The sequence below is a fragment of the Dendrobates tinctorius genome, unplaced genomic scaffold (assembly GCF_039654945.1).
Source record: "Dendrobates tinctorius isolate UK_male_01 unplaced genomic scaffold, ASM3965494v1 ptg000001l, whole genome shotgun sequence".
Taxonomy (NCBI): domain Eukaryota; kingdom Metazoa; phylum Chordata; class Amphibia; order Anura; family Dendrobatidae; genus Dendrobates; species Dendrobates tinctorius.
In genome coordinates, this window is record NW_027361669.1 from 17,064,509 (window position 1) to 17,352,866 (window position 288,358).

The window sequence follows — 288,358 nt, forward strand, 5'->3', positions numbered from 1 at the left end:
TGAAAATAAAAAAATCAGATTATTCCCACAATTTTCACAAGGGTAACAGGAGAAAATGGACCATACAATTTGTTGTGCAATTTCTCCTGAGTACACGGATACCCCATATGTGGTGGGAAAATTCAGAAGGGAGGGCGCACCAACTGAATCATGGAATGCAATTTTGGCTGGAATAGACTGCGGCTGCCATGTCATATTTGAAGAGCCCCTGACATGCCAAAACAGCAGAAACACCCAGTACACCCAAGGGTGTACTGAGCATTTATAACCCTCAGGCGATTCACAGAATTGTATAACATTGGGCTGAGTCAATGGAAAATTACCATTTTTTTTACACTAAAATGTTGCTTTGGCCCCAAATTTTTCATTTTCAAAATAAATAAGAGAAAATGAACTGTACAATTTGTTGTGCAATTTCTCCTGAGTGCGTCAATACCCCAAATATGGTCAAAAACTACTTTTGAGGCACAGTGCAAAGCTCAGGAGCGAAGAGGTGCCATATTGGGTTTCAAGCTTACGCTGGAATGATTTGAGGGTGCTATGTCACATTGGCAGAGCCCCTGAGGTACTAGAACATCAGAAACCCCTATAAATGGCCCTCTTTTACAAATTACTCCCTTAATGAAGTCATCTAGGGTGCTATGAGGTATATTGACACCACATGTTTCTCACAAAATTTTATACTATTGAGCAGTGAAGAAAGAATAAATTACATTTTTACCACTAAAATGTTGTTTTAGCCCCAAATTTTAAATTTTGATAAGGGCTAATAGGAAAAGATGGTCCTCACAGTTTGTTGTGCAATTTCTCCTGAGTGCGCCAGTACCCTACATGTAAAATAAATACTTTTCAGGCACAGTGCAAAGCTAAGAAGAGGAGCGCCATATTGTACTACAGATTTGGCTGTTATGGTTTGCGAACTTTGCGGGTGCAATGATCCACTGGAAGAGCCCCTGTGGTGCCGGAACAGAAGAACTCTCCCCATACATGAGCCCATTTTATAATCTACACCTCTCAATAAATTCCGCTCCTTTGCCCTGCACGATCGTCATGATGTACCCATCCGTCAAAGGTCAGGAACTTCTTCTCAACTATGCTGTATGGGTACGTCAAAGCTATTGAAAGGTTTAAATAAGTTTCCAACTGACTTGACTATCTCCTTTAGTGCGCACACAGTACTGTTTTTTTTTTTTTTTTTTTCCAGTTTATTTTGAACATTTCCCAGTAAAGCTAATAGGAAGCTTATACAAAGAGTATTTGAAGTTTTTTTTATGTGGATTTGCAGTAAAATCATAAAAAATTGGTGTGACTATGTCCTAAAGAAGAAAAGGTTATGCATGCACATGGTGCTCTACAATAGGATCATGGGTTTAGGACCACCTAATGTTTCGGAATTCTCAGACTACACTACAGCGAGCCACAGACATAGAATGTCACCTGTCTAATTCACATACTCCTTTCTGGAGTGCTAAACATGTTAAGTGATCCCATTTTCTCAATGTATCTAGGGATGTCAACATAGTCCTTGCTTGTCCTCAGCTGCTTGTCAATACTCTGTGTGTGTCTGATGACATATACCCCTGACGAAGGCTACATGCTGGAATGCGCGTTGGGACCTGGCGCCATTGCAACAGGAGGAGATGAATGCAGGTAAACTCATAGACATACTTTTTTTTAAACTTGTTTACCATTGAAATCACTGTAAAGTTTTTTTGCAGCCTCAATAGTTTACAGAATTTTTATCATACTTTATTCATCATGTGTGCTGCTTAATATACAGTGTACAATTGTCTACCTCATCCCCTCCTGTTTTGTGTTGCCCCTAGTTTTGTCCACTGTGCCTTTACTTTTATAATTATGAATATCCTTATATGTTTAACAATATAATTTTGTTATTTTCTCGTTTGGCGATATATTTCTTGTGAATAGGTCTATATAACAAACGGAACTTATCAGTAAAGATGTTTTCTGTCCATATGGTTGGGGGTGGCACAGAATGGCATTGCAGGCCGTAACCTATCTATCCATAGGTCTCACTGACTGGTAGATGGGGAGGGGTCTAATCACCAATACCACCTCTAATCACAAAAAAGAATTCCAAATCTTTCAACAAATCAGCAAAGCATCCAAGTGTCCAGATCCCTACCGATTAGACATTTAGTGATAACCTATAATCTTGTGACAATGTATAAGGTGGGAAATTCCTCCACATGTATACATACAGTTATGTGCAAAATAATAGCAGTCTAAGATTACTAATGTTTACTTACTGTTTTTTGGCATCAAAGGTCATACAACATGGTAAAAAATTAAAGACTAGGTGTAGGTGAGAAATGGGCCACCAACAGAATCAACAGTCATGATGTTCACACTACTAATTGGGTAACTGACTCTTAATGCAAGGCGGATATTCTAGTTAATAGCAGTGCGGAATTCAATTAGTGAAGTAATTCATTCTATGAAGAAACGGGTCAATTATGGCCTTTATTTAAAGATGGAGGGTAACAAATGTTGTACCTACTGATTTTAATCTTGCTCAGTGAGTAAAATAGTTTGCTCCAGACAATGTACCAAAGGAGAAAGAACTTTGATCAAAAAATTGGCTGAAGACATGAAAACATATACAGAAGTGCAGAAAATAATTGGCTGCTCGGCTAAAAAGATTTTGAATGCTTTAAAATAGCAAACAAAACCACAAACATGTGGTAGGAAAAAAAACATTACCATCTGCACAAATCACGGAATCAAAAGATTGGCAAAGAAGTATCCAATGATCAACTTCAGGGAGATAAATGATCTTCAGTTACCTGTGAGCCCTGCAAACATCAGAAGACACCTACAAGAAGCCAAAGCATCTGCAAGAAACCCTTGTTTTATACCATTGTTGAAAAAAAGATGTGTTGAAAAAGTGAGTTTGCCAAAGAACACATTGACTGGCCTAACAGAGAAGTGGCACAACATTCTATGGACGGATGAAAACAAGATTGTTCTTTTTGGGTCTAAAGGCTGCAGTTTGTGAGACGACCCATAAAGACTGGATTCATGCCACAGTACACTATGAAGACTGTGAAACATAAGGTACAAACATAATGGTTTGGGGATGTTTTGTAAACTATGACGTTGGACCCATGTATTGCACACCAGGCACCATGGACCAATTTGAATATATCAAAATACTGGAGGAGATCATTTTGCCATTTGCCCTTGAAATGAGTGTTTCAGCAGGACAACAACCACAAACACACCAGAAAGCGGGTAACATCCTGGTTTAAGACCAACAAGATGGATGTTAGAAAGTGGCCAGCACAATTCCTATACCTCAATCTGATTGAGAATTTGTGAAGTAACATAAAAAATGTTTTTTTTGATACAAAACTTAAAGGTACAAAAGAACTGTGGAATATAGTCCAGTCAGCTTGGGCTGGAATATCTGTTCGCAGGTATCAGTTGACTCCATGCCACAAGGATGTAAAGCAGTCATCAGAAATAAAGGTTATAAAACTATTAGTTTAATGACTAACAGAAAAGTGAAATCTGTAAAAAAACACGTCATTTTACTCTGTAAATATTTGAGTTTGAGATCTAATCAGCTGTCCTGTGCCTCTAACAGAAATGGGTGGATCTGCGATTCACCCACGAATGGTAACATGATAAATGCTGCTGTCAATCTCTGACAGCGGCATTTAACTTGCAGGAACCGGAAGCGCGTCAAAGACACGTCCATCGGTGCCCCTGTCATGTAATCACGGGGTGCTGATGGGTTATCATGACAGTTGGGGTTCTGAAAAAGACCCCCGTACCAGTCATTATAAATTTCATATGATCTCCAGCCTGAAGCGCAGCACAGGCGATCAATTACATATTCAAGTCTCCTAAGTGGACTATTGAAACTAGTAAAAATAAAAAAAAAGTTTGGAAAAAATATTTAAAAAATGTAAAACCATAAATGTTTAAATCACTCCCCTTCAAGATATCAAAATATAAAGTAAATTAATATGATCGGTAAACGGTGTAACGAGAAAAATAATAAAAACGCCTGATTTATGGTATTTTGGTTGCCGCAATATTGCAATAAAAGGCAATCAAAACATATCTATCTCAAAATGCTATCAATAAAAACTTCAGCTCGGCATTCAAAAAAACCCAACAAGCCCTCATCCAGCTCCCGAAAAACGGAGACACTACGGGTCTTGGAAAATAGCGACATTTTTTTTTCCTTAAAATGTGAACTTTGGATTTTTTTTTCACCACTTAAATAAAAAAAAACAACCCTATACATTTATGACATCTGCGTACTTGTAATGACCTGGAGAATCATAATGGCAGGTCACAGTTAGCATTTAGTGAACATGGTAAATAAAAAAACCCAAATAATTGTGGAATTGCACTTTTTTTTTGCAGTTTTACCACACCTGGATTTTTTTCCCCTTTTACAGTCTATTATATGGTATAATCAATGGTGTCATTCTAAAAGTACAACTTGTCCCGCAGAAATCAAGCCCTCATTCGGCCGTATTGATGGAAAAATAAAAAAAATTATGGCTCTGGGAAGAAGGGGAGCAAAAAAAAAAAACGCAATAAAGGAAAATCACAAGGTGGTTTATAACTTTATATTTTGTTCATGCTTTCATTTGGAATTGAAAGTGCGGTGCTCCCATTGCCTTTGTGCATATAGAAATAAATGTTATTATGAGGATTGCGCTTTTACTCAGTTGTTTTAAACGTACTGCTATTATTTTGCACATAGGGTAACTGTATATCATGACCGTATTGCACAATGAGAATTTGATGGATATGTGGAGAGACAGTTTGGTTAATCATACTGCAGGCTCAGTATGGTAATTTTTTTATTTAATTTTTGAAATACAAGCTCAAATAAATTTCAAAACAAAGTAGAATGTGTTACTAAGTGTGACAAAAAGCAATATTTAGTAAACATAATTTCCCAAGGAGTTGATACTGCATTTCATGATCTCAGAACATTGATCCATATTCTTTTTAATCCTATAGAAATGTTCGACATACTCAGAGCGTCCCAGCAGCTCTACAAAATCTTCGTCATGTGTGATCACAAGAAGCTGGAAATTCCGTTGCCTTGATCGACTTTTAATTATCCTGTAGGTACAAACAAGCTTAAATTCAGCAAATATTGCTCATTTTTACAGTTTAGTACAGTTGAAAAAAGTACCGCATAAATACAGGACTGTTAAAGGGAATCTGTCACCCCTTTTTTGATATATATATAATGATATCATTCAATTGTGTGTCACATAAGGATTCTCTTAGTACTTTTGCTTTCCCCTGACCCCGCACCTTTCATGCATAAATACCTTTTTTATAATATTGGTTCAGATGTATGTAAACTGCTGCTGTCCGGTCCGATGGGCGGGGCTTATTCATCTGCTCCCCCCTCCCTGTCTTGCTCTACGCATTTCTTCTTGTGTAGAGCAAGACAGGGAGGGGGGAGGTGAATAAGCCCCGCCCATCGGACCGGACAGCAGCAGTTTACATACATCTGAACCGATATAAAAAAGGTATTTATGCATGAAAGGTGCGGGGTTAGGGGGAAGCAAAAGTACCAAGAGAATCCTTATGTGACACACAATTGAATGATATCATTATATGGTATCTCAAAAAAGGGGTGACAGATTCCCTTTAAACGCCTTCTTCTCTACAGAATTTGTAGGCTACAAGTGCTTCTCACGAAATTAGAATATCATCAGAAAGTTAATTTATCTCAGTTCTTCAATACAAAAAGTGAAACTCAGATTAGATAGAGTCATTACAGAGTGATCTATTTCATGTGTTTATTTGTGTTAATGTTGATGATTATGGCTTACAGTCAATGAAAACTCAAAAGTCATTATCCCAGTAAATTAGAATAACTGAAATAAATTAACTTTTTGATGATATTCTAATATCCCCCAGACGAGGTGCTAAAACTTGTTGTCCTATTCTGACAACATGTATTAGCATCCCGGGTGCTATGCTTTTTATAAATATAAATTAGCAGGAATACTGGCTAAAATAACTGCAGACTTTTTAGACAGATTAGGGACAAAACGTTTTATACCCTTTGTATATACTTTATTTTAATTAATAGAAATAAAAGTTACATTTTATGGTCTTCTAGTGGGGGCTTACTTAGGGTTCTCCTTAAACTGGAAATTAATTCTATATATTTAGCTCTCCTAACCATTTAGCTTTGACGTAATATTTATAATCTTTATTCTGTGGTTGATATGATTACAACAATACCCAAAATCATACTTTGGGGCGGGGTGGAAATTGCTACTCTTGAACAAGAACCTTTTTTTTAGAAATAATTTTTTTCTTTTGTTATTATATTCTGATACCTAGAAAGCTCTGATCTTTCCATAGATAAAACTGTATGAAGGCTTGTTTTTTTGCCAAAGTATACTACATATGACTTTGTGATCGCTTTTAAATTCATTATTTCTCCTTACAGTGCAATTGAAATGTTAACTTTATGCAGCTGGTAGATACGATTACAATGATACCCAAGTCATACCTCTTTATGTTTTCCTATTTTTACACAAACAAACAAAGAATAAACTTTCTTTGGCTATTGTATTGCAGGAAACCTAACTTTTTTTATTTTTTTTCTGGTTGCAGAATTGTAGGAGGGCTTGAATTTGGCATAATGATTTGACATTTTTATTGGTATCATTTTGGGATACATACAACTTTTTGATCACTTAATTTTTTCAGAATAAATCACCCATTTTTTTAATTTAATTAAAACTATGATCTTGGGTTTTTATTTAAAAACACACAAAAACAAAATTTTGTCTACAAGTCTTACAAAGGGACTTGAACATGCTATTCTTTGATCACACTGATAATACTCAGTACAACTCCTGCAAATGCCGTTGTTACTATTAACCGCAACATGTGAGTAGTTAAATTGCTGGGATCGGAGCAAGCTTCAGTCTCCACAAATGCAGCAATAGCTCAGCTGTGAACTACGGTCGGCTCCTGGTACAGATGGGATGACACAAATCCTGTGCCATCCAAGAATTAAGGGTGAAAAATGCAGAAAAAAACATGAAAGAAGTGTCATGCTGTATTGTGCAAAAAAACTGATGACAAAAACCAAGGTGTGTACATGAGATTTCTGAAAACTCAGACATAAATGGTACCGTAAAACAAAGCTGAAAATTTTCATAAAAAAAGATGAAAACACACCAAATGTGAACCTACCCTTAGTACAGTTATGTCCACTTGTGAAAACAGGTTAAGCTATTTTCAAATGATTAAGCACACTGGATACAGTTTTTAATTAGATAATAATGAGTGTTAGCAAATAATCAACTTACTCAACCAATGCGTGGGCCAGAGACTCTATATTTTCACGATCTAAATTAGTAGTAGGTTCATCTAGAGCAAGTATTCCACAGTTCAGGCAAAATGTCTCTGCCAGTGCCAAACGAATGATGAGAGAGGCCAGAACCTGAATGATAGAATTTGAATGCATTAAAGCTTATTACAGTTATTTTAGTAAATTATATGACAACCACATGCCCAATATTTTACTACTTACTATAATTTTCGTACTATAAAAAGCACCTTACTATAAAAGACACCCAATGCTTAAAGCAGAAAATTGGAAGAACATTCCGTATTTGCAACTAATGAAACCCTTACCGACATATGACGTTCTGCTCCCGATCTTTGATGTGAGCTTTCACACCAAGCCCGCATGTTACCCAGCAGATGATGGCTGATTTAAAAAAAAAACCATCATGTGACTTTAATAGCAGTGGGAAGAGCAGTGCTCCCTCTGCTGCTGTTAACCTGTTAAATGTCGCCGTCAATCTCTGACAGAAATAATTAACACATGGTGGCAGTGGGGTGCGTCATTCCACACGATGATGGGTTGCTATGACAGCCGAGGGTCTACTGCAGACTCACGTGCTTGTAATGACAATTTTTCTGTGAAAGCCAGCTTGCAGATGATGCACTGCTATAAGATAACCATAAACGTAGGTCCCCTAGGGAGACTATTAAATACAGTAAAAAAAAAAAAAAAAAAAAAAAAGGTTTAACCCCTTCGCCCTGAAGCCCATTTTCACCTTCCTGACCAGGCCAATTTTGACAATTCTGTCACTTTGAGGTGATAACTCTGGAACGCTTCAAAGGATCCTGGTGATTCTGAGAAAGTTTTTTCGTGTATAATAGTGGTAAAATGTCTTTGAAATGACTTGTGTTTATTTGTGGAAAAAACGTACATTTGGCAAAAATTTTGAATTTTCAAACTTTTAATTTTTATGCCCTTAAATCAGAGAGTCATATCGCACAAAATAGTAAATAAATAACATTTCCCACATGTTTACTTTACATCAGCACAATTTTGGAAATATAAAAAGTTTTTTTTTGTTAGGAAGTTATAAGGGTTAAAAGTTGACCAGCGATTTCTCATTTTTACAACAAAATTTGCAAAACCATTTTTTAGGGACCACCTCATACTTGAAGTGACTGAGGGGCCTATATGACACAAAATACCATTCTAAAAACTGCACTCCTCAAGGTATTCAAACCACATTCAAGAAGTTCATTAACCATTCAGGTGCTTCACAGGAATTTTTGGAATGTGGAAGGAAAAAATAAACATTTACGTTTCTTTCACAAAAATTTTCCTTTAGGCCAAATGAACCATACATTTTGTTGTGCAATTTCTCCTGAGTATGCCGATACCCCATATGTGGGGAAAATCTACTGTTTGGCAGGGCTTGGAAGGAGCACCATTTCACTTTTTGAATGTAAAATATACTGGAATAATTAGCGGTTGCAATGTCGCGTTTGGAGAGCCCCTGATGTGCCTAAACAGTAGACACAAGTGACACCATTTTGGAAACTAGACCCCTTAGGAAACTTATATAGATGTGTATTGCGCACCTTGAACCCACAGGTGCTTCACAGAAGTTTATAACGTAGAGCTGTGGAAATTAAAAAAAAAAAAAAATCACATTTTTCTCAAATAAATCTATTTAGCTCTATATTTTGTATTTTCACAAAAGCAAAAGGATAAAATGGATCCCAAAGTATGCTGTGCAATTTCTCCTGAGTTCACCGATACCTGATATGTGGTCGAAAACTACTTTTGAAGCACAGTGCAAAGCTCAGAAGGAAAGGACCGCCATACGACAGTGCAGATTTTGTTTGAGGGTGCCATTTTACATTGGCAGAGCCCCTGAGGTGCCAGAACAGCAGAATCCCCCATAATTGACTCCATTTTACCAATTAAACCTCTCAATGAATTCATCTAGGGGTGCAGTGATTATTTTGACACCACAGGTGTGTCACAAACAGTGAAGAAAATTACATTTTAACCAGCAAGATTGTGTGTTAGCCCCAAGTTTTACATTTTCACACTGGAGAATGGATAAAAACGGCACCAGAATTTTTCCCACAATTTCTGCTGAATGTAGAAATACCCCATATGTGGCTGTACAGTACTACCATACAGAGAGACTCGAGAGGGACATAGCGCTATTTGCTTCCTGGAGCACAGATGTTCCTAGACTAGTTTGTGGATTCCATATAAAGATCCCTGAAGTGCTAGAAAAACAGAATCCCCCTCAAGTGACCCCATTTTGGAAATTATACCCCTTTGGGAATTTATCTACAGATGTAGTGACGATTTTGACTCCATGGGTGTTTTCTAGAAACAAACAGTAGTGGATGTTGCTGAGTGAAAATTGCAAACTGCTGTTGTAGTGCCCAGTACATTATGCCCAGCTCAAGCACTTGTAAATTAGGTGGACTCTCATCACTACAGTTATGCCAAACATGTGGGCGCTAAATGTTGTTTAGGCACACTGGGGCTCAGAAGGGAGGGGGCATTTGGATATAGGAATGGATAATTTGCTGAATTTCTTTTGGCGGGTGAGGAGCCATTTTACTTTTCCAGAGCCCTTGTGCTACCAGTAACGTGGAAGCCCAATAACAGATGACAGATCTGAGTGGGGATTGGCTTTTTTTGTGGATTGAGTGGAAGATTTTATTGGGAACATTTTACATAACACTTGGGATCACAGTTATCTGGCGCTCTAAGCTGACCACTTACTTTGGGGTTTTCATCTAAATTTCTGAGTGACGTGATTCAGATGAAACCCCCGAGGGATCCATTCGCTATAATGAGGAAGCAGATTTATTCTGGACTGCATCTGGCCTCTATTCCGCAGTGTCTTCTTTTCAGAAGTGCACAAAACTGTGGTCAACGGCAGTTTTATGCAATCCTAAAAAGACAGACACCGCCGGATCACAGGTCACACAGCGTCCACAGCGGGTTCCATCTGAATCACGTATTTCAGAGATTTACACGGAAACACCGGTGTAAGCGCACAGCGCAGGATAATTGTGCACAGAGCCTTACTGCGATCTTTGGGAGGCAGAATTAAAAAATCAACAGCATGTGAAGAATTTTATTTTTTTATGCCGTTCCTTGTGCGGTGTAAGTGATTATGTGACTTTATTCTTTGGGTCGGTGCCAGATTTATCGAGTTTTTATGTTTGGCTGCTGTCACACTAAAAGACGCTTTTTACTGCAAAAACTAGTTTATGCTTCACCATATTTTGAGAACTATAATGTTTTCATATTTCAGCCGACAGTCATGTGAGGGCTTGTTTTTTTGCGGGACGAGCTGACGTTTTTATTCATACCATTTTCGGACACATGACATTTATATCGCATCGTTCTGAAAGCTATAACTTTTTTATTTTTCTGCTGATGGAGCTGTATGGCGGCTTGTTTTTTTCGGGATAAGATGACGTTTTCACCAGTACTATGGTTATTTACAGCTGTCTTTTTGATCGTGTTTTATTGCACTTTTTGTTCGGCGGTATGATGATAAAGCATTGTTTTTTGCCTCGTTTTTTATTTTTTTTTTTACATTGTTCACCAAAGGGGTTAACTAGTTGGACCGTTTTATAAACCGGGTTGTTATGGATGCAGCGATACCAAATATGTGTACTTTTGCTTTTTTATCTACATTAATAAATGTATTTATTGGAAAAATATTTTTCTCTTTTTATTTTTATTTAGGGATTTTAAAAAAAAAATATTTTTACATTTTGTAATAGCGATCAAACAGGCAGGTAAGGAGGCATGCCAGCGCCTGCTCTCAGCAGGAGCTCACAAGCCTCACCACCTGCAGGACCCCGAATTCCCCCCGCAACCATCTTAGAGCCGAGGGTCTCCATGGAGACCATCAGGACAACGCGATCGCATCACGTTGTCCTGATGGAAGTGCACAGGTTTGCCCTCTCCTTGCTCGATGCTTCTCTATGCTGCTGTCACTACTGACAGCTGCATCAGATGGGTTCAATGCCCACGATCGGTGCTACCACCGATTGTGGCCATTGCTGTGGGGATGTCAGCTGTCACATACACATACAGCTGACACCCACAACCGATCGCTGTGGCGCTCAGCGAGAGGCCGCGCGATCGGTGTGCCGTACTAGTACTGCTCTTTGGGGGAACGCATCTCCTGCAGAGCAGTGCTAGTACGGCGCATGCCGCGAAGGGGTTAAAAAATAAAAACAGAAAAGCTCAAATCATCCCCCATTAAAAAAATACACATACAGAGGGAGAAATAAGTATTAAATACATCAACAATTTTTTAAGTAAATATATTTATAAGTTTGCTATTCATATGAAATGCTCACCACATGTGGGTAACAACCCATCCAATATACAAAGGCAAAGAAATAAAACCATAGATGTCCACAAATTAAGTTAAGGTATGTGTAATAATGGGAAATGACAAAGGGAAAAAGTACTGAGCACATGAAGAAAGAGAGGTGCAATGGAAAGTCATGACTACAGCTGAAATTATCTAGAGAGCAATCCTGCCACTTATTGAAAAATTATATTAGCTGATACAACTGATGGCATATAAAAAATGTTTGAGGTGCCACACAAAAAACATCTTGTGATGAATAAAACCAGTGAGCTGTCTCAAGACCTTTCGCAACCTCACTGTTGCAAAACATACTGATGGCATTGGTAACAGGAGAATTTCTAAACTACTGAAGGTTCCAGTGAGCACTGTTGGGGCCATAATTTGGAAGTGGAAAGAACTTCATTTCACCATAAACTGGCCATGCCCAGGTGCTCTCAGCAAGATTTCAGACAGTACAGGAGTAGTGAAAAGAATAAGATTTGTCCAATGACCCCCTGTGGAGAGCTACAGATAGACCTGGTATCAGCATGCACAATTGTTTCAAAAATAACTATAAGTAAAGATACTGTCACACTTAGTGATGCACCAGCGATCCCGACCAGCGATATGACGCGGTCAGGATCGCTGGTGCATCACTAAGTGGTCGCTAGTGAGCTGCCACACAGGCAGATCTCACCAGCGACATCGCAGGGGTCGGGGGTCGCTACTTACCTGTCACACTAGGCGATCCTGACGTCCTCCCGCCCGGCTCCACGCTCGTCTCTCCACAGGAAGCGCCGCAGGAAGCTGACAACGAGAAACGGTCCAGGACGTTCTTGCGCGATCGGCGATAACCAGTGGGGGAGCGGGTCGTAGGTATCACACACAGCGATATCGCTAGCAATATCGCTATAACGTCACAAGTTATAGCGATATTGCTAGCGATATCGCTTAGTGTGACAGGGCCTTAATGCACTAAACCTTCATGGCCTGTATGCACAATCACCACACAAGAATCCATTTCTGAACAAAAAGCATGTTCAAGCGCGTATAAAGTTTTTTTTCAAATCAATAAAACATTTATTGAACGCCAAATAACATAGGTTACGGCAGAATTATTTTACATGTCATCATACAGTACATATACAGGAATAGTGTCTATAAAGTACAATTATTCATTCAATGACATTCAAATAAATACCATACAATTCTCCCCTTCCCAACCCAGTACTAACATCCACACTCCCCACCCTCTCCCACAGTGTGCATTACAATAAATCCATACCCATACTCGAATAAGTGTTACTTTTAGACAATTAGTTAAATACATATTCCTACTACCCTCCCTCCCTCATCTCCCTTCCCCCGGTAACACAGACCAACCCCTACCAGTAAGGGCTGGGGCATAGGAATACATCAAACCAACCACTCTTTTCCCTTGCAGAGTGCGGCCAGTGAGATAATACACTCAATAAAACTCACATGGCATAAAACGAGGACCACTTTATATAACAATCTCCCCACCCCCTAGAATAATACCTGACAGTGAGCCGGGAGCCCAACCAGGCCAGGCAGCCGGCAACATTAGAAAGCCAGAGGTGTAATACTTCTTAAACACAAATGTAAATGCAAATCAACAACTGACACTTGATAAAACAACCTCAAAGCTACAATCTTCCACGTCCCCTCTCCTGCTGGATCTGATGCTCAAGTGTGTCCACCATCTCAAAGCATCTCTCAGGTTTTCAAAAAAATTAGTGGAACCCAGCACAAGTATCAACTTGTCAGGGTAAATCATAAAGTATTTTATACCCAATACAAGCACTCTTCTTTTAGTGTTAAGGAACATGGACCTGTTTCACTGTACTTCCACTGAAAAATCCGGAAAAAACGAGACCTTTTGGTCTCTGGCAGCTTCCGTGCATTCCTCAGGATTGTCTGCCAATCCTTAAAATGAAGAATTTTGATAAAGATAGGTCTATGAGGCATTCCAACTGAGCCCGGTCACGTAGGGACTCACTGCAAACAACGGTGAGAGAGACTCTTTTCCGAAAATCTACCAAAAGCCACTTTTCAAGAAACCCGTCAGGATCCCTTCCCTTCACTTTCTCTGGGACGCCGACAAGCCGAACATTGTTACGTCTTTGGCGGTTTTCCAGGTCGTCCACATTGGCTAGGAGAGCTGCCACCACGTGGGAATGATTCTGAATTTCGCTGCGGATGGATGGGAGAACATCCTCAAGCAGCATCACACTCCCCATGACTGCCGAAGCACGCTCCGCCAGATTTTGAACCTCATGGCGGATAATGGCAAGCATAAAAAGTTTGCGTAACATTTAGACAAGCATGGAGGTTATTGAAGAAGCATGCCAAAAGTGAAAAAAACAAGTGTTTAAAAAAAAAAAAAAAAATCAAACCTATACATTCGATATCGCCGCGTTCAGAATCGCCCGATCTATCAATAAAAAAAAAGGATTAACCAGATCGCTAAATGGCGTAGCGAGAAAAAAAATCAAAACGCCAGAATTACTTTTTTTGGTCGCTGTGACATTGCATTAAAATGCAATAACGGGTGAACAAAAGAACGTATCTGCACAAAAGTGGCATCATTAAAAACGTCAGCTAAGCACAAAAAATAAGCCCTCGCCCAACCCCAGATCACGAAAAATGGAGACGCTACTGGTCTCGGAAAATGGCGCAATTTTTTTTTAGCCAACTTTGGAATTCTTTTTCACCACTTAGGTAAAAGAGAACCTAGACATGTCTGGTGTCTATGAACTCGTAATGATGTGGAGAATGATAATGGCAGGTCAGTTTTAGCATTTAGAGAACCTAGCAAAAAAGCCAAACAAAAAACAAGTGTGGGATTGCACTTTTTTTGCAATTTCACTGCACTTGGAATTTTTTTCCCGTTTTCGAGTACATGACATGGTAAAAACAATGGTGTCGTTCAAAAGTACAACTCGTCCCACAAAAAATAAGCCCACACATCGCCATATTGACGGAAAAATAAATTTATGGCTCTGGGAAGAAGGGGAGCGAATAACAAAAACGCAAAACCCCCAAAAAAGTTCTGGTCATTAAGGGGTTAAAGGTCGTGATTAGTTGCAGGACCTGTTGGGATACTTGCAGGTCTAGTTCAATTATTATTCCTGCACTGCACTGATCAGCTAGTTTAAAATAGTGCAGGAGAGAGAAGTGCACAACTGCATAGTACTCTATGATCAGGAAGATCACTGGGTCAGTGTTCGCCTCGATCACAGTAAGCTGCTTGCAGACTATAAAACTCACACACTTTTTGAAAGCCTTTTTTTGCTAGACAGTTCATTTTATAGTACAAAAATTCTGTAGTTTAATATATTTTTCATTTACATTTAAGAAGATTTATTAAAAATTCTACTTTCAATTAAGTTTTTAAAATTAAAACGTACCTTTTGGCCTGCACTACAGCGCCCTCTCATGTCCAAAGCAGTATCTCCTTTTATCATTACAACCCTGTAGTTGTAAGTTCTTCTTTTATCTGCAGCAGACACCGTTTCATCGGCATCTGATCTGATCTCAATGTACTCTATGTCTGAACAAATGTTAAGGCAAGAAAAAATATTTCATCAATGGAACACATTTTGTACACCATCTAAAAATAAAATTGAATCCCTTAATGACCATTCAAGTTTGGGTTTAAATAATGCAATACCCTTTTTGTCCTCTCCAAACCTGAGCAGCCATAATGATTTGCTTTGAGTGTGTCTGGGGTTGGAGGCAGGGGTGAGGAGTTGGTAAGCCAAACCTCTGACTCCTGAAGTCCCCTGAATCTGGACTCCACAGCATTACGGAGCATGTACATAAAGTGCAGCATAGATTCATCTCAAATGAAAGTCTATATCCTTAGATCAAGAACAGACATTTATAGGAAATTTTACAGCTTTCCTAAATTCTTACGAAAAAACTTAGAGCACATCCAACACTGAACCCAATTTGTTATATATTTTAAGAGTCGGTCCATTTGATACTGACTTCAACTCCACAGCGCTGGTTGGACAGAGGAATTGTACTTGTGTGCGCCCTTTGAGGTACTTATATACATTATTATGTTATTGCTGTAACTATTGATACCTTTTGGGGAAAAAAGCATAACAAAATTAATTTGTCAGTAGCTATAAGTGTAGACACTTCAGTGCAGACTGTGCAGCACTTATTATATGTAGCTATAAGAAGATGGCACTGTAGAATAAGGCTACTATAAGACGCATCACCCATTTTTAGAGGAAAAAAGTGAGTCTTATCTAGTCCGAAAAATATATTATATAGAGTCATTACAAACAGAGTGATCTATTGCAAGTGTTTATGTCTGTTAATGTTGATGATAATGGCTTACAGCCAATGAAAACCCAAAAGTCATTATCTCAGTAAAAAGTTATTTTAAAATCCAAAATGTTGGCCTACTGAAATGTATGTTCAGTAAATGCACTCAATACTTGGTCGGGGCTCCTTTTGCATCAATTACTGCATCAATGCGGCGTGGCATGGAAGCGATCAGCCTGTGGCACTGCTGAGGTGTTATGGAAGCCCAGGTTGCTTTGATAGCAGCCTTCAGCTCATCTGCATTGTTGGGTCTGGTGTCTCTCATCTTCCTCTTGACAATACCCCATAGATTCTCTATGGGGTTAAGGTCAGGCAAGTTTGCTGGCCAATCAAGCACAGTGATACTGTTGTTGTTGTTTATAAATCAGGTATTAGTACTTTTGGCAGTGTGAACAGGTGCCAAATCCTGCTGGAGAATGAAATTTCCATCTCCAAAAAGCTTGTCGGCAGAGGGAAGCATGAAGTGCTCTAAAATTTCCTGGTAGATGGCTGCGCTGACTTTGGTCTTGATAAAACACAGTGTGCCTACATCAGCAGATGAGATGGCTCCCCAAACCATCACGGATTGTGGAAATGTCTGTGTGTGGAGGTTCTTGAGGCAATGACTCCAGCAGCAGTCCACTCCTTATGAATTTCTCCAAATTTTTGAATGGCCTTTTCTTAAAGGGAACGTGTCACGTCATTTTTAGTATATAAGATATGGCCACTGCCATTAGTGGCTTATCTTCAGCATTCTATCTATGTCTCCTGCGCAGGCATACTTATCTGCTCTGTTGAGGGCAGAGCAAAGTACTGCAGTGCGCAGGTGCCGGGAAAGGTCAGAGAGGCCCAGCACCTGCGCACTGCAGTACTTTACTCTGCCCCAAACAGGGCAAGTTAGTATGCCTGCGCAGGAGCCACGACAGAAGCAAGAAAGATGATGTCATCGCATAAAGATGGGAGGCGCCGGACCAGGACCTGCGACACCCATCGGACCGGACCGCCCCCCGGGTGAGTATAATGTGACTTGTTTTTCAGGTTACATCGGGGGCTTATCTACAGCATTACAGAATGCTGTAGATAAGCCCCTAATGGTGGTAGCCGCACCTTATATATGAAAAATGAGGTGACAGGTTCCCTTTAACAATCCTTGCAAGGCTGCAGTCATTCTGGTTGTTTGTTTCCCAACCATACTTTTTTCTTTCACTCAACTTTCCATTAATAAAACACTTGAAATACAGTAGATCACTCTGTTTGTAATGACTCCATATATATGAGTTTCAATTTTTGTACTGAAGAACTGAAATAAATTAACATTTTGATGATATTCTATTTTTATGAGAAGCACCTGTAACTAGTGAGACTTCTGAATTGTTTAAACAATTCATTATTAAAGATTATTTTTTATATTAGTATTGAATGTGATCTGGACCAGATCTGACCGCTCATCACTTACAAGCCAAATTTCACACACTTCTGCTCCAATGTATAGATTTTTTTTATATAACTAACCAAAATTTAATGACACCAAACAGAATATGCAAAGTAGTACCTTGTCCTCTGTAGGTGCTGCGCCAGAGGTCGCGAATTATTTTATTGATTTCTTCCATTTTCATACTGTGAAACTTCATTATAGCTCTGTAAAAATAATATGTGAATAAGAAAAAAAAGCTTTTTTTAAAAAAATAAAAATAAACCTGTGTGGTAAAATGTACCTACTGTTATAATTTATTTCAAGCATCTGTAAATGATTTTGTTATCCTTATACACATTTTTTTCATAGATTACAAAGGTTGCAGAAGTAGGGCAACTGCAGAGTTAAATCTGTAAAACATTGAAGCTAACAGATTCTGATCAGCAGAAATTACCCCTATCCACCGGATAGGTGATAACTGTTAGGCTATGTGCACACGTATGCAGAAAATTTCTGCATAAAATCCTGAATCCTTCCCAGAAAACGCGCGTTTTTTCCGTGCGTTTTTTGCGCAAAAAAACGCGTTTTTTTGCGGTTTATTTCCGCAAGGTTCCAAACCCATAGAAAATAGCTAAAAATGTGTAATTTTCCGCTAATTAATGAGCATGCTGCGTTTTTTACTGCAAAGCGTTGCGGAATTCATTTAAATGAATGGTAAGCTTCTTTTAAGCGTTTTTGCCGCGGTTTATTTGGTAAAACCGCGAAAAAAACCGCTACGTGTGAACACAACCTTAAATCGACATGGGTCCCAACGGTGGAACGGCCATCAAAACGCCAGAACAAGGGACTTGTAATCCTTGTTCTTACATTGCTGCAAGCCTGCCGCCAAGAAGAGATGAACGGAGCTGGATGACAAAGATAGACGAGTGCTGCATTTCAATGCCAAAGACACAAATTCCTTGCCCTTGGCAGCAGTGGGAGCCAAATCATTCTACCAATCATCATCTATCCAGTGGTTAGGTGATAATTTATTTAGACAAGAATATCCTTTTTACCTAAGGACTCAAACAAATTCAGACATAATGAGTGGAGATAAGCATGTAGCATGCTAGCAGGCAGTTTGTTGGATAACCCCAAATCCACATAGTCTCATGCATGGGTCTTAAGGTACTGTCACACTTAGCGATGCACCAGCGATCCCAACCAGCGATATAACGCGGTCAGGATCGCTGGTGCATCGCTAGTGAGCTGCCACACAGGCAGATCTCACCAGCGACATAGCAGTGGTCGGGGGTCGTTACTTACCTGTCAGACGAGGCGATCCTGACGTCCTCCCGCCCGCGTCCAGCGTCAGCGACACAGGAAGCCCAGCAGGAAGCTGACGACGAGAAACGGTCCAGGACGTTCTCGCACGATCAGCGATAACCAGCGGGGGAGCCGGTTGGAGGTAAGTATCAGACATAGCGATATCGCTAGCAATATCGCTGCTACGTCAGAAAAACCAGTGACATTATAGCGATATTGCTAGCGGTATCGCTTAGTGTGACAGGCCCTTTATTAATTAAAGAGTACCTGACAGCAGGATTGTGCTGAGTAACCTACAGACATTATCAAGGTTGGCGCCGTTATACTGATTACAATGATACCTGGTGATGAAAGCCATCTTGTGATTGCTGTTTAATCCTTATTTTCAGTTATGAGTTAATGATATGCTAACGCTCATTGGCGGCCTGTGGGGGGGTCTTCATGTGGTGCTCTGATTAGGTATTCATCTGAATAGCTTCAGACAGGTCACTGATCAATCACTGATCTGACCCTTATTTTACATAATGAATATCATATATATTAAAATGGCGCTGGCTGCATCTGCACAGTAGCAGCTATCAACGATCCGATAGCTGTTACTGCGCAGGAGCGGCCATCTTGCTAGAGAAAAAAAATTGCCTCCACTAAGCTGGCGACAGTCGCGTCTGCGTGGTAGCATCTATCGACGATCCAATAGATGCTACTACGTGGGCGCCGCCATCTTGGAGGAGGCAATTTTTTCTCTAGCAAGACGGCGCCGTTGGCGCCTTCACAGTAGCAGATATCAGATCACCGATAGCTGACACTTCGAAGGCACGGCCAGCACTATTTTCAAACTGATTTTTTTTTAAATGAATTTATGGATACCAAAGAAAAGAATTAAATGCACATTATAGATGCGATCATGCTGCAGTGCAGGTGCCACCGCCTGCCTGCAGAAGGGGATTTTTTTCAATATATATACACTATATTCATTATGTAAACTAGGGGGCAGGTCAGTGAGGGATCACTGACCTGTGAGAGCTATACTGGTGAACAGCTAATAAGTGCACCACATGCAGGCCCCCTACAGGCCACCCCGAAGCACGAGCATATCATTAGCTCAAAACTAGTGTTGAGCGATACCACCCGATACTGAAAAATATCGGATCGGAATGGATCGGCCGATCTAAAAAAAGTATCGGGTATCGCCGATTCCGATCCCAGAAGTCCGATTCAAGTCAATGGAACAGAAATATCGGAATTAAAAAAAAAACAACCTTTTTTTCCCTGTAGGTTAATTCTACATGAAGAAAAACAACTAATAATAATGTAGAATGTATTGTGGGAGGTGTAGGAGACATTAAAGCCATAGAGGTTTAGCCCAATCAAATGGAATAGCAGGAATTTGGTTTTTTTTTTAAAGACGTTCGTAGTTACAAAGATATTGACTATGTTAAAGTCTTTAATATTTTGTCAGCTATGTATGTTTCACTACTTCCATGCTCTTCACCTTTTTTACTTCTCCCACACTTTCTCCTTCATCATCCTCAGCAGCATCTTTTTCATCAACTTCTTCTTCACCTTATTCATCTTCTGCTTCTTCACTTCTTCCTATTTTTTTTTTACATTCTTCATATTCTTCTTATTCATCTATTCTTCTTCTTCATATTCTACTTCTTCATCTTCTTCCTATTCTTCTTCATCATATTCTTATTTGTGTCAGGCATTCCTGTAGTTGTAATCTGTAAATGTTTGAAATTTACACCTTCCGTTCAGCCTGTCACAAAAGATTTACAACAGGATTTGTCCACGTTCAGTTTGGCCTGCAGCAGCAGGCCTTTTCCAGGGGCACCACGAGGAGGAACGGACTCACCCCCATACACTGCTTAGTCTTCTTCTGCTTATAAATTAGATAATATCATTTGCTCAGATTTTTAGTCTTATGCTTAATGTTCTTCTGCTTTTGGTTTTTATGCTTCTTGTTCTTCTTTCTGTCTCTTGTTGTTCTGCATCTTGGTGGCTGTCTTCATGTTCTTTGTCCTCTTGGTCATCTTTTTCAGGGTCATCTTTTAGGTATTCTTCTGTGTGGTCTTCAGGGTCGTCGTCTTCAGGGTCATTGTCAGGGAGATCCAGAGTGAGAATCAAAAACCATTTCCACAAGCTTGAACTTGGAAAAGTAGCAGAAGGTACAAGAAGGCTGAGAACTGCCGATAACCCGCTGACGGTACTGGAACCCAGATGGGTACCAGAATGAATAATAGCAAATGGAACTAGCGAGGACCAGCTGACTGTGCTGGAACCCGGAGGGGCAGCAGAAGGAACAAGAGCCAATGGCACAACTGTGGACAAGCTGATGGTGCTGGAACACGGTTACTAAGCAGGAGGTACCTGTGCTACAAAGCACTACCAAGGACCAGCAGACGTTGCTGTAACTCGGATACCAAGAAGGAGGCACCTAGGCCAAAGGCTCTGCCGAGAACCAGCTGACGGTGCTGGAAACCGGATGGGTAGCAGAAGGAACAATAGCAAATGGAACTAGCGAGGACCAGCTGACGGTGCTGGAACCCGGAGGGGCAGCAGAAGGAACAAGAGCCAATGGCACAACTGTGGACCAGCTGACGGTGCTGGAACACGGTTACTAAGCAGGAGGTACCTGTGCTACAAAGCACTACCAAGGACCAGCAGACGTTGCTGTAACTCGGATACCAAGAAGGAGGGACCTCGGCCAAAGGCTCTGCCGAGAACCAGCTGACCGTGCTGGAACCCGGATGGGTAGCAGAAGGAACAATAGCAAATGGAACTAGCGAGGACCAGCTGACGGTGCTGGAACCCGGAGGGGCAACAGAAGGAACAAGAGCCAATGGCACAACTGTGAACCAGCTGACGGTGCTCGAACACGGTTACTAAGCAGGAGGTACCTGTGCTACAAAGCACTACCAAGGACCAGCAGACGTTGCTGGAACTCGGATACCAAGAAGGTGGCACCTAGGCCAAAGGCTCTGCCGAGAACCAGCTGACGGTGCTGGAACCCGGATGGGTAGCAGAAGGAACAATAGCAAATGGAACTAGCGAGGTCCAGCTGACGGTGCTGGAACCCGGAGGGGCAGCAGAAGGAACAAGAGCCAATGGCACAACTGTGGACCAGCTGACGGTGCTGGAACACAGTTACTAAGCAGGAGGTACCTGTGCTACAAAGCACTACCAAGGACCAGCAGACGTTGCTGGAACTTGGATACCGAGAAGGAGGCACCTAGGCCCAAGGCTCTGCCGAGAACCAGCCGACGGTGCTGGAACCCGGATGGGTAGCAGAAGGTACCCATAATCAACAAAGTTGCAAGGCTGCAAGCAGGACGCAGTTACCGAGTACCACAGTCCAACAGGGGGTGCTTGTCCTATTGGCACTACGGAAGCAGCCTTTAGAACCAGAACCCGCAGCCCACATAGGAATCACCAAAACTGCAGGCACCATAGACTCGGCTAACCCGACCGCAACACGACAGGACAACGTATTGGTGGTAAAGTGACGTTGACACTACCCAGAAACAGCAGGCGTGCTGGAACCAGGCTGGGCAGGAGGGAGTACCCGTGCCAAAGACACTGCCGAGAACCAGCTGACGGTGCTGGAACCCGGATGGGTAGCAGAAGAAACAAGAGCCAATGGCACAACTGTGGACCAGCTGACGGTGCTGGAACACGGTTTCTAAGCAGGAGGTACCTGTGCTAAAAAGCACTTCCAAGAACCAGCAGACGTTGCTGGAACTCGGACTCCGAGAAGGAGGCACCTCGACCAAAGGCTCTGCCGAGAAACAGCTGACGGTGCTGGAACCCGGCTGGGCAGGAGGGAGTACCCGTGCCAAAGACAATGCCGAGAACCAGCTGACGGTGCTGGAACCCGGATGGGTAGCAGAAAGTAACCATAATCAACAAAGTTGCAAGGCCGCGAGCAGGACGCAGTTACCGAATCCCACAGTCCAACAGGGGGTGCTTGTCCTATTGGCACTACGGAACCAGCCTTTAGTACCAGAACCCGCAGCCCACATAGGAATCACTGAAACTGCAGGCACCATAGACTCGGCTAAGCCGACCGCAACACGACAGGACAAAGTATTGGTGGCAAAGTGACGTTGACACTACCCGTAAACAGCAGGCGTGCTGGAACCAGGCTGGGCAGGAGGGAGTACCCGTGCCAAAGACACTTTTGAGCAGCAACTGGCGATGTTGGAGCCCAGGGGTCAATCATGCAGCAGGATGAGGCCTACTTGGAGCGAGTTTTATATTGGTTGTACACAAGTACTGATTGTAACCGTGCTCCACTTCGGCCTCTGCCTCTACTATTTCCCCTGGCCTCCAACCCCGCCAGTTGCGGCTCTGAAGTGTCGTCTGCACAATCCACACTTGTTCCATGGTACAGGGGTTCTGTCACGTCAGTTGATCCCATGATGTGTGTCCGGCAAGGTCTCCTGCTCTGTCCACATTCCCACTACTAGTAATGGGAATGGGGACAGAGCAGGAGACATTGCCGGACACAAATCAGGGGATCAACTGACGTGACTGAGCCCCAGTAACACAGGAACAAGTGTGGACTGTGCAGACGACACTTCAGAGCAGCGACTGGCGGGGTTGGAGGCCAGGGGAACTACTAGAGACAGTAGAGCCAGAGGCCGAAGTGGACCACGGTTAAAAATCAGTAGTAGTGTGACGGTGTAGGCAGCAGGAGACTTTGCCATCCGCACAGCAGGGGAACAGCTGGCGTTACTGAACCCCACAGACACAGGAGCGAGTGTTTCTATCTGTGCGGACGGCACTTCCAAGCTACAACTGGCTGTGTTGGAGCCCAGGATCAATGCTCCGAGCAGGCTGAGGCCTACTTGGAGCAAGTAGAAAATAAGATGTTGCGTGATTTTAGAGGCAGCAGGAGACTTTGCCATCCGCACAGCAGGGGAACAGCTGGCGTTACTGAACCCCACAGACACAGAAGCGAGTGTTTCTATCTGTGCGGACGGCACTTCCAAGCTACAACTGGCTGTGTTGGAGCCCAGGATGAAGCATGCAGCAGGCGGAGGCCAACTTGCAGCTGGTTTTACAGAGGTTGTAGACTACTACTGATTGTAACTATGGCCTCTGGCTCCACTGTCTTTAGTATTTCCTCTGGCCTCCAACCCCGCCAGTTACAGCTCTGAAGTGGCGTCTGCACAATCCACACTTGTTCCTGTGTTACTGTGGCTCAGTCACGTCAGTTGATCCACTGATGTGTGTCTGGCAAGGTCTCCTGCTCAGTCCTCATTCACACTACTAGTAATGGGAATGTGGACAGAGCAGGAGACATTGCCGGACACACATCAGGGGATCAACTGACGTGACTGAGCCCCAGTAACTCAGGGACAAGTGTGGATTGTGGAGACGCCACTTCTCAGCAGCAACTGGCGGGGTTGGAGGCCAGGGGAAAAACTAGAGACAGTGGAGCCAGAGACCTAAGTGGAGCACGGTTAAAAATCAGTAGTAGTTTGAATGTGAATGGAGCAGGAGACTTTGCCGTCTACACAGCAAGGGAACAGCTGGCGTTTCTGAACCCCACTAACACAGGAGCTAGTGTGTTGTTCTCTGGGAAGACGACACTTCTGAACACCAACTGGCGTTGTTGGAGCCCAGGTTGAGGCATGGAGCAGGCTGAGGCCTGATGTTTTGGGCATGTGGAGTCAGCAGGAGACATTGCCGTCTACACAGCAGGGGAACAGCTGGCGTTTCTGAACCCCTCTAACACAGGAGCTAGTGTGTTGTTCTCTGGGAAGACGACACTTCTGAACACCAACTGGCGTTGTTGGAGCCCAGGTTGAGGCATGAAGCAGGCTGAGGCCTGATGTTTTGGGCATGTGGAGTCAGGAGGAGACATTTCCGTCTACACAGCAGGGGAACAGCTGGCGTTACTGAACCCCACTACCACAGGAGCTAGTGTGTTTTTCTCTGGGAAGACGACACTTCTGAACACCAACTGGCATTGTTGGAGCCCAGGCTGAGGCATGGAGCAGGCTGAGGTCTGATGTTTTGGGCATGTGGAGTCAGCAGGAGACATTGCCGTCTACACAGCAGGGGAACAGCTAGAGTTTCTGAACCCCACTAACACAGGAGCTAGTGTGTTGTTCTCTGTGAAGATGGCACTTCTGAACACGAACTGGCGTTGTTGGAGCCCAGGATGAGGCATGGAGCAGGCTGAGGCCTGATGTTGTTGGCATGTGGAGGCAGCAGGAGACTTTGCCGTCTACACAGCAGGGGAACAGCTGGCATTACTGAACCCCACTAACACAGGAGCTAGTGTGTTTTTCTCTGTGAAGACGGCACTTCTGAACACCAACTGGCGTTGTTGGAGCCCAGGATGAGGCATGCAGCAGGCGGAGGCCAACTTGCAGTTGGTTTTATAGAGGTTGTAGACTACAACTGATTGTAACCGTGCTCCACTTAGGCCTCTGGCTCCACTGTCTCTAGTATTTCCCCTGGCCTCCAACCCCGCCAGTTACAGCTCTGAAGTGGCGTCAGCACAATCCACACTTGTTCCTGTGTTACTGGGGCTCAGTCCCGTCAGTTGATTCCCTGATGTGTGTCCGGCAAGGTCGCCTGCGCTGTCCTCATTTACACTACTAGTAATGGGAATGAGGACAGAGCAGGAGACATTGCCGGACACACATCAGGGACTCAACTGACGTGACTGAGCCCAAGTAACACAGGAACAAGTGTGGATTGTGTAGACGCCACTTCAGACCTGTAACAGGCGTGGTTGGAGGCCAGGGGAAATACTAGAGACAGTGGAGCCAGAGGCCTAAGTGGAGCACGGTTAAAAATCAGTAGGAGTTTGAATGTGGATGGAGCAGGAGACTTTGCCGTCCACACAGCAGGGGAGCAGCTGGCGTTACTGAACCCCACTAACACAGGAGCTAGTGCTTTTCTCTGTGCGGAAGACAAATCTGAGCAACAACTGGCTGTGTTGAAGCCCAGGGATTATAGTTCAGGTGGTAGAAACATGAACACAACAGGAGACCCGGATACAGTTGCCAACCAATTATTTCGTCGGGAAGAGGACTGGCAAATTCTGGAGAGATCCAGGCCTTGTTCATTTTCAGAAAAGTAAGCCGGTCGACGTTATCGGAAGATAGTCGCGTGCGACGGTCTGTTAGTACACCACCTGCGGCACTAAAGATGCGTTCCGATAATACACTGGCAGCAGGGTAAGCCAGCACCTCCAATGCATACTGGCTAAGCTCTGGCCATGTATCCAGCTTAGAGACCCAAAACTTGAAGGGGGAAGAGCCATCTGGGAGTACACTGACAGGGCAAGACATGTAGTCTGTCACCATCTGACGGAAACGTTGCCTCCTGCTGACTGGAGCAGTCTGTGATGGTGTAGACAATTGTGGCGGACACACAAAACTTTGCCACATTTGGGCCATAGTGGTCTTGCCTTGTGCTGAGGCGCTGCTTCTGCTCCCTCTTTGTGCCGAGTTTCCTCCACTGCCTCGATGCACAGAGCTGCTTTGTAAAGCACTAGCACCATTGCTGTCGGGTGGAATGGAAAACATGATGGACTGCACCAGTGTGTCTTGATACTCCCGCAGTTTACGCTCCCGGTTCAACATCGGTATGAGGCTTTGTAAGTTGTCCCGGTAGTGAGGATCAATAATCAGCCATGTAGAGAATGTGGGCGATGCGGCGGTCATTTCTCAGGCACTGCAGCATGAAATCAACCATGTGCTGCAGACTCCCAACTGCCAAAGAACCGCTGTCCCCTGCTTGAGGCATGATCTCTGCCTGCTCTGCATCACCCCACCCTCGCTGTACATACTGACTAGAGCGTTGTGTATCTCCCTCCTCTGGAGAGATGTCTTCCTCCTCCATCGACTCCTCCTCATCCTCCTCACAAAGTGCCTAGGCCTTTGTGAGGAGGATGAGGAGGAGTGAGGACCACGTAGCGCAGACTGTCCAGAAGCAGATGGCATTTGGGACTCCTCATCCTACACCTCTTCCAAAACCTCATCCCTTAGTGCTTGCAGTGTTTTTTGAAGCATGCAGATAAGGGGGACAGTCATGCTGACTAGTGCATCATCTGCACTCGCCATCCGCGTGGAATCATCGAAGGCATGCAAAACGAGGCAGATGTCCTTCATAGAGGCCCACTCTGTGGTGCTGAAGTGTGACCGGCGCACAATTCGACTTGTTTGCGCCTGATGCAGCTGGTACTCCATGACTGCTGCCTGCTGCTCACACAACCGCTCCAACATATGTAACGTTGAATTCCACCTGGTGGGTAGGTCACATATGATGCGATGTTCCGGAAGGCGTAATCGGCGCTGCAGAGCAGCAAGGCGCGATCTTGCCGTGCTGGAACGCAGCAAGTGAGCGCACTCTATGCGGACCGTGTGCAGCAGTGCATCAAGATCCAGATAGTCCCTCAGAAAGCTCTGCACGACCAAGTTCAGCACATGTGCCAGACTTGGGATGTGAGTGAGGTTGCCTAAGCCAAGAGCTGCCACCAGATTTCGGCCATTGTCACACACTACCAAGCCCGGCTGGAGAATCGCTGGCACAAACCACACGTCGCTCTCCTGCTTGATGGCACTCCAGAGCTCCTGCGCTGTGCGGCTTCGATTCCCCAAAGAAATTAATTTGAGTACGGCCTGTTGACGTTTGGCCACGGCTGTGCTCATATCGGTCGTAACAGGCTCCTGCTGCGCTGTTTCTGAAGAACTTGAGTAGGAGGAGGAGTCTGTGTGTACAGACTGGATTCCTGCAATCCGTGGAGTTGGAAGAACACGTACAGCGCCACTCTCCAGATCTGTACCCGGCTCCACAACATTGACCCAATGGGCAGTGAGGGAAAGGTATCGTCCCTGTCCATGGTTACTGGTCCACGCATCGGTGGTCAGGTGGACCTTGCTACTAATGGCGTTTAGTAGCGCATGTTTTATTTTTCCATCCACATGTTTCTGCAGGGCAGGGACGGCTCGCCACGGTGTATTGTGGGACTGCCAATGCCATGAAGTCCCGAAAGGTGTCAGTCTCCACCAGCCTGCATGAGAGCATTTCAAGTGCCAGTAGTTTGGCAACGCCAGCATTCAGAGCCTGTGCTCGGGGATGGTTTGCCGAGTATGGCCGCCTTTTATCCCATGCCTGTGCTACCGATGGCTGTCGAGTGGCCTGGGAGTGTGAGGATGACTGGGAACGTGGTGCTGTGGGTGGAATGTCACAAGGTCTCCGGACAACAGTGCCAGAGGTTCTTCCTTGGCGATCCTGTGAGGATGCCGAACCAGCTGTGTGTGAGCTGGAGGAAGAGGCCCCAACACGAGCTGAAGAGGTGGTAGATGGTGCTGTACGTTGGCCTACGTCTTCAGTGTGTCTGTGTAACTCCACCTCGTGCTTGGTCCACACATGTTTCCACAATTAGTGGTACTGAGGTTGCTGACATTTTTCCCTCTTTTGACTCTCTGATGACACAGCTTGCATTTGACAAAGCAAATGTCAACTGCAACTGTGTCAAAAAAGGACCACGCACTGCAAGTCTTGGGAGCGCCCGTTTTGCTTTTTGAAAGAGGAATGCTCCTAACGGGTGCCGAAGTGGAGGCTACAGGCAAGCAAGTCTGCCCCCTCCCTCTCCCTCCGGTTTTGGCCGTTCGGGGAATCTCTTCCTCAGAGCTGCTCCCACCACCTTCCTGTTCCTCACGCCATGATGGGTCAAGGACCTCATCATCTACACTCCCCTCTTCAAACACCTGCTTCTCCTGGGTTGTCTCGCCAGCACTGTACGCACCAGAAAGTGGCACCTGTGTCTCGTCATCATCTGATGCGTACTAAGGTATGCTAAACCATAGGCACTGGCCCACCTGCCTCTTCAGATTCAGAGGGACAAAGAAGTTGCGCATCACTGCATACTCCCTCTTCTTCACATTCTGGAATGCTGCTTGGCTGGTTTCCTCTTTCCAAGCCAACAGATTCAGAGAACAGAAGTAGAGACTGTGATGGCTCCTGTCCAGGGCTCTCTGACTGCCTGGGCACTTTGGCAGGTGGTGAAGAGACAGATGGTTGCTCTTCGGTGCTCTGGCCCTGAGAGGATGTGGAAGTCATTGAAGTTGATGCGTTAGTTGCCATCCATCCGACAACGGCTTCAATTTGTTCGTCCCGCAGCAGTGGGGTACGGCGAGGTCCTACAAAGCTGCGCATAAAAGGACTGTTGCCTGCTAAAACTGGGGGCTGCTTACTCACTGGTTCCCGCAGCAGGCACAGAATCCCCACGTCCTCTCCCTGCAGAATCCCCACGTCCTCTCCCTGCTGAAACTCCACGCCCACGTGCCTTACTCCCTGCCTTCTTCAGCTTGCTAGACTGAGAAAGATAGGCAGAAAAGTACAAAGGGGGGGCTTAGTGTGCTTATTCCTGAACAGCTGGTTACAGGTAGAAGAAACACTAATTTTATGAAGTGTGTGTGTGGACTACACTTTAATAGGAGCTAATGTGGCCTACACAACTTTCAAATATAGTGTTTGGTGAACTCTATTGTTTTTTTTTGGAGCTATTACAATGCAGGCAGTTAACCTACAATGCAAAAGATGAGGCTCCAAAAAAATTGGGTAATACTAATCTGGCTGCAGATGAAGGGCACAAGCCAGAAAAAAGGCTCCTCTATCTACTCCTATATAGTGTTTGCAACCAACCAACGTAGATGGATACGGATGGATGCACACTAATAGGAGAAGAAAAAATGAGCTGCAATTAAAGAAAAATATGTGTGAGGCAGTGACGCACGCTAAGCGGCCTACAACCAGACGTAGCTGCAGGACACACTACTCAGCGTGAGCTGCACTCACACACAGTCAGAGACCTCTCAAACAGCCGTGAACAGTGCAGCTAAGTGGGCACTAACACTGAAAGGCTGCAGAAAGGCTCCGCAGTCTACTACTAGTGTTTGCAACCAACGTATAGGGATACGGATGGAAGCACACTAGATATAATTTTTGAAAAATAAGCAGCTCAAAAAGAAAAATATGTATGAGGCAGCAGTGAGGCACGCTGGGCGGCCTACAACCAGACGTGGCTGCAGGACCCACTCCACAGCGTGAGCTGCACTCACACAGCCCTTGCAGACAGCTGTGAACACTGCTGCTAGGGAAAAGAAAGCTACAGTGGTGGTTTATGTAGCCTGGTTAAAGCACAATATGTTTTGTAGAATCGCTATTTCTAACTGTCCCTCACAGTATTCAACAGCAGCCTGTCCCTAACTGAATTCATAGCAGAGTGACCAGAAATGGCGGCGGCGGCTTTTATAGTGCATCATGACATCATTTCAGCAGCCAATCACAGCCATGCCAATAGTTAACATGCCTAACAGGATGTGCCCACACTTCTGAGGATTCCCATTGGCTGAATCAAAGCGAGCGGGCTCATAGCATTATGGGAACTTCCGATTCCGGTATCCGATATGAAAAAAGTATCGGAAGTCAGTATCGGAATTCCGATAGAGCTAATATCGGCCGATACCCGATACTTGCGATATCGGAATGCTCAACACTACTCAAAACTGAAAATAAAGATTACACAACAACCACAAGACGGATTTCATCAACCAAGGTATCATTTTAATCAGTATAACGGTGCCGAACTAACACTGTCTGTAGGTTACTGTGCACAATCCTGCTGACAGGTTCCCTTTAAGGTGTATGCATGACATCAGGAAGCTACCTGTGCCTTTCCACACCCAATGTCACATAGAGCAATAAAAGGCAATTCAAGTGAAAGTTTAACTCCTTACAAAGAAAAGAGGAAAGATTTTTATTTTGTTGTTCATTAGAAAGTGCAATTAAACTTTTTTTTTCTCTTTTTGGTGCTTTTTTCCCATTCAATTTTAATATCTAACATATAGCTACGTTAGAAAGCAGAGCTGCTGCTAACATTAATTTGCAAAACATGTAATGTATGTATTGTTTCGTAAAGCCTTTATGGTAGAATCACACAATGAGCCTTGAAGGCTGAAGTTTTTGTGCAGTTTTTGCTGCTGATATTACGCGCCAAATACTCTGCAACATGCAAACTATTTGTAATGAGACTTTCCTAATTTAATTAACATGAGATAATTGAAGACCACAATGGTGCACAGAGATGCAAGGAACTAAAGGGGGTTTTACACTAAGCGATATCGCTAGCAATATCGCTAAAACGTCACTGGTTTTTTGACGTTATAGCGATATTGCTAGAAATATCGCTATGTGTGATACTTACCAGCGACCGGCTCCCCCGCTGCTCATCGCTGATCGCGCGAGAATGTCCGGCTCCATTTCTCGTCGGGCGCTTCCTGCTGAGAGTCCCTGCTGTGACGTCCAGCGACGCGTGGAGGCGGGAGGACGCAGGATCGCTCTGTGTGAAAGGTGAGTATCGTGCGCTACGTCGCTGCTGCATCGCTGTGAGATCTTTCTGTATGAAAGCTCACTAGCGATCATTTAGCGATGCACCAGCGATCCTGATCGGGTCGGATCGCTGGTTGGATCGCTGGTGCATCGCTAAATGTAAAAGGGCCTTAAGGCCTCATTCAGATGTCTGTATATCACAGTTCACGAAGCTATTTACAAATGGAGAGACAGAAAAGATATTTATCATTATACGAAATGCCTCAGTGAGTTTTGCATTCTCATAAAATAAGGTAATTTAAGTCAAATTATAAGATCTCATAATTCAGCATATTCCTTTGACTGAACAATGGAAACATCAGCAGTTTCATTATCAGACTCAAAAAGTCGTCTTTAAATTGCTGTACATTGAAAAAAAAATGGTTATAAATGGAAGAAAAGCCAGAACTTCAAAGAAAAAATAACATTGTTTCTTCCAGACCCATTTGCACCCATCATATCCTAGTCTATTGACTTTTGTCTCACGGCTCCAAATTACCCATTTACAATCTTCTACTGTCCACTTTTCGTACTTTTTTGCAAACTCGAGCTAACGCTTCTTATGATGATATTCCAAACTTGTGCAACATGTATCTCACAGTGCTTGAATGGACATCTGTGATCTCACTATTAAGAAGCATACAGGCCACCTCCATTGTCGTAGTTTGTCACGCCCGAACTGATAGACCTTGGGATTTCGAATGCATGGACAGACTTTATTGCACATTCTTCCAACTGTCATGGCACTCACATGATGCAGTTTGGCAAATTGGATAAGACCCTATTGCGCTTTTTCCCAGAGACTCGACGATTTGAACCAGTGTCCTTTTGCTTGGGAATCTATCTAAGAACATAATTAGCTATTACGAAATGTGAGAACAAGTTGCATTTTGTAGCACACAGGAAATAAAAGATTTTTCCACCACCAGGAGCAAAACAGTATGTCTAAACTCTGTTGTTAGGTGTCCCGGGACCAGGAATTCCTTCCCTATCCCTAACGCTATGGGGCACCCTAGCTCACCCTACTCCCCAAATTACTTCTGATGGTGAAGATGCCAGAGTCACTTACCTTGCCTTAGCTCCTGAATTCGCCCTCAGTCCGTACCCTTCCCCCATCCAGGGAAGAGGGGAGTAGTAGCATACCGCAGTACACCGAACCAGACTAACAAGGTAGTATGAACAGGGGTAATACCAAACATACAAATATATTCACACATTGTAACAGAGAAATGCAGTGGAGGAAGGGGTTAAACCAAATTAGGAGAAAAGGGAATTATCACACACTTAAAACCTAGGAACACTCACAGATAGATCCACCAAACGCCATTCTCCAATAATAACCACCAACAGCCTCCAGCCATGCAGCAAAAGCTACCTCTGACAATGAGTGCTAGCCAGGGCCCAAATTATATAGTGGATGGGAGTGGCTAACTGTGAACAGCTGAGAGCCTAAATGCAGGAAAGCTTACAGGAGCGCTCGACAGAGAAGATTAACCCCTGCACTGCCAAAGGAAATTTACACCGTTTAATAAGAAGGTGAAGTGCTTCTAATCAGTGCAAGAGTAAGAGAAATCAGACGCTGCGGTCATCTGGCTCCTCACTGTCGCGGTAGATCCGTGATACAGTAGCAATGCACTGACATGACAAGAATCTGTATAACTAATCATGTGCTAAATAATTGCAAGTCAAAGTCATGTATAAGATAGCCAAGATGATTGTCTATAAAATGATGCTAGTGTTACACTCATAGCAATAGTAAATGGTGAGCTATGTAACCTGAAAGTAAAAACATTGTTATCCTTTTGCTTGTCAGTGTACATTTTTCACACCTTTCCCACAAATCACAGTCCAATCACGGACTAGTTCTGTGGGTCTCCTGGCCCATTGTGTAAACATTGCAGATTTTTTTACCACTTGTAAATTGACATGTGGTACAGATTTTGAAAAACGCAGCATAGCAGTTGTGTTAGGGAACTCTCTTTATGGATTAAACAATACACTTACACCATGGCACGGGTTTCAGGAGCTTGTGGCATGGCAAGTATTTTGTGTCCCCTAAAATCACATTTAGACAAACTGGAGCAAGCATTCCATTCCAAGGAACTCATTTTACAATCATCAAACTTTGTAAAGAGGCCACCAATTTCTCAATGAAAATTCATAAAAGGCACTTGTGCAGGGGGAGCTTGTGCAGATCTTATCGAAGTGACATATTTTTCAAATTGCCAGGTCAGGAAACCATAGTAGCAGTTGGACAGGGCAGGAGACCGGTAAGCCATGCAAGACATTTCCAAAAAACTTGTGCTCAGTTCATTTGTACTGCAAAATGTATTCATCGTATGTCAGGGATGTCAAACTCAAATCACAGTGGGCCAAAATTAAAAACTTGGACAAAGTCGCGGGCTATCCTTGATATTTATTAAAACAATGTCTACAATTGAGGACATTCTTCCTTATCAACAAATATTAGTACTGTATGTCATATGTTGTTAAGGGGTTAAAGTTGTTGTCTAGTCTAAAAGGATAAATCTGCAGTCATTCTGTGACTGCAGACTTGTAAATCCTCCCAGTGCATACACGTAGTGACATGAGGATTCTCCGGTGTCAACGCTGGGAACAGCGGTCACGTGACTGCAAGTATGCATTATGCAAACTCCGGGCCGGAAACTGACTAGACTGATTTTAGCATGCTTAATGTTAGTATATTGAACGAGGCCGGAAAAAGTCTAGTCAGGTTGTGACCATGAGTTTGCATATCACATTCCTGCGATCACGTGACCGCTGTTCCCGATGCTGACAGCGGAGATTCCTCACAGCAAGCAGTGTGCGCTGGGAGGTTTTACAAATCTGCAGCCACATGGAGTGATGCAAACTTGTCATTTTAAACCAGACAACTCCTTTAATGAATATCAAGATGACTCAAGCACTGCAGTGTAGCTGAAATGGTGCCTCCCAGGTAGGACACCAGGGAAATGCCATTACCCCTTCAAGCCTCTTCTACTTCCATCACATTTATCTTTCAAACTTCTTTAACCCCTTCACCCCCAAGGGTGGTTTGCACGTTCATGACCGGGCCAATTTTTACAATTCTGACCACTGTACCTTTATGAGGTCATAACTCTCGAACGCTTCCATGGATCCCGGTGATTCTGACATTGTTTTCTCGTGACATATTGTACTTCATGTTAGTGGTAAAATTTCATTCAAATAACTTGCGTTTATTTGTGAGAAAAACGGAAATTTGGCGAAAATTTTGAAAATTTCGCAATTTTCCAACTTTGAATTTTTATGCCCTTAAATCACAGAGATACGGCACACAAAAAACTTGATAACTAACATTTCCCACATGTTTACTTTACATCAGCACAATTTTGGAACCAAAATTTTTTTTTGTTAGGAAGTTATAAGGGTTAAAAGTTGACCAGCGATTTCTCATTTTTACAATACCATTTTATTTTTAGGACCACATCACATTTGAAGCCACTTTGAGGGGTCTATATGATAGAAAATACCCAAAAGTGACACCATTCTAAAAACTGCACCCCTTAAGGTGCTCAAAACCACATTCAAGAAGTTTATTAACCCTTTAGGTGCGTCACAGGAATTTTTTTGAATATTTAAAAAAAAATGAACATCTAACTTTTTTTCATAAAAAAAATACTTCAATTTTTTTTATTTTACCAAGGGTAACAGGAGAAATTGAACTGCAAAAGTTATTGTGCAATTTGTCCTGAGTACGCAGATACCTGATATGTGGGGGGGAACGACTGTTTCGGCGCATGGCAGAGCTCAGAATGGAAGGAGCGCCGTTTGACTTTTTCAATGCAAAATTGGCTGGAATTCAGATCGGACGCCATGTCACGTTTGGAGAGTCCCTGATGTACCTAAACAGTGGAAACCCCCTACAAGTGACGCCATTTTGGAAACTAGACCCCCCAAGGAACTTATCTAGATATGTGGTGAGAACTTTGAACCCACAAGGGCTTTACAGAAGTTTATAATGTACAGCGGTACAATTAAAAAATCATATTTTTTCCACAAAAATGATCTTTTCACCCCAATTTTTATTTTCCCAAGGGTAACAGGACCCTAAAAGTTATTGTGCAATTTGTCCTGAGTACGCTGATACCCCACATGTGGGGGTAAACCACTATTTGGGCGCATGGCAGAGCTCGGAAGGGAAGCAGCGCCATTTGACGTTTTTGGCTGGAATTGAGATCGGACACCATGTCGCGTTTGGAAAACCCCTGATGTACCAAAACAGTGGAAACCCCCCACAAATGACACCATTTTGGAAACTAGACCCCCTAAGGAACTTATCTAGATGTGTGGTGAGAACTTTGAACCCCCATGGGCTTCACAGAAGTTTATAACATAAAGCCATACAATTAAAAAATCATATTTTTTCAACAAAAATGATCTTTTCACCCTCAATTCTTATTTTTCCAAGGGTAACAGGACCCTAAAAGTTATTGTGCAATTTGTCCTGAGTACGCTGATACCCCACATGTGGGGGTAAACCACTATTTGGGCGCATGGCAGAGCTCGGAAGGGAAGCAGCGCCATTTGACGTTTTTGGCTGGAATTGAGATCGGACACCATGTCGCGTTTGGAAAACCCCTGATGTACCAAAACAGTGGAAACCCCCCACAAATGACACCATTTTGGAAACTAGACACCCTAAGGAACTTATCTAGATGTGTGGTGAGCACTTTGACCCCCCCAGTGCTTCACAGAAGTTTACAACGCCCGGGCGTGAAAATAAAAAATTCGTATTTTTTCCACAAACATGATCTTTTAGTCACCATTTTTTTATTTTCCCAAGGGTACCAGGAGAAATTGGACCCCAAAAGTTGTTTTCCAATTTGTCCTGAGTACGCTGCTACCCCATATGTGGGAGAAAACTACTGTATGGGCACACGTCAGGGCTCGGAAGGGAAGTAGTGACGTTTTGGAATGCAGACTTTGATGGAATGGTCTGCGGGTGTCATGTTGCCTTTGGAGAGCCCCTAATGTACCTAAACAGTGGAAACCCCCCACAAATGACACCATTTTGTAAACTAGACCCCCCAAGGAACTTATCTAGATGTGTGGTGAGCACTTTGACCCCCCCAGTGCTTCACAGAAGTTTACAACGCCCGGGCGTGAAAATAAAAAATTCGTATTTTTTCCACAAACATGATCTTTTAGTCACCATTTTTTTTATTTTCCCAAGGGTACCAGGAGAAATTGGACCCCAAAAGTTGTTTTCCAATTTGTCCTGAGTACGCTGCTACCCCATATGTGGGAGAAAACTACTGTATGGGCACACGTCAGGGCTCGGAAGGGAAGTAGTGACGTTTTGGAATGCAGACTTTGATGGAATGGTCTGCGGGTGTCATGTTGCCTTTGGAGAGCCCCTAATGTACCTAAACAGTGGAAACCCCCCACAAATGACACCATTTTGTAAACTAGACCCCCCAAGGAACTTATCTAGATGTGTGGTGAGCACTTTGACCCCCCCAGTGCTTCACAGAAGTTTACAACGCCCGGGCGTGAAAATAAAAAATTCGTATTTTTTCCACAAACATGATCTTTTAGTCACCATTTTTTTTATTTTCCCAAGGGTACCAGGAGAAATTGGACCCCAAAAGTTGTTGTCCAATTTGTCCTGAGTACGCTGACACCCCATATGTGGGAGAAAACTACTGTATGGACACACGTCGGGGCTCGGAAGGGAAGCAGTGACGTTTTGGAACGCAGACTTTGATGGAATGGTCTGCGGGTGTCATGTGCGTTTGGAGAGCCCCTGATGTACCTAAACTATTGAAACTCCCCACAAGTGACCCCATTTTGGACACTAGACCCCCCACGGAACTTATCTAGATGTGTGGTGAGCACTTTGAACCCCCAAGTGCTTCACAGAAGTTTATAACACTCGGACGTGAAAATAAAAAAATCATTTTTTTTCCACAAAAATGATATTTTTGCCCCCAATTTTTTATTTTCCTAAGGGTAACAGGAGAAATTGGACCCCAAAAATTGTTTTGCAATTTGTCCTGAGTAGGCTGATACCCTACATGAGGGGGTAAAACACTGTTTGGGCGCATAGCAGAGCTTGGAAGGGAAGGAGCACCATTTGACTTTTTCAACTCAGAATTGGCTGGAATTGAGATCAGACGCCATGTTGCATTTGGAGAGCCCCTGATGTGCCCAAACAGTGGAAACCCCCAATTCTAACTCCAACCCGAACCCCAACACGCCCCTAACCCTAGCCCTAACCCTAGCCCTAACCCTAGCCCTAACCCTAGCCCTAACCCTAGCCCTAACCCTAACCCTACCCCAACACACCCCTAGCCCTAACCCTAGCCCTAACCCTAATGGAAAAATGGAAATAAATACATTTTTTTTATTTTATTATTTTTCCCTAACTAAAGGGGTGATAACGGGGGGTTTGATTTACTATTTATGGCGGTTTTTATGTTTGGCGGCTGTCGCACGCTAAAAGATGCTTTTTATTGTAAAAATAGTTTTTGCATCACCACATATTGAGAGCTATAATTTTTCCGTATTTTGACCCACCGAGTCATGTGAGGTCTTATTTTTTGCGGGACGAGTTGACGTTTTTATTGGTACCATTTTCGGGCACGTGAAATTTTTTGATCGCTTTTTATTCCGATTTTTGGGACGCAGAATGAACAAAAACCAGCGTTTCATGAATTTCTTTTGGGGGGGGTGCGTTTACACCGTTCCGCGTGCGGTAAAATTGATAAAGCGGTTTTATTCTTCGGGTCAGTACGGTTACAGCGATACCTCATTTAGGTCGTTTTTTTATGTTTTTGTCGGTTTTATGTAATGAAAACTATTTTATATAAAAAATAATTATTTTTGCATCGCTTTATTCTGCGAGTTATAACTTTTTTATTTTTTTGCTGATGATGCTGTGTGGCGGCTTGTTTTTTGCGGGACAAGATGACGTTTTCAGCGGTACCATGGATATTTATATGCGTCTTTTTGATCTCGCGTTATTGCACTTTTTGTTTGGCGGTATGATAATAAATCATTATTTTTTGCTTCGTTTTTTATTTTTGTTTTTTAAGGGGTTCGCTAAAGGGGTTAACTAATGGGACAGTTTTATAGGGCAGGTCGTTACGGACGCGGCGATACCTAATATGTGTACTTTTATTGTTTTTTTTTTTTATTATTTTAAAAAAATGAATTTATTGGGGAATATTTTTTTTTTTTTTTACTAATTTATTTGGCGATTTTTTTAAATTTATTTTTACACTTTTTTTTAATTTTTTTTAACTTTATTACATAGTCCCAGGTGGGACATCACTGTCCTGTGACAGATCGCTGATCTGTCACATCACAGATCACTGTGACAGATCAGCAATCTGTCACAGGCAGTGCACAAGGCTTCCTCATGCCTGCGCTTTGCAGGCACTGAGGAAGCCAGCTTCCCCAGGCCCCCGAAGGCCCCCGTCGCCATCTTGGATTCGGGGGCCTGGAGGATAGGAGCCCCCCGCAGCAGCGCTGCACATTGCGCTGCCGTGGGGGGCTCAGGGAAGCACGGAGGGAGCCCCCTCCCTGCCGATGCTTCCCTTTAACTCCCGGTACACCGCGATCGCGTTTGATCGCGGTGTGCAAGGGGTTAATGTGTCGGGGGCGGTCCGTGACCGCCCCTGACACATTGTGCCGGGTGTCAGCTGTGATAATCAGCTGACACCCGGCCGCGATCAGCGGCGCTCACCACGTGGGCGCCGCTGATCGCGGTAGACGTACTATCCCGTCCCCGGTCATACGGGCCCGGGTACCGTGGACGGGATAGTACGTCTCATGTCAGGAAGGGGTTAACATTCTGACTCTTACTGAAATCTGGATCCAGCAGTTGGACACTACCGCAGCTGCTGCTCTCTCATGTGGTGGCCTGCATTTTTCTCATACCCCAGACCAGACAGCAGACAAGGGGGAGGTGTTTCGCTGCTCCTTTCAACAAAATGTACTTTTCAGCTCATACTCCCCAGTACCCTCACTTATCTTCCCTTCATATGAAGTCCACACTGTCAGACTTTTCCGGACCTTCTCCCTGTGAATGGCGGTTCTGTATCACCCTCTGGGCCCCTCCAGACAGTTCGTCGATCACTTTGCCACCTGGCTTCCACACTTTCTATCCTGTGACACTCCCCACTCTCATCAAGAGTGATTTTAACATCCCTATTGATGATCATATCTCCACATCTATCGCTCATCTTTTATCTCTAACCTCTCTTGGCCTTTCAAAGCTTACCAACACTCCCATACATGAAGACAGGAATACTCTGAATCTGATCTTCTCCAGGATCTGCTTAGTATATGACTTTACTAACGCCCCTCTCCCGCTCTCTGACCAGAACCTTCTTTCATTCTCTGTCAAGAACTGTCACCGGCTCATGACACCCCAACTTATAGGAATATACGTCCCATTAATACCCAGAAACTTATGAAGAATCTGCAGTAATCATTAGCCACAATCTCCTCCTTCTCATGTATGGACTCTGCTATAAAACATTACAATGAAACACTGAAAAGTGCCCTGGAAGAAGCTGCACTTCCTACATATAGAACAACTCAACACAGATGGCGGCAACCCTGTCGCATGATGCAAAAACATATTTTCCATCAGTTCTCAGGTGCGCTGAACGTCTGTGGAGAAAATCCAATCTAGCAAAGGATTTCATCCATTATAAGTTTATGCTGAAAACATACAACTCTGCCCTTCACTTCTCCAAACATGCTTACGTCAACATCTCGCCTGGAGTACTGCATTTGTCAACTAATCAGTCTCCCTCTTACTAAACTCTTCTCTCTCCAATCCATCCTGAATGCAGCAGCTGGGATCATAATCCTCTCCAACAATAGATGCCTCAACCCTATGCCAGCCATTGCACTGGTTGCCCAACCGCTATAGAGTCAAATATAAACTTATCACTCTCACCCACAAAGCTACACACAGTTCTGCACCACCCTATATTTCATGAAAAAAATATATAGAGACAGCTCATCTCACCCATGTCAGAGGTCCAACACACAGAAACCGGCAGTGCTGCAGGGAAACATGAGATATGGGAGGAAAAAGGATTGGAATGAGAGATAATATATATATCCTCTCAGTATGAAATGGTGAAAAACCAGCCCCATTGCAGCTCTCCGTTTCTGTAAATAAAAATGTCATGATCCAGGCCAAGATTTGCTTCTGGTTATTCTCTCCCCGGTCTGGTCATGCGAGGGCTAACTGTTTCTGCCTCGTTTTCGGATCTGTGTTGCTATTTCAGTTCGCTGCTGCCGGTACGCAGCGTCAGTTATAGTTCCTGCCCCCAGCTTTGAGCAGCTGACCCCGTTTCACCATGGTTTGTCCTCTGCCCGTTTACTCCTGCTTCCCCGCTTGTCTTAGTGTTTGCTCCCCGTGCTTCGACTTCTTGGTATGTGACCTGGCTTGCCCTCTGACCTGTCTGACTCTCTTACGTCTCTGATATCTTTGCTACCGGCTGGTCCTGACTTCTCTGGCTTGTACTTGACCATGTGTATTGTGTTTCCCTCTGGTACTGCATTTCCTGACTGTTGCTGACCCGGCTCGTCTGACCAGTCTCACCACCTAGTGGCTCCTGTGTTGCCGCACTGTGGTGCTACACTGTGTAGCCTCTCCTCCATCACCAGCTCCCCCTGGTGGAGGTTGTGCTATACTGCACTGCAATATCATTACAAAAAAAAAAAAAAAAGTTAAAAATATTCTTTCTAATCCCATTAGATTTTCAGCAAAAAAGCCACTGCATTGGGAAATTAACTATCTCCTAGCTTCTATGTAAATTAAACCTTTATCCAAAAAATACCTGGCTACACACAAAAGGCTTCTACAGATGTGGACATAATATCTGCACATTTTGCAGACCTACTGAAAATACAACTAAACCTAGTGCATAAAGAATTTCATAAAACTGTTAACTCATCATATATAGGATATCTCATTACATGTAAAATACGTGACATACAGTATGTTGGTTGTACAGATAACTCTTTGAAAACGTGCATCAGAAGGCATTTGTCTAATGGCGCAATAAATTAACTACGAAATGCTCAGCGGCTGCTAAATATTTATCCATAGAGCACAATGGAGACACTTCTTGCATGATTATAGGGATAGAATAGGTTAAAAAACTCTATAGAGGAGGTGATCACCAAAGAAAATTATTAAATCATGAATAAAGGTGCATCTATGAGTTAAATACGAGGTCTCTTTTCGAATGAATATAAAATATGATCTGATTTATCATTACTAATTATTTCTATATGAATTGTTTAATTGTTCTTATAACAATCTGTGTGCATTTTAAAATGATTTGTGTGTGTTCTTAAATCTTTCTGGGATTGGAGATGTTTTTGCTGCGTGCCCACACATGCAAAAACGCATACATTAAGCATCCCATTCTTATAATGCATTCTGCAATTTTTGTGCACATGATGCGTTTTTTTCCTGCACAAAAAACGCAATGTGGAAAAAAACGCAGCATGTTCATTAATTTTGCAGAAAAAAAAAAAAAAAACGGTTTTCCAACTATATTCAATGAGAATGTGGATGCTCTGGAAAAAAACGTGCAAAATACGCGACAAAAACGCGAAAAATAAAAATGCGGAATTCCTGGGATGAAATCAGGTTTTGATCAGGAAATTTCTGCATACGTAGGCACATAGCCTTAACCATGTGTCCTGCCAGGATATGACATAAAAAGCCAAGGAACACGTTTCAGTATGCAATGATTAAGGAATCCTTTCCAAAACGAGCTTGCCTGTAAACGTTTCCTCCTTCTCTAGTGGCATTATTTTTCTCGTCTCTTATGACTTATTTTAATTGTATGCTATTAAACATTAATTTTTAAATAAGTTCTGAATGCTTTAATACCTTTATTTTTTCTCGCCCTACATTTAATCCCTCATCTCTACCACCCTACCTGTGCCCTCAATTCCACTAATGGCCTAAGACTAACATTCAAAGACTTCTCGCGTGCTGCGCCAATTCTCTGGAATGCACTACCTAGGACAATTTGATTAATCTCCAATACCAACAGTTTTAAGCATTCCATAAAACCACACTTCTTTACACTGGCCCATCGCCTCACCTCACTTATTTTCTTCCAAATCTAGTCCCTTTTAGCATCTGTTTACACACCCTCAATGTACTTAACCCCTTTGCGACATGTGCCCTACTAGTACAGCGCATGTCGCTTCTCTCCCTTTCATGTGGGCTGTTTTGAAGAGTTGGTAGGTGTCCGGAACAGCCGCAGGTGGAATCGCGATCCACCCACGGCCATTAACCCGCTAAATACTGCTGTCAAACGCAACAGCGGCATTTAATGTGCGCTTCTGGCCATCGGGCCGGAAATTTGCCCACCAGTGACCCCCGTCACGTGATCGAGGGTCATTGGTGGATTGGCATCATAACTGGAGGTCCCCTGGAGATCTCTATGGTTGTCACTGCCGGCTTGCTGTGAACGCCGCCAGTGGTCGGAGCTCATAGCAAGTGAGTAATTCTGCTACATAGAGGCGATCTGAGCATTACCTATATGTAGCAGAGCCGATTGGGCTATGGAAGCTTCTAGTCTCCCATGGAGACTATTGAAGCATGTCAAAAGTAAAAAAAAAAAAAAAAGTTTTTAAAAATATTAAAAAATATAAAAAGTTCAAATCTCCCCTCTTTTGCCCCATTCAAAAGAAAAACATAAAGCTTTTGTCCAGGACCTTTTTTGTAGTTACTTTGGGACTAACAACTAACAGACAGGTAAATGCTAAGTACGTACCTGTTCGGTCCAGTGCCTATGTACACAGCAGCAACGGTTCAGCTCTGGACTGGCAGCAGCCATCAATAAGTCAAACACTTTCTGACTTTATCCTTATCATTCAGAAGGGGGCAGAAGGCGCAGTGACATCATATGCTCCCCACGCCTAACAGCCTTTCAGTTAGCTGAATGAGAATCAGCTGGCTGATGCATGGACGGATCCTCTGCATGGCTGAGGCGGTCATTTCAAAGGGAGAGGGAAAAGTCCATGCTTGGGGAAGAAGAGGCGTAAAGTGGACAGATATAGATGCCAGTAGTGCTAACACTAGGGGGCACCATACCAACAAAGCTACTGTCACGCTCGCGCCTTGGCTGAATGGCGCGAGCCGGGGGGGTTGTGGCCCCACTGTGCCACAAACCAGACTACCCTGGAAGGGGCGTAACTACGGCAGCTACCTTGGTCTTCACTGGAGCCTCTGATGGTGAGGTCAGGCTTGTGCGGCAGGTAGCTGCCGGGTGCCACTCCAGCGTGGTGTCTGGCTGTGGCTGCTGATCCCACTCGGGAACAGGACACCTGGACAGGTGCGAGTGACAAGCAGGCTAGACAGGCAGGCAGGTAGACACGACAGGCACGGCTGAGACACAGGACAGGCGGGCACGGCTTGGAGACACAGGACAGGCGGGCACGGCTTGGAGACACAGGACAGGCGGGCACGGCCTGGAGACACAGGACAGGCGGGCACGGCCTGGAGACACAGGACAGGCGGGCACGGCCTGGAGACACAGGACAGGCGGGCACGGCTTGGAGACACAGGACAGGCGGGCACAGCTTGGAGACACAGGACAGGCGGACACGTCTTGGAGACACAGGACAGGCGGGCACAGCTTGGAGACACAGGACAGGCGGGCACGGCTTGGAGACACAGGACAGGCGGGCACGGCTTGGAGACACAGAACAGATTGGCGTGGTATGAGAAGGAGCAGGTAGGGACCTGTTCACACAGCAGATGTAGGCAGGAGGGAGTGGTGTAGGCTGGAACAGGATCTGGACCTGTTCACACAGGAGGTGCAGGTATGGATATAGGCAGGAAGGAGTGGAATATGAAGGAACAGGTTTGGACCTGTTCACACAGGAGGTGCAGGTAGGCAGAGCCGCAGGAGTGCGGAGCAGGCAGAGCCGCAGGAGTGCGGAGCAGGCAGAGCCGCAGGAGAGCGGAGCAGGCAGAGCCGCAGGAGAGCGGAGCAGGCAGAGCCGCAGGAGAGCGGAGCAGGCAGAGCCGCAGGAGAGCGGTGCAGACAGAGCGGCTAGAGTGCAGATGCACAGATAAAGCTGCGAGGGTGCAGATGCACAGATAAAGCTGCGAGGACACAAGGAAAGACACGGCAGAGAAGGGACCACAAACAAGGAGACTGACAGACAGACAGAGGTAAGACTGAGTTCAGACAGAGACACAGGGACAAAGACACAAGGACCAGGATATTCTGCCTCCTGGCAGGCGGACAGAGTACAGACAAGGAACTGGGAACAAGACTCAAGGGCCAGGATATTCAGCCTCCTGGCAGGCGGACAAGGTACAAAGCGAGACAGAGTATTCCTACAGAGAAGGAGATACACAGAACAGGGCCTGGCTTTCTCAGCAGCAAGATACTAACTGAGATTAGACATTGCACAGGCAATGTTTCAGTGGGAGTGGCGAAACTAAATAGTCAAGGGCTCCAGGTGATTGGTCAGGGACAGATTACACAGGTGCCCCCTGACTGCATAAGAACCAGAGAGTTCAGGCGCCGCCCCCCTATACACAGTCTGGAAACATGGAGAGCAGAGGCACAGAGCTGGCAACAGACAGAAATCACAGCATGGCTTGAAGCAGAAAGTAAGTTGGTGTGCGGGGGATGGGAGGCCATGCAGTGATGCCAGCAAGGTTGTTACAGCTACATAGCTGAATGGGATATCATTTTAGTAGGTTTAATTTGCAAAAGTATTTATTTACCTGTGTGATGGAAATATATGTATTTCATCTAGATCTCACTTGCATGCTATATAGTCATGTACTCATATATACTCATATGGACACATAGATATACATTCACAGCTTTCTTGTACTTTGTAATCAGTTGCTGAAGATGACCTAACCCCATGAGCCCGTCTGGAGAACCAACATGGTCCCGTGATAACATTGTCTCATTGTCTTGTGATATATCTACCAGACATGGGAAATAAGGAAGTTGGACCAGATGCACCAGCCGATATCGGAGTTTTGCTGACATTGCAGAACAATGGGGCCGTAAATTATATTGCTAGAATCAGCTTTTAGGTAAACTCTTCCATATATGTTCATGCATTCAAACCAACCAATTAGATAAGAAGTTCAGCCTTATGTTAATGGGATAACCACCCTTTTCTACATGCATATATAAATATATATGTACAATAAAGCTTCAGAGCATTGAAAGAATCGACCGCTGTCTCTGTAGTTCTTTTCTTTCTTCCTTGAGCGCTCAAAGACTCTGTCTAATTAGGACAGGCCGCAGCACACACAGGGATATATCTATCCAATCAAATTTCCATATCATCTGGCGTCCAACGTGGGGCAGTGGACGAAACGCACGGGGACCCTGCTGACCGGAGAGGACGGAGGTGCCGACTAAGGCCTTGGCTCATGGGGACGGAGATTTGCGCAACTCCATAAGTAAGAAAATCTGGTTATCTTACCTGAATGTCCCCTGTGCCCAGTCCGGGTCTGTACCTCTAGGCGGTCAGGTGTGGTCACCTATCCCAGGTAGTGTAAAAGTCCATTCCCTTATCCAAACCCTCGGATAAGCCAAGGTGTCTGCTGTGGTCCTGTATGTGTCTAGATCCGGGAGAGAGCTGGTGGAACGGTGATTGGATTGTGCATGTGGTTGCTGGGAAACCGATAGCAGGGGAGTTGAATCTCTCAGATAAGTTCTCACAAATACACCTGTACACAGGTAGGACAGGTGAAGCCTACCCAGGGACAGGTTGTGGGGTCTTAGAGAGTTATCACTAGGCGAGTCTCTTATCAAGCTATCATAAATACACCCGTGCATCGGAAGGGACAGGAGCACCCAGATCGCCCGACACGTGGTGGTGTTTAGCTTGGGGGAGATGTCGCAAGCCAAATTACTTGACAGGTTGCCACCAATACACCTGTACATAGGGAGGACAGGAGAGGCCTACCCAGGTACCAGGTGGTGGCAATTTTGTGGGAGTTATCACTGATTCCTGTTACCGGCGGGCCATGCGGGACGTCCGGTACAGGGTGTTAACATTCCCGGGTGACCGAGCGCAGTACATCCAGTGTCATTGGCAGTTATCAGTTACCAGAGCTGCTTGTGCTACGTGTCACTAAAGAGGGCCTTGATTTCTCCCCGTACATCTATATGTGCATCAACCTGTGAATTCACTGCTGTTTTCCATGAAATTCTGAAGCAGAAAATTTTTTTTTCTTTTCTTTTACACTTCCTCTTTTGCCCATAGGGTGCGTCCCTGATATTTTTCATATTGTCACATTTTTGTTCTGTACTCTGCGTTTCCCCCGTTTTATCTTGCATGTGGTGGAAGTCTTTTACTGTAGTGTGAGAATTTTTGGGAAAGCTGGGTTTTTGAGACATATACCATTATGCCATTGTGGTATTGTATATACCATTGTCTCAGTTTGCTCTTTTGTTTCCATTGTTCTCAGAAGATTTTACTGAGAGACGCAGGCAGAGAAAAGGGGAAGTGTGTGTGTCCTGCATTTGTGCACGGACTTTTTATTGTTGGAAGTTGTACTGAATTTTGGAGTGTTTTTTCCAAGATTTTACCAACTTCTTCATTATTCTTTTTGTTTTCTTTTTTCTCCATTTTCTGAGTTTTTATTAGTTTTTCATTTTCTTTTGAAGTTTTTTAATAAATATTTTGGTTTTGCTTTTTTTCCTTCCTTTTTAAGCAAGTTTAAAAAAGGGTTGTGAAGTTTTTTAATTTTTAATCACTTTTTTTTTTAAGTTTTTGGAATAGACATAGTAAGTGTTAGGGTATGTGCACACGCTGCGGATTGGGGTGCGGATTTGACCGCGCGGATTTTGTAAAATCCGCAGGTAAATCTGCAGGTCAAAAGACCTGCGGTTTTACCCTGCGGTTTTTCATCTCCACAATGGAGGAGATGGCAAACCGCAGCGGAATCCGCAGAAATAATTGACATGTCAATTCTTTCTGCGGTTTCAAAACCGCAGGAAAACCGCGTGGAAATATCAGCACCGTATGCACTGTGTTTTTTTATTCCAATAGGGAATAATGATACTGTACACCGCAACAAAAACTGCTGCGGACACGCAGCGACCAAATCCGCTGTGGAACCGCAGCAGAATCCGCAGCGTGTGCACACACCCTTGTTCAGAAAGTTAAGTATGTGGATTTCCAAGGGCTGCTTCTGAAGCTGCGGCATGGCATAATGTATTGAAAAGAAAAAGGGAAGTTAGTTGAGCTGAATTGCCATCTGCATTTTATAAAGTGACAGCGGATTTTACAGCATAGAAGGTACTGAGAGTTAATATGAACAGGAAAGGATTATTTTTACGTGTACAAGAGAGGAAAAAGTGTTTTCAGAGGAAATTCTAATCTGTGCCATCTGTGAGGCACCCCGCTTTCCCCCACCCCGGGAGAAGGCACCACAAGTCCAAGCATGCTCTCCTTGACTGCAGAAAAGGGGAAGGAGTCCGCTCCCCCTCCTCTCTCCCCACTCTCTCTCTTCCCTACTCCATCCATCTCCACTCCCACCTCCCCTCCCTCTCCACCCCCACCTATCTCTCCCTCCTCCTCTTCTGTCTCCTTCCTCCTCTCCTCCCCCATCTCTCTTTCCTCTTCCTCATCTTTTCAATCTGTCCTCCACCCCTCCCTGCTCCTCACCCCCTCTCTCTCTGTTCATTGTCACCAGCTGGGCCAGTGCCAAATCCAGACAATGAGGTGTCCCTATCTCCACAGGGCACCCTCTCTAAAGAGCCAGCTATGATACCGGGAGAAGAAAGTGAAACACTCCCTACACATAACACCACAGGTGCACCCCCCCGATACAACAGCTAGCAGAAGGGAGGTGTGGGCCACCAGTGTCTGCAGCTGCTAGGTCTGAGAATGAGGAACCTATGTGCCAGACAGAGCTGCAGTCTCGGGGGGGAGTACCCACACACAAAAAGGCAAACACACAATGGCACAGTTCCTCCTCTGATGAATATGAAGAGGGGACATCATACATGCTGCCCAGTACTGGGGGGGGGGGGAACCCACAGACACCAAGTAGGCAGGGGCAGATAGAGCCAGAACTCTTAGGCTGTGTGCACACGCTGCGGAATCCGCTGCGGATTAATCCGCACGGATTTTGCAAAAACCGCAGATAATCCGCAGGTCAAAAGACCTGCGGATTATCTGCGGTTTGGTCCTGCGGATTCACTATCTCCACAATGGTGGAGATAGGAACCCGCAGCGGTTTCCGCAGAAAGAATTGACATGCAATTCTTTCTGCGGATTCAAAACCGCAGCAAATCCACGCGGATTTTTCCGCAGCGTCGGCACAGCGGTTTTTTTTCCCCATTCATTTGAATGGTACTGTACACCGCAGCTAAAGCTGCTGCGGGTCCGCAGCGGCCAAAACCGCTGCGGAAACGCAGCGGAATCCGCAGCGTGTGCACGTACCCTTACACTATGTGCCCTTCACCCCAAGTTAGGTGTTCAGTATTCTGAAAAATCTGCCAGACCCAGATATGGACCCCATGCCATTTTACCGAAGAATGCAGCAGAGCCAGCAAACATATGCTGCAACCTGGATTGATCTCTGGTCCATAATGGAAATAAAAGCAGGTGAAACACTCTGGCCAATCATGAAGGAAAACTTCAAGCTTCCATCAGAATTAGATGTGCACTCCTGGGAGTCAGGATCAAAGCTAATTGAGCATCTCAGAGAGTGGGCCAAAGCCAGACAAGCACTCAACCTACATAACATGAGCCAGGCCGAGACAGAGTCTGTAGACGTGTTTCATGGCAGAGTGATGCAAGTATTCCAAGTTTTAGGCTTCACTATTCATGATCAGATACACAGACAAATGTTGGCACAGGCCTTTGTGCATGGACTAAAGGTACTGTCACACTTAGCGATGTACCAGCGATCCCGACCAGCGATATGACGCGGTCAGGATCGCTGGTACATCGCTAAGTGGTCGCTAGTGAGCTGCCACACAGGCAGATCTCACCAGCGACATCGCTGGGGACGGGGGTCGCTACTTACCTGTCAGACACGGCGATCCTGCGTCCTCCCGCCCGCCTCCACGCGTCGCTCGTCGTCACAGCAGGAAGTGCCGCAGGAAGCTGACGACGAGAAACAGTCCTGAACGTTGTCGCGCGATCAGCGATAACCAGCAGGGGAGCCGGTAGTAGGTAAGTATCAGACACAGAGATATCGCTAGCAATATCGCTATAACGTCACTAGTTATAGCGATATTGCTAGCGATATCTCTTAGTGTGACTGGCCCTTAAGAGAACCAATCAAGAAACTGCTGATAGTGGCCAGGCCTGAGTACAGGTCAATAGCAGTAGCTGCCCTGCTCACAGTAGCCAGAAGAATTGAGTCCCACCCAGGAGTGCGGAGGACAGCCCCTCTTATGGTTGCCACTGATGTGGAAGAGCAACCACCCTGCAGGGACAGGAGACGTGTCAGGTGTTACAACTGTGGCAACCTTGGCCATTTCCGGAACCAGTGCACAGCACCCCGGCAGCCCAGGGCATCACGCAGAGGAATTGGCCAAGAAAGAAACACAGAAAACAGTGAAGGATATAGGACAGAGGCAAGCCAGGTCCGCAAGACGTCACGCCCCTGACATGTGAAACCCCATCAGCGGACCCGATACCTCAAATTACTGGGGGTTGTCATATCTTTCCTTGTGGACACTGGTGCAGTCACAAGTGTGATGAGGCATGTGGAACTCCCCGACCCCACCAGCCTATCAGAGCACTCTGTGTCTTGTGTGGGGATTGAAGGTCAAGACAGACATTCCCAGCTTACAAGCCCCTGAACGTGTGGACACAGCCAGGACACTCCATCCTGTTCCAGTTTATGGTGGAGACCTGCCCACCCAACATAATGAGAACAGATCTACTGCAGGAGCTGAAGGTGGCCAAAGTGTTCCATGAAGATGTGACCATGACATCTTCTCCACTCCAGACCCAAAAAGAATCAATCATGCTGGTGGCCCTACAAGAGCCTCAATCAACCGGTGCAAGCCTACCCAAGGAGGTGCTGGACATTGTACCCGGAAGCCTATGGTCCAAGGGAGACTTCAAGTTGCGCCAGTGCGGGTGTCACTCAAGTTTGGAACGCCGTACCCTCACAAGGCCCAGCATCCCCTGCCCATCACCCAGAGTCAAACTGTCTCTGACCAACTGGAGGTCTGAGTGGAATCGCTGTTCAACAAACCGGCCTAAGAACTTTGGCATGGGCCAGGAAATTCTCAACTCAAAGGGACCATACCCGCTTCGTGAAATGGCTGCACTGCTTCCGGCTCCAGCGTCAGAGGATCATCTTGGACAAGATTTTGAAGGTGCTCCCTGAAGTTTATCCAGGCCCTGGACCAGAAGACAGCCACTCAGCTCCTCAAACTGGTTAACAAATGCTGAACTGAGATCAAATTGGGGGAAAGGAACGGCTGCTGGCTGGTAAAGAAGACGTCCCAGCAAAAAGACCCCCTGTGATCAGAGCAGGGGTTACCACAATGACTGTCTTGGTGGAGAGCAAGAAAGCTCAGCTAGACGCCATCTCTCATGAAGAGGACCCCAGTAAAAGGCTTGTTTTCCTGCCGGCTCTGTGCCAGAAGATGGGAGTCCCTCACGGCATTGTGAAGAGCAAGGCCAGACTGGGCCACCTCATCCATGGGTATCATCATGCAGTCCCAGCTTTTCACCGATCAAGGGGAAAACTGTGAAAGGAGAACCAGCCAGGTTCAGAATGGTGCATGACCTGAGGGCTGTGAACAAAGCAACCTTGTTTGAAACCCCAGTTGTGCCAGATCTGCACACTCTGCTGTCAAACATGCCAGCCACAGCAACAGTGCTGACGGTGATGGATCTGTCCAATGCTTCTTTCAATGTTCCCCCTTCACCTGGACGATCAGCTCCTGAAAATGCACAAGGGGGGTGCAGAACACATGGACAGTGGTGCCCAAGAGGGCTTAGAACAGCATTTCACAGCTCACTGCATTGTCCTCCATCCTCGTCAACTGGATTGCAGAACATGCAGAAGTCATCGACATCGCTACCTGCACAGCCCTTTCCTTGTCTCCTCTACTCTACCTGGCGGAGCAGCAACGTAAGTTCTGGAAAAACAGAGTCCAGTGGCGTCAAAAGCAAGTTACGTTTCTGAAGACACCGTATTGTCCGCCAGGCAAAACGCTTGACAGATGACCGGAAGACCGCTGAGGAGAAGATGGCTCCCTCAACAACTCCGAAGATGCAGGCCTTCCTTGGTCTAGTCTCGTACTGCAGAACTTGGATCCCTGGTGCTCCAGTCTTAATGCAGCCTCTGTACAATTACATCAACGCATTGCAGCCTTCATCTCGTACAGGAAACTGACAGACTCCATAGTCTCGGTGCCAGCTCCAGGCCTCCCTGACTAAGAGAAGCCATTCTGTCTTTACCGAATGGAAAAAAGAAGGTCATGCTACTGGCGTCTTAAAACAGACCCACAGAGGAAAAACAAAGGCCTCTAGACTAACTCTCGGCCGACCTGGACTCAGTCGCAAGGGTGGGAGGCCCTCTTGCATGAAAACAATATTTGCAGCACACGCCCTCCTGACAAGGCTGCTGATGTCATTCTTGGACAACCACTGGAGATCCGCTCTCCACCACTCTTCAGTGCTCTCAGCCATTGCCTGACTCTACTCCCACTCCCAAGGGGGGGATGCGGATACGGACTCGTCAGAGAAAAAAATCTGCAAGATACCGTAGATGGCTCCAGTTTTGCAGATGATGAAGGAAGGCTCCACACGGGATGTGCAGTGCCCAGCAATCAAGACATCCTATGGTCCAGAAGTTTGTCAGCCCAAGAAGTGGAACTGATAGCGCTGATGAAGGCCTGCCAGATTGCGAAGGACAAAACTGCAAACGTCTATACCGATTCCAGGTACTCGCATGGCATAGCACACGACTTCGGACCCATCTGGGCTGCAAGAGACTTCATCACAGCAAGCGGGTCAACCGTGAAGCATCATGGAGCCATCAGGGACCTGCTGAACGCTCTTCAACTACTAAAAGTGGTTGCAGGGTTAAAGGTCAAGGCACACGGAAAACTGAACACAGTAGAGACACGGGGTATCAACATGGCAGACGTGGCAGCCAAAGGAGCAGCCAGAGGAAGACAATATGGAAAAATGGGAGAGGTCCTAGAGCCGGACGGCTACTACATGACGACTGAAGACGAGAAAGCCTGACAAAAAATGACTCCTGGGACCGGTACAAGAAGTAGCAGGACCAGACTCCAAAGGAGGAGAAGGAAAGCTGGATGCTGAAGGGAAAAGCACTGGACTCCAAAACCCTGTCTACCTCAAACGTCTACCTCAAGACAGACCCAGTCTACCTCAAAGTATGTACCCTATGGTGGTTCAATGGGCACATGGCCCCGCACAGAATTGAAGACACAGATGAATGACCTGATTGGACTAGACTCCCACCTTAACAGCCAAATTTCCAGCAGCTGTCTGGCCTCCGACAAATGCAACATCGAACAAGTGGGAAAAGTTCCCCCACATCATCTGGCCTGAAGATTTCCCAGTAAGGAACCAGTAAGACTACTGCAAAGAAGCTACTCTCAAAAATAGTGTGCAGATATGGGGGTTCCAGAATTGATAGCAAGTGATCAGGGACCCACATTCACAGCAAACCTGACACAAAAGATCTGATCAGCAATAGAGTCAGACTTAGGCCTACACACTTCTCACCATCGACTAAGTGGGACACGTAAGAGCAGCATGCTAAAAAATTGCCCAAGAGACAGACAAACCATGGCATTAGACACGCCCATAGGCTCAGAAAGAGTTGTCACCAATATGAAATTTTATTTGGGTCTAAACCCAGGTTAGGGGTATTCTTCCCTCAGCAGTTGACTATGCAATGTGATACTTTGTCTGCTTGTGTAATTGATTTTACCAAGAATTTTGCTAATGTCCATTCTCAAGTTTTTTTCTTCATTGCCAGGTTCAGATTTGGTGCCTGGTATGCACTCCCTGAAGTCAGGAAACTGAGTGTTGGTGGGAAAAGTTCGTAAGGAGAACACTTGATCCCAGATTTGATGGCCCTTCTCCAAGTGCTGACACCACCAACCTGGAGGAAAAACCCCCACCTGGATCCACGCATCGGATTGTAGGAAAGCCCTCATACCAGAAGATAGACCTGAGCTGGAATGATGCTGTGGATGCCCTACCTGACTGAATAAATTACCTACCTGATAGAGAATACACACCACTGACTGCATAGACTGCTAACTAAGAGACTTTGATTATAATATAATAAACCCCTGTTAGGGACAGATCTCCTGACTGCCCGTTTGCGGAAGTCTGTAAGGAGGGGGGCGTATGCGCTAGGCATGCGTCAACCCACTGGCAGCATAAAAGAGTTGCAGCGCTTTGGGACAGGAGCAGGATTTTAGGGCAAGTGATATCTAAGGGGGGATTGTGATGGAAATATATGTATTTCATCTAGATCTCACTTGCATGCTATATAGTCATGTACTCATATGTACTCATATGGACACATAGGTATACATTCACAGCTATCTTGAACTTTGTAATTAGTTGCTGAAGATGACCTAACCCCATGAGCCCGTCTGGAGAACCAACATGGTCCAGTGATAACATTGTATCGTTGTCTTGTGATATATTTACCAGACATGGGAAATGAGGACGTTGGACCAGATGCACCAGCCGATATCGGAGTTTTGCTGACATTGCAGAACAATGGGGCAGTAAATTATATTGCTAGAATCAGCTTTTTGGTAAACTCTTCCATATATGTTCATGCATTCAAACCAACCAATTAGATAAGAAGTTCAGCCTTATGTTAATGGGATAACCACCCTTTTCTACATGCATCTACAAATAAATGTCTGTACAATAAAGCTTCAGAGCATTGAAAGAATCGACCGCTGTCTCTTTGTACAGTTCTTTTCTTTCTTCCTTGAGCGCTCAAAGACTCTGTCTAATTAGGACAGGCCGCAGCACACACAGGGATATATCTATCCAATCAAGTTTCCATATCACCTGATGTTTGCAGCATTACTTATATGTTATATGGTGACACAAGATAACTTAACACTGCTGGAGCCACCGAATGATATCAAATTAGTTGTTGAATTACACTTTTCTGTGACATGATATCTCACTACTGTGTTACTAGGTTAAGGTAACCATTGCAAGATCCATATGTATGTAACTGATATGAACATAGTGCAACATTTACGATGATCTGTAAAATGATGTTTACTGCAGTCACAATAATCTGCTCAAACTGTTTTGGCATAATTACGGCATAACTATTACAAATGGTACAATTACTTACTGGTCCAAAGTCTTGTAATAAATATCTAAGTCCTTATTGGCCAGCTCTGTAGTCCTCATTACAATCATCATCTCTCTATGCTTTTCTTCAGCGTCTTTATACTGAGGTTCACGCAGTTCCTTCTTAAAACGTATTATTTCATCCTCGTATCCCTTCTGCCGACCAAGGGCCAGACTATGACTTGTTTTCAATGTTTCAATTTTTCCTTCCAACGCCTCATGCTCACTAAAACAAAAATTAAAAAGGGTTTTCTACCATTGTTCTATCACCTAGTTTCAAATGGTAAACTTGAAAATAAACTACAAGCTTTCTTCAATAGTTACAACCTTCTTAAAACATATAATGTCTAATATCATTTATGATAGGTATACCACTACTTTTTCCATTTGGTCCCAATTAGTAATTTGGCAACTGCAAACAAATGTAAGGAGATATATTTAATTTCTCAGGGAATAGAGTCACATCTAGACAAAGGAGGGAGACTTGTGGGGACATTCAAATCTCATTATTCCCCAATTCATTTATTAAGTTATAGATTTCTTTCCATAGTGGTATTTTGTATTTGCTTTTTAAGTCTTTATCCTTATGTTAAAATGAGCTTGTTTACATGGTATTTTAGATGTAACAAATTAGCAGAAATAAAATAAATTGGTTGAGAGTTAAATGGCCACACACAGCTATGCTGATGTATTCGACGACTCCTCATCCATCCCTTGTGCTAATTCTATTTACATCAATATTAAAAAATGTTGACTGAACTATTAAATATATAGTTTACTAAAAAGGTCAAGAAACTAAAAATTAACAGTGAAATACTTACCTGTGATCAGTGATGAGCGAGCGTGCTCAGATAAGGTGTTATCCAAGCACGCTCGTGTCTTAACTGAGTATTTTCGGTGTGCTCAAAAAAAACGGTCAAGTTGATGCGGCTGCAAGACAACCACAACACATGCAGGGATTGCCTAACAAACAGGCAATCCCCATATGTGTTGTGGCTGTTGAACAGCCGCGAGACATGCAGTTGTGGCGACTAGAGCATATTTTTTGGCCACGCCAAAATACTAGATTAGGACACGAGTGTGCTCGGATTACACCTTATGCGAACATGCTCGCTCATTACTACCTGTGATACGTCAAACAGTCTTCTACAAAATATAGTTACAATAGTGGTTAAGTAATAAATAAAACACCAAACCATACTTACTTTCTAAGTTGCATAACATTCATCTGTCCCATCTCTCTTAATAGTCTGTTTCTTTCCTCGTCAACCTTCTTAAGCTCTTCTTTTCTTTTTCTAAGAGTTAGGTTGTCTTGGAGACATCTTTCCTGAATCTAAGTACAGGAAAGTAGGCTGAAAGTTAACTTTCATTGTCTCATTGATTACCACTTTTTCTGGAATCATGACTCAATCTAAAAAATTTTAAGCTCAATTCATATAAAAAAAATACTATTTGCTGTTTGCTAGAGATCATGCGTGTAAGTGTAATAGTAGTAATTAGAGTTGAGCGACTTTGGTCGGATCGGGTTTCGTGAAACCCGAATGAAACAAAATAAGTTTCAGATGAAACTTGTCCGACTAGAGCAAAACAAAGTCGGAGTTTCGTCCGACTTTTATTTCCCATTGACTTGCATTGGGGTCGGGTTTCGGACGAAACTCCGACTTTGTTTTGCTCTAGTCGGACGAGTTTCATCTGAAACTTATTTTGTTTCATTCGGGTTTCACGAAACCCGATCCGACCAAAGTCGCTCAACTCTAGTAGTAATACATTCACCAGTTACTATCTTTAGAAGTTTTTCGCAGCACTCCGGTGTCACTTGACAGCAATTGAGACCTGTCAAATCTCATAGTGTCTTCTGAATGGAATGGAGGTCGCTTATTTTAATTTTCTCATTGCACATCTAAGAGACAGGAACAAGCCTAGAGAGCCTCATAGACATACATTGAGCCAGTGACCTCTGCTCCACACAGTGAGTCAGCAGGTTACAAACGCCGAGCGATGCTGAAACCTGGAAAAGACAGAGACCAGTTACTACCATCATTACATTTACATGCCTTACCAAACAAATATTAAAATTCACCAGAGTGAAACTTTAAAGTTAAATAATCCTATGTACTAAAGGGTAATTCTCAGTACAAAGGTGCTAACATTTTTTAATATACAGTACATTGTGCTAAGATGAGGTCTCTGCCAGCAGCAACTGTACAGAATAAAGGGTAGCAGGACACTGTAGGTTTGTCCTTTTGCTTACAAAGGCAGACTTTTAACACAATGTACCGCGGGTGAAATAAGTATTGAAGACACAACTCATTTTATAAGTAAATCTATTTCTAAAGGTGTTACTGGCATGAAACTCTCACCAGATGTTGGTAACAACCCGTCCAATCTACAAGGACAAAGAAATCAAACCATAGATGTCCATACATTAAGTTATGTGTAATAATAATAAATCACACAGGGAAAAATTATTGAACATGCTTACTGACATTTATTTAATACTTTGCCCAAAAGCCTTTGTTTGGTGATGACAGCTTCAAGATGTCTACTTTATGGAGAAACTAGTTACTTGCATCGCTGAGGGTGTGCACACGTGCGGATTCGGTCCTGCGGATCCGCAGCAGTTTCTGCTGCGGTGTACAGTACCATTATAATCAATGGAAAATGAAATTCGCAGTGCACACGGTGCGGAATTTTCCGCGCGGATTTGCTGCGGTTTCAAATCCATAGCATGTCAATTCTTTGTGCGGATTCTGCTGCGGTTTGGCACCTGCTCCATGGCAGGTGTCAAACCGCAGGGGAAACCCGTAGGCTAAACCGCAGAAAATCTGCAGATAAACCGCAGATTTACACATAACGATGTCCCAGCGATCCCACCAACAATCCGACATGGATGGGATTGCTGGGACATTGTTAGGCTGATCGCTGGTGAGCTGTCACAGAGACCGCCCCTCCAGCGATCATGACCAGTGAGCAAGCTGGTTTCCAATGTAAACAGCGGGTATCTAAGAGCCGCGCAGCTCTTGGATACACGCTGTTTACCCTAGATACCACCGTGCACGCTGGTATCCAACGTAAACATCGGGTAACAAAGAGCTGCGTGGCTCTTGGATATCCGCTGTTTACCCTAGATACCAGCGTGCGCTGGTATCTAGGGTAAACAGCGGGTATCCAAGAGCAGCGCGGCTTGGTTACCCGATGTTTACATTGGAAACCAGCGTCGCTGATCTCTCACTGCCACACGCAGCAATGCATGCTGGCCAGCGATCAAAAAATGGCCAGGACGATCGTGCATGATCAGCGATACCAGGCAGGGGGGCCGGTCGCTGATCCCCGTCACACACAGCGATATCGCTGGAGAGATCGCTGATTCGTCACAAAATCAGCAATCTCGCTAGCGATCTCTCTGTGTGTGACGGGGCCTTTACCTGTGGATTTACACAAATCGGCGAGGAAAATTCCGCAGCACAATCCGCAGCGTGTGCACACAACCTAAGGTGGGATTTTGGCCCATTTTTTCACACAAACATTCTACACATCCTGAAGATTCTGTTTGCTCCTTCTATGAACTCTGAGCTTTTGTTCCTTCCATAGATTTTCTGTTGGATTCAGGTCAGGTGATTTAAATATCCTCCCTCCTTTCATCTTTATCATTCTTTTAGATGGCAAATTATTACCAAGAATGTCTCAGTACATTTGTACATCTTTCAATCAATCATATAAAGTTTGCCAGTACAGCATGCTGAAAAACCTGATGTTCCCACGTCCAAACTTCACTTTTGGTATGGTGTTTCTGGGGTGATATGCAGTGCCTTTTGGCTTCCAATCATAGTGTGACATATGGCATCCAAAAAGTTTAATTTTGGTCTCATCTGACCAGACTATATTCTCCCAGTAATTCACAGGCTTGTCTAAATGTGGTTGAGCAAACTTTAAATGCGCTTGAATATGCTTTTTATTTAGTAATGGTGTCTTACGTGGTGAGCGTGCTTACAGGCTATGGAGGTTGAGTGAATTACTTACTTATAGTTTTCTTTGAAACATTTGTACCTGCTGAGTGCAGGTCTTTCTGAAACTCTCGACAGGTGGTCCTTGGCTCTTGGACAACTCTTCTGATATTTCTTTTCCCACCTCTGTCTGAAATCTTTATGGCAAAATGATTATCTTTCCACTTCCGGATTATGGCTCGAACGGTGCTCACTGAATCTTCAGTAGTGCAGAATTTCTTCTGTAACCAATGCCATCAATATGTTTTGCAACAATAAGGTTGTGAAGCTCTGGAGAAAGCTCACTTGTTTTACCCATCATGAGAGGTTTCTTGTGGGGCACCTTGGTAATGGAGACACCGTTTTATAGGCCATCAGTTGAACCGGCTGATATTTTTGAATAAATGGCAGGATTGCTTTCTAATTACTGATAGACTTCAGCTGGTGTCATGACTTTCCATAACTTTTGGCACCTCTGTTTCTTCATGTGTTCAATACTTTTTCCCTGTGTCATTTCTCATTATTACACAGAACTTATTTTATGGCAATCTATGTTTTATTTCTTTAACTGTGTATCAGATGGGTTGTTATCGACATCTGGTGAAAATTTCTTTTCAGTAGCACCTTTACAAATATATTTGCTTAGAAAATTGATGACTTGTTCACTACTTATTTCACCTGCTGTATATTGCAAAGTGTTAACACTTCATGTGCTGGCACTCTAACATATCTGCATTATTGATCTCCTTTAACTGCTTTCACATATGTGAGCATACTCATAGGGGGTGTGATTGCAGTTTTGGTAAACACCTAATCCGGACTAGTCCTGGTTCATGAGCATGTAGTGAGTTGACGTATATCAGTTTATCTTAACTAAATAAAGGCAGTTGTATAAAACAACAAGAATATTACTGGAATATCTGAATAAAGGAGTAAAAGGTCATGGACACAGTTTAAATTTGTTTGGCGACCTGACAGGTTTAATTTAAATAATGGAGAACTGAGTAATTTTAATTTCCCATCTAAACTGTTACCACGCGAGTCCATTAGTCAATCATAGCAGTCTTACTGACTCTGACTGAAAGTACACAGTTTCACTAATTTTTACATTTTTGAGATTCTATACCTTTATAGCAGGAATGCCATACAGAGTCCTAAAAGTCTAAACGTGTGGAAATAATATTTTAAAAGGACTGTCTAGAGCTGGGTTCCCCAACTCCAGTCCTCAAGGCCCACCAACAGATCATGTTTTCAGGATTTCCTTAGTATTGCTCAGGTGATAATTGCTTCACCTGTGCAATACAAAGGAAATCCTAAAAACATGATCTGTTGGTGGGCCTTGAGGACTGGAGTTGGGGAACCCTGGTCTAGAGTAAAAAAAAAACAAAAAAACTAACAGCAAGGAATACTTTAGAATAAAAACATTTGAGGTACTATGGTGGTCTCTACCATTCCCATTGCAGAGTTTTTGCTGTCAGCAATCACATGCTATACATTCACACAACTGCTGTAGCCTGGAATCAGTAATTTTGCCTACAGTTGTGGCCAAAAGTATTGACACCCCTGCAATTCTGTCAGATAAATACTTCGTTTCTTCCTGAAAATGATTGCAAACACAAATTCTTTGGTATTATTATCTTCATTTAATTTGTCTTAAATGAAAAACCACAAAAGAGAATGAAGCAAAAATCAAAACATTGATCATTTCACACAAAACTCCAAAAATGGGCCAGACAAAAGTATAGGCACCCTCAGCCTAATACTTTGTTGCACAACCTTTATCCAAAATAACTGCGACCAACCGCTTCCGGTAACCATCAATGAGTTTCTTACAATGCTCTGCTGGAATTTTAGACCATTCTTCTTTGGCAAACTGCTCCAGGTCCCTGATATTAGAAGGGTGCCTTCTCCAACCTGCCATTTTTAGATCTCTCCACAGGTGTTCTAAGGGATTCAGGTCTGGACTCATTGCTGGCCACCTTAGAAGTCTCCAGTACTTTCTCTCAAACCATTTTCTAGTGCTTTTTGAAGTGTGTTTTGGGTCATTGTCCTGCTGGAAGACCCATGACCTCTGAGGGAGACCCAGCTTTCTCACACTGGGCCCTACATTATGCCGCAAAATTTGTTGGTAGTCTTCAGACTTCATAATGCCATGCACACGGTCAAGCAGTCCAGTGCCAGAGGCAGCAAAGCAACCCCAAAACATCAGGGAACCTCCGCCATGTTTGACTGTAGGGTCCGTGTTCTTTTCTTTGAATGCCTCTTTTTTTCTCCTGTAAACTCTATGTTGATGCCTTTGCCCAAAAAGCTCTACTTTTGTCTCATCTGACCAGAGAACATTCTTCCAAAACATTTTAGGCTTTTTCAGGTAAGTTTTGGCAAACTCCAGCCTGGCTTTTTATGTCTTGGGGTAAGAAGTGGGGTCTTCTACCATACAGTCCGTTTTCATTCAGACGCCGACGGATAGTACGGGTTGACATTGTTGTACTCTCTGACTGCAGGGCAGCTTGAACTTGTTTGGATGTTAGTCGAGGTTCTTTATCCAACATCTGCACAATCTTGCGTTGAAATCTCTTGTCAATTTTTCTTTTCCGTCCACATCTAGGGAGGTTAGCCACAGTGCCATGGGCTTTAAACTTCTTGATGACACTGCTCACGGTAGACACAGGAACATTCAGGTCTTTGGAGATGGACTTGTAGCCTTGAGATTGCTCATGCTTCCTCACAATTTGGTTTCTCAAGTCCTCAGACAGTTCTTTGGTCTTCTTTCTTTTCTCCATGCTCAATGTGGTACACACAAGGACACAGGACAGAGGTTGAGTCAACTTTAATCCATGTCAACTGGCTGCAAGTGTGATTTAGTTATTGTCATCACCTGTTAGGTGCCACAGGTAAGTTACAGGTGCTGTTAATTACACAAATTAGAGAAGCATCACATGATTTTTCGAGCAGTGCCAATACTTTTGTCCACCCTCTTTTTTATGTTTGGTGTGGAATTATATCCAATTTGGCTTTAGGACAATTCTTTTTGTGTTTTTTCATTTAAGACAAATTAACTGAAGATAATACCAAAGAATTTGTGTTTGCAATCATTTTCAGGAAGAAACTGAGTATTATCTGACAGAATTGCAGGGGTGTCAATACTTTTGGCCACAACTGTATATGTTTGGCCTGAGATCACTGATTGGCTGTAGAAGTTACGTGGATATCAACCATGTAAGTTGGTTAAGTGAGTATAGGTTCTTTAGTTGTTTATTCACATTGACACACTAGTAATTTTTTATGACCTTGGAAAACCCCTTTGCATTCTAAGATTTTGTGTGCACACATTGTAACATACCTTGAATTCACAGTAGTATAGAGGACCTTAAGGCTATGTTCACATGTTGCAGGCAATACCTGCGGTCTTGGCAGTAAAGACGCCATTTTAAAAAATAGCAGGTTTTGCTGCATTTTTTGGCTGTGTTTTTCATGCTCATACAGTTTAGTGCCTGTTGTCCTGAGTTTTCTGCACCAAAACGTGATACCTGCGTTTTTGCACTTATTGCTTTGTATGGGTGAAAAAACGCTGCAAGAAGTGACAGTTTTCAAAAACACAGCAGTATTCCAGTTTAGTCAGGAAAAAAACAATGTGTGTGCATGATATTTCTGAAATTTCATAGCTTTTGCCGGTAGTGTAAGACGCAGCTTTTAATTTGCATAAAAATACGCAGCAAAAACACAATGTTTGAACATAGCCTTAGGCTGTGTGCACACGCTGCGGATTCTGCTACGGATTGATCTGCGCGGATTTAGCAAAATTCGCAGGTAAATTTCAGGTCAAAAGACCTGCGGTTTATCTGCGGATTAGCATGCAGTTTTGCCCTGCGGTGTATCACCTCTACAATGGAGGAGATGGTAAACCGCAGCGGAATCCACATGTCAATTCTTTCTGCGGATTAGAAACCGCAGCAAATCCGCGCGGAAAAATCGGCACCGTCTACGCAGCGGTTTCCATTTCTCATAGGATATAATGGTACTGTACACCGCAGCAGAAACTGCTGCGGATCCGCAAGACCAAAACCGCTGCGGATCCGCAGCAGAGTCCGCAGCGTGTGCACACACCCTCACGGTGAATTCCCAAGCTGCAGATTTTGTTGCAGGAATTCCTGAAAATGAAACTCAGTTCCTTTAATTTGAATGGGGTTGTTTCATTTGACTGACAGTGTGGAAGATCTTTTTAACATCAAAACCTTTATGTAGGGGGGCGTGGTCTGCACACTGATGGCGACGGCTGCTTGAAAGGAGAGCTCTGTGCTTCAGCAGGATAAACCAGATCTTATCAGCTCACAGATAACAGGATTACCAGCTAAAGGAGGTGTGAGTAACCCCAGCCCTAGGCGTTGCCTAAGTTGAGACCTAAAAACCTGGCACTCCAGCCAAGCTGACAGACTTTTACCCCCGGGATAGGGAAGTCTCCTCACCAAGCAAGATGGCGCTGGCTTCCCACTCAGCGTCTTCCCACTCCTCACAAGAAGATACAGGCTGCGTGAAAGGCAATAGAGGCATTCCTCTGACAGAGGAAACAATGCAATCTCTGCTGAAAACGCTGAGGGCTTCCCTACAGGGTGATCTCAGAGAAATAGTCAGAGAGCTGAAGGAAGAAATCAGGTCTCTGGGTGATCGCACAGAGCACGTAGAAACTAAAATGGCTGAATTTGCAACATCACATAATCTGATAGACGCTAACACAGCTTTGGAAAAGGAGGTGGAGGCATTAAAACTTAGAATCAGTGATATAGAGGACAGATCCCGAAGAAATAACCTAAAAATCAGAGGGATTCCCTCATCTGTAGCAGATAAAGACCTCCATGAATACTTCCACAAGTTTCTGCAGCTTATACTTCCTGGATGGGACGCCAGAGACCTGATAGTGGACAGAATTCATAGAGTCCCTAAATCCAAAGGCATAGATCCAGCGCTGCCTAAAGATGTCCTGGCTAGACTTCATTTCTATAAAACAAAAGAAGCTGTGCTGTACACACTGAGGGAAAGTCCAGCCCTGCCAGACACTTTCATGGGACTAAAAATCTTCCCAGATCTTTCTGCTACCACTCTTAATAAAAGAAGAGAATTCGCCCACCTTTCTAAACTCCTTAGAGATCAAGACATCAAGTACAAGTGGGATTTTCCAGTGAGGATGATAATTTTCAAGGATGGAGGCACTTACATATGTCATACTCCTTCTCAGGCTGGGCAAATTGCTGGATGACTGGGGAATAGCCCGCCCACCAAACCCTGGCGGGCGGGAGAATCAAAGAGGATCTCCAGACAGGATTAACCCTGAATGGTCAGCAACTTAGCTGGGACTCCTTCCTGCTTATGGCACCTGCTGTCCTTGCTCCTGTGACACGGGATGTCACGTAGCCCCCCTGATGTTCTCGCCTACGGCGAGCGGTTATACTCCGGTCACCCTACTCGGGGCAAACCGGTGTTGATGGAACTTTTTTGTTTTTGTTCTTCTTCTCCTCACAAATGTTCTTTAATTTTTTTCGGAAATTTCTTTCAATTCCTTGTTGGTCTAACCCTTCTCATCCCTGATGGCGTTCCTAGGAATTCAAACCCCCCTGCGGCTCCAATATGAGAATTAAGATATTGTCTATTAATGTGAACGGACTCAACTCCCCAGCAAAATGGTCAATGATGTGGAGAGAGGTGAAGGCATCTAACTGTGATATAGCGTGCATTCAGGAGACCCACCTTCTTTCCACAGATAATAAACGGCTACTTCATCCCAGGTTTCAACACGCCTTTTTTGCTAATGACTTAAAAAAAAGAGGAGGAGTGGCCATTTTAATAAAGAACTCAGTGGCCTTTAAATTGATAAATGTCAGTTATGGAGCGGATGGAAGATATATTATTTTGTCTTGTTATATCAACAGCGTCCCTTATACCGTGGCAACGGTCTACTCCCCAAATTCATCGCAATTGACCTTTGCTAGGAAATTTTTCCAAGCATTCAAAGATACTGCCACAGGGGCGGAAATTATCTGTGGAGATTTTAATATACCTGTTATACGCTCCATGGATTGCTACAACATCAACATCTCACATGCTAAGGAACTTAAGCATCTCATCAATGAATTCCATTTTCATGACATCTGGAGATATTTACACGCATCAGAAAGAGACTATACATTCTTCTCTTCCAGGCATCGCTCATACAGTAGAATTGATTTCTTTTTGGTCGACAGCAAATCTATAAGTAATTGTGTTGCAGCTGATATTGGTTTAATCACTTGGACAGATCATGCGCCGATCTCTTTGTCTGTTCAGGGTGGCTTTAATGTTCACAATTCCCCCAGGTGGAGATTGAATACTAGCTTGCTTGGTAGGCAGAAGGTGCATGATGAAGTAGAGTCAGTGTTAACAGAATATTTCAAACTTAATAATAATGGGGAAATTTCTGACGAGACCCTGTGGGCTGCTCATAAAGCAGTAGTCAGGGGGCACTTCATAAAACTAGCCTCCATCCAAAAACGGCAAAAAGATGCAGATATTAAATATATATTAACCCGTATTCATCACCTTGAATCCCTGAATAAAGCCAAAGCAACCCCTAACTTGACTAAAGAAATTGTAACCCATAGATTCCAACTAAGATCCCTACTCCTGCAAAAATACGAACATAATCTAAAAAAAAAATAGATTGACATTTTATGCTATAGGGGATAGAGCGGGGTCCTTATTGGCAAGAAGGACGAAAAAACGTGAGATTCAATCTAAAATAGAATTCCTGAGGGACCCAAATGGAACAATCACTAGACATCCCATTGAAATAGCAGAAGCATTTGCGAAATATTATGAGGCCCTGTTTAATCTAAAATATGATTCCAACACGTCACAGCCGACTCAAGTGGATATACAGGGCTTTCTAGACACCCTGGATCTTCCCCGGGTCTCAGATGAGCAATTAGAGGAACTTAATCTTCCCTTTACTACACATGAAATCCTAGGTGCCATCAAAATGACTAAGTCTAACTCTGCCCCAGGCCCCGATGGGCTGCCATACGAATATTACAAACAATTTACATCCACTCTGTCCCCCTTTATGTTAAAAACCTTCAATTTTTGGCAAAATAAAGGGTCAATTTCCCCAGACAACTTGGAAGCGATTATTATCACGCTACCCAAGCCAGGGAAACCTGCAGACACCCCGGGTAATTTTAGGCCCATTTCACTCCTAAATTGTGATGTTAAAATTTATGCCAAACTAGTGGCGGATAGACTTCACAAAGTGATCCCGGCCTTAGTGGCTCCAGACCAAGTTGGTTTTGTGACAGGCAGGCAATCTAAGGATGGCACCAGACGGATGCTTGACTTAATTGGACTGGTGGAGATATTGGGTGAACCCAGTGCATTCCTGTCTCTTGATGCTGAAAAAGCCTTTGACAGGGTGCACTGGGGATACCTGGAGAGAGTTCTAACAAAATTCGGGTTCTTGGGGAAAATTAAGTCATCCATTCTAGCTCTCTACTCTTACCCAAATGCGTCAGTGTTGGCATCGGGGTTTCTGTCATCTAAATTTCAAATAAGTAATGGCACTCGCCAGGGGTGTCCATTGTCTCCCGCTATTTTTGCTTTAGTGGTAGAACCTCTGGCGGAAGCTATACGAAAAAACATAGCCATTTCTGGTATAAGAGTTGGGGAATTTGAACATAAACTTGGTTTATACGCAGATGATGTGATAATTTCCTGTTCTAACCCTGTAGTTTCGATTCCAGCAGTGGTGAACACATTATCAAACTTTTCTAAAGTGTCGTTTTATAAGCTTAATGCGGCAAAGTCTTTGATATTGCCGTTTAATGTACCGGTGGAAGCCAGGAGTGTGCTGGAGGGGGCCTTTCAATTCAAATGGTGCGACAGGGGGATACCTTATTTAGGTATTAAGCTGACACCATCGCAGATGTTAATTAAAGAAAATTTGGAACCTCTGATCCAAAATTTAGAAAAGGAATTGGGAAGGTATGAAAAAATATCGTTATCCTGGATGGCCAGGATACAGTACTTTAAAATGGTTTTCTTACCCAAAATATTGTATGTGCTCAGATGCTTACCCATCAAAATTTCTCACAAAACCCTGATGAAACTTCAATCGTTGACTAACAAATTTGTCTGGGGTAATAAAAGGGCCAGGGTCGCAGGTAAAGTGTTATATCCCCCATATGACTCAGGGGGACTGGGCACCCCAAACATAACGGCATATTATAAAGCCTTACTAATTGAATCACTAAAGGAATGGTGGCGTCCAGGCAATTCACATAGATGGGCTCAGATTAAAAATTTCCTGTCCCGCCAGGGCTCGGTCAGAAGAATGATGGAAGCAGAATATTTGAGCCGTTCACGGTTCTCCCCGTGTGTTCCCACCATGTCAGCTTCCCTGGAGGTCTGGCGAAATGACTTGAGTCATAAGATTCAGATTCCTCTTTCAGAGATTTCCCTCAAGTCGTTGGAATCTCAAATCCCCTTTTTGAATCTAGCCAGGTGGGAGGGATCGGGCAATACAGTGCTGGTGGTTCTATTCTCTGATTTGGGTGTTAATCCCTTTAATGAAATAGTATGGAAACACCCCTCTTTAAAGGGTTGTTTCTATCAACACATCCAAATTAGTCATTTTCTGGCCTCTAAATTTCCTCTAAAGTCGAATCCTCTGTTACCTACAACAAAGGCTTTGGTATTTAAAAAGATAATTAAATCCAAAGGTATCTCCTCAACATACAAATGGCTCAATAACCCCCCCGAAGAGCAAAAATCTCCTTATATGAATAAATGGGACGTGGAGTTGAATGTCTCTACCTCTCCTTAAAACTGGCACTCGGCTTCAGCAAATATCCAAAAATATTCCAAGTGCATAAATCATCTGTAGCAACTGAAAAAAGTACACCTGCGATGGTATCGGTCCCCAGCCAACTTAGCACAGTTCCTCCCAAATTATTTGCCACATTGTTGGAAGGGCTGCCTCCAAAGGGGTACTCTTGGTCACTGCTGGTGGGCTTGTCCCAAGGTTTTCTCGTTCTGGCTGGAGGTGTTTGGCCTGATGGGTGAGCTGACAGGCAATCCTATTAATCCGAATCCGGGTCTGGCAGTGCTAAACGTTGGTATAGAGGAGTTCTCTTGGGAATCCAGGGGATTATTGGTTCACATTCTAGTTGCTGCCAGATATTGCATAAGTAGCTATTGGAAATCCCCAAAGACACCTACATTAGTTGAACTATATAACCGAATTAATCTCCAGTGCCAATACGAGTTCTGTCTGGCTCACTCCATCCGCGCCAAAAACAAAATACTTCAGACTTGGGACACGTGGCTAAACTCTGTATATGCATCCCCTGTCAGGCATCTGTTTCCAGGGAAAACTGTCTGAGATTAATAAAATGGGTCAAATAGGGTCAAAGAGAGTGTTACGCAGGGAGTTCATCCGTACCACATGTCAATATTCAAGATGTTTATATCTATGTTGTTGTTACTGCTCGGGCTACCCCGGAACGCCATCTAATTCCCTAGCTTCCCCCTCCCCCTCCCTGGTTGCCTCTTTGCAACCATCCATGGTTCTCCCCCCCCCCCCCCCAACTCTTCCTCCCTTCCCCTTTCTTATCTTCCTTTCTTACTCTCTGGTTCTGGTTGTTTGAAACCCTCGTTTTGAGGATTAAAGAGTAATTGGTAGGTTGACTTTATAGGTATTAGGTGTTGATTAACCAAAAAAAAAAAAAAAAGTTGTAACTTGCATCAGACATGATTGTTGGTGGTGTGATAGGAAATGTGAATCATAATCAAAAGATATACTACCACATGTTACAGCGTTGTTCTCTTTGTGTATTAATGCCATTGATACCTGAATTTTTCCTTTTTTCTAATGTAACTTCCTACAATAAAAATTGATTGGAATGAAAAAAAAAAACCTTTATGTATACAGGTGCCCTCAAGGGGGTGGATCCATTATGAATAAAAAAAAAGTGCCGATGTGGCAGCAGAAATGCTGCAGATTTGTCCCACATAAATTAAAACACTGCAGATCTCAAATCTGCAGCACCAGTCAATTTAAAGTGTAGATTTTCCGCACAATGTGTGGACGAGATTTCATAAAATCTGCAATGCTGCTATTACAATATTCAGGATATTTTTCTGCCACAAATATTTGGAGAAAAGATTTGCTGTATAAATACCCAATGTGTACAGATCCTTAGGCCGGGGTGCACACGGTCAGTAATTGGAAGCGCTTTGGACGCAGCACATGTCCGCTGTATCCAAAGCACTACCGGCTATTGAACGCAGGTGAATCCACATGTGGTCACTGAACCATGCAGAATCACTGCATCCAATACATTGTATGGGTGAGATTTATCTTGCAGAAACTTGCGTCCCAACAAGATAAAGACACGCTGCGGTCTGGAAAGACATGCTGCATGTCCATCTCCACAAGTGAACCGCGGGCGTAGGTGCATGCATAGTGGACATGGTATTTCTTGAAATCCCATCCACTATGCCTTAACATCTGGATGCCGCAGGTTGGACGCCGCGGAAGTATGCAGTTTACTGATCCTACCCTGAACGTTCCCAGTATTTAAAATTTAATACCAAATTAAAAACATGCATGAAAAAACAACACTATTCTGAACATAAGCTGAGTGCTGCATACTATACAGTAATTTAAAGGGAGGTGATATCAAATAGCTTTATACTTACTTTTTGTGTGTCTATATCTTGTCTAACGGTGATCATCTCCTTATTAATATTTTCTTTCTTCTTCTCGCAATCGTTAAGTCGAGAAATTAAGTCTTGTAGTTCAGCATCCTTTTGCTGCAAAATATATGTGTTATTACCTTGCAAAAGATTTATTAAAGCGGCAATTGGTTAATTTCTAATACATGTAAAAAGTACCTCCTTGAATTCTTCTCGACCGTCATGTATGTATTTTTCAATTTCTTTCATTAGCAAGGTGACTTTTTTCACCTTTTCCTTAAGGTCAATGAGCTAAAAGAAAAAAAGGAACAGATTAAAATCTTCCAGAATATATTAACTGAGATTTGAGAAAAAGGGAAACTGTAATTATTGTACAGCTCAAAATACAAGTAATACATCTAATCAGTTTTAAGTTTATGACTGTAGATTAGTACTGCAAAGTAGTCAGTGTACAGCTTGTATAACAGTGGAAATGTGATGTGTCCTCTGACAACAAAAGTGAGTACACTCCAAAGTGAAAATGGCCAAATTGTACCTAAAATGTGAATATTTTGTGTGGCCACCATTATTTCCAAGCACTTCCTAAACTCTCTTGTGCATGGAGTTCATTGGAGCTTCACGGGTTGCCACTAGAATCTTATTCCACTCCTCCATGACGGCAACATGGAGCTGGTGGATGTTAGAGATCTTGCGCTCCTTGACCTTACGTTTGACGATGCCCATAGATGCTCAATAGGATTTAGGTCTGGAGGCATGCTTGGTCAGCACCTTTACTCTCAATTTCTATAGCAAGGTCTTGCATGTGTGTTTACAGTTGTTATGTTGGAATATTGCCATGTGGCACTGTCTCCTAAAGGAGTGGATCGTACTCTGCTTCTGTATGTCACAGTACATGTTGGTATTCATGGTTCCCTCAATGAACTGTAGCTCCCCACAGCTGGCAGCACTCATGCAGTTCTAAACCATGACACACCCATGATGTGGCATGTTGAACTTCCAGTGACCAGTATGAGAGCAATATCACCGATTGTAGCACACCTAGTCCCCATTCACCCCTAAGACCTTGTAACACTAATGAGTCTCATGACACAGGCGAGGGAAACATGGATTTTTGTGAGTACTCACCGTAAAATCCTTTTCTCCGAGACGCTCATTGGGGGACACAGGTACTGTGGGTGTATGCTACTGCCATCTGGAGGCTGACACTAAGTAAACAACACAAGGTTAGCTCCTCCTCCGCCGCATACACCCTCGCCCCGAATACGTGCTGAAACCAGTTTAGTGCAAAAGCAGTCAGAGAATAACGAAAAAACAGCCTTAATGCAGATAACAATATGTCTGGAAAAGATCCACCCGGACATCAACAAAAAAATGCACATTAATTAAATAAACAAGAGCCAATTTGGCTAACAGGGTGGGTGCGGTGTCCCCCAATGAGCGTCTCGGAGAAAAGGATTTTACGGTGAGTACTCACAAAAATCCATGTTTCTCCTTCGTCTCATTGGGGGACACAGGTACTGTGGGACGTCCTAAAGCAGTCCCTGGGTTGGAAGTTGACTCACCAATCCAAGCTACATGCACCTCCTGTCTAAAGGTGCGCCACCGCTGTTTGGAGAATCCTTCTACCTATGCTCGCATCTGCCGAAGCCTGAGTATGGACATTGTAATGTTTAGTAAACGTGTGCAGGCTGGACCAGGTTGCTGCTTTGCACACTTCATCTGTCGAAGCCTGGAGCCGAAGTGCCCAAGAGGCGCCCACTGCCCGAGTAGAGTGTGCTCTGATCCCTGCTGGAACCGGCACACCCCTGATGCGGTAGGCCTCCTGAATAGTCAAACGAATACATCTGGCTATAGTCGATTTTGAGGCTGCGAGTCCCTTCCTGCGCCCTTTGGGGAGCACGAACAGCGTGTCCGTCTGACGAAAGGGTGCCGTCCGCGCCACGTACCTTCTGAGTGCTCTCACCAGATCTAACGTGTGAAGAGCTTTTTCCACGCGATGTACAGGCGCTGGACAAAACGAGGGCAAGACAATATCCTCATTAATGTGGAATGAGGATACGACCTTCGGCAGAAAGGGGGGAGCTGGTCTGAGCACCACCTTATCCTTGTGGAAGGTGAGAAACTGTGCTCGGCAGGACAAGGCCGCCAACTCAGAGACTCGCCTAATGGAAGTTATGGCTACCAAGAATACTACTTTCCGGGAAAGGTACGACAAAGGAACATCTTGAAGCGGTTCGAAAGGAGCTTCCTGCAGAACACTCAGGACCAGATTAAGGTCCCAAGTGTCCAGAGGCACCCTATAGGGCGGTACCAAGTGGGAGACTCCCTGGATGAAAATCCTCACCTGCATATTGGTAGCGATTTTTCGCTGGAACAGGATGGACAATGTCGATATCTGTCTCCTAAGGGAGCTCGGGGCCAAACCTGAGTCTAGGCCTGACTGGAGAAAGGCCAAGATGTTGGGAATCGAAAATGTCAGTGGAGAAAAACCACGGTCTCGACACCAAGCGAAGAAGACCTTCCAGGTATGATGGTAAATTCTCGCCGAGGTAGCCTTCCGGGCACGAATCATTGTAGCGACCACCTCGCGCCCAAACCCCGCCTGGGTCAGAATCCAAGATTCAACGGCCATGCCGTCAAACACAGAGCCCCTGAGTTCGGGTGGAAGATCGGGCCCTGGGACAGTAGATCTGGGCGCTCTGGCAGTCGCCATGGGATGTCGGCGAGTAGCTGCTCTAGATCTGCGTACCACGCCCGACGGGGCCAGTCTGGGGCCAGCAGAATCATTGGAACCCCTTCTGTTTTGATCTTCTTGATGACCCTCGGGAGTAGTGGCAGCGGGGGAAACAAATATGGAAGGGGAAACTGGTTCCATGGCAGAACCAACGCATCCACGGTGATCGCTCGTGGGTCCCGAGATCGGGTGACGAACACGGGCACCTTGGTGTTCACTCTCAAGGCAATCAGATCCACATCCAGTGTTCCCCACCGTTCGCAAATCTGCTGAAAGACCTCGGGGCGCAGAGACCATTCCCCCGAAGTGACACCCTGCCAGCTGAGGAAGTCCGCCGCCCAATTTTCCACGCCCGGGATGTGGACCGCCGAAATTACCGAATGGTTCCTCTCGGCCCAGTGAAGCACATGCCCCACCTCGTGCATGGTTGCTCTGCTGCGCGTGCCTCCTTGATGATTTATGTAAGCCACCGCCATGGCGCTGTCCAATTGAATCCGGACGGGACGTCCTGCTAGAAGGTGCTGAAAATGTTGCAGTGCCAGCCGGACCGCTCATATTTCCAACAAGTTGATCAAGAGGCATGCCTCCTGCGGGGACCATCGTCCCTGGGTGGTGTGGTGACGAAAAACTGCTCCCCAGCCGAGGAGGCTGGCGTCGGTTGTGAGCACTAGCCAGTGATCTGGGGGAAAGGGTTTCCCCTGCAGAAGAGAGGACGTGCTCGTCCACCACTCCAGTGACTGTCTGACCTGCGAGGATAGCTGGCACTGATGATCGAGCGTGAATCGGTTCTTGTCCCAGGCTGACAAGAGGGCGTGCTGTAGGGGGCGAAGATGAAACTGGGCAAACGGAATCGCTTCTATTGCTGCCACCATCTTCCCAAGCACTTTCATCCCAAACCGAATGGTGTGTGGGACTGGCTGTAGAAGCTTCTGGACTCCTTGCCGGAGCGCTAGAGCTTTGTCCTGAGGGAGAATTACCAACCCTCGGGAGGTGTCGAAAATCATCCCTAAAAAAGAAATCCTCTGGGCCGGGACAAGGGATGATTTTTTCCTGTTGACCAACCACCCTAAGCGGGAGAGGGTATCCAGCGTGATGCTGACATTCTCCTCGCACGCCCGAAACGAGGGGCCCTTCACCAAGAGGTTGTCTAAGTATGGTAAGACGACTATGACCCGAGAGTGTAAGACGGCCATCCAAACTGCTATCACCTTTGTGAACACTCTGGGAGCGGTGGCTAGTCCGAAGGGCAGTGCTGCAAACTGGAAATGTCGGCCATTGATGGCGAACCGCAGAAACTTTTGATGCGGAGGAAAAATGGGGATGTGCAGGTAGGCATCCTATATGTCGATCGAGGCCAAGTATTCCCCTTGGCCCATGGCCGATATAACTGAACGGAGAGATTCCATTCGGAAATGTTTGTTCCTGATGAACTTGTTCACGAGCTTCAGGTCCAAAACCGGCCTGACTGTCCCGTCCTTTTTTGGGGACCGCAAACAGATTGGAATAAAAACCCTGCCCCTTCTTGTGCTCTGGTACGGGAACAATGACTCTGTTGCGCTGGAGTGAGTTGATGGCCCCTAGCAACGCCCTTGCCCGGGGCTCCATTTTGGGAAGTCGGGACCGAAAAAATCGTTTTGGGGGAAACTTGAAAAACTCTATCTTGTATCCTGCGGACACCAGTTCCGCCATCCATGAGTCGCGTGCTATCATGACCCAGACCTGGCGAAAGCAGAGCAGGCGGCCGCCTACTCTGCTGATGTCGCCTAAAACGTGCTCCGAGTCATTTGGCTGAGGTTCTCTGGGCCCTGGCTCCCCTTGCCCTGGGCTGGCGAGCACACATTCTCCCCAATGGGTTGGTTCTATATGAGACCTGTCACTCCCTATCCTGGTTGGAGCAACCTGGAGCGGCAGAGCTGGCTGCTGCCGTCCACCCGGGGTTGCGAAAGGCCCGAAACCGTGCCTGAGTTTGGCGAAACGGCTGCTTGGCCCTTTGTTGCGGGAGGAAGCTGCTCTTTCCCCCGTAGCATCGGAGATGAGCTGGTTTAATTTCTCCCCGAACAGGCGGCCACCCTGATAAGGCAGGGAAGTTAACGACTTCTTGCAAATAGAATCGGCCCACCATGTCCTTAACCATAGGGCCCTCCTAATGGCTACCGCATTTGCGGCTGAGAGCGCCGCACAATTGGCTGAATCCAAGGAAACATTGATTAAGTAGTCACCAGCCATAGCGATTTGACTTGCGATCTCTGATATCTCTGTAGGCAGATCTCTATCCTGCAAGACCTTGTTCAATGACTCTGACCATGACTTCATGGCCTTGGCTACCCACGTTGCCGCGAACGAGGGAGAGAGTGCTGATCCTGATGCTTCAAAGACTGAGCGAGCCAAACTTTCTATGAGCCGATCAGTGGGGTCCTTGATAGAAGAACCACTAGGTACAGATAACACGGATTTCGAGGCCAAGCGTGACACTGGCGGATCCACCACTGGGGATTCCGCCCATTTTTTTTTACAGAGCTCCGGGGCAAACGGATATCTCGACTATCGTCTTCTGGCCCGAGAAACGCCTATCCGACCGTTCCCTGTGACGCTGCACTATGTCGGGGTGAGAGCCAAACACTCTATGCGGTCGCTTAGTCCACTTAAAGGATACCTTATGGCCTGACCGCCAAGGTGACGTCATCCTCAACCTCCAGAGTCTGATCAACGACATCGATGAGGCTGTCAATTGTTTCCCGACACCCCGGGGAATCTAGGTCCAGCGGCTCGTCTGAGTCATAATCTGAACTCTGCCCGCTCCCGACAACTGGTGAAGGCGAGCGTGATGCCGAACTCACGGATGCCGAGGCACCGGAAAGGCCGAGAGACGCCCTGTGGGTTTGTTTCCTTTGCGCCTGCCTGGAATGAGAGCGGCCCCTGCAGGCCGGAGGCTCTTGTGAGGTGGAGGACCCCTCCCAAATCAGCGAGGCACTATCCTTGCCCCATCTGGGACGTGAAGAGACTCGATCGCCTTTGTAAGCGATGCCATAGACTGCGATAGCGATAAGGCCCATTCCGGAGGATTTAAATCCCTGGGCTCGGTCGCAGGGGAGGGCTCCTGGGCATGTTCGTAGTCTCAGGCCTCACATAGTTTAATGCTCTGCGCCCGCAGAAATGAGGCCCTACAGGCGATGCATGCAGCGTATAGGAATGTGTGCGTCTTCCCTTTCCCAGCCGTATTGAATCCGCTCGGTCTCAAAGCTGCCCTGCTAGGGGTTGGGGGGAGGAGGGAGCACCTTTGCTGCGTATCCTCACACAGTTGGGACTGCACTTACCTGGTCCTGTGTCCCCCACACGTCCTCTCCTGCTGCACAGTCCTGCTGAGGGCAGGCCGACCGTTATTTCCTGGTCGCGGCCTACCCTGCAGAGAAGCCGGGGCCTCAAATTATCCAGCGTCCGCCCAGGCTCCGGAGGGCGGGCTGCCGGAAGTGACGTCGCAACGGGAGGGCGGGACTTCCGGCCGCGGCCTACCACCAGCCGAAGCAGCGGGCTGGATTTCTGATGTCCGCCCGCGACGGGGGTGGTGGCAGCGGGCGGGCCGGGCGCTGCATAGTAAGGCATCCGCTCCGCCGCCACCGCTGCAGCAACGCTACTGTGAGGACTGCTGTGTGGGGGGGGGGGAATGACCCTCGGGAGGGGGGCCGGGAAAGGGAAGAGGAAGGGGCCTATGCCGGGACATCTGTCAGCCTCTGCTGAACGCCTGAAGATAAGGGCTCCGGCCCTCTGGACGCCGCAGGTCTCTCCCTGGTCATCCCCTCCATACCGTCTGGCCTTCTCCGATCAGGTACAGGGGGGAAAAGGGGGGTGTAAATCCGGGATGGTGCAGGCACCCTAGCTCCGTCCTCCTTCCAGGGCTGAGGAGAGGGACCGTCCGCCGCCTTGCAGCACCGCCGTCTAGCGTTGGTGGAGCAGTGGGGGCCGCACGGACTAGTCTTGTGCCTCTGTACAATCCCATGGTTTCCATACCTAGGGGTGGACAAGGCTAAGTCCGGCATCATGTCCCACGTCGCGGGAGAGGATACGTGGAGGGACACTCGCAGTGTCAGCCTCCAGATGGCAGTAGCATACACCCACAGTACCTGTGTCCCCCAATGAGATGGAGAGATGGCTAATTGGGCATAATTTGGCCATTATCACTTAGGAGTATATACACCAAACAGCACAGTGAGTATCTGTAGCCTCTATACAGGCCACTCACTGATTCCAAGATTGTAGACACCTGTGATGCTAATTAGTGGACACACCTTGATTTATCATGTCCCTTTTGTCACATTATTTTCAGGGGTACCATCATTTCTGACCAGGCCTATTTCATGTGTTTTATTTTTTAAATTCTGTGGAAGCATGGTTAAAAAGCAATGTCTGACTTTCATTTGCTCATTTTCATAGATTTTGATTTATTATTACTTTTGTCAGATTCAAGTTATTTTTGTGAGCAGTGTGGGTTATTTCTGACTGTCAAATTACTAATTAGCGTACCTGAGTGTGTCGGACATTTTTTCTGCAGCTCATTTGTGCAATTGGGTGCTGCACCCCCATTTCATGACTGCGCTATACCTCAGGACATGGTGCCTTTTTTCATGTGTGTGTTAATGTTGGCTGTTTGGATACTCATGTGCTGAAGTTCTGTAGCTGTACCACCTTACCTCCTGTGCCCCCTTACCTCCTGTAACCATTGCCCATGTCCGTCTGCAACTAGTTAATGAACCTTATCTTGTAGCAAGTGTCTGTGGGTAGGGGTTCTGTGCACATCTGTGAAACCATATGTGTCACTGTGTTTGGTAGTGATTATCTCATTTTTCCTGAAGTATCTGCACCCCATGTATTCGATTTTGCTATTACAGCTGCACCCCCTTCTCCCTTCTTTGGCTGTGGCAGCTGCACCCCTTGACCCTTATTTGCACCCCATGTACCCAGAAGGGGAGGAGTGAAGTGACATCACACACGTGAGTAGATTCAGCCCATATTTACTGCAGTGCAGTAATGTGAAATAGTTGTACACTAGATTTATGTGACAAATTTCAGTAGCTACTCCCCCTTGTGTTTAAAAGTGGAAATACGAAAACTTTTAAAATTATTTTTCATATTTTACTAAATTATAAATAAATGATAAAATTTTTAAGAAAATGTAAACAATAAGTCTTTACATTTTTTAAATTGCTGAAAAAAACTTTTTTGATGGCACCTTCCCTTTAATGTTAGTTTGTATTTCTGGTTTCAAAGTAAGCTTACCAGATTACAGACAACATTCAGTAGTATTCACCGTTTTAGGTAAAATCTAATCTCTAAATATTTAGGCAGCAACCTACACCACTCCCATGTGTCTTTTAGTGTCTATTTAAATTTTTGCCTGAAATTCACTTACTTTAACCCCTTTACCCCCAAGGGTGGTGGTTTGCATGTTAATGACCGGGCCAATTTTTACAATTCTGACCACTGTCCCTTTATGGTAATAACTCTGGAACGTTTCCATGGATCCTGGTGATTCTGACAAAGTTTTCTCATGACATATTGTACTGCATGTTAGTGGTAAAAATTCTTTGATATGACTTGCGTTTATTTGTGAAAAAAAACCCACAGAAATTTGGCAAAAATTTTGAAAACTTCGCAATTTTCCAACTTTGAATTTTCATGCCCTTAAATCACAAAAATATGTCACATAAAATACTTAATAAGTAACATTTCCCACATGTTTACTTTACATCAGCACAATTTTGGAATCAAAATTTTTTTTCGTTAGGGTTAAAAGTTGACCAGCGATTTCTCCTCTTTGGAACACCATTTTTTTTTTTTAAGGCCCACATCACATTTGAAGTCACTTTGAGGGGTCTTTAACTAGAGAGTCTGTTCCAAGCCTCCACTGACTATCTCCAAGAAAACAAAACTGCAGTATGTATTGCCATTCTTTCTGTCAAAATGATGGAAACCACAATGTAACTTGATAAACCCCATGATAAATCAAAGAGGTCCATCCGGTGCTAGTAGTATTTGCCATACAAATAATCCAACACTGCATTGTGGCCTCCAATAAAAACAGAAGCTGCAATAGTAGTGTAACAGACTACTTTTCACATTTGAGTATTGTGCTCAGAGGTATTTAACACATTAGTATACTATAGCCCATATGTAACTGTTTACCCTTTCTTGTGCTGCTCTGTGGCTGGATTCTTTTCTTTCCAGAATTTCCTGCTTTTCTTGCTGTAGTTTTTCAAGTGTTGTTTCCAATGGGAAAACTTGTTCTTTGGCTTCCTGGACAAAAATAAATTACTTTTAATGCACTTTAATGCACAATGTATTTCAATAATAGACACAAATACACGTAAACCTACACTAAAGGTTTATTTTTACTTGGGTCAATCTATGAACAAGCATTTATTAGAACTCTCTTCCCCGATTATCGGCCCATCTAAACATGCTGGCAATCAACCAACAAATAAACAAAATGGTTATTTGTCACTGTCTGTAATATTTATGCCATCATAAAAATCATACTTGTTGGCAGCACATCTCCCGGTGTAAACATACATGCTTTATGAGAACAGAACAACTGTATATAAGAGATTAGGTATTTGTACACATTTATTGACACTTTGCTATGCTAAGTAAGTTTGTGAGCAGACATCAGCTGTAATTAATGCTAGACCAACTGTATGACTAACTACATTAAGCGATGAGTAACAGTGCTAGAACAGAAGGATTCAATTAATGGTCACCTTGCACGGCTCACACATTGCCCTGAAGATAAACATACAGGAGTTTTGGCATTTTCTTTATAAATCATTTATCAACCCCAAGCTAGTTTCTAATGAAACAAATAAAGATTTCCTATCTAGCCATAATTCATCTAGTCACTATAGCCTTTAAAGGTAGGGTGCATTCTTAGAAAGCTGCACACTTAACTGATAACTGTATTCGCATGATGTCACAGAAAAAAACAACAGAAAAACCACATCCTCTTCTGGATTTTTTGAAGACATATTTCATACCCTACACTGCACAGAGAAATCCCTATCCTGCCACTAAACTAGGTGGTACAATATGTAAAATAATAAAACTGTAAATGGAATTAAATAGTTTAAATCAGGGGTCCCCAACCACCGGGCCGCTGCAGTGCCCTTGCCAGTCTGCGGACACAAGGGGAGCCAGGGGCGGTCAGTGGAGTAGCGGCGGCCAGGGAGCGATCCAAGCAGCTCCGCTGCCTGCAAGAGGGAATAGCAGGAGCGGAGCTGCAAGGACCCGTCCAGCTTCCTGCCTGCCGCACGCGCTTCCTGTCTCTGACTGACACAGAGAGGAGCGCGGCCGCTGCTGTGTCAGAGCGAGGAAGCGCGGGCGATGCTGCGACAGGTGAGAGGAGAGAGGTGGTGTCTGTGTGTATGTATAATGTGTGTGTGTGTGTGTTTGTGTGTATATAATGTGTGTATGTATGTCTGTCTGTGTGTGTGTATGTATATCTGTCTGTGTGTGTACATGTATGTCTGTGTGTGTTTGTGTCGGTGGAGCCTGGCCCTGGAGGAGATGGGGACATGAGGAGAAGACCGTGATGGGGAGAGAAGGCCATGAGGGGGTAATGGGAGAAGGCCATGATGGGGGTGATGGAGAAGGGAGTGATGGAGAGACGTCAGTGATGGGGTGAAGGCAATGATGGAGAGACAGCAGTGATGGGGCGAAGGCAATGATGGAGAGACAGCAGTGATGGGGTGAAGGCAGTGATGGAGAGACGGCAGTGATGGGGTGAAGGCAATGATGGAGAGACAGCAGTGATGGGGTGAAGGCAATGATGGAGAGAAGGGAGTGATGGGGTGAAGGCAATGATGGAGAGACGTCAGTGATGGGGTGAAGGCAATGATGGAGAGACAGCAGTGATGGGGCGAAGGCAATGATGGAGAGACAGCAGTGATGGGGTGAAGGCAATGATGGAGAGACAGCAGTGATGGGGTGAAGGCAATGATGGAGAGACGGCAGTGATGGGGTGAAGGCAATGATGGAGAGAAGGCAGTGATGGGGTGAAGGCAATGATGGAGAGACGGCAGTGATGGGGCGAAGGCAATGATGGAGAGACGGCAGTGATGGGGTGAAGGCAATGATGGAGAGACGGCAGTGATGGGGTGAAGGCAATGATGGAGAGACGGCAGTGATGGGGTGAAGGCAATGATGGAGAGAAGGGAGTGATGGGGTGAAGGCAATGATGGAGAGACAGCAGTGATGGGGTGAAGGCAATGATGGAGAGACGGCAGTGATGGGGTGAAGGCAATGATGGGGAGAAGGGAGTGATGGGGTGAAGGCAATGATGGAGAGACGGCAGTGATGGGGTGAAGGCAATGATGGGGAGAAGGGAGTGATGGGGAGAAGGGGGTGATGGAGCACTCTTTCAAAACCTATGGTGAGTTGAGTCACATTATAAATGTTATTTAATTATAAGTATGCACTGCTACATTACAACCGCGTCCATAGCCCCACCCCTGCCACACCTCCATCCCCGCCCTGCCGGGCCATGGAAGAATGGTCTTGCTTGAAACCGGTCCCTGGTGCAAAAAAGGTTGGGGACCACTGGTTTAAATCAAACAACCACTTTCCTTAACCCCTTCACCCCAAGCCCGTTTTCACCTTCCTGACCAGCCAATCTTTTACAATTCTGACCAGTTTCATTTTATGTGGTAATAATTCTAGAACGCTTCTTAGTTAGATGGTACCAGTGTCCAACAAAATTGCATGCGGTTTTGCCCTTGGTTTCCGATCAGTGTTGGCATTGTGAAACAGAAAAAAGGAACGATATTACATATTTGGTGGTATTGTGAAAAAATAAGAGATAAAATTCACCCAACCTGTCAGATAGCTCTTTTGTCAATGTTACCAGGTCTAGTTGGAGCTCGAAAGAGAAGTCTCTGGCGATTTCGTCTCTCAGCAGCCCATTCAGTGATCCCCAGACGCCGGGATTCAGCAGAAGTCCCATCAATGTCAGAGAGGCAGAATGAGTTTGCTCATATCCATTATATGGAGGAGTTGACAGCTGAAACAACTGGAGACAACTCAAAATTTGCACGACTCTGGCAGCCCTGGATCCTTTTCAGGAACTCTGCGTTTTTAATCTTAATTTTCTACATGAGGGTGGTGTATTGACAAAAAAGGTAGTATAATGAGACAGTACCTTTTGTACCCTGAAATGCCTACCAATGGGTGACCAGACTGTACCATATCCGACCCTCTCTTTTTTTTCCTTTTCCCATCCTCTTCTCTCTTCTTTCATATCTTCTATCTTTCTGATCTCTCTTCTTTTCCTCTAATATATAAGGCTCAATGTGTGTATGTATGTGTGTATGTCCGGGATTGGCATCCGCACCGTCGCAGCTACAGCCACAAAATTTTGCACAGTCACACGTCTGGACCCCGAAAGCCTCATAGGCTATGTTGTGAGGCGAAATTTTAACCTCGCACGTTCCAATTCACCAAACAATTTTGCCTCTATCTACATAATGGGCAAAAAGTGAAAGGAAATGTGTTGGAGGCAAATTGACAGCTGTCAGATGTGAACAAGGGGGACTTAAAGAATGAGAGCGATGGCGCCAAAGAGTATATACCATACAGTTGCTAAGGTGGGACCCTGACATGGGATACTCACCACACACGGGGATATGAACACACACACAAAATGCGCCACATACTACGACGTGCTTCAACACATATACTGTCATGGTCATGTCTGACTGGACACACCGCCTCGAGCAGGGCGAATTTATATGACACGCGTGACCCTGGATACACCGCCTCCAGCAGGCAAATTTCAGAATAAAGGGGAAAACCAGGAAAACAATTACAATGGTGGCCCTGCGATAGGGAACGGGGACGTGGAGACCTGCTGCACTCCCCCGAGTCAGTGTCTCTACACTCCTAACGATCCCTAGGCCGGTTCCGCACCGGGCGCCGATCAGGATACCTGAAATCCCTAGCTCGCCCTGAACCAATCCCTTACTAGTGAAGTGGACGGTGCAGAAACTAATCCCACCACTGCACTAAAACACACATTGAGGAAAGTGACAAACAGGGAAACACCACTTAGCTTTGCTCTGTTGCTAATGTTCCCAGCAACAGAGTCCGACACCTGAGTGCATCTTTTCCTCCAACCGGATCCAACACCTGAGTGCAGCTTTCCAGCAACAGAGTCTCGCATGTGAGTGCAGCTTTCCAGCAACAGAGTCCAGCATCCGAGTGCAGCTTTCCAGCAAGAGTCCAGCATCTGAGTGCAGCTCTCTTCCAGCAACAGAGTCCAGCATCTGAGTGCAGCTTTCACCATAGCTGCCACTCCACCAAGCTTTGCAAGAACTCCACACTAACACCATAGCTGCCACTCTTCCAAGCTTTGCAAGAACTCCTCGCTGACACCATAGCTGCCACTCCAGGATTCTGACTGAGCTGCCCGGGACTCATCTCAAGTTCCTTCCTTCACCAAGGATGGTTGGAAAAGACCAATATCACCAAAAGTGAGTGAACACACCTGACACTCCTTTATAGGAAAGCCAGAGCAAGAACACCTGCTAGTGATTCCCGTGTAATAACGCTAGCCACCACCGGGGGCAAACTAGAACAAAAGACCACTGTGCAATGACCTTAATGGCCACCGGGGGCAAAACCAACCCCAAGCAAACAGCTCAAAGGAAAAAAAAAGGTTACTTATTCAAAACCTGTCATATCCAACCTGGATCATGACATATACCACCCTCAGCACATATTTCACCACACATACACCAACCTCGCCACATAAAAGTCGAAACACAAAAGTCGCCACTCTGTCCCAGAGCTGTTTAAAAGATGAAAAATGAGCTGTGATTGGTTGCTATCAGCAACATTTTTCTTTGTAGACAGTTGTGGTAACTGAGGCCTATTATTCTTATAATTTCTATGGTGTTATCGTCCTTCTGTAAAGCTGGAAATAACACAATTTATTACACGGCTGAGCAGTCAGTATCACACAGGATAGGATTAGATACACAGCTCAGCAGTCAGTAGCACACAGGATAGGACTAGATACACAGCTCAGCACACAGTATCACACAGAATAGTATTAGATACACGGCTCAGCAGACAGTATCACATAGAATAGGATTAGATACACGGCTCAGCAGTATCACACAGGATAGGATTAGATACACGGCTCAGCAGTCAGTATCACACAGGATAGGGTTAGATACACGGCTCAGCAGACGGTATCACACAGGATAGGATTAGATACACTGCTCAGCAGTCAGTGTCACACAGGATAGGATTAGATACACGGCTGAGCAGTCAGTAACACACGAGAGGATTAGATACACAGCTCAGCAGAAAGTATCACACGGGAGAGGATTAGGTACACAGCTCAGCAGACATTATCACACAGGATAGGGTTAGATACACAGCTCAGATACAGGATGTGCCAAAGGAGAGGATATTTTCATTCCAAGAATTCCACTCATTCCATCTGATTTGTTTTTTGATTTTAAACGCCTCCAGTTTCCAGTTCAACTGCTATTTGCAATGTCCATTAACCATGCTCAGGGACAGTCCTTGACAGTAGTAGGGATCAATTTGCAATCTCCATGCTTTTCTCATGGTCAACTTTACGTGATCTGTTCAAGAGTTGGAACTGCCAAAAATCTTTTCATCTTTGCACCGAAAGGAAAAACCAAAAATGTTGTTTATCAAAAGGCTATTGAATGAGTTGAAAATAAAATACTATCAATACTTGGGTAATCGTTTAGTTAATTTGTGTAGCAAATCTGTAGTGTTGAATATATGATGTGAAATGTTTTTATGTGCAATATAATCATTATAATATGGTATAACTAACCACAGTTGGTTACTATGCCCAGGCAACGCCGGGCTCTTCAGCTAGTAGTATATATTCCCAAACAATCCTTCCTTATTAATAGTAATCGGATTATTTTATTTCTTACTTATACTAATAGGTTTGAAGTCCACAATATTTCCATTGATAGCTTATCCCCTTCAACACCCAAGCCTATTTTCACCTTCATGACCAGGCCAAATTTTACAATTCTGACCAATATCACTTTATGTGGTAATAACTCTGGAATGCTTCAACGAATCCCACTGATTCTAAAATTGTTTTTCCTGACACGTTGTACTTAATGATAGTGGTAAAATTTGTTTGATAGGACTTGCGTTTTTGTGAAAAATCAGAAGATTGACGAAAATGTTGCAATTTTCAAACTCTTAATTTGCATGCCCTTAAACCAGAGTTATGCCAAAAAAAGTAGTTAATAAATAACATTCCCCACATGTCTACTTTACATCAGCACAATTTTTTAAACAAATTTTGGTTACAAAGTTAGAAAGATTAAAAGTTGAACAGAGATTAGTCATTTTTCCATCAAAATTTACAAAACTTTTTTTTAGGGACCACATCACATTTGAAATGACTTTGAGGGGTCTATATGAGAGAAAATACCCAAAAGTGACACCATTCTAAAAACTGCACCCCTCAAGGTGCTCAAAACCACATTCAAGAAGTTTATTAACCCTTCAGGTAATTCACAAGAATTACTGGAATGTACAAGGAAAAAATGAACATGTAACTTTTTTTTTAAAAAAAAAATGTTACTTTAGACCCAATTTTTTTTATTTTCACAAAGCTAACAGGAGAAAATGGACCTCAAAATTTGTTGTGCAATTTCTCTTGAGCATGCCAATACACCATATGTTGGGAAAAAACTACTGTTTGGGTGTACAGCAGGGCTCATAAGTGAAGGAGCGCCGCTCAACTTTTTGAACGCAAAATTGGCTGGAATTGACTAGAGAGCGGATGCCATGTCGCATTTGGAAAGCCCCGATTGTGCCTAAACAGTGAAAATAACCCACAAGTGATCCCATTTTGGAAAGTAGACCCCTCCTCAAGGGATATATCTAGATAAGATGGAGATATATAGTGAGCACCTTGAACCCCCAGGTACTTCACAGAAATTTATAAGTTTGAGCCATGAAAATAAAATAATCTCATTTTCCTACCAAAATGTTCTTTAGCCCCAAATTTCTTATTTTCACAATGATAAGAGCTCAAAATGAATCCCAAATACTGTTGTGCAATTTCTCTGAGCACACAAATACTCCATATGTGAGGGAAAACTACTGTTTGGGGGCACCGCAGGGCTTGGAAGGGAAGGAGAGTCATTTGACTTTTTTGAATGTAAAATTTTCTGGAATAATTAGCAGACGCCATGTCGTGTTTACAGAGCCCTTGATGTGCCTAAACAGTGGATACCTCCCACAAGAGCTACCATTTTAGAAACTATGGATACTAGACCCATTAGTAAACTTATCTAGATGTGTGGTGAGCACCTTGAACCCCAGGTGCTTTACAGAAGTTTATAACATTAAACCGTGAAAATAAAAAAAAATAAAATCTAAATTTTTCGTCAAAAATTTTTGGCCCCAATTTTTTTTTTTAATTTTCACAAGGATAGCAGGAGAAAGTTGACCCAAAATTTGTTGTGCAATTTATCCTGAGTACAGAGATATCCCATATGTGGATGTAAACGACTATTAAAGTTCACGGCAGGGCTCAGAAAAGAAGTGATGTTCTTTGAAGTAATGGTCTGTTGGTGTCATGTCTCGCTTTGAGAGCTCCTGATGTTCCTAAACAGTAGAAAATTCCAAAAACTGACACTATTTTGGAAGCTAGAATTCTCAAGGAATGTATTTAGATGTTTGTTGGGCAACTTGACCCCCCAGCTGCTTCACAGAACTTTATAACGTAAAGCAGTGAAAAAAAAAATATATAAATTTTCCCACAAAAATCTTAATTTAGCCCTATTTTTTTGTATTTTCACAAGGATACCAGGAGAAAATGGACCCCAAAATTTATTTGACAATTTCTCCCGAGTATGCAGATACCGCATATGTGGTTGAAAACTACTCTTGAGGCACAGTGCAAAGCTCAGAAGGAAAGAAGCGCCATATTGGAATTCACATTTTGCTGGACTGGTTTGAGGGTGCCATGTCACATTGCCAGTGCCCCTGAGGTACCTGAAAAGCAGAACCCCTGATATGTGACCATATTTTACAAACTAAAATATCCACTTTTTCTGTGGATTGAGTTGAAGATTTCATAGGAAACTTTTTACATAACATTTTGGATCATATTTTTCCTGTGCTCTATGCTGAGCATTTACATTGGGGTTTTAACCTAAATCTCCGAATGACTTGATTCAGAGGAAACCTCCAAAGGATCCATTCACTATAATGAGGCAGCAGAGTTACTCTGGTATCGTATGACTTCTGTTCAGCGGTGTCCTTTTCAGTGGTGCACAAACCTGTGGTTGACCGCGCTCATGTGCATGCTTATAAGGATGAACACCGCCGGATCATAGGCCTGACAGCGTCCACAGTGTCTCCATCTGCCTCATATTAGGGAATTTTCCCGCTGGAGGTCCCATCTGAATCACGTATTTCAGAGGTTTACATAGAAACCCCGGTGTAAGCGTTGAGTGTACAGTGCAGGATAAATGTGAGCCGAGCCTTATTGCCATCTTTCTGAGACCGAAAAACAAATCAACAGCAGGTGAAGAACTGGTTTCATTTATTACGCTGTTCCTCATGTGGAATAAGTGGTTAGACGACTTTATTCTTTGGGTCAGTGCAATTACAGCTATACCAGATTTATATTTTTTTTATGTTTGGCTGTCTCACACACTTAAAACCGCTTTTTTGCAAAATAAAAGATTTTGTATCGCCATAGTTTGAAAGCTATAACTTTTCTCTCTTTCTGTTGACAGTCATGTGAGGGCTTGGTTATTAATGGACGAGATGACATTTCTATTAGTACCATTATAGAGCACATCACTTTTTTTTCCGCTTTCTATTCTGATTTTTGGGAGGCAAAATGAACAAAAAACAGCATATCAGGAATTGTTTTTTTTATGCTGTTCACCGTATGGTAAACATGATAAGACAGCTTTATTCTTTGGGTCAGTACAATCACAGCAATACCACATGTATATTGTTTTTTATGTTTTGCCGCTTTTACACAACAAAAACTTTTATAGAAAAAAGAATTGTTTTTGGATCACTATATTCTGAGAGCTATAGCCTTTTTATTTCTCTGCTGATGGAGCTGTATGATGGCTTGATTTTGAAGGCTGACATCTTCAGTGATACCATTTTGATTTACATTCAACTTTTTGATTGCGTTTTAGCCTATGCTATTGAGAACTTTGACTAGTCAATGAGGCGTTAGTTCCCATGCTAGTCAGCCCTCTTTCCACGTTATCACGCCTCTGTGGGCGTGACAACATAATTTGCATGAGCAGGCCTCATCACCAGCTTATGCAAATCTGCCCAAGTGTGACACTCATTCCAGTAGCGTAACTGTGTCTCTGAAGCCAGGTGTACGCTTCCTAGCTTCAGAGGCACGGTCCGGAAGTTCAGAAGATGGCTTCAGAGGTGTGCTCTGTGCATGTCCGGAAGTTCAGACAATGGATTCCTGTCAAGCGCAGTGTGCCTCTGACGCCGGGAAGAGACCTGGCTTCAGAGACACAGGGATGCTGTTGGAATGAGTGGTGCACTAGTGCAGATTTGCATAAGCTGGCGATGAGGCCGGCTCGTGCAAATTATGTTATCACGCCCACAGGGCCATGATAACATGGAAAGAGGGCTGACTAGTCTGGGTAACTAATGCCACATCAACTAGTCAAAGGCCCAATTGGTATAAGGAAACAAGAGATTGTGAATTCTTTTTTTTTTTTTTTTTTTTACAGCATTTATCATGTTATACAGGGCTAGTTAGGGAGGTAGTTTAATCACAGATATGTGAATGGTGGTGGATTTAAGGGCATGGGGGACCTGAACAGTTCCCTTTAAGTAGCGATATAGGGGAAGATTCAGTATAAACAGTAATAACATATATATTTCTGCTTTAGTAAATAGCACAGCAGACTCCACGATTCAGCCTCCAAAACAAATTGGTGACCAGAAGTGAACAGGTATTACATGAACACACTTTTCACATATATTTGACTTATTGAAACCTGTAGTAATTTTACAGCAAACCTTTAAAAGGGAATTTCTGAGTAGGATCAACCCTACTAAGCCTTTATATTTGCATGTAGGTCATATATCTCACTGCAGACCTGTGCCTGATTATACCTAACACAGTACAGCAAAACAAAACTTTGTCCTATTGTAAATACATTGCAGTAGCAGTTGACCTCTCATATTGCTGTCAGCTCTGCTGCAGAGCTAAGCCTGATTATAACCATCACAGCACAACAGTGTTGAACTCTCATTAATAACACATTTGCAGCTTCAGTTGTCTTCTTACAATACTGTCAGCTCTGCTGTACTGCTCTTCTTTCCACACAGATGAAAGCTGAAGCACTGTAAAACTCCACCTGCAGTGACAAATGTGTTTATAATGAGATAAAGTTCACTTCTGCTGCACTGTGTTATTTCTGATCTCAATGCAGAGCTGTGTGTAGTTATGAGAGTAAAGTTTCAGTCATTACATGTTTCACACGATCCCTTTCATTTAAAGTAAACTCTGGAGGCAGATTCTTGGGGAGATCTATGTTCGGCCCATAGATCTTATTGGATCCTTTGCATATCAAGAAAAACATTGATTTATCTGGATTTAGACATCAGATTGCAGATTTCCTGGTATCATTATATTCAACTCTCTATGATTTGCATGCCCTTGTAGACAGCTTAGGAGGGATGGTGTTTTTTCGGGATGAGTTGTATTTATCAGTGGAATACATTTGGGGTACATAAAACAGATTAACAAACTTTTCATTGGAAAAAAAACAGAAGTCCTGCCACTTATGTTTTAAATTTCAAGCTGCACGCAGTGTGTAACATTTATATTGTAGGACAGTACAAAAATATGGATACTAAATTTAAATAGTTTTTCTTATTCGGAAAGCAGTTTTAAAATTTTCCATCAGAGCTATATGAGGGGTTTTTTTTTGCATGACAAACTGTAGTTTTCATTAGTGCCATTTTGTGGTGACACTTCTTGATAATTTTTCATTACACTCATAGAAGGCAAAATAAACAAAAAAACCCGCATTTTAAATGAATATAGTTTTTAAAAACACTGTCCACCTCTAGGTACAACGGGCATATTTTCTTTATTCTGCAGTTTGATACAATCAGGAAAATACCAATTTGTACCTTTGTACAAAAAAAAATAATTTTTATTTCAGCAACATGTGATATTTATAGCTTTCTTATTTTTCATAAATTGAGCTGTATGAGGACTTGTATTTTATGGGACATTCTGTCGCATCCACTAGTACCATTTTTTGGGTACAACAGTTTTGATCAAGTTTTAAAAGTTTTTCTTATGGTTTACTATTTTTAAACAAGAAATTTTCTTTTCTTTTCGGTTGTTCCATTGTGTCATAACGTTTCTAGAAAAAGAACCGGGGGTTTGTTTTTTTGCGTAACAAGCTGTAATTTTTATTGGTACCATTGTGGGCGTATATATGGTTTTTTGATATCTTTTTACCTAATTTTTTTGGGCGAGATAAACCAAAAAAAAAATTCTGTAATAATTTTTCATTTTTTTACAACTTTTGCCTTGTGGGTTACATATTTTTGGAGCCATTGAACTGCATGGGTGGTTTTGATCCATGAGTTAGATCAAAGACAGATGGTATTATTACTAGTTGTTATGAGCACAATGTGTTTCTTAGGGTTTTTTTTTTTTCCAAATTGACCAAATTTTTCATCATTATAACTGGGATTCATATGATCGCTAGTGAGCTGCCACACAGGCAGATCTCACAGCGATGCAGCAGCGATACAGCGGACGATACTTACCTTTCAGACGCGGCGATCCTGACGTTCTCCCGTCCGCCTCCACACGTCGTTCGTCGGCGCCACAGGAAGCGCTCGACGAGAAATGGAGCCGGCCGATCTCGCGCGATCAGCGACAGACAGAGGGGGAGCCGGTCGGAGGTAAGTATCACACATAGCGATATCGCTAGCAATATCGCTATAACGTCACAAAATCGTTGACGTTATAGCGATATTGCTAGCGATATCACTATGTGTAAAACCCCCTTTACGTAGTACATTGGTTACCTTGCCAGGCAGCGTATGGTCGACAGATGTAGCCTATTATACCCCACAGGAAGAACTTCATTACTAATTGCAATCAGCACTTGCAGCAGTTGAAAAAACTTGCCTTTATCTCTCTTGACAAACACTGCAGCTCAGTGGTCAGTTCAACATTCTGATCCTCCAGTTGTTGTCGACGTTGAAGCTTACTAGAAATATTAAGTTTTTCTGCCTTTAATTCATTGGCTGAACTCTTCAGCTGCTGGACGTGATCTTGTTGGTCCTGTATTCGCTTACGCAACAGCTCAATTTTACCTGAAACTGGAAGTTAAAAGCAACAATAGTTTCTGCATGAACACATGACTCCCTAAAAAAGTGTACTGTTTTAAAGGGGTTCTTACCTACTTTAAAAGTTAATGCTGTTGGATGTAGGGTAGGATAGCAAATAAAAAAAAAAAAAAAAAAAAAAAATAATATATATATATATATATATATATATATATATATATATATATATATATATATATATATATATATACACACACACACACACTCATCTCTCAGGCTGACACTGCTCCTCCTCACTCTGTACTGCATTCTCAGAGGTCGGCTGACATCAACATCTGGTAGATGGCATCATGCACCACTGTAACAATCAGTGGCTGCTAATCAGCAGCAGCCTTCACATTCCGTTGAGTGGAAGAAGCCAGCTTGGAAGGAATATGAAGCTCTGCTGGATAATGATGATGCCAGGACACAGGCAGGAGATGCAGTTCCAAGTGCAGAGGAATAGTGCCAGCCCGGAAGTTGATTGTAAGATTTTTTATTTAATAGCCAAGTAATTTAACTTTTAAAAGTAATGTAAAATCTCTTTATAGAAGCACTTTTATTTTTCACTGAATCTGCGACACTACAGTACATATACAGCGTGTTAAAATACTCACCATCTCTTCTGGTATCCAGAGCAGATCCATTCCTCTGAGTGATGCCACTGCTCTTCTGTCTCTCATAGGCCACATTCACACGTTCAGCATTTAACATCAGTATTTGTAGGAGGAAAAGTATAACACGGTAGCAACACGTCACCACTAGTGATGAGCGAGTATACTCGAGATTTCCCTAGCATGCTCGGGTGATCTCCGAGTATTTTGGTGTGCTCGGAGATTTAGTTTCTGTCACCGTAGCTGCATGATTTGTGGCTGCTGGACAGCATGAATACATGTGGGGATTTCCTAAAAACAGGCATTCCTCACATGTACTCAGGCTGTCTAGCAGCCACAAATCATGCAGCTACGGCAACAGAAACTAAATCTCCGAGCACTTCCAAATACTCGGAGATCACCCGAGCATGCTCAGGGAAATCTCGAGTAACGAGTATACTCGCTCATCAATAGTAACCACTTCTGTATTTATCACCCACTTCTAGTTTTAGCTTTACTGATGTAAAATACTGAGCAAATACTGAAAGTGTGAACGTGACCATACAATGTAAGTCTGTAGAGCCTCGTTCTGATGCTCCCATAGGTTTACATTGCTAAAGCTACTTGAGGGACACACAGGGCGCAGAGTAATCAGAAGAGACTGACGAACGGTGGAGTCACTCAGAAGAGATGAGCGGTGCTGAATACCGAAGACTCAATAGTATATGAACATGTTGACACTACACTAAATAAACAAAAACACAGATTTAGTACAAAAAAAAAAGGTAATGGGAGGGCTTCTTTAACCCCTTCATGACAAAGCCTATTTTGACCTTAATGACCAGGCCATTTTTTGCAATTCTGACCAGTGTCCCTTTATGAGGTAATAACTTAGGAACGCTTCAACGGATCCTAGCGATTCTGAAATTGTTTTTTCGTGACATATTGGGCTTCATGTTGGTGGTAAATTTAGGTCAATAATTTTTGCGTTTATTTGTGAAAAAATCTGAAATCTGGCGAAAATTTAGAACATTTCGCAATTTTCAAATTTTGAATTTTTATTCTGTTAAACCAGAGAGTTATGGGACACAAAGTAGTTACTAAATAACATTTCCCACATGTTTACTTTACATCAGCACAATTTTGGAAACAAAATATTTTTTTTTAGGAAGTTATAAGAGTTAAAAGTTGACCAGCGATTTCTCATTTTTACAATAAAATTTACAAAACCATTTTTTTTAGGGACTTCCTCACATTTGAAGTCACTTTGAGGGGTCTATATGGCAGAAAATACCCAAAAGTGACACCATTCTAAAAACTGCACCCCTCAAGCTACTCAAAACTACATTCAAGATTATTAACCCTTCAGGTGTTTCACAGGAACTAAAGCAACGTGGACAGAAAAAATGGACATTTTAATTTTTCCAACAAAAATTTTCTTTTAGCATCAATTTTTTCATTTTCACATGGGCAACAGGATAAAATGGATCCTAAAATTTGTTGGGCAATTTCTCCTGAGTACATCGATACCTCATATGTGGTCATAAACCACTGTTTGGGCGCACGGCAGGACTCAGAAGGGAAAGAGCACCATTTGACTTTTTGAATGGAAAATATGCTGGAATATTTAGTGGTTGCCATGTCACGTTTGGAGAGCCCCTGTGTGCATAAACATTGGAGCTCCTCCACAAGTGACCCCATTTTGGAAACTAGACACCCCAAGGAAATTATCTAGATGCATAGTGAGCACTTTTAACCCCCAACTGCTTCACAAAAGTTTAAAACACAGAGCCGTGAAAATAAAAAATATTTTTTTTTCCTCAAAAAATTATTTTTTAGTGCGCAATTTTTTATTTTCTCAAGGGTACCAGGATAAATTAGACCCAAAAGTTGTTGTCCAGTTTGTCCTGAGTATGCTGGTACCCCATATGTGGGGGGGAACCACTGTTTGGGTACACGTCGGGGCTCGGAAGGGAAGTAGTGACATTATGAAATGCTGACTTTGATGGAATGGTCTGCGGGCATCATGTAACATTTGCAGAGCTCCTGATGTACCAAAACTGTGGAATCCCCCCACAAGTGACCTCATTTTGGAAACTAGACCCCCCTAGGAACTTATCTAGATGTGCGGTGAGCACCTTAAACCCCCAAGCGCGTCACAGAAGTTTATAACGCAGAGCCGTGAAAATAAAAAATAATTTTTTTTCCTCAAAAAAATGATTTTTAGCCAGCAATTTTTTTTCACAAGTGTAGCAGGATAAATTGGACCCCAAAAGTAGTTGTCCAGTTTGTCCTGAGTACGCTGGTGCCCCATATATGGGGGGGAACCATTGTTTGGGCACACGTAAGGGCTCGTAATGGAAGTAGTGACGTTTTGAAATGCAGACTTTGATGGAATGGTCTGCGGTCATCGTTACGTTTGCAGAGCCCCTGATGTGCCTAAACAATAGAAACCCCCCCACAAGTGACCCCATTTTGGAAACTAGACCTCCCAAGGAACTTATCTAGATGCCTGGTGAGCACTTTGAACCCCCGAGTGCTTCACAGAAGTTTATAACGCAGAGACGTGAAAATAAAAAAAAAAACATTTTTTCCACAAAAATATTTTTTTAGCCCCAAATTTATTATTTTCCCAAGGGTACCAGGAGAAATTAGACCCCCAAAGTTGTTGTGCAATTTTTCCTGAGTACGCTGATACCCCATATGTTGGGGTAAACCACTGTTTGGGCTCACGTCGGGGCTTGGAAGGGAGGGAGCACCATTTGACTTTTTGAACGCAAAATTGGCTAGAATCAATGGTTGCACCATGTCGCGTTTGGAGACCCCCTGATGTGCCTAAACAGTGGAAACCTCACAATTCTAACTTCAACCCTAACCCCAACACACCCCTAACCACAGCCCTAACCCCAACACATCCCTAACCCTAATCCCAACTCTAACCCCAACACACCCCTAACCACAACCCTAACCCTAATTCCAACCCTAACCCTAATTCCAACCCTAACACTCTTTCCAACCCTAACCCTAATGGAAAAAATGAAAATAATTTCTTTATTTTACTAGTTGTTCCTGCCTATGGGGGTGATAAACGGGGGGTTTATTTACTTTTCATTCTATTTTGATCACTGTGAGAGTTTATCACAGTGATCAAAATGAATGAATGGAAATTGCAGCCGGCGGGCGCACTGCGCATGCGCCCGCCATTTTCCAATATTGCGGCGCCCATGGTCCGGGACCGCGGGACACCGGGAGCCATAACGGCACTCGGTGAGTACCAGGGGGTGGGAGGAGGGGTGATCGGAAGCCGGGGAGGGAGCGGAGGGAAGGCGGGGGAGATGATGACAGCGGCGGCACATCGCTGCTGTCATTCAGTGGCAGGGGGCAGAGCGCCCCCGTAAACGGGTGGGGGGGTCGGATCGCTGTCACCAGCCATGTCCGATGCTACAGCATGGCTGGATTGTAATATTTCATCAATTTTCATTGATGAAATATTACTATCGCTCTGATTGGCTGTTTCACTTTTAACAGCCAATCAGAGCAATTATATTCACGTGGGGGCGAAGCCACGTCACCTATAGTGAAGAACAAAGCCCCCTGTATCTGCGGGTCGGGTGACCTTTCAGTGACCGAGGTCACCCGACCCGCAGGGGGGCTTTAAAGTCATAACGTCACATAGGCGTCACTGGTCAGATTGGCACCAGTTTTCATGACGCCTATGTGGCGTCATTGGTCGTGAAGGGGTTAAGTGCAAGTACTTTAAGAGGTATTGTGTCATTGGATCGGCTGCTGATAAAAGAGGAGCCTCTGCACTACTTGTCTGCGGCCAATTCTTCACAGATTTTCAAGTGAATAAATCGGGGTTGGGGCACCGCTGGGAGTGGCATGTTTCAGGAGCAATACTGAAGGGATTTTAGTGTCAAATTTTTTGTGAATGGCGGAGGCCTCAGAATTTGGGCTCTGATTGGGATGTCATATCTGAGTGAAAGGTGTATGTAATATACAACAATGTACCAACAGGCATCAAATACCACAAAAATGGGATCTCTTCTTCATTGCCACTCTGATACTTTACAAATAAGAAACAATTAAATCAATGCTTCACTGCTTTATATGGATTGTATCCATCTTACCATAAGGTAGAGATGCAGTCCAGAACACTTAATACAATAATCAAAATGGAAAAGTTACTGGTTTTGAGATAGTCATGGTCCGCATGGCAACACTTATGCAGAGATGATGTGGCAGGGAAGCAAGCATGTGCAAATCTGAGTGACATTTTAGGGATGGCCCCTTTTCTAGTTTTCAAAAGGGCCCCATGAAATTCCCACATGTTTACACGCATTTACTCCCCCTCTGGCAATTTCTTCACATAAACTGTCACGCAAACTTTGAATTTTTAAAGACAATCTGTCAGTAATATCAACCCTCCTAAGCAGTCTAAATGGGCATGCAGGTTATAAAAAAATTTAATAAAATGATAGCTTGATATCTGCAATCTGATGTTTATTGCGGAGAAATCCATGCTTTATACTAATATGTAAATGAGCTGTTCAGATCTATGGGCCACAGTGGTTTCACCCCCTTTCACATAAAATAAGCTCAGGAGGCAGATTCTCAAGATCTTAACAGCTCATTTACATAATATGAAAACTATGAATATCTCTAGAATAAAACATCAGATTGCAGATAACAAGGTATCATTTTATTCAGCTTCCTATGACCTACATGCCCATATAGACAGCTTAGGAGAGTTGATCCTACTGACAGATCCCTTTAAGGTTTCTTGTTCACATGGAACAGCATATTTTGCAGAATGAGTTAATGAAGACTTTATAAAAATTTGCTTCATTTTGCATTTAGCAATGAATTGCACAATGATACAAAAGATCAGTCCAAAAATATCCATAGCCTTTAAGAATCAGTTTACATGGACAAATAAGAACTTAAACAGGTGCATGACACCATTTCCTCACCATTGTCCAAGTTGTGCTGTTTTTCTTGTTTTTCCTGGTTCACCTGTTGGACAGTGCGGCTGAGGTCTACTCCATGCAATTTCGTGGCATGCTGTGCTATCTTCCTTTCTACATCTCTTAACTCCATCTATGAAAGATATCAAGTAAAAAATAAAGGGAAACAGTCCTATGCAAGCATTATCCACAAGCCATATGATTGCTTTGTAAATGTTTTAACTCTGTACGCAATGCCTTGACTTATTCTAAATCAAAGTAACTTGAATAACAAATCATTTGACAGATGAACAAATTAAGTATTTTTTTAAATGCATAAAAAGCTCCTAGCTATAGGGTCCCACTCGCCAGACAGATGTCACAAGCATCACTAAGGGCATGTTCACACTGGGTGCTTTTGCTGCGTTTTTAATGCTAATTTTCAGCTGCTTTTTACAGTACCAGCAAAGCCTATGAGAATTCAGAAATCTCCTGCACACACTTTTTTTTTGTGTCATCAGGATTTTGTGCTTTGCTGCTTTTTTTGGACATAGAACATGTGACTTCTTTCAGCGGTTTTCACCCATTGGCTTGAAAAAAATTGTTGAAAAAACTCTGGAAAAACGCAGCAAAAACACAGGTATCATTAAGAAAAGTCATGTGGGCACTCAACTTTTATACCATGCACAAAGAGACACAGGTTATCCCCAAAAACGCACCTAAACCTGCGTTTTTGCCGCAGTTTCTTTCCTGCCAAGAAATCAGGTTATGGTGTCCGATTTTAGAGATTCAAGTTAGGCCGGTTTCACATTTGCACTTTATAGCGCTGCGACGGCCTGCGCACGGCTGCCGCTAAGCCCCGCCCACTGCCGGCTCCCTGCCCGCCCCATCCGGTCATCGCCGCCTACTAGCGCACATGGGCGCTTGCGATCTGCGCACCCTATATTTAGTATAGGGGGCGCAGATCGTGCGCTAGCAGGATTTTGCCGTGCGCTGTGCACTTTTGAAGGTGCTCCGTGCGCGACGAAATGCAACATGCTGCGTTCGGCGCACACGGGCGCACCTTCAAAAGTGCGCAGCGCACGGCAAAATCCTGCTAGTGCACGGCCAGCGCACGATATGCGCACCCTATGCTAAAGATAGGGTGCGCAGATCGCAAGCGCCCATGTGCGCTAGTAGGCGGCGATGACCGGATGGGGCGGGCAGGGAGCCGGCAGGGGGCGGGGCTTAGCGGTGGCCGTGTGCAGGCCGTCGCAGCGCTATAAAGCGCAAATGTGAAACCGGCCTTAGACGTCGATTTCCGCCGCCATCGTCGCTCAAAGAACTAGAGGGTGTTTTAACTGAGGAATGGGCTACAATTCCTTTGTAAACAATTCACACCTTGCATGAATCCATACCTCAGATAATTGAGGCTGTAATAGCCGCAAAAGGGGGACCTACTCCATATTAAACTAACTTTTGTTGATGTTTCCAAGCGTTTCCATTATTTTGTCCAACCCCTGTGAATATAAATATATATATACATATATATATACATACACATACAGGGTTTGCCAAAGAACATGATGAGAAAAGGATTTTTATTAGAGTGAGTAACAAAAATTACATTTTTCTAGTCTAAGTCACTGGAGGACAAAGACTGAATATGATATGATGATACTGAAGGAGTCTCATTTCTTAAGATGTTATCCATGGCTAGAACGTAAGCCAAAGTGATCTTTGATAGTGATTATGCAATAAACAGGTTCCTTAAAGGGACATATGTAGCATGCAACGCACACGCCTCACTTATCTGAAACATGTAGCATGCACACCTCTCGCATACCAGACACAAATGTATCACGCACACTGCTCACTTATCGGGAACATGCTGCACGCTCACATGTCAGGAACACTGCTCACATATCAGAAATATGTAACATGTATATAAATCACTTATGCTCCACTCACATCAACTCACATATCAACCTTATGCAGCTAACTTGCCAGCTAAGCACTGCTGCTTATGGTGACTGAAATACAGTTTGCAATAAATTCTTTAAACCTTGTTCTTCAGAGTAAAAGGGAGCGAGATCAACATACAGAGGCTAGATGGACAACAAACATCTCTCCACAATTTCTGCAGAAGCAGCACCTAAAGCTGGAGTCAACCATAGCGACTCACCAGCGATCCCGACAACGATATCAACGTGTCACGATCGCTGGTGAGTCACTATTTGATTGCTGGTGAGCTGTCACACAGACAGCTTCACCAGCGATCAGCACGTGCGTCCCTTAGATACCCGATGTGTACGTTAGTTACCAGCTCTCTGCATCAGCGCGCTGGTAACTAACGTACACATCGGGTATCTAAGGGACCCACGTCCCTTGGATACCCGATGTGTACGTTAGTCATCAGCTGATCGCTGGTCTCCCGCCTGTCACACGCAGCGATGCGTGCTGGTCACCGGGAGACCAGCAACAAAAGAAATGTCCAGCGGTTTCCTGCAGCGATCAGCGATACCGGCAGGGGGGGGCGGTCGCTGATCGCTGCCACACACAGCGATCTCCCTGGTGAGATCGCTGTTGTGTCACAAAACTTATGACTCAGCAGCGATCTCGCTAGCGAGATCGCTATGTGTGACGGGGCCCTTAGCCGTCCTGCTGTAGAAATCAGGACAAGACTAGTCAGTGAGTTCCTTCACTGCAGAGGTTCCTGTCACACAGTGTAAGGATAATACTGTGTGATAAGAGTCCTTTAGTAACCTATGAGCACTTTCTGTTAGGGCTAGGAACAGCGCTCATTGGTTACTGCAGGCTTCTGTCACGGGTTCTACCCCACTATAACCACCAATTGGCGCTCTTCTCTCCAGTGAAGGAAAGTGCTGACTGGATACGGAGCAACACATTACTCCCCCCCCAAATGAAATGGATAAATACATAACAATAAATACATTTAAAACAAAAACCTAATTTAAGCAATAAGTCATTTTAGAATTATACATTTGCTTTAAACATTTAAAGGGGTTTTCCCAGGAACAAAGTTAATTTCAATCAACATTTTAATATATACATCTTTGAATAATAGCTTCCACAATTGCATGTGATTAAATAAAATGTTCCTGTGCTGAGATAATCTTATAAATGTGCCCCTGCTGTGTACTGTGTAATGGCTGACCATGCAGGAATATGATCTGATCACACCACAGCTCCTGGGCAGGGGGGAACTAAGAGGATACAGACAGGACAGCACGGGATCACAGCTGATTCTTTCTTTCTTTGATATAAAACATTGCATAAAAACAGGCAGTGTAATGTTTTACCACACAAAAAGAGTCAGCTGTAATGTATATATACTATCTCGACCCCCCGCCCAGGAGCTATGGCATTATCTGACGGTGTCCCTCATGAACGGTCACACAGCCATTACACAGTACACAGCAGGGGCACATTTACAAGATTATCTCAGCACAGGAACATTTTTTTTTTTAAACACATCCAATTGTGGAAATTATTATTATTCCAAGATCTATTAATTAAAATGTACTTTTCTTTGTTGGAAAACCCTTTTAACTTTTCTCACCTCATGTCATTTACCTGATATCTTTCCATGAGGGAAATGTCCTGCAAACAGGCCTTGGCACTCTCCTCTTCAGACATAAATGTTGCAATAAGAGTTTCCTGTTCTTCCACATCATTTTTAAGTCGTTGAATTTCCCTATTTATTGACGCCAGCTTGTTTCTTAGTTCTGGAATGTCCTTTTCCTTAAGTTCATTAAGCATTTGTCTAACAAAAGAATACATATTTATAAACAAGTGTTTCAACAATGCTCCACATCATCATATACTTATCTAAACTTTTGGGGTAATATTCTGCAGGTTTTTCAGTAGGATAAGGACTTCATCAGTTTACTTTTAGTCAAGTATTTGTGGAATAGTTTAATTAAAATGTAGAACTATTTAGCTTTGACAGCTTTTATGTATCGCACTATATAGGTGACGGCAAAATTCTCTCTCTTCTTCTAAACTCTAAGTGGATGTCTGACCATATCAAAGTTTAAATTAGGCAGGAAAAATTGAGAAGGCTTATAAACAAGCCTAGACGTTGAGGCTTCGTATAGCAAAATTCCCCTTGACAAAGGATTGTCTGGCTACTGTACATTTTTTAAGAACTAGGGCTGTGCACTTACGATCTCACAACAAATTGATATTTAAACTTCTCAATTTTGTGCCAAGACACAACTTCTTTCTTTTTAATGGGCGCGACTTCCACCGCCTCCGGGGTATCGCAATGGGGAGCCCTTGTTCTCCCACTTATGCAAGTTTATTCCTGGGCTGGTGGAAGGAAAGAATCATCTTCACCTACGGGTTTGGTAGATGGACAAATTTGATTTTGTTTTTGGCTACGTTTCATTGATGATTTTTTTCTATGGATGGGCAGTATGGGAGAGTTTGCAGAGTTTAAATAAGCATTGAATAGTAATATTGGTTTGAGAGTCACCTTGGAAATACAAGAGAGATATCCTTCTTTGATTTGAAAATTACTAAGCAAACAAATGGTATACTGTCAACTAGTATTTATCGGAAGGCAACGGCGACCAACGGTCTTTTAAAATGGGAGAGTCACCCCAAAGGGGCAATTCACTGCATGATTTTAAAAAAAACAAGCTGGTGAACTTATACAAGATTTCACAGGTGTGGCTACCCAGAACAGGTTTTGAGTAATGTCTTTGACATGCATTGGCCACTCCTAATTCCATGTGAGAAGGGGGAGGAAAGGTATAATAGAATGATTGAGACCAATGATGACAAATGAAAGGAAGTTAGAGACGGCTTAGATACTTAAAGGCCCATTCTCAAAATTAAAAGGATATTGGAAAGATTTTCAAGGAACACGAATCTGTTACCTACCGACGAAGCAGGAGTCTCCAGAACCGTTTAATCCACTGTCATCTCACATCTGAGACCCCCAAAACTACCTGGCTGAATCAATGTTCCCTGGAAGGGACTTTCAGATGTGGGACATGTAAGGCCGGAAAATTTATTGGCAGAGGACCAGAATTTGTAAGTGCATCGATGGGCCGGAGATACCAATGCAGAGATTTCATTAACTGCAAATCACAAGGCCTTGTATATTTGATTACCTGCCCTTGTCCTGTCAACTATGTGAGCAAGACGATGGATCAATTTCGTAGACAAATTCTCAAACAATTAGGCGATGTCAATTGTTGCCAAACAAGATTGGTCACAAAATGGAGGAGATGCTGGATGTCTTCGTTTCCAGGAAATTGAGATTGTCAAACCATCCCGTAGAAAAGGAAACGTGGACTAGGGTTTTACGGGAGGCGGCCGAATGGATATTTCAGATAAACAGGATTAATCTGCTTGGCCTCAATGACACTGTATCGTTTAGTACCCTTCAGCTAAGCCCCCTCCATTTCCCTTCCTCCCTTTCTTTGTCATCGTTGGCTCAGAGACAGTGTTGAGGATGAGAAAGAAAGAAGGTAGCTATTATATTGTCCTCTTCCTATGTCCTTTTAATCTCTTCCCCTCTCATTTTTATAGTTTGAGTTTTCCTAAGAGTTTCTTCTAAAATATGTGTTGTGATTACATACTAGGACCAATGTAAAGGGCCCGTTACACATTGCGATATCGCTAGCAATATCGCTGTAACGTCACCGATTTTGTGACGTAGCAGCGATATTGCTAGCGATATCGCTACATGTGATACTTACCTCCGACCGGCTCCCCCGCTGATTATCGCTGGTTGCGTGAGAACGTCCTGGACCATTTCTCGTCGGGCGCTTCCTGCTGGGCTTCCTGTGGTGATGCGTGGACGCGGGCGGGAGGACGTCAGGATCGCCTTGTCTGACAGGTAAGTAGCGACCCCCGACCCCTGCGATGTCGCCGGTGATGTCTGCCTGTGTGGCAGCTCACTAGCGACCACTTAGCGATGCACCAGCGATCCATATCGTTGTCGGGATCGCTGGTGCATCGCTAAGTGTAACGGTACCCTAAGTGGTACGCTATATGGTGTCCTATTGTCGCAATGCTTTTTGACTGCTGGACAATATAATCAGTGTTCTCAATCATGCACGTTCAGACACACATTGATAAATGTTATCAGTGCATGCTTTATTAGGTTCATTCAACTGTGGTGTGGTCAGTGTGTAGATCGGCACCTTCGTTACTGCATTGGATGCTATGTATCTCTGTACTGCACCTATGGGTCTACCATTGGTTGATCAAGCCAAGCCCCTAATGTATGCATCATGGGGGGGATCCCTTCCTCTGAGACCCAATTAGTCACTAGCTGACCAATGAGGATGAGTCTGGAGTTCACGTCACAGCGTGGGAGTGGCCGAGCCGTTAATTAGCCGGCATCCTGACGGCACTATTTGATATAAGTAAATGCAGTAGCAGGAAGCACCGTTAGTGTCTTGCCGACTAATGTATCAGGTGGTGATATCTCGCAAAGGGAAATATAAATGAAGTATGGAGCCCCATGTGAATTTCGCTTTATAAGACGCACCTGATTATAAGACGCACCCCCAAATTTGGTGAAGAAAGAGAGAAATATTTTTTTTTAATGTTAAATGGAGGTGTGTCTTATAATGCCAGTGTCCGTCTTTCAAATGACATATACATGTCCCTCATCCTGGTATCTATATAACCCTCATCCTGGTACATGGCCCCCCCCATCAAATCCTGGATATGTCCCCCCTGGTCACTATATGCCCCTCTGCTGATGCTGACACGCACATGGCCCCCCGTCCCTATATTCCCCCCTGCTGGTATGCACACAGCCCCCCGTCCCTATATTTTCCCCTGCTGGCATGCATACGGCCCCACCGTCCCTATATCCCCCCTGCTGGCATGCATACGGCCCCACCATCCCTATATCCCCCCTGCTGGCATGCACACGGCCCCCCCGTCCCTATATCCCCCCTGCTGGCATGCACACGGCCCCCCGTCCCTATATCCCCCCTGCTGGCATGCACACGGCCCCCCCGTCCCTATATCCCCCCTGCTGGCATGCACACGGCCCCCCGACCCTATATTCCCCCCTGCTGGCATGCACACGGCCCCCCGTCCCTATATTCCCCCCAGCTGGCATGGACACGTCTCCCCCGTCCCTATATTCCCCCCCTGCTGGCATGGACATGACCCCCCCGTCCCTATATTCCCCCCTGCTGGCATGGACATGGCCCCCCCGACACTATATTCCCCCCTGCTGGCACGGACACGGCCCCCACATCCCTATATTCCCCCTGCTGGCAAGCACATGATAAAATAACAAACAGTTAACTCACCTTCCGATGATGGCTCCGTGCTTCCAGCTCCCCCATGGCTCTTCCTCTTTCATTGTAGCTTCAGGACCTTCCATCACATGACCGCAGTGCTGCACACTGGGAGTCACGTGACCGCAGGTCCTATTGGCACAGACACAGGAGGAGCAAGGGGGGAGCTAGGAGCACGAAGCCATCATCAGAAGGTGACTATAGTGACGGGGCAGTGGGGGGAGAGTGCAGGCTCATGCAATATGCGCTGCTCCCCTGTCCACCAACTCGGCGCGGCTTCAGCACCGAGGTGATGGACAGCAGGTGCAGTGAATATTACTTGAGCCTAATGAGCAGGAGCACTGACCACCCGCTGTCTCTGCAGCCCGCAGCCAGCCCACCCCAAATCCGTGACACCATGCCAGAGCCGCCCCCCCTCCTCTACAGCACACATTCGGATTATAAGACGCACACCCCACTTTCCCCCAAAATTTGGGGGAACAAAAGTGCGTCTTATAATCCGAAAAATACGATAATCACTGATGCTTTGATAGCTATAGAAGACAGGTTGACGGGCAATATAGGCTAAGGTACAATATGTACAGTAAAGATTAGTAGTAATATCTCCATACAGGAGACATGAAAGCAAGGATATTTGTATGTCTCAGAGCATGTCGAAATCACCTTAGATTTATATAAATTATATGCTTAGTTTCTGATGGACATGTTGAGAAGTGTACTATAAAATGAATGGTGGAATTCTTCTCTAGGAATATATCCTCTTAACATGTTGCAATATGAACCATAATGGTTCAGTCCTTCCTTCTCATGTGATGGCAACTGACCTGTATATGGGCCAATTGTTTTGTGGGATTAGTTACATAAAACGTTTTATGACTGACTACATATTTTGGTTGACAAAGGTAACTAAAATAGCAGCTCTGTAATGAATAGAGAAGAGCGAATCAGAAGTGTAAAGTTCGGGGCTTATACTGGATACCTAGTGTCTGGTGCTGAACCTTGAACACGGACTACTCTCGGATGTCTGTTGTACTGTTCGAGTTCGAATACCAAATAAAGTTTGTTGCAGGGCAGCCAACCAACAAGCTTTAAGGCTGTGGGCATTTCCAGAGCCATCACAGTCATGCTAAGTATGGGCATGGCTGTGATTGGCCGATGCACCACGTGACTTGGCCTCTTTAAAAGAAGGATCATGGGTTAAGCCACCATTCCAATCTTAACCTAGTGCAGAGTGCCCCGACAGACTGGTACAGAGTGTCCCGACAGCCTAGTGTAGAGTGCCCTAAGAGCCGTTTGCCCATTGCCCTAAAAGCCGGGTGCAGAGTGCCCCGACAGCGTGGTGCAAAGCGCCCAGACAGCCTGGTGCAAAGCACCCTAAAAGTGTGATAATCTGCTGGGCTCTTTCTTCTCCACTGTCCCATTTCTTTGGGTGCAAAAAAATGAGGAAATCATCAAACAGGGGACGTGGTGCTGCTGGTGATAGTACAGTCATGGCCAAAAGTTTTGAGAATGACACAAATATTATATTTTCACATGATCTGCTGCCCTCTGGTTTTTATGTGTGTTTGGCAGATGTTTTTATCACATACAGAAATATAATTGCAACAATATTATGAGTAACAAAAGGTTATATTGACAGTTAAAATGAGTTAATGCAGCAAGTCAATATATGCAGTGTTGACCCTTCTTCTTCAGGACCTCTGCAATTCTCCCTGGCATGCTCTCAATCAACTTCTGGATCAAATCCTGACTGATAGCAGTCCATTCTTGCAAAATCAATGCTTTATTTTGTCTGAATTTGAAGGTTTTTGTTTGTCCACCCGTCTCTTGATGATTGACCACAAGTTCTCAATGGGATTAAGATCTGGGGAGTTTCCAGGCCATGGTCCCAAAATCTCTATGTTTTGTTCCCTGAGCCATTTAGTTATCACCTTTGCTTTATGGCAAGGTGCTCCATCATGTTGAAAAAGGCATTGTTGATCGCCAAACTGCTCTTGGACGGTTGGGAGAAGTTGCTCTCGGAGGACATTCTGGTACCATTCTTTATTCATGGCTGTGTTTTTAGGCAAGACTGAGAGAGAGCCCATTCCCTTGGCTGAGAAGCAACCCCACACATGAATGGTTTCAGGATGCTTGACAGTTTGCATGAGACAAGACTGGTGGTAGCGCTCACCTCGTCTTCTCCGAATAAGCCATTTTCCAGATGTCCCAAACAATCGAAAAGGGGAATCATCAGAGAAAATGACTTTACCCCAGTCCTCAGCAGTCCACTCCCTGTACCTCTTGCAGAATATCAGTCTGTCCATGATGTTTTTTCTGGAGAGAAGTGGCTTCTTTGCTGCCCTCCTTGAGACCAGGCCTTGCCCAAGAGTCTCCGCCTCACAGTGCGTGCAGATGCACTCACACCTGCCTGCTGCCATTCCTGAGCAAGCTCTGCACTGCTGGTAGCCCAATCCCGCAGCTGAAACACTTTTAAGAGACGGTCCTGGCACTTGCTGGTCTTTCTTGGGTGCCCTGGAGCCTTTTTGGCAACAAGGGAACCTCTCTCCTTGAAGTTCTTGATGATGCGATAGATTGTTGACTGAGGTGCAATCTTTCTAGCTGCGATACTCTTCCCTGTTAGGCCATTTTTGTGCAGTGCAATGATGACTGCACGTGTTTCTTTCGAGATAACCATGGTTAACAGAAGAGAAACAATGATGCCAAGCACCAGCCTCCTTTTAAAGTGTCCAGTGGTGTCATTCTTACTTAATCATGACAGATTGATCTCCAGCCCTGTCCTCATCAACACCCACACCTGTGTTAATGGAGCAATCACTGAAACGATGTTAGCTGGTCCTTTTAAGGCAGGGCTGCAATGATGTTGAAATGTGTTTTGGGGGATAAAGTTCATTTTCTGGGCAAATATTGACTTTGCAAGTAATTGCTGTTAAGCTGATCACTCTTTATAACATTCTGGGGTATATGCAAATTGCCATTAGAAAAAATGAAGCAGTAGACTTTGTAAAAATTAATATTTGTGTCATTCTCAAAACTTTTGGCCATGACTGTAGTGTAGCTGCTGCAGGGAGAGGACGGGGTCGGTCTGTGCTTGCTATAAGCCCAAATGAAACATCTTGCTCTGGTGCAAGCAGGCGACAGGACTTTCTGTGTAATTTTGTAAGTCCGAGTACCGCTGGAAGAATGGTTAGGCCAGAACATGTTGGAACTTCCCTCAGGACCTGGTAGATTGGTGAAGATCCAAACAAAGTTGTCTAGCCATCACAAATTTTTTTTTTCTCATTGTCAAGTCATCTAGATCCTGACACTTGCCCATTGTCTTTGAATTGTCAGATCAGATCACTTGTTGCCTACTACATTGCCTTAGCAGTTGTCAATGTTACTCACTTAACTAGTCAGTGTTTCATGTTACGGCAGATCAGTGTTTTTGACATATATCATAATGATGAATATATACCTACAGGCCAAACTCAACTTTATTCCTTTCTGTTTACATTTCTGAAATATTGAATACGTACCTTGGACTAGATAATAAAAACTAAAGTTTGGCAAATGTTGCCATCTTGTGGCTGTTTGTCATCATAATGTGGTGTTTATTCAACAGAACATTGTCCTCCTTTGCAGTGATTAGAAAACTCGCCGAATATACAGTAAAAGTTCTATTCGGGTCCAAACTTAACCTCGAATTTGACCCAAGACCCGAACCCAACAGAAGTAAATGGGGACCCGAACTTCTCTCATGGAACTGACTTAAAAAAAAACCCTAAAATTTACAAAACTAAACTAGCTATCTCGAACCACAAGGCATAGGTCCAAGTGGAGAAAGAGGTGGATGTGTCAGTACAAGTGGAATAATATAGTATGAACCCAAAATAAACTACCAAGCTACAACCAGGGGGCGAAGGTTCAATTGGAGAAGATGGATGTGGTGCTGTAGATGGACGAGGCAGAGAAGGAGATAGCCAACACAGTTTATTGGGTTTTCTATTTGAGGAGAAGGCATCCAAATGAAACGAATGGCAAATAAGAGTTAAAGACTAGCTGATGCGGCTGTTATAGTTGTCTAGTCTTCCAAAGGAATTGCTAAGTCCTGTGGGATCCACGCCTGGATCATTTTAACGACTGTTAGCTTCTCCACGTTGGATGTGGACAGGAGCATAAGCCTGTCTGTGATGAGACCCCCTACCTTGCTAAAAACACGTTCCGACAGTACACTTGCCGCAGGGCAAGCCAGCACTACCAAGGCATAAAGGGAAAGCATGTCCAATTTGGAGACCCAGAAGATAAATGGAGCAAACTCATCTGTTAGTACATGGAGACATGTGGACACATACTTTTCCACCATGTTTTTCTAACCCTACCTCCTGCTAATACAGACCATATCAGATGATATTGCTGGATGCTGTGGTTTGCTCATAAAGTTTTGCCACATTTTGGCCACGTTAATCCTGCCTTCCGAGGTGATAGTGGTGCCTCAGCTGTGTGAGCGACGTCCTCCTCCACTGCCTCTTTGTTCCACTGTGCCCATTGGCAGGTGGAAAAGCCATTAGTAGTTTTCCTACCAGCGTGTGCTTGTATTACCGCATTTTGAAATCCTTCTTCAGTGCCAGAAGTAAAGATGGTATGTTGTCCTTGTACCAGGGATCCAGCAGGGTGGCAACCCAGTAATATGCACTAGTAACAATACCGGCAACTTGGCGGTGATTGCCCAAGCACTGCAGCATATATTGGCTCGTGTGTGCCAGGCTGCCCAGAGACAACGACAAGCTGCCCTCAGTGGGAAGTATGTCGTCTGGGTACTCTGTATCCCCCAAGCCAAGATCCAGTGATGCCCGTAAGCTAATCTGAGAGCCATCATGCTGTGAACACGGATGTTTCTCCTCCACCGCTTCCTCATCATCCTCCCACACTGTCCTCTGGCTGGACCATGGCTCATGGGTGGCTTGGGGGGCATCTCCTCTTTCTCTAGAGAATTTGGGGAATGGAAAGCTAAATACTACTATGGGATGGTGTGGAGCTGATTGGTGACACTGGTGAGGCTGTCACATCCTCTCTTACATCTTTTCAACATCTTGTGTGCTCACCATTTGTGCAGAGATATTCGGGCCTACGAAAGGATGCATAATGTCTTGTCGCCTGCGTGCACTAGAGGAAGGTGTTGTATTACGGCACTTAGCAGGTATAGAACAAAGATGTCCTCTCCCTGCATCAGCCACATCAGCATCACCATGGACGTCCACATTCCTTATTTGATGTTCTCATTTTTGGAAGTGGTTTTTCTAACCACTATTCGCAAAGAGATGGCAGAAGAGTAGATTTATTTATTTGCAACAGTACTAAAAAACATACACCAGACCATAAAAATTATTTTTTGGGCTTATAAATGGCAACTAGATGGCTGATGCCAATTATTTATCTCACAGACTAGCAAAAACACACACCAGTCAAGAAAAATTATGTTTTATACTGAGACATGACAACTAGATGGCTGATGCAAACATTTATTTCACAGACTGCTAAAAAAAAACATACCAGTCCGGAAAAAATATTTGTGGGGTCTAGAAATGGCAACGAGACGGCTGATGCAAATATTTATTTCACAGACTACTAAGAAAATACGATATACAGTGGGTTCGGAAAGTATTCAGACCCCTTTAAAAAAAAATTTTCATTAATGTACACTCTGCATCCCATCTTGACTGAAAAAAAAAACAAACAGAAATGTAGAATTTTTTTCAAATTTAAAAAAAAAGAAAAACTGAAATATCACATGGTCATAAGTATTCAGACTCATTGCTAAGACACTCATAGCTAAGTCACATGCTGTCCATTTTCTTGTGATCCTCCTTGAGATGGTTCTACTCCTTCATTGGAGTCCAGCTGTTTAATTAAACTGATAGGACTTGATTTGTAAAGGCACACACCTGTCTTCTATATAAGACCACACAGCTCACAGTGCATGCCAGACCAAATGAGAATCATGAGGTCAAAGGAACTTCTAGAAAAAACACAGCGGTAAGGAACGATTTTTTTTCGGCCTACTAATGGCAATGAGACAGCTGATGCCCATTATTTATTTCTCAAACTACTAGAAAACACAAAACAGCTTAAAAGGATAGTACTCTCACAGGCAGGGGGTGCTGAGTACACACAGTGGCTTCAAGGACAGTATTCCCACAGGTGGGGTGTGCCGAGTACACACAGCGACTTCAAGTACAGTACTCCCAGAGGCAGGAGGGGGTGCAGAGTACACACAGTGGCTTCAAGTACAGTACTCCCAGAGGCGGTGGGTGGAGAATACACACAGCGGACTTTACCACAGTTCTCTCTCAGACAGGTTTGCAGAGTACACACAGCGGATTTATCATAGTGCTACCACAGATATGTGCTGAGTACACACAGCTTTTTTTTGCAGAGTGCGCAGTCAGAATCTGTCCTTCACTCCAGCTGCGTCCTATCCCTATGCTAATGAGAGCGTAATGGCAGTGGAAATCATGAGCTGGCCTTTATATATGTGGTTACTTGGCATGGCTGTGATGGCTCTGGAAGTGCCCACAGGCTAAAGGCATGATGATACCCGAACAGGAAAACGGACATACAGTAAAAACTCAGTATTCGGTAACAGACCTCCTCCTGGTAATCCCTGCATGTATTGTGGCTTTTGAACAGCCGCGAGTCATGCAGTCGCAGTTCTAGAACATATTATTCAAGCACATTCACTCATCACTACACAGAAACAGTGCAGTAAATAAGACAAGCAACATGATGTAGAACTATCAATGTGGAACTAAAGACACTACTGAAGAAACGTGCACCATTGGACGGATAGCAACATTTTTTTCTTATCCAAATGCAAAAAGGAGATTTTTGTGTACTCACCGTAAAATCTCTTTCTCTTAGCCTCTAATTGGGGGACACAGAACCATGGGTGTTATGCTGCTGTCCACTAGGAGGCGACACTATGCATAATCTGAAAAAGATTAACTATGGCTCCTCCTCTGCAGTATACACCCCTGGACGGCGTCAGCCATCTCCAGTTTTGTGCAAAAGCATTAGGAGGAACGGAACAATAACAACATAACCATGCCTGTAAGAGGGCTACTATGTACTAGCTCAAAGAACAATATGAGAACTTAACCGTAACAACGGCCCGTAAGGGCAACAGGGTGGGAGCTGTGTCCCCCAATTAGAGGCTAAGAGAAAGAGATTTTACGGTGAGTACACAAAAATCTCCTTTACTCTGTCGCCTCATTGGGGGACACAGAACCATGGGACGTCCCAAAGCAGTCCCTGGGTGGGAAGCAATGGACGAATATTGTGCTAGCAGGTCCCTAAACTTGGGACACTGCCGCCTACAAAACCCGTCTACCCAGGCTCACATCCGCTGAGGACTGGGTATGAACACTGTAGTGTTTTGTAAATGTGTGCAGACTAGTCCAAGTGGCCGCCTTACACACTTGTTGCGCCGAAGCCTGGTGTCGAATGGCCCAGGAGGCCCCTACTGCACGTGTAGAGTGTGCCGTGATACCGGCCGGAAGAGGGGAACTGTTAAGTCGGTAGGCCTCATGTATGGTGGACTTGATCCACCTGGCAAGGGTAGCCTTGGAAGCCGGCAGTCCCTTGCGACCGCTTCCGGAAGAATGAAGAGAGAATCAGACTTCCGGAAGGGAGCAGTCCTGGACACGTAAATCCGCAATGCTCTGACGAGGTCAAGCGTATGCAGAGCCTTCTCCACTCTATGAACCGGAACCGGGCAAAGGGATGGCAGTGAAATTTCCTCATTGAGGTGGAAGTTGGACACAACCTTCGGAAGGAAGGATGGTACTGTACGGAGAACCACCTTGTCCTGGTGAAAGGCTAGGAAAGGCCATCTGCAGGAAAGTGCTGACAATTCCGACACTCTGCGTAACGAGGTGATTGCCACTAGAAAAACCACTTTCTGTGACAGAATGCAGAGTGGAACTTCTTTAAGGGGTTTGAAGGGTGGTGCCTGCAATGCTGTCAGGACTAGATTGAGGTCCCACGTGTCCAGCGGACGTTTGTAGGGAGGAACCAATCGGGAAACTCCCTGGAGGAAAGTCCTTACTTGCGGTTTGGTAGCAATGCGCCTTTGAAAAAAGACTGAAAGCGCTGACACCTGACTCTTAAGCGAGCCTAGGGATAGCTTGGAGTCTAGGCCCGATTGAAGAAAACCTAGGACCTTCGGGAGAGAATAAGGGAGTGGGACTTGTCCATGAGATTCGCACCAGGAAAAGAAAGCTCTCCAGGTACGATAATAAATCTTGGTGGAGGCTGGCTTCCGTGCCCTGATCATGGTCGCAATGACTTCCAGTGAAAACCCTGCCTGGGTTAGAATCCAGGTTTCAAGGGCCTTGCCGTCAAACTGAGAGCCCCTGAATTCTGATGGTAGAACGGACCTTGAGACAGAAGGTCGTGACGGTCGGGTAGACGCCAGGGGGAATCTGCCGTAAGTTGAACGATGTCTGCGTACCATGTACGTCTGGGCCAATCTGGCGCGATGAGGATGGTTGGAACTCCCTCTTGTTTGATCTTCCTCACGACCCTGGGGATCAGGGGGAGGGGTGGAAAAATGTTCAGAAGTTGGAACTGGGACCAGTCCTGGACCAGGGCATCCGCTCTGAGCGACCGAGGGTCGTGTGTCCTGGCCATGAAATTGGAGACCTTGGTATTGAGATGGGATGCCATTAGGTCCACATCCGGGGTTCCCCAGCATTGACTGATCTGGTAAAAAATCTCGGGATGGAGAGACCACTCCCCCGAGTCCATTCCTTGCCTGCTGAGGAAGTCGGCTTCCCAATTTTCTACACCCGGAATGTGGACCGCAGAGAGTACCGACCGCGTGTCTTCCGCCCAGTGGAGGATATGTGTCACTTCTCTCATCGCCTGGGCGCTGCGGGTCCCGCCTTGGTGATTCACTTATGCCACAGCCGTGGCATTGTCCGACTGTATCCGTATGTTCGAGGCTGCGAGCAGGTGATGAAAGGCTCTCAGTGCCAGGAAGATGTCCCGGATTTCCAGGACATTGATGGGCAAGGTCGCTTCCCTTGGTGACCACTTGCCTTGTGCCCTGTGATGTAGGTGCACCACCCCCCAGCCTGTCAGGCTTGCATCTGTAGTCAGGATCTTCCATTGACCTGAGAGAAAGAGTTTTCCCTGTGCAAGCGAGGTTGGCTTGAGCCACCAATGCAGGGACCTCCTGGTTGACGACGTCAACCGGAAGTCCCTGTCGAGGGAGAAGGGATTCCTGTCCCAAGATCTGAGTATGGCTAGTTGAAGAGGCCGGAGGTGAAACTGGGCAAATGGCACTGCCTCTATTGCTGCTGCCATCCTGCCGAGGACTCTCATGGCAAACCGGAGAGATCGGGGAGGACTGTGGAGGACTCCCAGACGGATGGCCAGTGTCTTGTCCTTGGGAAGGAGCACCAGGCCCCTGGAGGTGTCGAATAGCATTCCCAGGAAGGGTAGAGTCTGACTCGGGGTAGTCGATGATTTCTGTAGGTTGACTAACCATCTCAGACGACTCAGTGTGTCTATTGTGATTGAGACACTGATCTCGCAGTCCTTGAAGGTGGAAGACTTGATGAGAAGGTCGTCCAGGTACAGGATGACTAGAATGCCTCTTGAGTGCAGAACGTCCATGGTGGCTGCCTTGACTTTGGTAAACGTTCTTGGAGCCGTGAGGAGTCCGAACGGAAGGGCGACAAACTGGTAGTGGTTTTGGTTTACCGCGAACCTGAGAAACCTTTGATGGGCGGGAGCAATTGGTATGTGCAGATATGCATCTTGTATGTCTATGGAAGCAAGGTATTCTCCCTGCTCCATGGATGCAATGATGGACCGGAGGGACTCCATGCGGAAATGACGGACCCGTACATATTTGTTGAGCTGTTTTAGGTCTAGTATGGGCCGTACGCTGCCTCCTTTCTTGGGAGCTACGAACAGATTGGAGTAGAACCCTCAGAATCTTTCGTTCGCGGGAACCGGCACCACGACTCCTGCTTGAAGGAGGGAGGAGACCGCTTGGTGGAAGGCACGAGCCTTGTCTGATGGTGTTGGAGGGATAGAGAGGAAGAACCGGTTCGGTGGAGTGGAAGTGAACTCTATCTTGTATCCGGAAGACACTATTTCCCTGACCCACCTGTCTTCTGTAATAGGCAGCCAGACTTGCTGAAAGAGCAAAAGTCGCCCGTCTACTGGTGGGGTGTCTTCCGGAGTTCGAGAGTCATGATGAAGCGAAGTTCTGAGGTTTTCCTCCCTTTGGTTTCGCTTGGCCTGCTTTCGACTGCCAAGTCCTGTCCGGTCTCTGCGCCGTCCGTGGGTTGTCCCTGCGTGGAGAGCGGTTACGGTTTTGCGCTGGGCGCAAGACGGACCAGCCCGAGGAATTCCGAAAGGATTGGAATCGTGTCTGGTTTCTTCGTTTAAACGTGCGCTTCGGTTTTAGTTGAGGGAGAGAGGTACTCTTACCCCCAGTGGCATTGGCTATCATTGTGTCCAACTTTTCGCCGAAAAGCCTTCCAGTAAGGTACGGAAGATGCGTGAGGGACTTCTTTGAGGCCGCATCCGCTTTCCATTCTCGCAGCCAGAGGATACGCCGAATCGTAATGGCGTTTGCCGCTATCCCCGCCAGACCTCTTGCTGAGTCTAGGGCTGCGTGAAGCATGTAGTCTGCTACCACTACTATCTGGAACGCTTGGTCCGAGAGCCCGCCATTTGGAACTTGAAGACCCTCCTGTAGTTTTTTGGTCCAAGCCAGGATGGCTTTCGCCGCCCAAACTGAAGCAAACGCAGGGGCCAGGGAGGCCCCTGCTGCTTCGAAAATGGAATGAGCCATGCGTTCTACTTGCCGGTCTGCTGCGTCCCTGAGGGTTGAGCTGTCTGGCAGAGAGAGTAAGGTCTGCGCTGCTAGTCTAGATACCGGGGGGTCCACCTCGGGCGTATCTGTCCACTGTTTGGTGTCTTTCTGTGAGAAGGGGTACTTCGCTTCCAAATATTTGCGATTGGCAAATTTTTTCTCAGGCTGCGAAAACTGTTTAGTAAGTATCTTCTGAAACTCATGGTGATTAAGGAAGACCTTAGGTGGTTTCTGAACGCTTTCGAAACAAATCTTATGTTCTGGGGCTTCCGAGACTGGCTCTGAAATTTCCAGCACCCGATGAATGGCAGAGACTATCTCCTCAACTAGCGCTGTATTGCTAGTGGGGGGGGGGTACCACGGACCTCTCCATTTTGTTGTCTGAATCGGAGTCACAGATGCCTTCCGAATCCTGTGTATCGCTAAGGTGATCCCTGGTGGGCGACCTGGGGCGGGGGTCTTCTGTGGTGGGGGATCTCTGTGGTGAACTGCATTGTCTGTCTCTGATAGGGAACTGCCTAGGAGACCAGGAATGACGGTGTCTCTCCCTGGGATGGGATGACCTTGTGCTATAGGACGACTCAGGCGATCGTGACCTGTGGGTCCGCTTACGTCTGAGAGTCGGAAGCAGCATGTCCCTGAGACAAGCTGTCCGTTTGCTGGGTAATGTTCATAGCCGGGACCCGACCCTGCAGAGCTTGCAGCAATGTGGCGGTTAAGTTATCTATGGACTGTGTCATAGACTGTGACATCTGAGTAGCCCACTCCGGCGTGGTATCTGACACTGGAGCGTTGGTAGGGACTCCCTGGGGTTCTGACCCAGAGTTCTGGATGCAATCCCGGCAGTGCGGATACGTGCTGCCACTGGGGAGCGTGGCTTTGCAGGCTGTGCAGAATGCATAGAAACATTCCTGCCTGGTTCTCTTTCTTGAGCCTGGCATAGTGCACAGAGGCTGGCTATCAGGGATCCTACAGGGGTGGCTACGCAGAGGGAACCCACAGAGAGCCTTATAGGAAGTATGGATTCACAGCTGAGTAAAGAGAACCCAGCTGTGATCTTACCCCACCAGTGTGCCTCTAGGTCCAGCGCCGACAGATCCCCGTTCTGTGCCCCCCGGAGACTGCTGTGGTTCTCCTCTGCTGAAGGCGTCCGTTATCAGGGTGTCTGCAGCCAAAAAAAAATGGCCACCGGGACGCTGAGGAGAGGAAGGAGGGGGCGGAGAGTTGAAAAAGGCGCGCTGGGCTATGTAGAAACGCGCCCTTTCTGCCTCGATCCGCCCCTTCTAAGACACTCTAGAGTGTCATTTTAGTCATCCGGGGGGCGGGCCGGGGGCAGGGAAAAGGCGGCGGCTTCAGCTAGGCCGAAGCCGAGGTCTCAAGTAGAGGCCTGATGCCCAGGAGGGCTCCAGAGCGGCGCGGTAGTCCAGGAGGGGGTCGGATTTGTACCAGACCCCCCCGGAATGGGCGACTAGCTAGCGGTGGGGGCAGCAGGGGTAGCGGTTCCTAGAAAGCCCTGTCTCTGCTGTGCCACGTCTGCCTGCACCTTCCCCCGGCCTTCACAGGATCCCACAGCTGGTCTGGGGTCCCTGGATGCTGCAGAGTGCTGCCTATACTCCGACCCTACCTGTGGCGTCTCCACTTAATGCCCCCTGCGGGGGATTAGGGAGGGTGCGTCTGTCACCGTCAGGGGGTCTTCATCCTCGCCTCAACCTCAACCCAGACCCCAAAGGGGTTGGGGAAGGAGGGGGGTCTCAATTTCGGACCAGTACCCGAGGGACTGGGGAAGAGCCGTCTCCACTTCAACTGGGCACCCCTAGAAAGGGGGCCAAGGAAGGAGCCATGCCGGGAGTCTCGCTGGAGACCCACTTTTCTTCATCTGTATTTCCGGACGAAAAAAGGAAAAAACGGAAGAAAAAGGTGTGCCTCCTTGCGACACTAAGCAAAAACTGGAGATGGCTGACGCCGTCCAGGGGTGTATACTGCAGAGGAGGAGCCATAGTTAATCTTTTTCAGATTATGCATAGTGTCGCCTCCTAGTGGACAGCAGCATAACACCCATGGTTCTGTGTCCCCCAATGAGGCGACAGAGTAAAGGAGAATGTAATTTCCAAAGCACTCTGGATTACATATCCAATTCTACATACCTACAATACGCATTATGCACAAAACCTTTGTCACATGACTTTTGAGAGCCTAAAACCACATTTTGCATGTTTTCTAAATCATCTCTCTATATAAAAATGAATGTGTGTGTGTGTGTGTATCACCAACCAATCACGAAGCATCTTTCATTTCACCAGAGCTGTTCAAAATAAGCTAAGCTGTGATTGGTTGCTATGACCAATAGTTTTCCTTGCAAAAAATCACTAAGCATCTCTCATTTCACCAGAGCTGGTTAAAAGTAGCTGAGCTGTGATTGATTGCTATGACCAACAGTTTTCCCACTTGACAACACCTCAGCAGACACTGACATGGTGGGAGAACTATAGCATCCCTGGGAACATAAGCTCCCAGCCACTGTCTGCCCCCCTGAAAGGAGCACAGAGCACATGACAGAAAATAATCCCCCCTCCCGTGCCTATATCCCCATCACACATCCTCCATCCTGTAGGCACATCTTCCCTCTTAAAGGGATCATTGGTATGGAAGTCAGAGCAAATCCATCCAGCGCTTTGGTACTGACCCCAGGGTCTCTTAAAGGGATCATTGGTATGGAATTTAAGGCAAATACACTCTACGCTTTGGTACTGACCCCAGGCCTTTCTTAAAGGGATCTCCGGTATGAAAGTCAGGGCAAATCCATCCAGCATTTTAATTCTGACTCCAGGCCTCTCTTAAAGGGATCCCCGGTATGGAAGTCAGGGCAATTGCCTTCAAATGCTCTGGTACTGACCCCAGGCCTCTCTTAAAGGGATCTCCTGTATGGAAGTTAGGGCAAATCCACTCAGCGCTCTGGTTCTGACCTAAGTCCCCTCTTAAAGGGATCCTCGGTACAGAAGTGAGGGAAAATCCACTCTGCGCTTTGGTACTGACCCCAGGCCTCTCTTAAAGGGATCTCCGGTATGGAAGTTAGGGTAAATCCCTCAGCGCTCTGTTTCTCACCTCAGGCTTCTATTAAAGGGATCTCCGGTATGGAAGTCAGTTCAAATCCACTCAGCGCTCTGATTCTGACGCCAGGCTGACGGGATGATGTGGGATATTAGTGGTAGTTGTCCGGTGGCTCTGGCTGATGGGATGATGTGGGGTATTAGGAGTAGTAGTCCAGTGGCTCTGGCTGACAGGCTGATGTGGGATATTATGGGTAGTAGTCCGGTAGCTCTGGCTGACGGGATGATGATGTGGGATATTAGTGGTAGTAGTCCAGTGGCTCTGGCTGATGGGATGATGTGGGATATTATGGGTTGTAGTTTAGTAGCTCTGGCTGACGGGATGACGTGGGATATTAGTGGTAGTAGTCCGGTGGCTCTGGCTGATGGGACGATGTTGGATATTATGGGTAGTAGTCCGGTAGCTCTGGCTGACGGGATGATGTGGGATATTAGTAGTAGTTGTCCTGTGGCTCTGGCTGATGGGATGATGTGAGATGTTAGGGGTAGTAATCCAGTGGCTCTGGCTGACGGGATGATGTGGAATATTATGGGTAGTAGTCCGGTAGCTATGGCTGACGGGATGATGTGGGATATTATAGTGAATGTGGCTATGCGGAATGGGCGGGAATCTACACTCAGCTTTATATATATATATATATATATATATATATATATATATATATATATATATTCATTATAATTTGTTATAACTAACCGTAGTTAGTTACTATGCCCGGGCAGCGCCGGGCTCTTCAGGTAGTCATGAATAAAGTTTCCCCGTCCCACATTGAAATTTCTGTTTAACGTCACTTGTCTTATTTACTGCACTGTTCCTATGTCCTGTTGTGTATAAATATGTGACTTCTGATTTATTCTATGCCTGATGAAGGGACCTACAGTGGGGGAAATAAGTATTTGATCCCTTGCTGATTTTGTAAGTTTGACCACTGACAAAGACATGAACAGTCTATAATTTTAAGGGTAGGTTAATTTTAACATTGAGAGATAGAATATCAAAAATAAAATCCAGAAAATCACATTGTATAAATTATATACATTTGCATTTTGCGGTGAGAAATAAGTATTTGATCCCTCTGGCAAACAAGACTTAATACTTGGTGGCAAAACCCTTGTTGGCAAGCACAGTAGTCAGATGTTTTTTGTAGCTGATGAGGAGGTTTGCGTACATGTCAGGAGGAATTTTGGTCCACTCCTCTTTGCAGATCATCTCTAAAGCATTACGATTTTGAGGCTGTTGCTTGGCAACTCGGAGCTTCATATCCCTCCATAAGTTTTCTATGGGATTAAGGTCTGGAGACTGGCTAGGCCGCTCCATGACCTTAATGTACTTGTTTTTGAGCCACTCCTTTGTTGCCTTCGCTGTATTTTTTGGGTCATTGTCTTGCTGGAAGACCCAACCACGACCCATTTTTAATGTCATGGTGGAGGGAAGGAGGTCATCACTCAGGATTGTACGGTACATGGCTCCATCCATTCTCTCATTGATGCAGTGAAGCAGTCCTGTGCACTTAGAGAAACACCCCCAAAACATATTGTTTCCTCCTCCATGCTTGACAGTGGGGACAGTGTTCTTTGGGTCATAGGCAGCATTTCTCTTCCTCCAAACATGGTAAGTTAAGTTAATGCCAAAGAGCTCAATTTTTGTCTTATCTGACAAAAGCACCTTCTCCCAATCACTCACAAAATCATCCAGGTGTTGACTGGCAAACTTATGACGGGCCTGCACATGTGCCTTCTTGAGCAGGGGGACCTTGCGGGCACTGCAGGATTTTAAAACTTTACAACGTAATGTGTTACTAATGGTTTTGTTGGTGACTGTTGTCCCAGCTGCCTTGAGATGATTATCAAATCCCCCCCCCGTGTAGTTATAGACTGATCTCTCACCTTCCCCATGATCAAGGATAACCCACAGCGGCATTTAACAGGTTAACAGCCCTGGGTGGATCGCGAATCCCCATGTGGCTGTTAGGGGCATATATCAGCTGATGAAATCAGCTGACATGTGCCAGGAAAGATGTGGGCTCAGCGCTGGAGCCAACATCAAAGGGAGAGAACCGACAGACGCCGTATGCATGTTGTGAACGGGTTAAAAGAGGGTGATCTCAGTGTGAGACATGAAATGACAGCCAGACTTGCTCTCCTGATCTCAGTACTGGTAATGTCCCCTTTCATTTAAAATAAGCTCCGGAGGCAGAGTCTCATGCAGATCTGTGTCCGACCCATAGATCTTAACAGCTCATTTACACGTTAACTAGTGATGAGCAAGTAGCATTGCTGCTCGGGTTTTCCCGAGCATGCTCGGGTGTCCTCTGAGTATTTTGGCGTGCTCAGAGATTTAATTTGTGTGGACGAAGCTGCATGATTTGCGGCTGCTAGCCAGCCTGAATACATGTGGAGATTCCCTAACAAACAGGCATTCCACCCATGTATTCATTCTGTCCAGCAGCCACAACTCATACAGCTACGTCGACAAACACAATCTCCGAGCATGCCAAAATACTCAGAGATCACCCGAGCATGCTCGGGGAAACCCGAGCAACGAGTATACTCGCTCATCACTAATGTTAACCCTTTCACCCCAAAGCCTGTTTTCACCTTCTTGACCAGGCCAAATTTTACAATTCTGGCAAGTGTCATTCGTGTGGTAATAACTGGAACGCTTCAACAGATCCCACTGAGACCGAGAATATTTTCTTGTGACATATTGTACTTCATGATCGTGGTAAAATTTGTTCGATATAACGTACACTTATTTGTGAAAATATCAGAAATTTGCTGAAAATTAGGAAAATGTTGCAATTTTCAAACTATTAATTTTTATGTCCTTAAACCAGAGTTATGTTATGCAAAATAGTTAATATATAACATTTCCCACAGTTGACCAGTGATTTCTCATTTTTAAAACAAAAGTTACAAAACCAGTTTTTTTTCCAGGGACCACATCTTATTTGAAGTGACTTTGGGGGCCTATACAACAAAAAATAACCAAAACTGACCCCATTCTAAAAACTGCGCCCCTCAAGATGCTGAAAACCACATTCAAGAAGTTTTTTTTAACCCTTCAGGTGCTTCACAGGAATTAATGGAATGTGGAAGGAAAAAATTAACATTGAATTTTTTTTTCACAAAAATGTTACTTTAGACCCACATTTTTTTTATTTTCACAAAAGGTATTAGGAAAAAATGGACCCCAAACTTTGTTGTGCAATTTCTCCTGAGTATACGCCAATATCCCAATATGTCGGGGAAAAACTACTGTTTGGGCACACGGCAGAGCTCGGAAGGGAAGGAGCCCCATGTGACTTTTTAAATGTAAAATTTGCTGGAATAATTAGCAGACGCCATGTTGCGTTTGGAGAGTCTGTGATGGATACTAAACAGAGGAAACCACCCACAAGTAACACCATTTTGGAAACTAGACCCCTGAGGGAACTTATCTAGATCTGTGATGAGCACCTTGAACCCACAGGTGCTACAAAGAAGTCTATAACGTTGAGCCATGAAAATAAAAAAATGAAATTTTATCCCACAGAAATGTTCCTTTAGCCCCCTTATTTTATTTTTTTTTTCCACAAGGTTAACAGTGGAAAATGGACACGAAAATTTGTTGCGCAACAATACCTAAAATGTGGCTGAAAACTACTTTTTTAGGCATAAATCAAAAAGGAAATGAAGCTATATGCCATAAAAATTACAAAATCTTTATTGAGACATTAATAAAAAACATGTTAAAAAACATACGGAATAGGGACAAAATACGCAAAATGAAAAGCCACTCATTCAAGGTAATGAAATGTTGATGAGAAGAAATAGATCAATAATGTTAATCCAAATACAAAAAAGCGTATAAAAAGTTAGAAAAAGTTTGTTGGAAAAACCTCATTAAATAAGTGTCATAGGCTAAAAATAGTCAGAAATGGATACAATTTAAAATTCTGAATACAAAGAGAGACCCTCCCGAAGAATGTGATATTTTAGAAGTCCCATAATTAAGTGTATACACTCCCCTTGAAAAAGCAACAAGCGAAACACGCGACGGGGTACCGCCACCGCTTAAGGTAATGTAGAGATATACCTCCTTTGTACATTTCCCAATAATTGAGTCACTTTGATCTGTTATATTATATCAAGGCTTTTTGCTTGGTATACTTCTCATTGCGCACTGTTGTTTTGAGCCATACTTTTCTTTGGAAACCAGGGCAGATTTTAAGCCATCTTTTATAACTCCATTGTTACACATTTAATTAGGGGACTTTTAAAATATCACATTCTTAGTTAGGGAGGGTCACTCTTTGTATTTTAAATTTATGTTTAATTTTTGAAGCTGCCTCTAGGCATTTTCTTGTTGGGATTATACTTTTTTTAGGCACAGTGCAAAGCTCAGAAGGGAAAAAGCACCATATTAGAGTTCAGATTTTGCTGGACTGATTTGAGGGTTCCATGACACATTGAGAGAGATCCTGAGATGCCATAATAGCAGTAGCCCCCAATAAGTGACCCCATTTTACAAACTTGTCATATTGACACCACAGGTGTGTCACAGAATTTTCTACAACTGGGCAGCGAAGAAAAAATAAATTACATTTTTACCACCAAAATTTTCTTTTAGCCCCAGATTTACATTTTCACACTGGGAAATTTGTAAAAATGGCACCGAAATGTGTCCCACAATTTCTGCTGAATGTGGACATACCCTATATGTGGCTGTACAGTACAGCCTAGCCATATGGCGAGACTCAGGAGAGACAGAGCACTATTTACCTCCTGTAGAGCAGATTTTGCTAGAATAGTTTGCAGACTCTATACACAGAGCACCTAAGTGCTAGAAGAGCAGAATCCACCTTCATGTGACCCCATTTTGGAAATTATACCCTTTTGGGAATTTATCTACAGGTATAGTAACGATTTTGACCCCATGGGTGTTTTCCAAAAAGAAGCAGCAGTGAAAATTGCCAACCGCCATTGTGGTGCCCATAAGTTGCAGTCATCAGCACGTTGTATTCACAAGTACGTGGTAATACCCAGCTTGTGCTTTTGTAGACAGGCACCTGTAAATTAGGCGGGCTGTCATTGCTACAAAAATGCCAAACATGTGGACTTTAAATGTGGTTTAGGCAAACTGTGGGGGTCAGAAAAGAGGGGGGGGCATTTGGATTTGGCAGTGCAAAATTTGCAGAACTTCTTTTGGAGGGGGGAGGAGCTATAATGCTTTTCCAAAGTCTCTGCACTACCAGTAACGTGGAAGCATCCTCTATATTTCCGTTAACAGATCACTGAGCTGAGCGGGATTTTGTTTTTTTTCAGCGTGAGCCTGCACAATCACAGCGCCACATCTATAAGGCGGTTTGCAGTAACACTGCTCCGTGACGCTGTATAAGGCGGTTTGCAGGAACACTGCTCCGTGACGCTGTATATATACACAACATAAGTTGGATAGGGGTTAAGAAAAATATGAATTTCTCGGGAATAAGACATCAGATTACGGATATCAAGATATCATTTTATTCAACTTTCTATAACCTGCGTGCCCATATAGATGGCTTAGGAGAGTAGATCCTACTGACAGAATTGATTTAAAAGATATCAAAAACCACTTGTGGTGTTTTGCTCAACAGCTTTACAGGTATAATTATGTTAGAAACACATGCCTTCTAGGTCTGCTGGACAGACAGAAGCAACAGTCAGGCATTGGAGAGTGTACTAGTCTTGTACGCTTTGAAAGAAAATAGATGCAAAATGCACATGGTAAGCAATGTGAACTAACCAAATTGTTTCATTGTTTTTGCAGAGGACACAGATTTTCTTAAAGATTTAGTATTAAATAGGCCAGTTGCACAAATCAATGTAACTTGATATTAGTATGATTGGGCAGAAATCTCTGTGTGAATGCACCCTTAAAAGCAGATACAAAGAACAGGACTGTGCTGTACTTGCCTCATTGGTTTCAGCTCCATCATCTCATCCTTTCTTTTCTCTCTTCTCTTCAGTTCGGTTTCTGTAGTCTTCAGTTTATCTGGAACCAGCCTAAGCTTGGACTGCATGTCATTAATTACATCCTGCAGCTCAGCTTCTGAAGGAAAGATTCTTTGGCAAACTGGACAGCAAGGTTGGTTCTCCTCTGTCAACTGAGTGATGAATTGTGTGTATACTGCAGTTGCCCCAGCCAACATCGCTGTGAAAGAGTATAAATATTAGAGTGTTTGAAGACAGCATGGCTGAGGTAGTCTGACATAAAAAAAATAGAAATGGAAAACTCACAACAGATTAACAGAGATTGAAGCTGTAACTCTAGATCAGCCTATGCTAGCTAGCTTACTGCCTGCAACATATCATCCAAAGGAAAAACAACATTTATTGCAATAATTTTAAGTTACGATAAATTTATTTTAAGTAATGTAATGCTTTCTATGTGTAGGTAAAGCACGTACTTTTTTGTTAAAAGCTGTCGAGCAATCTGCGGGCAGATCTATCAGTCTGAATGTGTGCATCAGGAAGCAGGTGAATCTGAGCTCTGTGTGTACCTAAAGTCCGAGCAATGCCATAGTGTGGAGAAAGCATATACTGCCCATATGCCTACATGGAAGTTAAAAGGATTGTACAGGATTATCACAAAATGGGGTAAGGACAGAAAATGTCTTAAAATAATACACTAAGTGCTATTCTGAAGATGAAAGGGGCAGCAATTCCTAAGAACCCACAAGCAACCCTTTTAGAAATGTTACCTATGTCTTAATGTGCTTATAAAAAAAATCTCTACTAAGACACTTAGGGTACCGTTACACGTAGCGATGCACCAGCGATCCCGACAACGATATGGATCGCTGGTGCATCGCTAAGTGGTCGCTAGTGAGTTGCCACATAGGCAGATCTCACCAGCGACATAGCAGGGTTCGGGGGTCGCTACTTACCTGTCAGACGCGGCGATCCTGATGTCCTCCGGCCCGCGTCCACGCGTCGCTAGTCGGCACCACAGGAAGCCCAGCAGGAAGCGCTCGACGAGAAATGGTCCAGGACCTTCTCGTGCGACCAGCGATGAGCAGCAGGGGAGCCGGTTGGTGGTAAGTATCAGACATAGCGATATCGCTAGCAATATCGCTGCTACGTCACAAAATCGGTGACATTACAGCGATATTGCTAGCGATATCGCTGTAATGTTTAATGGCGGCTTTACTTCAAAAGCAGCTAAAATATTAATCCCTTGCCGCTGTAAATCTATATACCCCCCATTCTCTAGAAGAATGGTTTGCAAAAATACACGGTTCATCACATGAAAAGTTTGATAGCCTTAATTCAGACTAAAATCAATGTAACTGCGACCAAGTGGTTTCACTGGGAATCCTCTTCTCCATCTTATCAGTTTTGAGATAAATATACCGTATTTTTCGGATTATAAGACGCACCCCAAATTTTGAGGAGAAAAATGGGAATTTTTTTTTTTTTTAATAAAATGGTGGCGCTTCTTCTAATCCATGCATCTCACTGCTTCCCGGGGGTGGTGGCTGTGGTGAAACGGGGTCCCAGGGTCGCTGCTGGAGGAGGTAGGAGTGGGGTGATGCTGCAGGCCGCAGGCTGGGATGAGGGGGTGCCTGCTGTGCTGCGCTGAAATCTCATCTCCCGAGATCTTGATGCCGAGATCTCTATCTGCGCATGTGCCGCCCCCTGGCGGCCATTTTTCCAGAGTCCATCGCACAGAAAACCATGGAAGAACTGCCGGGGGCTCTGGACTTTCACATAATGTTGGCAGAGCCCCCCGCAGCACCCCGGGCATCAGCGCCGCACACCCCGTACAGCAGCACCCCCTCATCGCAGCCTGCAGCAACGGTACCAGTAAGGTACCCAAGTTTGAGGGTGAAAAAGTGTATCTTATAATGTGTAAAATACGGTATATAGGAATTATCTCCTCTTTGCTACTAATTCGGCTTCTAAAATACATTTCCACCCCCTTTGTTGGTCGTTCCCTTTTCACATAATGTGTCTGTTTATTGAATAGATGGGTTTTCACGGTCTTTGAATGTTCATTTCCCCAACTCCTTCCTCCCCCTCTATCCTTCTTTCTCTCACTTCTCTACTCCTTAATACATACATGTAACTATTAAAAAGAGTGGTATTAGGTTATTGATTCATCTCATGTTTTCTACGTGTTGAGAAGCTTGTTTCCTATTATTCTCCATCCCCTGATTTTGATTATTCGTTGTATATGATTCTTTCTTTCTGAAAAATCAATAAAAACTTTGAATTATAAAAAAAAATCCCCTGCCACACCAGTGGCTCCTGCTATTTCGACATGCTGTCACTAGCCTTAGAGGCAAGTAACTTACATGGAAGCAGCAACCCCTGAGGACAAAAATTGGCTTTTAAGAAGATCACAAGAAAGATGGATGTGACTTCATGGTAACAGTAGGACTTTTGGAAAAAATAACTTTTACAATAATTTTTTTCAATAAAAATACTGCATCCTTTGGCTTTTACAGGCTATTTGTTTCCCTCCTACAGAATGGCAATAACGGAGAATCTGTACGTCCACTCGTACTGATGGGGAGTTTGTAACTCATTTCCATGTCCTTTATTTAACTCCTCTGTACCGATTTAAGACAACACGCCACATCAAAGTTGAGAGGGCTGAACTTTGATATGATAACAATTTAGCAAAAAATTAGTTTTAGGCAAAAATATATGCAATTAAATGAAAAAAAAAGCCTCCGAAGATATATGCATACACTTTATTTTACACAACACCTTCATTCAAAAAAATAAGATGGTGAAACAAGCATATACTAGCAAACACACTGAAGACCCAACTAAAATAGAGTAAGCAAAGCACCTCACCCCGCTGTTTAGAGGTTTTTTCTATATCATCCTGCAGACGAGTCAAATCACTGTCAAAGTCTTGACTACCACACACATTAAAGACTTTGTCTTCATATGATGTACACTGTTCTTCTTTTTTTCGTAGTTCATTGCTCATATGATTTTTATTCTGTTCAGCTGAAACCAGCTCCTTCCTAAGATAAATTAAAAAACAGGTGATTAAATAACAACAGAGGAAGAATTGTTTTATGTTTGTAAAGTGAGGAAATTACATTACAAGTCACAGTTTCAGTAATGCACAGTTTCAGTGATGACAAACATGGAACAACTAAAGAGTACATTCATGTGTCATCACTGAAACAGGACTTATATCAGATCTTTGTTTATTTCTGCAAAAATGTTGGGAGTGTTATGATGGAGCTAATTCAGCTTTGGGAAAGTATAATGCATTACACACCTTACCTTTAGCATATTCATACGTAGAGATGTTTTATTATTCCCTTATATTTCAGAATGAAAATACATCAGTGACACACAAGCCAAGGCAAACCATGTTGTAATGTACTCACTGCAGATACCACACTTCAAGTGTAACCTTCGTCTCAGAATATTTTGCAGTGCAAGTCATAATGCCATAAAGTCATTTCTGACTAACTTGATTTTAATGCTATTTACCTGCAGATTAGCCCTATGTGCCCGATTAATTAAGGTACTTATACAAGAAGTAAAACACCTTGAAATGTTGGAAAATTTTTGAGTAGGTTTACCGCTTTTGCTTGAGGCCCAACTTGCTTCACAACATTGGTGGAGCAGGCGCGGGAAGGGACATGGCGAACCATGCTCAGGAAAATTCATCAAAAGATACAGAGAAGTGTAACTTATTCCAGAAATACATCCAGTCCCTGAGTGGAGTAACATTTCTGATAGAGGTGCACAACAATTGTAAGATGTACCTAAATTTATTAAGTGGCATGCAACTCTTAACCCCTTCACGACCTTTGACGCCACGTAGGCGTCATGAAAAGTTGTGCCAGAACGACCCATGACGCCTATGTGGCGTCATGACTTTAAAGCCCCCCTGCGGGTCGGGTGACCTAGGTCACTGAAAGGTCACCCGACCCGCAGATACAGGGGGCTTTGTTCTTCGCCACAGGGGGCGTGGCTTCGCCCCCACGTGGCTACGATCGCTCTGATTGGCTGTTAAAAGTGAAACAGCCAATCAGAGCGATAGTAATATTTCATCAATGAAAATTGATGAAATATTACAATCCAGCCATGGCCGATGCTGCTGCTGTAGCATCGGACATGGCTGGAGACACCGATTCCACCCCCCCCCCCCCGGCGATCGCCCCCCCCCCGCAACTGAATGACAGTGGCGATCTGCCGCCGCTGTCATCATCTGCCCCCCTCCCATTCCCTCTGCTCCCCGCCAGATTCCGATAACCCCCTCACCCCCTCTCACCTCCCCCGGCACCTTCTAAGTCCCCCTGTCGCTCCCGGTGTCCGGCGGGACCGGTTCATGGGCGCCGCCATCTTAGAAAATGGCGGGCGCATGCGCAGTGCGCCCGCCCGTATCTGCCGGCTGCAGATTCTATTCTTTCATTTTGATCACTCTCACAGTGATCAAAATGAAAGAAAAAGTAAATAAACCCCCCGATTATCACCCCCATAGGTAGGCACTACTAATAAAATAAAGAAAATATTTTTATTTTTATTTTTCCATTAGGGTTAGGGTTAGGGTTGAAAAGAGGGTTAGGGTTGGAAAGAGGGTTAGGGTTGGAAAGAGGGTTAGGGTTAGGGTTGGAAAGAGGGTTAGGGTTGGAAAGAGGGTTAGGGTTGGAAAGAGGGTGAGGGTTGGAAAGAGGGTGAGGGTTGGAAAGAGGGTTAGGGTTGGAAAGAGGGTTAGGGTTAGGGTTGGAATTAGGGTTAGGGTTGGAATTAGGGTTAGAATTAGGGTTAGCGTTGGAATTAGGGTTAGGCTTGTGGTTAGGGGTGTGTTGGGGTTAGGGTTGGAGTTAGAATTGAGGGGTTTTCACTGTTTAGGCACATCAGGGGGTCGCCAAACGCGACATGGTGCAACCATTGATTCCAGCCAATTTTGCGTTCAAAAAGTTAAACGGTGCTCCCTCCCTTCCAAGCCCTGCTGTGTGCCCAAACAGTGGTTTACCCCAACATATGAGGTATCAGCGTACTCAGGAAAAATTGCACAACAACTTTTGGGGACTAATTTCTCGTGTTACCCTTGGGAAAATAAAAAATTGGGGGCTAAAAAATTATTTTTGTGGAAAAAAAATGATTTTTTCATTTTCACGTCTCTGCATTATAAACTTCTGTGAAGCACTTGGGGGTTCAAAGTGCTCACAACACATCTTACATACGTTCCTTGGAAGGTCTAGTTTCCAAAACGGGGTCACTTGTGGGGGGTTTCCACTGTTTAGGCACATCAGGTGCTCTGCAAACGTAATGACGACCGCAGACTATTCCATCAAAGTCTGCATTTCAAAACGTCACTACTTCCATTCCGAGCCTTGACGTGTGCCCAAACAATGGTTCCCCCCCACATATGGGGTACCAGCGTACTCAGGACAAACTGGACAACAACTTTTGGGGTTCAATTTCTCCTGTTACCCTTGTGAAAATAAAAAATTGCGGGCTAAAAAAATCATTTTTTGAGGAAAAAAAATATTTTTTATTTTCACGGTTCTGCGTTATAAACTTCTGTGAAGCACTTGGGGGTTCAAAGTGCTGCTCACCACACATCTAGATAAGTTCCTTGGTGGTCTAGTTTCCAAAATGGGGTCACTTGTGGGGGGTTTCCACTGTTTAGGCACATCAGAGGCTCTGCAAACGTAACATGATGCCCGCAGACCATTCGATCAAGTCGGTATTTCAAAACGTCACTACTTCCCTTCCGAGCCCCGACGTGTGCTCAAACAATGGTCCCTCCCCACATATGGGGTATCAGCGTACTCAGGACAAACTGGACAACAACTTTTGGGGTCCAATTTCTCCTGTTACCCTTGTGAAAATAAAAAATTGCGAGCTAAAAATTCATTTTTTGAGGAAAAAAAAAGATTTTTTATTTTCATGGCTCTGCGTTACAATCTTCTGTGAAGCACTTCGGGGTTCAAGGTGCTCACTACACATCTAGATAAGTTCCTTGGGGGGTCTAATTTCCAAAATGGGGTCACTTGTGGGGGGTTTCCACAGTTTAGGTACATCAAGGGCTCTGCAAATGAAACATGATGCCCGCAGACCATTCCATCAAAGTCTGCATACCAAAACGTCACTACTTCCCTTCCGAGCCCTGACGTGTGCCCATACAGTGGTCATCCCCCACATATGGGGTATCAGCGTACTCAGGACAAACTGGACAACAACTTTTGGGGTCCAATTTCTCCTGTTACCCTTGTGAAAAAAAAATTGCGTGCTAAAATTCATTTTTTTTGAGGGAAAAAAAATGATTTTTTTATTTTCACGGCTCTGCATTATAAACTTCTGTGAAGCACTTGGGGGTTCAAGGTGCTCACCACACATCTAGATAAGTTCCTTGGGGGGTCTAGTTTCCAAATGTATTATGACGCCCGCAGACCATTCCATCAAAGTCAGCATTTCAAAATGTCACTACTTCCCTGCTGAGCCCCAACGTGTGCCCAAACAGTGGTTCCCCCCCACATATGGGGTACCAGCGTACTCAGGACAAACTGGACAACAACTTTTGGGGTCCAATTTATCCTAGTACCCTTGTGAAAATAAAAAATTGCCAACTAAAAAAATTTTTTTTAGGAAAAAAAAAGATTTTTTATTTTCACTGCTCTGCATTATAAACTTCTGTGAATCACCTGGGGGTTCAAAGTTCTCACTATGTATCTAGATAAGTTCCTTAGGGGGTCTAGTTTCCAAAATGGGGTCATTTGTGGGGGAGCTCCAAAGTTTAGGCACACAGGGGCTCTCCAAACACGACATGGTGTCCGCTAACGATTGGAGCTAATTTTCATTTCAAAAAGTCAAATGGCGCTCATTCCCTTCTGCGCCCTGCCATGCACCCAAACAGTGCCCCCCCCCCCCCACATATGGGGTACCAGCATACTCAGGACAATCTGGACAACAACTTTTGTGGTCCAATTTCTCCTGTTACCCTTGTGAAAATAAAAAATAGTGTGCTAAAAAATCATTTTTGAGGAAAAAAAATGATTTTTTATTTTCACTGCTCTATGTTATAAACTTTTGTGAAGCACTTGGGGGTTCAAAGTGCTCACTACACATCTAGATAAGTTCCTTAAGGGGTCTAGTTTCCAAAATGGTGTCACTTGTGGGGGAGCTCCAATGTTTAGGCACACAGGGGCTCTCCAAACACGACATGGTGTCCGATAACGATTGGAGCTAATTTTCCATTCAAAAAGTCAAATGGCGCTCCTTCCCTTCCGGGCCCTGCCGTGCACCCAAACAGTGGTTTATGACCACATATGAGGTATCGGTGTACTCAGGAGAAATTGCCCAACAAATTTTAGGATCCATTTTATCCTGTTGCCCATGTGAAAATGAAAAAACTGAGGCTAAAAGATAATTTTTGTGAAAAAAAGTACTTTTTTTTTATTTTTATGGATCAATTTGAGAAGCACCTGGGGGTTCAAAGTGATCACTATGCATCTAGATAAGTTCCTTGGGGGGTCTAGTTTCCAAAATGGGGTCACTTGTGGGGGAGCGCCAGTGTTTAGGCACACAGCGACTCTCCAAACGCGACATGGCAAGCGTTAAATATTCCAGCATATTTTCCATTCAAAAAGTCAAATGGCGCTCCTTCCCTTCTGAGCCCTGCCGTGCGCCCAAACAGTGGTTTTTGACCACATATGAGGTATCGGTGTACTCAGGGGAAATTGCCCAACAAATTTTAGGATCCATTTTATCCTGTTGCCCGTGTGAAAATGAAAAAATTGATGCTGAAAGAAAATTTTTGTTGGAAAAATTAAAATGTCCTTTTTTTCCTTCCATGTTGCTTTAGTTCCTGTGAAACACCTAAAGGGTTAATAATCGTCTTGAATGTAGTTTTGAGTAGCTTGAGGGGTGCAGTTTTTAGAATGGTGTCACTTTTGGGTATTTTCTGCCATATAGACCCCTCAAAGTGACTTCAAATGTGAGGTGGTCCCTAAAAAAAATGGTTTTGTAAATTTTGTTGTAAAAATGAGAAATCACTGGTCAACTTTTAACCCTTATAACTTCCTAACAAAAAAATATTTTGCTTCCAAAATTGTGCTGATGTAAAGTAGACATGTGGGAAATGTTATTTAGTAACTATTTTGTGTCACATAACTCTCTAGTTTAACAGAATAAAAATTCAAAATTTGAAAATTGCGAAATTTTCAAAATTTTCGCCAAATTTCTGATTTTTTCACAAATAAACGCAAAAATTATCGATCTAAATTTACCACTAACATGAAGCCCAATATGTCACGAAAAAACAATCTCAGAATCGCTAGGATGCGTTGAAGAGTTCCAGAGTTATTACCTCATAAAGGGACACTGGTCAGAATTGCAAAAAATGGCCAGGTCATTAAGGTCAAAATAGGCTGGGTCATGAAGGGGTTAAAGGGGATATCCGGGACTTTAATTAAAAAAAAAAAAAATGTGCCTAAGCACTAACATTCAGAGGGGTCACAGACAGCCCCTGATGTCATGTCAACAGAGCGTTTGTTTCTTTTCCTGCTCTCTGCCGTCAAATTAGGGAAGCCGGCTGTCAATCATCATGACACTAGTAGTCCCACCCTGTCAACAAGAAGAGAAACCACTGCTCTGTTGACAGGGAGCAGCTGAATCTCTGGCAGTATCGTTCAATGACTGGCGCTAGGTACAACAGTCAGGTAGTTGCCTCTGTTAACAACTACATTCCTGTTAGTGCTTAGGAACATTTTATTTTTTTTAAAGTCCCCCATATTTTCTTTAATGAATTAGTCACATTTCACGCCAGCTCTGCATTTAACGTGACTGGCATGCAAAACGCACAGAAGGCAGGGTCGCTGCTGCCGGAGGCCTGCGGCAGGAGTGGGGCGATGCTGCGGAATCAGGGCTGGAAGGAGGAGGTGTCGTGGAGGTGCGAGGCTGTGGGTCCTGGGCTTTCATAAAATGTCAGAACGAGATCTTGTCTTCCGAGATCTAAATAAGCGCATTCGCAAACTCCAATGGCCATTTTCCCAAAGTCCAGAACAGGGAAATCAATGGGAAAGGGACAACAATCACCGCCGCCATCTTACGAAAGCCCAGGGCCCACAACCTCGCGCCATCACCCTCCTGCAGCAGCGAACCTGCCTCCTGTGACCCCGCTTCACAGCAGCCGTTCCCCCTCCCTTCGGATGATCAGACACACCCCCATCATCCTCCCAAATTTTGGGGAAAAGGTGCGCCTTATAATCTGAAAAATATGGTAAATGGGGTCTCTGGACAGGTTTCCTTTAATGACAAGGCCTCAAAAGGCTTTAACCTCTACACCACCTTTGACGTACATGTCATGTCCCTGCCTTTTATTCGGGCTCGCATGCTGAGCCTGCATCTTTCACAGCAGATGATGGCTGACTGAATCAGTCATTATGCGCCTTTCACAGCTCTGGGTGGATAGGATCACTGTCAGCTGTTGTTAAACTGTTAAATGTTGCGTCAATCTCTGACAGCGCCATTTAACACGAATTGGCGGGAGGGGTGTCATTCCGTGACGTGATCGCCATGAGAGCTGGGAGTCTGCTGATAACGCCGCTATCCCTGCCCCTATCTGGGGCTCGAAGGGACTCGATTGCTCTCGCAGGCGATGCCATGGACTGCGACAGAGACAGGGCCCATTCCGGGGGGCTAGATACCCTGTGCTCGGTCACAGGGGAGGGCTCCTGGGCACGTTCGGAATCGCAGGCTTCACAAATCTGCATACTTTGCACATGTGGGAAGGCTGACCGACAGGAGGTGCACGCAACGTACAGAAACAAGTGCGTCTTAGCGTTTCTGGACATGGTGGCCCTGCTAGGTGATATGCTCGGGGGGGGTGCAAAAACCGCTTAGCCTCTGGCGAAAACAGAGGGTGGCCTTCCTCCTTCAGGGGTAGCACTTACTCTAGCCCTGTGTCTCCAGTCCTGGATCCCCTTAGGCGTCTGTCTAGCCTGCCGAACAGCTGCTCCTTTTTTTAAAAATAAGCGCCTCTGCGTGTGGGCGGGCCCTCGGAAGAAGAGGCAACCACCGGTGACGTCATGGGGAGGAGATTCTGTCCGCGGCCTAGCGCCAGCTGAAGCCGGGGACTAAATTTACAGCGTCCGCCCGAAGCCCCGGGGGCGGGTCCGCCGGAAGTAGACGAGTCACGGGGGCGCACCCCATACTACGCTGAAGCCCGAGGATGTGGCCGGAAAAAACGAGGCCATCAGCAATGCCGACCACGGGGGTCTACAGGAGCCCTCCCAGCCCACCTCAGGTTGGGGGGGGGGGATTAAGGACGGTGCAGGCACCCTAAATCCATCTTCCTTATAGGGGATGAGAAGAGCGACCGTCCGCCACCTTCCATCACCGCTGTTTGGCATTGGTGATGCAGTGGGGGGGGGGGGGGGGTCGCACGGACTATTCCTAGGCCTCTGTACAGCCTAGGGTTTCAATACCTTAGGGTGGTCAGGGCTCAGTCCGGCATCATGTCCCACGTTGCGGGAGAGGATACGTGGAGGCGACACTCACATGTGCTCGCCCGTTGTTGGTTTGGGGAGGTCGGACCCTTTCAATAGGGTCCGTCGCCCCTGTTTCATCTTCATGGAAAAAAGAAAAAATGAAAGAGTCTGAAAAAAAAAGACCAGACGTGTGCCTCCAACGGACACTGAGCAAGAACTGGTTTCACCTGCAACCGAGGCGAGGGTGTATACGGCGGAGGAGGAGCTAACCTTTTTTTCATTCACTTAGTGTCAGCCTCCAGGTGACAGTAGCATACACCCACAGTCCTGTGTCCCCCAATGAGGCGAAGGAGAAAAAACATGCTTGGTATCACTGCATTCGTAAAATTCAGATCTATTAAAATATAACATAACATAATCCAATTGGTAAACGGTGTAACGAGAAAAATATTGAAATGCCAGAATTATTTTTTTGTTTGGGCTGCCGCAACATGGAATGAAGTTAAGAAGAGATCAAAACATCACATCTACCCCAAATTGGTATCAGTAAAAACGTCAGCATAGAGCACAAAAAATAAGCCCTCATTCAGCCCTATACCCCGATAAATGAAAATATTATGGTTCCCGGAAAGTGGCGACCGAAGCAACATTTTTTTTTTTTTTTACAAATTTCCAAATTCTTTTCACCATTTAAATTTAAAAAAAGAAAAAACATGCAGGTTTGGTATCTGCGCAGACATACTGATCTGAGGAATTATATTGAAATTTCAATTTTACAGTGTAGTGAACATGGTAAATAAGAAACCCCCCAAAAATTGTGAAATTGCACTTTTTTTTGTAACTTCAATACACTTGGAATCATTCTTCTGCTCTCTAGTGCATCACGATTACCGTATTTTTCCCTTAGACGCACCTGATTATAAGACGCACCCCCAAATTTGGTGAAGAAAAAGAGAAAAAAATGTTTTTTTATGTTAAATGGAGGTGTGTCTTAAAATGCCAGTGTCCGTCTTACAAATCATATATATGTCCCTCATCCTGGTATCTATATAACCCCCATCCTGGCACATGGCCCCCTTGTGCTGGCACATAGCCCCCCATCCTATCCTGGATATGAGCCCCCCAGTCAGTATATGCTCCCCTGCTGGCACTCACATGGCCCCCCTCTCTCTATATGCCTCCCTGCTGGTATGCACACGGCCCCCCGTCCCTATATTTCCCCTGCTGGCACACATTGTCCCCCTGTCCCTATATTCTCCCCTGCTGGCATTCAAACAGCCCCCCATCCCTATGTTCCCCCCTGCTGGCACACATTGTCACTCCGATCCTATAATCCCCCCTGCTGGCACACATTGTCCCCCCGGTCCTATAATCCCCCCTGCTGGCACACATTGTCCCCCTGGTCCTATAATCCCCCCTGCTGGCACACTTTGTCCCCCCTCCATATATTCACCCCTGCTGGCACACATTGTCCCCCCCTCCATATATTCCCCCCTGCTGGCACACATTGTCCCCCCCGGTCCTATAATCCCCCCTGCTGGCACACATTGTCCCCCCCCTCCATATATTTCCCCCTGCTGGCACACATTGTCCCCCCGATCCTATAATCCCCCCTGCTGGCACACATTGTCCCCCCTCCATATATTTCCCCCTGCTGGCACACATTGTCCCCCCCTCCATATATTCCACCCTGCTGGCACATATTGCCCCCCCTCCATATATTCACCCCTGCTGGCACACATTGTCCCCCCCTCCATATATTCCCCCCTGCTGGCACACATTGTCCCCCCCCTCCATATATTCCCCCCTGCTGGCACATATTGCCCCCTCCCATCCCTTTATTCCCCCCTGCTGGCACACATGGCCCCTTGTTCATATATTTCCCCCTGCTGTCACACATGGTCCACATCCCTATATTTCTCCCCTGCTGGCAAGCACATTCTAAAATAATAAACAGTTAACTCACCTACTGATGATGGCTCCTGCTCCCAGCTCTCCTGTGGCTTACCTGTGTCTGTGCTGAGTCATCCTCCTCCTGCAGGGCACACGCAGCTGCTGCTCCTTCAAGCAGCTCATTGTAGCTACAGGACCTTCCATGATGTGACCAATAGGAGCTGCTCAGCTGCAGTAATGTGACTCGCAGTGCACACTGGGAGTCATGTGACCGCAGGTCCTATGGTCACATCATGCAAAGTCCTGAAGTGATGAGCTGCCTGAATGAGCTGCTGCTGCTGCTCACCCTGCAGGAGGAGGATGACAGCAGACTAGACACAGGGAAGCCATGGGGGAGCTGAGAGCAGGAGCGATCATCAGTAGGTAAGTGTCTATAGTGACTGGGGGTGAGTGCAGGCACATGTAATATGCACCGCTCCCCTGTCTACCAACTCGGCGCTGTTTCAGCACTGAGGTGATGGACAGCGGGTGCAGTGAATATTACATGAGCCTAATGAGCGGGAGCACAGGACCTCCTGCTGTCTCTGCAGACCCCATCTGGCCCACCCCAGCCCCGACTGCATGCCAGAGCCGCCCCCCCCCCCACTCTATAGCACAGCAGCACACAGATTCGCTTTATAAGATGCCGCCCCCACTTTCCCCCAAAATTTGGGGGAACAAAAGTGCGTCTTATAAAGCGAAAAATACGGTAAATTGATGGTGTCACAAAAAAGTACAACTTGCCCAGCAAAAAACAAGCCCTCATACGGTTATGTGGATGGAAAACTGGAAAAGTTATGGCTCTTGGAAGAAGAGGAGAAAAAAAAAAAGAAAAAATGGAAAATCACCTAGCTGTGATGGGGTTAAGATTCACCCAGACGCCAGACTTTCAAGTACAAGTTCTATCAATATTTTTCATAAACAGAACTGGTATATATTATAGTTTATGAGGCTGTTCACATATCCGAGTATGTCTGCACAAAATTAAACAGACATTTCCGATTCGAGTCTCGAATCAATCTCATCAATGCAAGTAAATACTAGCCTACAGGTTCATGGGGAAAAAAAAAAAAAAAAAATCAGACAGCAGTAATTGTGCCTTTTGAAACTGTTGGGTTGTTTGATATAGTTGAAGAAACTACAGTAGCTGCAGGAAATGCAGTGTAAGTCAGGAATCAATATGGTATCACATTAATCCAGGAAACAATTCATTGAAGCACAATTTGCTGTAATTAATTACATGTAGCATAGAGCAAGTAGGCAAACTGTGCCTGGCGCTTCTTTCGAAACAATTACAGAAAAAGTGTCTTTACTTTTTAAAGAGCAGCGGGAAAAAAAGGAGGAAGAATACCAAATAAATAAAATGCCTTCTAAATGGTGACTAACGCCAGTCTGTGTTTGCTGAAGGTGAAAAATCCCTTTCTGAGCAAGCTATTGTGCCACTGCTGACATACTTACGTTATCCTGGCTAGTTTGTCCCGTGTCTGATTAATATCCTTGTGTTTTCCATACAACCAATCTTCAAGTTGCTTCTTGCTTGGAAAATACCCCAACAGTGATGTTAACTCATCACTGTGTCTAGACTTTATTTTTCGAATATGTTCATCTTTTTCAGCCTACATGACCAAGAGTGAAAAAACACATTTAACAATATTTATTATAAACAGAGAAAATAAAAAGTTTGAAGCACAAGGTAAAAATCTTAAAGAAATCAGTAAATAATTAAAGGGGGTATCCAGGACTTTGGTTATTTTTTTGTATGGGCTAAGAACTCTGATAGAAACAGACTCAGGTGGTGACTCCCTTCCTCCTTTGACATATCAACAGAGCAACTCTTTCTCCTCCGCTCTGCTTTGTCGGCGGTGGGCCACTGCCAACGTCATGCCGATTGAAGGCCGGCTCCCTACATTTAGGTAGCAGGAAGTCAGCTGTCAATCAGCATGACATCGGCAGTGACTCCATGTTGACTGAGTAGCAAAGAAGGCGTAGCTCTATCGACGCAATATGTCACCAGAAGAGTGAGAATTGCTGCCGGAGCAGTCTGTGACCGTTGTGAGCCTGCATAGATTGTTGCTTGGCACAACAGGCAGTAAGATGGTACCTACCTTCTGGTAAGTTTTTAGCCCCATATAAAAAAAATAAGCAAAGCCACAGATAACCCCATTTAAGAATACTTAATTCTAGTCCGAAAGCTCCTTTATGTTTAACTTCAATTTTAGAGAATCTTCACCTTATCTTTCTTCAGCATATCCATCTGCGTGCGAGTCATAGTATGCATGTTCATTTGTTCCATTTCCTGATCCAGCTTCCGGACAGTTCTGTCCAACTCAGACCTCTGATTCTGTAGCTGCAAGACTTCTGTTTTTAGGGCTTCCACATTGCAACTGCTTTCTGCACTTTCCAGCTCACGTACCTGATAGAAATTAAAAGTCAAATTTACTTACAATAGCAATGACAGACACAACTGTTTTTAATAAGGTTTTGTTTCTTTCATTAACTCAATTTGACAAGTATCTTTTCTTCTTTTATTTTTTATATAGCGCTAACATATTCCGCAGCGCTTTACAGTTTGCACACATTATCATCGCTGTCCCCGATTGGGCTCACAATCTAAATTCCCCTTCAGTATGTCTTTGGAGTGTGGAAGGAATCCGGAGAACCCAGAGGAAAACCACGCAAATACGGGGAGAACATACAAACTCCCTGCAGATGATGATCTTGGTGGGATTTGAATCCAGGACTCCAGTGTTGCAAAGCAACAGTGCTAACCACTGAGCCACCGTGATATATATATATATATATATATATATATATATATATATATATATATATATATATATATATATATATATATATACCCACATACAAATACATACATACACACACATACATACACACATCTCTGGCAAAAGAGTAAGAGACCACTTTCAAATTTTCAGTTTGTCTGATTTTCTCTTTATAGGTACATTTTTGGGTAAAATGTAAATTGCGCTTTTATTCTATAAACTACTGACAACATCTCTTCTAATTTCCAAGCACTACATTTTGTATGTATCTTCAGAAAATGAGAAGTGGCAAAAATGACAAAATAATGCAGTGCTTGCAGACCTCAAATAATGCTAAGAAAACAAATTCATAATCATTTAGAAACAATACTAATGTTTTAACTCAGGAAGAGTTCAGAAATCAATATTTTGTGGAATAACCATGATTTTTAATCTCAGCTTTTATGCGTCTTGGCATGCTTTCCACAAACACTGCTTTTGGATGACATTATGCCACTCCTGGTACATAAATTTACGCAGTTCTTCTTTGTTTGATGGCTTGTGACTATCCATCTTCCTCTTGATTACATTCCAGAGGTTTTCAATGGGGTTCAGGTCTCGAGAATGGGCTGCCCATGACAGGGATTTGATGTGGTGGTCCTTCATCCACACATAGATTGACCTAGCTGTGTGGCATGGCGCATTGTCCTGCTGGAAAAACAAGTCCTCAGAGTTGGGGAACATTGCCTGAGCAGAAGGAATCAACTCTTAATCCAGGATAACCTTTTTTGTGGCTTGATTCATACGTCCTTCGTAAAGATTAAACTGCCCAATTTCAGCCTTGCTGAAGCATCCCCATATCATCACCGATCCTCCACCAAATTTCACAGTGGGTGCAAGACACTGTGGCTTGTACGCCTCTCCAGGTCTCTGTCTAACCATTAGATGACCAGGTGCTGGACAAAGCTGAAAATTAGACTCATCAGAGAAGATTACCTTACTCCAGTCCTCTATGGTCCAATCCTTATGGTCTTTGGCAAACTTCAGCCTGGCTCTCCTTTGCATTTCACTCTAACTACCATTTGCCATTCCTTTTGTAGGTCACTTGATGTCATCTTGCGGTTGCTGAGTGACATTCAAATAAGATGACTGTCATCATGGTCAGTGGAGAATCGTTTTCACCCTCTGCCAGTCTGTAGCTTTGTTGTCCCCAATGTCTGCTGCTTGACCTTGTTGTAATGGACTACCATCTAAGGAATTTTAAGGATGGAGGCAACATGATGCTCCCTGTATCCCTCTGCACGTAAAGCCAGAATTGAGGCCTTTTTTTCCTCACTCAAGACTTTTCTTTTCAACTCCTTTGGCATGTTTAGAAGTTATTTTTTCATTTCTATTACTTTTGGGATATTACTAGCACTTGTTTTGTCATCCAGCTTGTCCTATTGCAAGAGGACTGTGAACACCACAGCAGGGTTTTTTATACTCTCCTTCGTTAAATAAGATTCAGTTCAGGTGACCACAGAAGCACATTAAGTAGAATGAGGTGTACTCTGGTTGGAATTCAACTGACACTGGAATGGAATGGCTGTCAGACATGTAGAGAAGCTGATTTTTATAAAACTGTGCAGTGACCTCTTAATTTTTGCCAGAGCTGTATGTATATATGTAAGTATGTATATGTGTATATATATATATACAGTCATATGTAAAAGTTTGGGCACCCCTATTAATGTTAACCTTTTTTCTTTATAACAATTTTGGTTTTTGCAACAGCTATTTCAGTTTTATATATCTAATAACTGATGGACTCAGTTATATTTCTGGATTCAAATGAGGTTTATTGTACTAACAGAAAATGTGCAATCTGCATTTAAACAAAATTTGACCGGTGCAAAAGTATGGGCACCCTTATCATTTTCTTGATTTGAACACTCCTAACTACTTTTTACTGACTTCCTGAAGCACTAAATTGGTTTTGTAACCTCATTGAGCTTTGAACTTCATAGCCAGGTGTATCAAATCATGAGAAAAGGTATTTAAAATGGCCACTTGCAAGTAGTTCTCCTATTTGATTCTCCTATGAAGAGTGGCATCATGGGCTCCTCAAAACAACTCTCAAATGATCTGAAAACAAAGATTATTCAACATAGCTTTTCAGGGGAAGGATACAAAAAGTTGTCTCAGAGATTTAACCTGTCAGTTTCCACTGTGAGTAACATAGTAAGGAAATGGAAGAACACAGGTACAGTTCTTGTTAAGCCCAGAAGTGGCAGGCCAAGAAAAATATCAGAAAGGCAGAGAAGAAGAATGGTGAGAACAGTCAAGGACAATCCACAGACCACCTCCAAAGACCTGCAGCATCATCTTGCTGCAGATGGTGTCACTGTGCACCGGTCAACAATACAGCGCATGCATAACGCCTTTTTGTATGACCAAACAACTCAATCTTTGTTTCATCAGTCCACAGGACCTTCTTCCAAAATGTAACTGGCTTGTCCAAATGTGCTTTTGCATACCTCAGGCGACTCTGTTTGTGGCGTGCTTGCAGAAACGGCTTCTTTCGCATCACTCTCCCATACAGCTTCTCCTTGTGCAAAGTGCGTTGTATTGTTGACCGATGCACAGTGACACCATCTGCAGCAAGATGATGCTGCAGGTCTTTGGAGGTGGTCTGTGGATTGGCCTTGACTGTTCTCACCATTCTTCTTCTCTGCCTTTCTGATATTTTTCTTGGCCTGCCACTTCTGGGCTTAACAAGAACTGTACCTGTGTTCTTCCATTTCCTTACTATGTTACTCACAGTGGAAACTGACAGGTTAAATCTCTGAGACAACTTTTTGTATCCTTCCCCTGAAAAGCTATGTTGAATAATCTTTGTTTTCAGATCATTTGAGAGTTGTTTTGAGGAGCCCATGATGCCACTCTTGATAGGAGAATCAAATAGGAGAACTACTTGCAAGTGGCCACTTTAAATACCTTTTCTCATGATTTGATACACCTGGGTATGAAGTTCAAAGCTCAATGAGGTTACAAAACCAATTTAGTGCTTCAGGAAGTCAGTAAAAAGTAGTTAGGAGTGTTCAAATCAAGAAAATGATAAGGGTGCCCATACTTTTGCACCGGTGAAATTTTGTTTAAATGCAGATTGCACATTTTCTGTTAGTACAATAAACCTCATTTGAATCCAGAAATATAACTGAGTCCATCAGTTATTAGATATATGAAACTGAAATACCTGTTGCAAAAACCAAAATTGTTATAAAGAAAAAAGGTTAACATTAATAGGGGTGCCCAAACTTTTACATATGACTGTATATATATATATATATATATATATATATATATATATATATATATACACACACACATACATACATACATATACACACACATACACTGCTCAAAAAAATTAAGGGAACACTTAAACAACAGACTATAACTCCAAGTAACTCAAGCTTCTGTGAAATCAAACTGTCCACTTAGGAAGCAACACTGATTGACAATAATGAAAGAAGAAGCGATCCATCTGAGTGCTCTGGTGATTTATTGAATGCTGTTCAAACAACAGAACGTTGTTTACGCGTTTCTGGCTAGACGCCCTTAATAATGGAGTGGTTCTGCGGGTGGGGACCACAGACCACATCTCAGGACTAATGCTTTCTGGCTGATGTTTTGGTCACTTTTGAATGTTGCTTGTGCTTTCACACTCGTGGTAGCATGAGACGGACTCTACAACCCACACAAGAGGCTCAGGTAGTGCAGCTCATCCAGGATGGCACATAAATGCGAGCTGTGGCAAGAAGGTTTGCTGTGTCTGTCAGCGTAGTGTCCAGAGGCTAGAGGGGCTACCAGGAGACAGGCCAGTACACCAGGAGATATGGAGGGGGCCGTAGAAGCGCAACAACCCAGCAGCAGGACCGCTACCTCCGCCTTTGTGCAAAGAGGAACAGGAGGAGCACTGCCAGAGCTCTGCAAAATGACCTCCAGCAGGCCACAAATGTGCATGTGTCTGCACAAACGGTTGGAAACCGACTCCATGAGGATGGTCTGAAGGTCAGACATCCACAGACAGGGGTTGTACTCACAGCCCAACACTGTGCAGGACACTTGGCATTTGCCACAGAACACCAGGATTGGCAAATTCGCCAGTGGCGCCCTGTGCTCTTCACAGATGAAAGCAGGTTCACACTGAGCACATGACAGATGTGACAGAGTCTGGAGACGCCGTGGTCTCTCATATTTGAAGAGGGCCTTCTTCCAAGAGCAATTTTTACATCTCTCCACAAGTGTTCAATGAGATTTAGATTCAGACACATTGCTGGCCACTTTAGAACTCTTAGGTGGTTTGCTTCCATCCATTTCTGGATGCTTCTTGATGTATGGGGTCTTTGTCCTGCGGTATGATCCATGACCTAGGAAGCAAACTCAGCTTTCTTACACTGGGCACTATATTGGGACCCAAAATCCTTTGGTAATCTTCAGATTTCAAGATGCATTGCACACATTCAACACACCGAGCCTGAGAAGTAGCAAAACAACCCCAAAATATCTTTGAACCTGTAGGTACTGCGTTTTCTTTGTAGACCTCATTCCGCTTTTGGTAAACCATACAATTTTGTGCTTTATCAAAAAGTTCCATCTTGGTCTCATCTGTCCACAAGACGCATTCCCAGAAGGATTTTGGCTTACTCATGTACTTTTTTGCAAACTGCAGTCCAAATTTTTTTGCCTCTGTTTCAGCAGTGGGGTCCTCCTACCATAGTGTTTCATTTCATTTAACCCCTCCCAGACATGCGCCGTATATGTACGGCGCATGTCGGGTCTCTCCGGCACTGAGCCCACATCTTTCCCATGACACGTCAGCTGATTTCAGCAGCTGACACGTGCCCCTAACAGCCGCGGATGGAATCGCGATCCACCTGCGGGTGTAACCTCTTTAATGCAGTTGTCAATCTCTGACAGTGGCATTTAATGTGAACGTGTGGGAAGCACGTCGCTAATCCCGCTGTGTCACATAACCGCAGGTCGCCATGACAACCCGGGGTCTGCAGCAGACCTCTGTGGTTGTCATTGCCGGATTGCTATGAGCGCCGTCCAGCGGTCGGCGCTCATAGCAAGTGAGCATTTCTGCTGCACAGAGCAGGGCTGCAGCCCTGATCTATGTAACATAAGCGATCAGATGATCGCAGCTTCTGGTCTCACATGGAGACTACTGAAGCCGGTGAAGAGTAAAAAAAAAATATGTTTTTAAAAAACATAAAAAATATAAAATTTGAAATCACCATAATTTCACCCCATTCTAAATAAAACAATTAAAGAAATAAAAAATACACATTTTGTATAACCGCATTCAGAATAGCCCAATCTATCAAGTTATAAAAAGAATTAATCCAATTGGTAAATGGCGTAGCGAGAAAAAAGTCAAAACGCCAGAATTACGTTTTTTTGGTCACCTCAACATTGCATTAAAATGCAATAACGGGCTATCAAAAGATAGTATAAACACCAAAAATGGCATCATTAAAAACATCAGCTCGATGCGCAAAATAAAAGCCTCAACCCAGCTCCAGATCACGAAAAATGGAGACGCTACGGGTCTCGGAATATGACACTTTTTTTTTTTAAACAAACTTTGGATTTTTTTCCAGCACTTAAATAAAAAAAAGAATCTATACACATGCCCCGCCACCCATTCCCGCCGCGCCCTCAGCATCTGCTTCCAGCCAGGGTACGCGAGGTGCAGGTGTCCTCCTCCTCCTCTCTCTCCTTCCCCATCGTGGGAACGATCCCAACAGAGCCAACACCTATCCGCAGCAATAGGCATTTGCTTACGCCAGCTAGCGGTTGCACCACCAATGAAAACACAAGTGTACTAGAGATACAGGACTTTATCAGACGCTAGTTACAGTCTCCTGATGGCAATCACCCCTCATACTGTATATACAGTGACGACACCCAGTTGCAGCACAAGGCATTTCCCTTCACCAGCTACACGCTGCACCACCAATAATGATATAAGTAAGTACCCTGTAGACCTTACAGATACTAACTGGTCAATCGACTAGCTACAGTTGTATTTACATATATATTATCTCCAGGCCACTCATAGTCACGTATTGGACCAAGGTTCTCATGTTCCTGGGTCGCCCTCCCAGGGCCGTGGAGTGCTCGGTACCGGGCCGGTGTTAGGGGGATATGTCATGGCAGCGGTGACCCGGTCCGTGGCCCTGGGCCCCCAAAAATCAATGGAAGTTTGTAATGTAGTTTAAGTGGAATAGGTCGTGACGCCACCTGTGGTGCTCGGCAAGTGAGATGTTAGGCCAACACTGCATGCGGATCCTCTGGGGCTGGTGGTATGTTGCAGCATAGATGGTGTAGCTGCCCACAGGGGAAGCTGTAGCCCCAGGGCCATGTAGTTGCAATGGATGAGGAGAGGCACAGGCGGTGTAAATGATGGTACTCAGATGTAGCGGTGCTGAGCGGGTTGGTGCAAGAATGAATGGAGGACCCCGAGTCTTGCAGTTCCAAAGCTTTACTCACAGTCTGCGGTACACAAGGGTGCCTGCCACCAGGCCGTGCCCTCCGGGTCAGAGACTCAGCCAACCTCCAGGCCAGATGGAAAGCTCCTCTCCAACACTCCGCCAACATGTACCTTCCTGAATGACTCCTCTATAGCGCCTTTAAGTATGAAGATCTCCAGTACCGTGGCACACTGGAGTTCCTCCTAACAGATGTTCCCAAGAACTCTACTTGTATGGCAGACAGCTGTAGCCTCCTTCGGGGACTCCCTTCTCCTGAGCCCCGGCTCTCTAATCAGTTGCTGTTGTGCCCCAAGTCTTAGATGGGAGTAGTGCATTTCCAGCCAACTACTCCACCGGTGTCTGCTGCAGAACCATAAGTGTCCATACAACCTCGGGGACCGGGCCCCGGCCTTGAGCTGAGAACCTATAGGCAGGGTTCCTCTTCCAACCCACGTCCTCTCTGTTATCCTACTCCTTCGTTCCGTACTTGTCTTTCTCTCTCTTATGGAAGCTTAGGTTTCAGTTCTACATCTTTCTCCTTCTTTTCCTTTCCCGTGCCAGCTGGCTCAGATCACTGAGGCAGCTGCAGCACTCCTTCCTCCATCCCTTCTTCCAGGGATCCTCACTCCTGTCTGAGTGACTTCCTACCCGACTGACCTCCTGTCAGACTGACCTGTAATCCTACACTTTTCCACTCTTTTATGTGTCTCAACTCCACCCACCTCCCAGCACATCCAGTGTTCCAAACAGGGAACCACCAGAGGTGCTCTGCTACTCTCTAAGCACTGAGCCGCAATGTGGTTGTGCAGAACTACCCTGTTGTGTGGGGTGCGAGTGTTGGAGTGTGGAAAGGAGTTCCCACCTTACCTGGATGGTGGGGCACTACACCTTAGGATAAGGTGCAGTACCTCTGTGGCAACTGAGCCTCAGGGGCGCCACATTCCATCTACAGGCAGCACTTTAATCCAGTAAGTGCTATATACTCAATAGCACTTTGGATCCTAAACCACATCCTCTCATACCAAAACCCCTTATCCAACTACATTATTTCAGTCTCTGCACAAGCAAGAAAGTGTTCCAACATGACAGTTGGGTTTTAATTTACTATATGTGCTATAAACTACTCTGAAGGACAAGCTTCGACACTCATCATTTGTCGATTCCATTAAGCAGACAAGCATCTACGAACAGATAGCTTGCATGTAATTTTATAAATATATGAATTGGGTATTAACCATCATGTACAGTATATCACTATTACCTTACTAGCATCCACTACTGAATACACCTTCTACCTATGGACCTATGAATAGAGTTCAACATCCTCTACCATAAAAATGAGTATATCAGATTCCTTGATATCTCTATTCCATTTATATTACCAGGTGTACTTTTTATCCCCAGTATAGCACGGTGAATACTTCATTCTATTTACTTTGCTAAATGCTTTGCTGAAGTCAAGATATACTATATCTTCAGCATTTCCCTGATCCACCAAGTCAGTAATTTTGTCATAGAAGTCCTGTCCTGCAATGCCTGTACAAGAGGAAAGAGAAAGCAAATCAGAAAAACTATACTACATTTCTAATTGGAGGTATTTGCTAATATTATTATTATTACTCCTAATACACATTGGAATAGTATCTTGGAGATACCCCTTTAAGGTGTCAGTTCAATCACATACTTAACTTATCTTGGAAAACCGAGATACAACTCACCGTCTTTACGAGTTCTTCATCAAGTTCTTGTAATCTGTCTGAGGAGCCTTCTAGCTGTTGGAGCTCTAACTTAATGCTCTTAAGATCAGTTTGTTTTTTGGTTTGCATGGTAATTTTCAGCTCAATTGTACGTTCAAGGCCAGTCTTCTTGTCTCTTATTTCATCAATTTGTCTCTGCTTCATTCTTTCCTTATCTGAAAATTCTTTCTTCATTACAAAAAAAAAAAAAAAATCAAAACCAATCACATCAGCATTCCATAAAGTCTGCATTGATGTCTAATACGGAAACACTTTTGATTTAAATCATCACTCCAGCGTTTTGGTATTGTTTTTATTTTACAGCTGGAGTGGTAACACTATTGTAAGTTACTTTGCCCTTAGTAATATATTTACCAGCCATCATCTTCTTCATGGGCGCCGCTACGGTAGTCTTCTGCAGTTTGTGATCTGCTGTACCATCTTGCAGTGTTTGCTGTGTGTGCCAGAGGTCACTTCTTAATGGAAGACTATGAAAGGCAGAAAGAAGCTTTCATAGACTTTACATTAATAGCTCCTGACTAGGAGCTGCGGTTACAAGATGGTGTAGCGGGACCAGAACAGTGCCAAGTACAGAAGACGGTGGCTGGTAGGATTATTACTAGGGGTAGGAAACATGGATTAGTGATACCACTCCAGCACAGAAATAAAAAACGCTAGAGTGGTGATTTAATACATGTGTATTTTCAAGTAATTGTGAAATTGGGTATCTCATTTTCATAAAGAACACAATTCCTAGTAGCTTCTTGCCAAGTAAAGAATGTAATGAATCTACTCTCTCTGCATTGTATCCTTACCATTGTTTGATTAACATCTGCTTCATCTTTTTCTTGTCTGTCTTTCATTAGCCTCTGGAAGCTAGTTATCTGTCTGCTGTTTAATGGAGTGTGCTCAAATCCATCAAATTCTAATTGCAAGGCTAAAGCCTTTATAAGGGAGTCTCGAGATCTGATCTGTTGTTGATGTTGGTCAGCCTCCATTTGCAAACGTCCTGAATATAAAGAATAATAAAATTAATTACACTGAATCAAAATAGTAAGGGCTTTTACTACAATTTTTTAAACTGATGTTTGTCATGAAAATATTTCTAAACATTTCTAAAAATTAAAGTTTACTTTAACACTATTTGTGTACTTACTTTGACATCATGCAGTAATTAACTCTGCAAACCTCGAAGTTAATAGATAAATTTTAGTCATCCAAAGTTGCCTAAGTATAAGTTTCTAACTGCAGTTTGCTGCTTAAGTTTATCATGTTCTAGATAAAGCCCTAATATGCCTTAAAGGTCCACCCGGACCCCACAAATCACTACCATTTGTATATTTCTTTAGAAATTCCCTGTGTATTAAGCCCTTTATAGTGTTTGACACATTAACATATCATTAGAAAAAGTATATCTGAAGTATATCTGGGTGTACTGTACTCTTCTTCACTTCAGAGGCACACTGCGCATGTCCGGAAGCAGAGAAGAAGCTCAACTAGTCTGAGGAAACTAAAGCCCAATCAACTAGTCAAAAGGTTACTTTGCACATAAAAATGGACTTTAGAGGGAGGGACAGGGAGGTGAGCAGCTAATTGCTGCATAGAAATCAATTGACTGGAAAGAGCTGGCAGGGATGTTAAGAGTAAACTCCTCTCCTGAAATGTAACTACGGCCACCCTCAGCCAGGCACTGAAGGTCCTGGTCCATGGACTGAAGGTCCTGCTATACACTATAAAATCTCTCATTGCAGGAGAATGACAGCAGATACACAGCATGAAAGTATGCAAGTTTGCAGTAGACTTGCTTTTTCTAACTAATTAAAGCAATTTAAGAGCTTGAGAGCACAACTTTAATGTCAACAGGAACCTTCTACTTCTGCTCACACATAAGTGCAGGACTAGTTACATTTATGCATATTAGAATTGTGCCTAGCAAGAAGCTGAGTATCTGTAAGTCAATTAAAAATGGACCAACATATTGTTTTGAGGTGAAACATTAAAAATAAAAGTTAAAAACCTTGCTGCACCAGAAGTTCTCCTTTCTCTCTGTTAAATCTTTGATAGTCTTTAACTAATCTATCATTTTCACGTTGGTAATCATTGAGTTTTCGCTCCTTCTCTTTCACAGTCCTCTGATGATTTTGATACATCTCATTTAGTTCCTCATCACTTCCTTGGAAGACCTAAAATGACAACAGTTGTCATCATACAAATCACACACTCTACGAATTAACACAATGTTTACAAATTTGAAAATGTATGCATCCTGAAACGGGAGCCATCATGAGAAAATGACACTGTTTAAATCAGGTTATTTGTGGTAAATGTATTTTTTAAATATTTCTGCCTTTTTTTTTTTTTCAGATCCCAGTCTGTATTAAAAATAACCAAATGATCAATTTTCACACTACAGCTTTTTAGACTCTAACATCCTGTTTCAAGAAACAACACGAATGTAGCCTCAATGAGCAGACATTGTCCCTATATCTTCAGCTGAAGCATCACAATCATGTGCAAAAAAGTTATTGTGAAGGGGGAGAGGTAGCTATGACATTGTCTATTGTGAATGATGTATCCTGTGTTACAAGATGTGTTTAGAGGTATTACTCGTCACTATAATTCTGCCTCTGATAATTAAGAGCCTTGATGAAAACTTTTCCTGAAAAAACTGGGTAGGATTCTAAAAAGGCCACAGTGGCCAATGTGAAAATTTCAAGATTAGTATTGCTTTTTGATAAGGATTGCGATCTGAAAAAAAATAATTGCCAAAATTATTTGAATACACAAACTTTGAAAAAACAAGCTTCAAAGTGACTTTTTGTCCTCATGACCCATCAGGCCTCTGGCCTACTACAGTTACATTGACAAAATTTTAATCATCTGGACAGAGTCTGAACGACAGCTAATGATGTTCCATGAACAGTTTTATCAATTTCATCCCACCATCAACTTGACACTCAATTACTCCTGTACTGAAATTATTTTTTTGGACACCATCATTAAAGGGACCCTGTCATCAGTTTTGTCTGATATAAGTTACGGCCATCACCTTTCAGGGCTGATATACAGTATTCCATATTCTTTTATCATACTCACCTGCGGGGTGGTCCGGTCCAGGAGGTGTCGCTGGTCTTGGTCCGGTGCTCCCATCTTCATGCGATGCAGTCCTCCTTATTGCTTTGTGCGGGTGAGGCGCCCCTGTATCATCCACACTGACTCCTCGGCATCATGCTCCGGCGCATGCATACTTCTCTGACCTGTTGGTTGAGGGCAGAGTAAAGTATACCGTGCGGCACCTGTGCACAGCAGTACTTTGCTCTGCCCTCAACAGGGAAGAGAATAACACCTGCACAGGAGTGCGACACAAAGCAAACAGGAGGGCAGCATCACATGAACATGGGAGACGCCGGACCAAGCAGAGAGACACCCCTTGGAAGGAACCGCCTCTCAGGTGAGTATAATAAAAGTTATTTTTCTTCTCTTACAGGTCAGGTTGGGGGCAGATATACAGCATTATAGAATCCTGTAAAACATAGGCCAAAGCTGATGACAGGTTCCCTTTAAGTTAAATAACAATGAAATAGAGACATCCGTTTACCAGAAGCCAATCAACCGTCCAACATACCTTAAATGGGACAGTTTCCATCCAAAACACATAAAAAAAAACTCTATTGTCTACAGCCAAGCCATCAGACACAATCGGATATATTACAATTCTATGCAAAGAAACAAACACCTTGGTGGCCTCAGATAGACCTTTTTGAATCAGGGCTACCATCCAAGAACAAATGAAAACTAGATTACAAGAGCCACCAGAATATCAGGGAATCACCTGCTACATTACAAAGCTAAAGAAGAAAGCAAACGGGTGCCTCTAATAGTCACATGCAATTCACATATGGAGGTGCATGGAAATTATAACCTTTACTACAAAAAGATGCCCGATTATAATCCATTTTCCCCACTACTGTGTTCTAGGCAGCCCCCAAATCTAAGAAGCATCATTGTCAGAAGCTCCCTGTCCTCCCCAACAGCTGCAGGAACCTTTCCTTGCAACCAGAAAAAATGTAAAACCTGTCCATTTATAATGACTACGGACAAGATAAAGATCCCCAATTCACATCAGGACTACAAGATCTCAGGTACTTTCAGCTGCATCACATCTAAATGTGGTGTATTCAATTATTTGTACTAAATGTTCAACTAGGGGTCTGTATGTAGGAGAGAAAGGGAAAAAGCTTAGAACAAGGATGAATTCTCATCGTCACACAATAAAAGATAAAAGAATGCACCTACCTGTAGCAAAACATTTTTATGTCACTGATCACAGCACCATGGACATGAAATTACTATCATCAAAAGGTAACTTCAAGTCTCAGAGACAGGATGGTCTGGGAGTATAAACTCATGACAACATTTCACACACTCAGTGCAGGAATAAATGTGTCGCATGGATTTGTCTCTCTACATCAACTAAGGGATTTACTCCTCAGACCCTTGTGGAGGCATCACAACCATAGACCAGACCTCAATCACAGGACAATAAAACTTTCACAATCCTTATCTATGAACTGTTCCAATATTTACAGCCAAAGCAGTTTCTCCCTCTCCCATAATGATAGCTCTGCTTCATGTCAATTGTGTCTTATCAATTGAATTATTTCAGTGTCCCGTTATGTATAAATATGTGATTCTTCAGATGTTGTATTAGTCTTTGCCTGATGAAGAGACCTGAGTAGTCTCAAAAGATTGCAATTTGTTACCATCTTTTCAGTTAGCCATTAAAAGGTATCAACCACTTTTTCAATCTACTTGGTAACATGGTACAAACTTCCTGTTTGAAAAAGCATGTAACACAAAAACCCGATTTACTCAATAGACATGTGCCAGTGATAAATATCAAATTGTAAGACCTTCTCAATTTTCTCCTCAAGGTCTTGATTATCTTTTTCCATAGTTCTTTTCCGGCTTTCCAAAGATTTGATGTCGTTGTCAAACTTCATTACTTTTGAGAGGTTTCTCTGAATGTCAGACAGATTACTCTAAAATGAAACAATTTATAAGAACTTACATTATGCATGAAAAAAATCAATTTTTAAGATATTTTACTTTCTAGTGTTTGCATTATGAGGCCCTCTTAGTGATAATCAAACATTTTTGCAATAAATATTATTCCTTGTATGAACAAAGTGTCCAGACAGACCCCTTTTTTGTATGAGACAGTAGAAATAACCCATCTCCAAACCAAATGAAGTGACCACAAATGTGTATGTTAATAACTTTCATTCTTGATCAGCTAAGGCAATTTCCTCTTTATGGCAAACACAAATCATTTGTCATTTCAGAAAGTTTTGAAGATACGCAATACCCCATTTGCCCAAACTAACAAATCATATTACCGTTTTCATTAAAATGAAAAAATGCCCCTGGAGAGTGCGAGCTGGAAAATGCTTGGTTTAGATGTGCTACAACTCCACTTTAACTGCACTAGTCATTGTATCTACTGGTTAATTACAGCCAAATCATATATTAAAGAAAAAACACACCAAGAATGTTGATTTTTGTCACCCATGCATAAACCTCATTATCTCTCACTCAAGAAGATAAAAACATTGGCTCAATTCAAGTAAGCAGTTCGTTTTGAGGGAAGCATACACAATCACTTCTGTATAATCTGAAATGGAGCTGCTAAAACCAGACACTCGAAAAACTGCAACATACCCAACAGCTCTCAAAAAGTTGTTATTTTGACATGGACAATTCTGAGATGTCTGAAAATGCAGACGTGGCACTGAATGTGACATATGGTGTGCCAAAAATAATAAGGAGCCTGACTGAACGCAATTCACAATATTGCAATTACTTACTTTGAGAGGCTCCAGTTGGTTATCAATAGACTTCACATTTTCTCTGGAAGCTGCCAACTGTGTTTCTTTACTATGGAGGTGGTCTCGGATTTCCTGGGCTTTCTCCTTGTTCTGTTTAAGATACTTAAGTTCAGCTTGACATTCTTTCACACGTTGGGCCTGTTTTAACCTCACTTGTCTCAAAGTTTCTAGGGCTTTAATGTACCTACAAAGCAGAATTAATTTCACTGTAATGTTTATAGTTTTTTACCATAATGCCATACTGAACTAAAGAATAGTATAACATATAACTGAAATATCAGCGCCAATGCTCACCAGAGTTACAAAGAGCATTGTCATTGGATGCATACATGTATTGTTAGACAATTGTTGGACAAATGAGTAATGGCTTGGAGCATCTGTACAAAGAATGGGAAACTTCAACAGGGACAGTGAGCAGAACTATGTAGACTGGTGAGGGCCAGTGCCAAGCAGCCACATATGCATGCAAAAGGCGCCCAAACACTAGCTTAAAATTGGTAGTCTGTAAAGCAGGCTACAGCTACTAATATGGCTGGTGACAGAACACTGTGTTTGGCTAGTGTTGGCTCAAGGCTGAGACCAAATATTCAACCAACAGAGTAGTTGTGGCCCAGTCAGCAAAGTGGAGCCATGGGCTCCATTTTTTCGGTTCCCTGACCCAAGTGTCTAAACTGTGCGGCTTCTGTTAAAGTAATCTGCTCCCATGGGGACATCAAAATACCCTGCAGACAACCTACTATCCTGGGATAGTAGAGATCTATGTAACCAGCAAACTATCTGACCAAACCAAAACAAATAGGACCAGATTCATTAAGTTTATATAATTTTAATTTTTTTTTCTATTTCCTATATCCACTGTTCTGTCCGGCTTGATGCATATGTAAATTTTATGCGGTGGGGAAGCCAGTCTTGTTAGGCTATGGCCTCCAAGTCCACTTGTGATTCGGACTTGCCTAGCTTAGCTGGATTGATATTTGTGTTTTTGTTAAACTCTATGCACCATCTGGGTTATAACTCAGATATGTATGTTTACATCTGATGTGTTGTTTTGTGAATCTGATTACCCCACCTTCTTATCCCTCTTTTTTCCTTTCCACTAAGAACCAAGAAAAAAGATCAGGCGGAGCGCTATGTCCACACCTGTATATATAATATGAATCATCTTTATTAACAAGGCAACGTGAATATAAAAACAGTTAAAAACAAAAGATCACAACACCCCTTATTACAATGGTGTTCATGTCAAATAACATGTGGTATAACATGAGATCCAAAGAAAACGGAGCTGCATACAATTGTAGATCAAAGTGATTCTGGCAAAAAACAGGATTTTTGGGTTGCTTACCGTAAAATCTGTTTCTCGGAGCCTTCATTGGGGGACACAGAGACCATGGGTGTATGCTGCTGCCACTAGGAGGCTGACACTATGCACAAAAAAAGGTTAGCTCCTCCTCCGCAGTATACACCCCACCAACCGGCAGGAACTTCCTCAGTTAGTGAGAAAGCAGTAGGAGAAGTAACAGAATAGATTGAAACAGAACAGACAACTCAACTGTACATAACCAACAACATAAGAACAGGAGTTGTAGAACATGGGAGGGTGCTGTGTCCCCCAATGAAGGCTCCGAGAAACAGATTTTACGGTAAGCAACCCAAAAATCCTGTTTTCTCGTTCGCCTTATTGGGGGACACAGAGACCATGGGACGTCCCAAAGCAGTCCCTGGGGTGGGAAACAAACTTCCATCAGGCCAGTGGACTCACCACCGCTGCCTGCAGGATCCTGCTACCTAGGCTGGCCTCCGCCGAAGCGTAGGTGTGGACCTTCTAGAATGTCACAAACGTGTGAACAGATGACCAGGTTGCAGCTTTGCAAAGTTGCAGCGCGGAAGCTCTGTGGCGCACCGCCCAGGAGGCACCCACTGCCCGGGTAGAGTGAGCTCTAATTCCCTGAGGGGCCACTCGATGCTTGATCCGGTAGGCCTCCAAAATTGCCGACCTGATCCAGCGAGCAATAGTAGCTTTGGAGGCTGGCTGACCTTTCCGCGCCCCATCTGGAATGATGAAAAGAGAGTCTGACTTCCTCAAACGAGTCGTTCTAGCTAGGTAGACCTTCTTTGCCCTGACCAAGTCCAGCTTGTTCAAGGAGCGCTCCCGAGGGTGAGTTGGACCCGGACAAGAGGACGGGGGAACAATATCCTCATCCAGGTGGAATTTGGACACAACCTTAGGAAGGAAAGAAGGCGGAGTCCGTAGAACTACCTTGTCCTGGTGGAGCACCAAGAAGGGGGAACGACAAGAAATGGCCGCCAATTCCGACACGCGCAGGATGGAGGTGACGGCTACTAGGAAGGCTACTTTCCATGAAAGGAGAAATAGGGAAACTTCCCTGAGGGGTTCAAAGGGAGGACCTTGCAGAACCTCGAGAACCAGATTAAGATCCAATGGATGTACGGGCGCACGGTAGGAGGAGCCGCATGAGCCACTCCCTGAAGGAAGGTCTTGACCTGAGGACGGGAGGCCAATGTCTTCTGGAACAAAATGGATAGCGCCGAGACTTGACCTTTTAAAGAGCTGAGGGCAAGGCCCGCATCAAGGCCTGCCTGAAGAAACGCCAGGACAGAAGGGGGAGAAAATGACATGGGCGGAATGTTATCGGCCTCACACCAAGTGAAATAGGCTTTCTGGCCCAGATCATGGTATGAATAACCTGATCGTTTCAAAACCTTGGTCTCAATAGCCACGCGGTTAAATTGAGTGGCCGAGAATTGAGGTGGCAAATCGGGCCCTGAGACAGCAGATCTGCCCTGTCTGGAACCTTCCAGGAGGCGTCCGCGAGAAGGTTGACGATGTCCGCGAACCAAGACCTTCTGGGCCATTTCGGGGCGATGAGGATGACTGGACTTCCTTCTGCTTTGATTTTCTTCAACAGCTTGGGAATAAGGGGAAGGGGAGGGAACAGGTAGGGGAGCTCGAACTAAGACCAAGGAATGGTCAGAGCATCGGCGCCCCTGGCGAGAGGATCTCGAGCCCTGGATACAAACTGTGGGACTTTCCTGTTGAGGCGAGATGCCAGCAGGTCAACGTCCGGAGTTCCCGAACGACGGCAAAGCTGATGAAATACATCCGGATGTAAGGACCACTCTCCCGCGGCGGGACCCCCGCGGCTGAGAAAATCGGCGGCCCAGTTGTCCATGCCGGGAATGTGCACCGCGGATATTGTTGGAACTGAAACCTCTGCCGAGTGAAGAATTTTGGACACTTCCGCTAGGGCTGAGGCACTCCGTGTCCCCCCCTGGTGGTTGATATCTGCCACCGCTGTGGCAGTCTGTCTGAATACGGATTGGCAGGCCCCTGAGAAGTCTCTCCCAGTGAACGAGAGACAGATAGATCGCCCGTATCTCGACGACGTTGATCGGCAGAGCTGTCTCTAGTCGACCACCGACCCTGAACAGTTTGATTGCGAAATATTGCCCCCCCAGCCGAGGAGGCTGGCATCCGTTGGCACAATCTGCCAGTGAATGAGAAGGAATGACCGTCCTAGGGCAATGAGAGGTGACGTCCACCACCAAATGAGGGACTGCCTGACCTGGTATGAAAGGCGAATTGGACGATCCAGGGAAAGAACAGACCTGTTCCACCGAGACAGTATGGCCTGTTGGAGGGGTCTGGAGTGAAATTGAGCAAAGGAAATCGCTTCTGTCAACGCCACCATCCTTCCTAGAACTTTCATGGTTGTCCGGAGAGATGGAAGTCGTGTGGTCTGCAGCGATCGTACATCTTGCTGCAGAGAACTATCTTCTCCTCTGGGAGAAAAACCCTCGATCGACGAGTGTCGAACAATAGGCCCAGAAACACCAGACGTTGTGTCGGAACAAGTCAGGACTTCTTTTTGTTGACGAGCCACCCAAAATTGGACAGGGTGTAGAGGACGATGGTAAGATTTTGGCGAGCCTGGTGAAAAGACGGAGCTTTGATCAGAATGTCGTTGAGGTACGGAAAAAGAACGAGACCTCTCATCCTCAACAAGGCCATCAACGCCGCCATGATCTTTGTAAAAACTCTGGGTGCGGTGGCGAGACCGAAACGGCAGGGCAACGAACTGGTAGTGGTCCTGGTGAATCGCAAAACGCAGGAATCTCTGATGCCCGGGAAAGATGGGAACATGTAGATAGGTATCTTGAATGTCTATTGAACACATGAACTCCTGCGCCTCCATGGAAGCGATTACCGACCGAAGAGACTCCATCCTGAAATGACGCAATCGGACCCTGTTGTTCAGTAACTTGAGATCCAGGATGGGACGAACTGCACCATCTTTTTTCCACACTACAAACAGGTTTGAATAAAACCCTGTGAAACGTTCTGATTCGGGAGCGGGCAAAATCACCCCGGAACTCAGGAGAGAGGTGATGGATGCGAAGAAACCCGGACTAAGGCAGGGTCTTTTGGAAGGACTCGAAGAAACGATCCCGGGGACGAGAAACAAACTAACTATGTTGTATCCTGGGGATACAACTTCCCTGACCCAAGCGTCCTCTACTGAGGCAAGCCAGACGTCTCTGTAGAAAAGGAGTCGACCGCCCAGTTGGGAAGGACCCTCGGGACTTCCTTGATAGTCATGCTGATGTGGACTGACCAGATCTGGACCTGAAGGATCTGCCCTGGGATGAGTGAGATCGCCAGGAGGGAGTGGGTCTGAAGGAGACCTTCTTTCTATCCTGGCGTGCCTGCGGCCTCTGTTGGTAGACCGAAAGGGCCGAAACTGACGCCTTAGCGGAGGCCTACGAGGCTTGGACTGAGGGAGGAGGGAACTTGTGCCTCCAGTGGTGTGCCTAATAATCTGGTCCAGCTGGGATCCAAAGAGACGCGCTCCCTGAAAAGGCAGATTGGTAAGGGACTTTTTGAAGACAAATCCGCCTGCCAAGCCTTGAGCCAAATTGTACGCCGGATTGTCATCACGTTGCTGGACGCCTAAGCCGCGCAAGACGTGGCATCCAAGGAGGCAGAGAGCAGATAATCCCCTGCATGGGAGATCTGGTTAGCCAGTTCGGCCGATTGCTCCGGTAGGGCTTTATCTAGGATGCCCTTGCGGAGATCCTCCGCCCAAGTAGCTATGGCCTTTGCTACCCAAGATGAAGCAAAGGCTGGGCTTAGCGCCGCCGCAGCCGCTTCGAATACTGACCTTGCTAGAGATTCTATAATTCTGCCATTAGAATCCTTTAGCGACGCCACACCTGAAATCGGAAGGACCGTGTTGCTAAGATAGTCTGGACACGGGAGCGTCTACAGAGGGGGAAGCCGACCAGTTGTCGGTGAGCTCTTTTGAAAATGGATAGAGCACGCCGAGACGCTTCCCTCTTTGAAAGCGTCTGGTCGGATTTTCTCTCTCTCCCTGGTAAGGATCTTGCCAAACTCAGAGTGGGAGGCGAAGACTCTGGAAGGTGTTACTGCCCGTCTGAACGAAACCTCCTGATCTGAGCGTTTCGCAGGGGAGTCTGTATTTCGAAGGTGTTGTTAATCGCAGCAATGAGGTTCTGTACCAAAACCTTCATGTCCGCGTCCTGGTCCGAATCCAGCTCTAAAATCTCTTCGGATGACGCATCCGAGAACGCTTCACCTGACTCGGGTGAGGAGGCACGGGAAGACGACTGCTGGGAAGGACTCTGTGGAGAGACCAGGTCAGGAGAGGATTCCGGCCAGAGATCCTGCCTGGGTCTTTTGCGGCTTCTGCTGGCTGGCTCAGATGGAACCCCTTGCGACCTGCTGGACCCTGCAGAAGTGTCCAGGGGCAACTTATCAAGAACGGCCACTAGGGACTGAGACACCCTGGTGAGGTCTGCCACAGATTGTGATAGAGAAGAGGCCTAGCCAGGAATGGGGGGGTTCACACTCACGTGGCGCAATAGATGGTTCCTGGACGGCATCGGGCTGAATGGGATTACTGCAGTCTAAACCGAGGGGAGTGGGAAAGTTCTCTGTGCTGGCGGACGGGCACGTTCCGGGGTTTGGGGTTAGACATAATGAAAGAAAAGAAGAAAGAACCCCGAGGAGATGCCGGAAGGTTGAGGGAAAGAAGGCAGAGGAGGGTGTCAGTCTGCAGTTGCAGAGCTACTCACAGTCCGGTGGCCCGAAAGGCAATGTGCCCAGCTTGTCTGAGATGCAGGGCCGCAGTAGAGGAACCCCTTTCCGCTGCCCGGTGTCTTCAAAGGCGTCCGGCTGACAGGCTGCAAAGATGGCGGCAGCCTGAGGTAAAAGGAACGCGCAGTTCAGGAGAGAAGAAGGGCGGAGCTAGCCGCCTGATCCGGAGAGAAGACCGCCCGCTGCCCAGCTACAGACTAGGAGGGTGGGTGGTCCTAGAACGGGCGGGAGAGCAGCCCGCCTATAACAGAGGGTGGGGGGCGTGGCCGCGACGGCCGAGTAGGCCCGAAATGAAGCCGGGGACTAAATTAGTTTCGGCGGCCGCCTGTCAGCGCGGGGCGGCGCGGAAGTCCTGCAGCGCTGCCACGGCCACCCAAGAAGAAACCGCCGCCCGAAAAAAGCCCTCAGGATAAGCCCGCATAAGAATGAGGGTGGCGGGGGGGGTTCGGGGGGAACAAGGCCCGCGCAGCAGCCGGGGCCTGGCATGTGGCGCAATAGAAAGTGCGGCGGCTGCCGGGAGGCGCAAGCAGCTGAGGACCCTGCGGCACTGCCCTGTGCCGCTCCGAAGAATCCTCCAGTGGTGTCTTCAATAAAGGTACCTTGTAAATCCAACGCTGTCTGAGTCTATTTTCCCCGTGTCCGCGCCTCGTCCGACCGACAGGCTCTGGTAGGCGAGTGGGTGGGAGGCGGGGGGCAAGGACCATCCGTATAGCTGGCACGCACCTGTGCAAAGCTCCTGGTCCTGCTGCGGAGAGCAATGAGGATACGAGGTGGCAGTACACGCCGTACTCATAGTCTCTTGTGGGACTACAGATGTGACTATTCACTCTGTATCCCTCCGGGACTCTGAAAAGGAACGACGCACACCGAGGTAGATATGGGTCTAATGAAAGACCCGTGTCCACCTCCTACTGACACTAAGCTAAACTGAGGAAGTTCCTGCCGGTTGGTGGGGTGTATACTGCGGAGGAGGACCTAACCTTTTTTTGTGCAAAGTGTCAGCCTCCTAGTGGCAGCAGCATACACCCATGGTCTCTGTGTCCCCCAATAAGGAGAACGAGAAAATACAGACATGTAATTTCCACATATGTGAAATGCAGGTGTACACATAACTATACGCATGATCTTTTTTTCTTGGTTCTTAGTGGAAAGGAAAAAAGAGGGATAAGAAGGTGGGGTAATCAGATTCACGAAACAACACATAAGTAGAGACCTTCACTCATCCTTCTGCAGAAAACAATTAAAAAAGGATCACATTGCTTACAGTAATGGCTGTTTCTCGTCTATGTGGTATCATAGCTCCATGGCAGACTCCACATTCAGAGGTACCTCCATTGCAAATCATTAAGACACTCCACACCAGGTGTATGATTGTATGCGAGATGACCATAGTCGTTACCTCTTTCTTAGATGTACTCTATTTCAGAAACTCCTTGTAGTTGCTCACATTTATTTTCCTAACCAGGGCCAAGCTAAATTTGCAGGTGCATGCTCGTTGGAGCAAGAATCATTTGCTGAGAGACTCCCCATATATCTGGTAGGTGAAAAAGTGTGAGATGAAGGTGGTACTTGATACATAAGGGGATGTAGTCCTTGTCCTTTGGTGCAGAGAGAGTATTAAGCGATTACTTAATCAGATTTATCTAGTTGACATCTGAAGGATTTTACAGCCTGCGGACAAAGATTTTTACATATTTTCCCCATTTCACACCATTGATTGGGATTAACTTTTCCTTCTTACACTCTTCTGGACAGCTGTTCTTGTGTGATGAATAGGACCTATTGTACTTGCTGATTATGCTATGATCTGGATTACCATATTGCTGGGAAATCCCACTAAGGAGTGGGTCCTTGAATTTGAATAACAATATTCTGGCTGAAGCTGTGTTATTGGCAGACATCAGTGAGGAAATCTTGGACTTTGTTACAATCCATCAGAAAGAGAAAGGGGTAATCTAGTAGTTAGATACTATTTCTGATTCTTAAGAGTATTCGTTGTTGTTTTTTTCATAAATCAATAGTAAATGTAAAATTAAGAAAATTTGGAATAATATAAAAGATCATTCTTTCTCAAAATTTTCAATTACTAATATAGGAGATGGCCGTTGCTGCTTATAATATTCTATGGAGAACTGTAACAGTTGTTTCAGTACAACTTGTGTCTGCCTCTTGATCCTTCTCTCATCACAGAATTTAAAGAAGTATCAAATGTCATCTCTCTCAGTAGTAAAAGTCAGTGATAAGCGGTCACAGAGGAGCGCTTAGGAAGCAACCCAGGGGCAGACAAAAATGTCAGGTCTCCACCGCCTCCAATGGAGGATAGGAGCAATGAGAAAATGGAAACGGTCTTAAGAGCGCAGGAATGAGACTCAGACAAGAGATGAGGTTAAACCACAACGCGTTTCGACAGAGGATCCGTCTTCATCAGGTGGAAGTTTTTTAACCCCATCTCTTGTCTGAGTCTCTTTCCTGCGCTCCTAAGACCGTTTCCATTTTCTCATCTCTCTCAGTAGTGGCAGAATCAAATTTCTCTGAATATATATTTTACCCACAAAATGAGAGAAATCGTTCAATTCAGGAGGAGAAAGAAGCAGATTCAACGACGGTGAAGTCAGTTATTGTCTTTTAATACTGTTGAAAAACTACAAAGGTACTGTACAGAGAATGGCTCTGTGCTAACATGTTTGGAAAAAATAGTCGGTGTATTACTATTTGAACTGTTTTCAGTATGTGTTGTTATTTGACCAAATAAAATACATAAAACAAAATAAAAATGCAAGGCAAAAAGATGGTGAATGCTTTGATTTTTATGCCATTCTGTTTTTACTGTACTTCACCTTGTATCAATTTTTGTGCCTCATAGAAACCTACTGAACTGAAAAGGTGATACAAATTTACCTGGTTGCAGAAAAGATCTCATCAAACTTTATCTTTAGCTGTCTCCCTTCACTTAAAGGCCAGTTAGAGTCTTCCTGGTGACAGAATATGACGTTGTTGAGTACAGCGGTGGACACTCCTAAGGCACTTATCATCTCTTTGTCCATCTCTGCGCACTTTGTACTCAAGCTTACTTTTTCACCATGCCTATCAGCAGAAGGAAATGGTTATCAGCACATGAAATACAGCAAGTTTAACACAGCTTCTAGGTTTGTCTTCAACTGGATGACTTGAAAACCCTATCAAAACATGAAGTGATGGTCAGTGAATCTTGCTAATGGTGCACAGATCGATCGACACTTTAGTTTGCTGGAAAGGCTTCTGATGACATTCAACACTCACATCTACTGGACAACTACACTTGCGAAACTAATGAAAAATTTAGACTACTAGATATTCCTAGCATCCAATCTAAAGGTGAAAATTTCACATGTCTTCCCTGAGTGTCCTATTACATCACCATCTGTTTTTCAATACTGAAAACAGATCTTTATTTTTGCATTTGCAAAATCTGGATCATTCTACACCAATCTTGGAGTTGTATGGTCCTCTGATGAAAGTCTGTAGTCACTCTATGTGACTGCAGACTTCTGTATCAATAAGAACGCTTTAAGGATTCTTTGTTGAATGTGAAAGCAAGCAGTCATATGACCGCAAGTGTGCAATTTGCATATACACAATCACGTGCTGACTTGACTTTTGTGACCTCACTCAATATAAATATATGGCTTGAAGTACTCAAATCGCATACCTGTCGTCACCTGACATGCTTTGAGGATTCAGAAACCTTTCACTGGAAGACAGGACACCCACTTATTTTGGTCACACACATTTTAGGAACAGTTGTCAGCTTACTTCATTCTTGTAATTACTCCTTCCAGTGTTTTAAATTCAGTCTTTTTCCCCTTCTGTGTACACACCATGGACCTCTGAGCAGCTACTAATTCTCCATTCATGTCCCGTAGCTGTAAACGAATCTGGGCTCTGACATCTGTTTCATGAGCAACCTAAAAATGAGGAATAAAATCTATTTCACTGTCAGTAACTATCCAGTAATCAACATTTAATTCTTATTAAAGCATATTTACAACATGGTTAGGAAGCGTGGTACTAAGGCCCCGACTGATAATATTTCCTTTGTAGGCCTTATTAGATTTCTTTTGTTCTGAAAACCAACGTTTGCTCCAGACCTAAGACTTCCCAGACTCTGAGCTTGTCACGTGCATCTATAACATATCAGGCGGTCCCTCATTAAGCATGAGGGAGGAAGAAGACTACTTTATACAGTAACTTTTTAGGAGTATATGGCATTAGAATTTCTCTTGACATTTACTAAACAGCCATGAAAATGAAAATACTTACGAATTACCTTAGGATCATGCACAAAGGTATTCCCTTTTGATCCAGGTGGAAAATCTCCTGTTGTAATATACTTGAGACACTCAATAATGGTCTGAAATGTCACAAGAGAACATTATTTACACTTTTCAGTCCAATTCTAAGTACAATTGGTTCATCCTGTTATCTTAAACTGAAACTCTTCCTTGTTTTTAATATGCTTATAGTTACAATAATGAAAAATATAATACTTTGTTACTAGCATAAGAATGGTTGGATGCAGTGGTCATGTATGCTGCAGTTGTGACAGAGTTTGTAGTGTTTTATGTCTGCAAGCATATGGAATATAACAAAATTGTGGGAAATCCTCATTATTCAATGATGACATTGTACAGCACTGATTTGTCGTAATCACTGGTATACTTTAAAAGTGAAAGATTGTAGTCTGCTACCAAGGAAACATTTTGACAAAATGTGAAATGAACAATCTCAGCAATACTGAATTTTCAAAGGAATATTTAGGTTTTGACATTTCAGATGTTGCCTAACCATTAAAGATATTACATTAATACATTACAGACATTTCCATCTTGCCTGAAGTAGTTAGACTTTGCCTAATGGATAGTATTGACATTTGAGGAATGTAGGATGTTGGTCCCAGATGAGAACAAATTCTACACCATAATCCACCTTCATATTCCAGAAACTGAAATGATATATTTTTAGGCTTTAAATAACTTTCTAAGGACATTTATCTTTAAAGTAGTTGTCTGGTTAAGTAAAATCATTTTAAACTATTCCAATAAATCATTCTTTATTAATATACAGAATGATACAAGACACCTATCAAGTCTCTCCTTCACATATAGAGCTTTCTGGTTTCACTGGGCGCCAGGTAATGCTCCGATTCTCATTATCAGTGCTGGAGAATTGAACATTTGCTGCAGCACATCTTTGCAAATTACAGCTGCTAACTGAGGAGCTGGTCTAATCATTTGAAGATCATGTAATCATTTTAGTTTCATCCATAAAGCCCCACTCCATCAGGGTTTTTTTATTAGAGGGATGGAATGTAATTTAGGGTCAGAAACCTAGTGTTGTTCTTACCCACTGCCATCTTCACCTTTGATCAGCGCCGCACCGGTTCCACGGAACCATTTTCTGACTGCAACTTCTGCCTTACTGAAAGTCAGAAGTAACAGTCACAAATAATTAATGAAAGTCTGTGAGAGCCAGAACAAGTCTCTCATACACTGACATTGAAAAGTGACTTCTGGCTCGTTTCAGCAAACACTGGAGCTATCCGACAGGTCACAACCTGCTAAAGACCATCCGTCTTGGCACTGATAGAAGGCGAAGATGGAGGCGGTTAAAGATAAGACTAAGTGCAAGGACCTTAGATTAGAAGAACCACTACAGCACGGCAATAAAAAAAAAGGCTGGAGTGGTGCTTTAACTACTAAGTACAACCACAATTGGCAAAAAACTGGGACACTATGCATAATGTAAAGAAAATAAGAATGCAATGATTTGTAAATCTTTCAAAGGCATATTTTATCCACAACAGAACATAGAACTCAAATCAGATGGTGAGAGTTAGATACAGTTGTGGCCAAAAGTATTGACCTCCCTGCAATTCTGTCATATAATACTCAGTTTCTTCCTGAAAATGATTGCAAACAAAAGTGGACAAAAGTATTGGCACTGTTCGAAAAATCATGTGATGCTTCTCTAATTTGTGTAATTAACAGCACCTGTAACTTACCTGTGACACCTAACAGGTGTTGGCAATAACTAAATCACACTTGCAGCCAGTTGACATGGATTAAAGTTGACTCAACCTGTGTCCTTGTGTGTACCACATTGAGCATGGAGAAAACAAAGAAGACCAAAGATCTGTCTGAAAACTTGAGAAACCAAATTGTGAGGAAGCATGAGCAATCTCAAGGCTACAAGCCCATCTCCAAAGACCTCAATGTTCCTGTGTCTACCGAGCACAGTGTCAAGAAGTTTAAAGCCCATGGCACTGTGGCTAACCTCCCTAGATGTGGACGGAAAAGAAAAATTGACAAGAGATTTGAACACAAGATTGTGCGGATGTTGGATAAAGAACCTCGTCTAACATCCAAACAAGTTCAAGCTGCCCTGCAGTCCGAGGGTACAACAGTGTCAACCCGTACTATCCGTCAGAGTCTGAATGAAAAGGGACTGTATGGTAGGAGACCCAGGAAGACCCCACTTCTTACCCTGAGACATAAAAAAGCCAGACTGGAGTTTTGCCAAAACTTACCTGAAAAAGCCTAAAACGTTTTGGAAGAATCTTCTCTGGTCAGATGAGACAAAAGTAGAGCTTTTTGGGCAAAGGCATCAACATAGAGTTTACAGGAGAAAAAAAAAGAGGCATTCAAAGAAAAGAACACGGACCCTACAGTCAAACATGGCGGAGGTTCCCTGATGTTTTGGGGTTGCTTTGCTGCCTCTGGCACTGGACTGCTTGACCGTGTGCATGGCATTATGAAGTCTGAAGACTACCAACAAATTTTGCAGCATAATGTAGGGCCCAGTGTGAGAAAGCTGGGTCTCCCTCAGAGGTCATGGGTCTTCCAGCAGGACAATGACCCAAAACACACTTCAAATAGCACTAGAAAATGGTTTGAGAGAAAGCACTGGAGACTTCTAAGGTGGCCAGCAATGAGTCCAGACCTGAATCAGATAGAACACCTGTGGAGAGATCTAAAAATGGCAGTTTGGAGAAGGCTCCCTTCAAATATCAGGGACCTGGAGCAGTTTGCCAAAGAAGAATGGTCTAAAATTCCAGCAGAGCATTGTAAGAAACTCATTGATGGTTACCGGAAGCGGTTGGTTGCAGTTATTTTGACTAAAGGTTGTGCAACCAAGTATTAGGCTGAGGGTGCCAATTCTTTTGTCTGGCCCATTTTGGGAGTTTTGTGTGAAATGATCAATGTTTTGCTTTTTGCTTCATTCTCTTTTGTGTTTTTTCATTTAAGACAAATTAAATGAAGATAATAATACCAAACAATTTGTGTTTGCAATCATTTTCAGGAAGAAACTGAGTATTATCTGACAGAATTGCAGGGGTGTCAATACTTTTGGCCACAACTGTACATGAAAAGATAAATAAAGTCCCTTGTACTGCATGTGCAGCATGCACCACAGAACACTCACAGGCTCTGTCAGATTCCCCTCAGCTGTGGTCATGTTGGCTCCGCATTCATGAGCTCCGCAAATATCTTCAGAGACGAGGTCTTTTTCCAACAGCTTAACTTTACTAGACAGCAGCATATTCATCACATAGGCAGCATAAGTCAAACACAGAGACATCTTATCTGCATTCTACACACAGGTAGCACACGTTAAACACAGAGACATCTTATCTTTCCCTGTCATCCAGACAGACTCTATTCTCTGCATCAGCGTCCCTTTCCCGGCAAGCTCAACTATATCCCTTGACAATCCGTGTAACACCTGTTTTCTTGGACAATCTCTGACCCACTCATGCTCCAGGCCCACCAGCTTCCTGCATGTTTCCCTGGTCCAGCTGTGAGATATAGGGTGACAGGCTCGCCCACTCAGCTGCCTCCTAATCCCAGCTGCTAGCTTTGGATCCTTCTTTGGAATGGTTCTGTATAAGCCGGTGACTACCTGCATGATTCTCAGCCTGGGGCCCCTTACTGTAATCCACAGACTTATCCCCATGGCCTGTAATACTCTGCTCACACGTCCTGCCCTTGGGCAAGGTGCCCTGGCATCTGACAGAATCAGGAAATATCTGTCCTATATCCCCTGCTGTGTTACTCTGCTCTGTGACTCCTCCCATCTGCTTAACCCCTATGCTGCCAGTATCTTACTACTCTTACATCTATCCTATGCTCTAACTCTACTGTACTCCCTCTATTCTAATCCCCCTATGGTCCTACACTACTTAATAATCTATCCCTAAGCTAAAGCGCAATACATCACATTGCAGTACATGGCAAATACATTACAGTTCATACAATAACAAAATATTAATAAAACATCAGGGTGCCACATGTGACAGAGGTGAACAGCATTAAGGAAAGAGAAGGTACATGAGGGTCCCTGCATATTTACAATATAAGACAGTCTCTATCTGATAACTTTTGTTAGGTCAACCCTGACCTTGGCTCCACTCGGTTGAAGCTCTGGAACAAAAAGTTCAAGTCTCTTTTAACTTGGGTCTGATTGACCCCAGTCCTCTTTTTCTATCCGTACATAACAACAACAATTTAGGCCCATGGGCCAGTCACTTCCTGCTCCGGGTAGCTAAACAAAGGAAGTCACTTTCAATACATGGCCCAGTGACCAACTCAGCATTAGTCCATTTACTTCCTTAGTCCTGACTCGGCTCCATCCTTGGGTCCTCCTGCACAGACCTTTCTTTCCCCCTCCCTCCTTTTAGTAGATCACGGGCCCTTAAACACACATGGGCAGCTTTATCAAGGAACAGTTCAGGATTAAGACAGGTAAAATTCGAGGCAAATGCAGGTAAGATGTTCAGTTGTGACCAAACAATTCTGTCAGATAATACTCAGTTTCTTCCTGAAAATGATTGCAAACACAAATCCTTTGTTATTATTATGTTCATTTGTCTTAAATGAAAAAACACAAAAAGAATTGTCCTAAAGCCAAATTGGATATAATTCCACACCAAACATAAAAAAGAAGGTGGACAAAAGTATTGGCACTGTTCGATAAATCATGTGATGCTTTTCTAATTTGTGCAATTAACAGCACCTGTAACTTACCTGTGGCACCTAACAGGTGTTGGCAATAACTAAATCACACTTGCAGCCAGCTGACATGGATTAAAGTTGACTCAACCTCTGTCCTGTGTCCTTGTGTGTACCACATTGAGCATGGAGAAAAGAAAGAAGACCAAAGAACTGTCTGAGGACTTGAGAAACCAAATTGTGAGGAAGCATGAGCAATCTCAAGGCTACAAGTCCATCTCCAAAGACCTGAATGTTCCTGTGTCTACCGTGCGCAGTGTCATCAAGAAGTTGAAAGCCCATGGCACTGTGGCTAACCTCCCTAGATGTGGACGGAAAAGAAAAATTGACAAGAGATTTCAACGCAGGATTGTGCGGATGTTGGCTAAAGAACCTCGACTACCATCCAAACAAGTTCAAGCTGCCCTGCAATCCGAGGGTACAACAGTGTCAACCCGTACTATCCGTCGGCATCTGAATGAAAAGGGACTGCATGGTAGGAGACCCAGGAAGACCCCACTTCTTACCCTGAGACATAAAAAAGCCAGACTGGAGTTTGCCAAAACTTACCTGAAAAAGCCTAAAACGTTTTGGAAGAATGTTCTCTGGTCAAATGAGACAAAAGTAGAGCTTTTTGGGCAAAGGCATCAACAGAGTTTACAGGAGAAAAAAAGAGGCATTCAAAGAAAAGAACATGGTCCCTACAGTCAAACATGGCGGAGGTTCCCTGATGTTTTTAGGGACCTGGAGCAGTTTGCCAAAGAAGAATGGTTTAAAATTCCAGCAGAGCATTGTAAGAAACTCATTGATGGTTACTGGAAGCGGTTGGTCGCAGTTATTTTGGCTAAAGGTTGTGCAACCAATTATTAGGCTGAGGGTGCCAATATTTTTGTCTGGCCGATTTTTGGAGTTTTGTTAAATGATCAATGTTTTGATTTTTGCTTCATTGTCTTTTGTGTTTTTTCATTTAAGACAAATTAAATGAAGATAATAATACCAAAGAATTTGTGTTTGCAATCATTTTCAGGAAGAAACTGAGTATTATCTGACAGAATTGCAGGGGTGTCAATACTTTTGGCCACAACTGTATGTATCCATTCTGTTTGAAGAAACTGTGTCATTTAATTAATTGATAGCAGCAGCACAGGGTGTTATCTATTGTTGTCTAGCATCCCCCCTTCTTTTTACAATGGTTTGTACACATCTGTGAATAAGGAGACCAATTGCTGAAGTTTTGGGAGAGGAATGTTGCCCCATACTTGTCTGATGTAGGATTCTAGCTGTAAATCCATGCTATTGTTATAGAGGCAGTATGTGGTTTAGCATTGTCTTGCTGAAATATGCAAGACCTTACCTTTTCTTTGCATAATAGAGCTTTAAACTAATTTTGAACTTAATTACCAAGCCAAATTTTTAAAATCTGACCAGTGTCACTTTATGTATTAATACATTTTGAATGCTTTAACGGATGCGAATGATTCTGAGAATATTTTTCTCGCAACATTTTGTACTTCATGTTAGTGGTAAAATTTGGTAGATGTGGTTTGCCTATATATATATATATATATATATATATATATATATATATATATACACACACACACACACACACACACACACACGAACCTATCAAAAATTTGACAGAAATTTTGAAAAATTTGCAGTTTTCAATCTTTACATTTTTATGTGACCTCAAAGTCCTCAAAACCACTGTGGTGTAGTGACCACTGTGTCCGCTAGGGGGCGCTGTGTGGGTGTCCTGGGAGAGAGGATGAATGGCGGAGTCATGAATGACCATTATGTATCTCAAAGTGGTTGGCCATGAGATGGAGACTTATGAGTGTGTTGATCAGCTGACGTGTTGTTTCAATGTGTCAGGGAGAAGTCTCCAGGTAGCTGGGGAGACGGGCGGTCACAGTTACCTACAAACCCACCCAGGGGGTGTGTTTAAGAACGCTATTGCAAAGTGTGTGTGAAGGGTTCAAGGACCTGTGATGAGGTCATAGCCATGTAACCCGGTGGGCGTGGCTACGGACCATGTAAGGTGGGCAGGGTAGGTCACATGGGGTGAATGCACGGACCCGGTTGGTCCGTTTGGAAGGTCTCGCTGGGAGATGTGCCTGTGTGTAGTGGCTGCACGTGTCTGCGAGTCCCCAGAGGAGAGAATGGACGTCTGCAGCATGGAGAAACAGTCATGAGGTAGAACCCTGACTGGTGAGATAACTTTGAGGCTCAAGAGCCTGCGTATGGAACATTGTATAACCTGTGTGACCACAGGGAGGACAGAGTGAAGCTCTGTCAAGGACGCTATGCTGTGAATATGAACTTTATGTTGCTGGTTATGGTTTATGATGCCTGAATAAACCACACGGACTGAGATTGTTTTATGGAAAACCCGTGCCGGATGTGATTATTTGGCTGCCAAGCGAGAATCCCCTACCTGAATGACAGCGCTACTTCACACCACATTCAAGAAGTTTATTAACCCTTCAGGTATTTCACAGGAATTATTGGAATGTGGAAGGAAAAAATGAACATTTTACATTTTTTTCCACAAAAATTTTACTTTAGTCCCATTTTTTTTTTTAATTTCACAAGGGTAAAAGGAGAAAATTAACCCCCAAATTTGTGCAATATCTCCCGAGTACGCCGATTCCCCATATGTGGGTGAAAACTACTATTTGGGCGCATGGCAGGACTCGGAAAGGAAGTAGCGCCATTTAACTTTTTGAACGCAAAAATAGCTGGAATTGATTGAGAGTGGACGCCATGTCACGTTTGGAGAGCCCCTAATGCACCTAAATAGTAGAAATTGCATAAAAGTGGCCCCATTCTGAAAACTACACCTTTCATGGATTTTATCCGGAGGTATAGTGAGCATTTTGAACCCACAGGTACGACACAGAATCTGATAACATTAGGTCATCTTGAGAAAACTTTTTTACAAAGAAATCTTGCCTTTGCCCCAAATTTCTCACTTTTGCAAGAGGTTACATCAAAACGTGGACTTCACAGTTTGTTATTCACTTTCTTATGAGCACAGGTACCCCACATGTAGTCAAAAAGTTCTATTTGGACCAATGGCAGGGCTCAGAATGAAAGGTATGAGCAATATTTGAATTTTGGAACACAAATTGGCTGAACTAGATTGTGGGCGACATGTCACATTTGCAGCTCCCCTAAAGCACCCAAAGAGCAGAACACCCCCGACCCAAAAAAAAACCAAACTGACCCCATTTTGGAAACAAAACCCCTCAAGGATTTTATCCAGGGGTATAATGAGCATTTTTAACCCAAAGATACTACACAAAATTTGACAAAATTAGGTCGTCATATTGAATATGTCGCAATTAGTTTTGAGCGCAATTGCTTGCTACTCGAGGCGCTATGCACTTATTTCTCAGCGGCGTTAAAAATGCTGATGAGGCATAAGTACAAGTGATGAGCGAGTATACTCGTTGCTCGGGTGATCTCCGAGTATATGGAAGCGCTCGGAGATTTTGTGTTTGTAGACACAGCTGAATTATTTGTGGCTATTTGACAGCCTGAATACATGTGGGAATTCCCTAACATACAGCCATTCCTCACATGATGTATTCAGGGTGTCAAGTAAGTGCAAATCATGCAGCTGCTGTGACAATCAATCTCCGAGCACATCCAAATACTCGGGGACCACACGAGCCTGATCGGGGAAACCCGAGCAATCAGTATATCCCTCATCACTAATAAGTACCCTTAACTGTCGCTGTTAAAAGGCGTATCGGTGCTCATTAAGGGGTTAAAATTGTAGTTATACTAACATATCATATGGCAATACATTATGACTGTACGTATCATGTGCCCATGATCAGGAATTGCTGTGGTTAAATATCTACAATACTTTAAATTTGGACTTGGATATCGAGAAAACTTTATTCATGCATAATTGGGAGAAGGATCTTAAGATATCAGTCTCCCAAGAGCAGTGTCAATGTGCCTTCAAACTAACCTACTTCTCAAATATCTTCGCTTCTCTACAGGAGTCCTTTTATAAAATGGAATCTAGATGGTACTTTACCCCCGCCTATTTGGCTAGAATATTTCCAAGTAAATCTCCTGATTGCTGGAGAAGTTGCGGTTTTGTAGGCGATCTGCTTCACTTATTTTGGGAATGTCCTAAAATTAGACCATTATGGCTAAGAATATCAAAAATAGTCCATAAAATTATTAAACAAAAAAAAGGAGATTTTTGTATACTCACCGTAAAATCTCTTTCTCTTAGCCTCTAATTGGGGGACACAGAACCATGGGTGTTATGCTGCTGTCCACTAGGAGGCGACACTATGCATAATCTGAAAAAGATTAACTATGGCTCCTCCTCTTTAGTATACACCCTTGGACTGCGTCAGCCTTCTCCAGTTTTGTGCAAAGCATTAGGAGGAACATAACAGAAACAACATAACCATGCCTGTAAGGCGGCCACTATGTACGAGCTCAAAGAATAATATGAGAACTCAACCGTAACAACGGCCCGTTAAGGGCAACAGGGTGGGAGCTGTGTCCCCCAATTAGAGGCCAAGAGAAAGAGATTTTACGGTGAGTACACAAAAATCTCCTTTACTCTGTCGCCTCATTGGGGGACACAGAACCATGGGACGTCCCAAAGCAGTCCCTGGGTGGGAAGCAATGGACAAATATTGTGCTAGCAGGTCCCTAAACTTGGGGCACTGCCGCCTGCAGAACCCGTCTACCCAGGCTCGCATCCGCTGAGGACTGGGTATGAACACTGTAGTGTTTCGTAAACGTGTGTAGGCTAGTCCAAGTGGCCGCCTTACACACTTGTTGTGCCGAAGCCTGGTGCCGAATGGCCCAGGAGGCCCCTACTGCCCGCGTAGAGTGTGCCGTGATACCGGCTGGAAGAGGAGAATTGTTAAGGCGGTAAGCCTCTTGTAAGGTGAACTTGATGCACCTGGCAAGGGTAGCTTTGGAAGCCGGCAGACCCTTGTGAACGCCTTCCGGAAGAAGAAAAAAGGGAATCAGGCTGGTTTCACATTTGCGTTTTTTAGCGCTGGAAAAAAACGCTAACCTGCGCATGCGTTTTTTCCCCTATCTTTAACATGGGTGCGCATACTTGCGCGCTTGTAAGCGCATGTATGCGATTTTCATGCGCTGCGTTTTTTTGGGGTGTGCGATTGGATTTTCCAGACGCATCATGTTGCATTTTTTGGCCCTGCAAAAAAGCGCATGCGCACATATGCGCACGTTTTGCGCTAAAAAGGGCCATTATAGCCTATGGATGCGCATATGTGCGCACTGGCATGCTCATGTAAGCGTTTTTTTGCATATGCGTTTTTTTTTTTTAACCATGGAATTTAGGGGTTTGAGTTAGAGTTAGGGTTAGTTAAGGGGGTTTAGGGTTAGGGTTAGGGTCAGGGTCAGGGTTAGGGTTGGGTTTTGGGTCAGGGTTAGGGTTTAGTATGGTTTGGTTAAGGGTTAGGGTCAGGGTTAGGGTCAGGATTAGGGTTAAGTATGGTTTTGTTAAGGGTTAGGGTCAGGGTTAGGGTTAGGGTTAGGGTTAGGGTCAGGGTTAGGGTTAGGGTCAGGGTTAGGGTTAGGGTCAGGGTTAGGGTTAAGTATGGTTTTGTTAAGGATTAGGGTCAGGGTTAGGGTCAGGATTAGGGTTAAGTATGGTTTTGTTAAGGGTTAGGGTCAGGGTTAGGGTTAGGGTTAGGGTCAGGGTTAGGGTTAGGGTCAGGGTTAGGGTCAGGGTTAGGGTTAAGTATGGTTTTGTTAAGGATTAGGGTCAGGGTTAGGGTTAGGGTCAGGGTTAGGGTTAGGGTTAGGGTTAGGGTCAGGGTCAGGGTTAGGGTTAAGTATGGTTTTGTTAAGGGTTAGGGTCAGGGTTAGGGTTAGGGTCAGGGTTAGGGTTAGGGTTAGGGTCAGGGTTAGGGTTAGGGTCAGGGTTAGGGTTAGGGTTAGGGTTAGTTAGGGTTTAGGGTTTGGGTTAGGGTTAAGTATGATTTGGTTAAGGGTTAGGGTCAGGGTTAGGGTTAGGGTTAGGGTCAGGGTTAGGGTTAGGGTTAGGGTCAGGGTTAGGGTTAGTAAAGTCATGGTTTGGGTAGTGTGAGGGGCCACCTAAAAATGTTGGAAAAAAACGCAAACGCGGTAAAAACGCGCTAAAAACGCATACAAACGCATAAAAACGCTGCGTTTTTTTCATGCATGCTCATAAAAATGCTTGAAAAAAACGCAGCAGTTGTATGCTTATGTATGCGTTTTTTCAATGCGTTTTTTTGCGGGAAAAACGCGCTGCAAAAAAAAGCAAGTGTGAAACTAGCCTCAGACTTCCGGAAGGGTGCAGTCCTAGACACGTATATACGCAATGCCCTGACGAGGTCAAGCGTATGCAGAGCCTTCTCTGTTATGAATGGGTTAACGAGGAGAAAAAAAACAAAACAAAACAAGCTAAGCCACAGAAAACCAGAGAAGTTGGTAACTATGCAGATTGCAGATCCCTGATCTTACCACACAACTAGCAGTAGCCGTGGAGCGTGCCTACGATGTTCCTAGACGCCTCGTCACGGCCGGAGGACTACATAAGCCTAAAGCAAGAAAAGGGAAAACTAACTGCCCCAGAGCAGACCCCAAAGGAATAGATAGCCCCCACACATGTATTGACGGTGAAACAAGATGAAGGCACAAACACAGGCAGGAAAATAGGCTGAGCAAATGATGGGGCCCAAACTAACTAGACAGGAAAGGAAAGGCAAGTCACTGTCTGCAACCTGCAAAAAACCCTACAAAAATAATGTCCAACACTTCTGATAGCAAAATTAACCCTGAAGTCACTAGACTTCTCCCACTATATAGAGTGCTGACTCTGGAATATTCTGAGACAGAGCAAAAAGAGACCGAACTAGTAAGGGACAAAAAGCCAATTGGCAAAATACTGATAAATAAGAGTGGAAATTCAGCTCAGCCCCCAGCCGGGGCTGGCAGACCACACAAAAAACTGAATAGACCAACAAAATCAAGTGTGAACATTAGCAGAAAAACTTAGCTTTAGATGACTGGAACAGAGCTGAAAACCAAGAGCTGACAAGCCAGAAGTAATCACCAGCAACTGAATAGGGCGTCGGCTGTCTTAAATCCAATCTGAGAATCCCGAGATCCAATCATCATCCCCATCTTCAGGTGGCAGATCTCTACTGATCAAACCAGCCGCACCACCTCCCGACACCACCAGAGGGAGTTCAGAAGGGGAACCCGAGAATGAACTCAAAAAACTTCTCCACTCTATGAACCGGAACCAGGCAAAGGGATGGCAGTGAAATTTCCTCATTGAGGTGGAAGCTGGACACAACCTTCGTAAGGAAGGATGTTATTGTACGGAGAACCACCTTGTCCTGGTGAAAGGCTAGGAAGGGCCATCTGCAGGAGTTCTGACAATTCAGACACCCTGCGTAGCGAGGTGATTGCCACCAGAAAAACCACCTTCTGTGACAGAATGCGGAGTGGTACTTCCTTAAGGGGTTCAAAAGGTAGTGCCTGCAATGCTGTCAGGACCAGGTTGAGGTCCCATGTTTCCAGTGGACGTCTGTAGGGGGGAACTAATCGGGAAACTCCCTGGAGAAAAGTCCTTACTTGCGGTTTGTTAGCAATACGCCTTTGGAAAAGCACTGAAAGCGCTGACACCTGGCTCTTAAGCGAGCCTAGGGATAGCCTGGCGTCTAGGCCCGATTGAAGAAAACCAAGTACCTCTGGGAGGGAATAAGGGAGTGGGACCTGTCCGCGAGATTCGCACCAGGTAAAGAAAGCTCTCCAGGTACGGTAATAGATCTTGGCGGAGGCTGGCTTCCTTGCCCTGACCATGGTCGTAATGACATCCGGTGAGAGCCCTGCCTGGGTTAGAACCCAGGTCTCAAGGGCCACGCCGGCAAATTGAGAGCCCCTGAGTTCTGATGGTAGAACGGACCTTGTGACAGAAGGTCGTGACGGTCGGGGAGACGCCAGGGGGCGTCTGCTGTAAGTTGTACGATGTCGGCGTACCATGTACGTCTGGGCCAGTCCGGCGCGATCTGGATGGTTGGAACTCCCTCTTATTTGATCTTCCTCACGACTCTGGAGATCAGGGGGAGGGGTGGAAAAATGTACAGAAGCTGGAACTGGGTCCAGTCCTGAACCAGGGCATCCGCTCCAAGCGACCGCGGGTCGCGTGTCCTGGCCATGAAATTGGAGACCTTGGCATTGAGATGGGATGCCATTAGGTCCACGTCTGGGGTCCCCCAGCGATGGCAGATCTGGTGAAAAATTTTGGGATGGAGAGACCACTCCCCCGAGTCCATTCCTTGTCTGCTGAGGAAGTCGGCTTCCCAGTTGTCCACACCCGGAATGAGGACCGCAGAGAGTACCGACCTCGTGTCTTCCGCCCAGTGGAGGATATGTGCCACTTCTCTCATCACCTGGGTACTGTGGGTCCCGCCTTGGTGATTCACATATGCCACTGCTGTGGCACTGTCCGACTGTATCCTGACATGAGAGGCTGCCAGCAAGTGATAAAAGGCTCTCAATGCCAGGAAGATGGCCCGAATTTCCAGGATGTTGATGGCCAAAGTCGCTTCCACTGGTGACCACTTGCCTTGTGCCCTGTGATGTAGGTGCACCGCACCCCAACCTGTCAGGCTTGCATCGGTGGTCAGGACCTTCCATTGACCTGAGAGAAAGGATTTTCCCCTTGCAAGCGAAGTTGGCTTGAGCCACCAGTGTAGGGACCTCTTGGTTGACGATGTTAGCCGGAACTCCCTGTCGAGGGACAAAGGATTCCTGTCCCAGGACTTGAGGATGGCTAGTTGAAGAGGCCTGAGGTGAAACTGGGCACCGCCTCCATTGCTGCTGCCATCCTGCCGAGGACTCTCATGGCAAACCGGAGATCGGGGGGGGGGGATTGTGGAGGAGTATGCGATCTCCCAGACGGAGAGCCAGTGCCTTGTCCCTGGGAAGGAGCACCAGCCCCCTGGAGGTGTCGAATAGCATCCCCAGGAAGGTCAGGGACTGACTCGGGGTAGTCGATGACTTTTGCAAGTTGACTAACCAGCCCAGGCGTCTCAGAGTGTCGATTGTGATTGAGATGCTGACCTCGCAGTCCTTGAAGGTGGAAGCCTTGATGAGAAGGTTGTCCAGGTATGGAATGACTACAATGCCTCTGGAGTGTAGGACGTCCATGGTGGCTGCCATGATCTTGGTAAACGTTCTGGGAGCCGTGGCGAGTCCGAACGAGAGAGCCACGAACTGGTAGTGGTCCTGGTTGATCGCGAACCTGAGAAATCTTTGATGGGCGGGATCAATTGGTATATGCAGGTATGCGTCTTGTATGTCTATAGAGGCGAGATATTCTCCCTGCTCCATGGACGCAATGATGGACCGAAGGGACTCCATGCGAAAATGACGAACCCGTACATATTTGTTGAGTTGTTTTAAGTCTAGTATGGGCCGGACGCTGCCTCCTTTCTTTGAGACTACCGAATAGATTGGAGTCGAACCCTCGGAAGCGTTCGGTCGCGGGAACCGGTACTACGACTCCTGCTTGAAGGAGAGAGGAGACCGCTTGGTGGAAGGCACGAGCCTTGTCTGGCGGTTTTGGTGGAACAGAGAGGAAGAACCAGTTCGTTGGACTGGAAGTGAACTCTATCTTGTATCCGGAAGACACCATTTCCCTGATCCACCTGTCTTCTGTAATAGGCAGCCAGACTTGCTGAAAGAGTAGAAGTCGTCCGCCTACTGGTGGGGTGTCTTCCGGAGTTCGTGAGTCATGATGAGGCGAAATTCTGAGGTTTTCCTCCTTTGGGCTTCGCCTGGCCTGCTTTCAACTGCCAGGTCCTGTCCGGCCTCTGCGCCGCCCGTGGGTTGTCCCTGCGTGGAGAGCGGTTACGATTTTGTGCTGGGCACGAGACGGACCAGCCCGAAGAAATCCGAAAGGATCGGAATCGAGTTTGGTTACGCCGTTTAAACGTGCGTTTAGGTTTTAGTTGGGGGAGAGAGGTACTCTTACCCCCAGTGGCGTTGGATATCATTGTGTCCAACTTTTCACCGAAAAGCCATCCACTGAGGTACGGGAGATGCGTGAGGGACTTCTTTGAGGCCGCATCCGCTTTCCATTCCCGCAGCCAGAAGATACGCTGAATTGTGATGGCGTTCGCTGCTATCCCCGCTACACCTCTTGCGGAGTCCAGGGCTGCATGAAGCATGTAATCTGCTACCACTGCTATTTGAACCGCTTGGTCCGACAGCTCAGGATTTGAAGCTTGGAGGCAAGCTTGCAATTTTTTGGCACAAGCCAGAATGGCCTTGGCCGCCCAAACTGAAGCTAACGCGGGGGCCAGGGAGGCCCCTGCCACTTCGAAAACTGAACGAGCCATGCGTTCTACCTGCCGGTCTGCTGCGTCCCTGAGGGTTGAGCTATCTGGCAGTGAGAGGAGGGTCTGTGCTGCTAGCCTAGAGACTGGGCGGTCCACTTCGGGTGGATCTGTCCACTGCTTGGTGTCCTTTTGTGGGAAGGGGTACCTAGCCTCCAAATATTTGCGATTGGTGAGTTTCTTCTCAGGCTGCGAAAACTGCTTAGTAAGGATCGCCTGAAATTCCGGGTGGTTAGAGAAGACCTTAGGTGGTTTCAGAACACCTTCAAAGTAAATCTTGTGTTCTGGGGCTTCCGGGGTTGGATCGGAAATGTCCAACACCCGATGGATGGAAGAGATTATGTCCTCAACCAGCGCTGTATTGCTAGGGGGACAAGGGACCAGAGACCTCTCCGTTTCGTTGTCTGAGTCGGAGTCACAGATGCCTTCGGAATCCTGCGTATCGCTGAGGTGTTCCCTGGTGGGTGAGCTGGAGCGGAGGTCTCCTGTAGTTGGGGGTCGCTGTGGAGATCTGCGTTGTCTGTCTCTGGTAGGGGACGGTCTAGGTGACCTGGAACTATGGTGTCTCTCCCTAGAGGGGGATGACCGTGTGCTATGGGATGACGCAGAGGAACGCGACGTGTGGGTCCGCTTACGTCTGGGAGAGCCAGAAACGGCCTGTCCCTGAGTGGAGCTGTCCCTTTGCTGGGTAACGCTCATAGCCGAAACATGACCCTGCAGAGCCTGGAGTAATGTGAAGGTTAGGTTATCTATGGACTGCGTCATAGACTGCGACATCTGTGTAGCCCATTCCGGCATGGTAGCATCCGCTGAAGCATTGGTAGGAGCCTCCTGGGGTTCTGACCCAGTATTCTGGATACAGTCCCGACAGTGGGGGTACGTGCTGCCACTGGGGAGAGTGGTTTTGCAGGCTGTGCAGAATGCATAAAAGCAGTCCTGCCTGGTTCTCTTGTACCTTGAGCCTGGCATAGTGCACAGAGCGCGGAAGGGCAGGCTATGGGAGAGCCCTACAGGGGTGGATATGCAGGGGAAACCTATAGGAGAGCCTTACAGGAAATCCGGATTCACAGCCGAGCAAAAAAACCCGAGCTGTGATCTTACCCCACCAGTGTGCCCCTAGGTCCAGCGCCGAAGATCCACAGTCCTGTGCCCCCCGGAGACTGGCTGGCATGGTGCTGCTGATGCCTGCGTCAGAAATGGCCGCCGAGAGGATGAGGAGGCAGAAGAAGGGGGTGGAGAGCTGAGAAAGAGCGCGCAGAGATGTGTAAAAACGTGCCCTTTCTGCCTCAATCCGCCTCTGCTATGACACTGTAGAGTGCCATATTTGTCATCCGGGGGGCGGGCCGGGGGGGCGGAGAGGAGGCGGCGACCTCAGCTAGGCCGAAGCCACGGCCTAAGTTAGATATCGATGCCCAGGAAGGGCTCCAGGCCGGTGCGCTAGTCCAGGAGGGGGTCAGATCTTAGCCGGACCTCCCCGGATTGAAAGGCAGGCTAGCGGTGGGGCCACAATCGGAAGCGGGGCCCTGTGATGGGTCCCCCTGAGGCGCTATGTAGCTGGTGCTGCCGCAGAGACAGGGGCGCAGGGAGCCCTGTCTCTGTATGTGCCATGCCTGCCCGCACTCCCCGCCGGGCCCGACAGGAGTCCGCAGCTGGGCTGGGGTCCCTAGATACAGTGAGCTGCAGATTACCGAGGTACAGACCCTACCTGAGGCGTCTCAACCTAATACCCCCAGAGGGGGATTAGGGAGAGTGCTGCTGTCACCATCAGGGGGCTTCTTCCTCACATCGACCTCAACCCAAGACCAAAAGGAATTGGGGAAGGAGGGGGGTCTCAACTTCGAGCCAGCACCAGCAGGACTGGGGAAGGAGCGACATGGGGAACAGCCATCTCTACTTCAACCAGGCACCCCATAATAGGGGGCCGAGGAAGGAGCCATGCCGGGAGTCTCACAAGAAACCCGCTTTTCTTCATCTTTCATCCGGGAAAAAACGGAGTGAAAAAAAAAAAAAATCTTTAGGTGTGCCTCCTTGCGACACTAAGCAAAAACTGGAGAAGGCTGACGCCGTCCAGGGGTGTATACTGCAGAGGAGGAGCCATAGTTAATCTTTTTCAGATTATGCATAGTGTCGCCTCCTAGTGGACAGCAGCATAACACCCATGGTTCTGTGTCCCCCAATGAGGTGACAGAGTAAATTGTTTTAACGCCTCAAATGGCTTTATTATCATTGGACTTAGAGGACATCCACACTTCTCATAAACCTACAATAATTCATTTATATCTGGTCACTAAAAATGCTATAGCGACCTTGTGGAAAGAAAACTCTGTTCCTAATATAAGTGATATTCTGGATAAAATGACACTACATAACTCACATGAAAAAAAGTCATGCAATTGCAAATAATTATTATGCAACCTATAACAAGAGGTGGTAATCCTGGTCCGACTTTGCTTCCTGAATCTGCTTCATCTTCTCTCAACTTCTGGAGTGATACTTTTTGTTATGTTGTATGTGATGCGAATCTAACCCCTAACCACATTATAAAGATGTAACACATTACTGTTAGTTGTTTTTTTTGTATTGTCCCTTTCCTCCTATACCTGTCCTTTGTATGTTCCCAAATAAAGTGAAACTTATTCCTACTACTACCTCAACCCCTTCTTCCCCTCCTTCACCTATTTAAATGTGTTAAAATTTGCAATAAAGTTATTTGAAAAAGGAATTGCTGTGATTTTAACTCTGCGTATTTCTGCAGCATCAAACCCGCAGCGGCCAGATGTTACAGTGGATGGGTTTTCTAGAAACCCCATGTCCACAATGTGTGCGCGCCTGCGGATCACGTCTTGAAAGACACTTTGCATGTCAATCTCCATGTTAATCAATAGACTGTATTGGACATGGTGAATCCGCACGTTTCAGTGAACACATGCGGATTTACCTGCATCCAATAGAAGGCAGCGCTTTGGATGCAGCGAACATATGCTGCGTCCAAAGCGCTGCTACTTGATCGTAGACACTCAGCCTAACAATCATTTTTACAGGACAGTCTCTGGGAACTGGGTTATCATCATAACAGTTAAAGGAGTTGACCAAAATAATAAAAGCACTGCACGCAGGTAACCAAAACATGTAACATAAAGAAGCCATACTCCACTTTCTAGCTCCCAGCATATCCAGCACTGCATCCCCGATGATTCAGTTTAAATTGGCTACGGATATCACTGCTAGACATAATCAAGGATCATTGGCTTCCTCCTTATTTGGCAAGCTATAGCGTTTACCAAAGAAGCTGTAGAGGGAATCCGGCTAACTGGAGTGCTCCCGATAATTAGCTATTAGGCTCCAAAGCTGCAAGTGTCGCGGCTTTGTGACAGTCACAACACATGCATGGATAGCCCAACACAAAGGCTCTCCATGCATGTATTATGATGACTGTCAGACAACTGTGACACATGCAGCTGCGGCATCGAGCAGCTGATTATCGGGAGCACTCCAAATAGCCGGGTTCCCGATGCAGCTACTTCGGTAAGCGCTATAGCTTGCTGAATATGGAGGGAGCCGACGATGTTCGCTCATCTCCAATCACTGCCTGGAAATCCAAAGTGACTGTTGAGGCCAGCGATTGGCTGCAGATGATAAATGGGCTATACAGACTGTGACATCTGCAGCCAATGAAAAACAGGAACATTAGAGGTGCAGTCCTGTAGCTACCAGGAGCTAGAAAATTGAGTGTATATTCATATAAATATTTTATATAATTTGCTGCCGATGTAGCATTTTCATTATTTTGGACAACCATATTAACTATTACAGCTAGGATCTGCTATCACTTACAGGTTGTAAGTTTACAGCTGCAAAGAACCCCTAAATTCTGAGTGTGGGAGTAAATGAATAGCTTCTTGCTGATTTTCTTTTCATAACGATGCCTACAGGTCCTGAGCAGTTGAATTAACCGGTGTTGCAGCATTCTGTACAGTGAGTGGCTGGGAACATTGTTGTGCAGGGAATAAACTGAAAGGACACTTGTTCTCGTGATCACTGTAGATATGTCATAACAATTTTTTAAAGTACCCCTGGGGTAGTAGAGTTTCTCAAATTTCAGCATTTGCTGTAGGTGTGAACCAACGTCACAGTTTCGAAATGAAAATACTTACCACTAATGACACAGATTTATGTCAAGCTGAACCAACATAAAAAACAAATGATCCACAAATGGGGTTTTCAAGATTTGAAGAAATTAGACAAAACAAAGAAATTAAAAAAACCTGACTTGATAAATCCCTCACCACTAAAAGGGAGGGTACCATAAAAAAAATCAACAATTGAAAAAAAAAAAGTAAAGTATTAATGTTTTAATTTCTTTAAAAAAGTTATCATTTGCTTTTAATGAATCATTTTTAAATGTTTGGTATTTCCACTTTTAAACACTAGGGGGAGCAGTCGCTGAAATTTGCCACGAAAACCTAGTTAGTGTACAACTAGCTCACATTATGACTGCAGTAAATTTGGGTGAGATCTGCTCGTGTGGGGTGTCTCCTCTCCTCCCTTTCTTTGCATTTGGAAAAGGATAAGAGAGGATGACGTTTAGTGTAGGATCATAGTGTGGAGGCATTTTGTTGATGTCGTGTGACATGTAACCCAGAAAGGAGAATATTAGAATATGCAGATAATGGAATGGAATGTAAATGAAGCGTTATTACAGGAAACACATTTGAGAAATGAAAACATGTTTAGTAGTTAGCTGAAGTTGTCATGTGGGTAGCTGGAGTCTTAATTGCTGTGGAAGTCACATGGAGAATTGCAGACGCCACTACTGTAGTTTAAGATTATCTGATGAGAAAAAGTTTAAACATTTTGCAATGTAAGGTATCGTCATTGCCTGTTTCATTTACAGATGAAACACTTTCTTGATTTCTGAAGTGTGTAACATTTTATTGTAGTCTGTGCTTCAAAACACTCGAACGGAGCTCCCCTAGGGTAAGTGCACACGTTGCGGATTGTGCTGCAGATTTTGCAAAATCTGCAGGTAAATCCGCAGGTCAAAAGACCTGCGATTTATCTGCGGATTAGCCCTGCGGTTTGACACCTGTACAATGGAGCAGGTGTAAAACCGCTGCGGAATCCGCACAAAGAATTGACATGCTGTGGATTAGAAACCGCAGCAAATCCGCGTGGAAAAATCTGCAGCATGTGCACAGCGTTTTTGTTTTTCATTGATTTTAATGGTACTGTACAACGCAGCAAAAACTGCTGCGGATCCGCAGGGCCAAAACCGCTGCGTATCCGCAGCAGAATCCGCAGCGTGTGCACATACCCCAAGTCTTCTTGCCCCATCTATTATATAATACTTAATACTCAGGTTATTATTCACTCCCATGTTAGGCAGTCTAAAATGCAAAATCTTAAATAAAATGTCTAAAGCTAAATCTTTAAGTAGGAGATTTTTTGGCAGCAGATGTTGCTGAACCTAAAACAAATCTGCATCTGTTAATTACAGATTAGCTATAAGTGAAATGTGTGGCAATGAATGTTAAGGTACTGTCACACTTAGCGATGCACCAGCGATCTCGACAATGATATTACCCGCTCAGGATTGCTGGTGCATCGCTAAGTGGTCGCTAGTGAGCTGCCACACAGGCAGATCTCTCACCAGCGACATAGCAGCGGTCGGCGGTCGCTACTTACGTGTCAGACGAGGCAATGAAGACGTCCTCCCGCCCGCGTCCACACGTCGCTTGTCGCCACAGCAGGAAGCCCAGCAGGAAGCTGACGATGAGAAACGGGCCAGGCCGTTCTCGCGCGATGAGCGATAACCAGCGGGGGAGCCGGTCGGAGGTATCACACATAGCGATATCGCTAGCAATATCGCTGCTGCGTCACAAAACCAGTGACGTTATAGCGATATTGCTAGCGATATCGCTTAGTGTGACAGGCCCTTAAGATCTGAAACATTTTTCTGTGTCGTACTGTATGTTACACATCTGATGGTGTCCTAATATTTTTTTACTAAACATACATTTTATACTATTTCAACTTACAGTTTTTCCGGCTCCATTTGGTCCTACTAAAATTGTCAGTGGAGTGAAGAAGGTTATAACTTGTTTATCTTTATCTTCCACCCCGAAACTCCTCACACCAAGGATGCTCATTTTCTCTATTTTAGACATCCTGTTGAATATGACTTTACACCTTTTACAGTTCTGAAAAGAAAAAACATTCAGAACTGTAATTATTTTATACTGCATTAGACATTCCTCCCCTGATCATCATTGCACTACAGCTGGAAACACAAAAATAAAAACACGTCTTATGCAACCTAAACTGGGGACAAATAGATTGGGCTGTAATTTTAAGGGCAATATACAGTTGTGCTCAAAAGTTTACATACCCTGGCAGAATTTTTGCTTTCTTGGCCTTTTTCCAGAGAATATGAATGATAACACCAAAACTTTTTCTCTACTCATGGTTAGTGGTTGGGTGAAGCCATTTATTATCATACTTGTCATGATCCAGGTTGGATTATGACAGATTTTGCACAAGTAACCTTTTTATTTTGCACAAGTAACCTTTTTTTTTCCTTTAAGCTGTTTGCTTAAAATTAGCTTTGCCCCCGGTGGCCATTAGGGTGATTACACTGTGGTTGTTTTAGTTCTAGTTGTGCCCCCAGTGGCCGTTAGGGTCATTGCACTCTGGTTACTTTACTTTAGTTGCTCCCGGTGGCCGCTAGTGTTATTGCACGTGATTATGAAGCAGGTGTGATTCCCTGTTGGTGAGTTGGTGTCCAAATGGTGCTGCCTGGTGTTCTCCAAGGTGACGGGATACGTCCCTCTAGTGAGCAGACTAATGATTTATAAGACAAAGAGAAGCGGGCGGCACCGCTGTTACCGTGCTGGGATCAGTAGTTTGCAGCCGGCGGTACGCTCACATCCAGGATCCCGGGTGCTTGACCTCGTAGCAGACCAGTAGGACAATCCAAGAGAAAAGGGTCGCACTCAACGGGATTAGTGTGAATGTTTAATGACACAAGATTACATGTCACATCGGGGATGTGATAACATGAGTGTCAAGGGCTGACAACGGCCGTTTCGCGCTACTCGAGCGCTTCCACGGGTCAAAGTGCAGGGGGAAATGACGGATTCTTATGCAAACAATGTCATCCAGTCACACCTCCTGCACCTGCCGCTGTTAAATAACAATGAAATAAACATAAAAGTGCTCAGTGCAAACAAATAAAATAGACATACAAATCACCGCTGCAGCGGGACAAAGTTAGGCTGGTTTCACACTTGCTTTTTTTTTGCAGCGCGTTTTCCCGCAAAAAAACGCATTGAAAAAACGCATACAAAAGCATACAACTGCTGCGTTTTTTTCAAGCATTTTTATGAGCATGCATGAAAAAAACGCAGCGTTTTTATGCGTTTGTATGCGTTTTTAGTGCGTTTTTACCGCGTTTGCGTTTTTTTCCAACATTAGGTGGCCCCTCACACTAACCCAAACCATGACTTTACTAACCCTAACCATGACCCTAACCCTGACCCTAACCCTGACCCTAACCCTTAACCAAACCATACTTAACCCTAACCCTAACCCTGACCCTAACCCTTAACCAAACCATACTTAACCCTAACCCAAACCCTAAACCCTAACTAACCCTAACCCTGACCCTAAACCTAACCCTAACCCTTAACCAAACCATACTTAACCCTAACCCAAACCCTAAACCCTAACTAACCCTAACCCTGACCCTAAACCTAACCCTGACCCTAACCCTTAACCAAACCATACTTATCCCTAACCCAAACCCTAAACCATAACTAACCCTAACCCTGACCCTAAACCTAACCCTGACCCTAACTCTAACCCTAAACCCCCTTAACTAACCCTAACTCTAACCCAAACCCCTAAATTCCATGGTTAACAAAAAAAAACGCATGTGCAAAAAAACGCATACATAAGCATGCCAAAATAGACATACAAATCACCGCTGCAGCGGGACAAAGTTAGGACATAGAAAGATAAACATCACAAAGACTGCTTTCTATGTCCTAACTTTGTCCCGCTGCAGCGGTGATTTGTATGTCTATTTTATTTGTTTGCACTGAGCACTTTTATGTTTATTTCATTGTTATTTAACAGCGGCAGGTGCAGGAGGTGTGACTGGATGACATTGTTTGCATAAGAATCCGTCATTTCCCCCTGCACTTTGACCCGTGGAAGCGCTCGAGTAGCGCGAAACAGCCGTTGTCAGCCCTTGACACTCATGTTATCACATCCCCGACGTGACATGTAATCTTGTGTCATTAAACATTCACACTAATCCCGTTGAGTGCGACCCTTTTCTCTTGGATTGTCCTACTGCTCTGCTACGAGGTCAAGCACCCGGGATCCTGGATGTGAGCGTACCGCCGGCTGCAAACTACTGATCCCAGCACGGTAACAGCGGTGCCGCCCGCTTCTCTTTGTCTTATAATTACTCGCACTTGGCTTCAGGACTGAGCACGTTTGGTTGCCGGATCTTTATAGTGACTGTTCAGACGCAGCATACAAAGTCGTTTAACCATGTCAGAAGGCATGGAGGCGGATACAGCCACACTGGGTATAAGCCTACAGGCTGGTCGGGAGGATGTTGATAATTATTTTAAAGAGTGTGAAACATGTGATGAAGTGCAAACTTTAAGCACTAAAGCTTTGGAATTTAAATTGATGAATTTGGCTGAGAGAGAAATTAAGTTATTTTGGACTAATAATTCATTGAAGTCCTACAGAGACTGTGGACGTGTACCTCGCGGATTGAGGGTGTGGAAAGAAATTTCTGAGTTTAGAGGTGATGCCACTTTTCATGTTGAATGGGAGAATATCCTACTTAAATGTTCGCAAGATCTATTACAATTAGTCTTGGCTACCAATTCACGTAATTATGACACAGTCAAAGAAGAGTTAACTAAAGCACAAGATGAGTTAAAATCTAGATTGACGGACAACCAGTGGCTTACATTTAATAAAAAAATGGACAGTAAATTATTACCTATGCAAGCAGAGATTAAATTAAGGAAACGAGATAAATTCCTACGAGATAAAAATGATTTTTTGAATGGCCAGATTTTTAATTGGAATAAGCAACGCATGAATCCGCATACTGGACAGTTGGGGAATGCGAGATATAAGCGTCATTATAAAAAACGTAACCAGACTCCAACAAGGAGAGATTATTTGACAACGGATTCTGATTCCAGCATGGGAGAGGGCGTAGTTCATCCACAATTTTACTTGATCAGCAAACATCATCAGAAGCAAGTGTGAATCGAGAGAATTTCCCTTTAGGCGGAGGATTAGAAGAGGAAGGAGGAAGATTTCAGGGCCGAAATCGCAAGAGAAAACAGGTCTCATGGAGACCGAGACATTAACGGACACAACGTCATACACAGTGATAAATTTAACTAGTCATGTATTGAATAAGTCACACTATTCGTTGCTAGTTAAGGGTCTGAATTTTTGTATACCAGACAAATTTGATTTGACAGAATTTTAGATTGATTTGTTTAAATCCATCAGGAAAATACATTTGTATAAGCATTTTTTATTGAAACCTCCTAATAATACCATATTACCAGGCGAAGCCCAATGTAAAGTGGGCCCCTTGGGATTCATGGCAGGAGTGGGCACGTTAGCAGAAGTGCACGAAGACGCTGCGTTTTTGTTGAGTCTTAATGAACCTGAGGGTGACAATATAGTTCATTCGCAAATGGTTGACACTCCATTTGTAGGGGGGGTAACATCACAGTACATGCCCCCGGTTTCCCCCGGTAATCCCATTGATTTATTTGAGACACAAGTTATTAAAGATGTAGAGGCATTAATCTACCCGACTGCTCCCTCGAATTTAACGTTGGCAGAAAAGCGAGCAATGAGAGAAATTAGAGACTGGGTAGACACAATAGTAAGGCCATGTGACAAAGGAGGGAACACGGTCTTGATGCCTAGAGATATGTATTTGGCAGAAGCCCACCGACAATTGTCTGACACAGTAACATATACGAAATTGGCAGGTGATCCTACCCCCAGATTTTTGAGGGATTTGAGGTCCTTACTCAGGCAATATGTTACAAAAAATATTATTTCCGAAAAAAAGGCAGAAAAATTATTACCTGAATTTCCGATGCGCCCGCACTGGTATCACGTACCAAAAATACATAAATCCCTATCTTGTCCTCCAGGTCGTCCCATCGTACCTGGGATAGGCTCAGTTACGGAGGCGCTGTCACAATATATAGATTGGCTATTACGACCACTGTTGATCCAGATTCCCTCGTACACAAGGGATACGAAAGCCTTTCTAAAAGAAATACATGAGTTTACGTGGCAACCTGGTTTTTTCTTAGCATCAATTGATGTAGAAAGTCTTTATACTAGAATCCCCCAACAATTGGGTGTTGATACTATTAGGGAGATACTAAGTACCGCTGGAAAAGAGAAAGGTTTTGTGGATTTCGTTTGCGATGCATTGAGTTTTATTTTAACACATAATGCCTTCACATTTGAATCAAAATGGTATTGTCAGAATGTGGGAACCGCGATGGGTACTCCAGTATCCTGCACGTTCGCGAATTTGTTCTTGGGGGCTTTTGAGGAGAAATACATTTACAACACGCAGAAATATTTTAGACATATCAGATTATACCTACGATATGTGGACGATATGTTTATAATTTGGGAAGGTACAAGAGAAACATTTGAGGAGTTTGTCATTTATTTGAATGAGGTAAATCATATGAACATGGTATTTACACATAATTTTGGAGGTATGAAATTGGAGTTTCTTGATGTCCTGTTAGAAATTAAAGATGATATTATTTGCACATCGGTTTTCAGGAAACCAATAGCAACCAATTCCATATTACGTTTTGATAGTTATCATCCGGAACACACTGTTAACTCAGTACCATATAGCCAATTTTTAAGAATATTCCGGTCGAACAACACAGTGGAGGGTCCGGAACGACAAGTCAGAGAATTATATGATAGATTGATACAACGAGGATATCCAGATAAATTATTAGATACCACAGTTCAAAAAGTGAAATCTCAATGGGATGACAATAGAAGATGTATGGTGTACCAACAGCATAAATCTAAAAAGCAAGAAAAGAGATTTACTTTTTGTTTTAGGTATGGACCGATGGATAGACAGATCAGTTAACAGGAAACATTGGCACATTTTGGAACAAGACAGAGAATTGTTTGAAATAGTGTCAAGAGGACCACTTATTTCTAGCAAACGAAGTACTAGGATTAGGGATGTGTTACTCCAAAATCGATTAACAGTTCAACGTGATACATGGTTGAATGCAGGAATCCCCAAAGGAAATTACAAATGCGGACAATGTTCCTTTTGCAAGTATCATTGTACGGACCGCACATTACAGATAGGTGCAATTAGACACACTGTGTCCAGTCTAATCACATGTAAGACCGATTATGTGGTTTATGTCATCTTTTGTACATGTCGGTTTTTTTACATAGGAAAGACAATACGCCCGCTTTATGTACGATTTCGAGAGCACTTTAAGTCGATACAAACAGGTAAAGGAGTACCACGGCTTATTAATCATGTTAGGAGTGTATACGGGATGGATTCAGGGGTCCTCTCCTTTGCAGGTATAGAAAAAGTGACCTTACCCCCACAAGGGGGGAATTTGCATAAATTACTGTTGAAACGAGAATCCAAATGGATCATGGATACACGAGCTACTGGTCCGGTAGGTTTTAATGATAAAGTAGATATGGCCATTTTTTTGTAACAACTGGTTTAATTTGATAAGGAACCAACATATTGTCCTTTTAGCAATTCACAATATATAGTGTTTGTAACGTATATACTGTGACTTGGTTTTCAATTGGTTAAATTCGACCTACGATTCATAGTTAGGTTTGATGCTGGTATTAGTGAGAAAATGATTATTTTCATGACCTGCAGCAGGACTTTATGGGTTAAATAACAGATGGTAGTGATAATTAGTGGTGTTGGAGCCAAGATACTATTAAAAAAGAGATATTTATGATGCATAGATCATGATTTGTGGAGGCATATATTTGTTTAATATCTAGTGCGGGGTAGTCCTTAGATCTACATTTTAGTAGTAGATTTCTTAGATTTAGATTATCCGGAAGGGTTAATTTAACAATAGAGATAATTGTGTACGATTTATACGAGTAAGCAGTCTTTGTGATGTTTATCTTTCTATGTCCTAAGAGTGCTCGAGTAGCGCGAAACGGCCGTTGTCAGCCCTTGACACTCATGTTATCACATCCCTGACGTGACATGTAATCTTGTGTCATTAAACATTCACACTAATCCCGTTGAGTGCGACCCTTTTCTCTTAGACTAATGATTTAGTCCTTGGCACTCACGCCGAAACTTGGGTAATATCAGAGAAGCCGTGTCCCCCTGGTCGTGTGGAGGAAGACGACCTGGGAGTGTATATTTCCTCCTCGCCCTCAGAAGGTACTATGTCAGCAGAGGTGATGGTTGGCGAGGTACCTGAGAGCATTCCGGTGCTTGTTAACAGTGGAGCAGAAGTGAGTCTGCTGGATGCTCAGTTTGTCCAGACTCATGGTCTGAGGTGTGAGACGCCGGACAAACCCATAAGCGTCCTAGCCATTGACTGTCCCACTGAGCCAGGGGAGAGTTAAACCAAGTCGTAGAAGACATTGTGCTGCATAGTGGACATCATGATGAGTCCAAGTCATACTACGTCTTGGAGGGAAATCCAGCACCTATCGTTGTGGGCCCCCCTTGGTCTAAAAAACACAACCCAGTCTTAGATTGGCGGACTAGGGAAGTAGTCAGCTGGGAGCAGTCGTGTGAGGGCTGCTGCCTAGGAGCTACTGTCTCTGCCGTCTCCCTACAAATGTCCCCTTCCTCTCCAGTGGTAGCAGCTGAGGTGCTGCAGGAGAGTAGGGGCAAGGCTCAACCCTCGCCATTAGCCAACCCTGAGAGGCGCAGACCTCGTAGTAGGAGGGGTTGGAGGGTGGTGTTTCCCTTGGTGAATTGCGGGGCTGTGAATGTGGTGACACAGGGGGACGCCTCTGTTGTCAGTTCCAGAAAGAGTTCACCGTATTGTGACAAACGAATGTGTGGCAATAAACGTTCAGGTCCAGACCTGTCTGTGAACGAGCATGTATGGGTGGCCACCAAAAACATCCAGTGGAAGTGTGTTGCGGGGGTCTGGAATTCTCAGGTGATCGGGCCGTATCTGGTGTCGGCTATCATCAGCCCGGTGACTTACCAGCTGGAGTTACCCACAAACCACTCGTTCCCCAGATCGGCGCTTTGGAGAGGGGTGGTGCCTCCGGGACGTACATTGCCAATACCAGCGGTGCTCGTTTGTCATAAACCTGAAGTTCAGGTAGTTGTTGGGGTGAACTCTGGATCTGGGCATCCCCACTGTAGGTGGGTTTTTTTGGTGAAGAGTGGTCTTGAGGGTCCAGAGGCCCCTCATTGAGGGAGGGTACTGTCATGATCCAGGTTGGATGACAGATTTTGCACAAGTAACCTTTTTTTTTCCTTTAAGCTGTTTGCTTAAAGTTAGTTTTGCCCCCGGTGGCCGTTAGGGTCATTGCACTCTGGTTATTTTAGTTGCCCCCGGTGGCCGCTAGTGTTATTGCACATGATTATGAAGCAGGTGTGATTCCCTGCCTCCTACCTATAAAGGAGTCGCAGGTGGTCTCACTCAGTGTTGGTGAAATTGCTCATTTCCAACCAAGTCTGGTGAAGGAAGGAACTACAGAGAGGAGTTCCTGGCAGCTCAGGGGAGTTCTGGTGTAATAGCTTCAGGCGGAAGCTGAATTCAGGTGTCGAGCTTCAGGGGTGAAGCTGAACTTTGGTGTCGTACTCTTGCTGGGAGCAATAGCAACAGAGCAAAGCTAAGTGGTGTTTTTCCCTGTTTGTTACTTTCCTTGTGTGTGTATTAGTGCAGTGGTGGGATTAGTTTCTGCACCGTCCAATTCACTGGAAAGGGATAGGTGCAGGGCGAGCTAGGGATTTGAGGTATCCAGCTCGTCGCCAGGTGCGGAACCTGCCTAAGAATCATCAGGAGTGTAGGGACACTGACTCAGGGGAGTGCAGGAGGTCTCCACGTCCCCGTTCCCTATTGCAGGGCCCTCCATTGTAACTGTTTCCCCGATGTTTCCCTTAACTCTGTTTAAATTCGCCCTGCTGGAGGCGGTGTATCCAGGGTCACGGGTGTTATAGAAATTTGCCCTGCTGGAGGCAGTGTATCCAGTCACACGTGACATTACAATACTACTATGTTTTCTCTTTTCAAATCATAATGACAACTCAAATATCCAAATGACCCTGATCAAAAGTTCACATACCCTAGAGATTTTGGCCTGATAACATGCACAGAAGTAGACACAAATGGGTTTGAATGGCTACTAAAGGTAACATCCTCACCTGTGACCTGTTTGCTTGTAATCAGTGTGTGTGCATAAAAGCTGAGTGAGTTTCTTGGATCCAGACAGACTCTTGTATCTTTCATCCAGGCACTGACGTTTCTGGATTGTGAGTCACAGGGAAACCAAAAGAATTGTCAACGAATCTACGAGAAAATTTAGTTGAACTGTATAAAACAGGAAAGGGATACAAAATGATATCCAAGGAATTGATAATGCCAGTCAGCAGCGTTCAAACTGTGATTAACATATGGAAAATCAGGGGCTCTGTAAAAATAAAACCACAGTCAGGTAGACCAACAAAAATTTTGTCCACAACTGCCAGGAAAATTATTCGGGATGCAAAGAAAAACCCACAAATAACATCAGCTGAAATACTGGACTGGACTCTCTGAAAGTTAGCGGTGTGGCTGTTTCAAGAAGCACAATAAGAAGGCACTTGAAGAAAAATGGGCTCCATGGTTGATTCACCAGAAGAAAGCCATTACTGCGCAAATGCCACAAAGTATCTTGCCTACAATATGCAAAACAGCACAAAGACACAAAGACAAGCCTCAAAACTTCTGGAACAAGGTAATTTGGAGTGATGAGACCAAAATTGAACTTTTTGGCCAAAATCATAAACGTTACATTTGAAAAGAAGTCAACAAGGCCTATGATGAAATGAGCACCATTCTTAGTGTAAAGCACGGAGGTGGATCGCTGATGTTTTGGGGATGTGTGAGCTACAAAGGCACAGGAAACTTAGTCAAAGTTGAAGGAAAGATGAATGCAGCACATTATCAGCAAATACCAGAGGCAAATTTGCAATCATGAGCCCGGAAGCTGCGCATGGGACATACCTGGACGATCCAACATGGCAACGATCCAAAACACAAGGCCAAGTCGATCTGTCATTGGCTACAGCAGAACAAAGTGAAGGTTCTCGAGTGGCCATCTTAGTCTCCTGACCTCAATATCAATGAACCATGCTAGACAGCCCAAGAATTTACAGGAACTGGAGGCTTTTTGCCAAGAACAGTGGGCAGCTTTACCATCTGAGAAAATAAAGAACCTCATCTACAACTACCACAAAAGACTTCAAGCTGTCATTGATGTTGAAGGGGTGTAGTGCAGTGGTAGCACACTTATGCAGTGATGAGGCAGTGACCCAGCAAAGTTCAAAGCAAAACGTCTCTTTAATGTTCAACTCGGCAAAACACAGCACACGATATCCTCCGGATCGCAGTCGGGAAACATATCCTCTGGATTACAGTCACTAAGCACGCCAATCCGTGGGCAACTGCACCGCCGCGTTAATGTGCTACTCACAGCTTTACTCAGTACACAATATCCTTCAGTTTACAATCACTAAACACGCCAGTCCTCCTCGAGACCAGTTGCCATAGGTGACTGTAAACGTCTCTTTAATGTTTAACTCAGCAAAACACAGCACACGATATCCTCTGGATTGCACCCGGGAGACATGTCCTCTGGGTTACAGTCACTAAACACATCAGCCCTCCTCTGACTGGCTGCAGTGGGTGACTGCACCACCGTGTTAATATTCTACATGTTAGGGCAAGTTAGGATAGGATATGGGTTGAACTAGATGGACTTAAAGTCTCCCTTCAACCTTAATAACTATGTTACTATGTTTCTTACAGCATTACACAGCACTCCATATCTTCCGGATCACAGCCATGAACCTCATCCTTCAGTTTACAGTCACTAAACATGCCAGACCTCCTCCGGGCACAGGACAGTCTACCTCCGGTTCACCACCGGGCACAAGACAGTCCACCTTAGAGACGAGTTGCCATGGGCTACTGCACCGGTGTGTATGCTGTGGGTGCCAGGCCCCTGAGCTGCCTTGGCTCCCCTTTTCTGTGTTGCCTCACACAGATGGAGCACTGCAGAGCCGACTGCTCTGCCCTCTAGCACACACCAGACTGACACTCAACCTGACACACCCAAAGCCTATACTGCAGGGTTTTTAGCTAGAATCTGTGGCTTCAGCCACCTGGAAAACCTGGGCCAGGAATGAGACGGACTGCAACACTACCATCTGCAGTTTGTTTCAAAACACCAAAACCCAGAGCAGGTTTTCCCTAAATCTGCCTTGGATAACTAGCATGTCCATTACTTATACTCACTTTAGTCTGCATTGCAATCACAGTTACGCCTGTGACTGCAAAGCCCTCTCATGGCCTCAATACACCTCGGTGCGCATCCTGGGGGGAACATACAGCGACCCCTACAGGTAACACCAGTCACTGCCTCACAGGGGGCAATACACGGTATTAAGAAATGGGGTATGTGAACTTTTGATCAGGGTCATTTGGATGTTATGGGTTGTCATTATGATTTAAAAACAGAAAACCCAGTAGTTTGACAATAAATGGCTTCACCCAACCACTAACCATGAGTGGAGAAAAAGTTTTGGTGTTATCATTCATATTCTCTGGAAAAAAGGCCAAGAAAGCAAAAATTCTGCCGGGGTATGTAAACTTTTGAGCACAAATATACAACATGATTATATACTAGGTTCATATTTGTACACATGCAGACACAAATTTGGGATATATACGGTATTTCATAAATGAATCCACATGTCAAACTACACCAATCGAACTTTTTTTAAATGTGTTTTTTTTTTTTATTCTTTTTCCAACTACGGTGGCTTTTAATTACACATTCAGGAAAACCTATTTGTTGTATTGAAAAATAATGCTATGTTTCAATATTTCTCCCCCTGAGAATAAGAGAAAAAAAACATTTATCGTATATACAGTACTCGTGTATAAGCCGAGATTTTCAGCACATTTTTTGTGCTGAAAACGCCCCCCCCCTTGGCTAATACACGAGTCATTGTCCATAAAGCCGGCAGGGGGGAGGGGTAGCGGCGGAGCAGCGGTAGGAGCTGGCAGCTGTGGCACAGTGACAGCTGCCGGCTTCAATACTCCGTCCTGGCGCCGGCAGCTCTTCCCCTGTGCAGCTGTCACTCGGTAACACTCATCAAGGTAATGAATATGCACGTGTCTCCACTTCCATAGGCGTGGAGCGCACAGGAGAGCTGCCAGCACCGGGAAGGAGATGCAGGGACGGCGCGAGAAGGGTGAGTAGGACGTGGGTGTGATCCATGCATACAAGGATGGGAGTTGGGGTTGAGCCATGCATACAAGGATGGGAGGGGGGTGTGAGCCATGCATACAAGGATGGGAGGTGGGGTTGAGCCATGCATACAAGGATGGGAGGTGGGGTTGAGCCATGCATACAAGGATGGGAGGTGGGGTTGAGCCATGCATACAAGGATGGGAGGTGGGGTTGAGCCATGCATACAAGGATGGGAGGTGGGGTTGAGCCATGCATACAAGGATGGGAGGTGGGGTTGAGCCATGCATACAAGGATGGGAGGTGGGGTTGAGCCATGCATACAAGGATGGGAGGTGGGGTTGAGCCATGCATACAAGGATGGGAGGTGGGGTTGAGCCATGCATACAAGGATGGGAGGTGGGGTTGAGCCATGCATACAAGGATGGGAGGTGGGATTGAGCCATGCATACAAGGATGGGAGGTGGGGTTGAGCCATGCATACAAGGATGGGAGGGGGAGTTGAGCCATGCATACAAGGATGGGAGGGGGAGTTGAGCCATGCATACAAGGATGGGAGGGGGAGTTGAGCCATGCATACAAGGATGGGAGGGGGAGTTGAGCCATGCATACAAGGATGGGAGGGGGAGTTGAGCCATGCATACAAGGATGGGAGGGGGAGTTGAGCCATGCATACAAGGATGGGGGGGGTTGAGCCATGCATACAAGCATGGGAGAGGGGGTTGAGCCATGCACACAAGCATGGGAGGGGGGGTTGAGCCATGCATACAAGCATGGGAGGGGGGGGTTGAGCCATGCATACAAGCATGGGAGGGGGGTTGAGCCATGCACACAAGCATGGGAGGGGGGGTTGAGTCATTCATACAAGCATGGGAGGGGGGGGTTGAGCCATGCATACAAGGATGGGAGGGGGGTTGAGCCATGCATACAAGGATGGGAGGGGGGGTTGAGCCATGCATACAAGGATGGGTGGGTGGGTTGAGCCATGCTTACAAGGATGGGAGGGGGTGGGGGTTGAGCCATGCTTACAAGGATGGGAGGGGGGGGTTAGCCATGCTTACAAGGATGGGAGGGGGGGGTTAGCCATGCTTACAAGGATGGGAGGGGGGGTTAGACATGCTTACAAGGATGGGAAGGGGGTGAGCAATGCATACAAGGATGGGAGGGGGGTTGAGCCATGCATACAAGGATGGGGGGGTTAGCCATGCATACAAGGATTGGAGGGGGGGTGAGCCATACATACAAGGATTGGAGGGGGGTGAGCCATGCATACAACGATGGGACCGGGGTAAGCCATGCATACAACATGGAGTGCCACACATACCAGGACAGGTGGAGCCACACATACCACGACAGGATGGGGAGAGACACACATAGCAGGACAGGGATGAGGGGACAATGCATACCTGGCTTATACTCGAGTTAATAAGCTTACCCAGTTTTCTGTGACAAAATTAGGTGCCTATATTCGGTTGCCTTATACTCTAGTATATATGGTAGGCATTTCAGATTTTTTTGGGGACTAAAAAAATGGGGTTAACTAGATTTTTTTGAAAGAAAAAATAAAACAGTATGAGAAATCTTAATCTGTCAAAATGTTGTCAAAAGATTTTTGTTTTTGTTTACTAAGACTTGCCCTTTTTAGTCTATGGGCAGCAAAGAAGAAGTCACCGTTAGAAGAAGGGAGGCGCCGGATCGCATCACCCATCGGACCAAGACCGGACCGCCCCCCGGTTAGTATAATATAACTCCTTTTTCTTATCTTACAGGTTACATCGGGGGCTTATCTACAGCATTACAGAATACTGTAGATAAGCCCCTGATGTCGGTGCCGGCGAAAAATATGGTGACAGATTCCCTTTAAACACATTTTTTTTTTTAACTTTCACAAGGGTAACAGGAGAAAATGGATCATACAATTTGTTTTGCAATTTCTACTGACTCCATCAATTCCCCATATGTGGGGGAAAAACACTGTTTGGTCACACGGCAGGGCTTAGAAGGGAAGGAGCGCTATTTGACTGTCATAATTAGCAGACGCCATGTCATATTTGGCGAGCCCTTGATGTACCTAGACAGTCGAAACCCCCCCAAACAAGTGACACCATGTTGGAAACTAGAACCCTCATGGAACTTATCTAGATGTGCATTGAGAACGTTGAAACCCCAAGTGCTTCACATAAGTTTATAACATTGAGCCGTGAAAATAAAAAAAATTACATTTTTAACACCAAAATTTTGCTTTAGCCCCAGATTTTACATTTTTACAGTGTGAAATGGGTTAAAATGGTATGAAAATTTGTCCCACAATTTCTGCTGAAGGTAGAAATACCCGATATGTGGCTGTACAGTACTACTTAGCCATACAGTGAGACTTGGGAGGGACGGAGAGCTATTTGCCTCCTGGAGAGCAGATTTTCCAAGAATACTTTGCGGACTCCATATACAGAGCCCCTAAGTGTTAGAAACCTCAAGTGACCCCATTTTGGAAATTATACTTTTTGGGAATTTATCTACAGGTGTAGTGATTCTGACTCCATGGGTGTTTTCCAGAAACAAGCAGCAGTGGATGTTGCTGAGTATTTTTCACTCAGCAACATCCACTGATGCTTGTTTCTGGAAAATTGCACACTGCCGTTGTAGTGACCAGTACGCTGTGCCCAGCTCACTCTCAACACACCCGTAAATTAGCCGGGCTCTCATCACTTTAGAAATGTCAAACAGATGGATGCTAAATGTGGGTTAGACACACTGGGTCTCATTTTACATAACGTTTGGGATCACAGTTATCCGGGGCTCAATGCTGAGCACTTACGTTGGGGTTTCCATCTAAATTTCTGAGTGACGTGAAAGATGAAACCACCGAAGGATCCATTCACTATAATGAAGCAGCATAGTTACTCTGGCCTCTGTTCAGTGTTGTCCTTTTCAGAATTGCATCTTTTATGCTCGCCTATAAAGACGGACACTGCCGGATCACAGATCCTACGGCGTCCACAGTGCCTCCATCTGCCTCATTATAGGGAATCTTCCAGTGGGTTCCATCAGCACTCAGCGCAGGATAGATGTGAGCCAAGCCTTACAGTGAATGAAAAAAAAAAAAAAAAATCGACAGCATGTGAGGAATTGGTTTTATTTATTTTCTACGCTGTTCCTCATGCAGTATAAGTCATTAGATGACTTTATTCTTCGGGTCGCTGCAATTATAGTGATATCAGATTTTTATCAAGTTTTTATGTTTGGCAGCTGTCACACACTAAAAGGTGCTTTTTATTGCAAAATCTAGTTTTTGCCTCCCCATATTTAGACAGCTATAATTTTTTTATATTTCGGCTGACTGAATCATGTGACAGCTTCATTATTGCGGAATGAGTTGACGTTTTTAACGGTATCATTTTCGGGCACATGACTTTTTTTATCGCTCTCTATTCCGATTTTTGTGAGGCAGAATTAACAAAAACCAGCAATTTAGGAATCATTTTTTTGTTTTTTATACCGTTCCACATGTGCTAAAATTAATAAGGCATCTTTATTCTTCGGGTCAGTACAATTACAGCGTCAGGTAATTTATATGTTTTTATGTTTTGGCGCTTTTACAAAATAAAAACAATTTTATAGAAAAATTATTTTTGCATCGCTTTATTTTGAGAGCTTTAACTTTTTTTATATTTCCTGATGGAGCTTTATGGAGGCTTATTTTTTGCTTGACAAGATGACGCTTTCAGTGGTACCATTTTTATTCACATCTTTTTTATCTTGTTTTATTACACTTTTTGTTCGGCGGTATGATAAAGCATCGTTTGTTGCCTCATTTTTTGTTTATTTTTTTAACGGAGTTCACTAAAGGGATTGACTAGTGGGACAGTTTTATAGATCGGGTTGTTACTTTTGCGGCGATATCAAATGTGTACTTTTTTTTTCCACATACCGTAAATAAATTTATTGGATTTTTTTTTTTTCTGTTCTTTATTTTGTGATTTTTTAAATGTTTTTACAATTCTTATTAAATTTTTTAAATTGACCCAGGATGAGACATCAATTTCACACTTACAGTACAGATCGCAGATCTAATGCTCTGCAATGTTTCTGCATTGCAGAGCGTTAAATCAGCATCTGACATGCAGGGATTAAGAATGTCACCTCCTGCTCTAAGCATGAGCTGACAGGCCACTGACCCTGGGTGACTCTGCGGCCATCTTTCGATCCAGTGTTACCAGAGACCATCGGCATAATGCGATTGCATCACACTGAGTCGATGGGAGCACAAAGGGAGCTCCCTCCCTCTGCAATGCCCCGCGATGTCCCTGTCACTATTGACAGCAGCAGCACAGGGGCTAAATGCCCACGATCGGTGCTAGCAGCGATGGTGGGTGTTGCTGCAGGGTGTCAGCTCTCATATAGAGCTGACACACGCATTTGATCACGGCGATGTTCAGAGTGAGCCCGCACTATATATATACTAGCTATGAACCCGTTCTATGCCAGGGTGGCAAGCATTTTTATTGGTATATGGTCTCCCATCCTGGTATGTATGGCACACCTCATCACTATCCTGCTATGCATGGCCCCCTCATCCCTATAGTGGTATGTATGGTCCCCTTATCCCTATTCTGGTATGTATGCTCCCCCCCAATCCTGGTATGCATGGCATCCCATTCCTTATCCTAGTATGTATGGTCCCCTCACCCCCCAATCCTGGTATGCATGGTACCCCCTCATCCATATCCTGGTATTTATGGTTACCTCAAACCCCAATCCTGGTATGCATGGTACCCCCTCATACCTATCATGGTATGCATGGTTCCCTCACCCCCCCAATCCTGGTATGCATGGTCCCCTCACCCTCCAATCCTAGAATGTATGGTCCCCTCACCCCCCAATCCTGGTATGCATGGTCCCCTCACCCCTCCAATCCTGGTATGCATGGTCCCCTCATCCCTCAATCCTGATATGCATGGTCCTCCCTCATCCCTATCGTAAGATGCATGGTACTCCCTTCACCCAACAATCCTGGTATGCATGGTCCCCTCCCCCCCTCCCAATCCTGGTATACATGGCCCCCTCACCCCCCAGTTCTGATATGCATGGCTCTCTCACCCCCCTATCCTGGTATGCATGGTCTCCTCACCCGCCAATCCTGGTATGCATGGTCCCCTCAGCCCCCCCCCCCCCAATTCTGGTATGCATGATCCTCTCACCCCCAATTCTGGTATGCATGGTTCCCTCACCACCCAATCCTGTATGCATGGGCCCCTCACCCCCAATTCTGGTATGCATGGGCCCCTCACCCCCTAATCCTGGTATGCATGGTCCCCTCACCCCCCAATCCGGGAATGCGTGGTCCCCCCCCCCATGCCGTGATGTCAGGAGAGGGCGGGAATCGGTGCCCGATTCTGGAGCCACAACCCACCCTCTCCTGACATCATGGCGAGACCCCGAGTCAATTCCCGATCATTACGTTGTTGGGCCTTGACGTTTGGACAGGGCGTGTTGTGGTGCTGGACTCGGCTACTGCGCAGCCCTCGTTTTCCGCCATTTTCTTGAAGACACACTGTAGTCTTCTAGTACATGGTGGCGGAAAGAGAGAACTGCGCAGGCGCTGAGTCCGGAACCACAACACGCCCTTTCCAGACATCATGGCCCAACAACGTAATGATAAGGGTATTGACGCGAGGTCTCGCCGTGATGTCAGGAGAGGGCCCGCGTCAATACCCGATCATTAAGTTGTTGTTCCATGATGTCTGGAGAGGGCGTGTTGTGGTCCCGGACTCGGCGCCTGCGCAGTCTTCGCTTTCCGGCGCCATTTTCTTGGGGGATGCGCCACACTGTCTGTGCGTCGCGTCGCGCTTGCGCAGTCTATAAAGGCTTCAGACAGTGATGCTTACAACGTTATATTATAGATATTGCAGGAACGCAGCTCCCGCGGCACCGTATATGTGCGCACGTCGGAAAGGGGTTAAGGGTCAAACCAGACAAGTGTATTTAATGTACTTGAGCTATCTGCGTTAAAACAGCATACTGACCAATGTTATTCAATAGAGCTATACAGATAGTTTTATCACATGGACCGAGTGCCCATGTGAAAACATTTGCAGCATGCACTACTGTCTTCCATTGTTTTTCCATTAACTATACTTAGTATTGTAAATGTTATTAACTATTCACATAAAAAAAAAATGTCATAAGGATGGCAATCGTTCATTTTTCTGGATGAAAAATCAGATGGTTTTTCATGAGCTCATCTTACCCTGGCCTTAAGTGTAAGAAAAGACAGGGGCATAGACAGTGCATAAATAGAGTACAAAGATTATTTTATCTTTTGGTTTCACAGATATCTCAATTCTGCATTATGTGGGCACATTATGGCAGAAGACAATGACATTCCGGATAGAGCATCCATGTTCTCCAGGATATGTAAATAAATGTTGCTAGTGTGCTGAAAATGCGATTTTATTTGATGACCGAACAAAAAATGAAGAGACCCTAAAAAAATATTGTGTGGTCTGTCCTGTTTTTTGATAACCAGCAAACTGCAGTGAGCTGATATTAATAGGCTGGGAAAGTTCATGGTTATCTGGCTCTTTCCAGTCTGCAGCCACTCCAGAATTGGCGCATGCATTGCATCTAATGCAAGCTACAATTCTGGCGCTTTACCTCAGTTCTTCCTGATTCCCTTGGTGCAGTGGCAATCGTGGTAATGGTGAATGGTTCATGTCAGCTGGCATCAAGCCTAGGGGTTAGTGATGGAGATGCATCTAACACCAACATTACCAACACAGTAAATTTAAAAAAAAAAAAAAAATACAGAAAAAATAGTTTATTATAAAAAAAAATATTCTCCCACACCTCGTTCACCAATTCAATAAAACAAACAATGAAGATCAGAATTTGTCCTGGGAATTCAAAGTAGTCCAGGAATGCGAACCTGAAAAACGGAGAGAAAATTAATTAAAGACATGAAACACTTGCTCATTCACCGATTTATTAATATGAAAAAATCTTGTAGCTCCGATGTAATCCATGGTGTTCAACGATTCCATAAAGCAACCTATGGAGCATTGTTGTTCTGAAACACTTCATAGATTACTCACAGTCATGTCCCACGCTCGGTGACATCACTATCTTGGAAGCATCATCACGCACGAGAAATGATCGGGAGTAATCTAAGGCCTGTTTCACACATCCGTTTGTCACCATCAGTCAAAATCCGCCGTCTTGCAAAAAAAACGTATCCACCATTTTTCTTGGCGGATCCGGTTTTTTCCCCATTGACTTGCATTATCGGCGGATTTTGACTGATGGTGATCCGTTGCATCCGCATGTCAGCGGATCTGCCAAGATTTTGGCGTCCGCTGACATGTCCGGATGGACCCTGCAACGTTTTTTCGCTGCCCGGATCCGCCATTTAGTGTTTGTAAACATGTTTAACCCCACATTCTGTCTGGGTGCTGGATGAAATTCTCTCTCCTCACCCATCTTCCGCGCATTCTTCTCCGCCTCCTCCATTCATCGCGTGATCAGGGCCCATAGCGCGATCGCACTTTCCATTACCCGCGGTCCCTTTAATGGACGCCGCTCACGGATCCGTAGTCCACGGTCATTCGTTCTTCGCTCAAAGGGGCGGATCAGTTTTTTCCCCCCTTTGGCGGATTTCAGCTGACCGCCGACTACGGATGTGTGAAACAGGCCTAAGAAAGATCGTTCTCAGAACAACGCTTCATCGGCTGCAGCAGCAATTCAAAATTGCTTGCTTCCTATAGACTCGGCGGCTCTGAGCAGCTGTGAAATCAGTAACTACACCACTCATCAGTAGGAGTCTTAGGCTATGTGCACACGCTAGCGTTTTTAAACGCTCAGGAAAAGGATCCCCTTCCCAGAAATCGCGCGTCTTTTTCCGCGCGTTTTTTGCGCGGTTTTTGACGCGTTTTTTGACACGCGATTTCTGGGATCATTGGGGATGGCTAAAAACGCTCAGCAATGCGGAAATTAATGAGCATGCTGCGTTTTTAGCCGCTAAGCGATTCCTGAGCGGTTAAAAACGCATGCATTGGCACAGAAAGCCAAAAACGCATGCTAATTAATTTGATGCATCTTTTAAGCGTTTCTGCAGCGTCTGAGCCAGCTCAAACGCTGCGGAAACGCTTAAAAAAAACGCATCGTGTGCACACAGCCTTAAAGAGTCCTCTCTGAGGAGCAGTATAGTTAGTGACATCACCACTGCTCAGAGCCGCAGAGTCTGGAGGAAGCAGGCAAGTTTGATTCTCTACTGCAACCTAGGAAGCTTTGTTCTGAGAACGACCCTTCATAGGTTACTTGCACTCATGTTTTGCACGCAATGACACTGAGTTACTGACCTCATCGAGCATGAGACACAACCGGGAGTGACCCACGAAGGGTTGTTCTCAGAAAGACGCTCCATAGGTTGAGGCATAGAATTGCTGAACATCATGGGATATTGATGGATTGATATTGATTTTCCTTTCTTAAAAAAATTGGTGAATGAAGGAGCGTTTCTGGTCCTTATTTACTTACCGTAATTTTCTCTTTTTAGATCTTTCAATTTCCCATTTCTGGACTATTCAGGATTTCCAGGACTACTTTGGATCTTTGGGGGGACCCACGTCAATTTTTTAAAATTATTTACCGTAATAGGTTTAATAAGGCTGAACACCATTTAGTGCCACATGAAAAAACTAAAAGGCTAAAGTTTATTATTTATAGGGGACTTGTGAAATTATGTCTGCAGATTATCTATATATTCTCTCTGTCTATAGCTGTATATTAGATTGCTTTATTAGTTTGAAAACTAGCTTTAAATTACATAGAGAATTAATTATGTAAAAGATGATGTTAAACAAAGCTATGCAAACGTATTGCACACAGATGCTACTGTAGCTGGAAAAATCGCATTGTACTCTCATGACACTTGTACTGCTTTTCTGGATCAACAATTGACCAATTTTTTTATATGTTAGTGTGACTCCAGCCTTAGTTGGGTGCACTGGACCTTTTTCATGACCTAAGCTAGAAGGGTAAGGATAGCTTTTTTTAGTTTGCTGTACAGGATGAATTTCCTACATTTCCGATACAGAAAGACAATAGCCAACATATGGCATTGTACCCCTCACATAGTGGTATAGCTGGGTAGCTTCAATAAAAGGTACAAGTCAGAGACTACCCCCAATACCCACCTCCAATGGAATACAAGAATGAAATGTCAGCAGCTCCTCAAATAAAAGTGTAGACTCAAAGCGAATGAACAGGGGGAGCATTAATGGGAAGAACACCTCCTAAACATAACCTGTCACCTGCTTACCTCACATATATAAGGGAGGGATTATGCTGAGGTCACACACGGTCGTGCCCACTGCTTACCTCCCATGTAAGGAGGGGATTACGCTGTGGTCACACACAGTCATGCCCACTGCTTACCTCTCATGTAAGGAGGAGATTACGCTGGGGTCACACACGGTCGTGCCCACTGCTTACCTCTCATGTAAGGAGGGGGATTGTGCTGGGGTCACACACGACCGTGCCCACTGCTTACCTCTCATGTAAGGAGGGGATTATGCTGGGATCACACATGACTGTGCTCACTGCTTACATCCCATGTAAGGAGGGGATTACACTGGGATCACACATGACTGTGCTCACTGCTTACATCCCATGTAAGGAGGGGATTACGCTGGGGTCACACACCGTCATGCCCACTGCTTTCCTCCCATGTAAGGAGGGGATTACGCCGTGGTCACATATGGTCTTGCCCACTGCTTACCTCCCATGTAAGGAGGGGATTACGCTGTGGTAACACACGGTCATGCCAACTGCTTACCTCTCATGTAAGGAGGGGATTACGCTGGAGTCACACACGGCCATGCCCACTGCTTATCTCTCATGTAAGGAGGGGATTACGCTGGAGTCACACACGGTCGTGCACACTGCTTACCCCCCATGTGAGGAGGGGATTACGCTGGGGTCACACACGGTCGTGCCACTGCTTACCATCCATGTAAGGAGGAGATTACGCTGGGGGTCACACACGACTGTGCTCACTGCTTACATACCATGTAAGGAGGGGATTACGCTATGGTCACACACGGTCATGCCCACTGCATACCTCCCATGTAAGGAGGGGATTACGCTGTGGTCACACGATCGTGCCCACTGCTTATCTCCCATGTAAGGAGGGGATTACGCTGGGGTCACACACAGTCATGCCCACTGCTTACCATCCATGTAAGGAGGGGATTACGCTGTGGTCACACACAGTCATGCCCACTGCTTACCTCTCATGTAAGGAGGGGATTACGCTGTGGTCACACATGATCGTGCCCACTGCTTATCTCCCATGTAAGGAGGGGATTACGCTGGGGTCACACACAGTCATGCCCACTGCTTACCATCCATGTAAGGAGGGGATTACGCTGGGGGTCACACACGGTCATGCCCACTGCTTACCTCCAATGTAAGGAGGGGATTACGCTGTGGTCACACACGATCGTGCCCACTGCTTACCTCTCATGTAAGGAGGGGATTATGCTGGGGTCACACACGGTAGTGCCCACTGCTTACCTCTCATGTAAGGAGGGGATTACGTTGGGGTCACACACGGTCGTACCCACTGCTTACCACCCATGTAAGAAGGGGATTACGCTGGGGGTCACACAAATAAATCCGCCCACAACTAAGGTTGCGTGGCTAAAGATCGCTCCATGCCACCATATTATATCATGATCACAAGGTACTGACAAGCAAAGTGCAAAAAGTCAGAGCCAGTTGGAGGTCAGAACGTGACCCTACTCGCTTACATTACGCTGTGATGAAGCACCATAGAACAATCGTTGGCCCCAGACAGGAGTTGTAGCCAGTCACCACATATGGAAAGGCCACATTCTAATTCTAGCCTCTAAACAGAGTGACTGTTACTGTAAGACATTATGGTGTGCAAAAAAGAGGTTCTGCAGGAGCTGCACTGTTCAATACCTGTAACAGCTGCTGCAGAACATCACTGAGCAGTGGGTGTCCCATAAGAAGTTATATAGTGTAGTGGCCAATTGCTTTTATCACTAGTAGCTGATGTACCGGCGCATACACAGCTTATGCAGAACCTCTTTTTGGAACTAAAACAGACTGGTCCTTCTCAGTTTTCCCGCCACTTTCTGTCACATAGGACCCTAAAGCTGAGGCAGAAAGTCCGGGATACCAGAGTACCGGATATACCAGCGTACCTGACACTGCCAGTTACTTTACTCGCCTGCTATGTGCCCCTGAGCAGCAACCGTGCACCCAGCTCTCCCGGTAATAGTCAGCTGTGTCCCGGTCACTTCCCTGTTCTGCAGCCCGCCTCTCCGCCGTCAGCCAATGCTAGCGCTGGTAGCAGCAAGGCCTGTGTGACTCCTCCTGCTGCAGGCCGGGCGGCTTGTGTGACGCGAGTACCGGCAGAGAGAGGTGGCGGCCACCGGCAGTCCCCGCTCCAGCACGGCCATGTGTACAGTGTGCCAGATACTAGGGCAGCCGGTTGTGAGAGGAAACAATGTCAAATTGTTCCCGTACATGAAAGAAAGCAACACGAATGGCGAAATGGTAGAAAACATAGTGCTTATAGAGTGCAGGAGTCAGAAGCGTTGCTAAGCCATACGTGACAACTTTTCACCCCATTTCCATTTTTACGTTTGCATTCTCCCCTTCTTCTAACTTTAATATTTTTCCATCGATAGACCTAGGAGGGCGAGTTGTAGTTTTGAATGACGCCATTCATTTTTCAATACAATGCACTAAACTCCTGGAAAAAATTTCCAAATGGGATGAAAACGTGAAAAAAATGCAATAGTTGGGATTTGTTTTCATGGCGTTTGTTCTATGGTAAAAATGTCCTGGAAATATGATTCTTTGGATCGGTGCAATATCAAACGCGCATAAATCTTGTTTTAGTTAAAGGGAACATGTCCGCAGGCTTGGCCAATATGAGATGCAGCCATCACCTTTCAGGGCTGATATACAGCGTTCTATAATGCTGTGTATCTGCCCCCCCAACCCACCTGGAAGAGAAGAAAAAGACCTTTTATTAAACTCGCCTGCGGGAGATCCGGTCCAAGGGGGTGCCCCTGGTCTTGGTCCAGCACCTTCCATCTGATTATCACAGCCCTCCTTGGTTGTGTGGATGATGCGTCCCTTCTAGTGATGAGCGAACGTGCTCGGATGACATGTTATCTGAGTAATTGGGCATGCACTAATAATATATTCGCGTCCCTTCGGCTACATGTTTTGCCACAGTAGACAGCTGTTTGTTAGGCAATCCCCACATGTGTTGCAGATGGCTACCGTGGCAAAACACGCAGCCGCAGGGACACAAATATCCGAACGTGCACAACATACTCAAATAACACGTTATCAGAGCACGTTCGCTCATCGCTGGTCCCTACGTCATCCACACAGTGTTTCCAGACATCGCGCTCCTGCGCAGGCATACTGACTAGGGCAGAGTAAAGTACTGCAGTGCGCATGCGCAGGGGCTCTTTGACATTTGCCTGCACACTACAGTACTTTGCCTTAATTTAAAAAAAAAAAAAAAAAAACTTTATTCTTGATAACCAGCCTTGCTGACAGCTGAGGGTTTCAAATGTCAGTTTTGCCTGGCTGGTTATCAAAAATACAGGGGAAAACACGCTTGTTTTTTTTAAATTTATAGCGCAGGTGGCTGGTGAATAATCTCATCAGCTGCCGCCTGCTCTCACTCTTATTAGCTGCAGCAGGTGTAGGCTAATGGGAGTAGTACTCCCATCAGTCGCCGCCTGGCTTGTTATCAATTTAATGCAACTCTTCCCATTCTCCCCTGCCAGCGCTGATTGCAACACGAGCATGGGAGAATGATGAGTGTGATCTTCAGCACCTGCTACCACTGCTTCCCAGGCATCGGTATGTGTCACACGGATGTCATCCATCTGTCATCAGTGTGCATGTGTACGGGATCTTTCATGGCCCATGCTGCTGTTAAAAAACAGACATGTCAGCATATTTTGCCCATGGACACATGGTTCCTGGAGACACACTGACGTGCACAGACCCATTCACTTGAATGTGTCTAGGTGTGCAAATGTCTCCGGTACATGTGAAAGCTGTCACCACACGTTTGGCACACGTGTGAAAAAAAACTTATAGAATGTTGTATATCAGGCCTGAAAGGTGGTGGCCGTAACTCGTATCGGCCAAACCTGGAGACAGGATCGCTTTAAAGAGAGCCTGTGAGCACGATTTTGTAATGTAGAGAAATGGCAGTGATGGTGCTGTAAGGCTGGAGACACACTAGCGATTTAAAAATCTGTGCGATTTTGATGCAGGAGAGTCGGATGAGTGTAAAGCAATTGTCATGCGGTTTTTATGCGAGTACAATCCGATTTAAATCCGAATGCAGTGCGATTATGATCAGGCTGCATTGCAATTTTAACATGAGCTTTTACATAGAACATTTCTCTAAGTCATTTAGAAAAATATTCAGAATTGAGAGTCCTCAGTGGTTGATACCTTTTAATGACTAACTGAAAAGATGGTAACAAATTGCAAGCTTTGGAGACTACTCAGGTCCCTTCATCAGGCTAGACTAATACAATATCTGAAGAATCACATTTATGCACAACACAGCACAGAAAAAATGCAATAGATAAGACAAGTGATGTAAAGCAGAACTATCATTATGGGACAGGGAGAAACATAAATATTGGACTATAGATAAGGAGTCTGGATGTTTTATTGTCCTCTGATTGGCCAATTAGGAGACCCCAATGAGAGGACAATAAAACATCCAGATTTCTTATCTTTGAACTGGTCCAACATTTACAGTGGGGAAAAAAAGTATTTAGTCAGTCAGCAATCGTGCAAGTTCCACCACTTAAAAAGATGAGAGGCGTCTGTAATTTACATCATAGGTAGACCTCAACTATGGGAGACAAACTGAGAAAAAAAAATCCAGAAAATCACATTCTGTTTTTTTTTCATTTTATTTGCATATTATGGTGGAAAATAAGTATTTGGTCAGAAACAAGCAATCAAGATTTCTGGCTCTCACAGACCTGTAACTTCTTCTTTAAGAGTCTCCTCTTTCCTCCACTCATTACCTGTAGTAATGGCACCTGTTTAAACTTGTTATCAGTATAAAAAGACACCTGTGCACACCCTCGCTACTTACCTGTCTCACTAGGCGATCCTGCGTCCTCCCGCCCGGCTCCACGCTCGTCTCTCCACAAGAAGCGCCGCAGGAAGATGACGACGAAAAGCGGTCCTGAACGTTCTCGCGCGATCAGCGATAACCAGCGGGGGAGCGGGTCGTAGGTAAGTATCAGACACAGCGATATCGCTAGCAATATCGCTATAACGTCACAAGTAGAGTTGAGCGATACCGTCCGATACTTCAAAGTATCGGATCGGAATGGATCGGCCGATCTTAAAAAAAGTATCGGTATCGCCGATTCCGATACCGGAAGTCCCATTCAAGTCTATGGGACTTCCGGTATCGGAATAAGAAAAACCCTGTTTTTGCCTTGTACAGCCTCTCTGGGGTCTGTACGGGCCTTTCGGGGGGCTGTGCCGGCCTGCCAGGGGGTCTGTGCAGGCTCCGGTGGTCTGTGCAGGCTCCGGTGGGCTGTGCCGGCCTGCCGGGGGGCTGTGCCGGCCTGCCGGGGGGCTGTGCAGGCTCCGGTGGGCTGTGCCGGCCTGCCGGGGGGCTGTGCCGGCCTGCCGGGGGTCTGTGCAGGCTTCGGGGGTCTGTGCAGGCATCGTCCGATGGGACTACAAGTCCCATCGGGCGATGCCTGCTACCATGACAGTGATTGACACATTAGCCAATGATGGGACAGTAGTAGTCCCATCATCCGGCTAATGTGTTGAATGTAAAAAAAAAAAAAAATTACATGCTACATATATACTACATGCATGCAACATGCATACTACATATATACTACATGCTACATACATACTACATATATGCTACATATATACTACATGCATGCTACATACATACTGCATGATACATACATACTACATACATACCACATATATACTACATACATACTACATGCATACTACATACATACTACATACATACTACATACATACTACATACATAACACATATATACTACATGCATGCTACATACATACTACATGCCACATACATACCACATACATACTACATACATACTACATACATACTACATGCATGCTACATACATGCTACATACATACTACATGCTACATACATACTACATATATACTACATGCATGCTACATACATACTGCATGCTACATGCATGCTACATACATACTACATACATACTACATGCTACATACATACCACATATATACTACATACATACTACATACAATACATTCATACAATACATACATAGACATACAGTACATATAACATAGAGTAACATACTTACCAATACTTGTCACATTGTTCCCCGAAGCCATTGTCTTTTACGGAATAAATATTAACATAACAAACCACAAAAATACTCACCCACGATCCGAAGCAGTCCACGAGTGTGTCCCACGACGATCTTGGGTAGAGAACTGCAGCATCAGCTGATGCTGCCGTTCTCTACGGGCTGCAGGAATCCAATGACGGAAGGTAGGTATCCTTCCGCACTGTATTCCTCCGCCACTTAAAAAAAAAAAAAGTCCCTAGTCTCACTTTATGCCATTGCTGTGTGGGAATTTCCCACGCAGCAATGGCATAAAGTGAGACTAGGGACTTTTTTTTTAAGTGGCGGAGGAATACAGTGCGGAAGGATACCTACCTTCCGTCATTGGATTCCTGCAGCCCGTAGAGAACGGCAGCATCAGCTGATGCTGAAGTTCTCTACCCAAGATCGTCGTGGGACACACTCGTGGACTGCTAAAGATAGGGTGCGCAGATCGCAAGCGTCCATGTGCGATAGTAGGCGGCGATGACCGGATGGGGCGGGCAGGGAGCCGGCAGGGGGCGGGGCTTAGCGGCGCCGTGCGCTGCGTCAAATAAACGCTATTGTGAAACTAGCCCAAGTCATTTAGAACACACATCGTTTTAAGACAAAATATTCTTCAAAACATATATATAGATAGATAAAAAACCCGGCAAACGATCTGCCGGGTACAGGATAGAATAGGTTATAATAGAATAGATATATGCACATGGAATTGGTGTGTGTATTGTAAGGTAGCGCTGTTATTTAGCATCATAAACCCACAGCAGCAACATAAACTTCATAATGTCACCATAGCGTCCATGACAGAGTTCACCTCTGAAATCCCTGTGGTCACACAGGTTATGCATACACAGGCTCTTCAGCCTCAGTTATCTCACCCACGTCAGGTTTCCTCATGGTTCCTTTATCATGCTGCAGACGTCCATTCCCTCCAGGGAATCATCAGGCACGTGCAGCCATTCAACACAGCCGCTTCACATGCTGTAAGCCAGGAGACACATCTCCCAGCGGGACCTTCCACAACGGACCAACCAGGTCCCTGCATTCACCTCATGTGACCTACCCTGGCCACCTAATATGGTCCGTAGCCACGCCCACTGGGTCACATGGCTATGACCTCATCACAGGTCTTTGAACCACTCATACACAATTTATACTAGCGTTCTTAAACACACCCCCTGAGTGGGTTTGTAGGTCACTAGTCCCTGACAAATTGAAACAGCACCGGGCAGGGCTCCACAACGGTGTGCGGAGCACGTGGGAGCGGGGTCCAGAGGATGCCCGTCTCCAGGGCGGGCGCCGGCAGGTACGTAGGAGTTTCCCCCCGGACCCCTATTCCTGGCCCTCCTAGTGCGGTCGCCCCACGGTCTGGGTTGCGGTCTGGGGCCGGCTGCTGTGGCTCGGTGGTGGGCAGGGAGCGCCGTGCCGGGTCGGACGGCGCCGTGTCGCTGTCGGCCTGCGCGCTCTGAGCGTTCACGGAGGCCAGAAGTGACGTGGTCGGCAGGGAGCAGGGCCGGAAGTCGGATGCCGGCCGGCTTTTCTCCTATGTGCGCCGCCGGTCACGGCAGCGAGGTCGTCGGCATAGCGGCGGGGGGGGCAAGGCACAGGGGGTAGAGTCCATGGAAGTCTTGGGAGGGGGAGGGGGGGAAACGAAGTCCCTGGCCATGACACCTGCTAACCCAGATTTCTGGGGGGGGAGGATAAAAGGCGACAGAATCACTGCAGGGCTGCTTTGGCCCATGTGCAGCAATGGATGAACCAGAAGCTCCTGTAGCCCAGCTGGACCGAGAGCAAGAACGTACCTCAGAGAGGTCCCAGACAAGCTCCCAGCAAAAGAAAAAACGAACTGGACAATCCGGCCACAGAAATTCCTCCAGGCTGAAGGATCCAGCTGGCCCCCCCACGATCCGGTACCTACGCCTTCTGCTCAGGGTAAGAGATCTTCGTGAATGTGCCCTGATGCAGTGTTCCCCTTATATTTTTTTCTCCTATAGGGGAAGAAGTGCGCTGATAAAGCGAAAAACAGGGAGTGCGCCCTTTGCAATTGTCCTTTGCCAAACGCCTACCCTAAAAAACTGTGTCAGGCTGGTTTCACACTTGCGTTTTTTTTCGCGGGATTTTAGCGCTAAAAAACGCATGCGTTTTTTTTCCCTATACTTTGCATGGGATGCGCTTATGTGCGCATACACATGCGTTTGTATGCGTTTTTCCGCGCATGCGTTTTTTTGCGGTATGCGCTCGGGCGCACAAAATACATCCTGTTGCATTTTTTGGGCGTCCGACTTGCCTCAAAAAAACGCATGCGCACGCAATGCGTTTTTTTACAGCAAGACACCCATTATAAGTCTATGGGTGCGCATATGTGCGCATTGGCATGCTCATGTATGCGTTTTTTTGCGCATGCGTTTTTTTTTTACCATTAGTTGGACAATGGAATTTAGGGGTTTGGGTTAGAGTTAGGGTTAGTTAAGGGGGTTTAGGGCTAGGGTTAGGGTTAGCTAGGGGTTAGGGTTAGGGTTAGTATGGTTTGGTTAAGGGTTAGGGTTAGTATGGTTTGGTTAAGGGTTAGGGTTAGCTAGGGTTTAGGGTTAGGGTTAGGGTCAGGGTTAGGGTTAGTAAAGTCATGGTTTGGGTTAGTGTGAGGGGCCACCTAATGTTGGAAAAAAACGCAAACGCGGTAAAAACGCATACAAACGCAAAAAAAAGCTGCGTTTTTTTCATGCATGCTCAAAAAAATGCTTGAAAAAAACGCAGCATTTGTATGCGTTTTTTCAATGCGTTTTTTTGCGGGAAAAACGCGCTGCAAAAAAAAGCAAGTGTGAAATTAGCCTAAGTCATGTATACGGCAGACGGTAGGAAAATAAAAAAAGGGGAGTAGTCCCAAAAAATTACCGTACATACTTCCTTACACTTTCCCCACTCCTACAGGTGGCGGAAGAAACCCCTGACTTCGCTACGAGTGTAAGGGAAATTATCAGGACGGAAGTTAAAGCTCTAAAGTCCGTATCCCAAGGGGAATCATCTAAGAAAAGAAAGAGAGCAAGTTTCTCAGGGTCGGACTCCTCAGCAGGCCCTAGAGGAAATGAAGATTCCTCAGAGCCCTCGACCTCCTCCTCTGCGTCCTCTTCAGAGGAGGACGCCAGTCGTTTCTGCTTGAGTCTAGAACAAGTGGATAAGTTGGTCAAGGCAGATAGGGCCATCATGGGGGTAACAGACGCAAAACCAGAACGGTCAGCGCAGGACCTAATGTTCGGCGGCTTAGACCCCAGGAAACTTAAATCGTTCCCATTAAACGACAAGGTCCAAAACCTGATCAATAGGGAATGGAAGAAACCAGAAAGGAAAGGCTCCCTTCCACCGGCTTTTAAGTGACGATATCCCTTTGAGGACCCCTTGGTGAACAAATGGGATAAAGCCCCGAAATTGGACGCAGCAGTGGGTAAAGCGTCCAAAAAATCTGCTATTCCCTTTGATGACATGGCTTCATTGAAAGATCCGCTGGATAAAAAGGCAGACTCTTACCTGAAAGGGACATGGGAAATGTCAGCTGGCGCCCTGAGGCCTGCAGTAGCGGCTACCTGCACAGCCAGATCTATGATGGTCTGGCTGGACCAGCTGGAATCACAGTTAGAGGACAGAGCCTCGAGAGAATCTATCTTGAAGACCCTACCTACCATCCAAAATGCTGCAGCCTTTTTAGCCGACACTTCGGCAGATTCTGCAAGGATGGCTGCCAAAGCCGCAGGTCTATTGAATGCAGCCCGAAGGGCTCTATGGCTGAAGTATCCAGGCCAGATCCTGGCTTTGCTCCATCCTGTGTGAGGGAGAATACCTATTCGGTCCAATTCTAGATGAACTTCTGGAGAAAGCCGGCGACGATAAAAAGAAATTCCCTTCCCTGCCAACCCCTTCCTACAGACGAAGAGATTTTTCCATAGAAGATCATCCAGAGACCGAGGCAGATGGGAAGATAAAAAGAAAAAAGGTACCGGGTTTATGTTTGGAGGGGGACGCCAGGAAGCATCCCGTGAGACCAAGAAACCTCCCCAATAACTAGCGGCTCCGGTGGGAGGTACAGTTGTGGCCAAAAGTATTGACACCTCTGCAATTCTGTCAGATAATTTTCTTCCTGAAAATGATTGCAAACACAAATTCTTTATTATTATATTCATTTAATTTGTCTTAAATGAAAAAACACAAAAAGAATTGTCCTAAAGCCAAATTGGATATAATTCCACACCAAACATAAAAAAAGAGGGTGGACAAAAATATTGGCACTGTTTGAAAAATCATGTGATGCTTCTCTAATTTGTGTAATTAGCAGCACCTGTAACTTACTTGTGGCACCTAACAGGTGTTGGCAATAACTAAATCACACTTGCAGCCAGCTGACATGGATCAAAGTTGACTCAACCTCTGTCCTGTGTCCTTGTGTGTACCACAATGAGCATGGAGAAAAGAAAGAAGACCAAAGAACTGTCTGAGGACTTGAGAAACCAAATTGTGAGGAAGCATGAGCAATCTCAAGGCTACAAGTCCATCTCCAAAGACCTGAATGTTCCTGTGTCTACCATGCACAGTGTCATCAAGAAGTTTAAAGCCCATGGCACTGTGGCTAACCTCCCTAGATGTGGATGGAAAAGAAAAATTGACAAGAGATTTCAATGCAAGATTGTGCGAATGTTGGATAAAGAACCTCGACTAACATCCAAACAAGTTCAAGCTGCCCTGCAGTCCGAGGGTACAACAGTGTCAACCCGTACATTCGGCGTCTGAATGAAAAGGGACTGTATGGTAGGAGACCCAGAAAGACCCCACTTCTTACCCCGAGACATAAAAAGCCAGGCTGGAGTTTGCCAAAACTTACCTGAAAAAGCCTAAAACGTTTTGGAAGAATGTTCTCTGGTCAGATCAGACAAAAGTAGAGTTTTTTGGGCAAAGGCATCAACATAGAGTTTACAGGAGAAAAAAAAGAGCCATTCAAAGAAAAGAACATGGTCCTACAGTCAAACATGGCGGAGATTCCCTGATGTTTTGGGGTTGCTTTGCTGCCTCTGGCACTGGACTGCTTGACCGTGTGCATGGCATTATGAAGTCTGAAGACTACCAACAAATTTTGCAGCATAATGTAGGGCCCAGTGTGAGAAAGCTGGGTCTCCCTCAGAGGTCATGGGTCTTCCAGCAGGACAATGACCCAAAACATACTTCAAAAAGCACTAGAAAATGGTTTGAGAGAAAGCACTGGAGACTTCTAAGGTGGCCAGCAATGAGTCCAGACCTGAATCCAATAGAACACCTGAGGAGAGATCTAAAAATGGCAGTTTGGAGAAGGCACCCTTCAAATATCAGGGACGTGGAGTAGTTTGCCAAAGATTAATGGTCTAAAATTCCATCAGAGCATTGTAAGAAACTCATTGATGGTTACCGGAAGCGGTTGGTCGCAATTATTTTGGCTAAAGGTTGTGCAACCAAGTATTAGGCTGAGGGTGCCAATACTTTTGTCAGGCCCATTTTTGGAGTTTTGTGTGAAATTATCAATGTTTTGCTTTTTGCTTCATTCTCTTTTGTGTTTTTTCATTTAAGACAAATTAAATGAAGATAATAATACCAAAGAATTTGTGATTGCAATCATTTTCAGGAAGAAACTGAGTATTATTTGACAGAATTGCAGGGGTGTCAATACTTTTGGCCACAACTCTAGATTATCGGCCTTCTACCAAGCCTGGTCACTGATTTCAAACAGTAACTGGATCCTGGGGTTGGTAGACTCAGGTCTAAGGCTAGAATTTTCCTGTCCCCCCCCCCCCCCCCCCCGGAACAGTTTTAAGGTCACCCCGCTCAGGTCTTCCCTGTCGGAACAGGCTGCCCTAGAGACCGAAATCCGTGACCTATGCCATAAAAAGGTACTGATAAAAGTACCAGAGGCAGAGAAGGGTGAAGGCTTCTACTCCCCTCTTTTTTTGGTCCGTAAGCTGGATAGCTCTTACAGGACCATAATCAACCTGAAGGCACTCAATAGATTCCTGATCATTCGCCCATTTAAAATGGAAATGATTAATTCCACAATAAAGTTACTGTTTGAAAACTGCTTTATGGTGGTGTTGGATTTAAAAGACGCCTACTACCATATACCCATCCATGCGTCTCATCAGCGTTTCCTCAGAGTGGCGGTTCATTTAGACGGGTCAGTGCAGCATTTCCAATATGTCGCCCTTCCCTTTGGTATTGCGGTCGCCCCCTGAGTATTCACTAAGGTTATAGCGGAGGTTATGGCCCATCTACGCGAAGCAGATATCCTAGTAATCCCCTACCTGGATGACTTCCTTATTGTACGCAGAACAGCAGACCATTGTCGGGATCAGTTGCAAAAAGCAAAATCAGCTCTGGAACGGTTAGGGTGGCTACTAAACATTAAGAAGTCCCGTCTACAGCCCATGAAAGTTCAGCAGTTCTTGGGCCTAATCCTAGATTCACAGAATCAAGACTGTCGTCAACCACACGAAAAATTAGTTCGCCTACGTCATCAGGTCTTGAACGTCTCCAATAACCCCACCATGTCTCTTAGGAAGGCAATGTCCCTCCTAAGTTCTCTCTCGTCCTGAATCCCCGTGGTCCGGTGGGCCCAGGTTCCATACAAGGGTGCTACACGGCGAGGTTTTACTTAATCCAAAAATCCTGGGGGGTTACCTAGAAGGCCAGTTTTTTTTGTCCCAACATACTATAAAATCCCTTGATTGGTGGCTAGAGGAAAACAATCTAGCCAGAGGGGTGCCCTGGGAATATAACGTAACCTGGGTAGTCACCACAGATGCAAGCCCTACTGGTTGGGGGGCCCACATGGGGGAGGTCTTAATCCAGGACCTATGGGATTACCATCAGTTGGAAATGTCCTCCAACCTGAAAGAGCTAACAGCCGTAGAGCAGGCAGTTAAAAACCTTCTTGTGTATCTACAAGGTCACCATGTTCAAATAATCTCCGACAATCAGGTCACCGTCGCTTACATCAATCACCAAGGTGGGACTCGTTCCAGACCCTGATGAAGGTAGCAGAGCGGCTGTTCCAATTGGCAGAGCAACATCTTCTGTCTTTGACAGCTCTGCACATAAAAGGAAGAGAAAACACCATGGCGGACTTCCTAAGCCGCAACCTTCTAAGACAAGGGGAATGGTCCTTAAAAACCTCCATCTTCGACTTGATCGTACAAAAATGGGGGCGGCCAGAAGTGGACCTCTTCGCCACCATGGAGAACAGGAAGGTGTCTCAGTTTTGCTCTCTAAATCCCAGAGAAAGGCCTCTGGCAGTAGACACCCTTCTGATAAAATGGGACTTCAGGCTAGCATATGCCTTCCCTCCCCTGTCTCTTCTACCCTTGGTGATGAGGAAAGTCAGGCAGGACAAGGCGAAAATTATAGTGATTGCCCTGTTTTGGCCCAGGAGGTCATGGTTCTCATGTCTCAGGACCATGTCGGTGTCCGACCCATGGGTCCTAACAGACATTCCAGATCTCCTATCCCATGGTGGCCGATTTTGAACGGTCACTACTAAAGGAGAAAGGTTTCTCCCCAGCCCTAATTAACACCCTGCTTAAGAGCAGAAAACCAATTACAACCAAAATCTACGTTAGGATCTGGAAAAGATTCCTTCAAGTTTCAGGGGTAGTAGCTGGGCAGTCTGCTGATAGCGCAGATCCTAGAATTCTTACAAAGAGGTCTGGACATGGGGCTTTCCACCAGCACCCTTAAAGTACAGGTGTTAGCCTTAGGGGCCCTTTTTAACTGCAACATCGCCAGTAACTATTGGATCAATAGATTTATTAAGGCAACAGGCAGGTCCAGACCGGTGGTAAGAAATAGATTTATGGCATGGGATCTGAACCTAGTCCTCACAGCCATGACAGAGGCCCCGTTTGAACTTCTTTCATCAGCCTCTACAAAAAATCTGTCTCTTAAAGTGACTCTTCTGTTAGCGTTGACATCAGCCCGTAGAGTAAGTGACATCTAGGCATTATCTAGACTTCCTCCTTACATACAATTCAGGGACGACAGGGTAATTCTTACACCCGATCCAGCATACTTGCCTATAGTCGCCTCCAGTTTCCATAGAACACAGGAGATAGTCCTACCATGCTTCCTCCCTAATCCCACGAACGAAAAGGAAAGGAAACTAAACACTCTAGACGTTAGGAGGTGTCTCCTAGAGTACCTGACAGTTAAAGACCCCTGGAAAAAAGATAATGCCTTGTTTATCTCCTATCAGAGCACTAGGAAGGGCCTTAGGGCTTCAAAAAGCTTGCTAGCGAGGTGGATTAGGGAGGCCATTTCGTTAGCATACACCTCAAAGGGCAGATCAGCTCCTGGCAAGCTGAGGGCGCATTCCACCAGGGCCATGGCAACCTCGTGGGCAGAGAGATCGGAAGTCTCGATTGACCAAATATGTAAGGCAGCTACTTGGTCCTCTCCGAGCACCTTTTACAACCATTATAGACTAGACCTGGGTGCTTCCTCAGACTTCTCCTTTGGTGTCAGGGTTCTGCAGGCTGTAGTCCCTCCCTAAAGTAATTATTACTCTCTGTAATTCTCTCAGGTGGTGCTGTCATGGACTACAGAAAAGTCGTAGTTACTCACCGGTTAACGGTATTTTTCGGAGTCCATGACAGCATCCGTATATTCCCTCCCTTTAGTTTAAATTTGGGTGTGCACGTCTTCCTCTTATATGTACACTGGTAATAAATAGTTGAGTAGAGTATTGTACATAAATTATGCTATTAACCTTGGTGGTCCTCTTTGTGCTCTGTAAACCAACTGATGCGTGGGAGAGGTGCTGCCCTTATGTATCTGTAAAATTTCCTGTTCCTGAAGGGCGGATCCCCTCTCTCAGGTGGTGCTGTCATGGACTCCGAAAAATACCGTTAACCGGCGAGTAACTACAACTTTAGCTCACACCCCCTTTCCCGGCACATTCTACGTGTGCCATATTTGTATGTTGTGATGCCCTAAGCACGTGGTGGTGCTCTTTGCAAAGGTAACCTGAATGTTGCCTTAAAGCACCACCCTAGTGTTTTGTTTTTTTTTTTTATCACAGTGTTGCAGTGATGCTTCTAATCTAAGTTCCCTGCTCAAGTATTATACTTAAGGGCCACCGTCTTCATCTGTTATCGGCTCTGCTCTGATTGTCTTCTGCAGTTTGTCACCTGCCGCATCGCTCCAGTGTCAGAACTAGAATTATGCCAGAATGGGCCTCTTATAGAATGTCATAGAGTGATTGTGACCATTACCTCTGACTTCTGGTCAATCAGAAATTGCGGTCAGAAGATGGATGTGCAGGATAGGAATGGCACCCAGAAAAATAGAAGGCTGGTAAGTATAATACTAGGGTCAGGGAACTTAGATTAGTGCCACCACTACAGCTCTGAAATGAAGAAAAAAAACAAAACAAAACACTGGAGTGGTGTTTTTCAAGGAATATGTAATTAAAAAAACAGTATTGAAAGGATCGCTCCAGTGTTTTATTTTTTTCATTGCTGGAGTGATGCTTGAAATTAAAGCCACCTGCCACCGGTCTTATACTCACCCTCTGGCATGTTCACCATTTTCCGGCACCGCTCCAGTCTCGCTGCGCCATCTGGCGAGCAAAGCTTCTGACTGTCAGAAACTACATCACAAGCTTTCAAAGCAAGTCTAAGAGCGAAACGAGGCCCTCATAGACTTGAATTAAAAAACAACCTCCGCTCAGCTCTGTGAAGCACTGGAGGCAGTAGAATTACATTTAAGACACCACTGGGACTGTGGGCAGTCAGCATGCTGTAATTGCTCCAACTGTCATCCTGCTCAGCCTACACTTGGGAGTGACTACTATGCTCTTAAAACGTAGAGAGTAGAGTTGAGCGAATATCTTCGGTTCCCCGCTTATTTGGCAAGCTATAGCGCTTACCAAATAAGCTATAGTGGGAACCTGGCTTCCTTGATCGTGCCAGATGAACAGCTGATCACCGCCGCATCTGCATGTGTCACGGCTGTGTCACTGTGACAGCACATGCATGGATAGCCCAACACACAGGCTCTCCATGCATGTGCTGTGACTGTGACACAGCCGCGATACATGCAGCTGCGGCAGCGATCAGCTGTTAAGCTGGCGCGATCCAAGAAGCCGGATTCCCGCTGTAGCTTATTCAACAAGCGCTATAGCTTGCCAAATATGCGGGGAACCGAAGATATTCGCTCAACTCTAGTAGAAAGCACTGACCGCCCCCTGCCATCAGATCCACTCCTAATGAGCTGAACATCCAGTTAGACAACCAAATGTGCACAAAAAAGTATTTAGCTACAGATTAGCACTATGCAGGGAATTTCAGGTTTTTGGGCTGGTTCAGCTTTTAGAAAGTTTTAATTCTTTTGATATTTCCAAGGTTTTTCCAAACTGAATAATAGAAGTTGGATTGTCACAGAAACCTCTCAGGCCTTAATATAATAGGAATTATTCCAGTAATTAGGATATTCTAATTGTTCTTTGGTGTGTGTCGCCATAAGGCAACCTCCTTTTCAAACAATTGTCAGGTTACAAGCAATGTTCTAGCCAATGGTAATGGTAAAAATTAAAACTGAAGGCAGCACACCAAAAGTGTGTTAAATGTTGACTGTTTATTTATAAATCCATTGTGGTGACGTTTTGGGTCCAATATGTGACCCTTTTTCAAGCATACTTAACATTGGTACTTGAAATGTTGCCACAATGAGCTTATAAATAATCGATCAGGTTTTATACACTCTTTTGGTGTTCTGCCTCCAGTTTTTTGTTTTTATCTGGATGGTTTGGTATGTACCAAGGAGGATTTGCACCCTCATTTCTTAAAGGTACTTCTAAATACAATTCAAATGATAGAGATATTCTAAAAGAAGGCTTGTAGCTAATGACACAGCACCGTAAAACACGTTATATTACCATTCAAGAAATTCCAAGGTAAAATGAACCTTTTGTGACTCTCCCAAGCCACTGTTATGCATGAAGTCAATAAAAACATTTCTTTGCGTAACTTCTAGTCGCGACCAGAATTACAAAACCTCTAAACTTCTAAAGGAAACTTCCTCTTAAAAAAACCCACAAGATATATGTGTCTCATGGCTGTGAATCTGTGATTCTTATTGTTTTATAGACTAAAAATAACAACAAACATTTGTTCTGCGATGTTCCCACAGCCTTCAGTATAAAGTCTGTTCATTGTATATTGGATATCTTAACTCCTTCATGACCTATGTCGTATAGGTATGTTATAGGTTGTGTCCGTCCCTTTTTACAGGCTCCACATCTCTCCCGGAACATGACAGCTGATTTGATAACTAGACAGGACAGGAAAGGAAAGACACTGTCTGCAATCACGCAAAAAACCCTGCAAAAAATGTCCAACACGTCTGATAGAAAAATACTGAAGTCACACGACTTCGCCCACTATATCAGCACACTGGTATATTCTGAAAGCAGAGCAAAAAGAGGCCAATCTAATAAGGGACAAAAACAAACTGGAACAAGCAGTAACATAAGGATGGAAATTCAGCACAGCCCCAGCTGGAGCTGGCTGACCACACAAAACTGAAATAGACAAAACCAGATTAAATGTGAACAATAGCAAAAGAACACTTAGCTGAGCATGCAGGGACTGAGCTGGAAACTAAGACCTCAGGAGGCAGAAAAAATCACCAGCAGGGATAGAGGGAGTCGTCTGTCTTAAATCCAGTCAGAAACTCCAGATCTCCAATCGTCTTCCTCATTATCAGGTGGCAGGCCTCTGTTAATTAGATCAGCTCCATTACCTCCTGTAACCACCAGAGAGAGCCCGGAAAGAGAACTCGCGACCCCTCTGTCAATATAACCAGCTCCACTACCTTCACTAGTAACCAGAGGTAGGCCAGAAAGCGAATTCACAACACAGAGGCTTCTGCTTCATGAACTTCCCCAGATAGAAGAAGCAGCCTCTGATGTGCAGCCTGTGGCCGGATACACAGGAAGAGACGCTCCTCGTCACAGGCTGTGCCCAACATGTCAGCAGAGGGGTTAACGCCACAGACAAGTCGCCGTCTCATCACACACTGGACACGACACTGCATCTGGTGACAAACAAGCGCATATTGCACAATGTTAGTCATGTCCCAGATGTTCATGTGGAGGACCAAGGGGGGGACTAAAAAAGACCCCAGGATTGGAACAGGAGCATGGGAAAGTGGACAGCAGTCGGAGGGGCAGGGTTTATATAGGGGTCAGAGTAAGTAAATATATATATGTGGGCAGCGCACACATGCACAATCCTCAGGTTGTATAACTTTCAACTGGTCAAAACATTTCAGTAGGCCAAGAAAGAAATGTGGCAGGAATAAAGTACACCTCATAGTAACTTATGTGTGAGGCAGAGGTGACAAGACCCGCCATCTCGTGCCCACCTTACTAGAGGCCACATATAACAAAGTTGATGGAAACAGATGACTTCCACTATGATGATTGGTTACCGGCCACCCGACCACACCCATATATCACAACTAGTCACACCCATGTCCACGCCCCAACCACACCCATTTAGCACTGCTGATCACACTGACTGGTACTGAGGGCACAGTGGCTGGTACTGTGGGCACACTGACTGGTACTGAGGAAAAGAAAGAACAGAGAGGGAGAGAGAGAGAAAAAAGAAAAAAGAGAGAAAGGAGAGAGAACAGAGAGAAAGAGAGAGAAACAGAGAGAAAGAGGGGACAGAAAAAAAGAATAGAGAGAAAAAAGGGGAAAGAATGAAAGAACAGAGAGGGAGAGAGAAAGAAAGAGGGAAAGGAAGGAAGAAAGAAAGAAAGAGAAAGAAAGAGGTGAAAGAACAAAGAAAGAAAAGTGAAAGAAAGAATGAGGGCAAAGAAAGAACAGAGAGTGAAAGAAAGAACAGAGAGAAAGGCAAGGGGAAAGAAAAAAAGATTCTATAAAGATACTATACCAGCCCGGCTCACATTGTAGTGCCCACCTGAGCCTCCTGGTGCAGGACATATCATGATCCACTCACATGGCTGACATCCACGCGTCCAAGGCGATCCCGCTGTCCTCGCTGTCGAAGGAGGTCATGGTGATGATCTGAAGCATTCCCTGAAGTGCCTCCATGGTTCCATCACAATCTCCTCCAGTCAGCTTCCAGCACGTCACTTCCGATGGAATGTCACGTGCGGGTTTTCAAGTGCTCCTCGGGGCTCCACCGTATACTCCTGTGTCCGCGGGAAAAGTAAGCTCCCGGTCGGGGCAGTGGGGCAGACTCTCAAAATCTCTGTTAGTTGCTACCGCCCAGATTGATTTCATTATAATCCACCACTGAATGCTGCTGTTAATCTCTGACAACAGTATTTAACTTGCGCAAGCCAGATGTTCATCACAAATCCCACCCTGTCACATGATCGTGGGGCACCAATGAGTTGGCATGCCAAGACCCCCCGTGCTTGTCATTGCAGCTCTCCCATGGGCCAACGTTCATAGGAGATGTTGATTTTTTTTTTTTTTACATACAGTAGGGCTTCAGCCCTGCTCTGTGTAGCACAAGTATTCGAAAGATCGCAGCTTCAGGCTATGTGCACACGTCCGGAATTCCCGCGTATTTTATGCATTTTTGCTGCATTTTTCGCTCTGAAAACGCGGCATAAACGCTGCGAAAACACATGAAATAAGCAAGCCATTGTATTCAATGGCATTCCGCACATGTTGTGCTAATGCTGCGTATTTTTCCGCGGCAAAATCGCATCGCAGAAAAATACACAGCATGCCCATTCTTTGTGCGGAATCGCGGGAATTCCACACACACAGGAATGCATTGTTACGCTTACTATCCGCATGTGGCTATGCCCAACATGCGCAAAATGTGCGGATGGTACCCACGGTCTGGAGGAGAGGAGAATCTCCTCCAGGCCCTGGGTACCATATCCCTGTAAAAAATAGAATTAAAATAAAAAAGAGTGTTATTCTCACCTTCCAGCGTCCCCCGGCCTCAGCGATGCTCCCGCCAACTCCCTTTGCCGTCATCAAAGGTCATTGTCGCAAGGCATCGCTGGGAACGGGACAATGACCTTTGACGTCAAAGGAGTTGGCGGGCGCATCGCTGGGAACGGGACTTGCTGGGAGCATCGCAAGGATGGGGAACGCTGCGTGGGACGCCGGAAGGTGAGAATATCACAATTTTTATTATTTTATCTTTAATAATAATCTTTCTATAGCACTAACATATTCCACAGCGCTTTACAGTTTGCACACAATTATGATTGCTGTCCCCGAAGGGGCTCACAATCTAAATTCCCTATCAGTATGTCTTTGGAATGTGGGAGGAAACCGGAGTACCCACTCAACCACGGGGAGAACATCAAACTCCTTGCAGATGTTGTCCATGGTGGGATTCGAACCCAGGACTCCAGCACTGCAGTGCTATCTACTTAGCTACCTTTACTTTATATCTTTTTACTACTGATAGGCTGCATAGGCAGCCTCAATAGTAAAAAGTTGGTTACACTCATCAAACACTATGTTTGACGAGTGTGACTAACCTGTCAATCAGTTTTCCAAGTGATGCTACAGATCGCTTGGAAAACGCTGAGCATTCTGCAAGCTAATTATGCTTGCAAAAAGCTAGTTAAAATGTGGGAAATATGCGGGAATTACGCATGCAGAATTCTAACGTATTTACCGCGGCAGGGAGTTGCGGAATTCCCGCTGAAATTTCAGCGGGAATTCCTCAACGTGTGCACATTGCCTTAAGTCTCTTAAAGGGGAATTACGTTTTTGGTCACCATAACATTGCAAAAAAAAATGCAATAACAGGCGAAAATTAGATCAATAAAAATGTCAGCTCGACTCTCAAAAAATACGAACTCACCCAGCCTCAGATCCTGAAAAATGGAGATGTTATGGGTCTAAGATAATAACGCTTTTTTTTTTTTTTTTTTTACAAACTTTTGTTTTTTTTTCACCACTCAATAAAAAAGAACCTAGACATGTTTGGTATCTGCGCACTTGTAATGACCTGGAGGATCATAATGGTAGGTCATTTTTAGCATTTAGATAAGGTAAAAAAAATAAAAACAATTGTGGGGTTCACTTTTTTGGCAAGTTCACTTTATTTGAATATTATTTCCTGTTTTCCAGTACACTGTATCATAAAATCAATGGTGTCATTCAAAAGTACAATTTGTTCTGCAAAAAAACAAGTCCTCACATGGCCACATTGACAAAAAAATAAAAAAGCTATGGCTCTGTGAAGAAAGGGAGCAAAAAACGAAAACACAAAAGCGGAAAATCCCAGGGTCAAGAAGGGGTTAAGACTACAACTAAGAGACTACATGTAAGGCCATGGTCACACTTACGAGAAACTCGAGTGAGTCTCTTGCAGGCACTCGGGACCGGAGTGTGCGGCTGTATGTTTTTCTATGCATCTGCACACTCTGGTCCCAAGTGCCGGTGGCAGTGCCGAGTATTGATGCCTGAGTTTCTCACATCACACTCGCAAGTGTGACCCAGGCCTAATTGAATAAACACTTGATTACAGCCTTGGATGAATGCTCTGTATTTCAAAGTTTATTTTTTATTTTATATTTTTTTTATAAACAGTCTTTATTGAACAATAAACAAAGAGTACAAAAGTTGTACAAAAACAACAGAAATAACCCAACAGATTTTCACCGTACTTTGAGCACTCGACAGTGTATTATAACTATACCCAACTTCCCCTCCCCCCACCCTGACACACATTCATATCTTCATAAAGTAACATCAATCAAGCCTAACAGGAGTTCTGCCATCAATTTGCTCTTGGGTTGCCCTCCCAGGGCTGGTGGGGTACTCGGAGCCGGGCCCGTGGGTTTCAATGGGAGACGTCACGGTAGCTGTGACCCGATCCATGGCCCTGGGAGCCCATTGTAAAAGGGAGGATGATGTTGAACGTGGGTGATGATTAAAGTTTATGAGTGAATGATTCGTGACGCCACCTGTGGTGTTCGGCAATGAAGATGTTAAGCCGACGCTGCAGACAGATCCTCTGGGACAGATGGTGTGGTGCAGCAATGATGTTGTGGCCCTCCACAGGTAGGGCAGTAGTCCCAGGGCAGTGTAGATGAAGAGATAGGGGAGAGACTTAGATGGTGCAATGTTAGACACAAAGATGTAGCAGTGCTGAATGTGTTGGCGCAGGAATAAGTGGAGGACACCAGGGCATGTAGTTCCAAAGCTTTACTCACAGTCTGTTGTGCGTTCAGGTGCCCGCATCCGTGCCGTGTCCTCCGGGTCAGGAGCTCAGCCAACCTCCAGGCAAGATGAAGCACTCCTTTCCAACACTCTGCCAACATACAGTATGCCTTTTCTGAACATCTCCCTTTTGCGCCTATAGTGAAGTACTCACAGTACTGAGTTACACTGGAGTTCCTCCTGTCAAATGTTCCTATGAACTCTACTTGTACGGCAGACAGCTGTAGCCTGCTTCGGGGACTCCTTGCTACCTAGTCCCGGCTCACTCACATTGCTGTTGCGCCCCCCAAGTCTGGTGTGGGAATAAAGTGGTGACAACTTCTATTCCTCCAGTGTCTGCTGCAGGACCATTAGTATCCATACAACCTTGGGGACCGGACCCCGGCCTTGAGTTGTGAACTTGGGAAGGGTTCTGCTCTAACCCTAATCCTTAGTCCTCCTCTCCTCACGTTCCGTACTAATCCTTCCTTCTTATGGAGAGAGTCAGGCTTTCCATCAATGTCCCTTTCCTGTGCCAGCGGACCCAGGTCACTGAGGTCAGCTGCAGCACTTCCTTCATCCATCCCACTCAGGGGATCTTCTCTCTTCCACTGACTCTGTCAGACTGACTAAATGCTTGACTCTTCCCGCTCTTTTGGTGCTAAATCAACTCCACCCGCCTCCCAGCACGCTTCGTGTTCCAAGCAGGGAGCCACCAAAGGGTGCTTTGCTACACTACTATGTTGTGTGGGATAACACCTACAAAAGACCTTCTGAGTTCAAAATGCCCAAAACAGTTTTTACGCTAACGAGAAATCACACAAAACCATTGTTTTTGTGCAAAAATATACAATCCATTTTATTAATATAAAATTCATATCATCACAAATCCAATGAGTACATATAAGGGTATGTGCACACGCTGCGGATTCCGCTGCGTTTCCGCAGCGTTTTTGGCCGCTGCGGACCCGCAGCAGTTTTAGCTGCGGTGTACAGTACTGTTCAAATGAATGGTAAAAAAAAAACGCTGTGTAGACGTTGCGGAAAAATCCGCACGGATTTGCTGCGGTTTTGAAACCGCAGAAAGAAGTGACATGTCAATTCTTTCTGCAGAATCCGCAGCGGGTTCCTATCTCCACCATTGTGGAGATGGTGAATCCGCAGAACCAAACCGCAGTCAAAACCGCAGATAATCTGCAGGTCTTTTGACCTGCGGTTTATCTGCGGTTTTTGCAAAATCCGTGCGGATTAATCCGCAGCAGATTCCGCAGCGTCTGCACACACCCTAAGGTAGAAACAGCAAACCACTCGACACAATGTACACAGAATTTTTAACCAGTAAATAACGTCTGGTACAGGGTATAAATGAAAGAGGATTTTAATAAATTACTGCCTCATGATAAAGTGCCTGTGCATAAAAATGCTCATATTTCATAAAGAGATTAAAGTAAACATCCGCAAATGTGGAAGCAAATGGGACAGTGATCCCTTACTATGCTACTGGCATCTATCAAATATCAAGGCTAAATAAACCCCTATACAACTTGTAATTTGCATCATGCCCAGAAGGAATTCACATTCTCAGTGATTGTTCCTGTGCACTATGTCTATCACTCAGAAGGTCTTTTGTAGGTGTTATTATAATAGGGAGTTGCCTGATTATATTTCTTGTATCTATTGTAATGATCAGTTATAGGTATGAAACCTGGTGTCAAACTATGTTGTGTGGGATGCAGGTGTTGGAGTGTGGTCAGGTGTCTGCACCTTACCTGGATGGTGGGGTACCACACCTCAGGAGGAGGTGCAGTACCTCTGTGGCGACTGAACCCTCAGGGGCGCCACAGTCTCTCATGTACCAGTCTGTAAATTGGAAGCAACCATGAATCGCCTTGCGTATCGACAATGTCTGGGTATTAATTAAAGAAGACCAAGTAAGGAAAAAACGTTTAGTGTATTTCTCTTTATTCAAAATGGACTCTATCCAGTCCATCTTAAAGAGATAAGTTACCTTCTTAGTAATTAAACTCAAAGAGGGAGTATTACCCTGTGCCCATAGATGTAAAATACTTTTGCGGGTAGCAGCTGCCCAAACAAATAAAATACAGCGCTGCTCAACAGAAAGCCTCACCAACTGATCTTGTGGAAGAATGTTGAATATGGCCCACTCTGGAAAAAGAGAGATTGATACACCAAAGGTATTACTGAGATGTTCCAAGAGTGTATCCCAAACCTCCCGTATTTTTGGACAGTCCCATAAACAATGAAAAATATCCACATGAGAATGTAAGCATTTAGGGCAGGGAAAGTTACCTGAGGGGGACATTTTAGATTTAATCTCTGGGGAGATATATGCTCTATGGAATATCATGAGAGTCATTGTTGTGTAGCTATCATACGGTAACATAGAATTAATACGTAAATAGGCTTAAAAGAGGTCTTTTACCTGACAGTTGGTTAGTTGAGATACCCATCAAAGTTTATTTTAAAGTGAACTTGTCATGTGAAATGTGTTTTTTATTTCTTTTTACCTTGCCACAGTCCTAATCTGTGCAACAACCCTGCTAGCATCACTGCATGGCCTCCCATCCCCCGCACACCACCTTACTCACTGCTCCAGGTCATGCTGTGATTTCTGTCTGCTGCCTGCTCCATGCTTTGTGCCTCTTGTCTCTTGCCTGCTCTCTGCATGATTCCTGGCTGTGTGCATAGGGGGGCGGTGCCAGAACTCTGGTTCTTATGGAATCAGGGTGCACCTGTCTAATGTGTCCCTGACCAATTACCAAGAGCCCTCTAGTATTTAGGGCAGCTCCACCCAGTGGATCTTTCTTGTACAATGTTTTAACTCAGTTAGTTTCTTGCTGCTGAGTAAGCCAGGCCCTGTCCTATTTCTCACCTTCTCTGGAGGCTTTATTCCTAATCTCTGTGTCTCTGTACCCTGCCTTGAACTTCTCTGTCCGCCCACCAGGAGGCAGAATATCCTGGTCCCTGTGCTATTACTCCTTGCCTTGTCTTATCCTGGTCTCTGTGTCTTTGTTCTAGTCTGGTCTTGTACATGTCCTCCCTGCCCACCAGGAGGCAGTATATCCTGGTCCTTGGTCCTATACCTTGTCTCCCACCGTTACCTTGTCTGAACTCTGTCCTACTTCTGTTTGTCCTTTCCCTGCTGTGTCTTTCCTTGTGTCCTCTCTGTCTGATTCTGCTCTGTACTCTAGCGGTTCTGCTCTGTTCTGCTTCTGCTGTTGCAGAACCTCTTGCTGCTCTCCAGCTCTTCTCCGCAGCCTTGCGGTTCTCCAAGTGTGAACAGGTCCAAACCTGATCCTTCATACTCCACTCCTTCCTGTATCCGTACCTGCACCTCCTGTGTGACCAGGTCCAAACCTGTTCCGTCATACTCCACTCCTTCCTGTCAGTACCCGTACCTGCACCTCCTGTGTGAACAGGTCCAAACCTGTTATGTCATACGCCATTCCTTTCTGCCTGTTCCAGTACCTGCACCTGCTGTGTGAACAGGTCTCTCTACCTGTCCGTTCATACACCGTTCCTTCCTGTGTGTACCAGTACTTGCACCCACTGTGTGAACAGGTCTCTACCTGTTCCTTCATATACCACTCCTGCCTGCCCTGTGTCTCAGCCATGCCCGCCTGCCCTGTGTCTCAGTCGTGCCCGCCTGCCCTGTGTCTCAGCCGTGCCCGCCTGCCCTGACAATCTGCAGGTACATAGCATTCCACATATATGTGACTTTTTAACGTGATGTTTAACTGCAGCGAGAAAATAACGTTATATTCTCCCTGCAGCTGGCCGATTAAAGTCATCTGGGTGGCACTGACAGCAATGAATAGTCACTTCTCTACAGTACACAGTGAAAGTGCAGCAACCATGCTGACTGATCCTTGAGGGACATTCTGATCCACAGAATGTGATGGTCTTGTGCAGCATGTCAGTGGATTTGATTAGAGCACTTTCACTGTGTACAGTGGTGACTGTTCACTGCCACAATTGACTGCAACAGAGTGGCTGCAGGGAGAATATAATCACTTTCTCCCTACAGAAATATATCATGTTAGACAGCCTTATATGTATGGAGCAGTACTTAACTGCAAATTACCACTATACAGTTTTTTCTCTGATAGGTTTGATATAAGTTTGATAGTTTTTCTCATGATTTTGATATGGCACTACTTTATGATTGGTGCACATTCGACATCTAGGACTTCATCAATCTTGGAAAGTGGATACAGAGCTGTGTAAGTTCTGCATTCCAAAGTTTTCTTTGCATATCTGTGCACTTTGTCATTGGCTGTGCAGAGAACTGCAACCAGGCGCTATGCTGTTTCTATGCAGATCAAATACAGTAGCTGGAAGAACCACTCTGCAGGAATAATTTTGGTAGAAGTATTTACTAAGATACAAATTGAAAGATGCATTTTATTTTTTTGCATGGCCTGTCCACAAATCAAAAACCAGGTCCACAATGGTCTAAAAGTATACAGAGCCTGGTTCTAAAAAGAAAAAAAAAAAAGAGAGAGCTGGAAAACCTATTAAAAACACTTGCCTAATTTTTTTTATAGAAGAAACAGGTATATTTTGTCTGTTTTACTACATTTTACTATTTTGGAACTCAGAGGATAATTACAGTGGTGTATTGTAAGGGTTCCAATGGATTGTGATGAATAGGAAAATGCTCACACAAGAATTGAATTTACTAAATTGATTTACTTAATAAGTAATAAGATCAAATCATAAACAGTATAAACAATAAATATACACGTGAATTAAACATACATTACATTATTCAGGTAGAGTTCAGGTCCATCTCTTTCTCATCTCTGTGTCCTCATCTGGTCTGTACACATCCCCTCTGCCCTCTGTCTCTCTCTGTCTGTACACATCCCTCTCTGTCTCTCTTTTTATCCCCCCAAAAGCATCCAAATGTGTCTTAGTTAAAAAGCTTTGATCTATCCTTGAATGCTAATGAGACGACCCCCTGAGGCCAAATAGACAACATTTCACCAGGTGACAATCCATGGGGAAAGTTAACACACCCAATCTAATTCTGGTAGTTGCCTTGAATATCAATGGTCCTTTGTTGATGGATAAACAAATGACCAGTAATTTACATTTCTTTATCTTAAGTAAAGGTACTGTCACACTTATCCATGTACCAGCGATCCCGACCAGCGATATGACCCGGTCAGGATCGCTGGTACATCGCTAAGTGGTCGCTAGTGAGTTGCCACACAGGCAGATCTCACCAGCGACATTGCTGGGGACGGGGGTCGCTACTTACCTGTCACACTAGGCGATCCTGCATCCTCCCGCCCGGCTCCACGCTCGTCTCTCCACAGGAAGCCCAGCAGGAAGCTGACGACGAGAAGCGGTCCAGGACGTTCTCGCACGATCAGCGATAACCAGCGGGGGAGCGGGTCGTAGGTAAGTATCAGACACAGCGATGTCGCTAGCAATATCGCTGCAACGTCACAAGTTAGCGATATTGCTAGCGATATCGCTTAGTGTGACAGTACCTTAAGTTTCAGTGACCTTTTGCTTACCTCCCTGGAAGTAAGGATACACTATATATTATATTAAACTGATTGAAACCATATAAAAATAACTCATAGTATACAAGTGGGTATTCAGACGCCTTTAAATTTTTCACTTTGTTTCATTGCAGCCATCTGGTATATTCAAAAAAATTCATTTTTTTCTCATTAATGTACACTCTGCACTCCATCTTGACTGAAAAAAACAGAAACGTAGACAATTTTGCAAATTTATTAAAAAAGAAAAACTGAAATATCACATGGTCATAAGTATTCAGACCCTTGGCTCAGACACTCGTATTTAAGTCACATGCTGTCCATTTCCTTGTGATCCTCCTTGATATGGTTCTACTCCTTTATTGGAGTCCAGCTGTGTTTAATTAAACTGATAGGACTTGATTTGTGAAGGCACACACCTGTCTATATAAAGGTACTGTCACACTAAGCGATATCGCTAGCAATATCGCTATAACTTGTGACGTTAGAGCGATATTGCTAGCGACATCGCTGTGTCTGATACTTACCTACGATCCGCTCCCCCGCTGGTTATCGCTGATCGCGCAAGAAAGTCCAGGACTGTTTCTCATCGTCAGCTTCCTGCGGCGCTTCCTGTGGAGCCGGGTGGGAGGACATCAGGATCACCTAGTGTGACAGGTAAGTAGTGACCCCCAACCCCAGCGATGTCGCTGGTGAGATCTGCCTGTGTGGCAGCTCACTAGCGACCACTTAGCGATGTACCAGCAATCCTGACCGCGTCATATCGATGGTCGGGATCGCTGGTACATCGCTAAGTGTGACAGTACCTTAAGACCTCACAGCGCATGTCAGACCAAATGAGACTCATGAGGTCAAAGGAATTGGCGCAGGAGCTCAGAGACAGAATTGTGGCAAGGCACTGATCTGGCCAAGGTTACAAAATAATTTCTGCAGGACTCAAGGTTCCTAAGAGCAAAGTGGCTTCCATAATCCTTAAATAGAAGAAGTTTGGGACCACCAGAAGTCTTCCTAGACCTGGCCGTCCAGCCAAACTGAGCAATCGTTGGAGAAGAGCCTTGGTGGGAGAGTTAAAGAAGAACCCCAAAATCACTGTGGCTGAGCTCCACAGATGAAGTAGGGAGATGGGTGAAAGTTCCACAAAGTCAACTATCACTGCAGCCCTCCTCCACCAGTCGGGCATTTATGGCAAAGTGGCCCAACGGCCAGAGTGACATTAAAAAAAAAAAAACTTTTTTTTGAATTTACCAAATGGCTGCAATGAAACAAAGAGTGAAAAATGTTAAGGGTACGTGCACACACTGCGGATTCCGCTGCGGATTAATCCGCACGGATTTTGCAAAAACCGCAGATAATCCGCAGGTCCAAAGACCTGCGGATTATCTGCGGTTTTGCCTGCGGTTTGGTCCTGCGGATTCACTATCTACACAATGGTGGAGATAGGAACCCGCAGCGGTTTCCGCAGAAAGAATTGACATGCAATTCTTTCTGCGGATTCAAAACCGCAGCAAATCCGCGCGTTTTTTTCCGCAGCGTCGGCACAGCGTTTTTTTTTTTTTCCATTCAAATGAATGGTACTGTACACCGCAGCTAAAACTGCTGCGTGTCCGCAGCGGCCAAAACCGCTGCGGAAACGCAGCAGAATCCGCAGCGTGTGCACACAGCCTAAGGGGTCTGAATACTTTCCGTACCCACTGTAAGCTTTTTTTTTTTCATCAGTGGAGCCGTGTTGAGCCTGATTCTTGAGAGACAAGTTGTTTTCTTTAATACAATTTTTTGGGGGCAAATGATTTATTGACTGACTGACTTCTGTTTTGGGATAAACAAACTAAGGGTTCACATTAGGCATTTTTCAGCTTTTTTCGCAGCAAAACCTGATCTCTTGGCAGGAAACAAGCGCAGAAAAAAGCATGTTTACCTTGGTTTTTCTTGTGTTTTTTAATGCGTATTTGATGTGTTTTTTTATGGGGGGTTTTGCATTGGTTTTGGCATGCTAGATCTGTCTGTGTATGCTGATAATGTTTAGTATTGAAAAAAAAAAGTCCTATTCCATAGAATCCGGTTTGTTTACAAAAAACAACAAAACATGATACCTGTGTTTTTGGTGCATTTTTTGCGTTTTTTTCACCATCTATTCAAGTCAAAAGGTGAAAAACGCTGAAAGAAGTGACATGCTTTATGTCCAAAAGACCATGCAAAGCACAAAATATTCTTGACAAAACACAATGTGTGTGCATGAGATTTCAGACTATGCTGGTGCTGTAAAAAGCAGCTGAAAATTACCATAAAGCAGCGCATAAAAAAATACTCCCTAAAAACGCCTAGTGTGAACTTAGTGTAGCAGGATTACTTGCATTGTTTTTTTTCTTATTTGTGGTGCCCACCTTGTGGCATAAATCATATTATAATTTCATAGAATTGGCCACTACGGATATGAAGATACCATTGTTTATTTTTTTTTCATAACAGAACATTATATAAGGAGCAGGGGCGCAGCTATAGTGAGGCGAGTTGAGCCAGCTGCTCAAGCGGCAGGCAGCAGGGGGCGGCATTATGCGCTCCTCTACCCGTAGCACCTACAATTTAGCCTCTGCACGCTGGTGCTGCGGTCGTGCAAGGGGCTTGTAATTGATGAGGTCACAGGAGGGAAGGAGTTAGGGCCCCCTGATCATGTGACCCCTGAGGGAAGCTTATGTGTGGGGTCAGGGGGGGTTTACGGAGCAGAGCCGTGTGTGTGTATGAGATGTATGGAGCGGAGCCGTGTGTGTACAAGGTGTACGAAGCAGAGCCGCGAGTGTGTGAGGTGTACGGAGCAGAGCTGTGTGTGTACGAGGTGGACAGAGCGGAGCCGCATGTTTACAAGGTGTACAGAGCGGAACCTCGCGTGTGCGAGGTGTACAGAGCAGAGACGCACGTGTGCGAGGTGTTCGGAGCGGAGCCGCACGTTTACGAGGTGTATGGAGCGGAACCGCATGTGTGCGAGGTGTACAGAGTGGAGCCGCATGTGTACGGAGCAGAGCTGCACGTGTATGAGGTGTACAGAGCGGAGCCGCCTGTATATGGAGCGGAGCCGCGTGTGTGCGAGGTGTACAGAGCCAAGCCGCACACGTACGGAGCGGAGCCACACGTGTACGAGGTGTACGGAGCAGAGCCGTGTGTGTACAGAGCGGAACCATATGTGTATGGAGTGGAGCCGCGTGTGTGCGAGGTGTACGGAGCGGAACTGCGTGTGTACAAGGTGTATGGAGCAAAGCCGCATGTCTACAAGGTTTATGGAGTGGAGCCATTTGTGTACATGGTTTATGGAGCATGGCCACGTGTGTACAAGGTGTACGGAGCAGAGCCGCGTGTGTACGAGGTTTACGGCGTGGAGCCATGTGTGTACTGAGTGCAGCCGTGTTTGTACGAGGCATAAAAAGCGGAACCGTGTGTGTATGATGTGTGCTGAGCCATACGTGTACAAGGTGTATGGTGGGGAGCATTCATACCTCCCAGCGGGACAGTCCCGATTTTGAGAGAGATTCTGCCCCACTGCCCCGGCTGGGAGCTTACATTTCCCGCGGACACAGTAGTACACGGCGGAGCCCCGAGGAGCACTTTAAAATTTGCACGTGACGTTCCACCGGAAGTGACGTGCTAGAAGCTGACCGGAAATGAGGTAATTTCGGGAGGAGATTGTAACGGAACCATGGAAGCACTTCAGGGAATGCTTCAGATCCATCACCGTGTCCTCCTCCAACAGCGCAGACAGCAGGATCGCCTTGGACTCGGGGATGTCGGCCATGTGAGCGGATCATGATATGTCCTACATCGGGAGGCTCTGGTGGGCACTACAGTGGGAGCCGGGCTGCTATAGTATCTTTCTTTCTCTCTCTGTTTCTTTATCTCTCTAATTGTGATGGACTCAGCTCCTGCTGAGCCCATTTTTTGAGTGGACCCTCTGGGTCGTGGCACCCACCCACCGAGGGCGAGCTGACCTTGTGAGATTCCACCCCCTATACAGGGAGTGTCAGGGGCAAGACCAAGGGGGTGAGCCACCACGACTGCTGGGACCAGACGGCCGGCTCAGGGGACACTAGGCGAGTGTCTGACGCCAAGGACGAGCAGGAAGCAAGACGAGACTAGACGTAGGTGCAAGGTATCTTCATTAGAATAACAAAGATCACATACAGAGAAAACAAGCAAAACGTGCAAGGTGCGCGCGTGGGCACGCCAATGTCCATAACATGGTACGTGCCAGATGGCACGCCTAGGCACAGGTAATGGCATCGGACTCCGGACTGCTGGCAAACCGACAGGGTCCAGGGATCAGGCTGCGGACGTCAACTCCGGACATCAGGCCGTAGTCATCTGGTTCCGGACCTCTGGCAACGATCGGCAGGTTCCGGGCATCCGGCAGGCAACCCAGGGTTCAGGCAAGGAGGCACGACAGATATCCAAGCAGGGTGCGTGTTTAGGGAACACGCCAAGGTCCAAGGCTAGGTGCGTGTGTAGGGGACACGCCAGGGTCCAAGGCTAGGTGCGTGTGTAGGGGACACGCCAGGGTTCAAGACTAGGTGCGTGTGTAGGGGACACGCCAGGGTTCAAAGCGAGGTGCGTGTGTAGGGGACACGCCAAGGTTCGCAAACGAGACAGGGTGCGTGTGTAGCCACGCCAAAGCATAGAATAAGACAGAGTGCGTGTAGAGACACGCCAAGGCACAAGGTACAAGACAGAGTGCGTGTAGAGACACGCCAAGGTACAAGACAGAGTGCGTGTAGAGACACGCCAAGGCACAAGACAGGGTGCGTGAGAGAGACACGCCAAGGTTCAAGGCAGGGTGCGTGCTAGGAGCCACGCCAGGCCCAAGGAAGGGCTGCGTGCTAGGAGCCACGCAGGGACGCACACCTCACTGGCCAATGCACACGGCTGTAACGCCAGCACGAGGCACGACTAAGGCACAGGAGGGGGCAAAGGAACCTTCGTGCTAGGAGCCACGCCAGGGTTCAAGGCAGGGTGCGTGCTAGGAGCCACGCAGGGGGCACGCCACACTGGCCAGTGCACACGGCTGTACACAAACACGTGGCACTTACCACGGCACAGGAGACGGCCAAGGGGAACCCACGCCGGGGTTCAATGCAAGTACAAGGCAGGGAACAAGGCAAGGAACACAAGCAGAAACAGAGCCAGGTCAGAGCGAGGACAGAGTCTAGCAGCGGAGCGTAGGCAGAAGCCCAGAGCCGGGCCAAGGGAAGACCTTGGGACTAGACAAAGAAACGAGCACTAAGGAGAGGAGAAATGGTGCGTGTGCCAGGGAGCACTACAGAGCACCATAGGAGAGAGCGAGGCAGAGCAAGCAAAGACTGAGACCATAGGGAGGAACACAAAGCAAGGAATAGCAAGGCAGAGAACACAGGGAGGACTACAAGTCAAAGCATAGCAAAAGCAAGACATGGCAAAACAGGCGAGGCAGAGAACAAAGGAAGGACTACAAGTCAAAGCATAGCTAAGGCGAGACATAGCAAAACAGACTAAGACAAAGAACAGCAGAAGGACTACAAGGCAAAGCAAGGCAAAGACAAACATGGCACGAGAGACAACACAAGACATGGCACAAGACAAGAGGCGGAATACGAGCACGGAGCGTGTGCAGAGACGCACTACAGAGCAAAGTGCAAGGGCACAGAATAGAGGGAGCAACCCCACAGACCCAGAGCCTTGCAGGGAAGCAACACAATAATCAGGCCCTGAGCATAGGAAGAGGCGGCCTGATATAGGGCATAGCACCTCCTCCTCAGGTCAGGACCAGGGGAGCACTTCCGGGATTCTAGACATGATGAGATGATAAGCAGAACCAGACAGTGCAGGATCTTAGGAAACGTCACATGATCAGGGTTCGAGACATGACGAGATGATCACCGAACCAACCAGTGCAGGATCCTAGGAAGAACACATGATCCGGGATTCTAGACATGACGAGATGATTGCAGAACCAGACAGTGCAGGATCTTAAGAAACGTCACATGATCAAGGACTCCAGACATGACGAGAAGATCACAGAAGGCAGAGCAGAAACGCAGGCATCCTGCAGCTCAGAGATGAGGCGAGTCTGCACACTGCTCTAGGGAACATGCAGGACAGCAGACAAAACATGCGCATGCACATCGCTCCAGGAGTTCTTGAGACAGACATGGCAGACGTGACACATGGCAGACGTGACAGTACCCCCCTCTTTAAGCCCCCTCTCACCGGGGCTGGAAAGAAAAAAAAAAATTTTCTTCGGCAGAAACCAGAGTTTAGTACAAACCACTCCAACAATGTTGATCCGACATCTGAAACGGACACCTGCGCCGGTCAAGACACAGGAGCCGTGGACGAGACAAGGGAATCCAGTGGGGAGGACTGCAGGTAGACAAGCAAGTCTTCTTACTCTGGCTGCCATCATTTCCAAATGAGTCCAAAGGTCAAGGGCCGGGTCTGATTTACATCAGAAGAGTGGCCGGGGTACCGCCATATTCAGGAGAGTCCAGGAGACAGAGCAGATCAGATTCTATAACAGACGGGTCATCAGACGGGTAGCCGAGGTACCAGCGGAGTCCAAGGCCTGATTAACTGTGACGGACTCAGCTCCTGCTGAGCCCATTTTTTGAGTGGACCCTCTGGGTCGTGGCACCCACCCACCGAGGGCGAGCTGACCTTGTGAGATTCCACCCCCTATACAGGGAGTGTCAGGGGCAAGACCAAGGGGGTGAGCCACCACGACTGCTGGGACCAGACGGCTGGCTCAGGGGACACTAGGCGAGTGTCTGACGACAAGGACGAGCAGGAAGCAAGACGAGACTAGACGTAGGTGCAAGGTATCTTCATTAGAATAACAAAGATCACATACAGAGAAAACAAGCAAAACGTGCAAGGTGCGCGCGTGGGCACGCCAAGGTCCATAACATGGTACGTGCCAGATGGCACGCCTAGGCACAGGTAATGGCATGATGGCATCGGACTCCGGACTGCTGGCAAACCGACAGGGTCCAGGGATCAGGCTGCGGACGTCAGCTCCGGACATCAGGCCGTAGTCATCTGGTTCCGGACCTCTGGCAACAGTCGGCAGGTTCCGGGCATCCGGCAGGCAACCCAGGGTTCAGGCAAGGAGGCACGACAGATATCCAAGCAGGGTGCGTGTTTAGGGAACACGCCAAGGTCCAAGGCTAGGTGCGTGTGTAGGGGACACGCCAGGGTCCAAGGCTAGGTGCGTGTGTAGGGGACACACCAGGGTTCAAGACTAGGTGCAAGGCAAGGTGCGTGTGTAGGGGACACGCCAGGGTTCAAAGCGAGGTGCGTGTGTAGGGGACACGCCAAGGTTCGCAAACGAGACAGGGTGCGTGTGTAGCCACGCCAAAGCATAGAATAAGACAGAGTGCGTGTAGAGACACGCCAAGGCACAAGGTACAAGACAGAGTGCGTGTAGAGACACGCCAAGGTACAAGACAGAGTGCATGTAGAGACACGCCAAGGCACAAGACAGAGTGCGTGTAGAGACACGCCAAGGCACAAGACAGGGTGCATGAGAGAGACACGCCAAGGTTCAAGGCAGGGTGCGTGCTAGAAGCGACGCCAGGGTTCAAGGCAGGGTGCGTGCTAGGAGCCACGCCAGGCACAAGGAAGGGCTGCGTGCTAGGAGCCACGCAGGGACGCACACCTCACTGGCCAATGCACACGGCTGTAACGCCAGCACGAGGCACGACTAAGGCACAGGAGGGGGCAAAGGAACCTTCGTGCTAGGAGCCACGCCAGGGTTCAAGGCAGGGTGCGTGCTAGGAGCCACGCAGGGGGCACGCCACACTGGCCAGTGCACACGGCTGTACACAAACACGTGGCACTTACCACGGCACAGGAGACGGCCAAGGGGAACCCACGCCGGGGTTCAATGCAAGTACAAGGCAGGGAACAAGGCAAGGAACACAAGCAGAAACAGAGCCAGGTCAGAGCGAGGACAGAGTCTAGCAGCGGAGCGTAGGCAGAAGCCCAGAGCCGGGCCAAGGGAAGACCTTGGGACTAGACAAAGAAACGAGCACTAAGGAGAGGAGAAATGGTGCGTGTGCCAGGGAGCACTACAGAGCACCATAGGAGAGAGCGAGGCAGAGCAAGCAAAGACTGAGACCATAGGGAGGAACACAAAGCAAGGAATAGCAAGGCAGAGAACACAGGGAGGACTACAAGTCAAAACATAGCAAAAGCAAGACATGGCAAAACAGGCGAGGCAGAGAACAAAGGAAGGACTACAAGTCAAAGCATAGCTAAGGCGAGACATAGCAAAACAGACTAAGACAAAGAACAGCAGAAGGACTACAAGGCAAAGCAAGGCAAAGACAAACATGGCACGAGAGACAACACAAGACATGGCACAAGACAAGAGGCGGAATACGAGCACGGAGCGTGTGCAGAGACGCACTACAGAGCAAAGTGCAAGGGCACAGAATAGAGGGAGCAACCCCACAGACCCAGAGCCTTGCAGGGAAGCAACACAATAATCAGGCCCTGAGCATAGGAAGAGGCGGCCTGATATAGGGCATAGCACCTCCTCCTCAGGTCAGGACCAGGGGAGCACTTCCGGGATTCTAGACATGACGAGATGATAGCAGAACCAGACAGTGCAGGATCTTAGGAAACGTCACATGATCAGGGTTTCAGACATGACGAGATGATCACCGAACCAACCAGTGCAGGATCCTAGGAAGAACACATGATTCGGGATTCTAGACATGACGAGATGATTGCAGAACCAGACAGTGCAGGATCTTAAGAAACGTCACATGATCAAGGACTCCAGACATGACGAGAAGATCACAGAAGGCAGAGCAGAAACGCAGGCATCCTGCAGCTCAGAGATGAGGTGAGTCTGCACACTGCTCTAGGGAACATGCAGGACAGCAGACAAAACATGCGCATGCACATCGCTCCAGGAGTTCTTGAGACAGACATGGCAGACGTGACACATGGCAGACGTGACACTAATCTTTCTTTTTTTCTTTCTCTCGCTCTGTTCTTTCTTTCTTTCTCTGTTTCTTTCCTTCTTTATTTCTCTGTCCTTTCTTTCCCCTCTTTCTTTCTCTCTCTCTTCTTTCTTTCTCTCTCTCTTCTCTGTCTTTCTGTCTCTGTTCTTTCTTTCTCTGTTTCTTTTTTTCTTTCTCTGTTCTTTCTTTCTTCCCCTCTTTCTTTCTCTCTCTGTTCTTTCTTTTCCTCAGTACCAGTCAGTGTGCCCACAGTACCAGTAGAATAAGAGGGGTAGGAAACTAGGTGGCACTGGTCACATTGAGCCTCTCATACTTTTTACTGGTGTATAATCATATGCCCTGAGCACCCCTATAAAGTGGGCCAGCCCCAGACAACAGGGTACAAACAAATCACTATTACTATCAGTCCAAGTGGACAATTATATACGTAAAGTTAATGATGTCCCTGTGCCAAGCAGTGCGGAGGATCAGAATACACTGAGGAGATCAGAGCAGCGGGGATTGAGGAGAAGAATTATATGGGGCCCATTATACTGTATAAAGTAATATATGGTGCCCATTATGCTGAATGAAGTAATATATGGGGCCCATTATACTGTATAAAGTAATATATGAGGCCCATTACTGTATGAAGTAATATATGGGGCCCATTATACTGTATGCAGTAGTATATGGGGCACATAATACTGTATGGAGCATTATGTGGGGATAGGGGATGACTTTCTGTTTGTTGTGGACCTGACCGCTGGGACCCCCATGATCCTGGGAAACGTAGCTTTGAAGAGCACCATGTAAATGGAGCTGTGGTCAATCATATGCACTGTGGTGCCATTCACATGTGGCTCTTCAAATGACTCCTTAAAGAGAGTGATGAGGGGAGATGACAAAGTATAGCAAAAATTCACTGATCGGGGCTGATGAGTGCTATAGTTTGTGCGCTGGTGGGATTTGTGTGGCAGGGCTGCTTTTTTATCCCAATCTGGCCCTGTGCCAGGCCTACCATTGCCATTAATGACCCTTGTTCTGGATACTTCTGTGTTGTTCTTGTTTGTGGGTGTGATGGCGCTGACATCCTTGTGTTTGGACACCTTTTTTTTCCATTTATCTAAATCAAAATGTCCACTATTGTACTCCGTTTTACAGGATAGATATGAAAATTTACTTTGTGTTCAGGGTGGTGGTCACTTTGCTGTTCGCCTCAGGCAGCAGAGAGGCTAGGTTCACCCCTGGTAAGGAGAAAGTTTTTCATATGTTTTTTTTTTTACCTAAAGTTCACACCTTAATTGCTTAGATGTTTGGCCAGTCCCAACTGCAGGTGTGTTTTACACCAATCTAATGTTCCTTTATATTGGATAAAATTATAGTTTGTTGGCAGCACATTCCTTTGGGTAAACAGCGAATATGCGGTTGACAGTGTCATATCTATGAGAAGGCGGAAACAATCAATTTCACAAAAGATCTCTGTAGTAAAAAAAAAGAAAAAAGAAAAAAACAAGAGGCAATCAAATTAATCAATCAGCACTTGTTCTGGACACCCCTTAGGGTATGTGCACACGTTGCGGATTCTGCTGCGGTGTACAGTACCATTTTAACTTATGTAAAATAAAAAACGCTGTGCACATGCTGTGGATTTTTCCGCGCAGATTTGCTGCGGTTTTCAATCCGCAGCATGTCAAGTCTTTGTGCGGATTCCGCTGCATTTTTACACCTCTTCCATTATAGGAATCCGCAGGTGTAAAAACGCAGGGGATATCCGCACAAAAACCGCAGAAAATCCGCAGTAAATCCGCACTAAATCCACAGGTAAAACGCAGGTCATTTTACCTGTGGATTTAGCAAAATCCACGCAGAAAAATTTGCAGCAGAATCCGCAACGTGTGCACATACCCTTACTAGCTGAGCAGGGTTTTGGTCTAATTGTAGTCCATACTCTAAACTTGCTCATACACAAATGTTGCTAAACAGTTTCAGTTGAAATACTAGTAAATGCAGCAAGGTCACCCCAGAAAATTTTTTTACAGTCCGTAGTTTGAGATCATTAACTTTGCATCATAAAATTAATAAACCTGTAGGACTGTTTTGTGCCTGTTTGCATCACAGTGTTTTCTATGACTTGTGTCTATTTCGGTACTATCCACATGTTTCTGTTTCATTTTGCTTTTTTCCACCTCTCATGTGAGCTCATCATGAGATTGTTTAAATGATAATAATGATGCCAAAAGTCCCAGACCTGAATGACAACAGCTAAACAACACAAACCATCTCTAGACGGACTACAAAAAGAGGTAACGGTTTTCGGAAAAACCCTTCAAAGTGAAGCAATGTGAGGATAGCTAAACATGTAACCACTTGTAATTTCTGCATTAGAAACACTATACATAGTGTTATGATTTATTGAATAACCAGGAAAATCAACATTTGATTTGTAACAAAGGTTAAATTCAAAACTATGCCTAAGTATATTGTCAGTCTATAAAATTGCATGTAATATGTATTATATTTATATTTGTTCTTAAGATAAGGAAATCGGAACTGTTCAGTTCTGTAACACCAGCATCCCTACTCCCACCCGTCAGGGACACCAACTTACCGCCTACTCAGCCCTGCTGCGTCTCCTGCTTCACCTTACTTGTCCCAGGGATTGCGCACCCAACGCAGGTTCCCTGGCAGAGTGCTCAGGGCATGTGCGCTTCCTGTCTCTTAAGGAGACAGCGCACACTTCTAATGTGTCCCCAGCCAATAGCCGGGAAGCAGTTCGTACTTAAGGCACTTCCACCTGTTGGGAGGTGCCTGAGAAACAATTCTAGTTTGTCAGTCTGCATGATGGTAGCTTATTATCAGGTCCCCATACCAGTCCCGTTACACCAGTACCAGTTCTGCTTTCCAATATCCGTCTTGTCTGAGACAATCCTGAAACTGCTCCGGTGGTACCTGAACCTAAGACTGCTTCAGCAGTACTTTAACTCAAAACCACACCCATGGTATCAAAATCCTGAAACCACTTCACCGGTATCTGTGCTTGAAACCCACATTGCTCATTCCAATTCCAGAGCCTTTCTTGTCTGAACAAGCGTCTGTCAGTACCATCTGTATTCCATCCTGCCTTGGACTCTGAGTCCATTTCTGCCCTCCTGACTCTTGGGGTCAGCTGCCGCGGTATTGGGATATGTCCTGGAGTAGCACTTAGCATCCTCCTGGGCTCAAGACTAACCCCACCATCAGGGGCTCTAGTGAAAACTCAGGTGGCTGTGTAGTCATGCCCCTCAAGTCTCTCCCCAGTCCATGGTGCAGTGGATCCATGATCCAAAGCGTGACAGTTTGCTCAGGCCATGAATCCCGCTGACCACAAGTAGAGATGGATGGCCTCACTCTGGGATTCTGGAAGGCTTCTTATAGCCTCATTGTGGGGCCATTCTGTTATGAATGAGTTACAGAGAAGGAAAAAACAAAAAGCAAGCTTAGCCCAGAAAACCGGAGAGGTTGGTAACTATCGAATTGCAGACCCCTGATCCTATCCACAACAACTAGCAGTAGCCGTGGAGCGTGCCTACAGTGGTCCTAGACGCCTCGTCACGGCCAGAGAACTAAATAAGCCTAAAGAAAGAAAGGGAAAATCTAAACTGCCCCAGAGCAGACCCCAAAGCAATAGACAGCCCCCAACATGTATTGTTGGTGAAACAAGATGAAAACACAGACACAGGTAGAAAGATAACCTGAGCAAACGATGGGGCCCTCGCTAGCTAGAAAGGACAGGAAAGAAAAGCTGCTGTCTGCAATCACGCAAAAAACCCTGCCAAAAAGAATGTCCAACACGTCTGATAGAAAAAGGCCCTGAAGTCGCTAGACTTCAATTCACTATATCAGCACTCAGGTATATTCTGAAGACAGAGCAAAAGAGATCAACTGATCAGAGACAAAATGGGGATTCAGCCCAGTCCCAGCCAGGGCTGGCTGAACACAAAAACTAAGAAAACCAGACAAAAACTCATATGAACAATAGCAGAGAACTTAGCTTTAGGAAGGCAGGAACCAAACTGGAAACCAGGAGCCACAGTCAGGAAAAATCACCAGCAAGAAACTTGGGAGTCGGCTGCCTTAAATCCAATCAGAAACTCCTGATGTCCAATCACAGTCCTCTTCCTCAGGTGGCCGGTCTCTGCCATTTAGATCAGCTTCATTACCTCCCTTCACCAACAGAGGTAGTCCAGATAGAGAACTCACTACTCCTCTGTCAGCACAGCCAGCTCCATAACCCTCATCAGAAGCCAGAGGCAAACCCGAAAATGAGCTCACAACACCATTCCCTGTCGCTTATACTCTGACCCTTGGCCGAGTGTGTTTGACCCTGTTGTGCCTGTGCTACGTTTCGTCTGTCTGGTTCTGATTTGGCTGTGTCCCTGTTACGAGTTTTGCCTGCCCCTTTTGTACTGTGTTGTACTGTGCTGCCCTCTCTGTGCATGACCCCCTTGGCTACATCCTTACTACCCTCTGCCTGCTTCACTTGTACTGTGCTGCCTTCTCTGTGTATAGCCCCTTGGATACGTCCTGATTATCCGTTCTGTCTAAACCTTTGGTACTGTCGTGCTATCTCGTGCTTTGACCCCGGCCTGATCTGGTTTATGTCCCTGTCTATGTCCCTTGGTAACTTTGTCCCATAGTTACCCTTCTAGGAGATTTCCTTCAGCTCTTAGCTCTTAGACCACGCCCCCAGCAGTCACGTGCTTCAGGTCCTGTTTGTCTGAAGCATGCATCTTCACCACAGGTATCTTTGAGAACAGTTTGTTTTACTCAGGACACGCACACTGGCTCAGTGAGCAAGTGCAGTGCGGTGTTCCTGACACCGACCCTAAGTGTTGGAGTAATCCAACTTCCTGGGACACATATCGATCATATGTTCCATGCTACCGCAATTGTAGCACACTCCTTTGATACAACAGAGTTCTATCAGTTCAGATATTGTAGCCGGTGTAGAATAATGAGTAATATGCCACCTTTGAAAGGACTGAACCTGACAAAGTGGTTTCTTTTGGAACCTGAGGTCGATACGGGTGGCCAGAAAAATTAGGTCATTCAATGTGGCAGGAATGTCCCAACCAGTCAGTGCATCTTTAATTCTTCCTGACAATCCCTCCCAGAATGCTGCCACCATCCCGTTATTCTAGCCTTGTTCGTAACAACCAGAAAAACTGCAGGAGAGAAAAACGCAAAATAGGGTCTTATCCAAAAGACTTTTGAGATAAAAATTCAGATGGTGCTCACCTGATGCATCCTTGTGCGAAGGCATGTAAATGTAATTCATTCATCAGCTGCAGCAGATCCACGGGTCAGACAGGTAACCGTATCAGGAATAATAAATTTTGGCAATTTGTGGATATAATCCACGCTTCTAAATGAAATAGAAACCAGACGTCTTGCAGATAAGAGTTGGTGGTTTATTCTCAATGCGTTTCAAAGTCTATATGACTTCTTCCTCAGGAGATGACCACAAGTATACCGGTATACTTGTAGTCCTCTCCTGAGGAAGAAGTCATATAGACTTTGAAACGTGTTGAGTATAAACCACCATCTCTTATCTTTAAGACGTCTGGTTTCTAATTCATTCAGCAGCGTGGATTATATCCATAAATTGCCAAGATTTATTAGCCTTGTTCGTAAGGCAGAGGGTGAAACTGAACTGCATATTGGTCTACAGTCAGTCCACACTGACACAGCCTGAGGAGGAATGTTGCTGCAGAGGTGATACGACCTGGCTCGTTGAAGACCTTGTGGAACACATCTAGGAAAGCCTGCAGAATCGAGGTCACATGATCTTTTCTTTCCCATAGTGGATTGAGCCACGCAAAGGCCTCTCCTCCCAGGTGAGTCATCAGAAAAGGCTACTTTAGCTTGATCTGAGGGTAACTGTTGACCCAGCAGTTCATAGTGTAGGCATACTGATTAGTAAACCTGCAACCCTGCTTGGGATCCCATTTGTGATGGTGTAGACAGACCAGGTGCAGATCCAGAAGCATGAACTCCAGGCTTGAGTAGTCACTGCCGCAGCTGTTGCAACTTGAAATGGAGCAGCCAAACCATACTAACCCTAACCCTAACCCTGACCCTAACCCTTAACCAAACCATACTAACCCTAACCCTTAACCAAACCATACTAACCCTAACCCTAACCCCTAGCTAACCCTAACCCTAGCCCTAAACCCCCTTAACTAACCCTAACTCTAACCCAAACCCCTAAATTCCATTGTCCAACTAATGGTAAAAAAAAAAAACGCATGCGCAAAAAAACGCATACATAAGCATGCCAATGCGCACATATGCGCACCCATAGACTTATAATGGGTGTCTTGCTGTAAAAAAACGCATTGCGCGCGCATGCGTTTTTTTGAGGCAAGTCGGACGCCCAAAAAATGCAACAGGATGCATTTTGTGCGCCCGAGCGCATACCGCAAAAAAACGCATGCGCGGAAAAACGCGTACAAACGCATGTGTATGCGCACATAAGCGCATCCCATGCAAAGTATAGGAAAAAAAACGCATGCGCTATTTAGCGCTAAAATACCGCGAAAAAAAACGCAAGTGTGAAACCAGCCTTACATGCCGACCAAACTTGGTAGGAATTGAGATAGAATAACACACACATATTTGGTTGCACAATGACTAAGTGATATGCAGGACATATTAGATCTAACATTCTGGTGTGTAAGTTAAAACATATATTTTGAGTAAGATGAGGGCATTAAACTTTGTCCAAGAAGGCAAAAAAACATACTTTAGCACACATATTATGAACATAGAGAATGTGGTTGTGTAGTACATATCGTATTGTGAGTAGAAGTCGCTCCTCTGCAGATATCGCTTTGCGCATCCTTGTGTCCTGAAAGGTTATCCCAGGGTGCACTGTCTCCAAGAGTCGATCAAATGTGGAAATGCTCATGCGACAGTACTGGTAAAATTTCTCAGGATGCTCCCACAGAGAAGAATAGAGGCGGTGAAAATGACCTCTTGTGAGTCGTTGCCTCAAAAGTGAATGGACCCACATGCGTCTCCTCATCCGCGGATCCACTATCACTGGGTATGGTTGCCCAAAGCGCCGTGACAAAAGCCAGGTAAAGAGAACCTGCTCAATTGTATTGAATCTCAGACCCTCTGCCATGTTGCACAAAGAACACCAACACACCTCATGAAAACAAGCTCACAAATGGACAGAATGGAGGCAGCCACCTGTTTCAGAGTGTATAAATAGGGTGCAGGCTAATGATTTAAATTGTTAGCAGGCCTCAAAACCGTTAAATGTCCATTTTGCAAGGCTGCGGGAAAATCTCACCATACGGATGCCATACGGATTACATACGGATGCAGACATGCGCAAAATACGCGACCGCACCTGGCTTACGGATGACCTACGGACCACTATTTAGGGGTCATTCATCCGTATTACGCATATAAACTACGGACCGTATTTTGCGCTGGTTAGTGTGACTCCAGCCTTAGGCCACGGTCACACGTTCAGTATTTGGTCAGTATTTTACCTCAGTATTTGTAAGCCAAAACCAGGAGTGGGTGATAAATCCAGAAGTGCTGACATGTTTCTAGTATATTTTTCCTCTGATTGTTCCCCTCCTGGTTTTGGCTTACAAATACTGAGGTAAAATACTGACCAAATACTGAGCGTGTGAATGTGGCCTTACTGGTTTTCTCATGACTTCAAAAAAAAAAAAAAAAAAAAAAATTTCAGAAGTTTTTTTTTTTTCTCCATTTCTATTGTTGATCATGTTTTTTGAAAATATTCCACCTTTTGGCTCCTCATTAAGATACATTGTGCTGTGTTTGCAATTAACGTGTCTCTCACTGATTTTAATGTGGTACTTGGATCATTGTATTGGTATGTGACCTTAGTTTTGAGTTTTTCAATTGCACATATATATGGGGGGTAATTTCCATAGGTGTGTTTTAGGTTTGAATACGCTAATCCATCTTTGTTTGGACAGACTTGTTTATGTGACTACACATGGGTTTTGCATGTTGAAATGATATAGTAGTGTGTCCCCCTATTTGTGATGTGGGACTTTGGCATTATTATGTGTAGCGTTATGTGTGGACATCTCATTGCATTTGTTGGAATATATGGCCTCCTGCTTATTTGTATTGCAAGCATACTATAAATTGATGATTTGACGCGCAGGTTTGTCCTTTGCACATGCGCAATAACTCTGTAAGCACGTCATCGTCTTATTCTGGGATTTCCAGCGCTTTATTCATTATTATTTTTTAAGGCTTGATATGTGGGTTTGTCTTCTGCGTTTGCGCAATAATTCGCTGCCTGTATCTATTGCTTTTATTATGCAAGCGCCTCATCCTTTTGTGCCTGGACCGCAGGCGCGTCATCTTTCAGGGCCTGACACGCAGGTTTGTTTACTGCGTACTTACATATATTGCTTTTATTATTTAAGTGCGTCATCCTGTGCTTGGAACCTGGTTCTATTCTCTGCGTATGTGCAGTAACCCGATGCATACACACATTACCCTCATCACACAGCAGACGCCGCACTCAGGTGACGCCGCTTGCTGTTATGATTGCAATTGCACTACATAAGGGGCTTGTGGATACAACTGGCTACTTCCCCTGACAAAGCTGCAGGTTGCAGCGACACGCGTTGGGTGCTGGCGGGCAGTGTGATCTCCCTCGGTAAATATTATGTGATTCTTATTGATGGCTTTTTGTCTCTTTCTCTTTTTTTTATTTTTTTTTTTTTACATGGATGGAATGATTTTAGTTCATTACATGGCTCTGTCTGAACACATTATTACTATGTAAAATTTACATTGTCTCTTTTCACCCACATATGTGTATCAGGCACATTGCCTCTTGTGTATTAAGATTCAGGTCCACTTGGCATAATTGTTTACTTCATTGTGAAATTATATATTGGCTATAGTTTGGACCTTCTTTTGGAGATAAGAGACAAATAAATAATCCAATATATCAACTTTCACACTTGCTGGGAGAAAAGAGCATTGTTGAGATTTAATATTACTTGTTATATCATGTCTTGTATGCTTTATTTACATATGCATGCTCTTATTTCACCTGCCCACCCTCTCCATTTTGGTGTTTTTTTAATTGTTTTTACCATGTATTCGGCCTTCCTGGCACTTGTTTGATTAATAAAAGTCCTTTTTGCATATCCACATCTGGCTGTGAGTGCACTTTTTCTGTGCTTCTTTTTCTTTTTTTTTTCCTTGGTATCTTTGGCACTGTACTGCACCCAGCTAAGTCATTCATGTGTTAAATATTGTGGTGCCCACCTAACACACACATGGCCCTTGAGGAGTGGCATTACTTCGTCATACACAGACAAGAACTTGGCCTATCTACAGTTGGCGCAAAGGCTGAATTCGAGCAAAAGTAGATGGTCTCTGTACTTCGCCCATTTTTATTTTGTCCTACATTTTCATCCAGCCAACAAGAATGTCAAGGCAGATGCCTTCTCTAGGACCTTCCTTCCTCCAGACCAAGAGCATTTTATTGAACCCTCCAGGATGATTCCAACAGGCACATGTCAGCTGTTCAAAACAGCTGACATGTCCCGGGAAAGATGTGGGTTCAGCACCAGAGCCCACATCAAAGGGAGGGAGTCCAACATCGGTATAAATTTATGCCCAATGTCCGAAAGTGGTTAATTGTATGCTGTCTTGGTCAGTGTAATTTCGTTGTTGTACAACCAATGCTTTAAAGAGGTCATTTTATTTAAAGATATCCAATTGTAGAAGTTAGAATTCCAAGATCTATTCAATGAAAAGAACTTTTGTTCTTGGGAAAACATCTTTAAGGCATTGATTGTACAACATTGAAATTACAATGACCAAGACAGCATACAATTAATTTCATTGGCTGGAATTGAGAGCCGATGCCATGTCCCGTTTGAAGAGCCCCTGATGTGCCTAAACATTGGAAAACCCCCACAAGTGACCCCATTTTGGAAACTAGACCCTACAAGGAACTTATGTAGCTGTGTGGTGAGCACATTGAACCTCCAGGTGCTTCACAGAAGTTTATAACGTTGAGCCGTGAAAATAAAAAATCAAATTTTTTCCACAAAAATGATTTTTTAGCCCCAATTTTTTTTATTTTCACAAGGGTAATAGGAAAAAATAGACCACTCAAGTTGTTGTGCAATTTATCCTGAGTATGCCGATATCCCATATGTGGGGGAAAACCAATATTTGGGCGCACGGCAGGGCTCGTAACGGAAGGAACACCTTTTGACTTTTTGAACTCCAAAATTGGAATTGAGAGCGGATGCCATGTCGCGTATGAAGAGCCCCTGATGTGCCTAAACATTGGGAAACCCCCACAAGTCACCCCATTTTGGAAACTAGACCCTTCAAGGAACTTGTGTAGCTGTGTGATGAGCACTTTAAACCCCCAGTTGCTTCACAGAAGTTTATAACGTAGAGCCTTGAAAATAAAAATCACATTTTTTACACAAAATTGATATTTTAGCAACTTTTTTTTATTTTCACAAGGGTAATAGGAGAAAATGGTCTGCTAAAGTTGTTGCACAATTTCTCCTGAGAACGCCGATAACTCATATGTGCGGGAAAATCACTGTTTGGGCGCACGGCAGGGCTAGGAATGGAATGAGTGACGTTTTGGATTGCAGACTTTGATGGAATGGTCTGCAGGTGTCATGTTGCATTTGCAGAGCCCCTGATGAAACTAAACTGTGGAAATCTCCCACAAGTGACCACATTTTTGAAACTAGACCTCCCAAGGAATTTATTTAGATATGTGGTGAGCACCGTGAACCTCCAAGTGCCTCACAGAAAATTAAAACGTTGAGTCGTGAAAATAAAAAAAAACTTTTTTTCCACAAAAAATGATCTTTTAGTCCCATTTTTTTTATTTTATGAAGCGTAATAGGAGAAAATAGACCACTAAAGTTGTTTCACAATTTCTCCTGAGTACGCAGATACCCCATATGTTGGGGAAAACCACTGTTTGGGCACACAGCAGGGCTCGAAATGGAATGAGTGATGCTTTGGATTGCAGACTTTAATGGAATGGTGCTGTGAATTCACTTTCTGGCCTACCTTTGGTTACTAGTGAAGGTAGTGGAGCTGGTTATATTGACAGAGGAGTCGCGAGTTCTCTTTCCGGGTTCCCTCTGGTGGTTACAGGAGGTAATGGAGCTGATCTAATTAACAGAGGTCTGCCACCTGATAATGAGGACGACGATTGGACATCTGGAGTTTCTGAATGGATTTAAGACAGCCGACTCCCTCTATCCCTGCTGGCGATTTTTTTTTCCTGCCTCCTGAGGTCTTAGTTTCCAGCTCAGTTCCTGCATGCTCAAGCTAAGTGTTCTTTTGCTACTGTTCACATTTGATTTGGTTTTGTCTGTTCAGTTTTGTGCTGTCGGCCAGCCCTTGCTGGGGCTGTGCTGAATTTCCATCCTTGTGTTGCTGCTTGTGCCTTTCTTGCTTTAGGCTTATTTAGTTCTCCGGCTGTGTTGAGGCGTCTAGAATCATCGTAGGTACGCTCCACGGCTACTGCTAGTTGTGTGGATAGGACAGGGGTCTGCAATCCGCTTAGTTGCCAACCTCTCTGGTTTTCTGTGGCTTATCTTGGTCTTGCTTTCCTCCTCGGTGACCCAATCATAACAGAATGGTCTGTGGGCATCATGTTGCATTTGCAGAGCCCCTGATGTGCCTAAACAGTGGAAATCCCTCACAAGTGACTTCATTTTGGAAACTACTCCCCTGAAGGAATTTTTCTAAAGGCATTGTTTTATAGTAATAATTATAATGCTTTTGGTTTTACTGGTGTATGAATTTATAATGTGAGTAAGATTTGCAAACATTAGGGCCTTGATGACTTCCTCCTGAAACTGAAGGAAGGTCCCCGTATTGCCCGCAGGTTGCAACAACACAAAAGCATTGTACAGTGCTATCTGTACAATGTGAACGGCCAATTTTTTTGTACTGTACTTTGGCTTTTCGCATGGCACTGTATGGTTTAAGGACCTGATCTGAAAGATCTACACCCCCCATGTACCAATTGTAATCCAAGACACAATCTGGCTTTGGGACTAGTGCTGTGGTCCCACGAACAGTGACCATGGAGCTGTTGTCACGGTGTACTGTATGGTGGTCAAGATAAGGACATCCCTCTTGTCCATAAACTTGACGACTAGCATGTTGTCACTGCATTGAGCTCTGCTTTCGCCTTTTCTTAGCGTTTGCCCAATTAGTGGCATGCAACTATACCTCTGGCAAAGAGGGTCTTGAAGAGCGGGACGCTGGTGTAAAAGTTAGCATTGTAGGGGTGATGACCCTTATCCAGCAGTGGGTGCAGCAATTCCCACACAATTTTCCCACTCACCCCCAGAATGGGAGGGCATTCAGGGGGGTTAATGTTATGAATGAGTCACCGTAGGAGGCAAAAACAGAAATACAAGCTAAGTCCAGAAAACCAGAGAAGTTGGCAACTATCAGATTGCAGACCCCTGAACCTATCAACACAACTAGCAGTAGCCGTGGGGGGTTCCTACGATGCCCTAGACACCTCGATCACAGCCAGAGAATTAAATAGGCCTAAAGAAAGAAAGGGGAAATCTAAACTGCCCCAGAGCAGACCCCAAAGCAATAGGCAGCCCCCAACATATAATGACGGTGAAGCAAGATGAAAACACTAACACAGACAGAAAGATAGACTGAGCAAAGACGGGGCCCAAAAACTACCTAGATAGGAAAGGACAGGAAGGCTGCTGTCTGCAATCTGCCAAAACCCTATCAAAGACATAAGCCAAAAAGCTGATATGAAAAAGGCCCTGAAGCAGCTAGGCTTCAAAAACTAAATCAGCACTCAGGTATTTTCAGAAGACAGAGCTAAAGTAATTCAGCACACTCCAGCAGGGAATGGCAGAAATCCAGAAAAACAAAGTCAAAGCACAAATGCAAAAGGCCGAGCAGCAAACTTAGCTTTAGAGGAGCAGGAATTCAGACTGGTCTCCAAGGATCCCACAGAGAAATCACCCGCAGGGCAGAAGGGCGTCGGCAGCCTTATATCCAGTCAGTAACTCCACTCAGCCAGTCATCATCATCAGCCTCAGGTGTTTGATAATCAGGCTCACTACCTTTCTTTACCAGAAGAGGGAGTTCCTCGGGCCTCAGTAATGAATGGGAAAATGAACTCACAACAGGTTAATCTAGGTGTCCTTCCCCCTCATAGACCCTAAATCTGTGGGTGTACCCTAATGTACTCTTGTACTGTTTGTACAGTTTTATTCCGTACCTAACTGGGCAGGTATTGTTGGAATATTAGCCTCCCTTTGAAATGAGCCAGAGATTCATCAATAGCGATATCCCTCTGGGGTATGTACGCCTCAGCAAATTTTCTGCTGAAGTGGTCAACCACTGGCCGAATTTTATATAGATGATCAAAGTTTGGATCGTCTTGGGGAGGACACTGCGTGTTATCACTGTAATGCAAACATTTTTGGATTGCTTCAAATCATATCCTTTTCATGGCAATGCAGAATACTGGTGTATTGTAGAGAATATCAATACTCCAGTATTGCCAAAACTCTGTTTTTTTAATTACGCCCATATGCAGCACAATTCCCCAAAATGTCATAATCTCTGCTGCATTGACGGGGGGTACATCTGGCGTACGATGACGTGGGATTTTGCGTGAAAAATTGTTGGGCATACAAGTTTGTCTGGGCCACCATAAGATTTATTATTTCATCACTGAAAAAGAATTTGAAGAAGTCAATTTCAGTGAGGCCAGTGGTGTCAAACTGGATTCCTGAGTTGCAGATGAAATCCGGAATGACGGGCTGATAATTTTCAGGGGGTGCAATCCATATGGGATCGATTACTGCAGGAGTTGCCTGGGTCCTAAGGCGCCTTGCTGGGGGTCCTTCCTTTCTAGATGAGGAGGAATAGAGGAATGTGGGATCTTCCTCACTGGCTGAATCTGTGCCGGACGCAAGGAAGGCGTAAGCCTCCTCTGGTGAATAGTGTCTTCTTGATGAATGGACCATTTTTATTTTTTCCAAACTCCGGGGATGTGTGTGTAAATGGTGCTTTTACACGTACTTGTGTGTAAGGTACAATTTATTATAAAAAAACAAACAGAAAAAAGTAGAGAGATAAAATGTAGAAGAAAAAAATGAAAAGAAAAATCAGATGTAAAAAAATAAGTTTGTATACAAAAAATACAGATGTTCACTACACTAATGCCCTCCCTATAAATTTATCTGATGCAAATAATTTTTTTTTTTACAAAAGAAAAACGAACACCACCAACAATGTGACATGCGCTCTCCTAGTGCACTCGCTAAAACTTAGACAACGCAACTAATAATATTCTTGCTAAAGAAAAACGATCGCCACCAACAATGTGACGTGCGCTCCCCTAATGAACTGCTAAAACTTACATGACGCAACTAATAATTTTTTTGCAAAAGTAAAGCAAACGCCACAAACAATGTGACGTGCGCTCCCCTAATGCACTCACTAAAACTTAGATGACACAGCTAATACTCTCTACGATTTTTTCTTTTTTCTAAAAGATGATCAATTGTCACTAACACTGTGACACCTGCTATGCTACCTTGCTACCACAAAAACTACACTTTACTAACTACTATTATTATTTTTTCTAAAAAAAAAATTGGATGTCACTTACACTGCGACGTCCACTACGCTAACTAGCTAAAAAAACAAAAAGTCCCATGGTGCAGTCTCTGATCAATAGCAATACTGATCAGAGCCCTGCGGACACAGGAAGAGCACGAATGCTCTGTGCGGGACGCTGCGCACACTAAAAAAAAGCGCTAAAAAGTGCGCTAAAAACTCAATTGGAAGGGGAGAGGGGGTACTGGAACAGGGATGGGGGATTTGGAAAGGGATGGGGGAGGTGCTGCTCTGCTGTGATGATCACAGATAAGTCACACAGCTGGCAGATCTCAGCACAGCACGGATGAACAGAGAGCAGGGCACTGAAGCAGGAGGCAAGAGATTGCCGGGGAGATCACGCTGACCACCAATGAATTATTTTCTCAGGTAACACAGAGAGGCTGGAGAACCGCTCTGCGTGCCATATCTGAGGTAAAGATGGCATGCAGGGCGGTGATTGCTATTTTAGATTAACCTTTTTGGCACTGATTGGCTAGAAACCATTGTTTAGCCAATTGACACCATAGGGGTTAATCAGGTGAGGTGACGTCGTGATCACCTCACCCATTGTGACGGCTGTGATTGGTGCTGTGTCATAGAGCACTGATGACAGCATGTCACTGTGACGAACGGGGTCCCGCTGCCACCAAAACAAGACGGACAGCGGACCCTGTGTCACCAATATGTCACAATCCCACCACTGACACGGGTGTATCAGCGGACGGAGGGACGTGACACACTGTCGGCACACGGCTATCACAGGCACAGTGGGGGCTTATCTTAGTTATCCCACCACTGGGATCATGTGACAAAAATGAAGCAAGCTAACCTTGCTCTAACAATTTACTGCAGGGGGGTTATTTTGGATGTCCCACCACTGCTAACAACCTTCCAAGAACTGCGGGGATTTATGTATATCCCACTTTCTCAGTTCCACTTTGGAACTCGCAGCTCTCCGGCGCCCCCCTTACCCTCAGGTCAGTCAGGGAACTGCACCTAGGGTAATTAGTCGCCGGACGGTCTGCTTGTTGTGCACGGACAATTAAGCTACCGCAGTAAAGGAATTATCAATGCTGTGGCCGCAGCCCTCCTTTAGCAATATAAGACCCTTCTGTCCTGCCAACTAGCCTAATAAATCGCACACACCACGCTGCCACCATCCACGCTTTTCTTAATTCACAGAGTTAAATTAAGAGGGTCCGTGGCAAACCCCTGAAATCAGTAGCGATTATCTAAAAGAGGCGCATAGTTTGTTTCTTAGAGCATGGAGACAAACTGATAATTTTAAGATTCATTCCCAAAAGGGCAGTGATTATACAGATCAAAGTTGCTATAGAGTTGAGACATTAAATATGTACAAATGCAAATATAAAACAAAGTGGATGAAAGAACAGAAAGTAACACTCACATGTATTGCAGTGCCCACACCATAGCCAGACACTCCTTCTCGATGGTTGAGTATGCCACTTCCCTCGGCAAAAGTTTCCGGCTCAGGTACAACACAGGGTGCTCCTGGTTCCCCGGGTCGACCTGGCTGAGCAGAGCACCGAGGCCTAACTCGCTGGCGTCGGTCTGTACCAGAAACGGGCAACTGCTGTTGACTGTTCTCAACACTGCAGAGCTGCACAGGGCTGCTTGGAAAGACGCCTCACAGTCATCTGTCCAGTTGACTGTTTGGGGTAGCCTCTGCCTGGTGAGGTCAGTCAAGAGTTTTGCAAGGGCGCTATAGTCTTGAACAAACTGCCTATAGTACCCTGCAGTGCCCAAGAAGGATTTCACCTGTTTCTTGGTCCTGGGGGTGGGCCAGGACGCGATTGCGTCCACCTTTTCTGGCTCCGGACTCATGGAACCCCCGCCTACCCGGTGCCCCAGGTAGTGGACCTCGCTCATGCCCATCTGGCACTTTCCCGGCTTGATAGTCAGGCCTGCCTGGTGAAGACGCTTGATCACCTCCTGGAGGTGCTGAAGGTGTTCCTCCCTTGTGGAACTGAAGATGGCGATGTCGTCTAAGTACGCCACTGCGTACTCCTCTAGTCCCCAAAGCAGGTGGCTGACCATCCGCTGGAAAGTGGTAGGGGTATTTTTCATGCCGAAGGGCATGACCGTGGACTCGTACAGTCCAAAGGGGGTGATAAAGGCAAATTTCTCCTGCGCCTCAGGGGAATCTGCCAGTATCCCCGACTCAGATCCATGATGGATATGTACCTTGCTTTTGCCAACTGCTCAAGCAGATCATCGATGCACGGTATCGGGTGGGCATCAGAGGTTGTGATGGCGTTGAGCCCCCTGTAGTCCACACAGAACTGGGTGGTTCGAGCCTTTTTAGGCACGAGGACTACAGGTGAATCCCACGCGCTTTTTGACCGTCGAATCACCCCCAGCCTTAACATCTCCTCGATCTCTTGGCGCATGACTTGTTGCACTGCCTCAGAGATCCGATAAGGTGTTCGCCGTAGTGGGGCGTGATTCCCGGTGTCCACCTCATGAACCGCTAACTCTGTCCTCCCAGGTCGGTTGGTGAACACGGCCCGGAAGGGTTCCAGGGCTTCCACCAACTGCAACCGCTGGGATACGGTTAGCAAACCACTTATCTCCATGTCCTCAATGGACCCATTGGCCTTGGCTTGGGCCAGTATGTCCAGGAGGGGATCTTCCTCCCCATCCTCGGGCAGGTTGCAGACCGGTAGGACGCAAGCTTCCCGTTCGTGGTGCGCCTTCAGCATGTTGACGTGAAAGGCCTTGCGCCTACCCCGAGCATGGTCAAGCGTGACCACGTAGGTGACCGTGTTGAGCTATTGGTGGACGACGTATGGGCCTTCCCAGGCTGCCTGAAGCTTATCCGTTGGTACGGGGACCAGCACCCACACCTTTTGACCCACCTGGTAGGTCTGCTCCCGGGCGTTCTGGTTGTACCAGTGCTTCTGGTCAGCCTGAGCCTGCGTCATGTTGTCATGCACCAACTGCGTCAAGGTCTGCATCTTGTCACGGAAGCGCATGACATAATTCACGATGGACACTTCGGTGGGGTTTGGCTCATCTCCCCAGGATTCTCTTATTAACCCAAGGGGTCCCCGGACTCGCCTGCCATACAGGAGCTTGAAGGGGGAGAACCCGGTCGAGGCCTGCGGAACTTCTCTGTAAGCAAACAGCAGGTGTGGGAGGTATCGCTCCCAGTCGCGCCCTTGGGTCTCAACCAGCATGCGGAGCATCTGTTTGAGAGTACCGTTGAAGCGTTCACACAAACCATTAGTCTGTGGGTGATACGCGCTCAATACCAGGTGCTTCACCTGCATTTTCTCACAGAGAGCCTCCATTAGGCGAGACATGAATTGGGTTCCTTGATCGGTAAGCATCTCCCTGGGAAATCCTACCCTTAAAAAGATGGTCACCAGTGCATCAGCCACCTTATCTGCCCTGGTTGAAGACAGAGCTACTGCCTCTGGGTACCGGGTAGCGTAGTCTACCACGGTGAGAATGTATCGCTTTCCAGAGCTGCTGGGGATGGCCAGCGGGCCTACAATGTCCACCGCGATTCTCTGGAAAGGCTCCTCTATCACCGGCAAAGGAATAAGGGAGCCTTAAGAGCAGGCCCCGCCTTACCCACCTTTTGACAGGTGTCACAGGAGCGGCAGTATTGTGTTACCTCTGTCCCCATCTTGGGCCAATAGAAGTGTTGAGACAGCCGTGCCTTTGTTTTGCTGATCCCCAAGTGTCCCGCGAGTGGAATCTCATGGGCAATCCGCAACAACTCAGTTCTGAACTGTAGGGGGATGACTAGCTGTCTTTCCCTCAACTACTCCTTTTGGGGATCTCCGGGTACTGTCTCCTGGTACAACCTTCCTCATTCCCAGAACACCCTCTCCTTATCAGGCTCGGAGGTGGGCGTCTCTGCGAGGGGTCTCAATTTCTCCAGGCTGGCATCTGAGTGCAGAGCAGCCTGGAACTCCTTGCTGGAGGCTGCCAGAAGTGACGTCAGGGTTCCTTCCTTACTGGGACCCTCTGGAATCGGCTCTGGGGTCACCTCTGGTTCAGTCTCTCCTGTAGCAGAAGAGGGTCCAGAAAACAGGGCACTACCTGCGATCTGGGCACTCTGACTGCGTGTGACAGCTGCTATGTATGCTGTCTCCCTGGGGATTTCTACAGACCGACCAATCGGCGCTGCCATGGGCCCTACCTCCCCATCCACCCCCAACACTTCAGGAGCAGTGCTACTTATAGGCCAGTTACCTTCCTCGGTGGCACTGGTGAGTTGCATGGCATTACCTTCCTCATGGTCCCCATGCACTTCCCCATTTCCTTGAGCACCGTTGCTTGCTCTTGCCAGGGGTTCCTCAGCCGTCTCGCTCCGCAGAGTGATGGGGCTGAGCACTTCGGTACCTGTGGACACATCTACTGTTTCAAAGAAAGGGTTAACAGGTTCAGTCGGCACAGATACATCATCATCATCATTGTCACCATTCCTAGGAAAAGAATGGTAATCAGTTTGCTTTGGTACATTCACATCACCATCAGCATCATACCTGGGGAAAGAATGGTGGTTAGTTGCATCATTACTCATCAAGGCATTAGCAGGTAACACATTCAGTTTTCCATCATCATCATCAACATCAGGGTTAACATTACCCTTATTATCAGATTGGGGAAGGGTGTCAGGGACATAGTATGCAACCATCCTCCCCATGTCAGTCCCCAATAAAACATCAGTGGGCAGGTTTTCACACACTCCCACCTCCCTCAACCCGCTCCCAGCACCCCAATCAAGAAAAACCTGGGCCGCTGGCAAGGGACAACGGGTGCCTCCAATCCCGGTGACAGTCAGGGTTTTCCCCTCAACAAACTCTTCAGGGGTCGCCAGTCCAGGATGGATGAGGGTTCGCTCAGCCCCGGTGTCCTTCAGGCCTGTAGCAAGACGGGCCCCCACCTGAACAGGTTGAACGTTGTCGTCAATCCTCCCAACCACACCTCCCACCAAAAGAACAGAGGCGTTGGGCCCAGAGGCCTTGGCTGGGGGATTCTTCGGCTTTTCCGGACAGGAGGAACGGAAGTGACCAGTCCGATTGCAGTTGAAACACAGGAGACTGTAGTGGGCCTGTTGTTGGCAACATGGACAGGGCCTCTGGAGAGATGGCTAGCTGGGGCACTGGGGTTGGTTGCAGGCTTACCCCCTCTCCAGCTGGTGGTGACTGGCCTCCGTGTCTCTGGCTTCCTGTTGGCCTCATAGTTGTCGGCGATCTGCGCCGCCTTGTCCGCATTCGGTGGTTTGTCGGACCTCAGCTGGGCAGAGATGCAGGAACTGGTCTTTGATCATCAGGTCCTGTAGCTGCTCAAAGGAATCAATGGACAGTCCATGGATCCACTGGTCAAAGTGGGTCCTGAGTCCTTGCAGCACATCGCTATAGCTATTGTGTGAGCCACGCTGGAGGTTCCGGAACTTCTTTCGGTATACCTCAGGTGTCAGCCGGTATTTGGCGATCAGAGCCTGCTTTATGGCATCATAGTCATCATCGTCTTCTGGCGGAAGAGAAGCAAATGCCTCCAGAGCTTTGCCTTTTAGCCCTGGAGTCAAGTACCTGGCCCATTGGACCTTATCCAGCTGGTACTGTCTGCAGGCTTTCTCAAAGGCGTGCAGAAACGTGTCCAAGTCCCCATCCTTTTCCATCACGGGAAAATGCTCTGGCCGGGGTTTACAACTCTGGACGCTGCTGGGCTCACTGCTCCGAACTGTGGGGGCATTCCACCCCCGCTGGAGCATCTCCAGCTCATGGGCCCTCTGAGCTTCTGCTTGGCACTCTGCTCCGCTCTCTCCCGAGCTTGCTGGATCAGCTGCAGACGTCCCACCTGGTCTTCGGCAGGGAGTTGCTGTATGGCCAATTGCAGATAGGGGTCCAGGACTTCCCGGCTGGCGTTCTGCACCATCTGGACCCCTGCGGCTGCACCATTGGCACTGGCGCTGCCTTTTGCGCCCTGGCTCTCTTCACATTGCACTAGAGCCGTGACCAACTGGGCTTTGGTCTTGTCGGCGACATCAATCTGCTTTGACGTGCACAGGGACCTCAGGGTGTTATGAATGAGTCACCAAGGAGGAAAAAACAAAAAGCAAGCTAAGCCCAGAAAACCAGAGAGGTTGGTAACTATCGAATTGCAGACCCCTGATCCTATCCACAACAACTAGCAGTAGCCGTGGAGCGTGCCTACGGTGGTCCTAGATGCCTCGTCACGGCCGGAGAACTAAATAAGCCTAAAGAAAGAAAGGGAAAATCTAAACTGCCCCAGAGCAGACCCCAAAGCAATAGACAGCCCCCAACATGTATTGTCGGTGAAACAAGATGAAAACACAGACACAGATAGAAAAATAAAAATATATAGAGTTAACTTGCGCTAAAGTGTACACAGGTTATATGCAAAATATCCAGCTAAGGCTAGTTTCACACTAGCGTTTATGAGCGCAGCGACGGCCTGCGCACGGCCGCCGCTAAGCCCCGCCCCCTGCCGCGCCTCCGCTGGTAGCTCCGCCTACGGCGCATGACGCTGCATGCGTCCTGCGTCCCTTATCTTTATCACTGGGGGCGCAGGCCGTGCGCAATATGCGTTTGGCGGCGCATGCGCCCTTTTGACCGTGCGCCGGCGCAAACAAACTGCATATTGCGCACGGCCTGCGCCCCCAGTGATAAAGATAGGGGACGCATGCAGCGTCATGCGCCGGTAGGCGGAGCTACCGGCGGAGGTGCGGCAGGGGGCGGGGCTTAGCGGCAGCCGTGCGCAGGCCGTCGCTGCGCTCATAAACGCTAGTGTGAAACTAGCCTTAAACAAGTACAATAACCCCATGAGAGGGCAAATTACCTTGAATAAACTTTAGTTGGCAAGGGAGGAATTATACAGAGGAAGAGAATCTTCAGGAGTGAATCCAAGGAAAAAGGTCCTTTCCACTGATAATCAGTAGCTCTGCGATAACAGTTGTCTCTGTTGCAAACAAGGGGGTCTAATCTCCCTGCACGCCGCTGTCCCGGCCGGAAACTAGCGTGCAGCTGGAGATATGAATAGAATAGCTAATGAGCGCTGTGAGAGCCAAAAGCAGGCAGAAATCCTACGCGTTACGGAATTCTCGGTTCCCTGAAGAAGGAATCCGAGAATTCCGTAACGCGTAGGATTTCTGCCCGTTTTTGGCTCTCTCAGCGCTCCTTAGCTATTATCTGCCTGTCACGTGACACATCATGTGACTGTGATGTCACGTAAGATCCTGCAGTGTTTTTGGACCTTGCAGGCTTGCCCCTTATGCAGCGTCTGTAAGCTGCATAGGTTGGCGCTTCATATCTCCAGCCGCACGCTAGTTTCCGTCCGGGACAGCGGCATGCAGGGAGATTAGTCCCCCTTGTTTGCAACAGAGACAACTGTTATCTCAGAGCGACTGATTATCAGTGGAAAGGACCTTTTTCCTTGGATTCACTCCTGAAGATTCTCTTCCTCGGTATAATTCCTCCCTTGCCAACTAAAGTTTTTTCAAGGTAATTCGCCCTCTCATGGGGTCATTGTACTTGTTTTAGCTGGATATTTTGCATATAACCTGTGTACACTTTAGCGCAAGTTAACCCTATATATTTTTATTTTATATGTTTCTGGACAAATTGAGTGGTTTTTTGTCCTATTACTTGCTGCTGTGCACTCTAAGGTCTTGCGCTTAGCGCCGTTAGGTATTTTATATTTACAGATAGAAAGATAGGCTGAGCAAAAGATGGGGCCCTCGCTAACTAGAAAGGACAGGAAAGAAAAGCTGCTGTCTGCAATCACGCAAAAAACCCTGCCAAAAAAAATGTCCAACACGTCTGATTGAAAAAAGCCCTGAAGTCGCTAGACTTCAAATCACTATATCAGCACTCAGGTATATTCTGAAGACAGAGCAAAAGAGATCAACTGATCAGAGTCAAAATAGGGATTCAGCCCAGTCCCAGCCAGGGCTGGCTGAACACAAAAACTATGTAAGGCCGGTTTCACATTAGCGCTTTTTAAGCGCACGCACGGCCGGGGGTAGCTCCGCCCCCGAGCCGGCTCTCTGCCCGGCGTGCCCGCCCCTTGCTTGTAGCGCCGCCTCCTAGTGGACAGCGGCGCCTGCGATCGGCGCACCCTATCTTTAGCATAGGGTGCGCAGATCGTGCGCAGGCCGTGCGCTAGTTGCGCTTTGACCTGCGCTGCGCACTTTTGACGGTGAGCCGTGCGCGCCAAAATCAAACTTTTCGGATTTTGGCGCGCACGGCGCACCGTCAAAAGTGCGCAGCGCAGGTCAAAGCGCAACTAGCGCACGGCCTGCGCACGATCTGCGCACCCTATGCTAAAGATAGGGTGCGCCGATCGCAGGCGCCGCTGTCCACTAGGAGGCGGCGCTACAAGCAAGGGGCGGGCACGCCGGGCAGAGAGCCGGCTCGGGGGCGGAGCTACCCCCGGCCGTGCGTGCGCTTAAAAAGCGCTAATGTGAAACCGGCCTAAATCAGACAAAAACTCATATGAACAATAGCAGAGAAAACTTAGCTTTAGGAAGGCAGGAACCAAACTGGAAACCAGGAGCCACAGTCAGGAAAAATCACCAGCAAGAAACTAGGTGTCATGATACCAGTGCTGGGTGACCGGCACTGCTGGGGTTAATGTTCTGACCTCAGTGCAGACTCTCACCTGCACACCTGGGACCTATTATGGTGGCCTCTCATTGGCTCTGGGGAGGCTTCTTATAGCCTCAGGAAGCTCCCATCCCCCGTCAGTTATACTTTCGCCCTTGGCATTGTGTTGTGACCCCTGAGTGTGTTAGTGCTGTGTTCTGGTTGCTTGATTCTCTGTGTATGACTCGGTCTGTTCTCTGGATTCTGCTTTGGATTCTGCCTGGTACCTTCTACGTCTGTTTGGTTTTGATCTCTGCTTGGCTCTGACTATCCGTTCTGTCTCATCCCTGGTACTTTACTGAAATCTTGTGTATGACCTTTTGGCTTTGTCTGACCTCCCGTCTGTTTATCCCTCCTGTACCTCGCTTGCCTGTATTATGCATGACCCCCGCTTTGCCCGACTTTGAATTTTCTACCTTCTTTGAAAGCAGGATGCTAAGCCCCACCCCCTTGCAGTTACATGACCGTTCACATGACCGGAGGTCCTGTGCCTGCTTTCTAAACTTCTACATTCAGGTCCCATGCATCTTTATTTTCCGGCTGTTCTTGTCCCCAGGAGTCCCTACGGTGCGGGTGAGTCCCTGCTTAGCAGAGGCTGTACGCCGGCGCTGTCAGGACCCTGACATTATAACTGACCATTAAGTTTTTTTTGGGTTTTTTATGCAGAGAGTTATGGATCCCATACAGTCTCTGGCTGAAAAGATGAAAAGTCTGAGTCAGATGTTTCAGGGTTTATCTCTGGAGCAGCAAGCTCTGGCTCATTCTCAGCAGCAGGTTTCTGAAACAGTGGGGGGAGCTCTACCTGCTGGGTCTCTGGGGGCTGGGGCGAGTGATGTTGTTTTGGTGTCCCCAGAACCACCTGTTAAACTGCCTGCCTTTTTTTCTGGAAACAAAAAGGAGTTCAGGGTCTTCATGGAGGGGTGCAAACTTTTTTTTAGTTTGAGACCACGTTCCTCTGGAGATGAAAGTCAGAAGGTTGGGGTCATTATGTCTCTGTTAAGAGGGTCCCCACAAGCTTGGGCTTTCTCCCTTCCTCCCACTGCCCCTGAGAGAGTGTCTGTGAATGCATTCTTTGAGGCCCTCGGGCACATTTATGATGAGCCTGACCGAGTGCGATTGGCAGAGGACATGGTGATGAGCGTCTGTCAGGGGAAACACTCAGCTGAGTGGTTTTGTACTGAATTCTGCCGCTGGGCCGCAGAGATCTCTTGGAACGACGCCGCACTCCAAGGACTCTTTCGCAGAGGCTTGTCCGAGCGGCTGCAGGATGCCTTGGCGTTACATCCCCCACCTAACTCTCTCGAGGACGCCATGACCCAGGCCGTCCGGATGGACCGCAGGCTGCGGGCCAGAGGGGTGATGCAGGTGGAAACTCCATTGTTCCCCAGTGGAAAAGAGACTGCCCCTGAGCTCATGGATGTAGGCGCCCTCTCCCTGAAGGATACTGAGAGGAAACGCCGGAAGGACAAGGAGTTATGCTTTTACTGCAGTAAAACGGGACATTGGAAAAGGGAGTGTCCTGATTGCCCGTCTTCAACCCGGTCGGCGGGAAACGACTAGGTCTGGGTAGTCAACGGGGAGACTACTCAGACCCTCAGGTACACTTTTCCTCGTTTTCTAAAGTCTTACTGCATGTGGAACTGTTTGTGGACGGTAGTTCTTTTTCCTCTACAGCCTTTGTGGACTAAACATGGATGTGGAAACCACAAAAATACGACCAAAAGATCCTTTATCATGATATAAATGTTTCTTTATTAGAAAGGACATAAAAGGACAAGAAGGCAGACATGTGCAAATTGCAAACTAAAGTGCAAATAGTGCCTAAAGACACCCTGGACCACCTACAGTCACAGAGGAAAGGTAGAAAGATATACAAATCTATTATACAAGAGGCATATGGTATATTGAGGGCAAACAGAGGCCAAGATTTAAAGTATATCACAGAGCTACACAGGAAAACCTATATCACCTCAAACAGAGGTGCCAGATATGAATAAATATCCATGATTATGTATATGTAGAAGGAACCACTGCCTATATCGTATGGTGTGCTCAAATAAACCTCCTATCCACTAATGCCATAAGCCCACATGTTACCTAAACCGGGAAAGAAATCCTTCCCATAAAGGGCTAGACTATTACCCATCTATAGGGGTTAAAAAACCAACCCCAACATTACCTCCACACAGTCCTCAGATGACCAGGTGGTCCAGGTGTCACCCCAACGCGCGTTTCGGAGCCGATTGCTCCTTCCTCAGGGGGCGTAAATGTACAGCACTAAATGCCCGTATTTATATGCGCCTACCGGAAGTGATGCCGGCGCGTCTCTCGCACATCCCGCGATGGGTGGCGCCTCCTATCCATGACGCGTCCGGATCTACGCGGGCCCACGTGATCCGGCACCCGACATGGGCGGAGCACCAACCCACACAGAAGCAGCGAGCGCGCCTGCGCAACCCAGTGATCATACGGCGGCCATTTTTGTACAGGGCAAAGCCCAAGGCAAACGTGCACAATATAAAAAACACAATAAGGGGCCAAAACATCGGAATACCGCCATACCAGCATATAACATGCCACATTAAACCAAACTGTTAGAACAACGTGACCAAAAAAAAAAAAAAGGGGGAGGGGGGGGGGAAAAAAAGGAATAAAGAAAACAAAATGATAATTAAACCCATAAACCATCATCATTTCAAAACACATACCATGAGAGCAACCAATCCCACTCACGTATACTGTCCCAAAAAAATCCAAAAGGACTCTCTCGTATATTCCCAAAACGGGGAGACAAATCCCCGCTATCCATGTCCCAAATGGGACACGAAGGGCATCTCACCCGGGACAACTGTCGAGACATCCATTCACCATACATTCCAGAATTAATCCCATCTAACTGACAAACAAACGTATGTTTGTCAGTTAGATGGGATTAATTCTGGAATGTATGGTGAATGGATGTCTCGACAGTTGTCCCGGGTGAGATGCCCTTCGTGTCCCATTTGGGACATGGATAGCGGGGATTTGTCTCCCCGTTTTGGGAATATACGAGAGAGTCCTTTTGGATTTTTTTGGGACAGTATACGTGAGTGGGATTGGTTGCTCTCATGGTATGTGTTTTGAAATGATGATGGTTTATGGGTTTAATTATCATTTTGTTTTCTTTATTCCTTTTTTCCCCCCCCTCCCCCTTTTTTTTTTTTTTTTTTTTTTTTTTTTGGTCACGTTGTTCTAACAGTTTGGTTTAATGTGGCATGTTATATGCTGGTATGGCGGTATTCCGATGTTTTGGCCCCTTATTGTGTTTTTTATATTGTGCACGTTTGCCTTGGGCTTTGCCCTGTACAAAAATGGCCGCCGTATGATCACTGGGTTGCGCAGGCGCGCTCGCTGCTTCTGTGTGGGTTGGTGCTCCGCCCATGTCGGGTGCCGGATCACGTGGGCCCGCGTAGATCCGGACGCGTCATGGATAGGAGGCGCCACCCATCGCGGGATGTGCGAGAGACGCGCCGGCATCACTTCCGGTAGGCGCATATAAATACGGGCATTTAGTGCTGTACATTTACGCCCCCTGAGGAAGGAGCAATCGGCTCCGAAACGCGCGTTGGGGTGACACCTGGACCACCTGGTCATCTGAGGACTGTGTGGAGGTAATGTTGGGGTTGGTTTTTTAACCCCTATAGATGGGTAATAGTCTAGCCCTTTATGGGAAGGATTTCTTTCCCGGTTTAGGTAACATGTGGGCTTATGGCATTAGTGGATAGGAGGTTTATTTGAGCACACCATACGATATAGGCAGTGGTTCCTTCTACATATACATAATCATGGATATTTATTCATATCTGGCACCTCTGTTTGAGGTGATATAGGTTTTCCTGTGTAGCTCTGTGATATACTTTAAATCTTGGCCTCTGTTTGCCCTCAATATACCATATGCCTCTTGTATAATAGATTTGTATATCTTTCTACCTTTCCTCTGTGACTGTAGGTGGTCCAGGGTGTCTTTAGGCACTATTTGCACTTTAGTTTGCAATTTGCACATGTCTGCCTTCTTGTCCTTTTATGTCCTTTCTAATAAAGAAACATTTATATCATGATAAAGGATCTTTTGGTCGTATTTTTGTGGTTTCCACATCCATGTTTAATGTATAGCAGCGACTGATCCATGACGGTTCTATACCTGAGCACCAGTGTGTTATGATTTTATATATAAAATGCTCATATATACCTTGGTTATTGTATTTAGCCTTTGTGGACTGCGGATCATCGATTAACCTCATTGACTCCCAATTGGTCACACACTGTAAGATAGGGACAGTTAGGCTCAAGATTCCGATCAATGTGATGGCCATTGACTCCTCTCCCCTCACTAAGGGGGGAATTCTCTTTATGTCTGACTTGTTTTCACTCAGAGTGGGTGCTACTCATGTGGAAAACCTAAGTTGTTTTGTTCTGGACAATCTACCTGCAGGGTTGGTGCTGGGCATGCCCTGGTTACAACGTCATAACCCAGTTATTAACTGGAAAACGGGGGAGATTGTTCAATGGGGGTTTAATGATTTTAAGTTATGTGATAAATCCGCACTGCTGGTTGAACCTGTTAAATCTGTGTCTGTATCATCTGTCGAGCTGGAAGGTATTCCGGATTGCCTGAACGACTTCGAAGATGTATTCTCCGAAAGCGAGGCCGAGACGTTACCGCCACATAGACCCTTTGACTGCGCTATTGAGCTGGTCCCGGGGGCTAAATTACCTAAAGCCCGTCTGTTTAATTTGTCCGGTCCTGAGAGCTTGGCTATGAAGGAGTACATTGCTGAAAGTCTGCGCAAAGGACACATACGTCCTTCAGTCTCACCTGTGGCGGCAGGTTTCTTTTTTGTAAAGAAAAAAGATGGCGGGTTACGTCCCTGTCTCGATTTTCGGGAGCTTAATCAGATTACGGTACGGAATACGTACCCCCTTCCGTTGATTCCCGATTTGTGTAACCAACTATCAGGGGCAAAGTGGTTTACTAAACTGGATCTTCGAGGGGCATATAATTTGATAAGGGTCCGAGAGGGGGATGAATGGAAAACCGCGTTCCTCACAACCGAGGGACTGTTTGAAAATTTAGTCATGCCATTTGGTCTTACCAATGCCCCAGCCATATTTCAGAATTTCATCAACGTGGTATTCTCAGATCTCATTGGTCGTTTTGTCGTTATCTACTTAGATGATATTTTGATATACTCCTCCGACAAGCATTCTCATTTGGAACATGTACGAACTGTTCTCCAAAGACTGAGAGAAAATTATCTGTATGCCAAATTGGAGAAATGTGTATTCTGTGTGCAAGAATTGTCATTTTTGGGATTAATTGTATCCGGTGAGGGTTTTCGCATGGACCCCAAGAAGGTGCAGGCCATTGCGGATTGGGTGCAACCCTGTGATCTTAAGGGTCTTCAGCGCTTCTTGGGGTTCGCCAATTATTACCGCAAATTTATCCGGGGGTTTTCGCAAGTGGTCAAACCTCTCACGGATCTAACATGCAAAGGTGCGTATGTGAGAAATTGGTCCTCGCTCGCAAAAGAGGCCTTTGCGACGCTGAAAAAATGTTTTATGTCTGCTCCTGTCTTGGCACAGCCCGATCCTTCCAAATCATTTGTGGTAGAGGTGGATGCCTCCGAGGTAGGGGTGGGGGCAGTGTTATCTCAAGGGTCTGCCACTCTTACCAACCTCAGGCCATGTGCTTTCTTTTCCAGGAAGTTCTCTGCTGCTGAAAGAAATTATGATGTAGGCAATAGAGAGCTTCTTTCGGTCAAGTTGGTGTTTGAGGAATGGAGGCACTTTTTGGAGGGGGCCAGTCACCCTGTTACTGTGATCACTGATCACAAAAATTTGTCATACATTGAGTCTGCTAAAAGATTAATGCCCAGACAGGCCCGTTGGTCACTTTTTTTTCTCGTTTCCAGTTTACTATTACTTTCCGTCCAGGGTCAAAGAATGTCAAGGCTGACGCCTTATCTCCTAGTTTTCACCCTGTGTCTGCCCCTGAGCCACCGTCCTCCATCCTGCACCCTGGGGTGGTGTTAGCAGGGATCTCGTCTGAATTGGAACAAGAAATTGAGGGGGCCCAGTCGCTGGCTCCTGCGGCCAAGCCAGGGGGCAAGTTGTTTGTCCCAGAGCAACTTCGCTTTAAACTCTTGCAAGAGTTCCACGAATCCAAGTTGTGTGCTCACCCTGGTATATCAGCCACACGACTGGCGGTGGCTAGGATCTTCTGGTGGCCTACTCTTTGTTCTGATATAAAGAAATTCATTTCTGTTTGTGGGGTGTGCGCTCGTTCTAAAAGCTCCCATAGCCGGCTGGCGGGGGAGCTGATGCCCTTGGAAGTTCCCGAAAGACCGTGGACCGTGGACCAATCTTCCCTCTTCCAGGGGTAATACGGTGGTATGGGTAGTGGTGGATAGATTTTCAAAGCAGGCTCATTTTGTACCCCTGTCCGCATTACCTTCTGCTGAGACCTTATCCAGATTTTTTGTGCAGCATGTGGTCTGCTTGCATGGGGTACCCCTGAATGTGGTGTCTCATCGTGGTGTGCAGTTTGTGGCTAAGTTTTGGCGTGCTTTCTGCAAAAAATTAGGGATATCTCTGTCCTTTTCGTCTGCATACCATCCTAAGAGTAATGGTCAGACGGAACGCACTAATCAGTCTCTGGAACAGATCCTCAGATGTCTGACTTCTGCTAGACAGAATGACTGGTGTGATATACTGCCGTTGGCTGAATTTGCCTTTAATAGTCGGGTGAGTCAATCCACTGGTCTGTCCCCTTTCTTGATCAACTTTGGGTTCAGTCCTCATTTTGGTGAGTTTTCTCGTCTGGATTCGGGGTGCCCCAGGGCTGAGGATTCTGTTCAGCGGTTAAAAAATACATGGGCAGAAGTCCAGCGGCGTATATCTAGGTCTCAAGGCAGGTATAAGTTTTTGCGGACAGGAAACGAACACCTGGTCCCATGTTTCAGGTTGGAGAGAAAGTTTGACTCTCCACGCGAAACATTAAGTTAAAGATTCCGTCAGCCACGTTGGGCCCCAAATTCATTGGCCCTTACAAGATTGTGGAAAAAATCAACCCAGTAGCGTACAGGCTGTGCCTTCCACCCTCTTTCAAGATCCCTAACGTCTTCCATAGATCTCTACTGAAACCGATTGAAGCAGTCTGGGGAGAATCCGAGTCCGCTGCTCCTCCAGTTTCGGTTGAAGGACATGTGGAATATGAGATTGGTCACATCGTAGATTCTAGGTTGGTACGGCGGTCAGTACAGTACCTAGTTCATTGGAAGGGGTATGGGCCGGAGGACAGGTCCTGGGTGCCGGCCTGGTTGATGCATGCGGATCGTCTGGTTCGGGCTTTCCATGCTAGATACCCGGGCAAGCCTAGGGGTCCAGAGGCCCCCCGTTGAGAGGGGGGTACTGTCATGATACCAGTGCTGGGTGACCGGCACTGCTGGGGTTAATGTTCTGATCTCAGTGCAGACTCTCACCTGCACACCTGGGACCTATTATGGTGGCCTCTCATTGGTTCTGGGGAGGCTTCTTTTAGCCTCAGGAAGCTCCCATCCCCCGTCACTTATACTTTCACCCTTGGCATTGTGTTGTGACCCCTTAGTGTGTTAGTGCTGTGTTCTGGTTGCTTGATTCTCTGTGTATGACTCGGTCTGTTCTCTGGATTCTGCTTTGGATTCTGCCTGGTACCTTCTACGTCTGTTTGGTTTTGATCTCTGCTTGGCTCTGACTATCTGTTCTGTCTCATCCCTGGTACTTTACTGAGATCTTGTGTATGACCTTTGGCTTTGTCTGACCTCCCGTCTGTTTATCCCTCCTGTACCTCGCTTGCCTGTATTGTGCATGACCCCCGCTTTGCCCGACTTTGAGTTTTCTACCTTCTTTGAAAGCAGGAAGCTAAGCCCCGCCCCCTTGCAGTCACATGACCGTTCACATGACCATAGGTCCTGTGCCTGCTTTCTAAACTTCTACATTCAGGTCCCGTGCATCTATATTTTCCGGCTGTTCTTGTCCCCAGGAGTCCCTACGATGCGGGTGAGTCCCTGCTGTACGCCGGCGCTGTCAGGACCCTGACACTAGGGAGTCGGCTGCCTTAAATCCAATCAGAAACTCCTGATGTCCAATCGCAGTCCTCTTCCTCAGGTGGCCAGTCTCTGCCATTTAGATCAGCTTCATTACCTCCCTTCACCAACAGAGGGAGTCCAGATAGAGAACTCACTACTCCTCTGTCAGCACAGCCAGCTCCATAACCCTCACCAGAAGCCAGAGGCAAACCCGAAAATGAGCTCACAACAGTACCCCCCCTTGAGGAGGGGTCACCGAACCCTCATCCACGCCACTGGGCTGATCAGGATGGGCCCGATGAAAAGCACGAACCAATCTATTGGCATGAATATCAGAGGCAGAGACCCAAGAATTGTCCTCCTGGCCATAACCCTTCCACTTGACCAAATACTGGAGTCTCCGTCTAGCCAGACGAGAATCCAGTATTTTCTCTACCTCATATTCCACATTACCTTCAACCAATACAGGGTCAGGAGGTGCAGCCATAGGAACTACTGGCTCAACATATCTTTTCAACAGCGACTTATGAAACACGTTATGGATCTTAAACGTAACAGGAAGAGCCAATCGAAAAGAAACCGGATTAAGAATCTCCAAAATCTTGTAAGGTCCAATAAATCTTGGCTTGAACTTTGGAGAAGCCACCTTCATAGAGATATTCTTTGACAACCAAACCATATCACCCACTTTAAACCGGGGACCAATGGTCCTATGCCGGTTAGAAAACCGCTGGGCCTTTCCCTGGGAAAGAGACAACTTATCCACTACTTGGTCCCAAATCTGCTGCATTCTCTCTACCACAGTGTCAACACCTGGGCAGGCTGAAGATTCCACTTGCCCTGAAGAAAATCGAGGATGAAACCCAAAGTTACAGAAAAAGGGTGACATCAAGGTGGCAGAACTAGCTCTATTATTTAAAGCGAATTCGGCCAAGGGCAAAAATGAAACCCAATCATCCTGATCAGCAGATATAAAACATCTCAAATAGGACTCCAAATTCTGGTTTGTTCTCTCCGTCTGCCCATTGGTCTGAGGGTGAAACGCAGAGGAGAAGGACAACTGAATTCCCATCTTGGAACAAAAGGCTTTCCAGAATCTGGAAACAAACTGAACTCCTCTGTCAGATACAATGTTCTCAGGAATCCCATGCAATCGAACCACCTGTTGTAAAAACAAGGGTACCAACTCTGAGGAAGATGGCAACTTTGGGAGTGGTACAAGATGGACGATCTTAGAGAATCTATCACAAATCACCCAGATAACAGTCATTCTCTGAGAGACAGGAAGATCAGAAATAAAATCCATTGAAATATGGGTCCATGGCCTCCTGGGCACCGGCAAGGGCATCAACAAGCCACTAGAGCGAGAACAGGGTTTAGCCCGGGAACAAATCCCACAGGACTGCACAAAATTCCTGACATCATGAGATAAGGCGGGCCACCAAAAAGACCGACTCACCAAATCTCTGGTACCAAAAATACCTGGATGACCAGCCAATGCGGAGCAATGAACTTCAGACATCACTCTCTTCCTCCACTTTTCAGGAACATACAATTTTCCCATAGGACAACGCTCAGGTTTGTCCTCCTGGAATTCTTCCAGAGCACGTCTCAAATCAGGCGAGATGGCAGAAAGAACTACCCCCTCACCTAGGATGGTACTAGGATTGGTCACAATAGGAGAATCAGCAAAGAAACTCCTAGAAAGGGCGTCTGCTTTAACATTCTTAGTGCCTGGAAGAAAGGAGACCACAAAATCAAAACGCGTGAAAAACAAGGCCCACCTAGCCTGTCTAGGATTCAAGCGTTTGGCCGACTCAAGGTAAATCAAATTCTTGTGGTCAGTGAGGACCACAACTTGACGTCTAGCTCCCTCCAACCAATGTCTCCACTCCTCAAATGCCCATTTCATGGCTAACAATTCCCGATTCCCCACAACATATTTGCGTTCAGATGGGGAGAACTTTCGGGAAAAGAAGGCACAGGGATTCATTTTAGACGTCACCGGATCTTTTGGGGACAAAACAGCTCCTGCACCAATCTCTGAAGCGTCTACCTCCACCTGAAAAGGAAGTGAGACATCAGGTTGCCGCAAAACCGGAGCAGAAGTGAACCTCCGCTTCAGCTCCTGAAAAGCCGAAACCGCCTCTGAAGACCAATTCAGCACATCAGCACCCTTCTTAGTTAAGTCAGTCAGTGGTTTAGCAATACCAGAAAAATTAGCTATAAATTTACGATAAAAATTAGCAAAATCCAAAAACTTCTGGAGAGCCTTCAAAGAAGTGGGTTGAACCCAATCATAAATGGCCTGTACCTTGGCCGGGTCCATTTCAATAGTTGACGGAGACAAATAAATCCCAAAAATGAAATCCTCTGTACACCAAAAAGGCACTTCGATCCCTTAACATACAAAGAATTCTCCCTCAAAATCCGGAGCACAGTCCGAACATGTTCCACATGAGAATCCCAATCCCTGGAAAAGATCAAAATATCATCCAGATAGATGATCAAAAACTTATCCACAAAATTCCGGAAAATATCATTCATGAAGGATTAGAAGACAGAAGGGGCATTAGTGAGCCCAAAAGGCATCACCAGGTACTCAAAATGTCCCTCCGGAGTATTAAAAGCCGTCTTCCATTCATCCCCATGCTTGATACGAATAAAATTATACGCCCCCCTGAGGTCAAGCTTAGTAAACCAGCAAGCACCTTTAACTCTGGAGAATAAATCAGAAATCAGGGGTAACGGAAACTGAAATTTAACCGTAATTTTGTTGAGGGAACGATAGTCAATATGAACCATCTTTCTTGGCCACGAAAAAACCCCCAGCACCCAAGGGCGAAGAGGATGGTCTAATATGACCCTTCTCCAACGACTCCTTAATATAAGATCGCATAGCCTCGTGTTCGGGTACAGATAAACTGAAAAGTTGACCCTTGGGGAATTTACACCCAGGTCTCAACTCAATTGCACAGTCATAACTCCTATGAGGAGGCAAAGACGCAGACTTGCTCTCACTAAATACATCATAAAAATCAGCCAAATAGTCAGGAACATCATGCGACTGGGGAGAGGTGGAGAAAACAGGAGTGTCGCCAAGAGCACACCAACAACCCCAACTCACCACAGACACAGATTTCCAATCCAAAACCGGATTATGGATTTGCAACAAGGGAGAACCCTGAACAATGGTATCATGTAAATTATGCAACATCAAAAATCTTCAATTTTCTTGGTGGTCTGGGGCGACCCGCATTATCACCTAGGTCCAAAACTGAGGTTTATTCTTCGCCAAAGGAGTAGCAGCAATACCCCTCAAAGGAATAGGCGTCCGCAGAGGTGTCATAGGAAAACCACAACGTTTAGCAAAATCCAAGTCCATTAGATTCAAGGCCTCTCCTGAATCCACAAAAGCCTTCGCGAAAAATGTGGATAAGGAGCAGATCAGAGTAATTGCCAAAATAATCTTAGGTTGTACACCACCCACAGCAAATGTGTGTGCAAAACATTTCTCTCGTTTAGGGCAGACAGAAATAACATGAGAGGCATCTCCACAGAAAAAACACAGCTTATTACGCCTTCTAAACTCCTGACTTTGCGCCCTAGACAAAACTCCATCACATTGCATAAGTTCAGACATTTGTTCAAAATGTGGCAGCGCCTCCCGTGTAGTCTTGCGTTCATGTAAACACCGATCAACTTGAATTGCTAATGACATAGAATCGTCAAGACCAGAGGGAACAGGAAATCCCACCATAGTATCTTTTAAAGTCTCAGACAAACCCTTCTGAAAGAGCTGCCAATGCACTATCATTCCATGTAGTAAGGACCGCCCACTTTTGGAATTTTTGACAGTATAACTCTGCAGGATCCTGACCCTAGTTAAATGCCAATAGGGCTCTCTCAGCTTGATCAATAGCATTAGGTTCATCATATAACAACCCCAAGGTTTGAAAAAATGCATCCACATTAGTCAAAACAGGATCTTCAGGTGTCAAAGAAAACGCCCAATCCTGGGGATCGCCGCACAGCAAGGAGATGACAATTTTAACCTGCTGGGCAGAGCTCCCCGATGAGTTAGGCTTCAAGGCAAGAAATAATTTACAATTATTCTTAAAATTCAAAAATTTAGACCGATCCCCAGAAAACACATCAGGAGCAGGGATCCTTGGTTCACCAGCATGTGAATGAGTGAGATAGGTGGAAATTCCCTGCACTTCAGCAGCGAGCTACTCCACACGATCAGACAATTGCTTAATCTCCATCAAGGACAAAAAGAAAAAAAAAGAAAAAAGAATCCTCCTACGGCCCCAGATAAAGAGGAGAAAATACACATATATAAAAAAAATTTTGACACTTTTTTTTTTTTACAATTCTCTCCTGCGTTTGAGTACCCTAGAATCTGCGGTATGGCTGGTGATTCTGTTATGAATGAGTCACCGAGGAGGAAAAAACAAAAAGTAAGCTAAGCCCAGAAAACCGGAGAGGTTGGTAACTAGCGGATTGCAGACCCCTGATTCTATCCACAACAACTAGCCGTAGCCGTGGAGCGTGCCTACGGTGGTCCTAGACGCTTCGTCAAGGCCGGAGAACTAAATAAGCCTAAAGAAAGAAAGGGAAAATCTAAACTGCCCCAGAGCAGACCCCAAAGCAATAGATAGCCCCCAACATGTATTGTCGGTGAAACAAGATGAAAACACAGACACAGATAGAAATATAGGCTGAGCAAACGATGGGGCCCTCGCTAACTTGAAAGGACAGGAAAGAAAAGCTGCTGTCTGCAATCACGCAAAAAACCCTGCCAAAAAAAATGTCCAACACGTCTGATAGAAAAAAGCCCTGAAGTCGCTAGACTTCAAATCACTATATCATCACTCAGGTATATTCTGAAGACAGAGCAAAATAGATCAACTGATCAGAGACAAAATGGGGATTCAGCCCAGTCCCAGCCAGGGCTGGCTGAACACAAAAACTAAGTAAACCAGACAAAAACTCATATGAACAATAGCAGAGAAAACAGCTTTAGGAAGGCAGGAACCAAACTGGAAACCAGGAGCCACAGTCAGGAAAAAGCATGCTTGAAAAAGACCACTTGGTGGTTGAAACGTTGCATTTTATCATGGCTGAATAAATTTATATATTTCTCACCTGGATTGGATGCTGCTCCTCTTCATTCTATTGGGATTTCTGTTGTCCTGTTGGGTCTCTGGACGGTGAGCGTGCATCCCCCTGATCCTGCAAGTGCTGTTTGCCATTTTTCTTTTTATGAGACAGTCTGATTCCTGCGTCTCAAAGCTAAGTTTTTCTGCTCTGCTTTGTACTCTTCAGTTTTGTTTTTGTTTTGCCTTGTTTTTTGGGAGTTCTGCCATCCCCGGCCAGAGGTGAGCTGAATTCCATTTTTGTCTCTGATCTGTTGATCTTTTGCTCTGTCTTCAGAATATACCTGAGTGCTGATATAGTCTTTTGAAGCCTAGCGACTTCAGGGCCTGTTTTTCCTATCAGTCGGTTGGCTCATTTTGATAGGGTTTTTGCGGATGGCAGACAGCAGCTTTCCTATCCTGTCCTATGTAGTTAGCTTGGGCCCCATCATTTGCTCAGCCTATCTTTCTATCTGTGTTAGTGTTTTCATCTTGCTTCACCGTCATTATATGTTGGGGGCTGCCTATTGCTTTGGGGTCTGCTCTGGGGCAGTTTAGTTTTCCCCTTTCTGTCTTTAGGCTATGTAGCTCTCCGGCTGTGATCGAGGGGTCTAGGGCACCGTAGGAACCCCCCACGGCTACTGCTAGTTGTTGTGGATAGTTTCAGGAGTCTGCAATCCGATAGCTGCCAACCTCTCTGGTTTTTCTGGACTTAGCTGGTATTTTGCTTTTTTCTCCTTCGGTGACTCATCATAACAGAATCACCAGCCATACTGCAGATCCTAGGGTACTCAATAGCAGGAGAGAATTGTAAGGAAAAAAAAAAAAAAGGGAGAAAAAAAAAAACTGTCAGAATTTTTTTTTTTTCTGTGTGCATATTTTTTCCTCTATATCTCTGAGGCCGTAGGGGGAATTTTTCTCTCAATGTAGATGAAGCAATTGTCTGATCGTGTGGAGCAGCTCACTGCTGAAGTGCGGGGAATCTCCGCCTATCTTGCTCATTCACATGCTGCTGAACCAAAGATTTCTACTCTTGATGTATTTTTTGGGGATCGGTCTAAATTCTTGAATTTCAAGAATAATTGTAAATTATTTTTTGCCTTGAAGCCTAACTCGTCGGGGAACTCCACGCAGCAGGTTAAAATTGTCATCTCTTTGCTGCGCGGCGATCCCCAGGATTGGGCGTTTTCTTTGAAACCTGATGATCCTATTCTGAATAATGTGAACGCATTTTTTCAAGCCTTGGGGTTGTTGTATGATGAACCTAATGCTATTGATCAGGCTGAAAAGACCCTGTTGGCATTAAGCCAGGGTCGGGATTCGGCAGAGTTGTACTGTCAAAAATTCCGAAAGTGGGCGGTCCTTACTACCTGGAATGATGGTGCCTTGGCAGCCCTCTTTCGGAAGGGTTTGTCAGAAACTGTAAAAGATACTATGGTGGGATTTCCTGTTCCCTCTGGTCTTGACGATTCTATGTCATTAGCCATTCAGGTGGATCGGCGTTTATGTGAACGCAAAACTACACGAGAGATGTTGCCACCTGTTGAACAAATGTCTGAACCTATGCAATGTGATAGAGCTTTGTCTAGGGTGCAACGTCAGGAGTTCAGAAGGCGTAATAAGCTGTGTTTTTTTTGTGGAGATGCCTCGCATATTATTTCTGTCTGCCCTAAACGAGAGAAACGTTGTGCACACACATTTTCTGTGGGTGGTGTTCAACCTAAGTTTCTTCTGGCAATTACTCTGATCTGCTCCCTGTCCACATTTTCCGCCATGGCTTTTGTGGATTCAGGAGCAGCTCTGAACCTGATGGACTTGGATTTTGCTAAATGTTGTGGATTTCCTATGACACCTCTGCGGACGCCTGTCCCTTTGAGGGGGATTGATGCTACTCCTTTGGCGAAGAATAAACCTCAGTTTTGGACCCAGGTGGTAATGCGGGTCGCCCCAGACCATCGAGAAAATTGCAGATTTTTGGTGCTGCATAATTTGCATGATACCATTGTTCTGGGGTTTCCCTGGTTGCAAATCCATAATCCAGTTCTGGATTGGAAATCTTTGTCTGTGGTGAGTTGGGGTTGTCTGTGTGCCCTTAGTGATGCTCCTGTTTTCTCCACCTCTCCCCAGTCGCATGATGTTCCTGACTATTTGGCTGACTTTTATGATGTATTTAGTGAGAATGAGTCTGCGTCTTTGCCCCCTCATAGGAGTTATGACTGTGCAATTGAGCTGAACCCGGTGTGTAAATTCCCCAAGGGTCGGCTTTTCAATTTATCTGTACCCGAGCACGAGGCTTTGCAATCCTATATTAAGGAGGCATTGGAGAAGGGTCATATTAGACCATCCTCTTCACCCTTAGGTGCTGGTTTTTTTTTCGTGGCTAAAAAGGATGGTTCATTAAGGCCTTGTATTGACTATCGTGCCCGCAACAAAATTACTGTTAAATATCAGTATCCGTTACCCCTGATTTCTGATCTATTCTCCAGAGTTAAAGGTGCTTGCTGGTTTACCAAGCTTGACCTCAGGGGGAGTATAATCTTATTCGCATTAAGCATGGGGATGAATGGAAGACGGCGTTTAATACTCCGGAGGGACATTTTGAGTACCTGGTGATGCCTTTTGGGCTCACTAATGCCCCTTCTGTCTTCCAGTGCTTCATGAACGATATATTCCGAGACTTTGTGGATAAATTTTTGATTATCTATCTGGATGATATTTTGATCTTCTCCAAGAATTGGGACTCTCATGTGGAACATGTTCGGACTGTGTTCCGGATTTTGAGGGAGAATTCCCTGTATGTCAAGGGATCGAAATGCCTTTTTGGGGTACAGAGGGTTTCATTTTTTGGATTTATTTAGTCTCCGTCAACTATTGAAATGGACCCAGCCAAGGTACAGGCCATTTATGATTGGGTTCAGCCCACTTCTTTGAAGGCCCTCCAGAAGTTTTTGGGTTTTGCTAATTTTTATCGGAAATTTATAGCTAATTTTTCTGGTATTGCCAAGCCATTGACGGATTTGACTAGGAAGGGTGCTGATGTGCTGAATTGGTCTCCGGAGACTGTTTCTTCCTTTCAGGAGCTGAAGCGAAGATTCACTTCTGCTCCAGTTTTGCGGCAACCTGATGTCTCACTCCCGTTTCAGGTGGAGGTGGACGCTTCTGAGATTGGTGCAGGAGCGGTGTTGTCCCAAAAAGATCCTTTGACATTTAAAATGAATCCTTGTGCTTTATTTTCCCGAAAGTTCTCCCCATCCGAACGTAACTATGATGTGGGGAATCGTGAACTGTTGGCCATGAAGTGGGTATTTGAGGAGTGGAGACATTGGTTGGAGGGAGCCAGACACCAAGTTGTGGTCCTTACTGACCACAAGAATTTGATTTACCTGGAGTCGGCCAAGCGCTTGAATCCTAGACAGGCTAGGTGGGCCTTGTTTTTCACACGTTTTGATTTTGTGGTCTCTTTTCTTCCGGGCACTAAGAATGTCAAGGCAGACGCCCTCTCTAGGAGTTTCCTTGCTGATTCTCCTGTTGTGACTAAGCCTGCCACCATCTTAGGCGAGGGGGTAGTTCTTTCTGCCATCTCGCCCGATTTGAGACGTGCTCTGGAAGAGTTTCAGGAGGACAAACCTGAGCGTTTTCCCAGTGGAAAGTTGTATGTTCCTGACCAGTGGAGGAAGAGAGTGATGTCTGAAGTTCATTGCTCTGCATTGGCTAGTCATCCAGGTATTTTTGGTACTAGAGATCTGGTGAGTCGGTCTTTTTGGTGGCCCGCCTTGTCTCGTGATGTCAGGAATTTTGTGCAGTCCTGTGGGACTTGCTCCCGGTCTAAACCTTGTTCTCGCTCTAGTGGCTTGTTGATGCCTTTGCCGGTGCCCAGGAGGCCATGGACCCATATTTCAATGGATTTTATCTCTGATATGCCTGTCTGTCAGAGAATGACTGTTATTTGGGTGATTTGTGATAGATTCTCTAAGATGGTCCATCTTGTACCACTCCCTAAGTTGCCATCTTCCTCTGAGTTGGTGCCCTTGTTTTTGCAACAGGTGGTTCGCTTGCACGGGATTCCTGAGAACATTGTATCTGACAGAGGAGTTCAGTTTGTGTCTAGATTTTGGAGGACTTTCTGTTCCAAGCTGGGAATTCAGTTGTCCTTCTCCTCTGCGTTTCACCCTCAGACCAATGGGCAGACGGAGAGAACAAACCAGACTTTGGAGTCGTATTTGAGATGTTTTATTTCTGCCGATCAGGATGATTGGGTTTCATTTTTGCCCTTGACCGAATTTGCTTTAAATAATAGAGCTAGTTCTGCCACTTTGATGTCACCTTTTTTTTGTAACTTTGGTTTTCACCCTTGATTTTCTTCAGGGCAGGTGGAGCCTTCTGCCTGCCCAGGTGTTGACACTGTGGTGGAGAGAATGCACCAGATCTGGGACCAAGTAGTGGATAAGTTGTCTCTCTCCCAGGAAAAGGCCCAGCGGTTTTCCAACCGGCGTAGGACCGTTGGTCCTCAGTTTAAGGTGGGTGATATGGTTTGGTTGTCATCAAAAAATATCGCTATGAAGGTGGCTTCTCCTAAGTTTAAGCCTAGATTTATTGGACCTTACAAGATTTTGGAGATTATTAATCCGGTCTCTTTTCGGTTGGCTCTTCCTGTCACATTTAAAATTCATAATGTGTTTCATAATGTAATGATCAACGTGTGACTGGACACAGCACCTCCAGCAGGGTGAATTTATGACACACGTGACCCTGGATACAGCGCCTCCAGCGGGGCGAATTTAAATAATAAGGGGAAACACAGGAACAATTACAGTGGTGGGCCCTGTAATAGGAAATAGGGATGTGGAGACCTCCTAAGCTCCCCTGAGGAAGCGTCCCTGCACTCCTTACGTTCCCTAAACAGGCTCCGCACCTGTCGCCGCACGCGAACCTTATGCCCTGACTCGCCCTGAACCTAGTCCCTCGCTAGGGCATTGGCTGGTGCGGAAACTAATCCCACCACTGCACTAGATCACACATAAGGAAAGTCACAAACAGGGGAAATAGAAAACGTAGCTCTCTCTGTGCAAATGCTCCAGCACAGAGTCCAGCAACCGACTGCAGCCTTCCTCCTGAATAGCTGCCACCAAGTTCAGTAAGCGCTGCAAAGAACTCCCTTCGGTGACTCCTTCCACATCAGAACTCAGATTGAGCTGAGCAATCTCTCCAGCTCCTTCCACCACCAAGGTTGGTTGCAAATGAACAACTATCACCAACAATGATTGAATACCCTGAGACTCATTTATAGAGCCCCACACCTGATTTATAATTACAATTAAACCTACCACTAAGGTGCGATACCACTCCCCACCACCGGGCAACTATGAATGAAAAACACCACGTGTGATAATTCCAATGGCCACCGGGGGCAATCACGTCACACATTGCACTTGCACAAAATTCACTTTGTCCAGTTTAAAACTGTCAGACCATGACAGTACCCCCTCCTTAATGAGGGGCCTCTGGACCCTCAAGACCACCCCTCATTAGGGAAACCCCTACAGCGGGGACGGCCAGACCCTGAGTTCACCCCACCATCACCTGAATTCAAATTTATGACAAACACACAGCTGGTATTGGCAATAAAGTTTATTTTGGAGGAATCACTCATCTCCATAGCGCCAACCTGGGGAACGAGTTTATGTATGTGTATGTTTGTTATGAGCTGATCAGGCTCCACAACACACTTCCACAAGATGTTTTTTGGTGGCACCCATATCGCTCGTTCACACACAGGTCCGGACCTGAACGTTTATTGCACACATTCGTTATGTCATAAAATTGGTGAACTCATTCTGGACCTGATAACAGAGGCGTCCCCCTGTGTCACCACACTCACACCCCCGAACTACACCATAGGGTACACCACACTCCAACCCTTTCCACCACGAGGTCTGCCTCTCACAGGCTTAGCTAGCGGCGAGGGCTGAAACTTGCCCCTACTCTCCCGCCGCACCATCACTGCTCTCCCTGGAGAGGAAGGGGTCCCCTGAAGAGATGGCAGAGACAGTAGTCCCAAGGCAGCAGCCCTCACACGACTGCCCCCAGCTGACTACTTCCCTTGCTCGCCAATCTATCCCCGGGTTGTGTTTTTTCAGCCAGGGGAAGCCTAAAACAATAGGTACTGGCATTCCCTCCAAGACGTAGCATGACAAGGACTCCTCATGATGTCCTATACGCAGATGGATGTTTTCTACGACTTGGGTAAGGCTCCCCTGGCTCAGTGGAACAGAGTTAATGGCCTGGACACTTATAGGTTGGGCCAGCGTCCTACACTTCAGGCCATGAGTCTGGACAAAATGAGCATCCACCAGACTAACCCCTGCTCCACTGTCCACAAGCACCGGTACCACTTCCGGTACCCCACCAGCAAACACTTCTGCTGACATAATACCTTGGGAGGGCAAAATGGAGGAAATGTACACTCCCTGGTTGCCTTCCTCCAAACGACCAGGGGTCTGCGGCTTCTGAGATGACACAGATATTTTGGCACGTAATGGGCACGCCTTAAGGAAATGACCAGTCTGCCCACAGAAAAAACATGCCGACACCACTCCCTGAACCGTAGGCAGGCCTGAACACAACCTAACACCTCCTACTTGCATCGGTTCGTCCGGAGACTTGGCACGCCCTGGGCAGGCTCCCATGAAATGGCCCGGCTTCCCACAGGAAATGCATACCCCCCCACCACGGCGAACCCCAGGCAACCCCCTATTTGTACCAACAACACCGGGCTGCCTGGGTTCCACCAACCGTACCGGGGGGTCCTCCCCCCGGAGAGGACTACAGGGGGCACATTTTGTGTATGTCTTTCCCTAAGGCGTCTATCCACCCGGATGGCGAGGGACATGGCGGCCTCCAGCGACCTGGGGGCGGCGTACTGCACCAGAGTGTCCTGCAATTTTGGAGACAGACCCTGCGCAAATTGACTCCTAAGTGCAGGGTCATTCCACTGAGTGTTAGTGGCCCATCTCCTAAACTCGGAGCAGTACTCCTCAGCAACCCGGGCTCCCTGTTTACACCTACGGAGTCGGGATTCCGCCAGAGAGACGCCATCAGGATCCCCATACACAAGCGCCAAAGCCGCAAAAAACTCGTCCACGGACTCTAAAGATGGTGAATCGTCCGGCAGGGAGAAGGCCCAGGACTGGGGATCCCCCTTCAAAAGGGACATAACGATCCCCACCCGTTGCTCTTCTCTCCCTGAAGAACGAGGGCACAGCCTGAAATATAATTTACAGGCTTGCTGAAATACCAAGAATTGATCTCTCCCTCCAGAAAACCGGTCTGGGAGAGATATCTTGGGTTCTGGCTGAGCCTGTGCCTGAATCAAACCTCCAAAGCCCACCAACAGCTGCAGTTGCTGCACCATCTCATCGCGCTGCCCCCTGATCTCTTCAGTAAAGGTCTGCAGTACCTGGGTAAAGGTTTGCATTAGGTCCATGGCTCAGCAGAAAAAATTTTTTTATGGTTGGTGATAATGTAATGATCAACGTGTGACTGGACACAGCACCTCCAGCAGGGTGAATTTATGACACACGTGACCCTGGATACAGCGCCTCCAGCGGGGCGAATTTAAATAATAAGGGGAAACACAGGAACAATTACAGTGGTGGGCCCTGTAATAGGAAATAGGGAAGTGGAGACCTCCTAAGCTCCCCTGAGGAAGCGTCCCTGCACTCCTTACGTTCCCTAAACAGGCTCCGCACCTGTCGCCGCACGCGAACCTTATGCCCTGACTCGCCCTGAACCTAGTCCCTCGCTAGGGCATTGGCTGGTGCGGAAACTAATCCCACCACTGCACTAGATCACACATAAGGAAAGTCACAAACAGGGGAAATAGAAAACTTAGCTCTCTCTGTGCAAATGCTCCAGCACAGAGTCCAGCAACCGACTGCAGCCTTCCTCCTGAATAGCTGCCACCAAGTTCAGTAAGCGCTGCAAAGAACTCCCTTCGGTGACTCCTTCCACATCAGAACTCAGATTGAGCTGAGCAATCTCTCCAGCTCCTTCCACCACCAAGGTTGGTTGCAAATGAACAACTATCACCAACAATGATTGAATACCCTGAGACTCATTTATAGAGCCCCACACCTGATTTATAATTACAATTAAACCTACCACTAAGGTGCGATACCACTCCCCACCACCGGGCAACTATGAATGAAAAACACCACGTGTGATAATTCCAATGGCCACCGGGGGCAATCACGTCACACATTGCACTTGACAAAGAAAAAAAAATTCACTTTGTCCAATTTAAAACTGTCAGACCATGACACATAAGTCCTTGTTGAAGAGGTTTGTTGAACCAGTAGTTCCTGTGGTGGCACCTCCTGACCCTATATTGGTTGAAGGTAACATGGAATATGAGGTAGAGAAGATACTGGATTCCCGTCTGGCTAGACAGAGACTCCAGTATTTGGTTAAGTGGAAGGGTTATGTTCCGGAGGATAATTCCTGGGTCTCTGCCTCTGATATTCATGCCGAAAGATTGGTGCGTGCCTTTCATCGGGCTCACCTGGATCGCCCTGGTGGCATGGATGATGGTTCGGTGACCCCTCCTCAAGGGGGAGGTACTGTTGTGAGTTCATTTTTCCCTTCACCATTGAGGTCTGATGAACTCCCTCCTCTGGTGAAGGAAGGTACTGAGACTGATTACCAAACACCTGGGCAGCTAGATGATAACTGGGTGGCTGGAATTGAGGACTGGATATAAGGCTGCCGACGCCCTTCTTCCTGGCTGGTGATTTTCCTGCTGGATTCTTGGAGACCAGTCTGATTCCTGCGTCTCAAAGCTAAGTTTTTCTGCTCTGCTTTGTACTCTTCAGTTTTGTTTTTGTTTTGCCTTGTTTTTTGGGAGTTCTGCCATCCCCGGCCGGGGGTGAGCTGAATTCCATTTTTGTCTCTGATCTGTTGATCTTTTGCTCTGTCTTCAGAATATACCTGAGTGCTGATATAGTCTTTTGAAGCCTAGCGAGTTCAGGGCCTGTTTTTCCTATCAGTCGGTTGGCTCATTTTGATAGGGTTTTTGCGGATGGCAGACAGCAGCTTTCCTATCCTGTCCTATGTAGTTAGCTTGGGCCCCATCATTTGCTCAACCTATCTTTCTATCTGTGTTAGTGTTTGCATCTTGCTTCACCGTCATTATATGTTGGGGGCTGCTTATTGCTTTGGGGTCTGCTCTGGGGCAGTTTAGTTTTTCCCCTTTCTGTCTTTAGGCTATGTAGCTCTCCGGCTGTGATCGAGGGGTCTAGGGCACCGTAGGAACCTCCCACGGCTACTGCTAGTTGTTGTGGATAGGTTCAGGGGTCTGCAATCCGATAGCTGCCGTGCCCACCTCTCTTGTTTTTCTGGACTCAGCTGGTATTTTGTTTTTTCCTCCTTCGGTGACTCATCATAACAGTCCTTATTGAGCTGCTTATAATAAGATTCTCCCTGTGTAGCCATGGTTGCCAAATAAAAGATAGAAAAGAAAAACGGAGAGGAGGGAGGGAATATTCGCATGTACACACAAATGTCTCTGGACTAGTAACCACTGAGTCTGTTCTCCAAAACCTATGACGCAGGATTCCCGCAGGAACCGTGCAGGTTTTCAGTGAGAGGAATGATTGCTGAAACCAAATCACTAATACTCTAGGATCATCCCACCGCTCTGCCACCAATATGTGATTAACGGGGGTCCCGCTGCCACCAAAACGTGACAGACAGCGGACCCTGTGTCACCAATATGTCACAATCCCACCACTGACACGGGTGTATCAGCGGACGGAGGGACGCGACACACTGCCGGCACACGGCTATCACAGGCACAGTGGGGGCTTATCTTAGTTATCCCACCACTGGCATCATGTGACAAAAATGCAGCAAGCTAACCTTGCTCTAACAATTTACTGCAGGGGGGTTATTTTGGATGCCCCACCACTGCTAAAAACCTTCCAAGAACTGCGGGGATTTATGTATATCCCACTTTCTC

The 288,358-nt window shown here is 45.3% G+C and overlaps 1 protein-coding gene across 4 annotated transcripts; it reads right to left on the bottom strand.

Annotated features, from left to right (window-relative positions):
- Positions 1 to 4,830: 4,830 nt before the first annotated feature.
- On the bottom strand, positions 4,831 to 207,013 carry RAD50 (RAD50 double strand break repair protein). 4 transcript variants are annotated; one of them, XM_073569566.1, is made up of 27 exons: positions 206,816 to 207,011; positions 202,408 to 202,486; positions 184,053 to 184,214; positions 162,904 to 162,987; positions 162,390 to 162,541; positions 161,496 to 161,681; positions 152,438 to 152,642; positions 151,484 to 151,612; positions 148,588 to 148,753; positions 147,386 to 147,579; positions 146,553 to 146,759; positions 137,779 to 137,961; positions 137,007 to 137,164; positions 126,007 to 126,182; positions 123,115 to 123,352; positions 99,494 to 99,683; positions 95,945 to 96,071; positions 90,179 to 90,372; positions 78,139 to 78,249; positions 69,426 to 69,518; positions 69,231 to 69,344; positions 55,731 to 55,858; positions 54,527 to 54,751; positions 17,581 to 17,666; positions 15,119 to 15,261; positions 7,341 to 7,474; positions 4,831 to 5,115 (listed from the first exon to the last, which is right to left on the bottom strand). In XM_073569566.1, exons 3-27 carry the CDS (start codon positions 184,179 to 184,181, stop codon positions 4,929 to 4,931), a joined length of 3,939 nt encoding a protein of 1,312 aa, XP_073425667.1. In that variant the 5' UTR covers positions 184,182 to 184,214; positions 202,408 to 202,486; positions 206,816 to 207,011; the 3' UTR covers positions 4,831 to 4,928. The 4 variants fall into 4 exon arrangements, with proteins under 4 accessions (XP_073425667.1, XP_073425797.1, XP_073425587.1 ...); XM_073569696.1 differs by lacking the exon at positions 202,408 to 202,486 and having other exon boundaries at positions 78,139 to 78,245; positions 90,175 to 90,372; positions 206,816 to 207,013; XM_073569486.1 differs by lacking the exon at positions 202,408 to 202,486.
- Positions 207,014 to 288,358: the final 81,345 nt, after the last annotated feature.

Coding starts and splice junctions, on each gene's coding strand:
- RAD50 (XM_073569696.1), bottom strand. CDS start 184,181: ATGTCTAAAATAGAGAAAATGAGCATCCTTGGTGTGAGGAGTTTCGGG. Junction 137,962..146,552: donor ATGAAGAACTCGTAAAGACG/GTGAGTTGTATC, acceptor AATTTCTATCAG/GTACGTGAGCTGGAAAGTGC. Junction 137,165..137,778: donor ATATGCTGAAGAAAGATAAG/GTGAAGATTCTC, acceptor TTGGTCATGTAG/GCTGAAAAAGATGAACATAT.